Raw genomic sequence first — 217,114 nt, forward strand, 5'->3', positions numbered from 1 at the left:
TAGCGCGATGCGACCCTTATCGAAGCGTAGCGAAAACTTTCATTTACGATTTTTATTTTATTTAATTTAAGGCTTAGTATTCGTTAAATAGCTTTTTTTAACCCAAGTAACATTTGAGGTCACTGTTATTTTTATAAACACCATTTTTTATTGAAAAAAAATCTATGAAATAAATATGTGGTTTTAAATGAAAAAGAGTCATTGAAAGGCAAGGAGTTAAAAAAATATAAAAATATTTTTTAATACATATTATTAAAAAAAAATTGGGGGTAACCTGGCGTCCGGCTCTATGCATTGCCGGAAGCTAACTGAATTTTATTATTGCGAGTTTGGCCTTAAGTAAACCTGCGCCTTTCCTTTATTAGGTAAACAGTTGTAGTTAGTCTGAAATTATGATCAGAATCGTCACTAGAAATGCCAAACTCAAGAGACAATCCATGTTGTATTATTTTTATATTTACAGGACGAAAATTGTCAGCTGAAGTTATGTATACTAATATTATGATTTTGAATTTAATATTACCGAGCTGCAATGTCTTGAAAATCAACAATACATATATACAGTGTCATCAAAAGCAGTGTGCGATAATTGAGGCCTCGCGCTTAGGGGTTCTCGCGTTAGCTGCTAGTGTTAAAATCTAATATAGTTTTAGAATATGATTTCAATCACAGAATGCGTAACTAGTTTATCATTGTAATATTCTGCATTTTTTCCTCGATATATATATATTTTTTTTTATTCGCTCCTAGTAAATAAGAATATGACTTTTTTCCCAATCGCCAACCTACCCATTTATTACTCTGAGACATGTGATCGTTCTTTACTGCCGTGTTAAGTATTATTATTTTACTGAAATTATTTTGAATTATCATGTTTTTATGTTCAATATAATTACTGACTAACCATTGTTATAATGCGCCTATTTTCTACTTGTCTACTTTATCAACTAACGACATCTGTGGCTGATTCACAAAATTATATTTACCATTTTGCTTTGATATAAAACATGTGAGTATGGATGCTGATTGCAGCGGTTCATATTATATTCGCTAGATGTCAGTAACATACGTATTTTAAACATATTTATGTCCAATTTATTTTTATTTTGAATATCACCTGAACTGGAACGCAGAACTGACCAATCACATTAATGTAATTTATAAATAAATAAATCGATTAAATTGAAGAAAAATATGTTTAGCATGTATTACCGACAAAGCATTTTTTTAAAGACGCTAAAAATTTTAAAAAATTCATTTGTCTACTAAAACTAATAATTATAACCAAAAGCATAATATCGATCACGTTAGGTACCTTTATAGATCGATGGAATATTCCTCCAATCCATTACAGTACCTTATGCATACGGTTTGTTTTTAAATTGGCCTCTATGTTGTATTTCTTTATTAGCCTATATGTTGTATTTGTTTTGTTTTTTCACTCTAATATTTATTCAATCTTACCCTGGACTGGTACCTGAAGCGGAGGGCTGATCACCTTTCCTTTGTGTGTTAATGATCAAGATAACACTGCGTTTATATGATGCAGTGCCCTATGCACCATTGGGGTGCGGATAAGGGTTCGAAAAAATGTGTTGTATTTATAAATGCTAAAATACATTTATTAGATTAGTTCCCGGGTTAAATTCTCAGGCGGTTAAAATAAATTTAAATATTTTTCAAACTAATCTTTATGTAATATCACCTTGGACTGTTACCTGAAGCGTAAGATTGATCCTTACCTTCATATGATTTACTATCAAGTTAACATTGTACAAATTTGATGCAGTTCCCTATGCACTGGGCGCATTGGGTGCAGATTAGGGTGGGAAGAAGAAGGTCATGTTTTTTACTTCACCTTTTATTTTCGTTTTATTAATATTATCCTGGACTGGTACCTAAAGCGTAAGACTGATTATTTGGTCGTCATATAATTTACTATCAACTTAACCAATTTTACGCAGTTTTATGCACCATTGGGTGCGAATAAGGGTGGAAAAAAGGTAAGATTTTGTACCTGACCTTTTATTTTCGTTTTATTACCCCGGACTGGTACCTGAACCGTTAGACTGATGATTGCCTTGCCTTCATATAATTTACGATTAACTTAACATTGCATAAATTATACGCAGTGCCCTATGCACCATTGAGTGAGGATTGAAGAAAAATGTCAGATTTTCCACTCTACCTTTTACTTTCGTTCTAAGAAGCTGTGGTTAGTTACATTATCTTTATATTTTTATTTTTCTTACATGATCGATTCATAATTATTCTCGGCGCATGCCACCCAAGTGCATACACATCCTGGGTGGGCAGTGACCATACGATAGGGCCTGGGTTTTAAGGGTCTATTCATTTCTAATGCCCTTTGTTGGTACCCTCGAACTAATGTAACTTAAGATTTATTCCTGCTATCATTTGTAACACATCAGATATAATAAATTACCCCTGGATTGGTCCCTAAAACACACGCCTAAAGGGAAACTCCATAGACTGTAGTACATTAATAAATCGTATTTTTTTGGCTAGAATTTAACCGATCACCAAACTCATGGTAAATTTATTATTTTTAGCAACGTAAGCATGAACTCAAATACTTGAAAAATTATTTGACTACATGAAGTTATAAATAAGCATCAAAATTGTTTTGCGATTGCTGGCGCCTGATCTTCTTAGATCATCGTTATCAATTTTATTTACTTAATGCATTTTTATCTTCATTTTCCTTTTTTCATATTTTAAATTAAACTATGTTATTTGTTATGTAATATTTATACGTAAATATTTATACAAAAATGATACAGGCAAGCACTGTTACGTACCAACCTTTTTAAACTTAAAAAATTACTAAATTTCTATTTTTATGTTGATCAATTCAAAAGAAACAAAAATAATTACTTCTTCTACTCAATAGTTACGGGAATTAATCCATTAAAAAAATAACTCTCACTAAGCGATTTGTCATAAGGCCATTCTTCGGTTAATCGAGTTCTGAATACAATAATACATTATTTTTTATTATAATTTATAAGGTGGAAAGATAGTTGGCAGTCAACATCCCAAGAGCGGCAGGCGTTTCTGCGTTTCAAGCACAGACATTTCTTGAGGATCTATAAAAAGAAGAAGAAGAGGATTTAATTATGTTATTTAATATATGTAAAAACCATTTATCCATATGTCTATTTAAACTTTTCATTTATTATACGTCTATATTATTTAACCAGGGGGATTTTCACAAGAGAGACGTCAAAGTGCAAATCGTCGTATTTTTCATTTTTACCAAGGTGCTATGGGTACAGTACAAGGTTTCATGGAAATAACAAATGTTTATAGCTCCACACAGTATTGAGGATTTGGTGCTGCTTATGTATGTTTAGAAATAAAATCCATTCCTTTCACCGTTTGTTCCTGGCACATTTTACACCCCACATCGTTGTACCCTTCGCGACAATGTCTCCTACAATGTTTCGAACCCAACCCCACACATGACACTTAACATTAAATGATTCCGCCAGATAAAATCTTAGACTGATATTAATGTGTTTTTTTTTTTACCTAAAGTATCAATTCATCATTTAATATTTATTTAATATTTGCATTCCATGATTAAGATAACACTTCGTAGATACTACGCAAGTGACCTATGTACCATTGGTTGCAGATTTAGGGGATATTCACAAAGACATAATTCACCGGCTGATCGCCGAAGAGGTAACATGTCTTTGAAAACCTATTTTTCAATGTGAGAACGATATTTTAATAAAAAAATTGCGACTTATTTAAAACTTAACCTTAAGGTTAGAAAAATTAAGTGCTATTTTTATTATGCGATTCTATCGACTATTTTCTGCATTCATTTTAACCTCCTTATACTATTACTACTAAGTACTACTGCCAGTACCGTACCCTTATTCTGACCCAATGGTACATAGGGCACTGCATCAAATTGATGCAATGTTAATTTGATCAATTATTATATTAATGTAAGGTGCGCATCAGGTACCAGTGTCCGGGGTTATATTAAATAAATATCATAGTGAGAAACAATCATATTTATTTTTAAATCCCCTAGATATCGAACCCGTACATCAAACATAGTTGCTAAATGTCCAAACTGCTACACTATGGAGGCAGACAAAATTCAATTTTTACTATCATAAATCACGTTCTGTATAGATAATTAATTAAATAATACATATATAAATATCGAAATCCAAGTAAAGATTTACAGCAATTCAGGAAAAAAACTCTGAGCTTTTTCACTTACGTCATCTATATCGCATCAAATATCCAATTTCTAGATCCAAAAATCTACACTGAAAGACTTATCACCTTGCCTACATAAAATCTTTTTTTAAATATTTTTTATTAATTGATGTTATTCTATAGGAGTTACAAAATGGCTATATTTTTTTTGTTTTTATATTGCACCGTAAAAGCGAGGACGTTCAAGAAAGCCTTGGCGAAACCAAAACCTTTTTTAACATTTATTTGCTAACTATATACATACATGTAAATACATATACTGGATATATATATATATTCATTAATTTTTAACATAATCAAAATAAAATTGCCACCTTGTGTGTCTTTTCGGTTAAAACCCTCAAATCTAATCGTATTAAAAGAGAAACAGAGGGCATGTATGAGTTTATGGAGTACATGCCACGAGAGGCGAGTGTTGCGTTATATCCTCTCTGTCTACCCTGCAGGGAAATAGCGTGTTGGTAAAAATAGAAGTAGTAGTAATTCAAAACCAAAATAAATGTGAAAATATAATCTTCACGGTCTAGGGAGATTTCAATCAGAACGGAATTAAGATGAAATAAAACTATTCACCCTTTGTGCTTTTGAGTATTTCTCTCCAAATATGCAATCGGCCACCACCGCGCTGAAACTAATCCCTACTGAAGCATCAATATAAAGCGTCAAGCTTTCAACGGCGCGTGATTAATCTTACCCCGAAGGCATTTTTTCCGTTGAATACCCTCACGACTTCGGGGGTTCGAATCAACCCCTATAATCTATTACTTCGTGTGATTCGGTTGGGATGATCTACCATCAAAATGCCCTTAAATCGAAATCGTGAGCATCCAATAATTATTTGGTATATATTTATATCCTTGGATGAAAGCTCTTGGCATTTCATTGAAAGCTAAGGCAAGCTTCTTCGGATAGCCATTGAACAGTTGATTGATCTAAGAAAATCATAGAAATCCACGTGTTTTTTTTATTTACTGAGTTAAAAACCTAATGAATTTCAAATAAGATTTATTGTTAAGAATCCGCTAAGAATGAATAAGATTTAGCATTGACATTTCCTGGTGGAACCGCATTTAATATAATAAAGCAGCGGCTTATTTCACATTTATTTTACCGTTTTAATTGTCGTTACCGATGTCATCAGTTTCCAATGTTATAATACACAATAAGCCAAGGGTTGAAAACCATGATTTTATACAATTTTTCTATAAAAAAATTATATAAATTTAATGAATTTAAGTAGTGTATTAAAATAATAATTACATATAAAAAGAACATAAAAGTTTAAAGTAGGTTTTTGTAATTTTATCAATTTTATCTGTATGTTTTAATTGTATGTAAATAATTTACAAATTTATCGTCCGTCAGTTGACAAATCCTACCGCGGTGTTCTTGTCCGGGTGGATTCCGGTGTTCACTGAAATGTATTCTAGCCTCCCACCAGTCTGATAATGTCGGTGACGACAAAACCAATTTGATAGATTTACAGCCATTTTTATGTATGTATGACACGATTATTGATACATTTCCAAAAGCTTTTCACAATATTCATATACGTGTAAAAAAAAATTTAAAATTATATTTCAACTCCCAGAGTGATCAGGTTTGATCGAGTGGTGCATATAAAGAATTGATCGAGTGCTTTAGAGGTGTAAACGAGTGAGTGGGTGCCTTCCAACCCCTAACATTCTGAACTTGAATACATCCTCTGTCAGTCCTACCATTAATCTCCTGTAAAGAGGGTTACTTAAACGAATCAGATAATGTAATTTTTAAATTTCCCTTGATTTTAAGTAGGTATCTGCGACTGCCATATAAATCGATGAAATAACATGGAGATATGCGCGACCCTTCGAACGTATTATTGATATGATGTAATGTAGATAGATATACATCGTAGAGAGCGACATGTGCATGTAGATCTATCGATATTTTATTCCATGTAAATAGTCTTCTTCTTCAAACCCTTATCCTCACCCCAATGGTGCATAGGGCACTGCATCATATAAACGCAGTGTTATCTTGATCTTTAACACATGAAGGAAAGGTGATCAGCCCTCCGCTTCAGCTACCAATCCAGGATATTGAGTGAAAAAATCACTTTTATTTATTTGACTCCCCCCTAGGAATCGAACCCGGGACCTCCAGTACGGTAGCCCAGCGTGCTGAGCATTAATTTTTAATGATCTTTAATGTTTTTTTTTAATAAAATTAAGTGAAAGTGTTCTTAATATTTTCAAACAGTCCTTCCTTTAGTCTTCTTCGTTTATTTCAAGTCTAGTAGGTACTATTTTTATGTAGCAATCATTTTGGATATTTTTACAAGCATCACTTTGATTAATATTTTTAATATTCATATTGTACCTCTAAATATTATTTAAAAAATACTTTCGGTAAATAAACATTTGTATCTTTCAATTATTAGACTAAATAATTTTTGTAAAACATCTTTTTTATTGTTAGACTTCAACAAAGCCCTGTTATGTCTCCTTATTTTACTGGTTATATCACAAAATAAAAGTAAAAATTGGATTCATATGATATCATTATTTTCTGAACACGTTATTGTACTTATTCACTTCCAACAGCATTTTGAAATATTATTTAACCTCATACATATTAGGAATACATGAATGCTGGGAACAAAGTGAATGGTGCACTGAAATCAGTTATAGCAAATAAAAACCTATCAGCGGAAGCTAAACTGGCAGTAAACTCTGATGTATGGAAGTGAAACATGGAGTTGGCAAAAGAAGGATGAAAGTAAACTGAATGCAGTCGAAATGCGATGTCGCGAAGAATGTGCGACAAAACGATGTGTGACAGATGTGCGAATAGTGAAATAAGGAGGAATGCAAAGCTGAGATAAGCATTATCGATAAAATTAAAAAAGGTGTGCTGAGATGGTTTGGACATGGAGAACGAATGAGTGAGGAAAGAACGGTAAAACAAATTAAACAACGAAAAAAGAGCAGAGGAAGACCGAGAAAAACATGGCACGATCAGGTATGCCAAATACTTGAAAGTGGTCAGGTTAGGAGTCGTAACAATCGGCGGGTATGTATGAGGAGATGCATGAACGTGGAAGAGGCGAAGAATGTTTGCAAAGACAGAGTGGTGTGGCGTTCTATTCTCTCTGCCTACCCCTGCGGGGAAGCGGCGTGATGGTTAGTTAGTTTATTAGGATGGTTGAATCGGCAATCAATAATGACGGTCAGAGTGACGTAAGGAAGTTTGGCATGTCTTACTGCTTATGACACACAAAAAATAAAATTAAAATAGCTATATCATACAATATTTTATACATTGTTGGTTAAATGCCAAATGGCCACAATGCAAAAATTAATTAAACTCTTTATTCCAAATATGGTATCTAAATTGTCAACATTTTCATATTCGAAAGACACCCATGATTCTAGCGTTAGAAATGGACATAAAACTAGAATCTAAAGCTCATGGGTGTCTTTTCGAATATGAAAATGTTGACGATTTAGATACCATTTATGGAATAGTTTAATTTTATTTTTGCGTCGTGGCCCTTTGGCATTTAACCAACAGTGTTTTCTAATATTGTATGATATAACTATTTCAATTTTATTGTTTGTGTGTCATAAGCAGAAAGACATGCCAAACCTTCTTTCGAAGCTTTTCTGAATACTTTATTTTAATAATCTTTCATTTAACAAACATCCCTTTTTAAATGTTATTTAACCTAATATCAGGACGGGTGGATCAGCAATCAATAATGACGGTCAGCGTGACTGTACGAAGGTTTGTAATGTTAATTAACGCAGCAACATGCACGACGGCGTGCCTTGTTATTTATTATTACCAGCCCACCGGAAAAATATGCAAATAAAAAATGATTCAGTTGCACCGAGTAATGTAAACAAATTAAACAAACAAAATAATTCTATACTATACATGTTCGACGGTTGGAAAGAAACTGACAACGCGTTTACATTGTCAATAATTTTTGACGACATTTTTTATTCATAAATTGAATAAATTTTTTTTGACATCTCAACATGGATGAAGAAGAAAAAGGAAATCTGGGCATTTACGGGGCTTATACACGTAACATTCACCAATTCTAACCATGCTTGACAACCACACTACTCAAATTCTTGGAACTTCTTTATATAAGGTTCAATTTCGAAACAGAGTACTTGAATCACTAGAATTTCACTAGAGACACCATTAATGAGATGAAAAAATCTTTTGAGATGAAACAAAAGACGTACCATGTGCGAATTCGTAAATCAAGCAACAAAGCTGTTATAACAATACAATATCGTGTAAGGGATAGGGATTTTTCAATAATAATGCGTTTGGAACATCTGCACAACATGGAGTGTTCGGAAACCCTGAAATAGTAAAAATATTTATTATAATGTCTTTATATAATATTGGTGAATCGAATGAGTGAAAAAAATAATAGTGCAACAAATTTATGAGACGAACGTGGTTGTCATAGAAACAGAGCAAGACCGAGGAAAATTTGCCATGATCAAGTATTTCAAATACTTGAAAGTAAAGTCAGGGGTCGGAATAATCAGCGGGCATGTATGAGGAGAATGTATGCTTGAATGTAGAAGAGGTTTAGATTGTTTGCAAAGACAGATTGGTGTGGCGTTAATTCTCTCTGCCTACCTGCGGTTAGTTAGGTTATTTTCTTAAATAGTATAATATTCTCCTCTTACCCTTATCCACACATTTGTGGCGTATAGGGCACTGCATTAGAACAACACGATGTTAATTGATCATTGATTGTATGCTTTACAAAATTTATATTTAAAATATGTGTATTTGTTTTTTCGACCAAGTTTAAAACAACCCTTCGCAACACCCCTAGCTGTAAAAAAATAAGGTTATTTCAATATAATCCATAAATCGTGACTTGATTAATATTCATAATAATAATCTACCACCATTGATGAGATTGTATAGTGTGATCGTATATTAAAATTGTTAACTCAACAACGGCAATGTGTTTTAGCAATTCAAAACGTTGAAATGTGATTTTCAATTGAATTCGCTACTGGCTAAATTGCTCTGCGATTATTAATTTCGACAATGGAACCCCAGAATAGTTATAGCGGTGTGGGTTAAATATTATGGATTATTAGAAACAGAATTATATTGAAAACAGCAGATGTATGGAAGCAGGGTAGGAATAGAAATACATCGCCTATTTTAATTGATGTAACTGTCTACACACTTTAGGTACAAACATAATATGTAAATATTATTTTTTGACATCTCCTCAAAGATGAAGAAGAATATGGAAGTCTGGATATTTACGGGTCTGACGACCATCATAGGCTGGTTTAAGTGATCACTTTACACACGTGTAACATTCACCAATTCTACCCATTATTGACAACCACACTACTCAAGTTCTATATAAGTATATGAACCCATTTTGAAACAGTGTTCTTGAATCGCTAGAACTTCACTAGAGACATCTATTTCTAAGATGAAAAGAAGCTTTTTATTAAGCAGAAACTCTTTTATTAGTATGTGAGGTCCGAATCCTGGATTATAATCACACACAGCCCCGTAAATGCCCAGATTTCCATATTCTTCTTCATCTTTGATGAGATGTCAAAAAATAATATGAAAAATACTACTATAATTGGAGATAATTCAGATTTGTTAAAAAATATATTTTTAATGTTAATTCTAAAAAAAAATATATATATAATATATATTCTAAAAAAAATTGGCCGTCAACTGAATTCTATTATTGCGAGTAATGCCTCAAGGGAAGGAAGGATTGATTATTTTTTTGTTTTTATTTTTTCTTATCTGTAAAAATGCAAATTAGCTTAAAATATGGTGTTTACATGTATTTCAGCACCCTTTGTCTTAAGTGCATTGTGCACTGTGTAATTGAAGTCCGGTTTTGCAACAACTACCATACTGCATTCATGGAGAACACGCGTCCAGTTTCACCCTCCCGAAACATTATCCTTACTCTAGGGCCGCGGCAGGAAATCGGAATACATTATTCTTTTCCGCGCAACATATCGCTGATAATACAACCAAACATTCTCAACACTTATTCGTATTTTCGTAATGATTTTTTTTACAATTTTTTTATCAGACACCGGATTGTTTTTTTTAAGAGAAATATTTGTGTTTACAAAAAATATATATATAATTTCATACTATTTCTGCTAGCCTAAGCGCCTTATTATTAAAATAGGTATCAAATTGTGATAGATTGGGTTTGAACTCACAAACTCTGACTCTAAAGGTGGTTACTGACCGGAGCCATTTCGTAAATGTGAAAAATACATCACTAACACCCAGAATTGAAAATAAATCTTTTTTTAATTTGTTTTGCAATTGGCGGGAATCGAGCCTGCGACGCCAGTTTCGCAGTCGAGCGTCTACCCAACCACGCCACGGCGCCTGTCAAAATAAAATAATAAAAAGTACATGTTTCTTATTTTTCAATTATTTACATGAAAAAGGACACCATCAGAATAATTGAAGCTAAACAATTTCTTATGTTATTTATTGCCAAGTTCAATTCATGAATTATTGAGAGAAAATCATTGAATTTGTTATTTTATGAACAGTAAAAAAAACCTTCCAGTCCACGCATGATGCGAATAAATAAATAAATAATTTTAACTAAACAGTATTTTGACAAGCCCTGCACCTTAGTTGGGTTTGATTCCCGACAATTGTAAGATGAATTCAAGGAAGATATATTTTCAATTGTCTGGACGTTTGTGTATGTATTTTGTACTAGCAGATAATCCTCTAAAAAAGGGCTTCGAGGTTATTCCTTTAAAAAATTATAAAACAAAAATATACTGAAAGTTTTTATATTATTGTGAAATACTATAAAACAAACTTCATCAACTATATATATGGATAAACGAGGAGTATGTATACCTTGGAGTGATGGAAACAAAACTTTACATTCTGTTTTGAGAACCGCTGACATAAATACATGGATATAAACCGAAATCTAGGGGAGTATTGTATATGTCGTAAAATAGTTCCACTCATGGGGCGTTTATCTGGGTAGGTCTACATAAAATTTGAATTGGTAATGATATACATATTTGTTTATATTTTCCAAGAATATTTATGACCAAATACATATGTAATTCATATATGAATATATATATATATATATATATATATATATATATATATATATATATATATATATATATATATATATATATATATATATATATGACTTAATAGGTACAAGTTATAACTTTATGGCGAAAATATTGTCGTAGCCTCAGATTACGTAGTGGTTAGTAAATTCTGGAGGACCCGAGTTCGATGTTCAATTCCTAGGGAGGTCAAAACAAATATGATAGTTTTATTTTACTATAATATTAATTAAATATCACCTTAGACTGGTACCTGAAGCGCAAGATTGACCACCCTACCTTCATATAATTAAGAATGAGATTAACGTTGCATTAATTTGATGCAGTACCCTATACAATAATGGGTTGTTACATAAATTATCAAGACAGAAATACAATGAATACATCTGAATATTTTGAAAGCACCATTTACATATAGAACATCTCGATTTTGCAATAGTTACACATTTTCCCTTTGAATAAAATATTTCTTACGGTATACCACTCCACGTTAATGAGTCCTGAGGATTTGCATAAGACAGTATTCATCGTCAAAATCTCTAGGGTGCAATAAACGCAGTGTTTAATTTAAACGAATTTAATTCCTCCCAAGTACAAGTAATCTCTCGTAACACCAGCTGAACGCAGATACACAGTGACACAACGGAATTGTGCAATTAAATGCACTACCCTCGCCCTTTTGCGTTCAAAGAATGCATCATTCACAATGCTTACTCCCCACTGCAGATATCTACTGAGTTACTACTTGTAGGGTGAATATAAAGGACTTTTAATAAGTCAAACTGAATTTTGAACTGAGACGGAAATGAATTGAAGAAAACTTTTGTACGTGCTACTGCGCAATGCTGGGTTTTGTTTTTCTCTTCTTTGAAGTTTTTCTCGGGAAACCAATAAATGTCCAATTTATATTGACAACTAAAAAAAATTGTAGCGTTGGCTCACAATTTTTGCAGTGCCTGACTTGACGCCATCGTTCTTCTCTCAGTCTACCTATTAACGACTATTTCGATTCCAGGGCGACTTCAGATACTGCCACGTCTTTTATTCTTCATCGGTTGAAGTACTTGGTACTTAATAGCTCGTAGTACGGGACCAATATAGGTCATTGTGACTAGTAATTTTCTACTAGAGCCAGAATTTCGGAGACGATTCAGTGCATAAATCTTGAGGGCTGTTTCGACACCATATATATTAGAATACCTCGTAAAGCTGCTACTTTTAGAGACTTGTCTGTGGGTAGGATAGTAAGGATAAGGAAGGTTAATGCGAAAATCACATCGCAAACATCTAGACCAATTGAAAATAAATCTTCCTGAAATTTATTTTGCAATTGGTGAGAATCAAACCCGCGACGCCAGTGTCGCTATCGAGCGTCTACCCAACTACGCCACGTCACGTACCATAGGTATAATATGTAAGTATTTAACCAATCAGCAAAATATAACAAGGTTATGGTTAACGTTAGAAGGTATCAAACATGAGGCATTTTTTGATAAAACTTAAATAGCCACTCGTAACGAAAATACGACTTTTTAAAAATTTCCTGCCAGTAATGCTTTTACATTTAATTTAAAAGTTGAGATTAATGAATAAATGTTGACAAAAAAAACTATCTACAAAATTTCTCTGCCCTTCAAACGCTTTTTACATACGTTTTTAAATTAAGTTTTCCCTTCCATCTTCTTTAATGTTGTTAGTAATCATTCGCTACAGAATTCCGGGCTACTTTCATCTGCGGTAAGATATCCTGTTACCGAAACATTTTTATTTGATTCATTTATTGCAAAATCTTTCCTTCCGTACTCAATTCATAATTTTATTTTGTGATTGCGAAGATACAATTTTGAAAATGTTATTTTGAAACTGAATTAAAGATGAAAAACTCTTTCAAAACGCATATATACGATTACATACATATCCTGAGCATAGGTAAAATAAATTATATAAATGAAATATAAATTCTGCTAGTGTTATAAAAATAAAAATAAATCATTTATATTATTTCTCAGGCATTCTCAATTAAAGTTAAAGCATATTCTGAATGTATAAAAAACATCATTTCGATGTCATTATATTTTAAGTAATGTCAAGTAATTTTAATTTGTTTTTTACTTGATCAGTATTCTCAGGTTATGTATTTGGGTGACTTTGCCCAAGAAAGAAGGACCTGAGGACGAGGAGAACTGACCCCAGCAGTTTGCAAAGACGATAAGTTGGGATGAAGCCAGGTTCTTACATAATTACATATATTACTATGTATTCTGATACACATTTTAAATCATTAAATTCTATTTCCAAAATAAATACTTCAATCGTAAATATAGTACATATTTGTTTTTATTCAATAAAATATAAGAAATATCACGATTATCGGATGAATCACCTAAATTTCTACATTTTAATGCCTTAATCTCGAAGCGTTTCTGCACTGCACGCTTTTCTCACTTTCGTTCCTAATCGACCCCCATTTATTTGTCACTGAATCTTCTTGTTCCATCATTTGTCTGCGCGATTGTCACTAGCTGGAAGCTGGCGACAAACAGAGATGATTTAGCAGGAGTTACGACGCGACAGAGTGCTCTGGGAGTTGTCTTCCAGATAATTGAATGATAAGATCCACGCCGGGTTTAATGATTGGATCAGCCTAGACGCTAATTGCTAGGAGAGTTGAGACAATATTTGGCACGTTGAATTCTAGGTTGATTTATATATTTTCGTCTACCAAATGCGCGATGATAATCGTACGTTGTGCCATAGTTGAATTAGACGTTAGGCGACCTTATAAAATTTCTAGATCCTGCGAGATTTTTAGATCCCACATGAATTTTTTTAAATTTAATATCCCTATCTCCCCAAAAATTTGAAATTAAACTAGGTATATAAATTTTAAAAAATATGTTCGTTAGTTCATCTTAAATCTCCTAAAATCACGCGTGCTTTTATCTATGTAAACAAAAATGGAAAATTTCGTTCAACATACTCAATACTTATCATTACTCATGGCGGACAGCGTACTTCTTGACAGCTGCTCCCACCAAGAATTTTTAATTTTTCGATTGCACTGTCACTTCAAAGATATTTTAATTTTTTATTGTTTCACAAGCATTGGGAAATTATACATTTTAGAAATGTGTGCTTTCTATGTATTTTCTTTCTTTTCCATCAAACCAAACTGAGATGGGTACAGTTAGTAATAAATAAATTATATTTTGTAATGGAAATTATAGAAATACTTCAATAAATCCAAGAGCAAATTATGTTAAAAATGAATCATTAATTGCTTTTATAGAATATTTTACATCATTCATACCGTCTAAAATGACTAGACGACATGTGTAAAGTATCATAATTATATCATTAGTTCGTCTACCTCCCTGTTAGTAATTGTTTACTACACGTGGACAGTAAATAGATAACAATGAATGAATAGGCAACAACAAACATAATGATATGTTTTAGTAACCCATCTCTTTCTAGTTAGTCGGTGAGTAAATTAAACTAATTTATTTTGGTGAAAAATTTAATTATTTCGATATGCTCGTAGGTACCTACACAAGGGTCGATCGTCAATACTTTAACAAGCGGATTATTGTGGACAGAATTTTTTTTATTTATTTGATTTAAGACACAATAATAATTCAAAGTAATAAATATTTTTAAAAAAACGTGTAATTGTAATGGATTTTTTTTTATCTTTATAAAATTAATAGACTTTGCTTTCACCACTTTTTTGTTCATATAATTCAACCTACTGGTTTCAACTATACATTGTCATCATCAGGGTTTATTTTAAATAAAAAAAAACATTAATAATATTAGAATTCTTTCACAAAAAAAACTTCCACACACTCCATAAAAATAATATTTTATTTAAAATAAACCCTGATGATAACTATGTGTTGTTGAAACCAGTAGGTTGAATTATATGAATAAAAAAGTGGTGAAAACAAAGTCTTTTAATTTTATACAGATATTATAAAATGTACCACAAAGTATCTGCGGAAAATATTCAAGAAATGTTTTTTTTTCTTATGATAAAATATAAATCATGATTACATAAATATTTCTGAATAACAAATGATGCTCATATATGGTGAACAAAATATACATCTTCCTTTTCATCTTCTTCTTGGTGGGCTTTGTGCCTGGGATTAGCCTCTTGCGATATTGATTTCCAGATGTTGAACCACCTCTTTGGTGGTCTGTGGTAGAAAAATATGCTAGTTTCAAAAATTTCTCTAAACAACTTACATGTGCATAACGTTTTTATCCCAAGATTAGCTGACATTCGTAAAATTTACGACAGAATCCAATTTGTGGAGAGACCGAGGCAACACATGTAAAGAATGTAGTGAGAACTAGCATGCATCTTAATTATCAAGTTATAATTTTATATAAAGTTCTCAAAAAATATGTTGCACTTATTTTTAAAATGTTTTTGATAAAATGTAAGATCTTTTTAGTGTCTTACATTTTATGATAGTCCTGTATTAAGGTACATTGAAACAAGTCCCGTGGTCTAGGAGTAAATTTTCAGCAACATTCGAAACAATTTTTTTTAAATATCCCAGTAGATTCTTCGCTTGATATAATATATATTCTAATTATCCTCGTAACACGCTCATAATACAAGTTTTCTTTCTTGGTGGAATTATCTAATTTTGGGCTTGAAAATATTTTTATGATGACCCTAACCGAAATCGAACCAGAAACCTCGATCATGATAACAAATGCGTCCGTTACCAGTGCACTACCTACAGAGAGCGAAATTGTTAATGTTAAGGCCCAGTATTAGTTAAGTCACAACTTAATTTTCTATAAATCCAGATAACATTTTACATAATATTTTTTTCTTAAAACACTATTTTCTTCCTTGAAAACATAAGTTTTTCTTCGAAATAATTATATGGTTTTAAAAGAAAAGAGTTATGGAAACGTAAGGAGTTTTAAAATATATATATATTTTTCTATACATAGGTACTCTAAAAAACAAAAAATATCCAATACACATTCTTTTAAAAATCGGATGTGAACAGACAAGTGACCTCTCCTCTGGTCACCCGGCAAATGAATTCTGTGTTTTCAAATATCCCCTTAATACATCATTAATTTATACGAGAGTGCTCGATACGCGTCTCTTTGCTTTCTCAATATATTGCATAAGAAAGTAGATTGGCTGAGAGGAAAGTTAAGTGGTTCTTTGTTTCGATAGATTCCCAGCCTCCAACTGCATCGGGTGATGAGTGGTGTTTTATTTGTGGATGTTAAAATGGAGATAGGATGATGAGAACATCTCTCACCAGGCACTTCATCACACTCTGTACACATATATGTACATTACTGTTTATTGAAGTGCAAGGTGAAGATGCGTTCAGGAAATGAAAGTACGTATGTATATTTTGATGTATTTGGATGAAATCGATATTGAAAATACGATGCCACGCTTAATATTTCTGTATCTTTGTATGTGTGAGTGCGTGTATGCGTGTTATCTTGATCGTTTACACATGAAGGAAAGATGATCAGCCCTCCGCTTCAGGTACCAGTCCAGGGTAAGATTTAATAAAGATTTCAGTGAAACAATTACTTATATTTATTTGACCCCCCCCCCCTGGGAATCGAACCCGTCCCGGGTTCCAGAACGGTAGCCGAGCGTGCTGACCATTATACTACCGAGGCGGACAAATTTATAGCGGAGGCGTTTATATTTAAACATATGTATATATTGACCTATTTTCTGATCCTTATGCACCCAATGGTACATAGAGCACCACATCAAGTACAGAGTAGGAGTGTTTACATGAACGTCAATACCACAAAGGCAAGGTGTTAAATACAGGAACCAGCCCATAGTAATATGAAATAAAATATACGTATGAAAAACTGTTTTTTTTTTATTCCCTTGGGAATTATGCCTGGTACACGGTAGCAAATGCCCTAACCTAAAAAAACAATTCACAATCTGGAGTATCAAAAAGAGTCGTGCAGTCCAGACGAATTGGTTGATAGACGTCTCACACTCAGATACGCTACAACAATTGCTATGGAGAAAATGATCCTACCAGCTCGCAACCAGCGCACTTAATTTGGCGCACCTTTGCAGTTGTGGGACCGATGGCATGGAATGCTCTTCCACCAGCAGTTGGAAACAGTGAGGGTGAGATGATTTTTAGAAAAAAAATGATAACGCGTTTGTTTTCTAGATCATTTCCACAATTTAATAACAGTGAAACGCCCTTGAGGCAGTATTTTACGAAACAACCGGTACATAAATTATCCAAAATTATTATTTTATTTATAGGCACTAAACAATACAGGTGTACATGGACAAATAAATATTTTGTTGTGTATATATATGCATGCATCTACATAAATATATAAAAAACATATGTGTATAATTTGTTTATAAAAGTTAACAACTAACTTTGTACTAACTTTGTCAATTAACAATCTAAGTAACTAAAATTAAACAGTTTTAATTTTCACCTGTAGATGAAAACATCTGTAGGTACGTTTTCGAAACTAGTCGTGTATAAAAATAAAACTCATTGAGTGGTTTATTAGTGTTTAATTATTTTTTTTTAATTATCATATTTTACTCTATAAAATGCAGTTCCACCAAAAAATGTCACTACAAAACTTAAATCTATGCATTTGAAATAAAGATAGTAACATTTACGCAGATGGTATTGTGATTATTTATATGGATTTTTCTGTTATTCGTAATTTACATTATATTTGCAAACAAAATAAATATATTTTTACAGTGATAATACCCTTTCCACTGACTCACAGAGCACATGAATCACAACACGGTAGACCTACATATTTTACGACGTTATTTCAACACAATAAAAATAGTCAACATAGACAATAATGCCTCGTTAAATGCTCATCTTCTTTATCCAGCTGCAGTGACACGGTTGGACAATAATTGCACGACGAAAGTCTGTTGCGTTCTCGCTGTATTACCGATACCGGTTCAGATGAAAATAATTAAGTTAAAAATAAATAAATAATAATGAAAAAAAAGCTTTTATTTTGGTCTTCAGTCAAATATTAAAATTAGATTTTTCAATGCGGAAATGGTTGTATTCAATATCTGTTGGCATATTACCATGAGTGTGATAAAATATAAATTCTTTATAATATAATTCTTTATATAATGTTAATCATATAAAGTTTATAAATGATCAAATATAATATAAAGCTTGCGACGTAAGACTTTTTTTCCTCTAATACTTGTTTATATTGTAAACCAGAGGTTGCCAAACTCTTTTATCTCGTAGACCCCTTGCCTTACCTGATATTGTTTTTTATCAAATTCATTAACTTCAAATGTATTTTTGACAGCCGGTATATGTAGTATTACTCACTTTGAACCACACATGTTAGGTTTTATACATTTATATTTTAAATTCAAATTAAAACATAGACCCCTTGCAAGTTGTCATAGACCCCTGGGGGTCGATATAGACCACTTTGGGAATCACTGTTGTAAACTATTGATTGATTATTTTGTAACGGAAGGATAAATAGATTTTTTTTATATTAATAAAAAAGTTATAGACAAAGAGAAATTTGAAAGTACGCTTTTCTTCTTTTAAGCATTTACTTGTGCAGACTTTTCCTAATGTGTTTCTTGTAGCACACGCAATTTTCTATTCATACATTCGTACTGTAAAAGTATATATTTTTTCTGTAAGCATTTATAATATTATTTCTTCTTCTTCTTCTAAGTGTAGGCCTTGTGGCCTGTTTTTAAGGAGGATTAGCCTTCCTGCGATGTCGATTCCCAGCTACCAATCCATCTCATTGGTCTTCGTCTAACATACGGTTGGCCTTGCAATGCAATGTGAGGGAATCTGAATAGTTCCATTCTCCTCACATCCCCATTCCATCGTCTTCTTCGTTGCCTTCCCCACCTAACGACATCTTCGATCTCCCATACTTCTCTTATCCTGGTGTTCCTTTTTCTATCTCGTGGACTCTTGCCAGATATGCTTCTTAGATTCTTCATTTCTGACAATCATAGTTCGTTTTTTGTTACTGCGGTGTTCGATCCCATATGTCATGATGGGTCGCACACAAGTTTTATGTATTTTAATTATAGTATTCCGCTTTTGATCAATGCAGTTTTTGGTGTCCGTATTTTCAAGTAGATACGCTTTTCCGAGAGCCGTACTTAAATATTGTATACCGGTAGCTCCGCGAGATCGCTATCTCTGCGCTTGTCTACCGTCTAACGGTGACACGGAAAACCCTATATTTACCTCAATGCTTTGTGATGTTAATACTCTCATAACGAGAATAGAATCATTGCCTGTTTTAAACACGTTACGGCATCCGAATTAAAATAACAATAAATTGGTGTTAACACTGGAAAGTATGTCATGTTTGGCACTTTTTGTAATGATGTGTCGTGTCAATAATGACAAGCCGAAACTTGTAAAGAGATTTTTTGATGAGTGTCATAAGATAAATACAGTTTTCATGACCTTACAAAAGTGTGTTGAATCATGCTCTTTTTTCAACAAAACTGTATTTATTTTTCAAAAGTGCATACTGTATTGGGACAAAATCATTCAAAAAGGGGTTAACTTTGCGTCTTCCATATGGTGCAATCCTTTTAAACATTTTTTGCATTCAAAGAATTCTTCATTTTTAATAGCTTTTTAATTAATCAAATAAATCCCATTTCAGGTAAAATTTGCGAATAAATAGAAATTGTGTACAGGAGTAACTACAGTTGGATTCGAAAAAATACAAGATTTAGAGAACTAAGCAAATCGTTAAAAATGAATAGACTATTTTTTTTTATAAAATGGTTACCACCTTTTTCTTTTCTATTTATATTTTTTATTATGAATTGTGTTTTACATATTTAAGTTATCACTTGTTTTGTAGAGACCCCCCCCCCCCACCAAGTCAACCGATATGGTCTGTAGATGAAGTTCTTTTTTTTACATATTTTTATTTTTTTCCTATTTATAAAAAAAATGACAGCAAGGAAATGACATATTGATAAATGAAAAAAAACATAAATAAGTACATGTAAACATACGCCTGAAACCATTTTATTTCACGTGTAATCACGATTCCATAATGGTGTTTGAAAAAAAACACTGTCTAAAAGTGATTATTTTCATCCAAAATTCATCCTACTTTTTGAACTTTGTAAAGTATTAGGTCTGATAGTAGCTTCTTTAAATTACAACGATCTACCAAAATAATTTGTAAAAGGTGTCGATTTAAGGATAAACATAACTTCCGAGATTTTAAAAGTGTAGTTGTCAATCATAGGTAGAATGGAGAATTTCGGACGTGTGTAAGGTGATCACTTAAATTGATTTTGACCAATAACCCAGATTTTATATTTATCTTCATCCGTGTTGAGATATCAATAAAGTGTAGCTTATTTTGAAATAATAACCATTCCGTGTTTTCAGAACAAAAGTCCGGGATGGTCCATGAATAAATGATTCGTTTTATCAAAAGTTAAACATCTATCCCACATCGCAGATTCGTGCCAAACCTCAACGAATCGATAATCGGGGACACAAAGAGGAGTCCGAACGCGATTATGTCATTTCAACCAAGGACCGATTCGAACCGCCCTAATTTGCAACGCGACGAGTTTTTACCGAATTTGGCAAGATGACGGAATCCAATTCGCCGGATGCATTTTAAACTTTCGGCGAAGCGGTCGCTTAAAATACAAAACTCCGGTCATCGATCGCATAAAGGTCTAGATACACTACTCCTACAACTACCATCACGACGTTTAACCGCAGGGGTAGGCTGAGAAGATGAAACGCTACACTCTTCTGTCCTGACATACACTAGCTTCCTTCTCATCCGTACATCTAGTCATACATACCCTCCGATTTGACACCACCATTTTTTAGGTTCTGATTGATCTGGTCGTGCCAAAACTTTTACGGCCGTCCTCGTTCTGATCTTCCGCTCACATTAGCCAAATATACATACTTTCTTAGTCATTCTCTCATTATCCATGTCTCCATCCATTCGCTAACGCTAATGGATAAATGAATAACGGAGAGAATGAAAATTCAAAGCCTTCTTCCTTCAAGTAATATTCCTCTCCTTTTTTCTGTGGAGTGTTATTTATTCGTTACATTAAGATCTTTATTTAGATCTCACATTTCGATTGTAATTAAGTTCGTATATAGTGCATAGCACAAGATAAAGTGAATAAGAAAAATGTAAAGCGCCCTTGAGACGATATGTTGTAAAGATGGCGCTTTATAAACAATATTATTAAGTAATAGGACGGCATGAAATTAGAGAAGGTAAATAATGTATCCAAAGACAGCCTACCTATGCGGCAAAATGGTATGATTGTGGAGCAATACTAGTATAATAAGGTACTTATTAATACATAATGTCAAGTTTCCTAACAATAGAGTAAAGTACGATGAATTCTTTAAGGGCCTTTTCTCATGCTACCGTTGTTCTCCATTTCCAAACTGCTCTAACTTCATGCTTCAAATCCACCTCACAATGGGCTCCGTTATTGCCATATAAATTATAAATTTCAGAGTACAAGGCTAAACCAAATATGCAGAACAGACAGCCACTCGTGTTCCCATACTCCTTCGTATTATTTTGTCATGAAGAAAATGCCACAGGAGAGGATTCACGTCTAAGATTTGTATTTTCCCTAAATAATGCCCGAAAGAGCTAGTATAAAAGATACAAATAAAACATTTTTAATGGGTGAGGTAGAAAGGTTGCTGGTGCATTAAAAGAAAATATCGAAAACATGACCATTCCACTGAATTTTGAATAAAAATAATTTATCAACAAAACCTATGGACTTTCCATAATCGAGGCTTTATTAAATGAGATTAAAGTATGCAGTTCTTTGTGAATCGATCATATAGCCTAGTATCTAACTAATCAACCATCGAACCACTTCTGTGCAGGGGTAGGCAAAGAGAATAGAATGCCACACCAATCTGTCGATGCAAACGATCTTCGCATCTTCCATATGCATGCATCTCCTCATATATACCCACCGATTATTCCGACTGCTGACCCGACCGCTTTCAAGTATTTGAAATACTTGATCGTGCCAAGTCTTCTCCAGCTTAGTATCTTGGTAGGATAAACCAATATAACGTAAGCTACTTATAAAAAAACACGTGATTATGCACAATTTTTCGAGTGTGTCCAATTCTTTGTTCATAAATCTGGGTTTCTCCACTTAGGAGTTATTTATCATTATTAGTCATCACATGGTTGATTGCAAAAAAATCACACACTACTCAAATTTCGGAAGTTGTATTCGTAAAAAGTATTACATATATAACAAAATTGACCAATCAAAACGAGAAAGCCACTTTAAAGAGGCACAGTAATCTAACACACATATTTGAAAACATGACAAATGACTACTATTTTTTATACATAAGAAAGCAGTCGACTAACAAGCTGGTAAACCAATTTACGAGTTCTTCGATTTGGTAGACCATTTAATAAATTGTGTTTAATGGATTGAAATGATTTAGCTTTTTACAATCGATAATATAACCCTAGCACGTTATTGTGCACTCTACATAAGATGTCGGACTTATAAAAAACCCTTTGATCTGTCCAGGCAACACAAATTAAAGACTTGACATTTTATTTATTTTTACGATATTTGGGTTATAAGTAACTAACGGTTTCGGGTCATAAAGTGTCTTCAAGTACCTAAGCAGAAGGGCAAGAAGTATCTTCTGAATGTTATTGTATGCCTTTGGTTGGTACCACTGTTAATCCCGTCCACAAATAATATTTAGTACTGAACTCTTTCTTCGAATTACAAGTTATGTTAATCCCCACTTAACGAAAGGTTTAAGTCTCACAACACATAATGCTTGAAGATGAGTTTTGTAAATAATTCGATAAGTAATCGTTGGAACTAATGGAAATAAAATATGTATAAAATCGTTGGTAATTTAGATTATTTTTTCATAGAAAGTATTATAACAATACATACATACAAAATGATCATATGTAATGTTTTTAATGACACATTCGTTCAGATCGCAGCTGAGGGTCTGTTACATCTGTTTATTGCAGGGTTACCTCGACTACTACTACTAATACCCTCACGCTGTTACCTGTCAGGGAAGGCAGAGAGGATGGAACGCCACACTCTTCTGTCCTGACATTCTGTTAGCTTCTTTCTTTCTTTCACATCTATACATATAGCCATACATGCCCTCCGATTACGTAGACTTTGGACACAATTAGATTCGAGATTCTGATTGATCTGGTCATGCCAATTCTTTTCGACCCATTTTCATTATCGTTAGGATAATTAAAAATTTAAAAATATTATTTAACTATACAAATATACAAATTTATAAACGTTTATACTTAATTTGTGTAGGTTAATTATTACTTTAAAAGCGCCGGCATTCCATTGTATTTTTATTTGTGCCCTTTCAAAAGAAATATCCGCCTTGGACGCTTTCTATAGCCGGTCCCGACCGGGATATTAGTTTAGTCTCGGCAGCAGGCAATGTAGTCATCGAAAAGTGAGAAGAAAAAATGTCTAGGTCATCGTTATCGAGTCATCGCGGATCGCGGTTTCCTAGTCATCTCTTGCTACAAAACCTTTCCCAACTCGGAGATCGGACGGCCTACCGCGCACCACCGAGTTGCAGCTTGCAGTTGTGTCGAGTGAAATTCTCCAGTGCATTCGACCTTCGGGGGTGAGGGGGTCGGAGAGAAAGGGACAGAGCGGGGGCGAGAACGCGAGCGCAAAGGAGAGAAAAGACCCGACGACAAACGCGGTTGACTTACAAAAACCGTCGTCTCTTCAGTATAGCGCGAGACGCGCCGCGAACTGGTCGCTTTTTGAGGTATACTTCGCCGCCGCATTTTGCCTTCGCGCACGCCGACTACCTGTGGATCGAACGCGAGAAGTTTACTAACAAAAAATACATAGAATTTGTGCGTGTCCCCGGATTTATTTATTCCTCAGCTGTCGCGCTCTTTCGTTGTGCAACAATAAAAACTTAGTGGAGGAAGAAGTGTTTATATTAAAAAATTGCTATTCGAATCGACTGGATACGATTTTGTATACCTGAAAGTGAAACGTTACCTGTGACGTTTGACGTTTGATTTTATTTATTTTTATTATTTTCAAACTTAAACGGGTGCAATGCGCGAAAGGTGTTTTTGACGGAAGTATGTAACGTTACATATAAACTGGAAATTAAAAAAATAAACTGTCGACGCGCGCCATGCTAAAGTTTGTATTGATTTCACTGACCATCATCGTCTTGTGGAGTCAAGAAGGCTCCACCGCCAACAAGGTTACTCCAGCTCCCGTGGCCGTGTGGAAGTGCTGCCGGATCGGCGAGGGGTTGCACCGCGACGGAGAAGGCTTCCGATGCGAACCGGGCGCTTCGCCCCTTTGGGCGCCTTTGGTATACGCACCTCGCCGCCGGACCTACCTGGCGGTCGGGACGGTGCCCTCCCACTGGTCCGTCGCCGAGGCGCGCAGCCCGCCGTGCCCGCCGCCCCTGCGGCCCGCGCTCATCCGGTCGGACAAGCCGCAGCCGAGCTTCATCCTGTTCGCCAACGGGTCCCTATGGCTCCAGGAGACGGAAACCATGCTGCCCCCAACGTCGTTCTGCGTGGACGCGAACGCGGCCGTGGTCTGTTTGGAGACGGACGAGGGCCCTCCGAACGCGGTCGACGGGGACGCATCCTCGCTCGCCCAACCCAAGCGTAGGATCAAAGTGAAGAAGTGCTGCGGAGAGCGCGCGGCCTACAGCGAGAAGAGCGGGTCCTGCGTGGCCACCGAGGCGTTCCCGGAGCTGCTGCCGGAGGACGTGGCCCTGGACGCGGGGGCGGAGGACAACGGCACGCTGGAGGCGCAGCTGGCGAGCGGCTTCCCGAGTTGCCAGCGCGAGGGCGGGCTGGTGATCGCGGGCAGCCTGCGGGACGCCGCGCTGCGGGCGGACGGGGCGCTGCGCCTGCCCGGCGCGGGCCTGCTGCTGCCGCGCGACCACTTCTGCGTGGACCGGGTGCTCGAGTCGCGCGACCGGGCCAGCGTGTTCGCGTGCTCGGCCAGCGTGCCCACCGTGGTGGCGAGCGACGGCTCGGACATCCGCTTCACGCTGTACCCGATCGGGCTGCTCATCAGCACGGCCTTCCTGCTGGCCACGCTGGCCGCCGGCTTCCTGCTGCCGCCCTCGCACCACGCGCTGCACTGGCGCTGCCAGACGCACTACATCGGCTGCCTGCTCGTGGGGGACCTCATCCTGGCCATCACCCAGCTGGCGAGCAACTCCATTTCGGGAACCGCCTGCGTCTTCATGGGTAACATTTTATTCGTACTAATAATAACTAATATATTGTCTAATATCACTTCAGTAACTATTTCACAATGTATTGTAATATAATGGTAGTTCATGTCACTAACTTTTATGTAAAAGTTCTCAATATTTTGAAAATTTATAGATTTCAATGTTCTGTTTAGTTTCTATCTGTCATCTACGAGCGATTCGATTGTTTGTTTTTGAATAACAATAATATTAAATATTACATCGAAATATGTCATACCTACCTACATCGTGGATTTTTAACTACATACTTTATTTTATCGCTTCATAAATATTGCATTAACACGAAAGTCAGTTGACTAGATCTATGTATAATATATTTCTAAAATAATGATAATTGAGGATGAATAATATTGCTCTATTTTCGTTCAATACAATTTACTACCTTTAATACAATGTACTACCTCAAGGGCATTAAACTAAAATAGAGATTATTAGAATATCCTTATATATAATGACAAAAAAATGTTCATGTTCAATTAATTATCGCCGTTTTCGATATTCGTCTCGAAAGTTATAAAAAAATAAACGGACGACAACAAAAGGCGTCGGAAAAGTTATTCGTTAAATCAACTGCTACTCAACCGTGCTTTGGAGTTAGCTGATGTTATAATTGTAATTTCCTCCTAAATAAAGCTAGCCCCTTTCCGCTTCTACCGCGATGTATTCACAGTACAACGAATGCTGGGCCTTAATATTTGCTAGTACCTACCATATTTTAGTCTATATACTTCGAACTCTCGGTAATCAATGAATGGCGAATGGAGAGATTCCACTGTGACCATAATGACCAAAATGTAACTTGCACGCTTCTAGCATTATGTACCTACCAGATATGGAAGAAAATGGTACATTAGATAACCTACTTCTTAAGTTTAAGGTACCTATTAGGTGCACTAATCGATCTCCTAATTAATACACACGTGTAAGTATGTTTAACATGACAACTCATGCATAATAGAGAATCTACCTTTAGTTTAAACATGCAATTCACACACTATCTAAAAAAAACTACAGATTTTCTCAACCAGTAGTTTTCAAAACTATAGTCGTGTTCACATTAATAAACTCAAAAAGTAATCTTCTATACTTAAGTGTTTTTAAATCATCGTGTTTTCCAAAAAGTTAATGCCAAATCAATTAATACTATATATAAATTTATTTCTGAATGTAAACAAAATTATAATATATTTTGTATATTAAAAGCATTGATAACTTTGTGGTAAGGTAATCAAACACTCTCCGTACCATCCATTGTTTACTCTGTAAAATAAAGTGATATTACACAAAGTAAACAATGGATGGTAAGGAGAAAATTATGATAGTCTATTTTGTGTATTTTTACCGATATTTTTGCAATTTTTGTACTGTACTGTAGTTGGCTACTATGAATTCGATTTAGCGTGACAAGTGACCATGCGAATCAGTGAAAACTTGATACTGTTACAGCAGAAATGATGCAAATCTTAGCAAAGCCACTGACCATAATTTCACGATTACGGGAGCCGATTATAAACTGGCTGCCACAGTTTATTCGCATTGATAGACAACTACGTTAATATATATTTCTTACCTACATTCTTTCTCGTTCTATTCTCACATTCATTCTTAGCCATTATATCATCATCCTTTCGCTCCGCGTGTCGAAATAACGTCAAAGAGACTTATCTCTTATATTATCGCTGACAGCCTTACATTGCTTTCCAATGTCTTAATTATCCATTTTTTCAATATTATTATTTTTTTTTCGAAAATCGTTTACGCGGTTGCAAATCAACGGCATTAAATCTGTTTTCATCCTTCTTTTACCGATTTTATATTTCACTTCTATACATCAGTGTTGGCTCTAGCACTCCGCTGTGTAGTGCCAGATTATGATCAATAGAAACATTCGATTGGAGTAATAGGGATAACCCTTTTGGTAATGGGAGAGAGAGAAAAAAATTATACTTAATGTATAATGTAACAATTCGACATCGTGGTGCAATTATATAAATATTGTAATAGAGAAATGCTGAATGGATTCTCGTCATACGCTAAATAAATACATTTAAATATGAAATTCAAGACATTCTATAAAATTTGTCAATGAAATTACGTGTTATTAGGTTCATTTTATTATTAATTCACGGATATTATTTATTGCCTTGGCAGTAACTTTGTTGAATAACTGATGATTTAAATGTAAAAATAAAACGCTATAATTTAAATACAACTAAAGTTTCAAAAACTACAGTTGTTCTCATCAACAAGTGAGCTTTGTATTTTCACCCGTTGATGATAATATCTGCAGTTCGGGAAATTTGTCCTGTGTATATATATATTTTTTAAATTGATCTCATACAAGTTTATTATTTTCTTAAATATTTATTGTATGTTTATATTATATTATATGCTTATTTTCATATTTAACCCTTTGCACTCGAGTGCCGCCTCTATGGCGGCATGAATGGTTTGCCGTATTACACGAGTGCCGCCGCTGCGGCGGCAAGAAAACAAAGTCTTATTTCTCAATAATTCAATTAATTCAGGTATTTCCCGAAAGAAATGGAACTCTTAACCGAATATTCTAAAATAACCTATTATATAAATATAAGGACTTTTTTTAATACAGTTTTATTTGCCGATTAAGTATATTTTATTTCCAATGCATTCATGTGGAGGTCAATCACGTACACACAGAATAGTTCCTTATCAGGAAAGAGTGGACTGTTATATTATTAAACTAAGATTATGAAATGGATCCGTTCATTCGCTAATATTTTTATTATCACGTTATTATTTGTTATTACGTAAATAAAATGATTATTCATACTATTTGTGGACATTCAACTTCTGTGGTTCATTGATTTATTTAGAATTACTATGACTCGTCATATTCTTGTTTAGTGATCTTGTTATTATTATTTTATGGTACATAGTTATATTAGTTATCACACTACGCACTTAGGTATTATTGTGTTAACATTATCAATGATATTCATTTAACCCTATAACTAGTTAAAATTAACGCACCGTTTTCAGTTCCAATTTTTAAAGCCTTTCAGTGCTTTTGCCCTACAAGAAAGGATAATTTGTCAAAAAAAAAACAGTTTGTGATATTTTGTAATTGTATAAATTGATCGTTGGGCATTTATTTGGAAAACATCTTTTTTATTTCGAAGTAAAAAAAATCGTATACTCTAAGAATATACACAAGGGAATTTTGCGATGTAAAAAAATATTCAATTCAATTCAATTTATTCAGTAAAATCATATATATTACAACCTAAAATTTAAAGCGTATACTTACTTACATTAGCACAAACATATGAAGTAAACAAGAACACTCTTGTTAAAGATGTAGAAGAATCCCGCTTCGAAATACCCCCTCAGACGCATGGAACAGATCAATATCCGGCGTCATATATTCAGCATAGCGATAGCTTCTTCCCACTTGCATAACCGTCGGCAGGTTGCTCCTGTAAATAGGAATATAAGGTGTCCTGGATTATTTATCTTTTTCCAAAGTAAACCATGATGTTTTTGATGACGAAACTAAAACCAGTAATCACAGTTTTTACAACAAAAAAATATGTTATCAAATTTAGTTAAAAAATAATATACATTAATTTTTTAAATCTGAAATAACCAGTTTTTAAAGATCTACATTTTTTATTCTTATTTAGACTACATGGAAGTCAAGAATCTCGACAGCCAGCTCAACTTTGTCGTTTAGAAAACGTATCGCCTAAATCCACCCCTAGGCGATGAATAAAAAATATATTTTATCCTCTTGCTCTGTGGTTTTGTTTAAAAATGAATTACTATTAACACTCGGAAAACAATTTCAATTCGTTCCGCGAGGTGTTCGTTGTATAAATATTCATTAGCTGAATCCCGGTTTCCGTCCCGGTAATAACTAGCATCTCGTATTCGTCCCGACTGCTTCCAGCTACGAGTTTATTCCCGCACTTGCGATATAAGTGGGACACTAAGTTTACCGAGTGAGGGTACGTTCACACAGCTAAACTTAACCGCAGTATTTTTCAGAAGTAATTGAACCCGACTGTTCAAGTTTCTTGTAGTCTTCTTCTTCTTGGTGTAGGCTTTGTGGCCAGTTTTTAAGAGGGATTAGCTTCCTGCTATGTTGATTCCCAGCTGTCAATCCATCTATCCCTTTGGTGGTCTGCCCGGAAGTCGTCTGCCTTAGGGTTGGCCGTGCGGTGCGATGTGGGGGGGAGTCTGGATGGTTCCATCTCCTCACATGCGCATACCATTGTCTTCGTTGTCTTCCCCACCTAACGACGTCTTGGATCTCGCATATTTCTTATAGTGATTTTCTTAATTAATATATGAAATTAATATGTTCGTAAAACTTATACCTTGTAATGTAATATTTGATGTAAACATAAGTCAAGTACCTACGTACGAGTACTTAACCATCATTTTACATTTATGTATCGAAAGTTATTATAGTAATTTTGATTTGTTACCGATACACATAGGAGAGCATCATGTATTAGAATATGTACTCGCATATTAGAAAATGTTAAACCAGAATAACAGGTTTATATACACATATAAATTCAAGTATTTTATCTGATTCTCTTTGGACCTGGAAACGATCTCGTAATCTATAGTCCATTTCAAACATCGAGATCATTCATGTTCACAACATCATTTTAATAATTGCGTTTTTCTGATTGTTTATTTGGAGAGAAAAAAACATTTAGTAAGATATGAAATTGTTTATATGTTTACGTCGTTCAAGCGTTATAAGATTAACCAATAATAAGATTTGACGGTAGTCACGGAATTCGACAGTGGATCAACTTACAATTTGAAACAAGGCATGCTACACATCACTGAAGATAAATCAATTCATATCAAATCTGATGTCATATAAATACACTCAAAAGTCCCTGTTGACATTATTATCGGCATGTAAATTTCGCTAGGAAATTTACCAATGTGACCCATTAATGATTTCAGGTCGTTTTCTATTTTTCCTGACAATGATACTCAGGAATCGAACAAAGATAAATAAACAGCAAATGTTTGACAATTCAAGTCAACTCACGCTTCTTTAATGACCAAAAGCATAGAGAAAGTGTATATTGCAAAGTTACCAAATTTCTACTTACCTGCAAATCTTGTCAAACAAAACGAATCGGGTTACGTTTGTATGTTATTTATTTCGTATTTTTAATTAATGGATCCAGAATCTTGGGATTCCTGATCGCCGATAACTTACTAGAGAAAGTATTGTTTTGTATAAATTTTTAAAATAATAGATGACTAAGGATAATTGGGACCTTTTACAAGTTCATGTATAAAATTCTGTTTCTTTGTTGCCACCCATTTAACGGGGTACGATATATCGCTCATTTGCTAGAACTACGTAACAATTTAATTTGAAAGGTTTAAGTGCGATGAATGAAAACCACAGCTATGCATTAAACTATAATGGTACATTTACGTTTTGCAAAGACAATTCTATCAAATTATGTTAAAACCGTTAAACGACATGACAATCTAACAAAGTTATAGCGCTTCAAATGGATCTCGTGAAAAATAAAAAAAATTGAGTTACGATTTTGTTGTTCTCGCAAACGAGTGCTATGTGTCGTCATATTATCGAAGTAAAGTATAACCCCTAAACTATGTAGGTACTTAAGTACTTACGATTGTCAGTAAGTACCTACTTAGCAGGTATTGGTAATCAATGTCCAGGTATCCCTTACCGAGAAATTTAAATAGGAGGAATCAACTAATCCTTAACAATATAGTAAATACTTCCAACACTATCATTATCCTTTGTAAATAACGTAAATATGAGTAATGCTTTTCATACTAGTAATGTGGTGACTTTTGTAATTAGTACCTATCTATAATAAGGTCATTAAAATCATATAAGTGAGTAGGTACCTCCATATTCAGGGCATTAAATAATATTTCTTTCTTTGACACCTACCTGCGCCCAGTCTCTGCATAAGGGCGCTTGTACACTACACGGAATTTTACTGTCCGGCAGTCCGGTTAGCATGATAAAAAAAGATGATTGGCTTAGATTGGCTTGTGCTTTTGTCCGTCTTTCTTCGGATCGGTACGCTCGATCGGTGCGCGATCACGGTGCGCGTGAACTCGATCACGCTAAACTATCATTGTCGCTTTTATTTGAAAAAAACCGGACTGTCGGACAGTAAAATTCTGTGTAGTTCACAAGCGCCCTGTGTATGTATGTATTAATTTAGGAGAAACGAATACCATTTCGTAAACAAAACCCTACAGCTAGCGCCGAATTAACCCGTCGACTGCTAGACAACTAAATGACCGAAGGTAGAAAACTGTGATAAGTGGCAAAATCGATCACGAACAAGTGGAAAAGGCATCCTCTACTTATGCACATTATTTTATTATGCGGATAGTCTGGTGATCCTTGTCTATCAAGACTAGAGACGATTTCCTACACGCAAAAGTTCTTTGGTCTCCACTCTTTATCTTCCGTTCCAGTCCGGCGATCTGTATTCCACCTGCCCAAGCTGTGGACATAATGACTTCTTCATCCCCACTAGAATCACCATAATACGCGAACGAAGTAAAAGTGATCAAACGCTAACATCGCTTGGACAGCGCATTGAACCGATAAAAATATTTTCTTGTTACGTGGCTGCCACTAGAAATTTGAGAATTCCAGACTACATTTTCGCGCAAACGCTTCCTTCTCGTATACCAGGGGTCGGCAACGTGTGACTCTTTAAGCAATATGTGTGGCTCTTTCTTTGTCAAATTCAAAATGACATTTTTAAAAATTATTCTGTGCATATAATTTTTTAGTTCAGTTGGGTAAGGAGCGATGGTGCCGTTTAAACATATGAGCCCTCATAAAACCTTTCTCTTGATTAAGAATTGAAAAGAAAACTACCTTTGAAAAAGTACACTAGTTCAAACCACTTTCAAGTTCAATATGCCAATAAAAGGCTCGTTTGATAGCAAACATACCTATTTATACTTTAGACAACCATTAATATGCTCATAGATACTTAGAAAACTATTTATTTATTTTTTGTAGAAATGGGCTTCGTCAAAATATTTTTTGCCCTGCTTTATTCGTCTATGATAAATGTATAAAAAATAAACTAACTAACCATCACGCCATTTCCAAGAAGGGATAGGCTGAGAGAATAGAATGCCTCACCACCCTGTCTTTGCAAGCATTCTTCGCCTCTTCCACGTTCACACATCTTCTCATACATACCCGCCGATTACTACTAACCTGACCACTTTCAAGTATTTGACATACCTGATTGTTCCAAGTGTTCCTAGGTCTTCCTTTGCTTCTTTTTCCAACTACATTCGCCTCATAAATTTGTTTTACCATTCTTCCTCACTCATACGTTTTACATGTCCAAACCATCTCAACACGCCCATCTTAATTTTATCGTTAATGCTTATCTCAGCCTTGCATTCTTTCCTTATTTCACCATTCGAACATCTCTCATACATAGTTTTGCCGCACATTCGTCTGAGGGATCGCATTTCGACTGCATTAAATCTGCTCCAATTAAATTTAATTTAATTCAATCCTCTCTCTGGTCTCAATCCTGCAGATCGGTCTGCAGCAACAGATAACATCTCCTTCGCCATTCCAGTCTATTTTCCGAAACCCTCTTCAGCTCCTCATATGTCGAGCAGCCCCAATTATTGTTAGTTAAAAATGGGATCCTTAAAAATTTCCAAACCGTTTTGCTACTCACGTTTGTCTCTTTTGGTCCAAGAGGTTGCCGACCCCTGCGACGTATATCCAACTCAAAAAGTCGGTCACGGAGAGAGCGATGCTTCACAAAAGAGCTTGTTATTCACACTACTCGAAATAATACTATTACGGCTGTGCAAGTGTTCAGCCTTCGTTACGTTTTAGCCAGACATCTGTGCAGTATAAACCTGTCATAACTAAACCTGCAAATGCCTAACAACGTACCAGGTTTGTTTTGCATTGTATTACTTCAAATCTCGACATGTTCAAAATTTGTTATACTTCGCAATTTATTTGAAATTAACCAGAATGTAAATGCCCCAAATTTCAGACCAAATATTTATTTATTTATCTGTTATTTTCATTAAGGCGGGATAATCGATATCCCGCAACTTATTTTCTTTACACTCAGGTAACATTTAACGTACTTGAATTTTTTGCTTAAATCGCTGTTTTTTCTAATTTAAAAAAATAAGTTTTTTTAACAGAAAAGAGTTGATTAAAGATAAGGAGTAAAAAATGGTATTTTTTTTCCAAATACATATTTTATTAAAAAAATCTTATTGCAATTTATGTTCTAAAAAAAATGTGCCCAAACACACGTTTGGCTCCTCACGCAGCCGGTCCCACACTGAATTGTATATTTGAGAGTACACTCTTAATTCATTTGTCAGGCACTTTGTGATAACATCTATCTATTTTGTTATGTAACTTTTATTATAGGTACTAAATATAATATAATACCACTATTTATATATTTGTTTTAATCCATTCTGACACGTGTTTTGATGCATTTAACATCATTATCAAATACTGTATACAATTATGTTGAATGTATGGATACACTTGTCACATTAGATTTTAATAAATACATAGTTGAATTAACCAAATAAAAGTTAAATAAAGACATAAATATTTTTTTGTTCCTCTAATTAACCAATATTTTTACTATACATCTAATAGTCCATAGTTCATTATTTATATATTTTTTATACATTCTGGAGTGTTATATTAATTTTTTTTAAATCCTCTCAAAACTGCGTAGATATTTAGTAAAATTATGAGATTTATGTGCTATTTACAATATTTTCAATGATTCATATTATAATTTCCATAATATAATAAAATTACAAAGTTGTTATTTTATATTATAAAATGCAGTTCCACCAAGAAATTTCAGTGCAAAACTTAAATTTCCATAATATTAATCCAAAAAATTTATTTCACTAATTTAATTACAGGAGATATTTCATTAAGTTAAAACTTCTAATAAAGTTTAAAATGTTGAGAATGTTCAATTATTTTTAGAAATGTATATTAAAAACTTAAGTATATACATTTCTTAGTACCTACTTTTTATGAGCCTATTCGTCGAAACGCACTTGTTAATTTTTTATACGTTTAATTTGGTTTGTGTGAAAGTCTGCATTGCAAAGTGTATGTATTTCGTCTCAAGAAAGTATACCATCATAACTATGGTACGTAGGGTAAACTGAGCTATGCTCGTGATATAAAGGGTCCGCCAAATAACTTTTTTTTTTCAAAAACAGGGCGCAAAACATCGAGTGTAGCTTCGGCTGTGTGGCACGTAGCGCCGTCCTGTTGAAACCAAATGTTGCCAATATCCTCCTCTTCAATTTTTGTGAACAAAAATCCGTTCAACATGGCCCGATAACGATCGCCATTGACTGTAACGGCCACTCCTTGCTCATTTTCAAAGAAAAATGGCCCAATTATGCCTCTGGACCAAAATCCGCACCAAACAGTGACTCGTTTTGGGTGTACCGGCTTTTCAATGTATGCGTGCGGGTTTTCTGTGCCCCAAATACGACAATTTTGCTTGTTTACATACCCGCCAAGATCAAAATGAGCTTCATCCGAAAAGATGATTTTTTTGGCAAAATCGGCATCTTCTGTAAGTCGATCGCAGGCCCACTCAGCGAAGCGAAAACGCATTGGATGGTCAGTTGGCTTCAACTCCTGAACCAATTGGACTTTGTATGGCGTCATACCAAGGTCTTTATGCAAAATTCGTCTCAATGATGTCTCCGAAATGTTCAATTGTTGAGAACGACGGTGAATTGATGTTGATGGCGCTTCACGCACACTTTCTGCCACAACATCGATATTCTCGGGTGTACGCACTGTTTTTGGCTTTTCACGCTTTGGTTTATCGATGAGGATGCCAGTTTCTTTCACTTTTTTCACAAGATAACGAACATACGGAGCTGACGGTGCTTCTCTTCTTCCAAAAACCGTACGCAATTTTCGCACACATTCTGCAACATTACCATGATTTTCAAAGTAATGTCGCAATATTTCCCAGCGTTGTTCAAGCGTATACACAACCATATTCGCTCAGCGGAAGGATAAAACTAATTATCTGTCAAATCAGACATGAGCTAAGTGTTACCATTCACGAAATAAGCACTAGTTGAAAAAAAAACTAGATGGCGGACCCTATATAATAATTTCGTGATAGTTTTCATTCTCGTTTAAACACAATTGTAGTCACTTAAATTGACTTGTTTTCTTAATGAAAAATCTTAGGTTAACTTCGAATATGTTTCATAGTCATTCGTTTATTTATTATTAATTAATACATTTTTTTTTTAAATGCACTCACTACGTGATAGAAGAATCCAAGCTTATTGACTGCCTTAAACATATTTTGTTCTTAAATATTTTACTACTTAAATATAACTCCGTCCGCCTCCGTAGTGTAATGGTCAGCACGCTCGGCTACCGTTCTGGAGGTCCCGGGTTCGATTCCCAGGGGGGTCAAATAAATGGAAGTGATTTTTTCACTCTAGTATTTATTCCATATTACCCTGGACTGGTGCCTGAAGCGGAGGGCTGATCACCTTTCCTTCATGTGTTAACGATCAAGATAACGCTGCGTTTGTATGATGCAGTGCCCTGTGCACCGTTGGGTGCGGATAAGGGTTAGAAGAAGAAGAAAAAACAACTGATTAAAAAAAAAGATTAAATAAAAAATCTGTAGAATCGTAATTCGTGTTTTTGATTTGAATATACATATTAATAACAATATATGTATATGCGCTCCTTTGAAAACAATTTTGTGAAATCTTATGTACTAGGTTTATACCTTACATCACGAGATTGCCTTAATTTTTTTTTTTTTTTTTAATATTTGAACTATAAATCATAAAAAATCTAGATTTATTTTTCAATGATACTTTACTCGGTATTTATTTGTTGAAAATTACTCGAAAATCCTAACAAAATAAAAGATATGCATAGTAGTTTTTATTTAGTAAGAAACCCTAGTATCACGAAGTTTACTCAGTTTACACTATGTTACATACTCATCCTACTTTATTGAGTATGCTAAACTAGATTGCCGACCAGAGTGAGTAGTATATGAGTAGCGGTTTTTTGGCACTACTCGAGGTTTACTCAATTAAGACTTCTTTTATAAATTTGTACATGACCGTAGGTACGTGCTTATGTTGTCCCTAACTAACTAACTAACCATCACGCCACTTCCCCGCAGGGGTAGGCAGAGAGAATAGAACGCCACACCACTCTGTCTTTGCAAACATCCTTTGCCTCTTCCACGTTCATGCATCTCCTAATACATACCCGCCGATTGTTTCGACTCCTAACCTGACCGCTTTTAAGTATTTGGCATACCTGATCGTGCCAAGTTTTTGTCGGTCTTCCTCTGCTCCTTTTTCTAATTATATTCCCTTATAAAATTGTTTTACCGTTCTTTCCTCACTCATTCGTTTTACATGTCCAAAGCATCTCACACACCTTTCTTAATTTTATCGATAATGCTTGTATCAGCTTTCCATTCCTTCCTTATTTCTCTATTCGAACATATATCATACATCATTTTGTCGCACATTCTTCTGAGAGATCGCATTTCGACTGCATTCAGTCTACTTTCATCCTTCTTTTGCCAACTCCATGTTTCACTTCCTTAACACTTTTTATAAGAGTTTCTTTGCAGTTTAATATCTGAAATAGCACTTCAATTAATTATTGGAGTTTTGTTCATTAAACCTGTATTCAACAATTTAAGTGCCGAAGAGCGCGATTGCGCTTCCATATACATAGTTCTATGGAAAATGAATGGCACCAATTTTTTCCCAGCATTATTTTCGTCGTTAATTATACGAAGGGAATTTGATCAGTCCTGTGCTTTGTGTGAGAATTCGCCTTTATTTTTTTGACCTCCCCTTGGGAATCGAACCCGGCATTGGTACCCAAATGCTATTACCATTACACTACGGAAACCGATAAAGCGTACATTGACATCTACATATAATGATAGCAGGTTCACTCTTGCAGTAGATCAATATAGAATCCCCCTTATCTTTTTTTCCTGTTCCTGTAATTTTTCTGGAGACAAAAATTCTCCGAGGAATAATGTTTCAATAATTATTTTACGAATTGAAAAACTGTATTTTTAAATATTTCTCAAGACACTTGGAATAAGATAATTCGCGTTCTCAGTGTTCAATTTTATACAATCTCGGCTAATTTATAAAATTTAACAAATGGCGTATTGAAATCAACTTTTTAAGATAATAATTGGGTAGCTAATAGCTTATTCAGATATAAATAATTTTCCGTTATACTGATATAAATTTCAATGGGTTTCGTTTATCAGTTCGTAATTATGCATTACCTTTACATCTCTGTATACTGGAATCGACTTCCATTGTCTATGGCGCTCTTTTTCTTCTGTTTTCGTATTTTTCTCGTCCGGGAACATAAAGATTTGCAGCTGATGCCGTTACGATGGTAATCAGGCAACGTTTCAACACGGAGGCTTTGTATTTGCTCTATTTCACATGGAGCGAATCAACGTGCGACTGCGTGGTTACTAGACCCTCAACAGCAGCAATTATACCGCTTAGTCCTGTATTCATAGAGGTTTTAAAACACTCACACTGGTATTCACAGACGTTCCTCAAGAATCTTTCAAAAGGGACACTTTCTTATGTATCTAGGCGCTATTAGAACACTCTTTAGGGGCGAGCCATAATATAATGAAAAAAAAATTGTTTGAAATAGTAAAAAGTTCTTCTTTCTACCGGAAAATCTGTAGCTTAATAACCCCGTATATACCACTATTTCTTAAGATCAATTGTGACACGTGTTTCGATGCATATACCGTAGCGGTGTTTGAAAATGCTGCGGAATGCATCAAAACACGTTTCACAATAGATTTTAAGAAACAGTGGTGTTTACCGAGTAAAACTTAAATAAAAAATGGAATAAATAAACCCCTCCTGGTCCTGGGTCAAGTTAAAGGCAGAAGATCCCGTTTACTCTTCTAATTGATATGTCTATCTTGCTCGCTTTTCTTAACGGCCTCTTTTGGCACTAGCTTCTCATAAATTCGTCTCTTTTCATGACAAATATAAAAAGGGGATATAATATTTTTCCTCAATGTTGTGAATGGACGTGAATGCCAATCTCTAGATGACTATGAATACAGACAACCGAATAAAGAAAAGTCGAGTCGCTCTAATGATCGAGTAACGAATCTGTAAATTGTGAATTGTCATCAATCCCGAGTTACATTAAACCACAAACCACAGTAAAACCTTCCAGTCTTGTAAAAGGCAACTGCCAGTTGAGACTAATTAAGCATTTAACAAGACCTTAGGGTAAACTTCAACAGGTATTGATGGCCACAAACCTGTGACGACTCAGTTACGGGCAGATTTTTTTTAAATTATTGAGTTCGCAGACCCATTGAGAATTGACAGAAGTCAGCGAGAATTTTACGCCAATTGTGTATTGAAGAGATTTTGCAACATCACGACTTGTGACCAATAAATGCTTTTGCCACTATAATGCCGGCTCCATACAACAAAGAATTTTCTTTTTATATCATATTTAAATTCAATGACATTCCCAGATGTATACGTATTTTTAAACATATTTTAAACAGTTAAAATGTAACTTTGTGTTAATAAATTAATTACAAACATGCAACACAGAACTTAAATTAGATTACTTAGAAATATTAGAAATTAAAAAAGCAATTAATAATAATTTACAACTAATAAATACACAAGTTAACGATTTTTCTAAGAGTCCGTTATTAAATATGTTTCCAACTACTTAACATCCCTGATCCCTTTTGGCTGTAACTGCTAATCAACACAAAAATAAAGCCACTTGAAATATGCCCAAGTTCTTTTGCCTAGTTGCCAATTTAAAAAAAAAAGTTAAATAGATAGTGTTTAAGTCAGTCTTGGTAAAGAAGCGGTTAGCTTTAAAACCGGTACTTGATAATTAAGTTAAAAATACAATATTTTGGTTTTTCTGAACCTAAAAAAGGCCTGTCCACAACCATTTACGTGTTTCACAATCGTGACGCTACATCAATCACATGCTCGTATGCAATGCCCTATGCGGATGTTAAAACTAAAATAGAAGACAGTACTTACATAATATTTTTTTTTATGTTTGAAATTTATTTTTCGGTTAAACTGATGCTCTAAAAAAAATAGATGTTCAGCATCGCAAAGTAATTTCCGCGTTAGTACATACACCTCCTATATATTTGAATTCTCATACCTAATAATAATTTATGTAAATTGAATTTATATTACATTTGCATAAAATTGTTATCCATGGCAGGCTCGAATTTAAACGAATCAATTCCCATGGTGTAATAAACGTGTGGGAAATATTTTTTCAACATTTAAAGATGAAGAAGAATATGGAAAGCTAGACAATTTCAGGGCTTACGACATGTCACAAGCTGGTTCAACATTCTACCCAAGATTGACAACCACACAAATAAAATTTCGGAAGTTATTATAATTTTATACTATGCGTATATTTTTGTTTATATTCAAAACATCTAGGCATCAACTTCTTCATTTAATGAAGGTTTCTGCCAATAAAAAAAAACCTACTGATTTCAATCATAGAAGTTGGCAAAATATTTTTATTTAAGAATACACGAACCATTAAAAAATAGATTCCTCTCGAGGACATCGTCTAAATTTTAGATGGAATATACGGGAACAACACAAAAAAATGTTATATTAATCTAAACGCAGATGCGACAGTAAGCCTGGAGAACGACGAAATTTGGAAGCTTGATAATACAAGTAGACCGGTTAACGAAACGTCCAAATAGAAACAAGAGAACAAACGAATCTACAACCATTTAAATTATAATTTTCTCATAAATTAACGCTACTTTAATCCCCATGTACTTAAAGACGTCACGAACGCACCCGGATTCGATTGGTTTTACGAAACTCCAAACGATAATTACTAGAAATCAGGTAAATCTATGATTATTCACTTTCTCTATGATTTCTGTCGTTTAAATGACAATTTGACAGCTATGACGTTTATCCGTTCCTGACCAATAATATAAGACGAAAAATAAATACATTTTGACATTTTGTAGATGAATAAGAATATACAGATGTTCTCGGTTTGTATTTTCACCTGTTAATGCAGTCATCAGAGTTTATAAATGTAAACACGGGTAGTTTCGATAACAACAGATGTCCTCATCAACAGGTGAATATACAAACTGAGAACATCTGCAGATCTCAAAACTAGTCGTGTTTACATTGATAAACTCAAAAGTGTATAAGACATATAAGTGTTTTATTAATATTTAAATCATCATGTCATTTCACAATGTTAATGGAAAATCAATAAAAGATATAATTGTTTTAAACCATGGGTGGCCAACCCGCGGCCCGCGGGCCACAAATTTATATGTTTAAAATTTAAACATAGAAATTTATATATTTAATTTAATTTATTTCACATAGTTTTTAGAATCATGTAAAAATTTACATTTAAAGTGGATTATCCATTTTTTTTAAAGATATTTTTTAAAATTATAGAACACGAAAAGTACCAAAATATCATTACCAAATATATACACTTTACGCCATCAGAGATGACTTGAACACAGTACTAATACAGACGCATCATTTGTAAACGGAGAGTTAAAATATTACGATTTCTTCGACTGTAACTGTTAATTTTTTTTTTGATGATTTTAACGCCCTGACTGGTTTCAAAATGTCAAAATCGTGAGAGAAAAAAACAAAGAAAGTTTAAGTTTTCTATGCTGCGTAGTCAACGCGTTATTTTTCCATCGTAATCGACGCCCAAGAAAGGTTCATTATATTTTATTGTACAATTATCCATTCTGCCACTTTTTTTAAACACAGATAGATAGATACCTTATGTGCGCTTAGGTCGGCAGTATTCACCTGTAAATTCTCTATATTTATGGCTTAATTTTCTTTTTCCTGTTAAATTTAAAAATAAAAACGAAACGTTATTTGAGATACGAGAGTTTTATTTGCCAAAAGCGGACAAATAGAGATTTCCCCAATGATTAATAAATAGTATCGCCATCGGAGAAGTACCTATAAAACTTGGTAATTTATTTTCAAATCGAATGTAAAAAATGGCACTTTCAAATTTTTAAGCACGCACTTACATGATATAAAGTGTAATTTCAGGTGAAATAGTGACAGTAATTGAAAGAAACTAAGTTGATAGGACTTAAAGGTACTTGCAATATTAATATAATGTTCACAAAATTACGAGTGTGTAAAAATTATTTTCCACAAATTCTGGATTTTACTCCCAAGAGGAGCAAAATCCAGAATTTGTGGAAAATAATTTTTACACACTCGTAATTTTGTGAACATTATATTAATATTGCAAGTACCTTTAAGTCCTATCAACTTAGTTTCTTTCAATTACTGTCACTATTTCACCTGAAATTACACTTTATATCATGTAAGTGCGTGCTTAAAAATTTGAAAGTGCCATTTTTTACATTCGATTTGAAAATAAATTACCAAGTTTTATAGGTACTTCTCCGATGGCGATACTATTTATTAATCATTGGGGAAATCTCTATTTGTCCGCTTTTGGCAAATAAAACTCTCGTATCTCAAATAACGTTTCGTTTTTATTTTTAAATTTAACAGGAAAAAGAAAATTAAGCCATAAATATAGAGAATTTACAGGTGAATACTGCCGACCTAAGCGCACATAAGGTATCTATCTATCTGTGTTTAAAAAAAGTGGCAGAATGGATAATTGTACAATAAAATATAATGAACCTTTCTTGGGCGTCGATTACGATGGAAAAATAACGCGTTGACTACGCAGCATAGAAAACTTAAACTTTCTTTGTTTTTTTCTCTCACGATTTTGACATTTTGAAACCAGTCAGGGCGTTAAAATCATCAAAAAAAAAATTAACAGTTACAGTCGAAGAAATCGTAATATTTTAACTCTCCGTTTACAAATGATGCGTCTGTATTAGTACTGTGTTCAAGTCATCTCTGATGGCGTAAAGTATATATATTTGGTAATGATATTTTGGTACTTTTCGTGTTCTATAATTTTAAAAAATATCTTTAAAAAAAATGGATAATCCACTTTAAATGTAAATTTTTACATGATTCTAAAAACTATGTGAAATAAATTAAATTAAATATATAAATTTCTATGTTTAAATTTTAAACATATAAATTTGTGGCCCGCGGGCCGCGGGTTGGCCACCCATGGTTTAAAACAATTATATCTTTTATTGATTTTCCATTAACATTGTGAAATGACATGATGATTTAAATATTAATAAAACACTTATATGTCTTATACACTTTTGAGTTTATCAATGTAAACACGACTAGTTTTGAGATCTGCAGATGTTCTCAGTTTGTATATTCACCTGTTGATGAGGACATCTGTTGTTATCGAAACTACCCGTGTTTACATTTATAAACTCTGATGACTGCATTAACAGGTGAAAATACAAACCGAGAACATCTGTAGTTCTCGAAACTAGTCGTATTTACATTAATAAACTCAAAAGTGCTATTACACAAGTGATTTTTTAAATATTTAAATTTTTTAACCAAAAAATAACAAAAAACCTATTTGTTTTTTTTTTCAAAATAATAAATTTAAATAAAAACAAAACAGCTTGCACATGAGACCCTGTAACATTTAATTAAGTATATGACCGATTTAAAAAAATCTTAAGCAACATTCTTATCATGTGTGGAGTCGGCATTATGCAAGTAAGGTAGAACACACATGGTATATACTTTCTTTAATGGTTTTCAGCCTTAAGCTACATGTGTATGGTATGTATCCAAATCTAAAAACGATCATTTCAAGAACACTCAACTCTTACCGCACTCTTACGTTGATGGCGTCAAAAATTAATGAGTTCATCCAAAAGCATTACGTATAATTACGTACTTGTATTCAATATTCGTCATTTTGGTGATAAAATTCCGCTTGATAAAACCACTTTCTTAAGTACCTACTTACATAAGAGCAAAACAACACTTCAACATTTCTGTATTCAAGTTCTTGTCCTTAAAAACGCAGAATACTATAGTATTAAGGCATGAAGGGCCTTTGTATACACATACATACAAACATACTGTTGTACATACATGTCGAATAATTTATTAACAACTAGCTATACCCGTTTGCTGTGGCCCAGTCTGGTTAAACGGAAAAGAAAAGAAATAGAAAGCCCACATTTCTTATACATATAAATACACGATGAAAACGAAAATATGAAACAGTGCAATCAAAAACATAGCAAATCCTAAGTGACAGCAGCTGTTTAGAAGCACGCTGTTCACCATGTCCTAAGTTTTATTTTTATTTTTCTGGTGCTGTTTCGTTCAACAGATGACACTGCCGTTGCGATAAAAAAACTGATTTACCTGTCACAGGTAAAAACACCATTCGTTTTCGAATACAGCGTCAAATCTTATTTTCAAAGCAATTGGTGAATTACTTTAGGAGGTTTAGGATTTAAAGGATTTTTATTTTATTTTAAAAATCCTGTTTATTTATTTGTAAATAGAAATAAGATTATTGTCGATAATTTTATCGTTTCGTTGTGATATAATCCTATGGCAATCTTGACAAAGAAGATGCGGTAGGTTGACTAGTACTTGTATTATATCGATGTTCAATAATTATTCGCTAATGACAAGTACATATATTGTATTTCAGTCACGAACAGATACAGTAATAATGTCATAGCTGCTATATTATGCTCCTATGTTTGTCTTTAGAGGATTTTACACTCATTGTTTGATTTGTCATTTTCGATATACGCTTGTAAATCCAAACGTATTCGACTACTTCTAGATTTCAGCTGACAGCACTATTCCCATATTTAGAAAACCTATGTACCGTACTTCAACTTCAGCCCTCTTCTTGTGTCCAGTATTGAGCAAAGGCCTCCCTCTTGGACTTCCACAGTTCCCTGTTGGACGTGACTATCTTCCGGTGCAGGCCCGCCAAATGTCATCGGACCATTTCCCAATGTAATCGGACCATCTTGTCTGGGGCCTACCCACGCTTCTGCATCCTATTCTAGGCCTCCATTAAAGCACTCCACCCTACCGTACTACAAAGTACTCATAAGAAGAGTGAATATTGAATACCTTCCGTATTAACAAGTGACATATCTGGCACATAGTCGAAATGGATATTATCATATCCATATCATTCGACACTTCCATAAATTGTACGAACATGTCTCAAAGAATGTAAGTATCTATCATAAATGAGAGTTACATGATGATGTCGAATATACCATATTACTGACCTCCATATTGTTGAACTACGTGATAAGTATTTACATTAGTTATGACGAAATAACTGTCGAATGCATTGGTATTTAACAGTTTAGTCTGTGCATGTGTGCTAGCCACGCTGGTCAAGTGAACAATTCAAATTATTGGCAAAATCTATCCTACCATTTATCACTTCTGCCTACTGAAATCGAATGAGGAAAATTGTGACTTGCTTACCCTGTCGGCATGCAAACAGCCAGCAGTCTTTGAGGACATTTTTTTCGTTTTTTGTAATTATTCAACTGATGCTCCGTTATTTAGCGAACATCGTATAAGTGTAACAAAATTGTATATATATATATATATATATCTTAAGTAGGTATTTATATAATGATCAGTTGTAGCATGCAATGTGATTACCCTATATTGTGAAAGTAGTATAGTTTGGAATCAAGTTTATGTCAAAATGTTGTGAAATCATAATATATTGAATGAATTTCTTGTGCAATATTCGAATGATATATTAAACAGCGATGTCATAATTATGTGCAATAATGTTTTAAAAAGGCGAGGAATGCCTAAACGTTATCAGAAGTCGATTTTATTCCCCCCATAAATGAAGACTGTCGTTGTAATAAATAATTTATCCGTAATTTTAACGTAATTGGTATTCTGATTTATCTAACCAAGAATTATTCAATTGAAAATCATCAAAAGTTAAATTATCTAGTTAAGATATCAAATTATCAAGGCAAAGGATATCAAGCTACATTTAATATATTTTAATCAAGATAACATAAATTTAAGCTATTTACATGTTTGATCAAATACACATCTACCACTTGATTTTTGTGCTATGAATTTAGTACCTTCTTAATCTTTGCTATCTAATCGACGATCTCTAAGATCAAGAGGCATCCGCCTTAACAAATATTTAAGAAAAACGGTTTCTGCCTTGATGACTCAATACTCACGATTCTCCAAATTCCTTCGATGGAATTCCAACCATCACGCATCAATGAAGAGAGTAGATATTAGAAAACTATGGTATATCATTTGTCAATATTCATTCTTAACTGTGCAAATGGCACTGCGTTGATATACTTATATTTTGATCGTGACATGACGTCACTGACAGAAAACGAACATTTTTTCATTAATTGATTCGGGAGTCACTTTGTGGTAAAATCTTTCTATTTTTATTAATGTTTTACTTAGAAAATAAATGATGCGGAATGCATCAAAACATGTGTTACAATAAATTTTAATAAATAGTGGTATTTACTAAGTAAAACTTTTATTAAAAGTGGATAGAAAACAAACATTTTAAGGAGATATTCGCAAGCATAGAATTCATTTCAACGAATAGGTGAATGTCTGTTCATGCCCGATTATTTTAAGGAATGTATTTTTGATTGTTTTGTTTGTTTGTTTTTTTATTTGAATATAAATAATATTTGGATATATTATATATATTTTAACTCGTTACCTTTCAATGACGCTTTTCTTTTAAAAACCATATCATCATTTCTAAGAAAAACTTTTTTTTTCAATGCAAAAACAGTGTTTTAAGAAAAAAATCAGTTACGTAAAATGTTACTTGGATTTAGAGAAAATTAAGTTGCGACTTAACGAATGCTGGGCCTTAAAACGTTAATTCAAATGAATAATCGGAACTCTCCCTGATTTTCAACATATAACGGTCATTAAGGTGGTTGACCCACAATATACATTTAAATTATTTTAATTAATGTCAATTCTGCAGCTACCCACGATTGTCTCTCAGGCAAAATTGTGTTAAGTATAAAACACAATTAAAATTAATTTAAATGTCAAATCGGTAAAACGTCCACTGACCCATCATCTGGCCCACTAAATCAATAAAACAACGTTATTTGCACACTACAGCCGCTAAGGACAACTGAATACATACGTGTGTTTACATCAAATATTATTTTAATCATTAGGCAAATATTATACAGGCCAAAAAAAGGTTTATCAAGAAAATCAATGTTAATCATGAAATGATTTATCGTACTTACCGCATTTACAACTACATCATATTATTATTACATTCATGTATTTTTTCGGGAATTATTATTATTATTTTTTTTAACTTTTTTAAAACTGTTTATAATAATTTTATTCTTGAATATACTGTTTCCTCCCTTTTATTTTTGAAATCTTTTTTAAATTTTCTAATAATGGAAAACTTATAATTAATGATTCTTGAAAATACATGATGTTTTGAGTGTACTCAAAAATTTGTTGATACTATAAAGAGTGTAAAAAATAAGTAAAAAAATGATAGTCCTTTTTCGCTGGCGCTTCCTAGTTTATAAAATAATCTTGAAAAAGAATCTCATAAGCATACGGTAAATATTTCAGATATAATTACTTTACACTCCTTAAGTTTGTATTGTAAAATGCGAAAAGTTTCGGTCACATAAAAAATCTCATATATTTATATTATTTTTAAATATTATGGACGTCAATCATGTGCGAAATGGCATTTGTATTTACTGTTTACTTAAAACAGCCAATTAAAGATCGTAAGCCCTATAAATGCAATTGTAATAATAATAAATTTGGATAATTTACATAGTGCCATTTTCGTAAAATACTACCTCAAGGGCATTCCAACTACAGTAACTGTTTCATCTTTTTTGAGATATCAATATAGATCTATTCTTGTCATTTATTATCCAAATCATTATAAAATTGTAAATTGTTCATCGTTTCATAAACGAATTACATGCCTACATAGTTTACCGAGAAAAAAATGCAAAATACGAAAATAAAAGTAATGACACTGTCATGATTTTTAAAATGTGCTTACGTCTATCTATTTCAATACGTGCTTTATGTACAATAAGCCATCGAAATACAGACACGTTTCAGATTTTGGACTTCCGTGAATCGGATATTTATCGAGAACTTAGCATTTCCGTCGACAATGGGACAATGAAATAAGTATGTATCAAATCTCATTGCAAGCGTTCCTGTACTTTTATCGTCAAATTACCAAATTCCTTGAATGGAATTGGAGAAGAGATGCCAAAATTATGCATTCCAAGAATTATCCCATATCATCTGTTATTTTGTTCCAAAACTCTATAATAAATAAGTTTTAGAATATATTGAATTTATTTTTTACTTAGTTAATACCACTATTTCTTAAAATCTACTGTGACACGTGTTTCGATGCATTCCGCATCATTTTCAAACACCGTATGTGAAGCTAATTCCAAATTTTAGAGTTAACTAAGTAAAATATTAATTAAAAATGGATAGATTTGACCGCAAAGTGACTGACTGCCGAATCAATTAATGAAAATATTGTATTTACTAGATTTAAAACGATCCGAAGGGTCTTTGTTTTCACAAAAAATGCGTAACCTATTTGACTAACTTTTTAAAAATATTTTTTAAATACTCGTTCATCAAATACCGGAAGAATATTTATATTTCATTACAAAACAAAATAACTGGGCAGATTTTTTTATACAAAATCAACGTATCTCATTTTTCATCGTTGTTTTTGTGACAAAATACAATACGATATTAAAAAATTAAATATCAACAAACTTTTTACAAAAACATCATATTAAAATATATTTTACTAAATAAGAGTTTTGAACTACATAATTATGTTTTAAGAAGAGTAAATGCTTTTTGTATTATAATCTAAATAAAAAAAAACTAAGGAATAAGTATGATTTTTTTTCATTTAATAAAATAACACTTCGCTTTCAGTTGTTTATTTTTTTGCTACGAAACCTTTATTTACAAGATTAATGCGGAAATGCTGGAATTATCCTAAACCCATATTAAAAATTAATTCAGTTTCCTCATGAATTTTAATTCTGTCGGCGACCACTCCTTAAAATGTATGTTTCCATTAGTCAAATTGGTTGATGTGTGACTTTAAAAAAGATTATTTAGCATTTAATTCATGCAAAAAAACTGAATATTTTTTGGCTATATTAAAGTAAAATTTTTTTTATATAAGTTATGTTAAATACTATTTGACACAGAAAAATTAACTTGTTGATGTAACGGTCTCTTAGCAGAAGCATTATTGGTTATAAATTACAACAAAAACTAAGATAAACGGTATATCATGACATACCTATATGTATAATGCAAAATGGCCGCATTATATCACGCTATGCCTTTCAATGCACAGTCCAAGTCGTTATCTTCAAGTCAGTGAAAAAATAACAAATTACTGTCATCTTTTTGACCTTGTCACAGTTACCATGACTCGCAGGCACGCGATCATTACAGACTGGTCTACTAACCACATAGACAAAAGAACTTGAAACTACATCACAATGACCCTATTCTACAAGTCTGTTGAAAGTGTGACCACTTTGAACGGAAGTATACTAAAAAGAAAATAAATTATGTGGATCTTCATCATATGACACCCTCATCCAAATAAAATCTTAATTTTCTTTACTAAATTTCTGTCGCGATCTTTCCCTCACCCATGTGCTAAAGTATCCAAAACAGTCGCGTTTTCTTAATACGAAGGTTGATATTTTATTTAATAAAAACATTATAAACAATTTGTAAAGGAAGGTACATCTAGGATAAATATCTGTTAGATTGGCGAAGAGATGAATCGAATGAAAATAATCGATGTTTTAAATTAATCCATAATATTAAAGAAACCCATAATATTCAACTGTTGTTAGTTAGTTATTCGATTGTTACAAGTTATTCGAACGAATGAACGATGGAATTCGAATAATTCAGTCGATGCCTTAAATAAATATTCAATACATAGAAGTTTTTTTTCTATTGTTTTGTTAGTTAATTGACATTAGTTGTTAAAATAATTAGTAACTAAATCAAATGCTTAATAATCAAATCAAATATTGAAAATGCCACCAATCAATCGATGGCCGATTCAAGAATCGTCAGTTCGCGTTAGCTGTAGAACGCTTTTGCACTACACGGAATTTTACCGTCCGGCAGTTCGGTTTTTAAAAATAAAAGCGACTAGGACAGTTTAGCGTGATCGATTTATGCGCACCGTGATCACGCACCGATCAAGCGCACCGATCCGAAGAAAGACGGCCAAAAGCTAATCCAAGACAATCAACCGTTTTATCACGCTAACTGAAGTGCCGGACGGTAAAATTCCGTGTAGTCCACACACGCTCGTAGTCGATCAAAAAGTAAAATAAGAAAATACATCATAAATCGATAGTATGTTAGTAAAATCGTTGTTTTGATAATTGTATGATCATTCACTAATTATTTATATTTATTCAGCCTTTAATCCATACCAATATACTTGGTATATATACTTAAATGTTTTTTTTTCTTCGAATCGGCGAATAACCATCATACGACACCGACACGTAAAATAAGAGATGACATCGGATGGCGTTTAGAGAATGCGTGAGTGAGAGAATCATAAAATAGATTTCAAAAATACGGCCACAAGTCTACTCACTCGTCTGTCTGTGACTTTTCAATGGCTACATATTACACATTGCCGAGCTTAGCGGTTCACGGTCGTCTAAAATATTTTATTTGTTTTTTTAATCGACCTTTATGGAATTCTTTCGTCGGATCCGGTGAACTCGGTAGCACTTTTAGTAGTGGTCTTAGTTTTTTTGTTGTTGATCATACTGACCGAAAGCTTTTGAATGAAGTTTCACGAATTGCACGAATAAAAAATATATATTAATACAATCACAATTCACAATGGTATGCGAATAGAACAATAGGTATATTGTATTGATATAATAGATATTTAATACAATACCATATCAATGAAAACACTTGGTATTTTAATTTCGCAATTGAATTTATGATCACCCAATTAAACAAAAAAACAGTATTTATTGTATTTACCATCATAAAATCATCATTTACCTGAAAACTTATGTGCACTGGTTTTTTGTTGTTATCTGATTTCTCTCTTCACTACGTATTAACAATTATTTTTTGACATCTCATCAAAGATGAAGAAGAATATGGAAGTCTGGGCATTTACGGGGCTTACGACCGTCATAGGCTGGTTTAAGTGATCACTTTACACACGTGTAACATTCACCAATTCCACCCATTATTGACAACCACACTACTCAAATTCTTGGAAGTTCTATATATGTGAACCAATTTAGAAACCTTGTTCATGAATCACTAGAACTTCACTAGAGACATCTATTGGTGAGATGTCAAAAAATAATATGAAAGTAACTCCTGTAATTGGAGATAATCCAGATTTTGTGAACAAGTATTTGGACACACTCAAAATGTTGTACGTATTAACAAATTCTAATATGAGCATAATAATGACTGCTTCGTAAAAACATAATGAACAGCACTCAATTCATCTCGTATTAAATTGCTGCGTCCTTTTAATAACATATATTTAAAAAAAACTTATATCACTATTTGGAATTTTGATTCAATAATGTTGTATGAAGCAATTCATCCCACTATTCCAATAAATATAAATATATATCTTTAAACCCGAGCCCTTTGTCTCATTCCATGTGTATGGGTTTTATGTGTAAGGCACCTTATGCTCATAGGTATTAAATTTAGCTTTCGTCTGTTACTTATACTCGTAACATGCAATATTTTGTACATTGAAAATTATTTTGTTCAATTACTTTGATGTCATTATTGGTTTATTTTTCTTTCTGCATTTTCTATGTTCTTATTATGTTTATATAAACACAAAATTTTTTTATAAATCTCCGGTAGTTAATGAGTAAATAAATATCAAATAAATTTATCAAATTATATAATTTCTACCTACTACTGTATTGAATACTACCCAATTGGTATGGTATTTGTTTTATCGGTTTTGTTTCATGAGTTTTTTTTATGTCGAGTGGTCAAATATATTACGAGCTACCAAATGAATACGATGCAGAATGCATCGAAACAAGTGTCACAATAGATTTTAAGAAATAGTCGTATTTATCGAGTGAAATTTAAATTAAAAACATATATTACTGCAATGTGACTGCCGAATCAATTAATGAAATTAAAAATATGCAATACGCAATCAAATTTGTGCACTAATTGGCGTGATTGGCTTTAATGGACGAATCTATAAACCGAATTGAGGAAATAATTCTTTTAATGAAGTCGTTATTTCATTCGGTTATTTATAGTTCGATCACCCGTATCTAATATATACAAATTTATGACGTGATTAACAGCGTTATTCCGCGAAAAATTCATTTCATTCATTCATGAACATCGAACATTTTAAATTTCACACATAGCCACTACCCGAAACATAACTGAAGCATTCATAACTGTTAAAATAACATGATTTCATTGTATTAAGTATTTCATGCGCGATTTGTACTCTTAATTGATCTCAAACTCATGCATAATGGATGTATTTTGTCCTCTCTTTATCTGCTGTGGGTTTTGGTATCTGTCAACTCCAAGAATTATTCTCCTATCGTAAAGCTTCCGTTTCTCACTTGTTACAGAGAAACCCATCATAAAAGGCCTATTCTATTTAAACATTGAATTAATTTATTAAAATATATATATAGTTTAAAAAAAAACCTTATCAATCGGTCTCGTAGCGTCGAGACTTAGCATTAAGAATATAAAAATAATAAAATTGTTCATATCATTTTTATATGTTTTACTTTCTGAGTAAAAAATATTTTTCGAAAAACATCTAAAAATCTTAGCTTCGCAAATCATTCCAGATTCATAGAAAATAATAATTATCATTAAATGAATATTCATAATAGAAAAATATTAATACACCTTATAAGTAATTCTCACTCGAGGAATAAATTAAAATTAACGAATAATTGATTCAAATAGTATTTTTTTATGAAATATACTTAATACCTCAAGGATGCTTAACATGACATAATATTTTCTTGATAGTTATTTTGGCATACGTTATTAAATCACTTTAAATGTGATTAAATCGTTATTTACACCGTTTCTGGAACCAGGACGCCATTGTGCACTGCCAGTTTTGCTGAAATGTTTATTACTATTATCATTATTTTATTTATGCAAAATTCGTTAATAAGTACGAAAAAGGTCTTTTATGTGCAAATGTATACCAAACAAAAAATAAAAACACGCGACATGTTACCAAATTTTTTTTTTGTTGTCGTTTATTATAACTATGTGCAAAAAATAACCCTTAATTTTTTTAGCTTCGTATCCAATTATGATAAAACTAATTTCCATCTCACAAATTTGATTTCCGTAACCAACCTTATTATTTACCCCAATTCCCTTTTTTTTGTTTGACAAATTCGTTATTTGTAGTAGAATAGCCTCCAACTAGTTATGGCGCCAAAAATGTGCGCAGGGCCATCTGTCAGATTCTGTGGCGGGAAACGTCATCAGCCACCCAACGCATAATGGCTGATCTGCAGCTGTCCATATCGGAAACATGTATTCATTTGTTATATTATATTATCTTTCAAATGCCTCGCCTGTCAGTTTGGCGGCACAAGGACTCGAAAATTAACGAAATCGGGCAGTAATATTGATACAAACAAATATAATGCGTGGCTTCTTTCAAAATACAGCAGATCCAAATTGAATCAATTTTATTAGATTCCACATTGCCCTCGTTTTTAGTCTATTTTACATATATACGAATTTTCGTATACTTACTACCATAATGTGGCAATCTTCCTTATGCACATATTCATAAAACATAGAAAATAACTTAATTGTACAATTTTAACCGTTTAAGGCGGGATATTCGATAGTCCGCATTTTTATTTAACCCTGTTTTGTGCAAAACACCGTTTTTTCAAACAAGTTTTCAATAGTTGCACCAAACGAGCGATATTATTATTTTTTGTTTTGAATATTGAAAGCATTAACTTTGTGGATCATATTGATATATTATTTCGAGAAATAAAAATACTTTGTGTTTTGACCCACTCACATTTTTATTAACCAACTAGTTTCGGCAACAACCTGTTGCCCTCTTCAGGGTTTAATTTATTGCTAATAATAAATTAAACCCTGAAGAGGGCAACAGGTTGTAGCCGAAACTAGTTGGTTAATAAAAATGTGAGTGGATCAAAACACAAAGTATTTTTATTTCTCGAAATAAGATATTATTATTGTTTACACACTCCAAACATTATATAAAATAAAGAATGTTTTTATAACAAGATTTTCAAAATTATATTTATGTATATGACTTTCAAATTGACAATGTTTGCTCGTTATTTACTCGTATGTAGATACTTAATCATTTAATTAAATAAATAATAAAAATAAATATATATTTTATTATTTTTGTGTGACTAGGGAAGTGATTTGAATTATTATTGTAATTTATGTCCACTTATCGGACGCATTTTTAGAAAACTCTGACGTGAAGAAAATATTGCAATATTGCCCTTGTACGCTACAAGTATGTTGAGTTATTGACGACTAAAATAATGCTTTGCCAGCATTAGATCCTCGACAGTAAACAGTGTCGTAAAGTATTGCTGAATAAGTGTAACGCCTTGATTCGCTCATTCCCAACTCACAATTGGCACGAAGGCTTTTGCAATTATTAATCAATCACATCGAAGAAAATGTTGTAGAGAAAAACAACCAAGAAAAATATACATTTTTTACTTTTATCTCATTTTTTTCCATTAATACTTACTCAACAGACATATTTATTTTATGTATTCTCCTCACTTTCCGCCTCCGTAGTGTAATGGTCAGCACGCTCTGCTACCGTTCTGTAGGTCCCGGGTTCGATTCCCAAGGGGGGTAAAATAAATATAAGTGATTTTTTCACTGTTATATTTATTCAATATTACCCTGGACTGGTACCTAAAGCGAAGGGCTGATCACCTTTCCTTCATGCGTAAACGATCAAGATTACACTGCGTTTATATGACGCAGTGCCCTATGCACCATTGGGGTGCGGATACGGGTTTTATTTATTATTATTCTTCTCACTGTTGTATATTTTCCATTTTAAGTTTTTTAGTTTGGCTATTGGGTATCGACTTACCTTTAAAAATGATCGCGAGTTTAACCATTCCTTATCGTTCCAAAATTTCGCAAACTTGTATGTTTTTATATTAATATTTTTTTATATCGTAGAAAAAATAAGATAAGGATTATCGATAAAATTAAGTAAGGTATGTTGAGATGGTTTGGGCATGTGGAACGAAAGAGTTAAAGAAAGAACGGTAAAAAAAAATTATCAGCCGAACGTAATTAAGGAATAGAACGGAAATAGAAACAGTGGATGACTGGGGAAAATTGGCAAGTATTGCAAATACTTGATTTGTCAAGTCATGCGAAGATTGTTTGGAAAAACTGATGGGTATGGCGTTCTATTTTTTTTAACACCCCTGGAAAGCGCAGTGCAGTTTAGAAAAAAATGCATTAAACTAAATTGAAAGTTTTGCAAAATCCATTCGCAAATAACTGACTTTTGAAGAATTCTTTATATGACCGAATATGAAACCCGAGGCCTACGTAATTTTAATCTCCATAAGTGCATAACTTACAAAATAGAAGATTTTCTTTATCTTTAAAATCTCATTCGGGTCCCATTGAGATGTCCCAGACTTACCTGGCACTTTCTTGCAAGGGAGGCAAGAAAAAAAAATTAATTAATGTTTTACTTAGTAAATACCACTATTTCTTAAAATCTACTTTGACACGTGTTTCGATGCATTCCGCGTCATTTTCAAAATGATGCGGAATGCACCGAAACACGTGTCACAGCAGATTTTAAGAAATAGTGGTATTTACTAAGTAAAACATTAATTAAAAATGGATAGATTTTACCACAAAGTGACTGCCGAATAAATTAATGAAAGAATAATATGCTTGAATTAATTTACAAACGTTCATATTCTCTTCCCTTTTTAATAGGTGACCGGGCCTTAGGTCCATTGTGATTGAGTTACCGATTTGTGTTATGATCACATCTAAAGAAAGATAAAATGGCAACTGTATTCCTTTGTTCACAGTTGTCATCCTTGTTTTCTCTAGAATTTGATTATTGTCTTCCACGATGTATATTGTTTTCCGACGGTTTTAGTTTTACATAAATATTGCCCAACCATCCGAGACGGATTTCTTTATTTTTCTTTACAGGCATTAATCTCCCATGGATGGACATTGTTAGATGGCAACCTAATTCTTTTATTTATTTTGTTCCAGCTAATCTGATGCACTTCTCCTTCCTCGCTGCGTTCTTCTGGCTGAACACCATGTGCTTCAACATCTGGTGGACATTCCGGTAAGTGATAAATCTTGTACAAATGTTTAGTGATTTTAAAAGACTCGCGCCGGTCCCGCGTGTTGCCTTATATCCCCGATACCACATTTTATTTTTTCCCATCGACCTTCCGACGTAATAATTACTGACAATTAAAAGAACATCTTTCTCGCTTCTCCCAACGTCTTCGGCGCGGTAGACAAACCACGGTATGCGAGCAAAATCGTAAATAATTAAGTAGCGCATATTTACTTTGCAATATTACTTGAGTACCTCTTCCAACTTCTTTATTATTTTATAGATAATCCTTTTTTTTAATTCCGAAACAACATCAAGTCATCAGAAGTCATAATTTTAGAAGGCAACTTGAATTTATTTATCATAATAAATAACAAATTAAAAGTTTTTTCCTTAACTGATTCAGCAGTCAGTTTGTGTTAACATCTATCCATTTTGAATTTAAGTTTAACTTGGTAAATATCACTATTTCTAAAAACTGTTGTGACACGTGTTTCGATGGATTCCGTATCATTTTCAGTGTTTGAAAATGACGCGGAATGCATCGAAACACGTGTCACAATAGATTTTGAGAAATAGTGGTATTTACCAAGTAAAACATAAATTAAAAATTAATGACTGATGAGTTAAAAACATATGGCGGATATTCATAAAATATACTTTGTGATGTTAAATTTAACACTTCAGTTAAATGGTAAAATGTACAATAAGCAAACGCCCGTGAGGTAGTATTTTACGAAAATGGCGCTGTAAAAATTATCCAAATTATTACTATAATAGAGTAAAGTTTTCAACCCCTGATCGTTTCGCATTTTTTACCTCGATCTCAGAATTCAAGGAAAAAATCGTCTCGAAAAAACCTTGACATATATACAATTCATATTAGGTAATTTATTACCAACTTCATCTCTGGGAATGGTGACATCTGGAGTTTTAGGTTCTACTTCTTTTATAGTTAATTTTTTAACAATCAGCAGCTGGTAAGGCAGTTAATTTGACGAGATTCTTTTTTACGAGTTCGCAGTAAAAATAATAAATCGTGATTGCAGCTTACTTTATGAGGGTTAGGACGTTTTTTGTCTACTACTAAATACTACTACTACCACCATCACGCCGTTTCCCCGAAGGGATAAACAGAGAAGATGGAACGCCACACTCTTCTGTCTCGACATACACTCCTCGCTTCCTTCACACCCATATTCATGTCCTCCGATTACAAAGATTACGCATTTTTTTAATACCACCGGAAAAACAAAAGGATAACCTACTTACTTATGTATAATTTTCTGTCAAAAACTTTGTTCCACGATGGTTTAATCATTAAATAAACTGGAATCGATAAGTTATTCGTTCTACTAGCAGACAGATATTCTTCTAACCCTTATCCGCACCCGATGGTGCATAGGGCACCGCTTTGTATAGAAACAGTGCCACGCAGGGGTAGGCAGAGAGGATGAAATGCCACACTCATCTGTCCTGACATACACTCCTCGCCTCCTTCACATCCATATATCTAGTCACAAATGCCCTCCGATTACGCAGATTACCCTTTTTTTTAACACCACCAGCAAATCAAAACGATAAATAAGTACCTTAAAATAAAGAAACCATTTGTTTCACGAGATCCACTTAAAAATCGTAATCTGTTCTTTCATCGCGAACTTTTTTATTATTGTTACTTTCTATTTAAACGTGTCTTTCTTCAAAATATCATATATCAGCCATTATAGCAGTACAAATTCTTGAAAAGAAAGATTCTTTGTTTTGATTTGATCCGTCAGCGCACGTTCATTACATGACCAAGTCCGCAGGAATTCCGCATATTTTTGTATTTTGACATATCGCGTCTAATTTTGGATTTACCGAGCTTAGTGCGCTTGTGCACTACAGGAATTTTAAATTGCCGCCCGGCAGTCCGGTTAGCGTGATAAAACACATGATTGGCTTGGATAAGCTTGTGCTTTTGGCCGTCTTTCTTTGGGTCGGTGCGTGATCACGGTGCGCGTAAATTCGATCACGCTAAACTGTCGTAGTCGCTTTTATCTTTTTAAACCGGACTGCCGGACGGTAAAAATCGTGTAGTGCATAAACGGTCTTTTTCTCTGTTTTTCGTGTTCATTTAACTTTTTCCTTCACCCGTCATTTTTAATGGATCCCCGGCTACTGTGTAAATATACCATTACTAAATTAGTCAGAAAACATATTTTGCCTTCAGATCAAAGATCTTTAAAAGTTGCGTTTGTTGTTATTATGATCGTGTAAGCAAGATATGAAATGTGTCAGATTTTTTAAATGATATCTGCGTAAAACGATACAGCTAATGCAAAAACAGAAGTTCTAAAGCTGAATTCCGACAGTGGCGAAAAATTCGTATTGTGATATGACGCATGAAAAGGGAACCATATATCATTGTTGGGTAATATATCCAAAATAAAACTAGGTTTGTTGGATTGAATTCTACCTTTTTTATGTATATGTTAATACGTGGCGCGTTTTGTCTTCTTAGGACATTATCAAACACAGTGTTTGATTTCAATTTCAATTTTTATTTTATAGGTAATATACACATTACAAACTTTAATTTAAATCGTATACATTAACAAAAATATAAAATAAGCAAGAATACTATTGCTAAAGGTGTAGAAGAATCCAACTTCGGAAAACTCCTTCAGACACATGGAACGGATCAATATCCAATGAGATATTGTTCAACATAGCGGTAGCTCTTCCTGCAGTTCCCTATAATGTCCTAAGAAGACGAAACGCGTCACGTATTAACATATACATAAATAAATGTAGAATTCAATCCAACAAACCTTGTTTTATTTTGGATATATTACCCAACAATTTAATATGGAATACTACCAACTGTCTACAGTTACAATAAATACCATATATCATTCATTTTTCACTTCTCAAATAAACTTACCTATACAAATTAGCACGCAGCTTTTGGGGATCTAAATTGATCATATAAAAAGAATAAGCAGCACTTTGTTTTTTGAATAACTCTTCCTTCAAGTGACGGGTGATACCTACGCGACTTAGGTTTGAAGTGTTGGCCTGTATACTATAATGGCTAAACTGGCGTCGCGGGTTCGATTCCCGCCGATTACAAAATGAATTCAATAAATTTTTTTTTCAATCGGTTTTTATGTTTGTGATGTATTTTCACATTTACCTTCCCTATCCTTACTATCCTACCTGCAGACAAGCATCTAAAATAGACGCTTTGCGGGTTATTCCTTATTTTTAAAGGTATAAGTATATGTTTATTTATAAAATATGTATATTTTAGACTTTTTCCAACAAACGATAAAATTGTGTAACGATAGTTTCGTCTCTGTTTAGCATCCGCTAGGCCATTTGGGGGTTTTTCATTATTTAACCAAACCATGTTTGTGTTTTTTTCATACTTGAAGAACGTAAATATTTACATTCTTATTATATCCATACACGCATGTTTATTTTTATTACGCTATTTCTAAATGTTGCTTAACGCACTATATTAGAAAATAGGAATCGAGTTGGCCGTGCGGAGTACCTAATTAGACTCTAAAATGATATGGAATAAAAAACTAACTAACTAACCATCACGCCGCTTCCCCGCAGGGGTAGGCAGAGAGAATAGAGCGCCACACCACTCTGTCCTTGCAAACATTCTTCGCCTCTTCCACGTTCATGCATCTCCTCATACATACCCGCCGATTGTTACGACTCCTAACCTGACCACTTTCAAGTATTTGGCATACCTGATCGTGCCATGTTTTTCTCGGTCTTCCTCTGCTTCTTTTCCCGCTAACATTCGCCTCATAAATTTGTTTTACCGTTCTTTCCTCACTCATTCGTTCTACATGTCCAAACCATCTCAACACATCTTTCTTAATTTTATCGATAATGCTTATCTCAGCTTTGCATTCCTTCCTTATTTCACTATTCGCACATCTATCATACATCGTTTTGTTACACATTCTTCTGAGAGATCGCATTTCGACTGCATTCAGTCTACTTTCATCCTTCTTTTGCCAACTCCATGTTTCACTTCCATACATTAGAGTTGGAACCAGGACTCCGTTGTGCACTGCCAGTGATATGGAATAATTTTTTATAATTTTATACAATCTGGTCAAACTGCTTTACTCATTAATAAAATTACTCTCATGAGCTTTTTTTTTCAAATACCTACGTGGGTTTATAACCCATTAAAAACAGGTTAAATTATAAAACGTATCTCGTGTTTTAAATTCTTTTATTTTTTGTCCCTATCCACGATCAGATTTAGACCAATCATTTTCATATACATACATATGTCTCGTACGCAATTTCTCAGAAAATAATCTTCATAAACATACGTTACCTTCGCGTTTGCCATCATACGGGAGAAAAAGGCTTGTACATATTTAATTACGTTGTCATACACCTGATTAAAAGCGTTGCAGGAAATAAATTGTGGCAGCTCGCTGAATCGTGCAAAAAGTCGTATACGAGTATGTCCGACAAAGATTTCATCTACAGCTGACCTGTTTATAAGGCAAATAATTTCGGTCACACGTTCTAGGATTTATGATATCCTGTATTTTATACCTGCGAGTATTTGTTTTCTAGAATGTTTCACAGTATCCAGCACCAGTGTGCGTCGGCACTAATTATTTTTTTATTATTTAAAAAATAATATTTTTTTGTTTTTAGAATAATTTATAAAGGCGAGAGTTATCATTTATTAATAATAATAGAATGCTGTTTTGTCAGTATTGAACTATGAAAAACTTTGTAACTTATTAAGCCAGTGAATGAATTCGCTGAATAGTAATTTGATCAATAAACAGTGAACGCAAAAAATCTACGTATACTCAGTATTTACACGGTATATGCATACGTTCTTCGCGACACCGTGTATAAAGAGTATACATACGTAAATATAAATAAAATATGCTGTAAATGTTTCCTTGTATAAAAATCAATTCAGGATTCATTATTGTGTATAATATCATAATTTTATTAAAAAAAAAACTTTAAAAAAAACCTAAGGTTACAAAAATTACTCACTGTCACAAGACAATGGACAAATAGATATCTAGAGCATCTGTAATATTCCAATTTTCCTGTCCAAATTTTCAGATGTACTGGATTCAATTAAAAAAATCGATGCATGATCGCTGTGACTGTTTTCATATGATTTTTTTTTACAACGTGTTATTTCGAAATTGTGTTGAAAAGCTTAGTGTACTTTCATATATAATCTTGCTTATATTTATGAAATCATTAAGGGGATATACACTAACACAGAATTCATTACACCGGAGACCACAAGTGAGGTCACATGTCTGTTCACGCCAGATTTTTTTTATTGGATTTTTTTTTGTTTTTAGAATAGATATAGGAAAAATCATTTATATATTTTTTAAACTCTACCTTTCAATAACTCTTTTCCTTTCCAAACCATATAATTATTTCGACGAACAACTTATTTTCTGATGCAAAAACTATGTTTAAAAAAAATAAGTAAAACGTTACATGAATTTAGAGAAAATGAAGTTGTGACTTAACGAATACTGGGCCTTAATACATTCGTATTTATTATATCATAGAATTTATTAAATTCAACACTCGAGTTTTTTTTTTCTGTTCGTACTCGTAAAAGTTGCACGTCCAAGAAAGTTTCATATCTAATTTTATTTCTAGAAAGTGTCAATAGCAAATCGTAAAATTATTCGTTTCACGTTCGGGAAATCCGTCGGACCATTTTTTTTCTATCCTAGAGTAAGTAGAATTCTCCCGATATTATTTTCTGACAAGTTTTGAGACTTACCCACGCGTTTTATATCGGTCTTACTTCAAAAAGCTCTCATGCGTATTAATATGGTTTATGTATCTACATACATTTATATGACGCTTTGATGTTTGCCCTAAGTAGAATTTTTTCATATTCCGGTTTCACCGCCATATTTCTGCTACATTGTATACGGCCAAAGTGCGTCCAATCTAAATTGAAAATTCTATCGGAATTTTCATATCATGAATGCTTGTTTATCCTATTTTACTTTGACTAGGAAGGGTAATAATATGTTTCTTTTAAACTGTAAATCTCTTTTTTACATAAATAAAATACAAGCTTCAAAATACTTAAACCAAGCATAAATTTTTTCTTGTGTCTGTCTATTTACTTAATTATGTTTTTTTTTAAACACATAATTTTTTTCTTATTTTGATAAGCCAGTCATTGATTTATTGTTCGATTTAAATAAAAATAAAAATGTCAATTTATTGTCTCGCATCCTATCAATGAACCTTTCTTAATATTTTTAATTATTTCACTAATTGATTCGGCAGTTACTTTTTGGTAAAACCTATCTATTTTAAAATACTCTTAGTCAATACCACTATTTATTTAAAAAATCTCCATAATTAACAATATGATGACTAAAGCATCCTCCCTATTGTCAATGTTGTATTTTTTTCACTGATGAGAAAAAAAAAATTAAATAAATAAATAAAAATAAGAAAAAGCTCATACCCCCTCTTCAACCATCAACGCCCCAAGGACCCAATTCTAAAATTTAGAATTAACTTCACATACGGTGTTTAAAAATGATGCGGAATGCATCGAAACACGAGTCACAGTAGATTTTAAGGAATAGTGGTATTTACCAAGTAAAATTTGAATTCAAAATTTTAAATTATCCCTAATTTAGCCTAACATTATTTACTAACTTGACTTTCAATACTGTCATACATCGATTTTACCACATATTCGCCTAAAGGATTCCATTTCAACGACGTTTACTTTGATTTAATCCTTTTTTAACAATTCCTTTTATGCTTCCGTATATCAGTTGTAGCACTCGTTTGTAAATTCTCAGTTTGGCTTACCCCCTTTTCAAATTCTATATTATCTCTGCTCAACTCAAATGAACTGATAATGAGCTTTGATAAACTAGTCAATCCTGTCACAATAGGATCACAAGTCGCCATATATCAGTAACCAGTGTGGTATAATATACTCGTTTCTTATATAAGTAATGTTGGCTAGTTTAAATAAAGCAGCCGTAACGTGTGGCACTCAATAGCTGCAGAATTCAGAATCACCGGCTGCCAACTGTTGGCTGATGATTATTAGTATGTAAACCGGTATTTATCGGAACGACCTTCTAGTTTTTCACTCTCGTTATTAATTTCAACGGCAAATCTCACGACTGGAGACCAACCACCGGCTTCGAATTCCGCAGATTTATCTGTATTAATTAAAGCGAGACGTTAAACGCACGAAGTGAGACAATAAATAAAACATTTCGCAGATATTTCAAAAATAATATCGTATTTTGTATCGTTCCCTAATATTCATATTGCACATAATGTCAACTCCTCTGTGCTCGGAAGTCAATCCGTCTCATAAGCATCTAATGGCAAAATTCAGCAACAACTTTCAGTTTATTAGACTAAATGACTCTGAGTTGACAAGTACGTAACAATTTTAATAAAATATCCTTTAAAATATTTGTAAAATTAACGAGGGAATTCTTTGAAGTTTTTACTTTTATAATGTCGGCCTCCATAGTGTAATGGTCAGCATGCTCGGCTACCGTACTGGAGGTCCCGGTTTCGATTCCCAGGGATGTTAAATAAATATAAGTGATTTTTACACTCTAATATTTATTCAATATTACCCTGGACTGGTACCTGTAGCGGAGGGCTGATCACCTTTCCTTCATGTGGTCATGATCAAGATAACACTGCGTTTGTATGATGCAGTACCCTATGCACCATTGCGTGCAGATGAGGGTTTAAACAAGACCTTTACAATTATATTGGTGTAAAAATACGTACATAGTACGTATTTTTACACCAATATAATTATAAAGTTCACTGAATAGAAAGAAATGAAGTATAAACATACTCTCTTTCTGCTACATCCTCAAAAAACATCTTTAAATATATCTTATCATATTAAATATCATTGTGAAATATAAAACACCAAAGATTATTTAACACGTAAACAACCAATCTGAACTGAAGTTTTCAAGGTTAGCTATTTCATTGATGTGATATTAAATGAAGAAAAAAAAAACATTAAAGTATGTATTCCAAAAAACATGGTGGACACTTATAGCGTTGACTTTTATCTTGAATGTTTATAATTTATGTTGATCACTGGCTACATCAGAGGAAGTAATATTTTTCTTTCCGTATCAAATTATCGAATTCTCAGCCGCGACACACTGATCCTGTGCTTATTTAGATCTTAAAAAAATATATTCTATTTGACGTGGCGCCGCGGGATTTATTTTAATACATATCCTCCTTGTCATCTGAATATTATTCGGGGATTTAATTGATCAAACGTGTTGCCATTTCACAGACATCCAATAAAAAGTTGTGTTTTTTCAAGGGTATTTCAAACTATTTCCAACTTTAATGTCAATTCGCGTAAAACTGTCTGATATAAACAGTGATATCGGTTGCCTGTCTTCAGATATTTTTATTGCTTAAAAAAATAAACTCCTTTTGATGCCTATGTTTTCAAAATAGTTGGTTTGAATATTAAATATAATACAAATCAAAACTAATATTTACAACATTTCGAGTGTGTCCAAATACTTGTTCACAAAATCTGGATTATCTCCAATTACAGGAGTTATTTTCACATTATTTTTTGACATCTCATCAAAGATGAAGAAGAATACGGAAGTCTGGGCATTTGCGCGGCTGACGACCGTCATAGGCTGGTGAAAGTGATCACTTTACACACGTGTAACATTCACCAATTCTTCCCATTATTGACAACCACACTACTCAAATTCTTGGAAGTTCTATAAATTTGAACTAATTTTGAAACATTGTTCTTGAATCACTAGAACTTCACTAGAGACATCTATTGGTGAATGTTACACGTGTGTATATATATATTACATATACACACTTGTATATATTATATATAAATACCATATTCTTCTTCGTCTTTGATGAGATGTCAAAAAATAATATAATACAAATATTCTTTTTTATATTCTTTTATGTAGATTATTAGGAAAATAATAAGGTTATTCTTTTGCTATCTCCGTTGCTGTTATTTTTTAGTAGTTGACTGTGACACGGTATACATTTTGACTACAAAACAAGGGTTAGCATTTTTACATTACACAACGTAGAACAATAAAACTCTGTTCTATTGAACTCTGTTGAGTTCGAAATGTCGGAAAAACCGACTTTACTCGGTATTTCTCAAAAAAAATCATCAATCCATAAAAAGTTTAACGAATCCGTTCGATACTCAAAATACTGTGGATTTGCAATAACAACGACTACATTTTATTTTAAGGAGTGGCATTTAAAGTTGTAACATATAATACAAAATAGCACACAGCTATAATGAAATAATCGCTCTCTCGCAGGGAAATTTCAATGTAATGAGATGTCACTGCAATTGTATGATATACGTGTGTAGCCAGCCAACTTAGCGAAATGCTATTTGTTTTGAGCAAATTAAGCATACGAAGTACACATGTAATTTCATAAATTGTTCGATGCATATTAAGTTCGATATTCCGGTTAAATATAGCTCGTTACAACAAGGCAAGATGATAAATAAGTATTCGAGAAGTCCAAGTCGGCTGTCCAAAAACACAGTACTCAAAACACAGTAAGGGACATTTGTTTGTAGTACGTTTTTTTTGCATTTTTGGACTAAGTAGATGCTACTTAGCCCAAAAATGCAACAACAAAAAAAAACTACAAAAATGTCCCTAACTGTGTTTTAAGTTTGGACAGCCGAAGTATCCGAAAATACTCACAACCTTTGAATACTAGACATACATGAATATCCTGAAGTATAGTGATATGATTCACTTCAACAAATTCATGACTTATCTTAAATTTATCTAATAGCATCTACTTTGTCCAAAAATGCAAAAAAAAAAACTACAAAAAAATGTCCCTTACTGTGTTTTAAGTTTCGACAGCCGAAGTATACTAAAATACTCCCAACTTTTGAATACTAGACAAACATGAATATCCTGAAGTATAGTGATATGATTCACTTCAACGAATTCGTGACATATCTTAAATTTATCTAATTTGACAGCTAGCTTAATAAATAGGCCTGCGTGCGCAGCTGCTAGTCAAATTCCGGCAGATTAACATTGTTTAATATATGAACCCTTGTAGCACCCCTAGATACGTTCATTGTATCTAATAGTTACCCTTTACTTAATTGCCTGGGAAGGTTAGCACGTCATAATAGAGATCCTCGATCCTTCGCGATATTAATCTTACATTTCAAACATTAATTAATAATCCGTTACTTTCGTTCTCACCAGCCGAAATCCTCTTAATTAAAACGTAATTTAGATTCGGGATTTATTGACAGTAACTAAATTTGGTTCGTCGATTTATCCAGATAAATATTAATCTCGGATAATATACATATCGTCGTTTCCAGGAAAAGGGATTGTATTATTTGCTGAATTCTTAATGGTAAACATCATTCCATTATGTTTCAAAGCCCACCCACTATGGTAAATATCGACAAACAAGAGTATTATCATCAGTGAAAGCGAATTTTAATATAAGGTATTATTGCAGGGTTGGTATTCCTTTGAATTTCATTTCTAACTAACTAACCAACTAACCATCGTGCCGCTTCCCCGCAGGGGTAGGCAGAGAGAATAGAACGCCATACCACCCTGTCTTTGCAAACATTCTTCGCCTCTTTCACATTCATGCATCTCCTCATACATACCCGCCGATTATTTGGAGTCGTGACCCGACCGCTTTCAAGTATTTGACAAACCTGATTGTGCCAAGTTTTCCTCAGTCTTCGTCTGCTTCTTTTTCCTACAACATTTGCCTACCGTTCTTTCCTCACTCGTACGTTCCACATGTCCAAACTATCTCTACGTACCTTTCTTATTTTTATCGATAATATTATTTTTGCAGTATAGAATTTCTTTACATTTGAATTACCTTTGAATTTCAATTCAGTGTTCAACAATTTTATACCGAAATCGGTTGATGCATACAAAATCATATCGGCAAAAGCTCAAATTGGAATGATGCGACGCTTATATATGGCAGTGAATAAAAGAAGTATAAAAATGCAAGTATGCATTATTGAATCGAATAAAAATGATGAATACGAGTAAAAATGATGAGTGAAATTCAAACTGTGCAGTTCGTATAGAATTCCATATCTACATATGTTGATAAAAATCTAAATGTTCGTTTGTTTAAAATTTAAAATCTCATAAAGTTGCTTAGAAATTTTGACACAACGCTGCGTTCGAATACGTGCGTATGTATATAAATAAAAAATTTAATCTTCGTTTGTTCAAAATGATAAATATCCTAAAGTTATCCAACGATTGCTTTGCAATATTGACACAACATTGCATTAAAATTCGTGCCTGTTTTTATATACCTGTGACGGATTAAAAAAAAACAGTATCTTTTATTGCAATGGCAACATCATCTATTCAACGTAATAGCAACTTACGCCATATTTAACTAAGTTCATGGTACATAGCATGCTTCTTAAGGATTGCTTAAATATTGTGTAACTACAAGCATAATCAAACCCTTGTCCGCACCCCAATGGTGCATAGGGCACTGCGTCATATAAAGCTTCACCTACAAGCATTATGAAATTAAACATATAAGAAATGTGTGCTTTCTCTTTAGTTTCTTTTCCATTTTACCAGAATAAGCCACATCAACGCGTGGTCGGGTACAGCTAGTTGTAGATAAAATTAATAAATGTGTTTTGAGGTACGTTTAGCATGTGCAGCAAATGAATTATGAAAATACGGTAATAAACGCAGATTAACCACGCCGAAGAAGGCCGTACAATTCATGGCATGATCTGGTGGGTATATTATAATATTGTATATATGTCTATATGTCCCTCATAAGCATAAGTGAAATCTATTCCCTCCCTTAGTTAAATTTATTTGAAAAATAAAATAGACCATAAAAGTAATAAAACTGTAGGTAGCATATCATTTAAAAAAAATCTCTGTTGGACAAAACGTTATTTACACTCGAATTCAGTTTTATTGGGAACAAATCCCTTTACACGCAAAAATCCCTTACTCTAATAAATCGTTTAATATGCGAAAGGATTTTATTCTCTTTTTATAAAACATATTAGGAATTCTAGAGCAGTGGCTCTTAACCTGGGTTCGATCGAACCCCAGGGGTTTGGTGAGTCAGTCTCCCGGGTTCGGCGGAGGTCAAAACACACACCCGACTTTTTGTACGATATTATGAAAAATGATACGACGTACGATATATTCATTTATCCAATAGATCTAGTATATTATTTGAAAGGAATAAATCAATCTAGCAATATTTTTTCCAATTAAGGGTTCGGTGAACGCGCACATGAACTCGTGGGGTTCGGTACCGTTACACGGTTAAGAACCACTGCTCTAGAGTATTGGAGTTTATTAGTCAATATGAAAACTAAGGGATAAAAGGACCTTCCATGTTATAAAATAATAAAAAATTTGGGTTTCCTAAACCAACCCGAAAACCTGCATGATGCATTTTTATTTTTCTTTTAGAATGCTTGTCAATAGTATCGGCCCTTTTTTGTTTGTAATTAAATATGATTCATTAATGGTCTTATAGAAAGCGCTTATCGTTCACACCGTATTTGTTATTTTATGAATATCATCAAATGAAGTATTTATACCGTGGGTGAACCAGTATAACATTGTAGATCTGGTTCTCAACTAGTGGTTTGGGACATACAAAGATTTCAAGGGTTTCCAGGGAATTAATTCTTTATAATCTTTAAATAAAATAATACTTACCATGTTCTTATTTGATTAAATGCGATGACAGTATTATAAAATTATCGATGTATCGATATCGATGGCTAACAGATAGATTACCTTAGTTATTATATTTGGTAATCATTTATAGTTATATATGTTTTCCCGATGTACGATTCAAACATCGTAACCAAAAGTCGAAAAAAAGTTTTTTTTATACTATATTTAGTATGTCCAAATCTGGTCTTTTCTAGGATGTGTATGTTTTTTTCCGCAGAAATGAAAACCTTTTTTGAAAAGGGAAAAGTCTCAGCATTTATTGGGTTTACGACTCATCATTGGTTCTTCCAAAATATCCTGTGCTATATATTATAGTTAAGACGTGTACTTTATTTCATAAATTTATATTTTTATGTACATTCTATCAACCGAACGATTTGCCAACATAGTTAAAAATTTGAATTCAGTTTAGATATCCCTTTATATCGCGGTTTTCTGTATATACTAGTCGTTACAAAAGTCAAATCAGTAATTATTTATAATTGCTACCGTTCGTATAATTAATTTAAACTTTTTCTTTTTACGGTTGGTTTGAATAAATTCTCTGTCTGAAGTTCAATTGAATAATCTTCGAATCACTAAACTAAAAAAACTACTTCTTGTCATTTTTTAAGCACGTCTGATACTTTATTTTCCGTGAATATTTACTGTGGTGAGTTATTAAAACATATTCCTTGTTATGTTTCTATTTGATTCCTCTTTGCATCATTTTTGTTGTGAAAAAATTACCTATGACGTAGTAATCGGTTTTTAAGAATGCATAATAAATGCACTTTACAACGACGTATTAAAGGTTTAAAAAATTCAGTAATTAGAACATTTTACTCCTTAGTTTTGATAATGCAAGGATACTTATCTTATTTTGCTTTTTATTCATCATAAAATAAGAACTACTTGTGCCATATAACATAGTTCTGTGATTTTCGTTTGAAATTATTTCACAATAAAACTGATAATAGTCGTAGTGTTGATAAAGTCACTGTCATCACATTTTGAGAAACGGTGTTTCTGAATCCTAATCCTCATTGGGGTTATGGAACTGATATTTTAATCTGTCACTATGTACATAATAATATAGTAACATCTAGGAGACAAAATGAATAGCTAGTACTTTATAAAGTTCAATAACTCGTGGAGAAGAATAAATATTTTTTTACTATCTCATTGAAATAATATTTGCTTAATGGTGTAATATGATTCGTCTTGGATTCCGTGCGATAACAAAGGACTTGTTATCATGAAAATATAGATAAATCAGGAATCATAAAAATATTTTATTTAAAAATAGTATTTTTTTCTAGGGCGCTGAACCCGATTCATGTTTCGTAATTGTCCTTTAAAATTATCAATTTAAGATTGCATGCACAGCGATGATCAACTGTAGAAATGTATTAAATACCAAACAAGTATTTTTCAGTTGTTCATTGTTCACAATTTTTTTAACAAAGTCAAAAATTGGAGTTTTTATCTTTTCACGTTGTGTACCTGTTTTAACAGTGGCAGCACCATCTCTTGCCGGATCATGGATTACATGCGAAAGTTAATGTTTTTACTTCGAAATAAAGATAACTGTAACATTATTTTTAATGAATTTGTCATTTTTGGACTTGATGTCAATCTGTATTGTCTGTTAGTTAAAGTTATTAAAAAAGTAATGAACATTTACTTTATACCGAATCTAATATTATTTTTACCACAACGTAATGTATATTTAATCGATTCTACTATTTCAGTTAGAAATAGTCAGAATTATATGATCTTAAAAAAAAACACATATTTTGCTAAATCAATTTAACTATATGTTTTTCCCCAATTCAACCAAATGTACTTATTTATTATCTGTATATGATGTTTAAATAAATAAATAAATCATAGTGAAGCCCTTGATGTAGTTTTTTTTTTACAAAAAAGCGCTATATAAATTATCCAAAATTATTGTTATATCTATTAGATTGAGCACATAGCCTTTGAGTCCTTTACGATTAATATAACATCGCATCATGGAATATAGAGGATGATGAAATGCAAGGTCAGATGGAAAAGTAGGTTAAAAGTACTCCATGTCAATACAAGTGTGTATTGACATGTATCAGCTAAAAGGTTAGTAAAAATTACATTCATTATTTTAAAATTTTAACTTTTTTCATCATTCATTATTGAGATCGTGATTTCCGATACCTACTTAAATAATAGTAACATCAATAAATCTACTTGCATTCCAATATGACAGGAAAAAAATTCTGAAAGTTCGTGACTTTCATAGCATGGACTCAATAACTGATCGTGCCATACTTGGGTTTTCTTAGTGTATATATCGTCTGTATAAAATAATAATAATAATTAAAACAACATAAGAATGGATGTTTTTTCTGAGAAGACATTTATCTAGAAATAATATATCTGTAAATCTTTACTTTTACGCTGGTCTTTTATTAATGATTCCCTTGTGAGACCCTTTTTCACGGGATTAGCCATGTTCTATTGTCTTATGTTTTCTTTTTCTTTTCTTAAAGAGGATATAGACAGATTCCACAATGCCATCGCCCAAGAATGACAATACTCGTAAATGTTTAAATAACGTGTATTTTTTATTATTTAAAGGTTAAAACCTATGTCGATCTGACTATTTTTGTGATAAAATACTCTCAATAAAATCATAATAATAATATCGCAAGTACTCCTACATTTTACGTGCAGCAAAAAGGCAATGGTTAACATTTTTTTTTAAATATGACTAATATTATTTTTGCCTGCCTTAGAAGAGCGAATGGTTAAACTAATAGACTCAAAAGTGGTATAATACAAGTTATTAATTTCTTTATTTAAATTATCATGTTTCCGAGAATGATATGGTTCGTATTTTTTTAAAGATTGAATCATAAGAGTTTAGAAATTTTATTCCCGAATCTACATATTTTATACATTTACATTTCCCTCCGTGGGATATAAAATTTGGAGAGAGGAGAATTCATCTGAATGAAAAAATATTCCGATTGATTTGATTTTCTGTTTATAAATATTCACGAACGTTCCCATCGAATTAATTAGGGTTATTTATAACAGCCTATTTTATTTCGTGTTTTGAATGGTATGCAAATAGAAGACATCATTCAAAATAAAACTCCTTTTAATGGTTTCGAATCAATCTTGACCTCTTTGTGAAGCCAAGAAAATTGGATTTTAAGCTTTTAATTAACTCAAAACGTGTTTTTAATTTAGTTTTGTACATATAAAAGCGGCAATGAAAAAACAAATGGATCGAGAGACTGGTCGTTATTTATAAAAAGTAGAAAACACTACTTCATGTTTTTTTTTTAAATTACAGACTAATGAATAGAAGTAAGGAAAATTCAATGAAGGGATGGTCTGGGCATTCATTGGGTTATATTATTTGGGGTCTATTCGCATTATCTACGTAGTTAAGATATCTGAACGCTTAAAGTTTATTTTTTTCTCCTGGACTTTTCTTTCTTATGATTGGCATTTTAAAACCCGTTATAAAAAAATGTTTAAAAGTTCATATTTTTTAAAAATTATAATAACGTAGGCTTGTATTATAATTTTTAATTATGCCTTTTTTATTAATTCCAAATCAGTTGTATAAAAAAAGAAGAAATGTAAAAATGTACATTAATAAAACTCTGGTACGCATTGCTCTTAAATGTTTTTTTTGAATTATTTTGAGATTAATGAATAATTAAATCGTTTACGACTGTTCTTACATGTTTTAAATTGTTTAATTTAAATAACTGTACTTCACAAAACATTGTGTTGTTAAACGTTACATTAAAAAATCTTCAATTATAATCTCATACTTTTAAGTAAGTTGGTAAGGTTTAAATTCTGTATCACGACTATAAAATTAAATATTGTCTTGGTGTATGGTTATAAACTGTATTTACAGTAAAATCGACGTATTTTCTTTGTCAAGTCACGACATAGTCGCTTTAAGTTAGTCGCTAATTTATACAGTATTTATCTTATTTTTATAGCAGTGCATGTTTTTTATTATAAATAATTAAAATTCTGCACTTTTGGGAAGATATTACAAAAATTATTTCATTGTTGTTATTTATTCTATGAGATGCATAATTATCGACCTTACGGATGATATATTGATGTATATAGACAAAGCACATATTGTTTTTATACGAAAATATAAATTTCTGAGTATACCATATTTATTCGTTTTTATATCAGACATCTGATATAAAAACGAAAGACGTTTATAATAAATAATAAATTCATCAAAAAAATTTAAAATAAAAAAAACTAATTGTTATAATATGTGGGACGACTTAAGATTTTTTACTCAAAATATTAAATAAAATAATAATAATAAATAATAATAAAACCCTTATCCGCACCCCAATGGTGCATAGGGCACTGTGTCATATTAACGCAGTGTTATCTTAATCGTTTACACATGAAGGAAAGGTGATCAGCCCTCCGCTTCAGGTACCAGTCCATGGTAATATTGAATAAATATTACAGTGAAAAAATCACTTATATTTATTTTACCCCCCTTGGGAATCGAACCCCGGACCTCCAGAACGGTAGCCGAGCGTGCTGACCATTACACTACGGAGGCGGAAATAATTAAAATTTATTTTATTACATGACTGAATATTTTCTTTTTTGTATTGTTTAAAACGATTAATTACATTTTTAACTTGCAAAACATACGCCGTACTAATATCTCACGTATCCTAAAAATATGTTATGTTTAGTTTTGCAATGAATATTACAAATTCCTTGTTTTTATTGTCTCCTGAATATTCAAAACCGAAGGAGCACTTTAGGATTTCCAGAATTCAATTATAATTCGTTGGTGTTTATAAGTACAAAATAACAGTAGACACGGAAATTATTATGTTACAAAAGAAATTGATTGTTTTTGACATTTCTTGATGGAATTCCATTGTATTGCCATTTATTTGTCCAACAGTACCTACAAATAATGATTGTAAATAAATTCCGTTAATTGTTTCGGCAGTCACTTTGTGGTTATATCCATCCATTTAAATTTGATGTTGATTAAACAAGGGAAATAAAGATATTTTTATTATTATGACACTTTTTGTGTATCGTTTTTTTCCAGTACATATATAATTTTGTATATATTTTTTAAACATTTATTATAGAATATTCATCTTCAATCCCTTATCTGCACCCCAATGGTGCATAGGGCACTGCATCATATAAACGCACTGTTATCTTGATCGTTAACACATGAAGGCATGGTGGTCAGCCCTCCGCTTCAGGTACCAGTCCAGGGTTGAATAAATATTACATTGAAAAAATCATATGTATTTATTTGACCCCCCTCCCATTTATATTTATTCAAACCCGGGACCTCCGTAACAATATCTGAGCGCGCTAACTATAACAATATGGAGGCGAATTGAATATGGTACAAAATATATGTACTCAACACAAATAAGTCATTTTTAACCCTCATAAAAAACTTTCAAATATGATTTTATTTTACCATGAGAATATATGTTTTTACATGAGACATACAAAATTTATCTCCAATCAACAAAATTTAACGCTGAGGGGGTTAACACCATACAAACAATTTCTTTTAAGAGATGATACCCAGCATAAATTTTAACGAGAAGGGTATCCAAGCCAAACCTGCCATCTCTTTTATATTATCCCAATTACTTAAATGTGACGACTACTGATATTTGTGACATTACATACATAAATGCTAAGTTAGTGAATTCATGTTTATTTTAATTTTAATTTTACTTGGTAAATATCAATATTTTTTCAAATCTATTGTGACACGTGTTTTAATGCATTTCGCATAATTTTCAAAGCCGTATGGCTTTGAAAATTATATGGACGATGATACTACAATACCTCAAGTGCGCGTTGAATACGAGCAAAATAAGTATTTCAAGTATTTCAAATACTTGAATGTTGAAAGGAGATGCATAAACGTAGAAGAGGCGAAGAATGTTTGCAAAGACAATGTTGTGGCGTTCCATTATCTCTGCTAATCCTACGGAAATTGGCGTGATGGTTAGTTAGTTATTATTTCATGATTCAATTCATACATGAGTATATTTTATGCCTATGAACAATGACAAGGCAGATGCATTTATTTCCATTATAAATAATAAAAGTTGAAACGCTGCCTCGTCACTGCATTAAGTGCAGTCACTTATAATAACTACAAATTGAACTGCATTTTCAATACCCAATAAACTTAAAAGCTCTAAAGTCCAAAGCGACATACATAATCGTATATTGTAAATAACGCTGTTTTATTAGCTCTTAGACCTAATTTCCTTATTTCTCCCTTTGCAGTACGCGGACTTGCTACATCTTCATTTCGCATACCGTATACTGCAACATAACATAAATACGGGGTGGCACAAAATTGATCACCTTTTCGGAAGATGTTTAAATTTTTGCAAATGGCGCCGTACGTCGATCATATTTGACATTTGTCAACTAGACAGCTGCAGGATACAAATAAATCAGGGTGGCCAAGATTCATCCAATTTCGTTTTTGGATAACTTTTTTGTAAATAAAAATAAAATGAATGGTGAAAATCTTTATATGGATCTATATAATTTTTCTGTTAAGTGGAAAAGATGATACCTATCAAGTGGCTGCCGCCAGTGTTGATACACATTTGTGCCCGTTTTATCAATATATTTGTATACTACAGCTGTCTTGTTGATATACGTCAAATATTATTGACGTTCGACGTCATTTGCAAAAATTACAACATCATCTGATCGAGTGATTAATTTTGTGCCCCCCTGTACTATATACAATACATGCACCTAATCGTAAAGCGCAAAGCGGAGCAGCAGATCTTTATGAATGCACTCGAGTCATGAATGCATCAACACAGTAATGTGCAATATGTTTCTGGTGGCGCATGTTTACGACAGCAAATCTCTAATGTCAAACGTCTTATTTACGACTGTTGAGTTATTGTGTACAAAGCGGCTACGGGTATGAGATAAATACGGTAAACATGGTGTTAATTAGAGATGTGACTTTGTGGTAACTGCTAATTTTTCGATTACCGGCAGTTTATATTTCAATGATAAAGGTGTCTTTACCTGAAACGTGTATCGTTCTTCCCTTTATATGAAAGAAGATGTTAGTCTTAGCATCCCAGGACTGGCATTTGGCTGGCTTAAGCGATCACTTTATAAACTTGTGTAATGCCCATAAATGCAACATGGATGTTCAAATTGATTCTTATGTATTAATGCCATATGAATGTTCAATAATGGAAAGAATAGTGAACGTTACACACGTGTATAAGGTGATCGCATAAGCCGGCCAAATACCAGGTAGTCAGCCCTTGGATGCTCAGACTTCAATCTTCTTTTATAAGAAAGGGAAGAATGATACATGTTTCATATCAAGTTGAGACAATTTTAAAATTGACGTCTCATCTGTAATAAACCAGTGTCCGATATATTAAATACTGTTAATATAGTTCATATTTTTTTTTTTTAGATCTAATTGCCAAATTACTAGGAGCTAGAAATATGCAATTCGTGACTGAATATATGCACTGATTGGTATTGGTATGGTATAAATCTTGAATTAAACATCCCCTTTTTCGGCTTAAATCCAGTTTTGTGTGTAAAGACTTGAACACATAAAAATATTATTAATTAAGTTATACCAGAATGTGTACAGAGATGTTATTTCTTATCATTATCAAGTTACAAGGGCGAAAATAGTAGCCAATTAAGAAGATTTAATATGAAATATAAGAATGTGTATTTATCTTGACCTGTAATATAAACTATTACACACTTGCAATGCGAAACCCCTAACTTTGTTTGCTGCTTTTAATCCTTTACTGGGATATTTTTACATTTTCTGTATAGCAACAATGTAAGAAAATATCAACTTTGTATTTATTTTCATAAACGTATTTAATTCACCATTAAAATAAATTATTTTTCCGCCTTTCCTCGTGTATAGTTTATTTTTCGTTCGTGCGTAATATCGTGGTACTTATTTATTTCAACGCAAAACGAATAGAAGCAAAAAACAGCTATTCTGAACAGTAAATAATCGCACGTTGGTCCCGATAATCCCATCCCACTGAAGATTTATGTATTAAATATAACTTTTTATCACTCTAATTTCTCAAATGGGAGAAAATCGCTTCTGCGTTAGTTTTCCCGCCACGAGATTACTGAAGGGTCTTTGGCGCCAGGTATGTCGTCATTCAGCGCGGGAAAACAGATGCTACTTATTGGGTTTTTTAAACTATGATGTATGTTTAAAATATCGATAAATTATGCGCGGATTTGAGTATTTAAAACCTTCGACGCCATCGCAGTCTGGTGATATACGCGTTCATTAGCCAAGTGTAAAATATTCGGGCGCCATTTTTAATCCCCGCGCCAAAGGCTATCCATCTTTCTCTGCGGCTTTTTATTAATTCTATTAAAATAATATTTCGTGTTGCTGATAGGAGACCGGTGAACGGTGGGGCGTGCTTATTCATTTAATATGTGAGTCAATTTCGCCGCTAATACGTTTCGTATAAACATATTCATGCTCACGCAACGGTCACTTATAGAGTGAAAAATGTTTTATGTGAGTCGTATTAATATTTTTTTATTATCACAAGTTTCATCTAAAAACTCTCGTTTTCACTAAACTTCGCCGAACAAAATCTACAGTAAATTATTCGGTATTTATTTAAATACTTTCGTACCTAATGAATCAATACAATAACCATTACATTTCTTTGTGGTACTTTTATTATCTTACAATTATTATATACACAAAGTTATACCGATTGTCGCTCAAGTAGCAACATGACGAATCTTTATTTTATAACCAAATGGAGATGAATACATAATATTATGTCAAGTCTTTCGTAGGCACATTCCGCACCGACTTGTATGAGGATAATTAGTATCAACATCTTGCTAGAGGCGTCGCAGATTCATTTTTAATAACATGGCTTATCAATTTTGCTCGTAATGATTTTTGTCTCCTTAAATAAACTTATGAAACCTCAAACATTACTAAAATATCACGTGTATCTGATATACAAGATTTGAAATCTGTAACGGGGATATTTTAAACGTTGAGATTGTATAGAAAATGTAAACTTATTATTAAGGATTATCATATGGATTTTTTTATTATTTGATTCGGCAGTCACTTTTTCGTAATTTCTATCCATTTTTAATTCAAGTTTTACTTAGTAAAATATCATAATTTTAAAAAATATTTTACGAAATAGTTATATTTACCATGTAAAACTTAAATTAAATATCTTTAATTCAGCCTCACATAATACCTTGATTTACAAAACTCCTATACATCTATTTTCCAAATATTCACCTAAAGGATCACGTTTGAACGACGTTTACTTTGCTACAATCCTTTTTACGATATTATTTTTTGACATCTCATCAAAGATGAAGAAGTATGTGGAAGTCTGGGCATTTACGGGGCTTACGACCGTCATAGGCTGGTTTAAGTGATCACTTTACACACGTGTAACATTCACCAATTCTACCCGTTATTGACAACCACACTACTCAAATTCTTGGAAGTTCTATATATATGAACCAATTTATAAACCTTGTTCTTGAATCACTAGAACTTCACTAGAGACATCTATTGGTGAGATGTAAAGAAGCTTTTTTATTAAGTAGAAACTCTTATATTAGCCTTAACTCTTACATTATCTTATATAATATCCTTTTTACGATGTTTGAAAATGATGCATCGAAACACGTGTCACGATAGATTTTAAGAAATAGTGGTATTCGCCAAGTAAAATAATAAAGTAAAGTAATAATTGTAACATATATAATAATATATGTCCGTCATTAGCACACATCTACATTAGTTCACCCTAAAAATTTTATGTGTTTTTGAACTGGAGATAATAAGGTCACTTTATGACGAAAAGTGCTCAGAATTATCGATTTGAATTTAAATTCCATCGGTCCTAAATGACTCATAAAACTAAAAGACTGACCTCGCGCTCCGTTGAGATGATTCTAATCTAGCTTAAAATTATGCATATGTGAGAATACCACTATTTGAGTGAGATTTATGTTATCTGTTCCCATACCCTATAATATCCCATGGGATACAAGATCGTTAACATTTTTTATAGCTACGAAATACTAAACATCGATTTTAAATGTCATGTTTTATTTGATTTAATCAGCTTCACATTCCTCTACTGAAATCCTGGTACAAATTTTGTGCAGTTTGTTTTTTTTTTTTAAATATTGTTTAATTAATTATGAAATATTTTAAATTCTATTGCAAACATTGATTAATGTGTCAATTACGAAATTTTAAATAAATAATAAAGAAATGTTTTTATTTATTTTAAAAGAAAATATTTGTATGTACAGCTAAAAGTAAATTGGCGGCCTTATTGCTAACTCAGTCTCTTGCAACCAACCAAAACCAAACCAATTTTTGTATGATTGTACCAAGATGTGTGTACGAGTATCTTATAGAGATGTATAAAATTAATGGTCAGGTAGTGTTTGTATGTAACATTAATTGTAATGAGTTGCAGTATGAATGATCAAATATATAATTGCAATGCTGTATATTTTGTATACAGCATTGCAATTATATATTATAATTTGAAAATTATATATTAAAAACGTTGTTAACGTTGTGGTTTGGTAATATAACACTATTCTTATCATTCATCGTTCACTTTGGTTTTGGAATAACCGTTCAGTCTTCACGTCAAATGTAGTCTACATGTAGTATTACACTAAGTGAACGATGGATAATAAGGACAGTGTCGCAATACTACATATTTATGAAACTTGTAAATTTATTAAATTAAGGAAGACAAAGGGAGTAGGATCCAGCGAGGAGTTTAGGGGTAGAGGTGGAAACACTAAGAAATTTATGATATGCTTAAATAGTTAAGGTTTCAAGGATAGATAATAATGTTTAACTTAAAATGTAACTTTGTTTTTAAAATCACTATAAATATATTTATTGTAGTTATTTTCAAAACAAAGTTACATTTTAATTATAAAATGGAAAATCACAAAGTTAGTGCTACAAATATAAATTATATACATAGTGATGTGTTATTTGCCACGACATCGCATATTTTTTCACGTTATTTGTTGCGCATTTCGCTCACTCCTTTCAAGAACGTCATAAATCAAAAATCGTCAATTTTCAGTTGTGCGTGTTTTCGGAATGCTCAGAAAATGTACTATATTCTAGCAAAAGCGGCATATTTTTAATTTAATATTTACCCGCTAAAGGGCAGAAAGTGTTGTTTTTGCATTTTGAAGAAAATGTATTGTTTATTATTTTTTTTAAATAAACTAAATGTTTTTCAAATGGAGAAAAAACAATCAGGTTTTACTTAAAACGATCTGTTGCACAGTAAAAAGTTCAATAAGAGGCTTGATATTTATTTTTAATGCATTGTATTATATTTTTAAACTTTAAAAACGTTCTCCTGAAAAATCAAGTTTTTTTATTTATGACGTTCTTGAAAGGAGTGAGCGATTTGTCGGTTTGAACTACTAACTTATAACATGCAATATTAGTGCTTTAAACATTGACTATGTTAATTTTCTTTTAAAACGACTACTTTGTTTTGTACTCCTTAACATATTCCTTCCTTATCCTTGAATTATTAAATACTTCGGGTGTGAGTTGATTTGTTTACAAACTAAACCGAGAGAAAAGCAGTTTACTTAAACATCGTTTAATTTATTATAATCAAACTTCAACGAAAATCACTTAAATCAAACCGTTGAGAATTTGGCTTGAATATTCATTGCTTTATAAACTTTATTTAAACCAACTGAATTCCACGTCAACCGCACGAGAGGGACTAGTTATTTGCATATTTTTAGATTTTAATAGAAAACCCATTGAATCTATTGAATTACGGAATTTGTGGAAAACTGATCAACGGTATTTTATAAATTTGATGAAATGTTGCGGTTCTTAATCCAGCACCCGATAAATTCGTAGGATGACTGATAAAACGTCGATAAAACATTCGAGGTCATTTTTTCTCAGGTTCTTCAAATGCACCAATAACGACATATAATATGCAAAAGGCAGTAATATAATATGTAAAAGGCAGTAATGCCGTAAATAAATAAATAAATAATATTGAATAAATATTTGAGTAGAAAAAAATATATATGTATGTATTCACTATTAAGACCTTACTCTTAATAATATAAATCATTAAGCATCCAGATTCACCGAAAGCCGGTTGTCACTTCACGCCGTTTTTTTTAAATAAATTCTTATACGTGAATAATTTCTAAAAAACACAATACTTTTCAGTTAAATATTGTGTTTTTTAGAAATTTTGGCCGTTCTCGTTCTATTCTTCCGTTCGCATTCGCCATTTATAATTTCTTAGTCATTCTCTCGTAACACATTCGCTCCAAATATTCATTCCACCTTAATTAATTTGTCGTAATATTTTCTATGATCCCTAGTTCAGCCTTACATTCCTTTCTAATATCTTCGTGCGAGAGTATGGCGCTCCATCCTCTCTGCACACCCCTGCAGGGAAACGGCTTGATGTTAGTAGTAGTAATAGTTATTTTTAATGACGTAGTATTGATAATTTTAATTTACACTCGCATATGGAGAGATTTATTGCGTTATTTAAATATTTCGACCTCAAATTTGCATCAAATCATTCCGCTATGGCATCAATAAACCAATTATCTCGATAATTAATACCATATTGTGGTGATTGATGAAATTATTATGTGAATACATAATAATTTCATATATGTATTAGGATTAGTGCGCACACCCAATAAACTTCTATTGTTCCATTTTTTTAAATAGCACCACCATATTAAGAATGCGTTATACCGAAATTATTAATATACAATAGGTATCTACTATAATAATATACTTTAAGGGGATATTCGCGAGCACAGAATTCATTTCACTGGAGACCACCGGAGAAGTCACATGTCTGTTCACGCCCGATTTAAAAAATATATTTTAGACATATATTTATATATATATATATTTTATACACATATATATATATATATGTATGTTATATATATATATATATATATATATATATATATATATATATATATATATATATATATATATATATATATATATATATACATATACATACATATATATATATATATGTGTATAAAATATATATATATATATATATATATATATATGTGTATAAAATATATATATATATATATATATATATATATATATATATATATATATATATATATATATATATATATATATATATATATATATATATATATATATATATATATATATATATATAAATGTATATATATATATATATATATATATATATATATATATATATATATATATATATATACCGAGGAAAACTTGGCACAATCAGGTATGTCAAATACTTGAAAGCGGCCGGGTCAGGAGTCGTAATAATCGTCGGGTATGTATGAGGAGATGCATGAATGTAGAAGAGGCAAAGAATGTTTGCAAAGACAGAGTGGTGTGGCGTTCGATTCTCTCTGCCTACCCCTGCGGGGAAGCGGCGTGATGGTTAGTTAGTTAGTTAGTTATATATATATATATATATATATATATATATATATATATATATATATATATATATATATATATATATATATATATATATATATATATATATATATATATATATATTATATATTTATATATATATATATATATATATATATATATATATATATATATATATATATATATATATATATATATATATATATGCGTCGCACTGAATAAAACAAAAGACATCAGATAGAAAAAATATAATATTCTGAACTGCCAGAATCAGATAGATAGATAGATAGAAAAATATTATAAAGATAAATTAAGAATAAACTTTAATTATAAAGCAACACATTGTTTATTTTATTATTATACACCCACTTTACGAAGGAAAATATTACCACGTTATATATATATATATATATATATATATATATATATATATATATATATATATATATATATATATATATATATATATATATATATAAATATATATATAAATGTGTAAATAGATTTTAGATTTAGTTTTTTTTTTATATATTTACACAATTTTTTTTTTGTTTTTCAGAATATACTTACGTACAAAAAATATTTCATTTATATTTTTTGAACTTTCAATAACTTTCAATAACTTTTCAAAACCATATAATTAGTTCGAATATAAATTTATTTTTTCACTGCAAAAACGGTGAAATCACCGTTTTTGTAAAAAAATCAATTACGTAAAATGTTACCTGGATTAAGAGAAAATTAAGTTGCGACTTGACGAATGCTGGGCCTTAAATTTTCCAGGTCCTGTATTATATTTTTTGGCTCGACAATTTCAAAAGTTGTGTCTCTAACTAGAACTTGGTTCATATATATAGAACTTCCAAGAATTTGAGTAGTGTCGTTGTCAATAATGGGTAGAATTGGTGAATGTTACACGTGTGTAAAGTGATCACTTAAACCAGCCTATGACGGTCGTCAGCCCCGTAAATGCCCAGACTTCCATATTTTTCTTCATCTTTGATGAGATTTCAAAAAATAATATGACATTATTTATAAATAAAAAATGGACTCAGTGGGATTCGCATGTGTGAAAATGTATCAGATTGTATTTTCACCTGTTGATCAGAACATATGTAGTTTTCGAAACTAGTCGAGTTTACATTAATATACTCAAAAGTGTTCTTATACGAGTGTTTTAGTTTTATATTCGAATCATGTTATTCCACAAACTTGATGCTGAATTACCGAATAGAAAATAGCAGCATTAGGCACTCAAGATTGCATATCCGTTCTCGTACATTTTTTTTAATTATGACTCAGTAATGTTAGGATCCCTTGATGAAAGACTACTTGAAAAGTGTAACGATTTATTGTGAGATATGACTAGCTAACTAATTTAACATCAAGCCGCTTCCCCGCATGGGTAGATAGAGGGAAAAGAACCCCACATCACTCTGCCTTTGCAAACATTCTTCACCTCTTTCACATTCATGCATCTCCTGATACATAATCGCCGATTATTCCTGACTTGACCACAAAAAACTACTTATTCCAGACAAAAATAATACAACAGCCGGTTTTTATTCCTCGTATTTTTTTTATTACGTATATAAATCTGTTGAAATATCAGCATGACTCTAATTACCATAAATTTAATTAAAAAATAATATAATCATCAAAGTCTTTCTTCGCGATTCATATATAGCAACCACGATTCGTGTTGCGCAGTGTTAACTGCCATGAATACTTGATAAATAAATAATAATTAATATAATAATCTGATCCTTGACATTTTTAATAGATCTATTATAATTACATGCAATATGGCTTAGATTTTTTACAGTAATAAACTATAGCTTACGTGTGCAATTATGTAAAATTATTTGATGATCAACACGGTGGATATTATGGCATAAGACTCACTGCCTCGGGGAATACTGCAATGAGTCAAAACTTATTATTTTACATCACAAGTTATGAAAGGTTATAACAATTAATTAAATTTTGCAATGTATACACGATTTTTACAGCGGTTTTTGCACGATTTTTATTGATGTGCTCAACTGATTCAAACACTTATTTTGGAAATAATCGATTCATTGCCGAAAATCGGCGTTTTGTCTATCCTCACTATACAACCCTGGCCAAATGTATTAGGCACACTCTACAGAATTGGTTTATGTCTTTAAATATTGCAATTCTTTCGGATTGTACTGTATTTTTATGGATTTTGCCTACTACCTACTTGCTGTTATCCCGACCTACGACAACTTATTATTAGGGGTGTGGTTTCTTTAAAAACACTATTAACTCATTTCAAGGGTCAGTTTTATATTTGAAATGTTGCTTTCCAGTTATTATAATCAGTGAATAATTGCGATTTATTCTATACTTCTCATTTTAATAATATAATAATAAAACCCTTATCCGCACCCCAATGGTGCATAGGGCACTGTGTCATATTAACGCAGTGTTATCTTGATCGTTTACACAAGAAGGATAGGTGATCAGCCCTCCGCTTCAGGTACCAGTCCATGGTAATATTGAATAAATATTACAGTGAAAAAATCACTTATATTTATTTTACCCCCTTGGGAATCGAACCCGGGACCTCCAGAACGGCAACCGAGCGTGCTGACCATTGCACTACGGAGGCGAACATGTGAGTTAATACCACAATAATACCACGTTAATACCAAGATAATAAAAACAATACAATATGTAATCCATATGTTAGGGTTGAAATAAGTCGTACATTGAAATACGAGTATTAAAACGTGGAATTTTTTTGGAATTTATGATAGAGCATAGTTATTTATTATTATTTATTATCTGTGGACAAGGAGTGCGTGCTGACCATTACTCTACGGAGGCGGACAAATTTTCTTCTTCTCTTTGACTTCTCATTTTAGCCTTTATTATTTTCCAAGTGTTCAAATTCATCATTTCTTCCTTCTCCTAGCTTCATTTTATGCAGACCACCTGGGCTGTGAACAAAATTCGCATTTATTTTTCATCAATATTCCATATCAGCACAGCGTATCGATCGCGCACATTTGTGGCTGAAACGTATTCAAGCCAAAGAGCCGCATGTGGCTCACGAGCCGCCATTTGCCGACCGCTGACATAGTGTAATTACCGCTTTATTTTATTTTTTTAATGATTTTGATTGCGATGTTTAAAATTTAGGAATTCGACAAATACTATGTGGGTAGAATTTATAAGAACGCCATACTAAATTAATCAGAAAACAATGCTTATTATTCATATTCCAAAGTCATAATTACCCGAATCGGGGTGTGCCTAATACATGTGGGATGGATGTTTTATGTTCTTGTATTTCAGTGATCATGATTCAACCGTGACGTTAGTAATGTTTCTATAATTCTAAGATGATTTTGAACAACTATAAGTTATCTTCAAACAACAGTATTCAATTAGTTGTCTGTGATATGTGATTGTATCCGAGTATTAAATCATTCTATTGACATGCATTAGCGTTAAAGTTGATTAATAGTATTTTCATGGAGTCTCAACCGTTTTATTCATCCTACTTTATAAGCACGCCCGAGAATGCCGGCGGAATAGAGGAATTTTTATTCAGATATGTACCTCAGTCGTTTTAGCCAATGACACTTAGCAGTCGCGAGACTTCTTATCACCTGATTGATAATTTAGTCACTTAAATCATATTAATCACGTGACTTTACTTTTGGGAATCTTTTCTTTTAGCATAAATCATTATAAAAATATGCAAGGTCAATATAAAAAAAATGAATACTGATTTTTTTTTGACTGAATGTCTATTTACATGTTTTTGACATAATGATAATTTTGTAAAATTAAAAAAAATTAACAAAATAAGTAAAATATTTTTTTAATGGTTTATTTGATTAACAAACCAATTACTTGTAACTTGCATTTTGATTTTATAAATTGACTTTGAAAACTAAAGACTTATTTTTCTCCGAGTTTAATAATACATAACAATATAAAAACATAAACATTGTTGCAAAATATAATATTTACACCAACAATTTTTTTTATTAAATATTTCTTTCAAGTAGTATTTTTTATTGATTTTAAATTCCTTCTCATAATTCAATTTTTTCTTTCTTCTAACCCTTATCCACACCCCATGGTGCATAGGGCACTGCATCGTAGCGACACAGTGTTATCTTGATCGTTAATCCCATGAAGGAAAGGTGATCAGCCGTCCGCTGCAGGCACCATTCCAGGGTGATATTAAATAAACATGAGAGTGAAAATCTCCCAAGCGAGTGTTTTTGCCTAGAATTTTCACTCATGAATTACATGAAATTATAGTAACTTTAAACATAAAGAGTAAATCCACTCACAAGTAGGCATAGGCTATGAAACTTATAAAGTTGAAGCCTGAGTAGGGACATGATAAACGGTGTTGCATAAGCCGTAGCTAGATTTCAGAGTCACTTGGACGTTAGGTAATTCAAAAAAAAAAAAATCTCCCATATTTATTTTGTCACCCCTGGGAATCGAACCCGGGACCTCTAATACGGTAGCCGAGCGTGCTGATCACTACACTACGGAGGTGGATGCAATAATAAATAATAATAAAATAATATAAACATTTTTGCTAAATATCACATTTACAACAAAAAATAATCAAACATATCTTTTAAGTTGTGTTTTTTATTGGTTTTAAATACCTTCTCATAAATATGTAAATAAAAGTTAAATTACAAAAAAATCATTAAAAATACGTAAACATATTATTTTCAGTGAATAATTAGTTTTTTCACTTCACAACACATTTTACCTTATAAACTTTTCGGTTTATTAATATACTATTGTAAACGAGATATTTAGATTCAATTTCTTGAGTAATTTAAAGTTATAATGAAGAAAACGAGACTCAGACTTGTAATTCCTTACACGGTTGTGTATACGCGAGGTTATTCGATATGTTCACGACTGGCCAACTTTAGTAAGTTCAGTCGTTGGGACGTTTGTTCGGTTTCTTTTCAACTTTAAGCGTCACGTCTTGTTTCATTATTTGCCCGATGTCTGACCCAACCCATCAATCCATCTAACTAATAACGTAATAACCACGTGTGTATACGTAATACCACATGCGATACTTGTAATCGAAGCATGGATACACCTTCTGACGATCACCTATTGCGTTTGAACTCGTTATGCATCGTATCTAACATAAACCAAAAAATCAAATTATTCTAGCAAAGTTTAAACTTATCATCGGCTTCGTTAGTCTGCAATGTCTCTTTGGAAGAAATCAATATTAAATATATTTATTTTGATTAAACAATATTTATTGATAGTTATTACAGATGTTAAATGCTTCTGTATCAGATCTAAGAATGCATTGGGACAGCTTTCAATAAGATGTATTGAGAACAATCCTTCAAAGGTATTTGTGTGCAAATTAGTCATTGAAATCAGTATTTGTGTGCAAAGATTTTACATATTAAATTATTTTTATGTAAATTATATTTGAAGCACTAACTTTGTGATTTTCCATTTCATAATTAAAATGTAACTTTGTTTCAAAGTCATGAAACAAAGAAAACTATTTTTTATTGGTGTTTTATTTTCTCTTCATATTATTTCTTAATTTTGCCACTAGCCTTTAAAAAAGAGTTTTCCCATTGACAGGTAACTTAAAACTATATATAAACAACAGTAAATACAATATATTATAATATATTCACATACAAAAAAGGTACAAAGAAATCATGTTGGTTCTCTATGGGAATAGTCGAGGTGCGGCAAACAATAGAAAAGGGAATCTGTAGTGAGAATAAATTTTTCATGTAAGTCTGTAATTTTGTCCGCCTCCGTAGTGTAATGGTCAGCACGCTCGGCTACCGTTCTGGAGGTCCCGGGTTCGATTCTCAAGGGGGGTAAAATAAATATAAGTGATTTTTTCACTGTCATATTTATTCAATATTACCCTGGACTGGTACCTGAAGCGGAGGGCTGATCACCTTTCCTTCATGTGTAAACGATCAAGATAACACTGCGTTTATATGACGCAGTGCCCTATGCACCATTGGGGTGCGGATAAGGGTTTTATTATTTTTATTTATTATAAGTCTGTAATTAGTTTGAATGTTGGTATTTATCATTTCCAAAATAAATTTGGGTTACCATCGTTAATTTGAACAAATTGAAGTTAATAATTAATTTACTTACAGCCCGTAAATGCCCAGACTTCCATATTCTTCTTCATCTTTGATAAGATGTCAAAAATAATATGAATAATTAATATTTACTTTATTGTCAAATAACAGAAACCTAGATGAACTTGAAATATCGCGGGTACTTTATTCCACCATTATGGCAGTCCAGACTCCTGAATGTAATTTACATATAATACACAGATTTATCAACGTTTTATCACATTTGTGTAATGCGAGCGCACTTAACGACATGGTAATATTTATGTGAAACAATTCCCATCACCATAAATCGTCACCCGATTATCGTCCGTCTAAGTTTGGTGTTAAATACGTCAATCCTTCTGACGAGTTCGGGGTTCTGACCTCTGATTGACGGTAAATTTATTATGTGACGGCTTAATAAGCTTTTCAATTGCCTCTCCTGGCCTCGGTGAACAATTGTATTTAAATACATTGTCAATTAGCGGGCCCGTAAATTTTGTACTTAAATCGAAATAGAAAACAATGGATGAATATGTTGGTGACAGATGTTAATGCATCAAATTGCTTTGACGCTTTATCAGTGTGGTAGTAGAATCAAACAAAAACTTATTTTCAATAGCCTTTGTTCTAGCAAGACAGGTTAAGTCATCAAAGTATAAACATACTGTTTAAAGGCAAAAATGCATTATTCAGGACATGTAACAATGTAATCAATGCCAGTAATAGGAGGGATTTGCTCAAGATGATATAGTCAACTTAGATGACATAAACATTCTTTATAAATATGTCCTGACTCACGTCACATTATATTTTATACAAGCTGTACTCGGCCTACAAGTTAAATTTTTTATTTTTCAATTTCGATCATTTATCGTAAAAGCCTGATTTTTTCGTATTTTTTAGAAATAAATCAAACTGCTAATTAGCGAGGAAAAAAGCCACAAATTATAATACATTTAGATATATTATTTGGTATCAAAAGCATCAGGAAATATAGTCCAATATTTTGACTGGTCGCCAATAATTATTGTGACACCGATTTCGTAAATAAGCCATTTATTTTCTCGTGTCATAAATCATTAATTTGATCATTCACAAATTGAACGAAGGTTCAGTCAAAACAGTTCCAAGGTTTTCTGCCTTGTAGAAATTAAGACGAGAAAATGTGGAGATTAATAAATTACCGACTTCAACTCAACTCTGTCCATAAAAGGAATTCATTTTGTAACGGCAACTTCGTAAACGAAAACGGAGGCCCAAGGATAATTAAAAACAAAAATTTACGATTCACTTTAATTCCAATACCTTGACCCATTTCGCAAAATGATAAATGGATGGAAGTTAATAATATAAATGGTTGATCTAAATGAAAAAATAATAACTCGCTGATTGTACCAGATGGCTAATGATTTACGATCATTTATCGAAAAATGTGCAATTTTTGTAAGTTATCGTGTTTTTATATTTGATGGAGAAAATATAACTTTTTCCCAATAAAGTGTATTTTAATAGCTGTTTCACTTTGTGACGAAGTTTTATTGTAAACATTCAAAGTATACTGAAAATAAATAAATAAATTCCAGTAGTGATCATGTCTTTAAGAACAGTGTCCGTCGATGGTTGCTTCTCGTTGGAAGGGACAAGGTAGAAAGTGAGTTAATTAAAGTCCAGGTGTAATTATTTTATTGTAAAACCTTTATACTGTATTTGTTATTGTATCTATTGTGTGTAATGTATATAATCTAATAAATAAAATAAAAAACAAATAATAATAAAAAAATTATAAAAAAATGTATTAACATGTAAGTATTTTGGCTCAACACAGGCTATACCTAAAAAGCCGTTATACATATAGTAAAAAATGTATGTACTCGTATCTATGAAATAAATAAATAAAATAAAAATGAAATAATAAAATGAAATAATAAAATCGATTGTAAAAGAAAAAACAAACAAAATGGTAGGTTTTCCATGTACTCGTATTTACGAAGACCTTTTTTTTTTGTTTGCTATATGATTTAATTCGACGAAGATAATGCTTGCAAAGCCAAATTTCGAGTAGGATATCCGAAATGTTTCTTTTTAGTTGAATCTGATTGTGTAGAGAAAATTATGTTCAAATATTTTTTGTTATTTATATCGATGGGAAGAAAGTTTCTTAATTGATTCTTTGAATTTATGTATTAAATTTATCCTTCTGTATAATCTGCGGAATCGATAAAATATACGGTTCTAATTTACTAAATGCCTGACCACACTGTCGGCCAACAATGCTTAGACCTCAATCGACATATCATTGAAATAGATGATCTACTTAGAAATTTGTGCCAATAACAAGACTTGGAAATAACTCCATCTTGAATTTTGGCGCAAACCTTTCAATTGACACAGATTATGGGAATTTAATATATTCTTCCAACCTCGTTTACTAGTATTTTATTAAGGAAAAATATAAGTTATCATTATTTTCGCCGTCTTAAGTTAAATGTTGTGTTTTCGTAAGCTAAGTTTCCACATTTGATACATACCAGTCCCCAATAAATACAAATAATATCTAGAATTCTGTCCTTGAATGTCTTTATTTGAGAATAAGAACAAATGTTACTAGGATAAGAAGTTTTTGTGATCCTAAAAAAAACAAATCGTCTTAAATCTTTCAACTATTGTTTTCTCCCGTAAATTATCACTGCACATATTACAACTTTTACCTAGAATTGTATATCAATATAAAGACCCTCAATCCATTTAATATTTATAGTAGTTTGAAAATGCCATAACAAGGGAAAAAAATGACACAAAATTTATTTTTATATGTTCTTAACAATAAAATACAATTTAGTAGACTCAAACGTTTAAATGTTAAAATCAGACATTGATTTTAACATTTAATATATAAAATAAATCTTCCCCGTAGAGTTTATTTATACCCTGTAAAAATAATGTATCCCGAATTTTCATAGCATAGAATAACTGACATGTGGTAATAATTTGCGAATATGTAAATATTTCACGATACCGGAAAACTGTGCACTAGGGAAATGTGCATATCTAATGGACAATAGGTTGCAGATTGCATCTTTTGACCGAGTTATTTTTGACCGAGCCATTGTTTATTATTATTATTTGTTTATCAATAAAATAGGTTAATTTATTTGTATCCTTATAACGTACACTTATTTTAACGTGTAATTGTACGCAGGCCAAAGCTGCCCATTATTATAAATTTTAATCAAGTTGTGGTAGAGTGGGCTCGAACTCGGAAACTATGATTCAGTCCATGACACTAACCACGGGACGACAATCCAACTTTTCGTCTTTTATTTACATTTTATTGCGTTTGAATGCACAATATACGTATGGAGTATAGGTACTCCCACTCACAATACAATATGTACATAAATATAAAATAACATTTCCCAAAACAACTCGTGGTTTTTATATTGTCGGATTACTAATACTTTGAACAGAAAATAAAAAAATTAAATGTGACTAAAAAATCCTGAAGCATCACTAATTTCTTTGTAAATTCCATTACTCACCTAACCCTACATGTTTTCTGAATAATATATATTTTTACATTTTAACATCCCAACATAGATGAAGGAAAATATGGAAAAATAAAGAAAAGTCTGGGTATATATCATAAGGCTTATGGCCTGTTATAAGCGGGTTTTGTAATCACTGTATACACGTGACCATTCTGAACATGATTGACAACCATACTACTCATATTTTTGGAACTCATGTATATATCGCATAAATCTCACGTCGCTTTATTTGTGAGTTCGCGGCAGTATGTGTGGTTGATTTAAGTTAGTTTTTATTTAGCAGAGATCCTCTTTTTTACATTTATGTAAGATTCTGATCGAATTATTTCACTTTTTTGTTATTTAACAAGGATATGGACGCACCAAAAATGTTGTAAATATATTTTTACAGCTTCAGGCCGTCCCGACCTTGTGCCAAAAATATATTTTACGCGAAAACTTTTCAAATTATCATCATAATCTAATAAAATATCAATTATTTCTTAATAAATCCGATATAAATGTTAAATCTTGAATAAGAAAGTATGCTTTTCACAAACTTTAAAGATATTCGAAAACTTATCTAATTTTGAGCCGAAAACTGAACTGAATCGCAAGTGTCACAACGGGGGAATCGGTAAAAAAACTTTAAGAAAGTAGGTCACAGACGAGGGGAAATACAGACCAAATTCATTATAGTTTTTTTAACCTAATATTAATCTAATTCAAAGCACACACATTCGTTGCCATTCTTTTTATCCTTATTTTAGTATATTTTTGGAGTAAACATTTTTTTCCCCGAAACAAAAATTACTTTATTTTATTCGACTAATGGTGACAGCATTGAATCAAATATGTATTGATATATTGTTTTTTTTAACCTTAGTACACTTGGGATACAAAGTTATTGTTTAATTAAATCATAACTGATTTTCGTTAGTAATTTTTACGTATACTTTATTACTAAAATTAATTTTAGTTATGTGTTAGACGAAGTATATCGTGAGGTGGGGACGACAACGAAGACGATACTGGAATGAACATATAAACAGGATGTCAGAAGACAGACTTCCACGTATCGCCCTTCAAGGAAAGGACGCAGATCCCCAGTCAGACCTCCAAAAAGGTGGAAAGATAGCTAGGAGTCAACATCCCAAGGATTCTTCTACACCTTTAGCAATAATATTCTCGCATAATTTCGATTTTAATGTATACGCTTTAAATTTAAAGTTTGAAATGTATATGTTAATTGTAAATAAATCAATTGAATTGAATTGAAGAGCGACAGGCGAAGGCACAAACAGATCCTTAGGATCTACAAAAAGAAGAAGAAGAAGAAGAATTTAAGTTTATTATTATGGCACTCTTCTTATCATTCATCGTTCTCTTTGTGCAATACCACTTTAAATTAATATTACTCGTTAATTATGTTCAATTTTCAGGTACTTCAGTGTTTTAGTCACAGTATTTTTTTCGGGAAGTTTTTCTCATTCATACATTTTTGACATCTGTGTACATTGTATATCATAAACCTAATAACAGAAGGTTTTGGTCAGGCACGTATTCATAGTCAGTTGGTATTTCCCATTACTCCCTTACATTACATTCCAAATCACTAGACGTATTGCAAATATGTATGTCGAAATAGTTACCCATAGATATTTCGACATTAATATCAATATGTAACTCTATTTAGATTGTAGCTAAAGTTATGAATTTGAGTGTTAGAAATACATCTTAGAATGACGGCAAATTAATCTCGACCAAATTCATTGTCCTTTATGTACTGGATCAATCAACACATATTACCAATTAACAATTACATTTACATTTTATATTTACATTTTATTAATTTAATATCGTAATTTAAAACAGTCGAGGTTATCAGTTTGACTCTTCCGTTATCAATGCAGGATAGCGCATTGAATATTGAGGTGTATTTTTTTTAAATGATTGTTATAAATTTACCCCATGGTAGACGATTCCCGGGCAGACCACCAAAGAAATGGATCGATACATAGGAATCGACATTGCAGGAGGCTAATCCCTCTTAAAAACAGGCCACAAGGTCTACACCAACAAGAAAAAGAAGTTGAAGAAGATTGTTATGAATCATAACATTACTTCTAACACCTATATATTTTATTAACCTTAGCGTATAAGGACGTAAACCCATATGCATGGAAGTGTAACATGGAGTTGGGAAACGAAGGGTGAAAGAACACTGAATGCTATCGAAATGTGATCACTCAGACGAATGTGCGACAAAACGATGTATGATAGATGTGCGAATAGTGAAATAAGAAAGGAATGCAATGCTGAGATAAGCATTATCGATAAAATTAAGAAAGGTGTGTTGAGATGGTTTGGACATGTAGAACGAATGAGTGAGGAAAGAACGGTAAAACAAATTTATGAGGCGAATGTTAGTGGGAAGAGAAGCAGAGGAAGACCGAGAAAAACATGGCACGATCAGGTATGCCAAATACTTGAAAGTGGTCAGGTTAGGAGTCGGAACAATCGGCGGGTATGTATGAGGAGATGCATGAACGTGGAAGAGGCGAAGAATGTTTGCAAGGACAGAGTGGTGTGGTGCTCTATTCTCTCTGCCTACCCCTGCGAGAAAGCGGCGTGATGTTTAGTAAGTTAGTTAGTTAAGAACACTGAATGCTGTTGAATTGCGATCACTCAGACGAATGTGCGACAAAACGATGTATGATAGATGTTTGAACGGTGAAATAAGGAAAGGATACAAGACTCTGAGATAAGCATTATCGACAAAATAAAATAAAAAACGCAATCTTTCCCTAGTCTACACGTAACGGTAGCTCTAAATATTTATTTATATTTCGATGTTTCGAAATAATTAATATTTCGAAATAAGACACGACTGAAAGGATGCAGAAAAGAATTTTACGATCTGTTTTATTGATCTCTTGGTAAAAATGCCGGTCTTCTATAAATGTGACAGTTGTATACATAGCAAACTCATATGTATAGAAAAATTGCCACAACACATGTTACGTTTTGACATACTTTATTTCATTTAATTATTTCATCACTCTTGTATACCAATTTTATCATTATTCAGTATTCATTACTTAGTATTAATGGCATCTCAACATAGATGACGAAGAATATGGAAGTCTGGATATTAACATTGCTTACGACCATGTCATAGACTAATTTAATTGATCACTTTATCTTCTTCCGTGGTCTCAATATTGTGGATTGTAGATGTCAATATAAAACTCCTATGTGGAGAAACCCAGATTTGTGAACAAGGATTAGGACACACTCAAATGTTATGTGTAATTGTGTATGAGGCTGCGGAAAGGATTATTGTTATCACCCTATTAGGATTCTTTGATTAAATTCTATGTTACGATATGGCTCCTTTGTTGCATAAAAGATATTATTAATAATAATTTGATACGTGATTCTAAGAAGCGTTCTTTTATCTGCGTATGTTTTGATATAAAATGGTCCTTGGAATGTCGTGAAGACATGACATATTGCTTTTTCCACTCTTATCTTTCCTTTTGTCTTTTAAGACTAGTCATCAAGCGACAAGGAATACTCACTTACTCGGCGACCCACTTAACTTCTATGTATCGGATGGCCAGATAAAATTCATACCGAGTGGAGTACTCGTTACAATACAACATTTGTACCTAACGGAGTACTTAATACATAATTTAAAATACATTTCTATCTTGAGACTGTAGTTTGTTTTAATGGGATAGAGCAAGAAGGTCGAAGAAACTTAGTACTGTCACAAAGGACCCTACATCAAATACTTTAAAGGAGACATAAATCAACGATCGTCGTGCATGTATGAGACAAGAGGCGTGTGCGTAAAGATATAGTCTTCTTCTTCTTCTTCTTTTTCATGAGCTCTCTGTCCTCTACTGCTGGATATAGGCCTCTTCTCCGGTCGGTTGCTGCTTGCAGCTAGTTTCTACCCCCCGCAGCGACTATGTCGTCGGACCATCTCTTTTGGGGTCTTCCGACACCTCTTTTGTTCTCCCAAGGATAAAGAGAATGTTTTGAATATTGAAATCATGAACTTTGTGGATCATATTGATATATTATTTTGAGAAATAAAAAGACTTTGTGTTTTGATCCACTCACATTTTTATTAACCAACTAGTTTCGGTAACAACCTGTTGCCCTCTTCAGGGTTTAATTCATGACTAATGTTTTGCGTTATTTTCTTTCTTTCTAGCCCTGCGATCAAAGTGGGTGCATAGATATGTTTAAAAGGAATTGAAATATCAAGTCCTTAATTAATTTCTAATTTTATTACATGCCACATCTTTAGTTACACCCATTGCGTATCTTGTATGCTTGTATCATCCGCGAGTCTATAGGCTCGCCGTACGTCTTCACATTTCACATTGTTCTTGAAAGAAAAAAAATGTAGACCGCAGATATCTTCCCATGAGAAAAAAACTCACTCTCGAGCGGTTCACCGATGCTACTTTTTTCACACTCATTGTCTATTGTATTATTGTACGGATGATAACGCTACGCTGTTCTGACACGTATGAAAACGTTGATTCGCAAACAAAAACGCATGTTCATATCATGCAAACTGCGTTGAATTACTTTTAACTTAACTGGAAAGGGAATCCAATTAAAAATCTATTTTCCAATCGCAAATTGCATGCGGTCTCTCAGACGAATGTGCGGCAAAACAATGTTGATAATTACTCGAATTGTGATATAAAGAAATAATGCCAGACTTAGATAAGCTTTATTAATATTAGGAAAAGTGTGTTGAGATGGTTTGGCCATGTGAATCGAATAAATGAAGAATGAACTGTAAAATATATTTTTTGGAGGCCAATGTAGGTCGAAATAGAAGCAAAGGAAGGCCGAAAAAAACTTAGTATGATCAAGAATATCAAATACTTTAAAGTGGTCAGGTCAGGAGTGGAAATAATCGGCGGGTATGTATGAAGAGATGCATGAATCCGGAAGGGGCGAAGATCGTTTGTAAAGACAGATTGGTGTGACGTTTTATTTATTCTCTCTGCTTACCCCTGCGGAGAAGCAGCATTATGGTTAGTTAGTTAGTTAAATTACATGTTGTATGCTTTCATTAATGAAGCTATTATTACTTCTTTCTTAATGGTTTTTTTCTTCGAAAATATCTAAATTTAAAGTGTTTTCAAACGCTAATTCAACACAGCGAATATTTAAATTTTAGCTACATAAACAACATAGTACCTTAGTGATATGAAGAACGTATTTTAAATAAAATATCTTAGATCAGGCCTCGGTAGCTAATTTTATTAGGAGATATTAAAACGACACGATCCAATCCGCAATCCATTTATAAATTTTGTAAGGCTAAAGTGCCGCAAGTTATTAAATCAAATGAAAATCCATTTGGCGCAAATTAGCAGATAATTTAATTATATCTCATTGTAGATACTGCTAAGTGCTATTTAAAACCTTACTTTCTGCCGTCGATATTGAAGATTTCTTTCTTTATATAATTTTATAACAATATTTATTTTTATTTTTTATAATTCTTTCTTGCAAATATCATTTATATATTATGCCTTGAACATCATACTGTGAGTCTGAGACTCTTAGGCTTACTCGAAGTACACAGTTTACACCTGCCCTGTGCAAGCTGGTTCCCTACTTGGGGCAGAGTATCCCCCTTTTGATCTCAAAATTCAGATAGTTTGTTATCTTTCAATCAATATCCTTAAAATATAGGTTGTCTTTTTAGAGGTACACAAATTCGAATTTCCCACAATAAATTGATGGTGGCACCCGCCGAGTGGCATGTTGCGACATCTCGTTGAAACCACAGCTTTGTCACATCAATGCCATTCAACTGAGGTACGAAGAAGTCAGTAATCATGGTGTAGCGCTCTCCAATAACCTAAAATTCTGGCCGTCTTCGTTTTTAAAAAAAATATGGGCCAATGATTCCACCTGCCTATAAACCACATCAAACAGTAACTTTTGATGGATATAAGAGCGTCTCGACAAATGCCTCTGGATTTTTTTCACTCCAAATTCCGCAACTCTGCTCACTGACATAGCCATTTAACCGAAAATGTGCCTCTTCAGTGAACAAAATTTTACGTTGATAAAGAGGATCAAACTCAATATTGTTTTCGGCCCATTCACCGAACCTACGACGCGCATAATGGTCATTCAGTATATTCATGGTGAAATGGCAAAAAGTAGTGACCTCGAATCAACTGTCAACAGTCAAATTGACAATCTGTAGAAACAATGTTGCCAGTTTAATAAAGAAACTATATAATATAATTAAAATGTAACTTTGTTTTAAAATCAATATATATATATATTTATAGTGATTTTAAAACAAAGTTACATTTTAATTATAAAATGGAAAATCACAAAGTTAGTGCTTTAAATATGAATTATAGTAAAGTAAACTTAAAAAAAAACACTTTATATATTGTATATTCCAGGTCAATAAGTAGGTAGATTTCTTAGGTATGTCAGATTTTTAACGCCATTTTTTTTTTGTTACAGGTAAGTTCATGGACCTTGATGATAAATATTATAGTGCATAAGCCGATTTCATCGTTAGAGGTATGTATGGATCATTACGTATACAAGATCACGATTATAGATCATTTCTAACATGTACTATAACCCCTAATGATTTACGACAGACTCCGTTTATCATTGTTATGGCAGGTATTCTCGAACCTCGTTCTAATGTTAATCAATATTTATTAACGTTTTTTTTCATTTAGAAAACCATTAGTCATATTTTGTTGTCTCACTATGATTATAAATGTAAGCTTAGCGAGATTCGTCATGTTAAATGTTCAGTGGATTTTATTTAATTTTATTTAAATGTTATTGAGAGTTAAGATAGTAAAAACATTTTTAATTTTAGTTTTACTTTCTGCATCATATAAACGCAGTGTTATCTTGATCGCAACACATAAAGGAAAGGTGATCAGCCCTCCGCTTCAGGTACCAGTCCAGTTAAATATTGAATAAATATTAGAGTGAAAAAAAATCACTTATATTTATTTGACCCCCCTCCTTAGGATATCGAACCTGGGGATGTATGAGGAGATGCATAAACGCAGAAGAGGCGAATAATGTTTGCAAAGACAGATGTATTAGGTTCTCTCTGCCCACCCTTGCGGGGAAGCGGTGTGATGATTAGTTAGTTAGTTTGTATTTTTGTTTTGTTTTATCTCTAAGTAGTAGTTTGTAGTTTTATACTTTAATTCCCCTGTTAACAATTGGATAAATACTGTAATGAAAAAAAAACCCAAAAAAATTACGGACTTGTCTTGAATGCTTTTTACACTTTGAAAAACTATAAATTTACTAAACTTTCCATTGTATTTTGTTCGTATTTGTGTTCTCGTATTAGTTTTAAGTTCTCTATAACTCGCCATAAGGAAGACCCCAAAGAAATAATCAATTTATTCATTACTCCATATCATCATACGCAATCTTTCTTTAATTTCGAGTGGTAAAGTATATTATACTCGTATGGTATAATGTTTTGTAGTTCGTTTTACCAGATGCCATAAAGGAACTAAACTAATAAAATTTCCCTTGTTTGGTGTTTGAACAAAAAAATTACATAAACATAAATTGACAAGTCTTCAAAGACACACAGCCAAAGGCAAAGCAAATGTAAGAAATGCTGCTAAAAGTCAAACAAGACCGTGGCGAGTAAGATTTATTGAGCACTGAACAATATTTTGCATACAAACATACCGTGTGTCTTTGTCAAGAGTAAAATACTTACACTTTTCTGTATTTCTATGAATCCCACACATTACATCTTATGAAGTGTTCATCGTCCGAAAATAAATCGCCTGCTTAGCATAAAAAATGTTTCTGAAATCGTAAATTATTATCTCACAATTATATAAAGAAATTATTCTTGTTTGCAGATTTTTTTATAGAATTCTTTACAATTCTCAGTCGTTACTTTGATTTATGTAATAGCATACTTATTCGCATTTTGTATAATTATAAATATTTATTTATACGACTAGATGTTTGGACGCGAAGGAAGGTAGGAGTGTATATCAGGACAGAAGAATGTTCCGTTCTATCTTCTCTGCCTACTCCTACAGAGAAACGGCGTGATGGTAGTGGTAGTATTAGAAGTATATACACGTGTATAAAAAATTGAACAATATGTATATGAATTGCCGAACTTATTCCTGCGAATCAATGTCATCCAACCAATTATAATTTTTTAAAAAAGACACTGCTAATATTTTTGTGAATTAATCCTACTGTATATTAATGAAAATAAGAAAGACGTACGGATTAGAATCAGATATGGAGTTAGTGGAGGAGAGGGAGACGGATTTAAGACACAAACGGATAGTTAGTGTTCCTAGGATAAATATCTAGTAATATTGCATGGGTTAATTGAAGGTTAACAGGGATATTCCTTTTTTGCTGGGAAGTAATTCATAATCTCGGAGCTTTTTATTAATTAATCTTTTAATCATTAGTACATAGCTAAGTCTTGTATTAATACTGAAGAAAATGAAAATAATAAGCCTCACAATATCGGTATTTATGATTTCATATATTACTCGTAATTACGGATAAATATTTATTTTATGAAAAAGGAATTTTTCTCTTTGAAATGTGTAATTTTAATGTACATATATATGTACCTAATTGTTTATTCAGACATTCTGTAGGTACAGCCATTAGCTTCTCTTGTCATTCGTCTCGGTAATTGCTTAAATTCTCGGAATATGTTATTGGATACTTTAGTTACTGTAATGATATATAATTCTCAAATCAGCATGCAGTCTGTGTTACGATACTCTAGATTCTAGAGATAGAAACGCGGAGGCCGTACAAATCTATCATTATTTCTTACATAATGAATAATTTATTACGATTATCATTGCATAAAATTTGTCTCAAATAAGCAGCGAGCAAAATTAATAAAATAAAATATTTCTCGTACTTATATACTCGTACATTAGTTAATTCGTTACTTAGGTTCATTTTCCAAATGGTGCATAAGACACCAAATCAAATCGACGCGATGCTCGACTCAACCGTCAGTCATGCGATCCAGATTTACAGATTTACGAAGACATTACTGCTATATGGGAAAGGAAATGGAGAAGAAATTACTTTATATGTATAAATATATTTAAATATATAAATATATTTATATATATATAAATATATATATAAATATATTTATAAATATATTTATATATATATATATATATATATATATATATATATATATATATATATATATATATATATATATATATATATATATATATATATATATATATATATATATATATATATATATATATATATATATATATATATATATATATATATATATATATATATATATATATATATATATATATGTATATATAGGAAAAATAACGTTGAATAAATGACTAGGGTACTTAAAGTTGCATATCCTTAATCTTCTAGCTTCTAACCATGAATCTTGAAGCTCTAAAGCTTGCAAACGCATAATATCATAATACGTATATAAAATTATTCCATTTACCTTTTTTCTAAATTATGTTTGCAACTAGAAGTTCATATTTCTTCATGGTAGATGGTCCCCTCTAATGGTCTGATAATATTGTTATCATACAAGCTTTTTCTACGTAATTAATTTCCTTTGATAATTAGAATAATCTGGGCACCTTTTTTTCATTAACGCCATTTTCTTTGTTCTCCTTGCATAATCCCTTTCGTGAAGCGCTTCCTAAACTTTTGCATTTTTTCTACATTTAAAATATTGTATTTATTTTCTTTTATTAATTTAGTCATATTACGCTTTAAAGACGCACTAAAGTAAGATACATATTCGACCATTTACGATATATATATAGTACCTACATACAATACAAAGCATTAGAAAAAGTAAATAAGAAAAATATACTATTATTATCTCAAATGAGACGAAGCATCTATCGTTTTTATACGAAAGAAGATGAAAGTCTACGCATTCCAAGGCTTAAGACCTGGCATTAGGCTGGCTTAAGTTTTGACGTTATACACTTGTGTAACGTTCGCCATTCTACCCATTATTAAGCATCTACATATATTGCATTAATTTTTTAATGATGTGAGGTTTCTTCATTCTTTCTACATTCAAATTTAGGTAAGATTGTTTTAGAATTAGTTCAATTTAATTTTTTCAATTTTTTTTAAGTAGAATAAATAGTAAAAAAAGCATTCTTGAGACGATGTTTTCTGAAAATAGCCCTATATAAAATAGCCAAACATAATTAATAGCGGTATGGTTCGCTAATGTGATAATTGATTTCACAATACTTCTATATTATAATAATAATACATATATTATAAGAATAATCTCAAAGTTTAATCTTAAGTTTTTGATGGATATCAGAGAATCATCGTATGTATCATCGTATGTGTAATATTTTTGTTGTTGTGAGTATGTGGGTAAATGGGACAAAAACTCGTTTATTTTGACTCGGATACGTACTGTATAATTTATAAGTTTCACAACGGATTTCGTATTTTTTACCAGATACAGCAACAAAAAATTGATTGGCCTAAGACTTTTCAAAGAAATAATAGCGCCAAAACTACATGTAAATGTATTTTTTACTGTGTTAATTATTCATTCTTTATGGTTCATTCAATTTATTAACGGCAAGTGTAGAAATTACCAAACCTCTTCAACATATTATATTCATGTTCCAAAGCTAAATAAAATTGTTTAAAGCTAAACTGGCATTACACAACGGAGTCCTGGTTCCAACCCTAATGTATGAAAGTGAAGCATGGAATTGGCAAAAGAAGTATGAAAGTAGCATGAATGCAGTCGAAATGCGATCTCTCTGAAGAATGTGCGGCAAAACGATGTGGATAGATGTTCGAATGGTAAAATTAAGAAGGAATGCAAAGCTGAGATGAGTATTATCGATAAAATTAATAATGGCGTGTTAAGATGGTTTGGAGATGTGGAACGAATGAGTGAGGAAAGAACGTCAAAACAAATTTATGAGGCGAATGTAGTTGGAAACAGGAGCAGAGGAAGACCGAGGAAAACGTGGCACGATCAGGTATGCCAAATACTTGAAAGCGGTCAGATTAGGAGTCGAAATAATCGGCGGGTATGTATGAGGAGATGCATAAACGTGGAAGAGGCGAAGAATGTTTGCAAAGACAGAGTGGTGTGGCGTTCTTTTCTGTCTGCCTAACCCTGCGGGTAAGCGGCGTGATGGTTAGTTAGTTAGTTAGTTAGTTATAAGCTGTACATATTCTTGATAATTGACATTGTCCAATAAATGATTATATCGCTGGTCTTGTATTTTGTACCAGAAAGTTATAAGAAGAAAGTGAAATAATATTTAATAATATAATGACATATCAAGACAACCTTGCCGTAACCCAGAATCCCAAAAACTGGTTTCATCATGGTTAATGTGATGATTGAATTATCGAAAATATCTAATATATGAGTGATTACCGACCTCATATACTCGTACATAGGTGAAGGGGTAACTAGCATAACAGTTATTTATTATTTAATATTATTTATAACGGTCATTTAATATGTTATCAACGAAGAGGTTAAAATAATATATTTACTGATATGGCTAGAAATAGAAAGTAGTATAGGCCAATTCTCAAAACGGACTTGAAATATAGGCCAATTCTCAAAACGATTTGAGAATTGGCCTATATTTATTATATAAATTGACTTGCAGTTTATTACTACTACTACTTCTACCATCACGTCGTTTCACCGCAGGGGTAGGCAGCAAGGATGGAACGCCACACTCTTCTGTCCTGACATACACACCTCGCCTCCTTCACACCCATACATCTAGTCATACATGCCCTCCGATTACGCAGACTTTTGACACCGCCAGATTTTAGGTTTTGATTTATCTGACCGTGCCAAGTCTTTTTCGGCCGTCCTCGTTCTGTTTTCTCTCTCACATTCGCCACATATATTTTCGTCGTTCTCTCGTTATCCATTCGCTCCACATGTCTATACTACCGTACAGAACTCTTCCAGTACATACACCGTAAAGAACCAATTTACTAAGGGCGACAAAATGATCGGTGGTTGTACTTCTCTAGAAAAAAATGTAAGGCGACGGGCATCAGATTCTCTACTTTTTTAATGGTGATAAAATTAATGAAGATACTCAGTCTCTGTACGTGTAATTAATCCTTACCTACAAGCTACATGATATATTTTAATTATTTTTTCAAACAAGTAATGTAACGCCGCTGTTGCAACATTATATGCACCAATACCCTGACAAGATTCTTGTTTGGAGTTCCTTTTTTTATTATACTTAACATCAATATTTTTCGTTTATATTTTGATAACATTACACAAAAATGAAATTAGAGTTTTCTAAAAACTCATATTATTATAGAGATATTAAGGAAGAAGTTCTCGTTACAGAATTTGTTTAAACCAAGTCACTCAAGAGACAAAGCTGAAGTCAGCGTGCATTTCGCTAGACGTATGAATCAAGCTTGTGTAAAATAATTAGAGAAATATATATATATATACATATATATATTTATATTATATATATATACATATATATATATATATATATATATATATATATATATATATATATATATATATATATATATATATATATATATATATATATATATATATATATATATATATATATATATATATATATATATATATATATATATATATATATATATATATATATATATATATATATATATATATATATATATATATATATATATATATATATATATATATATATATATATATATATATATATATATATATATATATATATATAAAAATGTCCAAAGGAACGCTTCCTTCCTTCTTAGTTTAAGGCCTACGTATAAACTGTTGTATTTTTGAATTCCTGGTTAATAAAAGCATATTATAAATTGATAGTTTCATCAATTTTTTAATGTATTTCTAAGTATACAAGTGTTTGATTTTTAAAATAATCAACATGTCATTCCACAAGGTTATTGCCAAATCAATAAAAACTATGAAAGTTAGTATTTTGTTTGTTGAAAATACATAGTATTATTTGGCACCAGAAACCATACTAAATAATAAAGAATTATCATAACATCGCCTGAATTTTTTAATACTTTTTTTTCGTGTTTTTGCGGTTTTGATAAGGTTTATAGCCCGTGGGAAAATTAATCACGATACCTCCTGAGGTGTTGCTTCCTAATATCCTAATCCCTAGCTATATACAGGTTGAGATATTGCACAGGAACAAGTATGGAGGTCCTCACCAAAACGTTACATTTCCATTATAAATTATTTTAAGTAATCAGGAATTCTAGCTAGTATAATTGTTACGTTTTGGTACGATTTTATAATTTCATTTTAGTTTAACACGGGATTGATCACCTTTTGCAGCAACATTAATTAAGATTTCGATAGAATTCAGTAAACAGAACATAATTTGCATTCAAATGATTTTTGTGCATTATTGGAAATGTAACCTTTTTGGTTAGGACACCGGTCCCAGGAACACCTTAATATACAACATTTTGAGTGTGTCCAAATACTTGTTCATAAATGAGGATTATCTCCAACTATAGGCGTTATTTATTATATTATTTTTTTGACATCTAGACATTATTCTTCTTCATCTATGTTGAGATGTCAAAAAATAATATAAAAAATAACTCCTATCATTGGAGATAATACAGGTTCGTGAACAAGTATTTGGACATACTCAAAATGTTGTAAATAAATTTACTGGTCAAATTAAGGGCTAAAATAATAATGTTTTCTAGCGTTTCTCACGTATGTGATTATAATTCAGGATTTGGACCTCACATACAAATGGAAGAGTTTCTGCTAAAAAAAAAAGCTTCTTTCATCTCACCATAGATGTCTCTAGTGAAATTCTAGTGATTCAAGCACCATGTTTCGAATTTGAACCATATACATATGTAGAAATTTCAAGAATTTGAGTAATGTTGTTGGCAATCATGGGTAGAATTGGTGAATGTTACATGTATGTAAAGTGATCACTTAAACCTATGACGGTCGTAAGCCCTGTAAATGCCCAGACTTACATTTTCTTCCTCCTAAAATATTGTAATACCTTAATAGTATTTACCAAGAAAGACGTGACAAATCCGAAGTTTTCAAATTTACAGAAATAACTTTCTTTGCCGTGAGCCGGAACGAATTCGGGAATTATTTTAAATACACATCATGACCAAGACGAATTCCCGGAAACATTTATTTTTTGCCCTTATGAAAAATATTTGGTTTGGCTGTGCCGAAAATGTTCGACTGCGAAACTTGCGTCGCGAGTTCGATTTCCACCAAGTGCAAAATAAAATACTAGAAAGATTTATCTTCAATTCGTCTGTGCTTGTGATGTTATTTTTACCTTCCCTTTCCTTACTATCCTACCTGCAGATAAGCCTCTAAAAGAAGGTGCTTTGCAGGTTATTCCTTTTTAATAAATTATTATTAACATAGACGAAGAAGATAAAAGAGTATTTTATTTTCTTAGAGTATTTCTAAGAGTATTTTAACACCAGGAACTTCTTAACACGGGTTACCGTCTGGAAGAACAGGATCCATCTTAATTATTTTTTGACATCTCATCAAAGATGAAGAAGAATATGGAAGTCTGGGCATTTACGGGGCTTACGACCGTCATAGGCTGGTTTAAGTGATCACTTTACACACGTGTAACATTCACCAATTCTACCCATTATTGACAACCACACTACTCAAATTCTTGGAAGTTCTATATATATGAACCAATTTAGAAACCTTGTTCATGAATCACTAGAACTTCACTAGAGACATCTATTGGTGAGATGTAAAGAAGCTTTTTACTAAGCAGAAACTCTTATATTAAATATTAAATTAATTAAATTAAATAATTAAATAATTAAATTGTAAAAAAATAAAAAAAATAAAAAAAATAAAAAAAATGATAATAAAAAATCCATCTTAATTATTACCCTTCGAATTTTTTCCACTTACACGTCATTTTGATTTTTTTTACACAATTATTTTTTTACACAATTATTTTTTTACACAATGCTCTTCAAAAGCGAAACAGCTATCACATCAAATAAAAAATCAGTATAATCAGACATCGTGTATTGATTTTCACTTTTAAATAACACATTACGAAATTCTGAAAACTTAACGCCAACTCAACAATTTCCCTTTTTAAAATTTTTAAAATAGATGTCAAATTCGGCAGTAATTTCAAACACGATTCATAAGGAGAACGTGTTTCGGAATTCAAATATCCCGCCGGATGCTGTGGTATTTCGATTCCGCCAGAGACGAATTGCAATTCAAATTATCGACAATTCGTGGGATGTTCAATTGTGCTCGGCGCTCTGTCTGTGTAAAATTTGTGCGCAAATGTTCCGAAATTATTATCACGTGTTCATAATTGCAACGATTCGAGCTTTTAATTTATGTTTGTCTTAATTTATGTTTTATCAAAAATTAAAGTCCGTTTTGTTAAATACGTCTTAAGATAGCAAGGCTTCCCATAAGTATTCAATTTAATTTCATCTATAAAGGTAGATTTTTAAATTTTTTTGACATCTCAACATTGATTATGAAGAATATGATTTGGATATTCTCAGGGTTTATGACCTGTCATAGGCTGGTTAAAATATCACTTGAAACACATCTAACATTCACCCCGACTTTATAGATATTCCCTTAAATACCCACACTTCTATAATATTCTTCTATGTTGAGATGTCAATATAAAAATAACTCTTAAATGGAGAAACCCACGTGCAAAATGCACCATTCTACCGCCACACTACTAAAAATTTTGGAATTCCTAAATACATCATAAATCTCATAACGCTTTATGTGTGAGTTCACTGGACCGATCTATGGTTGGGTTGAGAAAGCTTTTATTTAGCTGAGTCTCTTTCAATTTATAATTTATATTTGAAGCACTAACTTTGAGATTTTCCATTTTATTATTAAAATGTAAGTTTAATCACTAAAATCACTAAAATCATATAGTTTTATTTTAATTATAATCTTTTGATTTAGGTGTATGTTACATCCTAACCGGATTATTTTACATACTGCGAGACGCCTGAAAACGTGATTTTCAATTCTTATGCAGCTTATAATGTGATAAAATATACGATAAATTTTATGACAGAATACATGAGTTCACAACAGCCACCTAAAAATATAAAATACCGAGAATAAACCCAGATTTGGAACAAGTATTTGCACAAACTCACAATGTTTTGAAGTAGATTTTTACCTGTATGATATTTTTCCGAATAAACATTATTTTATATTAATACTCATTTACTTTCTTTCTTTTAATTTTCTCAGCGACTCGTTGTCTTAATGAATTTGCATTTTCTGCTATAAAATAATGAGGATTGTTCGAATAATACTGTCTTCTAGATAATCCGTCGTCTCTATATCATCCATTTAAGAAAATGGCGGCAAGCCAAAGGAAACACAGACGTACTGTATGCGCGTCCATTGCTCTTTAGTGAAGAACAACTTCGAAGAAAGAAATGCAGATTATCAAATGCATTGAATTCATTATTTTGAGTACGTTTTTATATTGAGCTTAGGTACATATTCGCTTCTTAATTGAATCTACATATTAACCGTTGTATGAATGACAATGTACGTTTATATTCTTGAACTTTCACTCCACTTACCTTTTAGTGCATTACTAAAAGACTTTTAGTGCAAAATTGACCAGAAAAATACGTTGATTAGAATTTTTTAAAACTGAAACCCTTGTAAGTTGAACGATAAGAGTTAAAAGAAAAAGGAAATACATTTCCCTCATACATAATATTTGTATAAATAGCTTCCTTCTTTAAAGGATTTTAAAACGTAATGATTTACTTATATTATTTTTTGAAATCTCATCAAAGATGAAGAAGAATATGGAAGTCTGGGCATTTACGGGGCTGACGACCGTCATAGGCTAGTCACTTTACACACGTGTAACATTCACCAATTCTACCCATTATTGACAACCACACTACTCAAATTCTTGGAAGTTCTATATATATTAACCAATTTCGAAACATTGTTCTTGAATCACTAGAACTTTACTAGAGACATCTATAGGTGAGATGCCCAGACTTCCATATTCTTCTTCATCTTTGTTGAGATGTCAAAAAATAATAAGAAAATTAACTCCTATAATTGAAGATAATCCAGATTTGTGAACAAGTATTTGGACACACTCAAAATGTTGTAAATGATTTACTTACATATTATAGGTGTCTCAACTTGATATGTAACATCTATCGTTCCTCTTTATGTGAAAGAAGATGGAAATCTGTGCATCCCAGATCTTACGTCCTGGCTTAATAAACACTTCACAAATTTTTCAACTGGTAGCGCTACAATCAGCCATAATTTAAAACGTATCGAAAATCGTTCCCCCATATAGAAGGTTACAAAGCAATTACATGTACTTATACAGGTTTCAAGAATTAATACAATATGGATGTTCAATAATGGGCAGAATAGTGAACGTTACACAAGTGTATAAAGTGATCGCTTAAGCCAGCCAGATGTCAGGTCGTAAGCTCTGGGATTCTCAGACTTTCATCTTCTATAACTTTCATAACTATAATAAGTACATATCCGTAGGATGAATAATTATGTAGCTGATATAATAGATAATATTAATCTTGTTGGTTTACTAACAAATAATTAATAATACTTGGTAATGTAAAATAACTGTAAAAGTTATTTCACATTACTTTCTTTAAATATCCAAGGAAACCGTGCTTTTATTATTTTTTTTTAATCAAGGAAAGAAGAATTGATGTAAGCATTTTAAAATACTCTCTGAAATTAAATAATTTTTACTTCTTAAATAAAATGTACATCTGTCAGTTTTCAGACAGACGCGTCTCAATGCCCTTACTTCTATTTGTATTATTATAACGTATTGATATTTTCAACTGAATATAATTACCGCTCATTGCTTCCAAATGTGACTTTACAACCATATAAAGGTCCCGCCTTTTGTTCGATGCATAAGTGAGCTTTAACTGAAATATTTGCCTATAGAGGTTCGTCGGTTCTATTAATGATTTTCAGTTAAACGTGCAAGAAACAAACAATGCTAAATGTCATGTCAATGGCTTTGGTCGTTTTTTTTCTTCAAAGCAGTCGTCACAAATTTGATCTTTTGTTCGGCTTGTTCTGAACAACGTGAGTGACAACTGTTTTGAATGCAGTTTCTACTCTCTTTTTTGAAGTTCTATGAATAAAAATTACCTACTTACGAGTGACAAAAAGTCTAACGAGCCTGGCTTGATATTTCGCAAAGACCTTTTTTTAAACATTCTCTACGCAAACGAAATGAATTTTGTGAAAAGAATGTTAGTTTTTTTGTTATTTTTATTTTATTTTTAAAAAAAATTGTGTTTTTATTATTTACACAAATATTTCAATTTCACACTATTTCTGTGAGCCTAGGGGAGTTCGTTATCCGAAATAGGTATCAAATTGTGGTAGAGTGGGTTCGAACCGAGAAATTCTGAGTCCGCGACACCAACGACGGGACCACAACCCGATATTTCATGCAGTATTTATAAATTAAATAATAATTACATCTCAACAAAGAAGAAGAAGAATATGGAAGTCTGGGCATTTACGGGGCTTTTGGCAGTTATTTATCATATCATAAATAATATGAAAAATAACTCATATAATTGGAGAAAATCCAGATTTGTGGATACACTCCAAGTATTTGGACATACTCAAATGTTGTTAACATATTTATAAATATGTACGTACCTATATTTTTCCAAGAACAAATCGATACATTATGCTACCTTTAAAAAGCATTCATAATATAAATCTAAACCTTATTTGCACCTTTTGATCATATTTATGTCATTAGAATTTATTTCAATTAACCTTATAAAATTCGTATTTTATACATTTTACTCTTATTTTTTGAAATTCTTATTAGTACCGTTTTTGCAAATGTATGAAATATGCATAGTACAAATCCGATTCTATATTTAAAACTAATGCTTTCGGCTGATAGCGTCTTCAGACCAATGAAGATGATTCATTTGTATTACATTTTATCAAAATAAATTAACACACGAAGGAAAGGTACTCAGCCCTCCGCTTCAGGTACCAGTCCAGGGTAATATTGAATTAATAATAGAGTGAAAAAATCACTTGTATTTATTTGACCCCCCCCCTCTCTTAGGAATCAAACCCGAGCCCCCCAGTACGGTAGCCGAGCTTGCTGTCCATTACACTACGGAGGTGCACAGATGTAATATTTTTTAAGAAAAAATATATTACTTCTTATAACAATATTAATACAAATCGATACTGATTTTCTCGGAATGGAATAATCGAGTTATGGTTTTGTTGACTGAGGCGTTTTATTGTCTTGGATTTGCCTGTAATTAATTTATGAATGCAAGACCCTTTGCTGAACCGTAATATACTATACAATGCCATCCTTATTTATGGTCGTGTGCAAACTGTTTCCAAATAAGTCCCTCGCAAATCCCATTCCCTGCCTTGATGGCATGCAAAACTAGAATTTATTATCGTGCGATGTAGTTTTATCAGCAGGCAGACAATGTATGAGTCAGTATCCCTTGAGATGCTGAATAATACGTTAAAAGTGGCTTATGTTACCAAAACGTACCTTCAAATTTTGCATAAAATGTTACTCCTTTTATACGAAATCATTACCCAAAAAATAGGAACGAAGGAAAATTACCATTTTAGAATTACTAATTTAAAAAAATGTAAACGCTCACTCATTTCAAGAACGTCATAAATCAAAAATTGTCAATTTTCAGTTGTGCGCGTTTTCGGAATGCCCAAAAAATGTACTATATCCCAGCAAAAGAGGCATATTTTTAACATAATATTTACCCGGTACAGGGCAGAAAATGTTGTTTTTGCATTTTGAAGAAAAGGTATTGTTTAATTATTTTTCTAAATATACTAACAATTTTCAAATGGAGAAAAAACCTTCAGGTTTTACCTAAAAAGATCTGTTGCACAGTAAAAAGTTTAATAAGTGGCTTGATATTTATTTTTAATACATTGTGTTATATTTTTAAACTTTAAAAACGTTCTCCTGAAAAATCAAGTTTTTTGATTTATGACGTTTTTGAAAGGAGTGAGCGATATATTAGATTCAATTATATACATAGATTAAAAAAAATGAAAAAACAGGCAAATCCTTAAATTTTAGAGCCTTGCCTTCAGGTAGGATAGTAAGGATAGGGAAGGTGAAAAGATACGTCTAAAACACCCCGACCAATTTAAAATAAATATTTCTTGAAAACATTTTGCAATTAGCGGGAAACGAACCCGATACGCCATTTGCGTAGTCGAGCATCTACCCAACTAAGCCACGGCGCCTGCCATAATAAAGTGATAACACGATAGATAGATGTTTGAACTCATAAAATTGTGGGGTTATAAAATTTTAGCAGTTTTATATGTAAAGTATGCACATATTTCTTATAACGGTTAGAAATTATATTTGGAATTATGATTGTCAATTGAAATGGTAGAAAAACCACAAAATGACTCACATAGAAATTAAAACACTGGAATATTTCAATATACATACATAGTTCATTTACCGCAAATGAAGGCTACATGACGCTTTCTTTAGAGGCACCGTATGTCAAAAGTAATTAATTATTTTCTCTATTGAGTTTGATTATTTTAAATATCAAAAAATATGTTGGCTACCGGAATTTCGTGGTCCATAAAATGTTATGTTTCTCCTCATCCTCACATTTCCAAACAAGATGTATATGTGAAAAAATCTGAATGATATTATGAAGTTCGTATAATCGATTTAGATAGTAAGTAATTTGGATTATAATATAATACTATTATTTATTTATTGCATTTACTTTGTGGTAAGACATGTTAAAATTATTAAAAAAAACATTGTTTTAGTTAACATTTAGACCTGAGGATTGAAGCTTAGCTTCCGAAACTAGTAGTCATAAATAAACCCAAGTGGGATAAAAACAAGTGTTTTTTAAAAATAATTTTAATATAATACTAAGTACTATTATCTTCTTCTTCTTCTGCTTGGTGTAGGCCTAGTGGTGTAGGCCTGTTTTTAAAAGCATCTTGCGATGTCGATTTCCAGCTGTCGATCCATCTCTTCTTGGTGGTCGTCTACCTTGGGGTTGGCCGTACAGTGTCTTGGTATGGTTCCATTCTCCTCACATGCGTATACCATTGTCTCCTTCGTTGCCTTCCCCACCTAACGACATCTTCGATCACGCATTTTTCCCTTATCCTGGCATTCCTTATTCTGTCTCGTAGACTCTTGCCATATATGCTTCTTAGAATCTTCATTTATGACACTAGTACTTTAATTGTGTTATTTTTTAATGTATATCTGAATATTATACGAGTCAGTATTTAAGAAAAAAAGATAAAAAACAATAATAATGATACAAATTTTACAGTGGGCTTGTATTTCACATTTTACAATATCTACTTTTATTTTAAGTATTAATTTTAAATCAAACACAGATTTTTTGAGTCTACTAAGTTTAAACTTAGTAGACTCAAAAAATCTGTATTTGATTTAAAATTAATACATAACTTAAAATGGAGTTCTACAAATTAAACGCCAAATCAATATAAATAAATAAAAAAATCTACTTTTATTCTAATATTACACATTGTTAGAACTATTTTACGTTAACAAGCCCAATTTTTTTATTTGTGCGCGTTTCAAGGGCAATATGTGGGTTTGACAAGTTTGTGCGATACGAGGTATTGTTTTATAATGAGGTAGGTATACGGAATTTTAAAAAGTCAATTCCCTTCAGTGGAAATATGAGTAATGTTTAATATTCGAAGCACAAGTTTGCAAGTTTCCAATTTATGACTTCTTACATATTAATATATTACTTTATAATATTATGTACCTACATGAAGAGAAGGAATTAAATTGGTTTTCTTAACCAAGTTAGAAATTCACAAATCAATCAGCTAATTAAATTTCTACAGTCAATATTTGAAGTATTTACTTCGTGGTTTTCGGTTTAATGGCTTCATTTTATTAAATTACTTGATTTAAGTATTTCTTTCTCCTCTTCTTCTTCTAACTTATTCTTCTTATTATTTTTTTTAAATCTTCTACTGGTTCAATAGTATTAACTTATTCCTTCCACGTGACTTATTATAAAATAAAATAAATGAGTTGATACATATTATAATTTTCTTTTCTCTTTAATTTCTCAAACTCATCTTTATTTTACAAGTATTCAACGGGCACTTTTGATATTTTACTATTTTACTAAAATTGCGAAATTATCCATAATTATAATTTTTATTGTCTCACGAAGACGAAACTCATGGGAAGAAGATACACGTCAAACGATGACAGGCCCTTAAAATCCCAAAATATTATTTGTAGTGCTTTATCTCTATGAGACACCAATATATGAAAGTAAACTTACCAACTAACTAACCATCACGCCGCTTCTCCGTAGGGTAGGCGGAAAGAATAGAACACCACACCACTGTCTTTGCAAACAATCTACGTTTTTCCACATTCGTGCAACTCCTCATACATACCCACCGATTATTCCGACTCCTGACCTGACCATTTTTAAGTATTTGATCATGTCAAGTTTTAATCGGTCTTCCTCTGCTCATATGCCTTACTACATTCGCCTGATGGTGCACTGAAATCAGTTATTACTCACTTATAACCCTTATCCGCACCCAATGAATCGAACTGACGCAGTGTTTCCTTGATCTTTACTTACACGAAGGCAAGGTGATCACTCTTGCGCTCCGGGAACCAGTCCAGGGTAATATTTAATAAATATTACAGTGTAAAATCACAAATATTTATTTTCACCCCCCTGGGAATCGAACCCGGGACTTCCAGCACGGTAGCTAAACACGCTGACCATTTCACCACGGAGGCGGATGAAATCATTATCGTTATAGCAAATAAAAGCCTATTGGCAAAAGCTTAACTGTCAGTACACAATGGAGTCCTGGTTCCAACCCTAATGTATGGAAGCGAAAGCAAAATAAGGATGAAAGTAGACTGAATGCAGTCGAAATGCGTTCCCTTATAAATTTGAAGTAGTATTTTATCATAAATGTATTTAATAACGTTATTTCTTGAAGAAAAATTCAGTGATGGCACATTATCTTAGTTCGTATCTTTAAAACTATGTGTATGATGGAATCAAAATAAATAAATAGTGCAAGGGGCGCAGGAAACTAGAGGTGTGGATATAACGATGATAAGACCGCGTATTCCAAGTCGCTTTGAGCTCCGTGGATGTGGAGTAGTTGAAATGCCGCTGATTATGAAGATTTAGGAGCTCTCAAGTCATCCTCGGCGCACTGTCATCAAATTAAGTCGCCCCGATGACGAGACGTGGGCGTGCTGCGAACAGATTTATTTAAATCTGGTTGACGTATATAAATTTATGGGACTTTCAGATGGCTTTGTGTGCAATTTATACTTAAATACACTTTACTAGCACACATTCAATTTAATGAATGCTCACTGGATTGAATATAGGTTTTTTAAATATTGAAAATAATACTTCTGAACTTCAGAACTTTAGAACATCTTATAGTTCTGAGATAGACTCCCATAGAGCAAATTTTTAACATATTACAACTTATGACAGTCGAACAACTACCATATATGCTAAAAAAATCCTTACATATGCATTTAAGGAGTCATTCGCAAGCAGCGTTACAGTGCGTATTTATTCCACCGGAGACCTCCGGAGGGGTCACTTATCTTTTCACGCCCTATTTTTTAAGGAATGGATATTTATTTGTTTTTTTTTTTTTAGATATTTTAGTATATTGGAAATTCTTTTGTTTTTTAGAATATACATATATGGGGATTTTTTTTAACTCCTTACCTTTTAATAACTCTTTTCTTTTCAAAATCATATAATTATTTTGAAAAAATCTTATTTTTTCAATTCTAAAATGGTATTTTAAGAAAAAAAATCAATTACGTAAAATATTACCTGGATTACACAAGAAATCACCTCCCAAAAAACATACCAATCTCGATTAACACACTTTATGGTAACGTGCATAGAACTATAAGATCCAAAACGCAGAAACAAATCAAACAAGCCTCTTTTGGGTCCAAAGAACGTGGATTATACGTAATAAAGTTATACTACGTGCTCCATTATCCGTACTGTCATTAAAAATTAAAACTAATTATAAAAGAGTGGAAGTAGGTAGATCTAAAATAGATCGTAATATTTGCCCATGTCGTATTCCTGACGACTCAACAAGATGCAAAAGATCGCCTGCATAGGCTTTCGTCGAAAAATCTACTTCCTACTAGGCATCGTATGATGTAATCAATAATTTTTCCGTCATTGTTAAACATTTTCTGTAGTGAAATTGTGCTGTTCGGCACTAAAACGATTAAATAGCGTAATAAAAACATTTGATAGGGGTTTCCGTGAAGCAAATACGTCAAGAAAGTCGTTTTTCATTTAAAATTTATTCTACAATGGGTAGAAAATAAAAGTTTATAAATTCGTAAGTTGAATGAATTTGGGAAATGATTTTTCTACAACACTTCTGTGGTGGCTTGTTATACGCTATGTGACACTCCTACTTTTTAATTGCCATGTTATGTAGCGGAGCTATAACTGTTTCAATTTCCCATGCGATGCCGGAAGTGTTCACCCATTTCAGTAGAGGAAGTTGGCACTCATAAGTCATCCACACTTCGAATGTGCAACTAGCGATCGCCTTGCATCCGACGGAAATGAAGAAGAAAATGCCAATATCGTCATTTGACCTCTAGCATAACATCTTATTATCCTTTTTGTTGCCTAATAAGAATCTAATGGTCAACCTTTGATATATCGGCTGTATGTTGTTTGTATGTCTGAAAAAATTGACGAATAAGTGAAATTAATTGTTTTTGTCGTTAACTTGATCATCTTTCCAATACATCATTTATATTCGAATGATCGAGAAAGCTATCTTAAATGTTGGCCCATTGGCAGAAATTGCCGAATTTCTAATTATCACCAAATTGAAGGTTTGTTAAATAACTCTTGCGAAGTATTTTTCAGCAGGTAATTTTTATATGTGAATATATATTTACTAACTTTATTTATTGTCTATATACCTAATGGCTATGTATCACTCAATTTAGGGTGCTTTGTCAATAAAAAAATATATATACCTAATGATACATACTTTCATTCATTTTAGAGTTTTTTTTTTATTAATAAACTCCCTACTAGAATATACTGCTCGTGTTTAGAGACGTAGTTCGTTTTACATACGAGTATGACTGAATTTCAAAGATAATTAGGTAGAGTAATTAGTAGTCTTACAGCAATAAGAAAAATAACCAAAGAAATAGAGCAAAGAAGAGCATATAAAGATAGTTCTTTAGGCGTAAAAATAACATAACAATGAAATATCGTAAGAAATTATAATAAGCACCTTAATCTAAGTTATCTGAGTATAGTTTTTTTTAATGAATACATCTAATTTAAAACTTCTGCGAACGCAGTTCCTGTGCTTTGCATCACAACGATGCACTCCCATTTTTATTCACTCCAATTATTCTTGCACTAACTTTGCACCACAATCAATTTAACTTTGCGTCTAACATAACTTTTTAATTAACCACCAACACTTTAACTATCTAGATGTGTTTCGATGGTTTCAGCGACATTGTTACAAACTATACGATGTTTCACAATGTTATTCAAAGAATCGAAACACGTGTCACATGATTATAAACTTTTAGTGCTAAAGGCGGAGATTTCCGATTTCTGATTTGCGATAAAATTGCTTTTTACGAGTAATTTAACAAGGAAGATGATTGAAAATCGTAACTCTTTGAAATTTAACGAAACCCTTTTGCATTTTTGCTTTGGCTTAGATACTAATTTTATGACATTCTCATTTATTTTTTAAGGAGATGGATTCATTTTATTGTTTTTTTCTTCTTTGTAAAATCATCACCTAATTTTTAAATAAGAATAAAAGATAGAAGCTAACCACAAAGTAAATGCTTTAAATATTAATAATATTGAGAGTAAATATAAGAAGTGTCGGGTCGTGGTCCCGTGGTTAGTATCGCAGACTCTTTCAGAGTCAAAGTTTCTCGGTTCGAACCACTCTACCACAATTTGTTACCTATTTCTAATAATGAGCCGCTTAGGCTCACAGAAATAGTATGAAAAGTTTTTTGAAAATTATGAAAACACAAATATTTCTTTTAAAAAAATGTATATATGCTTTGTATTTTTCACATCTCAACAAAGATGAAGAAGAATATGGAAATCTGGGTATTTACGGGGTTACAAGCAGTCATAGACTGCTAAAGTGATCACTTTACACACGTGTAAAATTCACCATTCTACCCACGATTGACAACCACAATTCTCAAATTTTGGACATACTCAAAATGATAAGAATATGCAGGTTTATTATGAAATCGTTCTAGAAAAGTCATCTTCTTTTAAGGCATTTAAAAAACAAGTTTTAAAAAAAGTTTGTAATCGTCAATAATATGTTTAAAATATTAGTTATGTTACTGAATGATTCATTGCTCCAAATTAAATAAAATTTGTAAATAATATAATTTAAAAATTGAATAGTTTATCGCGGTCTTTACCATTTCTTTGCTTGGATTACAGAATATTTCTGAATGTAATGCATCCGTTAAACGAATAATTTCTTAAGCATTCTGATTAAGCTCAGTTGCAGTCAGCTTTCTGTAGATAATCATTTTAATTAAGGAGTGATTAGTTAAGTAGGTTACCGGCGCACTTGTATCAGTTCCAACGAATTCCCTTACGCCTACTCAAACTAATGAATGCCCTTCTTCATTAAACTCTAATAGGTGTACCTTAGTGTGTCTTCAATCATTTCATGAGTACTGTTTTTCCCATTATTTTAGAACAATTAACTTAATAGATAAGGCAATAAATCATAGCATCTATGGCATCATTTGCATGAAATATCGTCTTAAAGATGCTAGGCTCCTGTCATTTAGAAAGCTTCTACTTATATTCTTACTTACTAATCTAGATATATACTTACTAATCTAGATGAAGAAGAATATGGAAGTCTGGGCATTTACGGGGCTGACGACCGTCAAAGGCTGGTTTCTGTTTAATAAAGAGCTTCTTTACATCTCACCAATAGATGTCTCTAATGAAGTTCTAGAACAAGGTTTCTAAATTGGTTCATATACATAGAACTTCCAAAAATTTGAGTAGTGTGGTTGTCAATAATGGGTAGAATCGGTGCATGTTACACGTGTGTAAAGTGATCACTTAAACCAGCCTATGACGGTCGTCAGCCCCGTAAATGCCCAGACTTCCATATTCTTCTTCATCTTTGATGAGATGTCAAAAAATAATGTGAAAATAACTCCTGTAATTGGAGAAAATCCAGATTTTGTGAACAAGCATTTGGACACTATCAAAATGTTGTAACTATGATTATATGTTTTATTATCATTACATTTATTATTATGTCATTGTTTCTCCCCTTGTAATCAGTAAACTGCGATCTTTATTGTGCAAAAAAACAATCTCAGCCCTTTTTTGTTACTGTAAGAAATTCAAAAATTAGTCACCACGCATAGGTTCAGCAAATGAATTATTGTAAATTTAAATAAGTTATGGCAAATGAAGCCTATCGGGGAAAGCTAACTGGCAGTACACAACGGAGTCCTGGTAAAAACCCTAAGGTATGAAAGTAAATCATGTAGTGGAGTGGGCAAAAAAAAAAGGATGAAAGTAGTCTGAAATGCAGTCGAGATGCGATCTCTTTTATGATTTTGTGATGTTCGAATAGTGAAATAATGAAAGAATGCAAGGCTATCGATAAGCATTATCGTTCAAATAAAAAAATATGTGTAGAGATGAATTGGAATGAATGATTGAGGAAAAAACAGCAAAACAAAATTTATGAGGCAAATGTAGTTGAAAATAAGAAGACAGGAAGACCGAGGATATGTTGGCAAGATCAAGTATTTCAAATACTTGACAGTGCTCAGGTCAGGAGTCGGACCAATCGGCGGGTATGCATGAATGTGGAAGAGGCGAGGATTGCTTGCAACTACAGATTGGTGACGCTCTACTCTCTCTGCCTACCCTTGTGAGGAAACGGCTTGATGTTTACTTTAGTTCAATTTATTTCATCATCAGTTTGTGTATACCAGATAGTTCGAGTTAGTGTATACATATTAATTTAACCATTGGATATTCTCTTCTTGTATAACTTGACGGATATTCAGAAGCGAAATGCCTTATTTGGTATCCATTTGAATAATACGCTGTACATCTTCTTCCAAGAAGTTACAGCGCCTGGATAAAGTGCAAGAAATATCATTACAGTAACCGATCGCTCTTTACAAAAAAAATAGTTCTGTAAATTGTAATAAGCAGAAACTAGAAACAATACATCATTTACAAGTTGTTCCCACAGTTAGATTTTTTTAAATCCATTTATTTACATTGTTGTGAATACCTGGTTTTATGGAACAAAATAATTATGTCTTGATTAATCTACTCTCTGCGAAAGAATTTTTATCATGATCAAAGACAAATTGCATAAAATTTACTTAAAAAGTTCTTAATGATGAATTTTACGTAAATATAATTAACCTTTGTACATTTGCTCACAGTTCTTGATTAAATTATGTTGTAATTATTTAGACTTGCACTAATATTTCACTTATTTCATTAAATTGTGATATCCTACAGATAAAAAAATATGCAGTTGTATTTTTAACACACTTAATTTAGCACCTACATTATGCACACATTTCTTAATGTGCGCATATATAATGCGCATTTCTTAATAGTTTACAGTATCTAGTAGTTTTTATTTTAATAAATCTTGAAGGTTTTTTGCAGATATTTTTATGCGCAATATATAAAATTTTATTAAATAATACTAAAACTTCGTTTTTAACCACTTTTGTTTTTGGTACTTTTCTCCAACCGGTTTCTACAAGAACTTTGTCATCTTCGGGGATGGATTTGTATTAGTACCGAAACCGGTTGGAGTAAACTACCAAAAATAAAAGTAGTTAAAAATAAAGTTTCAGTTTGTTTTTATGTACATACTTATGTACCTTATTTTTTGTATCGGTAACGATTCACTATCATTTACCCGAAGAATAAATATTTATTTTTCACGTATATTTTGTTTTTGTTTTTATTTCAAGAATAAAAACCAGCCAGTTTACCAAGATTTTAAAACAATAACGAATGATACCTTCCACAGTATAAGATGGAAGTAGATAAACTGGTACTAACGTTATTTCTCTCTATCATTCTGGCCATATCAAAGTGAACTTACTGTAAAATTTCCGAGTGAATGAACAATGGGTATTGAAACTTATAAATTTGTTTGTAAAATGTTTACAATCATTACTTTAAAACCATACCTTTTAATATCATACAGAAAATCGATCATAGCAATAATAGACATACCGAACAATATGTCTATTTTTAACTTTACCTCAGGCGACGGACTATCTCACATATAGATTTTTGCTAAATTAATGTAGAAGAAAGGCAATTGAGATGATAAAGGCTTATAGGATGCAGATACCCTGATTTTATTGTGAACCAGGCAATCGCCATGGATCTTCCTCCATAATAATATCTATAGAAAGACCAAAGAATTCTTGAATGCAGAACAAAAACATGATTCGAAGGCATGGCCTAGGTGACATTGCCTAAGATAGAAGGACCTACAACCTGAGAACGAGGAGAGCTGACCTCAACAGTCTACAAAGACGATAAAGGATGAACGGGATGAAGCCAGGAAGAAGAAGAATTAGAGCAATTCACGTATATCGGATGTTGAACTTACTCGTTTAAATTAATCATTGGTGTTCAAAATGATTAGCTTCTTGTGACATGTTTTATCTTATCGATAATATCGTCGCAATTTTTGCCCAAAATACTTTTGTCGAACTGAGTTGTATCCATACAAGTCTCAGGTTACGTAGTCATGAGATGGAGCGTCTTTCAATAATTCTCCTTGAATGATTTTGTTGTTTATTTGCTAATAAATTTAAACAGCAAAATTAAGCTTCGATATTACGAGTATCGTCTTAATTGGTTGTCTTTTAACTAAGGTATTAACTATTTCACAGTTCATCAGCTAACTCCGTCAGATTAGAGCGGTAATCACTATGTCCTATCCTCCTGACATTCTTTTTATAGTGTAGGTGTCGCAAACACATGATCCGTATACCTCCCCGGACCCATCTCAGTCGACCATTAAGTTACCCGGGCACTTACTCTAGTTCCTGGCTATCTGTATACATATATGGTTATACCTGAAAACCGGGTTCAAGTGCTCCTAGTCATAGATATCTCTTGAGAAATCTCCCGAAGTTTAAATAAACTGAAGGAAATATTTTTCTCGTTTCCAAGGGTCGTTATTTCGAGGGGGTTAACAAATGGCAATAATATCTCATAAAATCATTAAAGCAACCATCGATCTTTTTTGTAAATTCTTTAATATAAACTTTTCATTCCAGCTAAGTTTTGTACTGACATTTCTTGGTGGAACTGCATTTTATATAATAAAATAACAAGTACAAGTATATAGTTTTTTCGACGTATGTTTTATATGACCAGCCACCGAGTTTTGTCGTTACCGACATCATCACATTGGTGGGAGGCTAGACAAAATACTAAAAATGTTTTATACACAACAAGGCAGGAGTTACAAACCATGGTTTTATATAATTTTTTCTAACAAAATGAACTCTACTTAAATTCATTTTGTTAGAAAAATTTATATAAAATCGTGGTTTTCAACCCCTGGCTTGTTTGTTATATAAAATTTTGTCTAGACTCCCACCACTTTGATGATATCGGTAACGACGAAACCCTGTCACTGATCAAATAAAATATATGTTATGGAACTCTGGTTTCCCTTATATATTTTATTTTGTATAAACTTTTCACTTCAAACTATCCTATAACTTTTCTTTGGGCAATGAATATGCATAGTATATACAAAGCATTTAACTAATAAATTTCATCAAGCAGAAATTAAGGATACTATATATATATATATTACAACAGTAAGATTTTTGTTGAATTGTTGATTTAACAAAAAAAAGCAATTGGTAATAATCAATTTAATTTATACTAGGTACAAAGTCGCACACAAACATGCCTCACGCGAAATGGGCATCGTTTTTCTATGGACTGTACACAGACGATTTATTTGTTGTAATCACAATTGACCAATAATAGACATCATTTATTCTTTTGAGTTCAATTTGGGCCACTTAACTATGTGGTAAGTTCAAGTTCATTGTCGTTTATTTGAACCTACATTGTATACTACGTACATGCATGCGGGATTTATCAATGATGTTAACTACATACAGATTACTTCAATACTCATTGGTATTATTAAAATGTGAATTGTGTTTTAGAAGTCGAAATGCGATCCCTCAGACGAATGTGTGGCAAAACGATGTTTGATAGATGTTCGAATGATGAAATAAGGAAAGAATGTAAGGCTGAGATAAGCATTATCGATAAAATTAAGAAAGGTGTGTTGAGATGGTTTGGAAATGTGGAGCGTATGAGTGAAGAAAGAACGGTTAAACAAATTTATGAGGCGATTGTAGTTGGAAAAAGAAGCAGAGGAAGACCGAGGAAAACTTGGCACAATCAGGTATGTCAAATACTTGAAAGCGGCCGGGTCAGGAGTCGTAATAATCGTCGGGTATGTATGAGGAGATAGATGCATGAATGTAGAAGAGGCAAAGAATGTTTGCAAAAACAGAGTGGTGTGGCGTTCGATTCTCTCTGCCTACCCCTGCGGGGAAGCGGCGTGATGGTTAGTTAGTTAGTTAGTTTTAGAAGTAGGCATTAATAAATCGAATCGTTACCGATTCACCACTGGTAATGTCATTTTTCGTAAATTTTACACGCTCTAGATCAGTGAAACATAACCTTTTTAACTCTTGTTTGTGAATTCTAGTAAAAAGGTCTTGATTCGGGTGCCGTGTCACATCTAAGAATATTAATATTTTTTGCAGCCCTAGTAAATGAAAAACCTTATTTTTTATTTTATTATTAAGTATTTTAAGCAAAAACAAAAAATATTTGAGTATTTTTTTATGATGATGCTTTTCACCCAAAATGTCTTGGCGTGTCACCTCTGCCACGCGTGTCATGGGTTGCTTATCGCTGCTTTAAACTACCACTACTACCAAAATCACGTCATTTCACCGCAAGGTCAGGCAGAGAGGATGAAACGCCACACTCGTCTGTCCTAACATACTCGTACACTCCCAGTGTTAAGCATTTAGCCATCCATGCTCTCAGGTCATGTAGATTTTTGACACGACCAGATTTTAGGTTTTGATTGATTTTGTCGTACTATGTTTTTCTTGACTGTCGTCGTTCTGTTCTCCCATTTACTTTCATTTATTCTCTCGTCATCCATTTACCTCAAAAGTTCAAATAAGCTTAAAATTATCACTACCTCGCCCTTTAAATTATTTTTAAAGTCTTAATTTTGAATTCGGTCATATATATCGAAAGTACGTACTAACGATATATTCATGATATCTGACAATAGATTAAGTAGTTATTATGGTCGGAATATGGAAGTCTGGGTATTTAAAGGGCTAACGGTGAAATCTGTCGTTTGTGCACAAAAATTAAAACATTTAAAATATAGATTAAAAAAAATATACTAGTAGAATACCCCTGTTACATCGATAAAATATGGTCAGCGATAATAATTTCTGTATGAGGAATGTATCGATGTAGCGTATATGATTTATGTTCCTTTTCATAATGAGCATTGGAACGATGTCATTTCTCCAGAATTGGTATGGATAACGGATATAACAATACATTTATTTAACTTCAGGGTATCTTTTATTTGTTAGTGCGTGCTTCTATCGTGTATTATTTCACCATAAGGCAGCGGTCTCCAAACTGGGAAGCGCGCCTGTCAGAGGAGGCGCCAGAAAAATTCTGAATTATCATAATTTCATATCATAATATCTACAAATAAATAAAACTTTGTAACGTATCAGTGCAAATTCGGAAAATGAATGTTTGTTTTTGTTATCCGTACATTTTTATACATTACTTTCCTATGTATGTATTATATGTATGTACCTACATACTTTGATTTGAAAAACTTTGTGCCAATAAACAGCAACATCCTTCACATAAAATTTTGATGCGTTGGAGTGGTTAGTAATCTAATATAAAAATAAATTTACAAATGTATGCACATGTTCGTATTTGGTTCAGTTTTGTTTTTGTTTTGCAAAACCTTGTTATTTTTCTGCAAAATGTATGTGATTATTTCCCTTTTTTCGGAAATTAATTAATTATTATTTTTAATGTGTCCATATTAATAACATATACTTATCTATTAAAAAATAAAAAGTTTGGAAAAGACGAGATTTTTTTTAAGAGAGCCGTGCTAGCATAAAGTTTGGAAACCATTGCCATAAGGTAATATAATAGGTACGTACAACTAGTTGGTTCAGAACGAACTGTTCAAGTAAAATCTTTTTTGTTGTTGTTATAGCAGAGATCTTTAAAGGTTACTAAAATGCTCTTTACTTCTTAGATATACCATATATACGTTAATTAGTATTTAATTATTGTGTTCCCTAATATACGCTTACTATGTTTCCAGTGTGAAAGCATTCAAAATGATTAATTACTTGAAGAATTAATTAAACGCGGTTAAGATGATTACTCTAGCAGCATTTGGTTTACTTTGATTCACCATTCCGTTTCATATACTACGATAATGATAATTTAGTGTTATTTTGATCAATTAAATACATTCTTAATATTACATGGATATATATCTTCGGCTTAAATGATCCAGGCATACTTTACAGAAGAGAATAAAATTCTCATATTTTGACCATCAAATGGTTTTATCGATTTCATTGTATTTTTTATGGATGAATTTGGATTCATTGTTAAATTATGATGTTTTTATACAATGTTGTAACGGTGAAATTAAGATAAGTAATATATTGGATAATCTAAGAAAAAACACATTAAACATTACACAATTTTTGTTGTGATCATGCAACACTTGCAATTAGTACGTTTACTCTCTATGGCATCTAAATACGAGTATAAATATTATATATATATATACATAAATATATATATATATATATATATATATATATATATATATATATATATATATATATATATATATATATATATATATATATGTAATAAAATAACTAGGTACCTACCTATACATTTTATTAAGTACCTACAAATAGTACCTACATAAAACAGTTCTACCAACAGATGTCGCATGCGTCACTCAGAAGAAAACAAAAGACTTCCGATAATATTATTAACTGTCAGAATCATATAGATATAAAAATTATTGTAAAGATTAATTAAGAATTAACTTTTATTGTCGTTTCTTTAATTACAAAGCAACACATTGTTTATTTTATTATTATACACCCACTTTACATATTATTTACACTTTTCAAAAGGAAAATATTACCACGTTATAAAACGACAATTTTGTTAATCAAAAATAAAGAAACAAAATAAAAAAAAAATGGATACTGCTCCTCAAACATTAGAAAACTTACTAGAAAAATTAATACAAAATGCTCAGGTAAGCAAACATCAAAATTTAAAAGATATTTCAGAGAAGTTCATCATTGAAAAATTTACAAGCAAAAATCCTAATGCAAACCAGTGGATGGATATTTTTGAAAAAGAATGTATACGTTTTGAGGTGACAACGGATGAGAAAAAAATTGAAATATTAAGATTGTTTATGGATAAAAGTTGTGAAGATTGGTACAGTTCGATGATGATAAAATTTTCCATGAACTCAGAATGGATAGTATGGAAAAACAACTTTTGTAAAACATTTACAAACAAGGGATGGAACCATGTAATGTTTGCATTATCTTTTAAATATAACGACGGTTCCTTGTTAGACTATGCCATAAGGAAGGAAAAACTTTTGTTGGAGATGAGAAGAACGATCGACATGGGTACCTTAGTAGATGTTATTGTGGCTGGTTTACCAGAATTTATAATTAATAAGATTGATAGAGAAAAATTAGAAGATACAGTCGATTTATTCAATGAAGTAAAAAAACACGAAAACATTGTAAATAAAAAAAGGTTTTCGGATCAAAGAAGATATGGAAATCTAAGAACTAGTGGTAAAATTAAAGATAAAAGTCCATGTAAGATTTGTGAAAAATTAAATAAGGGAACTCGATATCACCCTGAAGTAACGTGCTGGTTTAGAACAAAGGAGGATGATAAGTTTAATAATAAAAATACTATCAGACATGTAAACAATTCAGTTATAGAAGCTAAGTTAAACGAAACCGATCAAAAAAACGAATAGTAACACCATTAATAAATGTCAAACTATTACTAAATGATCAAATTGAAATATTTGGAATTTACGATTCAGGTTCAAATGTTTCTCTAATAAATTCTAAGTTATTAAAACTAAAAGGAAAAGGAAACAATATGAATGAAGCAGATTTAGTAACAATTAATGGTGTTAAAAAGACAAACGGTTTGACGACTTTGAAAATAAAAATATTTGAATTGGAAAAAAACGTTGATGTATATATTATTGATGAAGAGTTAGGTGATTTAACATATTATTTATCGCAATATGAATTTGAAATAAAATATAATCCAGGAAAGAAGAATTTAGAAGCAGATTGTCTAAGCAGGAATCCAGTATTAGAATCGAGTGAAAATGCAGATGAACAATTAAAAGTTGTAAATTTGGTTAAATTAGAAGATATTTTAAGAGATCAGAATAAAAATGAAAGAATTCAACAGAAAAAAAACAAATGGATTGAAAAAAACAATGTCTATTTTAAAAAGGTCAAGAAAAAAGAAAAAAGAATTCTTTCAGAACCGTTTAGCATCGAAATCATAAAAGACATACATGAAAACCTATGCCATATTGGAATTGGACAAATGCAAAAGACTATTAGTCCACATTACACAGCCAAAAATTTGACGAAAAACATAAAAACAATTTGTAGAAATTGTGAAATTTGTATTAAAAATAAATCAAGAGGACAAAAGAAATTTGGATTTATGTCTCATCTAGGCCCGGCCACAAAGCCTTTTGAAATAATATCTTTAGACACAATTGGAGGTTTAGGAGGTTCAAGATCAACAAAAAAATATCTACATCTCTTAGTGGATCACTTTACAAGATACGCATTTATTTTAACCTCAAAAACTCAGAATGCAAATGATTTTATAAAACTAGTCATGAAAATAACAGAAACCGAGGATATTGGTATGCTTCTCACCGACCAATACCCAGGAATAAACTCGAAAGAATTCAAGGAATTCTTAAATGACAAGCGGATCCCAATAATCTTCACTGCAGTAAATGCACCATTCTCAAATGGCCTAAATGAAAGGCTGAATCAAACATTGGTGAACAAAATCAGATGCAAAATAAATGAAAAAGGGAAAAGAAGAGCATGGACCACAATAGCTCAAGAATGTGTTAATAAATATAATAATACTAATCACTCAGTCACTGACTTTTCCCCAAGTTATCTTTTATATGGTACAGATGTAAATATTTTACCCAACGAATTAAAACAAGGAAAATCTAATAATGACTGGATTAGAGACAGGAAAATAGCGCTTGAAAATACAATAAAATCACATAATTACAATAAAACATTATTTGACAAAAATAGAATAGGCTGCGAATTCAACGTAGGAGACATGGTGTATGTGGAAAATGGAAACAAGCTAGACAGAAAAAAATTGGATGAACTAAAAATTGGACCTTATAAAATTATTGAAAAAATTTCTAACTCAATATACAGAATTGATACAGGTCACAAAAAAATAAAATCAAACCTTTATCATATCACTTAACTTATACCAGTCCCTTCACTACAAGAAGATGATCCGGAGGACGAGTGAAAATTTTACTATGAATTTTCATCCCCAAGGGGGGAGATGTAATAAAATAACTAGGTACCTACCTATACATTTTATTAAGTACCTACAGATAGTACCTACATAAAACAGTTCTACCAACAGATGTCGCATGCGTCACTCAGAAGAAAACAAAAGACTTCCGATAATATTATTAACTGTCAGAATCATATAGATATAAAAATTATTGTAAAGATTAATTAAGAATAAACTTTTATTGTCGTTTCTTTAATTACAAAGCAACACATTGTTTATTTTATTATTATACACCCACTTTACATATTATTTACACTTTTCAAAAGGAAAATATTACCACGTTATATATATATATATATATATATATATATATATATATATATATATGTATTTTTATATATATATATATATATATATATATATATATATATATATATATATATATATATATATATATATATATATTATACTCTTTAAAACCTGGATGTCAACTATATCTTAATGCATTGCTAAAAACCATTAAAAACAGGCGACGTACGAAAACAATAAAATTGTATTATAATTAATGGACTACCTTTACCGTATAATTATATGCTTTTAATAATTTTTCATATAACCTTCCTCCTCCGTAAATTCGCCGGAAATTGGCTTAATAAATGTTTAATTTATCATATTGTGGCGCGTAGGGCTGTATATTTATATCTATTTATAAAAACAAGAAGCACTGTTTTTTTTTATCCAATTACATTTTAGATTATCTCAATCATTTTAAGGTCCATAGAACGCTTTAAAGCTCAGCGCATAGAGAATTGGATTGCTATATACGTAGGATACTGGTCGTGATCGACAATTGAATTACAAATTTTATTTCCAAATTGATTTTGAAAGGTATTGGATAAGTAAGATGACTCATGAATAACTACAGCATACAAAACTAATTCTGAATCAATTGCGTACCTGCCAACCTAACGGGATAAATAATAAGTGTGATCAAAAAAAAGTTTTCAGTGTGTCTGTCATAAATAATAGTGAAAATCAAACCATATTGCCGCCATGATTTAAATGTAAAAATTTGTTTTTAAAATAAGCAAAAAATGCGAGGCTGAGATAAGCATAATGAATAAAATTAAGAATAGGTGAAGAAAGAACAGTTGAACCAATTTAAGAGGCAAATGTAGTTGGATATAGAAGCAGAGGAGGACCAAGGAAAACTTAGTAATTAAGTAGATCAAATACTTGAAAGCGGTCAGTTAAAGAGTAGGAATAATCGGCGCGTATGTACATATAAAGAGATGCAAGAATGTGGAAAAAACGAATATTCTATGGAAAGACAGATTCTTCTGGCATTCTATCATCTCTGCCTACCCCTGCGTGGAAGCTGCGTGCTGGTTAGTAGGTTTTTTAGTTTGTTAGTTTTATTCTCCATATTATTAATATTTAAAGCATTTACTTTGTGGTTAGTTTTTACTTATTTTTTTTTTTACAAAAATGTGAATTATATTACTATATATCCACTCACCGAGATTTTTATGTCTACCGGTTTCGAGACGTACCCGTCTCTTCGTCAGGACAATCACTACCACAGCATGCAAACAATACCACCCTTCACCACCATAGTACCATTTACACACTTAAAACTACACAAAACCAGTTTGTTAGTTTTTATTAAAATCAATACTAAAAAAATACAATTAAAAAAACAGTTAGAAATCCTAAAGTTGTCTCTGAGTTTGATTATTAATATTATCTTATATGTATTTCCTGAAGAAATTTTAAAATCATTTTGCAAAGAAAATTTTACCCTTTTTGATATTGAGCTGCTGTTACGATTTTCTTAATTATTTATTTATTGTTTTATAACTTTGAAACCATGTTCATTATAATACTTAGAGTTTGATCAAACATCAATGTTGGATTTCTCATAATTTACGCTTGAACTGTTTAAAATGTAACAGCAAATGTAATCTCAAATCATTTATGTATTAACAAATGTGTGCGTTACCGTTTTATAAATTTTAACTGTTCAACTTTATGGGCAAAGTTTTCCTTACGTAAAGTTAATTTAATTTACGTATTTTAATCATCAGCACATGTAATAATTTAATCAAGCTCTAGTTAATCATAAAGTTAAGTATGCCATTATGAATTTGTTCTTCGTAAAATTTACATTAATGTGTAACGTATAAATCGGTGGTTTATATTTTAAGTATGTATTTATAAATATTGGTAATTAAACACAGCACCTGAAGCGGAGGGCTGATCACCTTTCCTTCATGTGTAAACGATCAAGATAACACTGCGTTTATATGACACAGTGCCCTATGCACCATTGGGATGCGGATAAGGGTTTTATTATTATTATTTATAAATATTGGTAATTAAACACAGCATTAATTTAAATATGGATGGTGGTTAAACCCTTATACTTCTTTTTCTTCTTCAAGTACCATGTTCGATCTCCCAGACGCTGAAGATCACCATGTCCATGTCTCCCTATCTCGCGCTCCTTGGAACAACTCCTGGACTCCTCTAATCGTAGTTCTGTTTTGTACATTTTGAACCCAAAACATTTGCCATCTGCCTATGTCATATCTTCCGTCTATCTTGTCTATTGTGTTTCCAATAGGTACCTCGATACACGTATCCACGTAGTGACTAAATGTCTCACATTTTGCAATTATACTTTGATCAATAATTCTACGAATTAATTTTTATTGTTACACCAACATTATGTCAAAGAACCTTCAGCTTTTACGTAAAAAGATCTGTTGCACAGTAAAAAGTTCAATAGGTGGCTTGATATTTATTTTCAATACATTGTATTATATTTTTAAATTTTAAAAACGTTCTCCAGAAAATCAAGTTTTTTGATTTATGACGTTCTTGAAAGGAGTTAGCGATATGAGATATCCTTTATAAAATCACATATCCATTAATAAAATACGGATTTTGTTGTCACGTTATATATACATGTAAAATCTGAAACGATTTGCCTGTTTTTACCCTACCTTTCCATTAACAATAAAATGTTTTACCTAACCCTTTTACCGTTATGTCTTCATTCATACCCTTCACGCAAGCAAAGATTATCTTATTCCTGAGGCCAACCAACCAACCACCTTTGATATTCTTAGTCTTCTCAATCATATCAGATTTTCATTTCTTAATTCGTAACCTTATTACACATTACAGATGTATTATACATAAAGTAAATATTTACTCGCAGGTCTCATAAATGTATTTTTTCAAACAATCGTGGAATTTTAACTGAAAAACATGTTACTTTAGAAAACATCGTTATAACTACTAGTAGCTACTTTCCTTGACTTGTGGAAAGTTTAAATTACGGTTTCTCAGCTGCATTCAATCTATAAAATAAAAAAAATAATCACGCTTATGTATTTAACGGGCTTAATATATTGACGATTTCTCCTCGTAAAACGGTTTTCTTTGAACTGTGAAATCACTTAGGATTTAACAATTTATAACTTATAATCCACATAATTTGTCTGATGTGTTTAACAAAATAAGCAGTATAAGAGGCGGTAATCTTTGAACTTCATAGCATTAAAAACATGATAACTACAGGATATGTTTATTTGAAAAAAATGTAACACAGCTCCAAAAAATTAATAACATAGCTCTGTTTTAAGGCATTACGTTCATTAGGTATGTATATTTTGCTCCAAAGAAAGTTTTATTTTCAACAAGTATGCGAGGTATAGGCATGAATATGAAGGAAACTAATAGAAAAAAACGCGGCTTTGGTGTTAAGGCCTAGTATACGTTAAAAAGCAACTTAATTTTCTTTAACCCCGGTAAAATTTGACTCAATTGTTTTTTTTTCAAACACTGTATTATAGAGAAAAAAAAATCGAAATAAAAATATGGTTTTGAAACGAAAAGAGTTATTGAAAGGTAACGAGTCATAAAAAATATATATTTTTTTTCAATACATATTCTTAAAAATAAAATAAAATCCAATATGCACTCTTAAAAAAATTGGGCTTAACCCGACGACCGGCTCTATGCGTTGCCGGAAGCCAATTGAGTTTTATTAATGCTAGTTTGTCTTAAAAATACTTACAGTACCTACGTTGCCAACATATTATTACCTATATATTCGAAGCAATCGTTTCAGTTTCTGCTATAAAAAGTACAGATTTCCAATTAACTGCAAACGAGTAATGAATAAGAGCGACTACTCGTTCCTGCATTTTGCACGGCGAATAACCACTTTTTATCAGACTTCTGCGTCCCCATTTCACCCGTATGTCACTGCATGCTCTGTACGGTAGTAAACAGGTTGCGTTGATTTGCGGTAGAAGTAATATTGTATTCTCTTTAGATGAATTCCTGGATTTCTCTCGTCTAGCAACTATTCGCTAGCAATCATTGAACGTGCGTCTGCCGCCGACAAATTCCTTTGTACACGGGAGTACTTAATTAATCGTAAATGATACAATAGGATATACTATGTTTGCTCGGTATTTAATTCATATGTTTAAACCAGAACCACTTAGTAGGAACATTTGTTATTCAAAATTACGAGTGTCGTGCCTAATTTATATAAATTAACTATAGAGTATGTTTTAAGTGATAATTATGTATTTGACTACAGATTCAGAGACTTGAAATTAACAGTTCTCAAATTTAATCGTTATTACGCATAAATTAATAGAATAAATGCTTTAATATGAAGATATATGAAATGCATTAATATTTTATTTTTATTTAGAAAAAAAGAGAAATATTTGTGTTTTTATTATTTACAAAAATACTTCAATTTCATACAATATATTTCTGTGAGCCTAAGCGGTTCATTATTGAAAATAGGTATCAAATTATAGTACAGTGGGTTCAAACCCAGAAACTCTGACTCAAGAGTCCACGACACTAACCACGGGATCAAAACCCGATACTTTATAGGTTTTAAATCATGAAAAAACATCTAAAAAGCCTAAAAATACCTACAGTATCAGATGTTATGTAGATGAGATCGTTAATTTAAAATAGTAGTTAATTTCAAGATATTTTGCGAGATAGTCTACTTTAGAATGTTGGGCAATTAACCGTATGTTTCAGGTACCATAACATATTTAATTGACATAATGAAACTGTGGGGAGTCGAATTAGTAAAGTGATGATTTTTTTTTATATGTAAATATTTGTTTGTTTTCTCATTCTAGTATGAATATAATACTGTAAAAATATATTATGTTAGATTTACGCCACTGTTTACTTTCTCGTATGTACCATATGTACCATATGTACATATGAAATCAAGATAATAAATCATCTCCGGAGTTTAATATAAGGCACGCGCAGCACAAATGTTGTGCGCATAATAAGTGTCGTATCGCCGTACCTACCTATATAAGCTCGTGTGTCGAGATGCAGCGCAGGGAGCCCGGAACGGGGTAGGAAGAGGGAGTTCTTCATGCATTATTCATGGTGGACTGCTATGCAACTGTTTTTTGGTACTTCATAGGTTCCCTACAGCGTACATGATGTCTTAACTATGTCAGTTCCACATTGTACCCACTTCTCTGGCCGGTCGCCAAAATATTATTATGTTTATTAAGACATACCTCTTTCATCCCATTTTTTGTCTCATCTTTCTTTACTTTACGGTGTATAAGAGACAATCTAGTTTTTTGCTCGTGTATCTGCCATGCGTACCGCCCGCATATAATTTCTTTCATGATTTTCGAATGATTCAAAGCTTTATAATTGGACTTTTGTATAAAAAAACAGTATTTTCTTGCTTACTTCTGCAGATGTCAATTAAGTAATTTTAAGAAACAACGGATTAAACTCACATTTTTATTTATTGATATGGCGTTTAATTTGAACTCCATTTTATTTTTATGTATTAATTTTAAATTTGATTTAAATCACTCACAGATTTTTTTTAGTCTACGTTGTATTTTATCAACAAAAACTCATAAAAAATTAATATTGTCAAAATATTAATTTTTTATGTTTTTTGTTAGTAAAATATAACTTTGTATACTCAAAAAATCTGTGTTTGATTTAAAGTTAATACATAAATCACATTTTTTAAATAACTTTCAATTTTTTTTTCATTTTTTCTCAAAAAGTTAAATGATACCAAAAAAAAAACATTTTTCTGCAAAACTGTAATTGAAAAACAATTGCCTTTCTTAATTTTGAAACTACGAATGACGTCACGATATAATACAATAACTTAAAGAAATTTCACCCTTTGGTTGCTATTTGTCGTTATGTTTTTTTGTTAAAATTAGTAATACAAAAATGGAATTATATGAACCCACGTGTCAATTGGCTAAGATCTGGATAATCTCAAATTTATCTCAGACTTGCAAATCATTTTTGCATTAATTGATTCAATTTGTTAATTGAGTCACTTTGTGGTAAAATCCATTCATTTTTAATTTAAGAATTTCGCATTAAGACTTTGATTCTTAAAAACCATACCTGACCTCAATAAATTTAAAAAATTGGTTAGCAATTACTATAATTGCTAACCAGTATTCTACATTTTATCATACGTTCAAGTATTATGCAAAATAGCTTTCGAAGCAACGGTAACCGGTTAACTGTCAACTTTACAGCCAAATTGGCTGCGTACCCTAAAATCGCTGAATCTTCCTTTTCAAGTAAATGCCATTCATTGCTTTTGCGAAATGTCTTACTGCTCTTAAGAAATAGAGCAACGTTCTTGGAACAGTCAACAACAAAGTAAAATTGACGAAAATCTGGAACTCTTTTATGTATTTTTCAGTATTTATTGTATTATTTACTTTGTGGAATAAAAACAAGATAAATTCATTATTGTAAATCGCGCCCTTGAGGGAGTATATTTTTTTCGAAAATGGCGTTATATAAATTATCCAAAATGAATTAATGAAATCAAAAAATTTACTGAATTTTTATATTAATTTGTGTGATGGCTGTTTTGACTTGCGAGGGCACAAAAATCACATATACGTTTTTAAGTACGAAATGTATTAAATGTTTTCAGTTACTCATATTGGATTCTACGATAATATTATTTAGTGATCGCAATTGTCTAATATAGCTCGTCCAAAATATATGTAAAAAGTTCCTGTATATTAAAATTAAAAAGAAATATCAATTGCCTAAAACATTTCTCAGCTGAAAATGGTCTCTTTCAGTACTATATAGTCGAGTTAAAAACATCGTTGGTTTTCTTTTAAAATGCAATAAAATAAAATTCCTAGTTTTTCCCAGAAAATATCTAGTCTCCAATAAAAATTCCATGAACATTTCTCAGGATTCACATATACTGATGCATATTTAAACATATGACTAAAATGAAATTGTTTCCAAGATTTTCAGTAATTTAGAGTTGGACCTCATTTAGATTTTCAACGAATTGTTTGGACCTCATTATAACGAAAAATATACTTTTTCACAAAATTTACAGATCTTAATATTAAACAAAACTATTTTAGAAATTATCATGCTTCAGTGTTCAAAGTTCTGAACAAAAAAAATATGTGATCTTAAATTTAACGTTAAATTAAAATATCTATGAAAAATTGTCAGGAACATATTTTTTCAATATCATTTTCTCATGTCATAATCAAGATATCGCTGAATGCTCTCTGAATTGGTTATATGAGTGTACGGAGAAAAAAATATAATATGTATTAGACAATAATATGTATTAACAATGTAAGTGCAGTATGAAACTAATATGATTAATGCATCGATTTAATGAATTGAGAATACTAACAGTCTTTTGATTTCATATTCATTATACTTTCTGCATATGAAAATTTGAATGCATAAAATCTAGGTCACACATACTCAAGTGGGCACACATTTGTCATAGTCCGCAGTTGCTCCATCCGAATAAGTGAAACCGCGTACGAGCACAAATTAACTGTCATTATTTTCGTAAATCGTTTTTCCCACAATTGTCAACTTCAAATGGGTTCCCATTTTGTATAAAAAATCCAATTTGCTACCCACAGTTTCACTTTTGAACACGGCTGGGCTTTTGGTATAGAAACATCTAGTATTTGAAACAGCTGCCTTCTCGTTTGTTTTTATATGTTCATATGTAGGTATAGTCGTGTTTGGAGAATCACTAGTATAAATTGGAATTAAGCATCCAGCCGGAACATGGATCATCAATTTGACGTTAGTGTCAAACATTCTTCACACAAAGATACAATGTTGATACACAAATATTGTTAGATATTTCTTAATATGTAATCACGTAAACTGTGAATCCAATGCTTTAAATATTTATAATGGGGTGTCTAGTCCAAACTCTTATGCATGGAATGGGAAACATGGAATTTGAAGGAGAATATAAATGGAGTGAATGCTTATACATGTATTCTCGTAAATGACATTTTACAGAGTTAGGAATGAAGAAATAAAAAATGTATCAATAATGAAATTTGTCGTAAAGATTTATAAAATGCTCTATCTGATATATGGTTGCATTACGAATAAATGGGGAGAAAATGGTTCCAAAAAATAAACAAACTTATTAAGCAAGTTTGAATAAAAGAGTAGTGTCGGGTTATGGTCCCGTGGTTAGTGTCGCGGACTCTTAAGTCAGAGTTTCTCGGTTCGAACCCACTCTACCACAATTTGATACCTATTTTTAATAATGAGCCGCTTCGGCTCATAGAAATAGTATGAAATTGAAATATTCGTGTAAATAAAAAAAACACAAATATTTCTCTTAAGTATTTTTTTTTTAAATATATACGGGGGCCGACCCAAAAGTAACAATAAAAAGTAAATTTTACACACTTAATTAAATGATTTTTTTTGAAAATTTACACACTTATATACTATGTTATGAACTGAAAAATAAAAAAAATTGGTTAAAAACGGTAATGTTTGGAAGTTTTTTTGACGTTTTTAGTCTCCTGATTTTTACGTTTCGGCGAAATTTTGACGTAAACAAATGGAACAGCGCGCAAACATTAAATTCTGCTTCCTGCTAGGCAAATCACCTCAAGAAACACTGAAACTGCTTCAAATGCAAACTGCAAATTCAAGCTTTTAGAGCATCCTCCTTACTCTCCAGATCTTGCTCCTTGTGATTTTTTTCTATTTCCTAGGATGAAAGGCAATTGAAAGGAAGGAGATTTCAAACAATTCAAGAAGTTCAAGAAGAGTCACTCAAGCTTTGAAATCAATCAGTATTTCAGAGTTTTTTACTTGTTTTGGGCAGTGGGAAAAACGCTGGAAAAACAAGTGCATTGCGTGTAATGGACGGTATTTTGAGGGTCAGTAAAGGTTTTTAATAATTTTTATTTTTTTTGTTTAAAAAAAGTTGTTTTTAAAAAATCGCTGAAACGTAAAAATCGGGAGACTAAAAACGTCAAAAAAACTTCCAAACATTACCGTTTTTAACCATTTTTTTTTTCGGCTCATAACATGGTACATAAGTGTGTAAATTTTCAAAAAAAAAAATTAATTAAGTGTGTAAAATTTACTTTTTATTGTTACTTTTGGGTCGGCCCTCGTATATGTATAAACGGGCAAGAATGATTTGAATATTTTCAATCAATCAGAACTTAAAATCCAGACAAGTCAAGAGTCTGCGTTACCATCGAATATGTATGAATGAGATGTATAGAAGTTAAGGAGGCAAGGAGTTTGAAGCAGGATAGATCCGTTTGGCGTTTCATTATCTTTCTCTATTTTGGCGTAAAATGTCAATCATTCTTCACGGAATCCTTATTGTTCTCTGGGTGCCATCTGATACCACAGGCTGGCCTTTACAATTGAAATATAGTGATTGAGGGATTGGTTATTTGATATTAGATTACTGTACATTGTAAGTATGAAAAAAAAACAAATAAGATTATTGAATTTTCACATCGAGTACTCATTACTTTCCTCGTACAACGTTGCCTGTGTTCCTCGCACTAATTAACCAATTCAACTGTCCGTGTAAGATTGCATTAGCTGCGCTAAGCAAGTGCATTTCCTGTTACCCAATGCATTTATTTCCATCATCGCCAGTCACCAAAGTATCTGTCTAGCATGTCCCGGTTAGTGACCTAATCCAGACTACAATAAACTAATCTTCATCGTTCTCCTTTATTCCTCAACTGCATGCATCGGTGCGCAGGGTACTGCATCTGAATAAAGTACTATTATCTCATCTCTATTGTTTACTACCAAGATTACTCTTTTGCTTCAGATACCAGATGTTAAACTATTAAAATAAATACTTTTAATGAACTTCTGCAACGTTTGCTATTGCATATTTTATTAACACAATTAATACAAAGTGCTACTTTTTTTATTCATAGGATTATTTTTTTCTCTGGACGACTGTATTATCAAGGTAACTAATAACTAAATAAAAATACGGTGTTTGAAAATGATGCGGAATACATCAAAATGCGTGTCACAGTAGATTTTAAAAAATAGAGGTATTTACTAAGTAAAACTTAAATTAAAAATGGATAGATTTTAGAGTGACTGCCGAATCAATTAATGAAAATAAATAAAAATCTTGACAACAATTTGACCGTCCCCAAATACTTGTTCACAAATCTGAATTATCTTCAGTTAGGAGTTATTTTTGACATCTCAACATACTTAAACCAGCCTATGACGGTCGTAAGCCTTGTAAATGCCCAGACTTCCATATTCTTCTTTTATCTATGTTGAGATGTCAAAAATAATTGTAAAAAATCTCGAATTTGTAAAATCATTAATTGTTTGCAATTGATTGATTCTTAATTTGCGACCATAGTTTAAATATTTTTTAACAATATAAAAATTTTGTCCTTGTGGTCTTCTCGTATTTTGACTCAAATTTATATTAAATAGTTAAACATTTATCAGAATGACACTCGCTACTTTAATAATTATGACATATGACGTCGATTCATTTCTTCTTTCTTAATAAGACATACATGCAGATGAGCTTTTGCATCTATTAATAACGTAACTTTATTCTTAGCTTTGAGTAAGTACCTAAACGTGCCAGATCGAACACATTGTAGATGTCACAGTGTAATTCTTAATCCATTGGTACTTTTTTATCCCTCATTGGAAAGTATAGATATTATAAAACAAACGCAGATGACTGGCCTACTAGATTTATTACTTACTTATTACTTATAACCCTTATCCGCACCTAATGGTGCATAGGGCACTGCATAAAAATTGCGTCAAATTGACGCAGTGTTATCTTGATCGTTACTTATATGAAGGAAGGGTGATCACTCTTGCGCTTCAGAAACCAGTTCAGGGTATTATTAAATAAATGTTGCAGTGTTAAATCACTAATATTTATTTTCACCCTCCCCCCCCTGGGAATCGAACCCGGGACCTCCAGCACGGTAGCTAAACAAGCTGACCATTACACCACGGAGGCGGACAACTAGATTTATAGCGTTGATAATCGTTTAATCAATAATGTAGATGAAATAAAAAGGCTTAATGTGGAAAAGGTGAAGTGGTATGCAAATATTATACATAGTTATTTTGCGTTCTTTATCTCAAATATCCCTGCGTTAAAATCGTGTAATGGAGCAATTTGTTTTTTGAAATATTATTTTAAGTAAAATCTTGAAAATCATTCACGTAACCAGATAAAAAATATTGTTATCAAGTCTATGCTAACTTAACATTGAAAAAAAATGTTAAGTATAGCATACACATTCTTATATGGTATTATTTTTGACATCTCATCAAAGGTGAAGAAGAATATGGAAGTCTGGGCATTTACGGGGCTGACGACCGTCATAGGCTGGTTTAAGTGATCACTTTACACACGTGTAACATTCACCAATTCTACCCATTATTGACAACCACACTACTCAAATTCTTGGAAGTTCTGTATATATGAACCAATTTAGAAACCTTGTTCTTGAATCACTAGAACTTCACTAGAGACATCTATTGGTGAGATGTAAAGAAGCTTTTTATTAAGCAGAAACTCTTATATTAGTATGTGAGATCCGAATCCTGGATTATAATCACACACATGAGAAACGTTTCTAAATTGGTTCATATATACAGAACTTCCAAGAATTTGAGTAGTGTGGTTGTCAATAATGAGTAGAATTGGTGAATGTTACACGTGTGTAAAGTGATCACTTTAACCAGCCTATGACGGTCGTCAGCTCCGTTAATGCCCAGACTTCCATATTCTTCTTCATCTTTGATGAGATGTCAAAAATAATATGAAAAGAACTCCTGTAATTGGAGATAATCCAGATTTTGTGAACAAGTATTTGGACACACTCAAAATGTTCTTATATGGTATTTATAAGGGAGAAGAGAAGTAAACTCTTTGAATAAATTTGTCTCTAAATTTAAACTAGATATGTAAGTAAATTATTCTAAGCCAGATATATAACTAGGTTTTATTTATATCGCAATATAAATTATTCCGTATTTTAACGATTTTCAAATTGGGTATGTTAATGATTCCCGAAGTCATAAAAAAATAAAGCTACGCGCAACTGACAAATATATAATAATTTTACATATACCGTTATAATGGATTCCCTTCAACAATACTTTTTTTAGATACAAAATAATACGACTTTTTTATCTTTGTGATTCGTTCATAAATTTGCATTTATTATATTCTTTTTAACATTGCTTGAAACACTTTTTCCTGAATTTGAATATCAATTTTTTGGAAATCAAATATTTTGTAGCTACAGCGAACGTGACGGTTGATATTTGATTATACCCGCACATAAAATGTAAAATAATAAATGAAGACGTTCTAACAGGAATAGTCCATTCAAAAAGATAATCCAGCCATGTATTTGTGGGGGTCGTCCAATGACCTACATTTTTATTGGTTAAGCTCCTTCTACCCATAATTTCTTATTCTCTCAACATTCATTCCCTCTATATATATTCTTGTCGAACTTTGTATTACACAAATTTTATTTTTATCTCGAATTTTATAATTTAATAAACGAGTTCTTATGAAATTCATTTCTAGAGTTGTATTAAATAGAAATTATATCAACAAAATAGAAGTTTTGACGACTTATTTTTTTAATAATAAGTCTTCTTTTTCTTCTTGGTGTAGACCTTATGGCAAGTTTTAAAAGAGATTAGCCTCCGTCAGTAAAAGTGATATTATTAAACTTAATTCAACGGATTAATGAATTTGGAAGTATTTTTGCAGCGAAATTTTTATATGGCAATCTATATTTTCTGCTTACCTCTGTTATGTAATACAGGTTTACGCAAAAAAAATTGTCGATTAGTCAATTAAATACTTATTATACATACGACATTTACGATATAAAAAAAAATTTATGCTAACATTATTGATCGATTAATAATGAAACTTTTTTTTCATATCATTCCTTCCTTCAAGCTCATTTTATGGTGCTTAGAGTTTTATATTTAACTTATACAATATTAATTTAAACAATGTTTAATTTAATTTTTACTTTTAAATATCAGTACTCCTTTTAATTCATTATGACACGTGTCAAACACGATGTTGAAAATAGCGCGGAGTGCGTCGATTCACGAGTCACACTAGTTTTTAAGAAGTCGTGGTATTTACCAAGTAAAACTTAATTAAAAATGAATTACCACAAAATGACTGCCGAATCAAATTGGTTTAATCAATTAATGAAATAATTTGTAAAATTGAAATTAATCATTTCAAATCTTTATAATTTGTTTAGCGCCATTTTTTAAAAATACCTCTATGTCTCTTGAATTCATCTAAATAATCCTTTTTCCCTTCGTTTTGAATTTCTCATTTACATCCAAGGTTTTATGTTTTTTGCAGAGGATCCATTTGGTTTTATCCGTGGCCAAATTTGAACACCCATTGTTGTGCGTTTTTAACATGGTTGGTGTCGGCCTTGCATTGTTGCACCAGAGAATAGCACCAGACAGGTTAACCCTGATCAGCATCGCGAGATAAACGGAATCCTACACATTCTCTTGATTAAAAAACTTTTATAAACGTATTTTAAGAAATAAAATTGTTCTTCTACAGTATTTAGACTTAGGCACAACGTATTTCTTCTTTGTGAATTGAATTGTTCTTCTACAGTATTTAGATTACAGACTTAGGCACAACGTATAGGAAAAAGGAGCAGAGGAAGACTGGGAAAAACTTGGCACGATCAGGTATGCCAAATACTTGAAAGCGGTCAGGTTAGGAGTCGAAACAATCGGCGGGTGTGTATGAGGAGATGCATGAACGTGGAAGAGGCGAAGAATGTTTGCAAAGACAGAGTGGTGTGGCGGTCTATTCTGTCTGCCTACCCCTGCGGGGAAGCGGCGTGATGGTTAGTTAGTTTTTAGTTTTTTGGTGTTTTCTTGATATTTCTTGATGAATGTCCATTGTTGATAGATATAAATAATGGAATAAAAATTTATTTAAGTGGAGTTCCGGATTTTCGATCTACCTTTGAGATGAAGACTTCAACCTATTAGAGCGATTAGTGGGTAGATAGTACGTGTACAATTTTAGACATAGTTTAAATATTTTAATTATTAAGATAGAGGAGAGTAAGGTTACCATCATTTGGGTGTGAATGGCCGTCGAAAAAGAGTAAAGCATGTGATGTAATAATAATAATAAATTTGGATAATTTATGATCATTTACGCCAGGATCAGGGAAATATGCGAGATCGAAGATGTCGTTAGGTGGGGAAGGCAACGAAGGAGACAATGGTATGCGCATGTGAGGAGAATGGAATCATCCAGACCCCCCCCCCAAATCGCACTGTACGGCCAACCCCGTGGTAGACGACTCCCGGGCAGACCGCCAAAGAGATGGGTCGATAGCTGGGAATCGACATCGCAGGAGGCTAATCCCTCTTAAAAACAGGCCACAAGGCCTACAAGATGAAAAAAAGAAGAAGATAATTTATGTAGCGGCATTTTCATAAGATACTACCCTCAAGGGCGATTCACTGCATGAATTGGAGAAAAGAAGATAGTGAAAATGAATAAGCAAACAAATGTGCATCTCACTATCACTATTACATACATGTATAGACATCCCACGATTATTGGAAGTACACATCAAATCAAATATTGTATGCTTAATTTGTACAATAGTACCAATAATAAATAACTATTTACAACATTTTTAGTGTGATCAAATAGTTGTTCACAAATCTGGATTATCTCCAATTAGGAGTTATTTTTTATATTATTTTTTGACATCTCAACATAGATGAATAAGAATACCGAAGTCGGAGCATTTACATTTCGAAACATAGTGCTTGAATTCACTAGAATTTCACTAGAGACATCTATGGTGAGATGAAAGCACTTTGTTTCTAATTTGAACAATTGTTAAATAGAAGTTCCAAGAATTCGAGAATGGTTGTCAATCATGGGTAGAATTGGTAAATATTACACATATGTAAATTGATCACTTAAACCAGCCTATGACGGTCGTAAGCCCCATAAATGCCTAGACTTCATCTACGTTGAGATGTCAAAAAAAATATCTTTATTAAATTCGTTGAAGGGTCAGATAATTTAGTATGCGGTGGAATTTAACGTTTTAATTATCAAGATTTTTGGTTTACTCGGAATGTGAACGCAATTTGTTCGGGTTGTCGCTATTTCGGGTCATGCCGCTATAAATCGTTGCGAACTGCGTGTACAAGCATCTCGATTCGCGCACGATATGCGCAAATTTTAGATTTTCTCACACCGTCTTACAGTACGATCGGGGAAATGTCTTGTTCCTGTCCTGTCCGTTATTTTGTGACATAAATTATAGGAATATCAACTGGCCATGTCCCAAATACAGGGTTGGCTCCGGAGCCATTCAAATTTGCAATCCACCCATTTCCGGCTGATATCCTGAGTTCTTAAATTATCTCGTTTTTATTATTATCTTTTTATTTGAAAATATTATTTTACTCACAGCTTTTTTCCATGCAACGTGGTGGTACGGCGTTCTGGCACCTTTTTTCACGATGTATATTTTTTTTAATTTTCAAAATCAATTAGACGAAACAATGTTTCCGCTTACTTAATTACAATCTGTATTTATATAATTCATCAAAATGATAAAATATGGTATTTTGCTTAGTTAAAGCTTTACATGAAGTGAGTACCGGGATCTTTTTGTTTAAAAAAAGCCCTGATATTACTAAATGTTTTTCTCAATACCTTTACCTCAGTTGAATTAATTATAAATAAGTTTCCAAAAAACAAACTTATTTTCAGTTGATGGCCGGTACAGGCTTCCATAGATTTTAATTCTCCTAAAAAACGATACCCGCTTTTTAGTCTGTCATATCCAGAAATTAATTTATTCCTTTACTTGCCGACACAGAACCACTTCGCGAAATAATGTTTCGAAATATATTGGTTTGATTGTTGGTATCGTATTTAATTAAACTTTATTGTATGAATAACATAGCGTGTATGCTGGCAAGGTACCTAACTTCAAGCTACTCGTACAACACAGGACTAGGGTGTGTCACATTCAGTTTTTTCGCGTCCCATAGGTACTTAAGAAAAAACTATACACATTGATATATCAAAATCTATTTACGTTGACCCTTTATCCTCCTATGTCGAGGAATTATACATAGGTATTACCTTAAATATGTTTCATGATTGGATACGTTAATTTTACGCCAAGGCAGCTTTCAACAGTTGCAACATTTGTTTTGTAGGATGAAATGGACACTGATTTGATGAAATTTATCGTTTTAAAAATAACCATATTTTCTTATTTTACTAAAATTTTTATTATTAGGATTTAAAATAGGGTTGAATGTTAACATCCCTGATTAACGTATGTGTGTCTTATGACAAGTGTCAACTTAATATTATACAAAAATATACGCATTATATATTATATCACACAGGAATCATAGGGTTAAAATAAAATAATTGAAGAACTTTGCCGCGAGCGATTTGTCGCGAACGTAAAAGAGAAAAACGAGTATGTATTATTCGGTCCTACAGCGACCTACGTTGGATCTGTATTATGTATGTACAAACGATATGTGATTTTTTCTCAAATACTTATTTTAGTTCGGATAAAATCAGTCGACAAAACATTTTATTATAAATATGTGGATGTGTGCCGCCCACCCTGGCATCGTTTATCTCACAAGTACCTAAAGAAATTGACCGGAAAATGGAGGAAAAATGGGACCGGTGAAATTGAATGAAGACGACCACGTTTCTCTCAATACAAATAGACGTGTATACTCTGTTTCCAGGACGGGATCCAAGGTTGTTAAATCAGGGGCTATCATTTTTTACGTGAACGTGTTAACTGTCCAGTCAACTAAAAATATGATATTTGTTATGTCAACAATTCTGGCTCTCACAAATAAACCATAATGGAGTGTGGAGTGGTGCTTTCTTAGAACGTGAAATGTATTGACAATAATAATGTTAAAAATCTTTTTTTATTGACCAATTGTAAATAAGAAGGTAAATTTTTTGTGTTGATTTGTGTTGTTTTTTTTATATTTTTTTTTACATGGGACTTGCATTTACCTTGCTTAGCATATACAAGGTTTATAGATCATTAAGTGAATTTTTGTTTCTTCTAACTAACAAAATGATTTTATTTTAATCTGTGTTGGGAACAGGAGGGATAATCTTGTGTGGGCTTGTCAGGAATTTCTCAGCATATGCTCATTGTTGGGAGGAAACCACGTAAAACTCAGGAAAAGCCGAACTATTAACTGTCGTCCTCAGGCCTTCCGCTCAACTAAGAGGGGGTTCGGCATTTTGTATCCTAGCTTGGTTTTTTGTATTTGCCTAACGGTTTTTTAGTGATTTTTCTAAATTCGTCACTTGGGGTAAAAATAGTTTAAGTAAGGTGACAGCCAGCGCTATGGGCAAATGATATCCCCAATATTGCCAGAAAATAGTTGTCATAGAAGGCCCAGAACCTCAAAGAGTAATATGCAATTAATGAGACCTTCACCTAGCAGTGGATGAACGCAAGTTGAAAATGAAAGATAAATTATGTACTCTGTGTTATTGGTCACACTTTGATTTGTTAAGGTTCATTAACACTACTATTATAAAAAAGGTTATTTTGCGAATTTTGGAGCGTGTTACTGAGCGTGTTAATACTGTTCAAAATTCAAGACTGAATATTTAAACGTATCTATAAAAGCATTTAATCTTTTTGATGATGATACGGTTATAATAAGAGAGGCGAAAGAAAAATATTATCCTAGTGTTTACTGTACGCTTACTTAAATTTAATAATATTTAAATAATCGCAACATTTTATATTACCAATTTATTATTTACCATACTTTTTTGGTAATATGATCCGACTTAAGCATAAATTCTTATACAGACCATAGATGGTACGCATAGACTATTGCCCCAAACCATAAACACTTTAATAAATCGATAAATAAAAATAACGGAGAAGCTCGCAATGGCGTTCCGTAAATAATCACCACGAGTGATTTGTCGACTGTTACATTTTATTTCGTGACTGCAAAGAGATCTATTTACCAAATTATTAACGGTGAATAATCTACTTCAAATAGCAGTTATTTGTTAAATCTCTTAGCGGAAGATGCACGCTGTGGAGCTGCAGTCAGCGATGCGTAAAAACACGCATAAAACTTTTTGTCCGCTAATCGAAAGACGTAATAACACGACTTTATTTAATTATTTAACTGTAAGTAAATACCACTAAAACAAATCTTTCATTTATAATTCAGTTCATATTCGTGTTCTTATTACATACGCAAACATGTCAATTTCATGTTATTTTTGTATGCCTATGTGGCCCGTTATTAAAATAGGAATCAAGATCTAACACATTACCTTTTGAGACTGCAAATACAATGGTTCAAGTAATGTTTAAAATGACTCACAGCAACACCAGAATATGAAATTACAAATTCAATGCTTCAAATAATGTTTAAAAGGACTCACAGCAACACCAAACCGATTTTTAACTTAGAAATTCATCATTATAATAGACGTGGACATAACAAAACACACGTGGAGCTGATAAACACAACAAAAAAAGAAAAAAACTTGAACCCAGAAACTCTGACTGAAGAGTCTGCGACACTAACCATGGGACTATCTTAACTTCATTTGAGTTCTTATGAAATAAATAAATAATATACTTACATTTAATTTTAATTATTTATTGTTTGCTCAGCCTTTGGATTTTGTTGTAAACAACATTATCAAATTATTAATTTATTTATTTGGCGTTTAATTTGTAGAACTCCATTTTAATTTATGTATTAATTTTAAATCAAACACAGATTTTTTGTTCCTACTAAGTTGTATTTTATTAACAAAAACACCAAATCTGTGTTTGATTTAAAATTAATACATAAACATTATCAAAACATAAGAACACCTGGTCGTTGGGTAAAAAAAAAATTGTTGGTTAAAGTTACAACGAAATATTCGTTTACTAAAATGTAGTTGCACAAAGAAATGTCAGTAAAAAATAAAAATCTTTCAATATTCTAATGGATCCCATTCACATACGGTTCTATTTGCCGGACAGATTTGTGATAAATAATTAGACCCTTAGATTTTTGGAAAATCCTTAGATGTTTACATCCGGTTCATTGCTTTGGAAACTACGCCTTGTGTCGTTATACCTTTCAGCCCAAACGATCAAGGTGCGAACGATATACGCCATATCTTATAAAAGCGCCATAAAGTATAAATATTTTTATTTTTATACAGGTGCGTTTGTTGATCCTGTACTGAGTTTGTTGACTCTGTAATCATTCGATGAGTGTATTTTACAATTTCGAGTTTATTTTATTTTCAATAATTTTTCATGCCAACCACTCCAGTAATTGCAAGCTCGTTCATGAACGCGAGCACTGAATTACGTTTTTGTGCGAACTATTTCGCAGCTTAAATAGTGTGACGGAGCTTTTATGTCACCCGTGACGATTTACACGCGTGTTCTGGTATTCAGAACCCTCTCATCCATGCACTCGACGATCAGCGATCAAAAAGTGTGCGCGGGTCGTTGAGTTGGGCGGATGCAACGGTTTCGTATCGCGATCTTTCTTCTTTTCTTGGGTCTACTTACCCTTTCGTTAATAAGCCGTGACGCATTTTGTTATGACGGATAGCGGTTTCAGCAGACCTTCACTAATACAGCAAGGATTGTGGTTATTTCGTAGCCGCGGAACAGAATGATTGTCAAGATATAATATTACTAATGATAAATAACAATGTGTACAAATTATAACAATGTGTAAATTTTACCAAGATTATTGAAACACTTTTATTATTTACAACATTTTGAGTGTGTCCAAATACTTGTTCACAAAATCTGGATTATCTCCAATTACAGGAGTTATTTTCATATTATTTTTTGACATCCCATCAAAGGTGAAGAAGAATATGGAAGTCTGGGCATTTACGGAGCTGACGCCCTTCATAGGCTGGTTTAAGTGATCACTTTACATACATTGTAACATTCACCAATTCTACCCATTATTAACAACCACACTACTCAAATTCTTGGAAGTTCTATATATATGAACCAATTTAGAAACCTTGTTCTTGAATAAGTAGAACTTCACTAGAGACATAAAAAGCTTCTTTACATCTCACCAATAGATGTAAAGAAGTTCTAAATTGGTTCATATATATATATATATATATATATATATATATATATATATATATATATATATATATATATATATATATATATATAATATATATATATATATATATATATATATATATGTATATATATATATATATATATATATATATATATATATATATATATATATATATATATATATATATATATATATATATATATATATATATAGAACTTCCAAGAATTTGAGTAGTGTGGACGTCAATAATGGGTAGAATTGGTGAATGTTACATGTGTGTAAAGTGATCACTTGAACCAGCCAATGACGGTCGTCAGCCCCGCAAATGCTTAGACTTCCATATTCTTCTTCATCTTTGATGAGATGTCAAAAATTAATGTGACTTTTATTATTATTTCTTTTTGTATTTGCAAAATGAAATGGTAAAACGACTCTTACGAATTGTATGGCATTTTTTATGGAATAAAATTTGAAAAGAAATGAAGTCTTTGAATCGTTTTAGCGTCTCACATGAAAAAGCGTGGCATTTTCAATAAACCAATTTTTCGATAATTAACACACATTGTATTTTTCTTAACAATGTTTCATTGTATGCCTGGATATCAGGGTCGAAGCTAAGTGTTTAAAAACCTGTGTATGTTAAAGACATAGGAATTATTAAATTTACGAGAACTGACACATACGTCAAAAAAATTAAACCTTTTGTTCGTATTTTTTTTTTATATACAAGTATTTTGTAAGTTTAATAAACCAACAATTTTATAGCTATTACCACTTTTATTTTATATGCCCACTGATGTTGGTAACGATGAAACCTGGTCTGTGGTCAAATAAAATAAAAGTGGTAAAAGCTATATTTATTGTGTTATTACGCATAATTATGATTCATATAAAAATACTACAAAAGGTTTCAATTGTTTGGTTTCAAGTTTCATTGGTCAATTTTGTCTCTTTTTATCTCTTTTCTACCAGAGTTTTCTACCGAACGTTTTTTATGACTTAGATTTTATTCTACGTCGGTGTAACTAGAATTTTTAAATATCTATTTTATTACATTTATGTATTTTTCATTTCAAATACATACATTGATGTAAAAAATAATTATGTTCGTGTGTCTTTCTTAATGTGAAAAATACTGTAAATTGTAAAGCCCTCTTGAGGTGATTTTACACGAAAATATTGAAATGAACATATAAAATGTCTTTTAATATTAAAGTTGTATGTATTTTTGTTTATTCATCAAAAATAAGTGGCTAATTTTTAATACACGTGGAATGTGAAAATTTATTATTTATTAAGTACTATAAAAAAAATACACGACTAATGTTCTCTAATTACTTTGATCTCTTAATTACTTTTATAATTATGTGATGTTTTTGAGTTCTGTTAAGAATTGCTACGTTTTCTTAATTCGTTTGTTTTCTTTTGTTTCAGGTAAGTTTGAAGTTCATTCAACAGTTCAGCACCTCTCATGTGAAACAAGTTACTTCACATAACACAAGGTAAACTAGATTACATACTACACGTCACATACTACACATTCCATTCTCCGCTACAAATTAATGCGGATACGAGCACAGCTTCACTGTTTATCTTAAAAATTTGATTTGACATTCAAATGAGCAATTATTCGAGATCAATCATTCCGTTTTCGATCCACATTTTAAATTAAAAATCAGAACTTGCGGAAATACTTTACATTACACACATCGTTTATTACAGACATTGTTTTTACATACACATTATCTCTAAAGCACTTACATACGTACTCGTATGTATAATAATCTATAGTCCGCCTCGCTAGTGGAGTATTTAATATGTTTAGCTATCATGCGTAAAGTCCCGAGTTCGATTCCCGATGTACTCAATATTGTTTATAGATAGTTAGATAGGTTATTTTTATAGATATATTATTATAAAGATATTAATGAATATTCTATTAACATAGAAATGAGAAGGTGTAATTAATGTCTTTATAGGGTTTGAAGATTTATAAGGGTTGTCGTTTGCTAGTTTAAGTGATCATTTTTAAATAGAATGGTACCTGTCCCATGTGATGTATATAAGTGCTTTAAAATAAAGTAAAATACACGTCCAGCCATTGACAGAATCCTGAATGTTACTCAATGTGTATAGTGATCGCTTATACCAACCAATGACAAGTTGTAAGCAACATCGCTCAAAGTAAAGCCTTTTTTCAAGGGAGTTTAATTCGGTATTATTTTACCAATATTTGGATATACTAAAAATATTGTTTTATTGAAGTGTTTGCAGCAATATCTTATCAACATCTTACCTTATTTTGCACTTGAAGTTAAAGACTGATCACCTGACCTCCATATAATATACAAATTAAATTAATATGCATTTTTTACACTAATTTTTTTAAACCTTTGATTTAATTGTTATTTTTTTATTCATGTTATTTTATTTTATTTCATGTTAAGTATTAGTTTATGTTAAGTATTAGTTTTATTTTTCGAAAAACAAACACACCGAAGGATACACACGACGTCGACGGGTGGTGAACTCATTTTATTATTTATTTGACTTGTGTAAATTTAGTACCTACATGCCAACCGTTTGATGTTTACAGGGTTTTTTTTTCATAGAATTTAATAAAATAATTATCTGTCATACATTTTCGATAGCTTCAGAAAAGTATTGGGGTTCTAGAGGTGTTTTTTTTTATTTATTTTTTTAAATTTCATATAAGTTTTGTTTTTATTATTTATGCTAAGTATTGTAATATTATACTCACTTTGCCATATTAAAAAAGTAAAATATACTATTTTAAAGGTGTGTTATCATCAAATAATTCTGAATAGCTAAATTTGCGATAGTCACGTTGTTTTAAACAACTCTGGGTCTTAAATCCGAATCGTGTTCGATTTCTCCGTCTATTTTAAGTAAATCGGCAATTCTCGCTTCTGGGCGTCGGTTAGTCCGCATAAATATGGACCTTTGAACTCAGCTGCACGGAGAAGCGTGCTCCAGAATAACAAGAATAAAGGAACTGGTACTTTTTGTATCGTACAACTCATCAATACATAGTTCACCGTGAATTACCGATATCCTGTAACAAAAAGTTCTGTTCAACAGAGAAGAAATCGTTAATGCTGAAACAATTTAAACACACCTTTACAAGAGGTCCTGGGTTCGATTCCCATGGGGGGTCAAAAAAATATAAGTGATTTTTTCACTGTAATATTTATTCAATATTACCCTGGACTGGTTGGTACCTGAAGCGGAGGGTTGATCACCTTTCCTTAATGTGTAAACAATCAAGATAACACTGCGTTTATATGACGCAACGCCCTATGCACCATTGGGGTGCGGATAAGGGTTTTACTACTTACTTTACAAGAGTGAGGACTCGGACTATACGATACCCTGTAATGACTGCAAATATGTATCTACTCGGTATAAACACGTGACTGTAACACTATTCCTCGTTTTATAACTAAATGCCCGAGTATAATATTTCCATCAAGGTATTTGTACAACATAAACTTTTCCAACAATGTCACTTTGATCTAGTGGAGATGAACTACAGCGGTATTTGATGCTTTAATTAATTTTAAGGCATTTGCGAACTGTGACAATCTTTGATTGGCATCATAGGAGTCTGTCATGTTATTCTCATTTAACTGCAAAACTAAATGAGTGTTCAACTAACCATTTTTAGTCTAGAGCCCCCTGCCAAAAATTTTCATAGACGTTCGAATAAAATCGCCATGATATCCTCTCTTACGCTTTAGGTATCAGTCCTGAGTAATATGAAATGAATATAAGAGTGAAAAAGTAATGTATATATTTCAATTTTGTTTTTATTTAGTCCCTGTTAGGAATTGAACCCGGGACCGTCAGTATGGTAGCCAAACGCAATTACCACTTTACTATTGAGACGAATAAATAAATATTGAAACTTTACATATATTTAAACTTTTACATCTTATAAAAAAATTACTGAGGAACTCATTATCTTATTTAAAATATGAAGTGATAATGATAATGTTGAGATAAATTTGAGTATTTTGTCAAATTATAATAATTACACCTTACAAAACTACAAAGCACAAATTCTTCCAACGAAAGGTGTGAAAATTAGCGTGTTGTGTTACGATGTCTGTGTTACATTTAAATTAGTAAATGTTCAAATCCGAAGTTCAACAAGACTTGAAAGACTGGGCTATTTATATATTCCGCTATTCAGGGTCTACTAACCCAACATTACACTCACTATAACACCCTCCGTTGCTATTATTTTGATTGTCTGAACGTTACCAGCTTAATGCATTTCCGCAGTCTTTGTTCTGCAATTCGATACTATTATTCTTCACATATTTTGCTTGTCTTATACAAGTAAATGTATTCACGTCCTCAAATTACAATGGGGACTTTTGAGATATCATTCATAAATTCATTTAAAAAATTAAATCAATTATTTTTATTTTGTGGTATTTCTATTTTAATTGTTACTGCTTTAATGTTTAATGTGACATACCTATTTTACGTTAAGTTTTTTAAAACAATTAATAAGTATGGTTTATTTAATAAATATAAAAAAGATTGTAAAAAATTATTAAAATTTATCCAGCCCACCAGTCTGAAAGTGTCGGTAACGACGAAACCCGGTCACTGGTCAAATAAAATAAAAGTGGAGAAAAATGTATAGTTATTGTTTTATTATATATTATAAAATGAAGTTAACCCATAAATGTCAGTACAAAACCTGAATCTGATAAAAATAAGCATTTTTTTTATTTATTACAAAATGCTTACTTATTATTAAAATTGTAATTTTATTAATTAATTACGTGTATAATAAAAAAAATCTTTATTTTGTACTACATTAATATAACGAAAATCTACTATATTTCCATATAGCATTTTTTTAAGCTTTCATTTTTTTATAAATAAGCTTCAAAACGAAATTATGTTTCAGACAAAAAATAGGGGCGTGTATGTTTTAGCCCAGTGTACTAATTTTTTGTTTGCACAGTTAACGACATAATGAAACTGGCTTTATGTAGAATCCGACGGTACTGTAATATTTGTAAGTATAGTTCTGACAAGTTGAACTTGGTTATGACTTGCCTCTAAAATATTCACGGGCTTTCTAGCTTAAATTGTAACAGCATGTCTGCTACATAGCGTAGCGACCACTCAGGGTTGTTCTTACTTCCTATCCCTTTTAGAACTTGGAATTTACATTTCTTTATAAAACTTTCGCAAAAAATACACTTGAAGATTAGATCGCTGCCATACAAGCAGTTTAAGGTTTTCACTCGTTGTGGCGTATGTTCTTAATGACAAATTCTTAATGCTGAAATTCTACATGGTTTGTTATAAGTGTAAGACAATGAAAAATGTGATTTTAAAATAAGTAACCGATGTTTTTTAATCTCTCAATATTTTTTCATCTTTGACATTTAAAATTTAATTTTTTATTGACATCTGGACTTTTAGCTCTGCGTTTATTTTATATAACAATCTTTATAAATAATAATATTTCATTACTATGTAAAACATCTTTAACTCTTAATACCACAAAAGGGAAAGTTCAATCTATACAAGTTTATTTTTTATTTTTCTAACCCTTATGCAAACCCAGTAGTGCACTGGGCACTGCATCGTTTATGAGCATGTTCTGTTGATCGTTAAATAGCTTGAGCTTCAGGTGCCAGTTCAGGGATATATTAAATAAATATTATAGTGAAAAATCACTTATGTTTATTTTTACCCACCTTGGTAATTAAACCCGGGACCACCAGCACTGTAGCCAAACGCGCTGATCACTACACTACAGAGGCGGACAAAATAGGTTTATTTATAGTTTTTTTGTATATTCCAAGTGGAAAAGTAAAAGCACTTGAAGTACGTAATCTCTTTTGATAAAATAAGACCCATGGAATCTGAAAATGGACTTAGCTCTTTATTGAAATAAACGACGTTGATATCACTTGTGATTAATCCATCTATATCCATTTATTTCAACCTAACCCTCCATTCCTGCCACGTTTTTCTAAAACTTTTTTTTTGCTTTTGTCAACTTTTCATATCGTTTAGTTGCTCACTCATTGAATTAGGATTTACTTTACAAATTCCATTATTCTTCACTTTTCCAAGCCTCCTTTTCTCAAGAATATGGAAGTCTGGGCATTTACGGGGCTGACGACCGTCAAGGTTGGTTTAAATGATCACTTTACACATGTGTAACATTCATCAATTCTACCCATAATTGACAACCACACTACTCAAATTCTTGGAAGTTCTATATATATATGAACCAATTTCGAAACATTATTCTTGAATCACTAGAACTTCACTAGAGACATCTATTGGTAAGATTAAAAGAAGTTTTTTACTAAGCAGAAACACTTATAATAGTATGTGAGATCCGAATCCTGGATTATTATCACATACATGAGAAACGCCAGAAAATATCATTATCATTTTTATTATTTTAGCTTATAATTTGACCAGTTAATTTATTTACAACATTTTAAATGTGTCCGAATACTTGTTCATAAATGTGGGTTATCTTTAATTATAGGAGTTATTTTCATATTATTTTTGACATCTCATCAAAGATTAAACTAACTAACTAACTAACCATCACGCCGCTTCCCCGCAGGGGTAGGCAGAGAGAATAGAGCGCCATACCACTCTGTCCTTGCAAACATTCTTCGCCTCTTCCACGTTCATGCATCTCCTCATACATACCCGCCAATCGTTACGACTCCTAACCTGACCACTTTCAAGTATTTGGCATACCTGATCGTGCCATGTTTTTCTCGGTCTTCCTCTGCTTCTTTTCCCGCTAACATTCGCCTCATAAATTTGTTTTACCGTTCTTTCCTCACTCATTCGTTCTACATGTCCAAACCATCTCAACACACCTTTCTTAATTTTATCGATAATGCTTATCTCAGCTTTGCATTCCTTCCGTATTTCACTATTCGCACATCTATCATACATCGTTTTGTTACACATTCTTCTGAGAGATCGCATTTCGACTGCATTCAGTCTACTTTCATCCTTCTTTTGCAAACTCCATGTTTCACTTCCATACATTAGAGTTGGAACCAGGACTCCGTTGTGCACTGCCAGTTTAGCTTCCGCTGATAGGTTTTTATTTGCTATAACTGATTTCAGTGCACCATTCACTTTGTTCCCAGCATTTACTCTCCTTTCTATGTCTTTATCAATCTTTCCATCCCTAGAAAACATACTACCCAAATACACGAAATCATCAAAGATGAAGAAGAATATGGATGTCAGGGAATATGGAAAATGCCCAGACTTCCATATTCTTCTTCATCTTTGATGAGATGTCAAAAGTAATATGAAAATAACTTCTATAATTGGAGATAACCCAGATTTGTTTTTGGACACACTTAAAATGTTGTAAATTTCATTGATTATTTATATTTTTAATATTGATTTAAATATTGAATTCTTAACATATAATACTTATCTTATAGCATCCACAATTCACGATATCAACGTGTTTGTCTTCGTTTGATGTACGCATTCTTACATCGCATTATATCCATTGTTTCCTAACTTGACCGATGCCAACATTCCAATCTATATAAGGGTACCACAAGATTTATGGAGTATAATCATTTTCCTCATAACGCATCTAAAAACTAGTCAAACCGCATACGTTTATAATCTTCTATTGAGTACTTGAAATTCAATACATTTATGATACACAATTACAGTTTAATTACATTCACATATCGCTCACTCCTTTCTTACATCAAAAAACTTGATTTTTCAGGAGAACGTTTTTAAAGTTTAAAAATATAATAAAATGTATTAAAAATAAATATCAAGCCCCTAACTGAACTTTTTACTGTGCAACAGATCTTTTTAGGTAATACCTGAAGTGTTTTACTCCATTTAAAAAATATTTAGTGTTTTTTAAAAAATAATTAAACAATACCTTTTCTTCAAAAAGGAAAAAAACAGTTTCTGCCCTGTAGCGGGTAAATAATAAGTTGAAAATATGCCTCTTTTGCTAGGATATAGTACATTTTCTGGGTATTCCGAAAACATACACAACTGAAAATTGATGATTGTAGATTTCAAGCGTTCTTGAAAGGAGTAAGCGATATGGTATATTAGTGATGGGCGATCGAATTAAAGAACCCTTTAAAACTACCTTTAATGTGAGTTGTTACTGAAATTGGTTTTTTGATTCGATATGTGAGGTATTTTCCGTTATTTCTTAACATGTTTTCTTGTCATGTAAATATGCCATGTATGAACGCAATTCTACAATCTATAATTCGTAAACTAAAGAAAAAATGTACTTCCATGAAAACATAGATTTAAAAAAAAATGTTTATGTGATTAAAAATGAACGTAGTAAGTATAAAAAAAAAACAGAAATGTACATTTCCAGTTGATTTTAAAAACGATTACCCCCACACAAGATTCTTCTTATAAAAACTCGTGCATTTCGTTTAAATGAGTCTTGTAATCACAATATTTAACATTGTTTATCTTCGAGGAAAGCCATTATTTCAGTACACTTTATCCCAAACTCATACACGTGCGGATTGTTATCATCTGGTTAATTTACTTCGTATTCTATCTCCGAGAATACATTATAATAAAATCGGTCTAAACACATTTTCAAATAAACATCTCCGATTTTCGGAATATTAATTTTGTACCATTCATTCACAGAACGCGATTTAACGAGGCATCCTGTTTACCCTAATTTAACGTCTTTATTATCCTCTTGTTTCTTCCTCAGAACATTAAACGTGTTTTATTTGCTTTCACTGCATCATTAACCATTTGATTCTAATCATTAGTTGAATCGGCAGTTATTTTGTGGAATTTTCGAGCTAATTATTCCTCTCGTCTTCAATCGAAGGAAAGGATTGCCCAGCTAAAAATATATGCACAAGTCGTTTTGCTACTGAATAATCGTTTATTTTGTACAAAATATATAAACATCGTAATAGTGTTACTTCCGTTTCGATCATCATTGGGGGTCTATCTTAAAATTAGACTTTATCTGTTTAGAGTAACTTTTTGTAAATATAAATATTGGTGTCTACCTAATCTATACTGGCTGTATAAAGGTTACAGTAATTGAAGCTGGAAAATAAAACTAAATAAATCTTTATAGATCATGTCATAAAATAACTAGAAATTTAGAAAATTATTTAAGGCGAGTCACCGTTAACTCTATAATAAAACTATGCACGACTATCTGATTTTTGTTTTAATGCTTAAACAAAAATGTTTTTATCGAAGTTTTATTTTTTACTCGCGATCATCTCATAATAATCAAGGAAGACAATAACTTAAAGAGACAATCCAGCTTTTTTTTAAACTTGATTTATTAAGTATCTTTGTCTTAAGAAAATATTTATACAGATCATAAGAATTTTCCAATTTTATTTCTTCTGAAGGAAAGGTTAGCTTGAATACTTAATTTATTTTTATTATATTATATTTTCATTTCACCAGTGAATAAACAAATAAAGTAAATAAGATGTGTTTGTGTAATATGTGATAAAAAAATCTTTAATTAAATTTATGTATAAAACACGGGCAAATAGGCAATAAGGGAACTTGATGCCACAATCAATGTATGTACATAGATTCCATCCACTCGATCAGCTTTTTTTTACAAAAAAGGCAGAAATGTATTTTTTAAATGAAGCAGTGTTGTATTTCATTAAAGGATTTTTTATTGCGAGCCAATAGCAAATTTCTTGATCAATTCAGTACGGTCTAGAAAAAGGCGGGATTTAAGTTGAGGTAATAAATATCAGGCAGTGAAAAGGTAACAAAGAGGTCACTGTTTATCTTAACTCGACGTAGGTCAGTGAAAGCTCCGAGAACTAACCTCTTAAAGGCGAAGAGAGATGGCCACTTAATTTCGGAGGGCATCGAATAAACAAAGGAAACGATCTGTAAAATAAATTTACAAATTTTTATAACGATGTTTTATTGATATCTTAACAAACAAAAGAAAAGTCTATTTGGGGAAGGAATATGGAAGTCTTGGCATTTAGGTGGCTTACTACCTGTATTAACAATCGAAGCATAATACATTTTCCGAAATTTGAGTTATGTGGTTGTTAATCATGGGTAAAATAGTGAATGTTACACATGTTACATGTTTCAAGTGATTATTCAAACCTTAGGTGGCTTACTACCTGTATTTACAATCGAAGCATAATACATTTTCCGAAATTTGAGTTATGTGGTTGTCAATCATGGGTAAATAGTGAATGTTACACATGTCACATGTATAAAGTGATCATTCAAACCAGCCAGTGTGTATGCTGAGATGTCAGTTAAATGAAATACAATATTTATATTAGCTCCAAAGTAGAACAAATCCAGAATTTAAGAACGAAAATTTGGACACACTAAAAATATTGTTAGTAAACTAATATTTCAGGTAATATGCTATTTTTTAAAAATTTTATTAGCACATATCACATATACCTATATTTAAACAAGATCAAAACACACATAAAATGTTATTAATACTTCGTATTATTTTTTAATTATAAATGAGGTTTATGTATTAATTATAAATCAAACACAGATTTTTTGAGTCTACTAAGTTATATTTTATTAACAAAAACAGATAAAAAATTATATTGTGACAATTGTTTCGCCTTGTTAGGGCATTATCAAACGAATGTTTGATAATGCAATCGTTTGATAATGCCCTAACAAGGCGAAACAATTGTCACAATATAATTTTTTATGTGTTTCTCTTAATAAAATACAACTTAGTAGACTCAAAAAATCTGTGTTTGATTTAAAATTAATACATAAATTAAAATGGAGTTCTACAAATTAAACGCCAAATCAATAAATATAAATGAGGTTTTCAGATCAATAACTATAGTTATTGATCAATAACTCCTAGTTACAAAATCACTCACAAACGAGTGAAGGCATAAAAAAATTCTTTTCGTATGCCTTTAATCAGCATTTGTCGCTCAAAATTGCTATCTGAAATATTAAAAAAAACAATGCGCTATCTTGCTGTTAATTTTTGCTCAATGGGGGACTGTTCAGTATCATTTCCGTTGAATTTTTAACCGTATCTTCGTTTCCAAAAGGTTGATAACGACGACAGAGGATACACACATCCACACACAGTTCTGCTGGGAGCAGATGCAATAAGTCTCTCCCTAATTACCTCCGCAGATTCGTCCATCTGATGCTACAGCTCCCAGTATCAGGGAAGCATCATGCTCAGGCGGTTAACTTTGTATCAGCCTCATTTAAACTGTATAACGAGCGCTGAATTCCTTTCATCTTAATTGCCTTCGTGAACAGAGAAATTGAGGAAACGTGTTGCGTTTTCTATATTGTGCAATAATCATAATGTATACAAGTATACATAATCGTTCACTTCATAGGTATAAACATATCTAAGTGAAATCTTCAAAACTACTACTGCTTTACAGATTTAAAGTATTCGAAACTTTTTTTACGCACAAGAAAACAAGTATGTAGGTATTTAATCTATAGGGTCCGCCATCTAAAGTTTTTTTTTTCAACTAGTGCTTATTTCGTGAATGGTAACACTTAGCTCATGTCTGATTTGACAGATAATTAGTTTTATCCTTCCGCTGAGCGAATATGGTTGTGTATACGCTTGAACAACGCTGGGAAATATTGCGACATTACTTTGAAAATCATGGTAATGTTGCAGAATGTGTGCGAAAATTGCGTACGGTTTTTGGAAGAAGAGAAGCACCGTCAGCTCCGTATGTTCGTTATCTTGTGAAAAAAGTGAAAGAAACTGGCATCCTCATCGATAAACCAAAGCGTGAAAAGCCAAAAACAGTGCGTACACCCGAGAATATCGATGTTGTGGCAGAAAGTGTGCGTGAAGCGCCATCAACATCAATTCACCGTCGTTCTCAACAATTGAACATTTCGGAGACATCATTGAGACGAATTTTGCATAAAGACCTTGGTATGACGCCATACAAAGTCCAATTGGTTCAGGAGTTGAAGCCAACTGACCATCCAATGCGTTTTCGCTTCGCTGAGTGGGCCTGCGATCGACTTACAGAAGATGCCGATTTTGCCAAAAAAATCATCTTTTCGCATGAAGCTCATTTTGATCTTGGCGGGTATGTAAACAAGCAAAATTGTCGTATTTGGGGCACAGAAAACCCGCACGCATACATTGAAAAGCCGGTACACCCAAAACGAGTCACTGTTTGGTGCGGATTTTGGTCCAGAGGCATAATTGGGCCATTTTTCTTTGAAAATGAGCAAGGAGTGGCCGTTACAGTCAATGGCGATCGTTATCGGGCCATGTTGAACGGATTTTTGTTCACAAAAATTGAAGAGGAGGATATTGGCAACATTTGGTTTCAACAGGACGGCGCTACGTGCCACACAGCCGAAGCTACACTCGATGTTTTGCGCCCTGTTTTCAAAAAAAAAAAGTTATTTGGCGGACCCTTTAGTACATATGCGGTCTTTAGACGTACAAGCATTCGAGCGAGATTTTTGAAGGTGTGTTAAGACCGCATCCAATGTTTGTACAACTTTAAAAAATACCTTATGTTTAATACTTTATTGCATGTCAAGGAGAGTGCAGTCACTTTTGGACTTGCACTTTGACTTTTGCATATCCTATTTGTCTTTGAACATAACGCATGAGGTTGCTTTTATTTTCTTTTCGGCGCACAGTGCCGGTAATTTACTTGAGAATATAGATGAGAGAAGGATACAGGGGAGGAATATCCGATTAATGTACTTATCTACATACATATATGGATGTTTCGTTAAAGGATTACAAAATTTCCTCAATAATGTATGCATTTATTAAGTACATAGTTTCATCCATACCAAAGAGTTGTTCTCAACCACTTGACAGAAGAAAAAGCATTAATCTTAAACTTGAACGATCCAAGATTTAAAAATATCTCAAATCTTTATAATCCACTTAATTGAGTTTTATTTTTATTTACGACTAGTTTCGAAAACGACAATTGTTTTCATCTTCTGGTACAAAATAAAACTAACGAATAAAAATATATTTAGATGAAACAATAATTAATAATATACTGTTTCAAAATACGTCACCATTATTATCAATGTTTTCTTTTACAAAAAATGTTGTTCCTTAACCCCCCTACCTATATTTATTAACCTATATATACACCTAAATATATTTTTATTATATAATTAACAATTGTCGTTTTCGAAACTAGTCGTAAATAAAAATAAAACTCAATTAAGTGGATTATTCAAGTGTTTAATTTTTATTAAAATAATCATGTCATTCCACAAAGTTAATGCCGAATCAATAAATAATCAAATTTTGATGTTTATGCATAAACATATTTCTTTTATCTACTGCTAAGGGTCTAGACTGTTATTATAAATCTCATTTTGTATTATCTTGGAACAACACGATTCTAGTTGAACCCACGCTGCTATGTAGATAGTTGCAGCACTTAAATGTACGAGTACTGACCTCTGCTTGTTATGGTACCGACAATGTTATCATAACAGTTTGTAAGATTGCATGTAAGGAGACGTTGTACGATGCACAGTAGGTGCCGACAGAATAATGTCTTCTTAAAAGTTGGTGCATAATGGTTATTCTTATTGCATGACGTCCACAGTCATAGTACGGGAGAGAGACAAACATACTTCTCCTCCGCCTGTCATCCCAAATACGGTTTTATCATAATATTATTCAATGTCGTTTAAACTGATTATTTAAATGAAATAGAAAGATACGCCTGTCTTTCGAAAAGGCTGGAATTTAGTGCACGATGACGCCTGTAATCTTCCGGTCTTGGACAGCGTTTAAAACATACCTTTATTTGGCCACCTCCGTAGTGTAATGGTCAGCACGCTCGGCTACCGTTCTGGAGGTCCCGGGTTCGATTCCCAAGGCGGGTAAAAATAAATATAAGTAATTTTTTAACTGTAATATTTATAAAATATTACCATGGACTGGTACCTGAAGCGGAGGGCTGATCACCTTTCCTTCATGTGTAAAACGATCATGATAACACTGTTTATAAGACACAGTGCCCTATGCACCATTGTGGTGCGGATAAGGGTTTTATTATTATTTGGCAAGTCCATCTTGTATGTAAGAGGACATTCGTCTCCACTTGCTCGCTTTCCCTTGAATGTTCCTATTACTGTGATCTTCTCGAGAGTCCTAATTCTTCCCGAAAATATGTATAATTAAATAATTATACTTGTACACATTACGGAGAGTCTTTCGACTATTGTCAACACCCTAGAATTTTGAAACGTTTCTTCGTCTTGCATCCCAAACTTCTATATTTTAGTGGTATTCCACATTTTGAAAATCTCTAACATGTTTCTTTCTTCTTTAAAGATACAAGGTATGGTTCAATTAATCAGAGCATATGTTGCTAATGTCTTAGCGTGTATAATGTCTTTTTGTGGATCTCTGATCCACCATCAATATCAAAATGAAATTGACATACACAAATCCATTTCTGTAATAAAATTATATTAAATCATACTTAAAACCCTTATCGTAACTTATATGTAATAATTATCATAATAAACTGCTTATATTCAATCGATTTAAATTCAATTTCTCAGATTTTTAAAATATAAAGTCATGGTTTTCAACCTCCGCCTTGTGTATATAACATAGAATTTGTCTGATGATGGCGCTAACGATGGAACCCGGTCACTGGTCGAATACAATATATGTGGAAAAACTATATATGTAGTTGTTATTTTATAATATAAGTATCAAGATCATTTTTTTTTGATTGGCTCTTTTACTTAATATTCTGTGAATATACTTACCTTCGAATTAGAAATCTAGCCTTACCTAATTTTTTTTCTTTTAATCTGTAGTCGAATATTTTACATGGTTCGAATTGAGGCTTATGGTTGCCTGAGGATGCAACGGACGCTTGAAAATAATGCCGAGAAATGTAATGCATTACATAGTGGTAGAAGTTATGGGTTTTATATGGAAGGTTCGTGTACCTGTGGGTGCAAGGGTCACAACGTAAATATCAATCTTAAATAGCATAACTGTATTTATGTATATACCCGTCGCCTCCATACTTCCTACTAACTATTATTTTAGCATCTTGCGGCATTAACACCTACTTACGGCGCTATAAGGTCAGAAAGGCGGGATGGTTCAGACTTATGTACAAATAAATGTATATTGTGGCATGTGTATATATATATATATATATATATATATATATATATATATATATATATATATATATATATATATATATATATACATATATATATATATATATATATATATATATATATTTATAAATATATATATATATATATATATATATATATATATATATATATATATATATATATATATATATATATATATATATAAATATACATATATATATATATATATATATATATATATATATATATATATATATATATATATATATATACACATATCCCGAATCCGAAATCCACCCAGAATTCTGCCGAATTTCGATCTTAACTCAAGACCCACCTTTTCGGGATTTCTCATCCATTGTAACAAAATCAAATTTGAATTTTCACTTTTACTTTTACCCTTAGATATTGATTGTTTCCATAGCTATCTACATATATGTAAATATGAAATTGTGAGAATGGAAAACCAAATTTATGAATTTTAATATTTTTTGATCAAATACTTGAAAGTGGTCAGGTTAGAAGTCAAAATAATCGTCGGGTATGTATGAGGAGTTACATGAATGTGGAAGAGGCGAAGACGGTTTGCAGAGTGGTGTGGCGTTCTATCTCTCTCCCTATCCCTACGGGGAAGCTGCATGATGTTTAGTTGGTTAGTTAGTTATTTTTTTTTAAACATTTTTTTATTTTAGCTTAATATTATAGTAGGTATAAATTTAATGCTCATATTTCGTTAAAACATGTTCTATTTCGGTCGATTATCTAATTTATGCAGTTTGCTCTTTTAGATGTTACTGTATTTGAAATATTTTATTAATAATATACATGACATAAATTGGCATAAATCATTCCGATTCATAAATATTTTGCTGTCAATCAATAAGATATTAATTAAATTCCATCCCATTAATGATTATAGATATTATAAAATTGAGCATGAATGTGTATCAGTATAACTTACATACTTGTACTACATTACATTAATATTTGTACGAATGCCGTTTACGATAAATCAAATGCTTATAATTGTAATCGGATTTTTAATTCAAATAAATTAATTTTCTTGTAAAAAATAACACAGTTAAAGTAGACACACATTGGCATTTTCCTCATATTTTATATAAATACATGTTGTGCAATAGAAGCGAGATAAATTTTCTAAATTGTCAAGTTTAATTTACTTTTTTGAGTGATCGTGACCTACCTCCCTAATCCCTACTACATTACATTCATATCTGTAAGAATGCCGTTAACGATAAATCAAATGCTTATAATTGTAATCGGATTTTTCATTAATATAATAAATATTTTCTTATAAATAATAACACGGTTAAAGTAGACACTAGTATTTTTCTCATATTTTATATAAATACATGTTGTCCAATAGAAGCGAGATAAATTTTCTAAATTGTCAAGTTTAGTTTACTTTTTTGAGTGATCGTGACCTACCTCCCTAATCCCTACTACATTACATTCATATTTGTAAGAATGCCGTTTACGATAAATCAAATGATTATAATTGTAATCGGACTTTTAATTCATATAAAAATTATTTTCTCATAAATAATAACACAGTTGAAGCAGACATATTGGCATTTTTCTCATATTTTATATAAATACATGTTGTGCAATACAATCGAGATAAATTTTCTAAATTGTCAAGTTTAATTTACTTTTTTCAGTGATCGTGACCTACCTCCCTAATCCCTGAAACAACTTCAAGGAAAAGTCATTAACCTTTACTGAACATAGTATTAAATCTTACAACAAGAGCCGAATGGGGAAATTTGGCGCTCCATTTGCTGATGTTATTAAAAGTTTAAGCATACACAATATTAGGTTTATATTTGTACTTAGTTTTAAAAGTACTATTATGAAAGGAAAAGTTATGTTTGAGATTTAAAAAAATACGACACAAAGTGACGTCTCGGGATGACATTATCAACGTTATTACAACAACAAAAAACCTAACTGTATTGTTCCACAAATGTCATGTGATATTCCGGAAATGTATCCACAGGGTGAAAGGTTTGAGTGTTTACACGCTCTCTGTATTTTGCGCGCTATTGATCTTGCTATCTTTTTACTACAAATTAATATAGCGCGAGTAGAAAAGGATTAAAATCAAAATGATATATAATTTTTTTTATCACTTCAATATTTTATCAAACTCTCAATCGCGGTACTACCGCTACCGATAACTGTTAATTTTTATTTGTTTATTTTAATTCATTTATTTGCATTTAAAAATTTATATTCACAATCCTTTTTGTTTGTTTGTTTTTTTTGGTAATCGGGTCGACCAAAAACGCATGAGATTAATATTTTTGTAGTAAGTGTGTAAATAATGTTACGGCAGTGACGTATAGTATTGTTTGCATACTCGTGTGATGACTATTCTGACGGAAGAGACGGGTACGTCTCGCAAACCGTTAAAAAATCTCGGCGAGTGGTGTTATATACTAACATAACTAACTTGTAAATAAAAACACTTATTTTTTACCACTTGAGTATCACAATTATTTTTTATTATTAACGACTAGTTTCGGAAGCTACAGTTGCTTTCATAGACCCGTTAAGGGTAGCTTTTGAAACTTGTCGTTAAAAATAAACAATATAATACTCAAGTGGTAAAAAGCAAGTGTTTTTATTTACAATTTCATCAGTTCTTTTTTTTTTTGGGGGTCAAGGGATCTTGTATCCCTTGTGTCACTGCGACCATATTAGGTCCATTGTAAATCAGTTTGTAATATTGTAATTCAGCAGTTCTTACCACAAAGTGAATGCCGAAAGAATAAATAAAATATCATTACCGACATCAATATAAGAAAGTAATAAATAATTTATAAAATCCACGGGGCTCTGGTGTTCCCCACTCTGTACAGAGAGGGTTAGCCAGAAAGCGTACTCATAAAAATGTTAGCCGCTGGGGTCAGGCAGTCAGTCCGCCATTGTAAAGTGGTGTCGTGTAGCGCCGATATGAGCGCGGTATTCCTAGCATTGAATTTCAATAAAGACCTGGTATTCCTGTCAGCTTTCTCAAGGAATTTGTCATGAAGAAATTCTCCGTCCACAGACATCCGACCAACCTCGCAGAATCCGAAACTCAATTATTCGGCGGCTAATTGCTTTCGTAAATTTCTTCCCCTGATAATAATTCCTACCCTAGCGACAAAGAAAGATATTTTATCCCTTCGAAATGCCCACACAGTCTCACAAAATTAAATATCGTTCATATTCATATTATTTTGAGTGCGTCCAAATCTTTGTTAAAATATCTGGGTTTGTCTACTTGTCCGCCTCCGTAGTGTGATAGTCAGCTCGCTCAGCTACCGTTCCGGAGGTCCCGGGTTCGATTGCCAAGGGGGGTAAAATAAATGTAAGTGATTTTTTTCACTGTAATATTTATTTAATATTACCCTGGACTGGTACCTGAAGCGGAGGGCCGATCACCTTTCTTTCATGTGTAAACGATCAAGATAACACTGCGTTTATATGACGCAGTACCCTATGCACCATTGGGGTGCGGATAAGGGTTTTATTATTATTATTATTGTCTACTTAGGAGTTATTTATATTGACATCTCAACATAGATGAAGAAGAATATGGTAGTTTGGATATTTACAGTGTAATGACTTAAAATAGTGTAAATGGAAATAATAATAAAAAAAAACCAGTTAAATAAAAATTAAAAATCATATTTTCAGACGTTTCCCAGTATGTAAAATACTTCAGAACCTTGCATACATTTTCATAGGTATCTGCTTTAAAAAATGTACTTAACTCAACCATAGATGGTGGCGACAACTCGCATGTTGAAGGTGTCAATTAAAGGATGTATACAACGTATGAAATTTCAGTAGTGTGGTTGTCAATCATGGGTAGAATAGTGATTGTTATACGTATAAACACTATTAATTTTTGTACTTACATTAGAAACAGTGAAAAAATGTCGAAGCCAAAATAAAGTTTATATTACAAGCTTCATGCTAAAAGAGCCATATTAAAACCATGTGTAAATAACTTAAAGATTGAGTTAATAATTCAAAAATATTTATTCATTCAAAAATATCCATTTTAAAACCATGTGTAAAGAACTTAAAGATTGAGTTAATAATTTAAAAAATATTTATTTATTCAAAAATATCCATTTTAAAACCATGTGTAAAGAACTTAATGGTTGAGTTAATAATTTAAAAATATTTATTCATCCAAAAATATCCATTTTAAAACCATGTGTAAATAACTTAAAGATTGAGTTAATAATTTAAAAATATTTATTTATTCAAAAATATCCATTTTAAAACCATGTGTAAATAACTTAAAGATTGAGTTAATAATTTAAAAATATTTATTCATTCAAAAATATCCATTTTAAAACCATGTGTAAATAACTTAAGGATTGAGTTAATAATTTAAAAATATTTATTCATTCAAAACTATCCATTTTAAAACCATGTGTAAATAACTTAAAGATTGAGTTAATAATTTAAAAATATTTATTCATTCAAAAATTTCCATTTTAAAACCATGTGTAAATAACTTAAGGATTGAGTTAATAATTTAAAAATATTTATTTATTCAAAAATATCCATTTTAAAACCATGTGTAAATAACTTAAAGATTGAGTTAATAATTTAAAAATATTTATTTATTCAAAAATATCCATTTTAAAACCATATGTAAATAACTTAAATATTGAGTTAATAATTAAAAAATATTTATTCATTCAAAAATATCCATTTTAAAACCATGTGTAAATAACTTAAAGATTGAGTTAATAATTCAAAAATATTTAAAACTGTATGTGTTTTTACCAAACAACGTTTCCGCTTCGAATACAAATGTATTTTTCTGTTTCAAAGTATATAATGCAGAGAATTACCTTTTAATACTAATTGGTTGAGAATTTTCTCTTAACCAATTCATAATTGAACTAAATGCGTATTTAATAGTTAATTATAAACTTTTACTTTCGCTAAAATCATCGTCGAAACTCAAAGTTATTTTAACTCGAATTCAACCGTTTAATATTATTAGGAACCTTTTTCAAAGATACACGTCTGAACAACTCTAAGGTTTGTTAGTTAAGCTCCAGTAATTTTGCCAAAAGTAAACTTAACACTTATTCCCAACTTTTATCTTTCTTCTTAGGGATATGTCTGAATTTTTAAACTTGACCGAGGTTCTTGAGCTGGAGGCGTACTGTTTGAGGAAATTCATCTAGTTCTAAGTCATGTTTCCGAGTATTTTGCCTAGTTAAAAATATAACCTTCTGGGCGTCTAAATACATTATTTCGTGGGTGTACTAGAAAAAAATGCTAATTCGAAAATATGCAATTTTGACTTAATGATGCATATTACAATGTTTTCAACGTTCTATAAACTGGAAAAATATACTAAGTAGCTTGAAATGTCATATATATGTGGTTTTAAAAGTAAATTCAACTTTAAGTTTAATAGCAGGTATTTTATTCAGGCTAAAAGCTTAAAATAATAGGGATTTTTCAAACACGGATTTTAGACGTTTTTTGCCAGTATACCCACGATTTTTTACAAGCAGAAAATGCTTTTCAAAGTATAAAACTCTAAACTGTCCAATGACAATAAGTAAAAAAGTGGGATAAACTCTTTAATTCTGCATTTTCTTTATGCTTTCGTGTGTGAAATAAATGTCACTTTGACATAAGTATTTTTCGTTATTATTGCAAATTATTACCAATTATCCAACATTTTCGATTTCTGTTCTACATTTAATAAAAATAGTCGTTTTTACATACTCTCTGAAATGTGAAACATAAGTTATACCTATATTTTTACCATAATATTTTCCCCAATTCATTCACCGTGAAGCGCCCTTGAGGTATTTTTTTACGAAAATGGCGCTATATAAGTTATCCAATTTTATTATTATTATTATTATTATTATTATATTAAATATAGATAAAAAATTATGGTCAAATGTGAGATCGAAGGCATGTGACAAAACTGAAATACAATTTTACACTTCTTCTCGTCATTTTAATAATTAATCGTCAATCGCTTTTGTACAATATATAAGTATGTCTATCTATCGGGTATTGTTTTGAAACATTTGATCATAGACAATTTACACTATTGCCCAACAAACTTGCTCTAAACGTCAAATCATTCTTCATCTATGATTCACGTTTTTGTTCGATTCCTTATTAGAATTTCGATATTCAATTGGTTGGAAGTAGCATATGCGTAAGTACATGTGACAGCCAATTACATTTCCCTGAGGAGTGAGTGGGAAAGGATAGTTCACCGACCTGACCACGTGATTTCCAGGTATTGCCCCCACCTCCCCCTTCCCCATTCCATCCTCCTAAACCTAGTTTCCTTATGTCATATTTTAATGAAGGTGGAAAGTGTCTTGCTCTTAGATTTGTTTATGCTAATACGATTTATATCAAAGTAGATGTAACTTCAATTTATACAACTTACGTAATAACTGTTTTTCCCTTCAATACCATTAATGAAGCAAATTTTTAATTTAAGAAGGCGCTTCATTATTAGCGCTTCGTTATTAACTTAAAATTAGTTGTAATTGAACTAAAAGTTTAGAGCAAATTCATGTATGTTTGTATTTGTATTTTTTCATTTATTTTATTTATTTATTCTTTGTCATACTTAAGTTAACATTTTAAATTTACAATATTGTGTCGTCACTGGGTTTTCCCGTGCCGAGGGCACATTTCACTATTGTTTATTAAGATATTTGTTAGTTATTTGTCTATCATGAGTCATACATTCATGGATTTCTTGACCGAATGATACTTTCTGCTTCAAATCTACCCACCTCCGTTTTCAAATTATTATTAGCTTTTTTATACATAGTGTCGGTATTTCATGACTTTACGAACAATGAAAGCAGGTTATACAGCTTTTTTGCGTAATTGAGAATCAAATTGAAACTATGATTAAAAAAAAAATTGTTTTAAAATATTTGTATTTACGTTTATTGATGAAAGAGCTCGACAATCCTGAAATAATGATGTAAATAACTGGAACCTCGAGTCTAGTAAATATAAAAATATTGGATAATTTATACAGCGCCATTTTCGTAAAATACCGCCTTCTAAAGTGCTATCACTATGATTAAATTAGAGAAAAAAAGTCATGGAAATGATTTTGATGTAAAGAAATGTATTTTCAGATGTTTTCTTATTTACTATTCAATTTCCCTGGCCTGAAGCAGAGGGCTAATTACCTTTCTTCATGTGTTAACGATCAAAATAACACTGTGTTTTATGATGCAGTGCCCTATGCACTATCGGGTATGGATGAGAGTTTAAAAAAGAATAATTTTCTTCTTTTTATAATAATTGGTAGATATGCAACATGATTTTTTTCGCTTCTGCAAGTACCTAAAAGGGTGGGCTACTTGAATAAATTTTGTGATGAAAAGTTAGAAAAAGCCGTAAACCCCCCGACGACTGCGACCCACGAAGAGCTTTGGCACATGTCACATAGTTTAGTATATTTTTCTGAATTTTCTTACTAAACTACCCAGTTTACGACGACCCTTCTAACATCACCAAGTGCGTTGTAAATTTTCTTCAAATTTTCTAAAAAATCTAATTCACTCTTCGCTTAAATTTATTCTTCAATATACACCCACTAATTATTTAATATATAAACTTTTAGTTGTATTGAATAAGCATTATTAATTTTACACGTATAAAATAGCGAAATTTCCTGCATACATTTTGAGGTGTTTTTATTGACAAAAATTTAATCATTTTTACTGTACATTCAAAATGATACTTTAGTTTACTAAATTATAGACAAAAATATGTGTATTTCTTAGTGAAAATCGGTCAAATGCATTTTGGGGGATTTTAACTAACAGCTACACATGACAAACGGAGTATCGAAACTTATCTAACTTATAAATTATATTTGAAAATATGTATTGATTTTTAACAATTAGTTTTTATTTGTACATTAAGATGAAAATAAAATAAAAACCTATTCAAATACGTTTACGTATTCAACTACAATATAATACCTATTTATCTTAATAAAAACAGTATTTAAATACATAATTCTCTTTTTTGTATGCGAAGTGAATATCACATCTATTAATATACCTTTAAAAATACTTTAAATTCCAATGTGATTTGTAATAAAGTAACGGGACAGGTGTGACAAGAGACGACATGTAATACAACAGCGGTATACAAGGATATTGCACCATGTATGACGTCCAAACTGTTGCCTAATTCGAGAAAGTCGTGGAGGTACTTTCTGCTACATTCGCTGAGTCAGCGGAATAATTGAAAATCATCTCACGCGCCGCGAAGACCAAGCGTGTCAAGGACTCTTACTGTGAAAAATTCTACTGAAGATTCGTTAGTAATTGTGAATCCATTTTACAGAATTCAATATGACTTACATGCTTTTAGTTATCCGTTTCTTTTTATTTCACAATATCTTGTAAGTAGAAATGTAGCGATTAGAGATGTAACTAATAGGTACTGTTAGTTTTTAATATAATTTATATTTGAAGCACTAACTTTGTGATTTTTCATTTTATAATTAAAATGTAACTTAGTTTTAAAATCACTTTAAATATTTTATTATAACTTAATTAAAATGTCTACCGGTTTCGAAGCTAACCGCTTCTTTATCAAGACTGATTGATACGTCTGTAATTAATATGTATTAATCAGTCTTGATAAAGAAGCGGCTAGCTTCGAAACCGGTAGATATTATAATTAAGTTATAATAAAATATTTATAGTGATTTTAAAACAAAGTTACATTTTAATTATATGTTAGTTTTTCTTTTACCCGCCTCCGTGGTGTAATGGTTAGCATGTTTAACTACCATGCTGGAGCTCCCGGGTTGGTTTCCAGGGGGGGGGGGTGTATTGTAAAATGTATTGTATAACATGTACTTAGATTTTCGAGAAAACTTATTTATAACAAATTTTTAAAGATACATTTTTTTAATATTCTTGTAAATCAAACTAAATCTTTATAGTATAGAGATTGTTTCGTTCCATGTTCTTAATAAATTAAACTTAATAAATTTTTAGTAAATAGTTATAAGTACTATTTATGCGAGAATTAATGTATTTTTAGATAGTGTATCCAAATATTTTTTTTCACTAATCTGGGTATATTCACTTAAAAGTTATTTTATATTCATATCTATATAAAATAACTCCTAATAACCCAAAATTTGTATTGTGAATAAAACAGCTTGTCAAATTATAAGTTCAATGAACATTTAAAACCATGTTTTCATAGCGTCTCCTAGTATGTAAAATGCTTCGGGAAGAATCTTACATACATTTTCATAAAGGACTCTGTTAAAAGAAACTTAACTCAACCATAGATGGTGTCGGGAACTCACACGCGAAAGATGATATCAATCAAAGCATAAATATGTACAACTTATATAAAATATGAAATTTTTCAATCATTTGCCAATACTTTTTTTTAGTTTTATGTCTCAATTTACCTACCCGAAGATTACTCATTGACTTCGGCGTAGAATTGCAAGATTGTATATTTTTGCGGTTAATAGATAAATACCTATCTGTAACTACTAACCGCAGGCCGTATTAAGTAGTAACTTGTAAAGATTTACTTCGACCTTGTAGCAAATACAGTCAGACAAAATATTATTGTAACTTTGCGATACAGGAAAAGTAGCTCAATTCCACTTTTTTGTACAGTTTCAGAATTCAGTCACCATGACTTACCTTGAAGCATTACACCTCCATTGTCAGATCTTGTTTATATTGTCTCCTTCCTGCGACATCCATTTTGTCAATTTGATAAATTGTGAGTAATTCTTAACATTTGAGTATGTCCAAATACTTGTTCACACATCTGGATTCCATCTCTAGATTTGTGAACTAGTTAGTATATGGACACACTCAAAATGTTTTGAAAATATGTCCAATTAAAAACTGTTCCCATTTTGTAAAAATAAACTTGGGGTCGCAAGTTTGATCTTGCAAGCATCCAAAAAGGGTTTCTACAGAATAAAAGCTTTCTTAATCCAACAAAGATGACTCTTGTGAACACGCATGTACAGCATCATTAGATTAATGATATATGTAGGAGTTCCAAAAAATTGAGTAGTTGAGTGGTTGTCAATTATGTGAATGAATGGTGAATGTTGCAAGTGTGTAAAGTGATCACTTAACCAGCATATGACAGGTTTTTTTTTTAAATTTATTGGCAAAGCACCCAATTTTGGGTGATACCTGAGGCATATGACAGGTTATAAGCCTCTTAAATACCCAGACTTTCATATTATTTTTTATCAACGTTGAGATGTCAAAAAATTTAGGTTTTTAACCATTTTAAACGGTGAAAAATGGATTTAAACAGTCTAGTTTTAAATGATTGTACAACTATATTCGAAACTAGGTAGGCGTCGTAACGTAGCTGGATAGACTTTAGACTGGGAAACAGGCGTCGCGGGTTCGGTCCCCGCCAATCACAAAGTGAATTGAAAGAATATTTATTTTCGATCGATCTTTGGTGTTTGTGATGTAATTTTCATATAAACATTCCCTATCCATTCTTTTTTCCTGTAGGCAAGCCTCATAAATAGTGGCTTTGAGGATTCTCCCATAAAAAAAAAACTAGAACAGCCTTATGTTGGAAACTCCGTAAAGTAAAAACATTTTTTTGTGTTTTTGAGGGGAATGCTTTCGAATTTACCTTCACCTATCAGGAAAAATTAGAAGTTAAATAAAAAATGTTTTTTTTTTCTAAAATATCCTTGTTTTTGTAATTCGTTTTGTTATTAATGTATATCTTTGTTTAGATTCAACTGCGAGTGGATTCTACCGTTCAAACTGTACAATTAAAACCCTACTAAACTTTTCACTAGCAATGTTGTTTTTCATAAAATGGTCCTATCTTTTCAAGTGTTCATTTATTCATTAGACATCCCTTTGACCAAGCCTTTCTTATCCATTTTTCTCGAATACAATAGTTTTTTTATTATTTTATTTTATTTATATTCATCGAGTATTATTGGTACATACTTTCCCCAATTACATTATACAAAAAAAACGAACAGCATCGTGTTTATTGATTTATACAAACTCATTGTTTAATCCTTTGCAGCGTTTGTTTTCATCTTGTTTTCCAGTTTTATACATGCATACATGTTTATAAAACAAAATTTAGCGTTCTCCTGAATAAATACGTTTAGTTTATTCCGGAAAACACAACAAACGATCCGATAAATTGACTGTTTATTGCAAAACAACCGAAACTCGAAACCCTTAACAATAAAATTCGGTATATATGATAGGTATCTCAACTGAGGCGTGGCATCTATCGTTTTTTATACGAGGGAAGATGGAAGTATGAGCAATCCAGGCCTTATAACCTGGCATTTGGCTGGCTAAAGCGATTACACTTGTGTAACGTTCACCATTCTGACCATTATAGAACATCCATATTGCATTAATTAAAAAGAAAATATAGTTTACGAATAGAATAATATATTATATATATATGCTACAATAATAAATATAAAAGTATACTATGATAAGACGTTTAGTTTTTTTTTTAATGTACATAATTTAAATTAATATTTTACATAATTCTTTAAATTTCATCTTAACCCTTTACATAGTTCATCTTTCAGACAATTTTTATTTAATTATTAATATTTTTGTATTTAAAACATTTATTTTGTGGTTAATCATTTTTACTTTATTTACAAAAATGTGAGTAGTGTAACATTACTATCATTTTTGTAAAAATCATCGTTAAACAAAGAAATATCTAGTTTTTAAGCGTTTGATGGTTTTAAACGGTTTTATATAACTATAGGTATATAGTCTTGACGAGGTTATAGCATGTTTTTGTTTAACGACGTGATGTGATTATAAACATTTCAAATTTGCACATTGCTGTCATCAATATTGTTAATGTAAAATAATAATGGTTTAATGATGATAATTATTGTTTACAACACTAAACGCCAGTTGTAAAGTTGCATTAATAAAGATAACTAACTAACTACCTTTTATGGTAGAAATGAGAATAATGCGTAGATACTTGTTTAGCGTTTTAATCTGACGCAATGGTCGAGTTTTCTACCCATTTATAGAAGTAGCCCACACACTTTGTGTAAATAAGTCTAGGATGGCATTTACACACTTCTCAGTACCTACATCTTGACTTAAAGTCCGACAAATATTTGATTACATGTAAAATACACTCCGACAGACTTTAAAGCGTTCTGTTAATAGATTTTCTTCGAACTTTTAGCCTTAGCTCAGCGAGGGAAGTTGGGATCAACAAAGGAATATTGAGTAATAAAACAAAACTTTTTAACTATTTTGACGTCGTCGTGTTGACAGAGTTGGGATCTACTTCGAAATGCAGTCTTGAGTTAGCAGTTTATTAAATATTTGTTAAGGGATTACACCCATTTTGATTTTGCTTAGTAAATACACTAAAAGTTTTTATTTATTGTTTCGGCATTAACTTTGTGGTAAGACATGTTACAATGATTAAAGAAAACACTTGTTTTATACCACTTGAGTTTTATTATTGACTACACGTTTCAGAAGTTAAACTTCCATCATTCAGGTCTGTATAATAACTAGAATAATAATAATAATAATAGTTATTATACAGACCTGAATGATGGAAGTTTAACTTCTGAAACATGTAGTCAATAATAAAACTCATGTGGTAAAAAACACGTGTTTTCTTTAATCATTGTAACACTATAACTTTATGTACTTGGTTACATCACGTTTGGGAAAATAGGAATTAAAATAATTTGTGATCTATTTTATTGTGGAATTAAAATAAATTGTAATCATTTTTATTTTTCACCTTTACATACTACTTTTATCAATAATAATAAAAAAATGTATAGTATAAAAAAAAAACAAAATGGTGGAGAAATTAACCAAGTACTTGTCGTACCTACGCATTTTTGAAAACCCTTGCTGACGGACGGTGAGCATGTTTTCTGTTCACTTCTACTTGCTACCACTTCAAAAATAATTTGAAATTTGAAATGATTTAACGTTTGAAATATTCTTAAAAGTATAAGTAATTTATCTATACCAAAATAAACGATTTTTTTTTAAATCTCAGTGTGGTGTGGTAATAAAAAAGACACCCATGATTCTAGCGCTAAAAATGTCCATTTCTAACGCTACAATCAAGGGTCTTTCCAATATGAAAATGTTGACGATTTAGATACCATTTTTGGAATAAAGTTTAATTTATTTTATTTGCAGTGACATTTAATTAGCGATATATTCTGTTTTAATACTGTTAAATCATCTTTCTTCAATCAAATACCTATTTTACCTCGCTGAAACTTTGAGGAGGCCACATCGGTGCAATATACATAATTTAGGTTATTGTGTTTTTCCGGACATATAATTATACAGAGTGCGAGTAAGTCACCTTAAATTACTCGGTTCGGACGAGTTAAACTAATCGTGTTTCTGAAGAGGTTAGTAAACAAAGGGACACGTCAGATCAAATAGTCTCAGAGTACCCTACATGTGTACAAGTATGTAAATCTTACACGCTGGAGAACGATGGGAACATAAAATAAATCAATGTAAGACGAGAAAAGCTAACTGTACTTGAATTAACTCGGGGACTAAATAGTTTACAGACTGGACTTATTTTTTATTTTATTTATTTATTTAAACTTCTTGTACAGAATATATTTATTGGCTAATTAATTGCCAAGAATAAATATCTTCCAACCGAAAACAGACTGGTTATACTGTTCAAACGTTTAACCTTATACAGCCGTTTGTATTATAATTAGTACATAGATAGTGCTTGACAGGTGCTGTGGCGTAGTTGGGTAGACGCTTGACTGCGAAACTGGCATCGCGGGTTCGATTCCCGACAATTGCAAAATGAATTCAATCGCCCTTCATGTAATTTGTCACGAAAACGGCACTATATAAATTGTCGAATAAATACATAAATGGACATTCAGGGTTCCAATGATAGATGATACTTGTACATAAGTATCAATAACAAAAAAAACATGAACTTTCATTAACTGTGATGCAAATAATTATAAGATCAAATATTAAATTAACTGTAAATTGATGAAAACAAGAAAGACAAAGGACTTTGAATTGTAAAGCGCTCATCAGGTGATTTGTCACGAAAACGGCACGATATATTATAAGTAGTCCAATAAATCAATACATTATTGGACATTTGATACATAGTAATGTGGAGTTTTTTCATAGTCATAGTCAGGAAAAATGGTGCATCGTTACGTGAATTATTTATCGTGGACAGCTCGATGTAAATGGAGGCTGCCTGAAATTTGTAAAAATCAGTTAGAGGAATATGTTTAATAATCTGTAGGTTTGAAGAGTTTCCTGTCGCCTGACAGTCAGTAGTGAAGTCGTTTCGCCAGGATGTGGCCTATTCAAGTTTATTATGAAAAGCTCTCGTCGAGATATGCGGACAAAGGATTGGCCGAGAAGAATGAGAATAAATGAAGAGCCAGCCAATTGGTCCTGCTCGCATGTAGGTGGTATAATGGAGTCGTCTGAATCCTGAGCACCGTGTCTGGAACGATCACGCGGAGGATTAAAAAATGCTCCAACGCTTTCACAATAAACGACGTGAGACGTCCAAAGGAACTGGGTACAAGACATGTATTCGGGGGTCGTGTTAACTGTTGATTCATATGTGATTATAAAACCTTAGATGTCTTATTTCAATCTGATAAAACTTTATTTATTTCTTTACAATAATGTCCTCAATGGGGTTTCTCGTGTCGAGGGCAGATTTTACAATACTTTATATAAAATTATTTTATTCGTTATTTATCTATCATGAGTCGTGCAATCATGTATGACATGGCCGAATGATACGATCTATTTCCAATCTGCCCACCTGCATTATCTAATTATGAATAGTCATTTATAAGTTAGTTAAGTTATTTAATGACTCCTTTGGTAATGTCGATAACTTTGTTGCATAATATTCAAAATTCCAAATCACCAAACGAGATGTCCGTTTCATTTGTTTCTGTATTTTTGATATTGTGGTTCTATGTATGTTTTCATAAAGTATGTTATTGATGATTTGTGCGTTTTTCTGAGAAGTGCTTTTTAGTGGTTTGTGTGAGTAGTTCTTAGACGCATTTTTAAGAATTGTTTTAACGTGTATTTATTCGATTCTCATGAGTTGTAATTTGTATAATATTTTCTCTGTGGCAGTCTGTCTCAGAACTCGAAGTAATAATTTCACAATCGATTTTTATGCAACATTAACATTTATTAAAAGTGCTTTTTGACATCGGCATACTTCATTCATGGGGAATAGGACATATTACCAAATCGCTCACTCCTTTCAAGAACGTCAAAATCAAAAAACTTGATTTTTCAGGAGAACGTTTTACTTAAAAGTTTTAAAAGTTTAAAAATATAATACAATAGATTAAAAATAAATATCACGCCACTTATTGATCTTTTTACTGTGCAACAGATCTTTTTAGGAAAAACCTGTTTTTTCTCCATTTGAAAAATATTTAGTATATTAAAAAAAATAATTCAACAATACCTTTTCTTCAAAATGCAAAAACAACACTTTCTGCCCAAATATTAAGTTACAAATATGTCACTTTTGCTGGGATATAGTACATTTTCTGGACATTCCGAAAACATGCATAATCGAAAATTGACGATTTTTGATTTATGACGTTCTTGAAAAGAGTGAACGAAATGTCGACTTTTGTAGATATGTATTTCCGAATAATTTCGTTCAGACAACTGTCAGATTGTTCTATGTATCATAAGCTTCTCTGTCAAGTTCATAGTTTTTCCCTATTTTATAGAATTTTACAGAATATATGTATTAGTATTTAGTGATCTTATTGCTGTATATTATGTCTTTATGTAATACCCGTATGACTCCAATGAAATAGTCAGTGAAGCGTTCATAAATTTCCTTTCCATGCCTTCGCAAAGATGTCTTTTTCGCAAACTATTTCGGATACATTAGGTTCGTCGATAGTATTTTTCTGAACTTATCGTTCTGAAATTCGGTACTCCCAGCAGACCCTCGGAACTCAATTTGTATTTTCATTTTGGGATATTGAATTTCCTTGTGGTTTATTGTATTTACGAGTAATCTCATAAAGGCGGGAAACGCTTCGCAGAAGAAGACTTTTTTCGACTTTTGTCGGGCAAGTTTTTGGTTTTTAATGTATTAATATATGTACCTATTTTACTATCAGACTTCCGTTTAATGTTTACTTAGAAGTTTCAAATAGGCATTTAGTAATGGAAATTCGTTTATTTTAGAGTCGATTATTATTTTCATTTATGTTAAACCCATATTATTTTTTGACATCTCATCAAAGATGAAGAAGAATATGGAAGTCTGGGCATTGTTTACGGGGCTGACGACCGTCATCGGCTGGTTTAAGTGATCACTTTACACACGTGTAACATTCACCAATTCTACCCATTATTGACAACCACACTACTCAAATTCTTGGAAGTTCTATATATATGAACCAATTTAGAAACCTTGTTCTTGAATCACTAGAACTTCACTAGAGACATCTATTGGTGAGATGTAAAGAAGCTTTTTGAAGCCCTTTGAAGTGTTTTATTTCATGCATAATAACATTAAATATATAATATCGCGTGATCCATGCTGGATGTTTTAGTTACATATGAGTTAAATATTTTAATACTTTCTATAACATAACAATTATATATTCTATAACATAACATAACAAACTAATAACGGTAGTAACATATAGCGTCCAATTATTAATATTCGTTAAAAAATCTCCATTACTGTTATATGGCAGCTCGCGTCTTCTTTCTTGGCCCAATATAATGTCTCAATTATGATTAATAACATGTTTTCATCTAATATTAATGGGATGTACAATTTATATGCGCTGTGCAATATACCATGGTTCGACTATAAATGCTCTCAGACTTTTAGCAGATCAAATCCGATCTTAAATCACTGAGCCGATAAAGCCGTTTATTACGGAGCGCGGAGATAGGGATATGTTTTTTCAAACTACAAGAAACTTTAATCTCTCGGGAGACACACTCGTATACTTTGGGCATTGTATGCATGTTTCAGTTTAAATTTAATCCATGTATGTCAACTGGGTCGCACATAACTCGTGAACAATCTTTCAGTCGGTTGAAAAATATTTGCGTTTCTAGAATATAAAAATATAATTTATAAGGTTTCTCTTCACACTTAATTATATGCACTCAATCCTATTGAGTATTGTATACTCATGTTTGTAACAGTTTACAAGAAAACTACTGATTTTATTTTTGTCTTACCATATCACACAAAATAGTTTATTCAAATATGTGTAAGTTAATGTTCAGCCGGGTACATGGTATACGTCCTCCTTATAGGCTGATTTGGTTAAAAGTTTGATCTTTTAACGAAAAGCCCATACGAAAAATTAAATTAGGAGGACCTTCACCCCACATATCCTAATTAGTCCATTTAAAATCAATCATTTTTCCTGGTAAATTACTACCGTTTAGTACTCGTGTGCTTAAAAGTCGAGTAGATGTTACGGAATTCGTTGCGTTACGAAATTTTCAACGCCAATAAGTAGAACATGGATACCAAAAAAAACTCTTAGTATTTATTAATATCTCTACGATCTCGTTCGTTCAAGAAACATTATTTTGACAGTTGTTTTAGTTGAATTGCTATTTGTTTACATTTTCTCGATTTATAATCAATAAAATTAGATTAAAAAATATCATTGAACTCTAATTTGAGAAAAATTACAAAATAATGACGATTGAAGAAGCGTAACATAACGGAATTACGTTGTTTTACCGTTTTGCATTTAGTAAAAACTAAATCTCTTATTTCTTTTGTATAATTGAATCATTTATCTGAAATAACCAATATTTAAACCTGTTTTCACTGTAACATTTTTATTGTTTACATGTTATTTGACACCGTGTTCAATAATTGAGAACATTTCGATGAAGTCTCCGATTATTAGAAACGTGATAAATTATGAGCAAGGGTATTACAGAATTAATCGGAAAATTTATTCGCTATAAAGTTTAATCAGCGAAGGGACGGCTTAGTATAAATTTACATACATTCCGCACAGAATACAAAACTTGGCACCTTCAAGGTTTATCGTAGACAAGCGGTATTATTTTAAAACAATTAAATAAATATAACATAATTTAGTATATGTTATTTCACGACGAAGGGATGACAGCATGTTGGGATAATCGAAAAATTAATTGGAAACTTTAGTGCAAAGAAAATTAATGGAGTTTGCTTTTAATATACATACCATATATGCATGTAAAATCTAAATACACCTTTTACTAATTTTCTTCAAACTGTAATTGGTTTGAATGACATATTATACACATCGATTCAAATAATATAGTTGTATATGTCTTTATGTTAAGTTATATATTTTAAAAGCTATTTCTGAACGGTAATTAAAACTTAATAATAAAAAAGTTTATAATTCATTGCTGTGACAAATTTCTTTGATTATTTATACCCCTATTTTTATCATATCAATTTAGTCGAGTTAACGTTCCGTGGTTAGTATCATAAATTCAGATTCAGAAGTTCGAGTTCGCTAGAATAATTTTATTTCTTAATTTAAAATGTTACAAAATTTATTTTTGAAATAATTTCATTTTATACAAACGTTTACGCTGACGACAACGACAATGTTGAACATAATAAAATATTTAATGTGGAAATGAAGTAACTATTAAAAAAAAAAAAAAAAAACTTCTTCCGCACCCGATGATGCATGCAATCAGTGTTATCTTGATCGTTAACATATGTAGGAAAGATGATCAGCCCTCCTCTTCAGGTACCAGTCCAGGGTAATTTTGAAATAAACTAATTAATTAATAACAATAAATCTGTTCGATAATTCGTTTGACAAACATCGAAACCAGATGACCTCAAAGCAAAAAAATACTTTGACTTAAACTGTAAAAAGTATCGCTTCAAGTGTTTTCTTTTTCTGTTGTCTTAAGTCTTCATTTAACAACAAATACTTATGTATTGTAGCTTTGAATAAATATCAATGTCCAGATAACTCCTGATTTTTCTAGGATTCCTGAAATAAAATACCAGTAGATAATTGCTGCCCAACTCAATTTCCGACTAGAATTACTTGCTCCACCCCCTACACATTTCTTGCTCAAAGCAACCTACCCACAGGGAACCGATGCGACAGGGTCGGTTTCAGATATTGTTTATTTTACAAACAATGTTTTAACGTAATTTTCTTCATGATTTAATAGAAACTTAGTCGCACATTTATATAAAGGATTACTTTTACATATTATAAATCAAAAATACTAAAAAATACAAAAAAAAACGTTTTATAATATTAAACTCGTTGTTTTGAAAAAACTAAGAAACCACATTTTATGTTAGTTGAGTCCTCAAAACTGACGTAATTTCGCCATCCATATATATATATAAATGCTACGAAAAATAGCTTTTGCTTAGTAAAAAGTACGAGTATATCCGTTTTCTCGTTTTGCTGAGTGCTGAGCGTCGTAGTCTCGTGGGATATCTTTGTGGACGATCCACCTCCTGCAGAAGGCAGCATAGCATACACAGAGGACCATGCTTCCCCATTTATTATTAAATTAGTCTTAAACATACGTATCATGATTTAATAATTCGCGTACGGTATCAAACGGACGTATTTGAGATGTAAATAATATTCATCCTGTTATTATTTAATATTATCATTATAATTATACGAAAGAGCGAGCAGATTTCTGCTACATACTCTACGTCTATTCATTTGCATTAAATAATTTAACATTAGACATAGATGGAATGGATACATGGTACTCTTTTTATATGAACTATTACAGTGGAACCTCTCATAACGAGCATAACTTGTTCCAGAATCTTACTAGTTAAGCGACAAAAAGCGTTAAACATTTTTTGTTTTGACTCGCATGGAAGTCCCGGATCACTATTCAATGTCGTGAATAAGGAAATTGCCCTTTTTCTGTAACTCGTTATGCAAAATGTCGCTCGTTAAAGGAGTAACTTTTTCACATTTTTTTATCGTTATACGAATTACTCGTTATGAGAGATACTCATTATGAGAGGTTCCACTGTACTAGTTTTCTTACTTTGCGTCTGAATGTGGGTAAAACGCAAATAAGGTCAAGGTAATATACTCTCAAATACCTAGATTTTTTTAAAATCAACGTCCCATCTTAAAACAGTCATCGCACGCCCCTGCTTGCTTCCTACCTATTTCATTTAACATATGAAATATTATATTGTGAATTTATTAAAATTTAAAGCACATAAAAACCTTTATTATTTATTGCATAAAATAACATGTTTTAGATGTTCGGCATATCTTATTTATGTTTTCTCTGAACATCTCTGAGTGGTACAGTTTAAGGTTGTGTGCAAAATTTATTGGGGGTAGTTGACACGAAAGCACCTTGTAAATAAATGCAACAAAGCTTAAAATAGAAAACGGAAAGATACGTTGAACTTTAAAAGTCACGCGAAAACATTTCATATTTATCTACTCTCAGAAACTTTCAATTCGTTTAGAAGTTGGTACATGTTATGCATATTATAAAATGTACAATGCAAATTGAAATTTACGATATGATTTATTTTATTTTATTAATTTTTGAAGGAACTACCAAGTATTAGAGATAAATTAATAAAGACTTGAAGAAAAAAATGTGGTCCCGTTAGAGTTGCGGACTATGAGTATATTTAATTTCATACGAAAATAGTATGAAATAAATATATTTGTGTTTAGATACATATATTTTTAAATGCACCCATGTGAAAAAGGTTAAAAAGAAATTATTACTTAACATGTAAAACGAAATTTTTTTTTCAGTGAAAATTCGTGAAGTTTTTATAGTAAAATATAGTTGAATTGGAACATCATATTTATCCATTTCTAATTTAATATATTGTTTGAAAATGATGCGAAATGTAACGAAACACGTGTCACAATAGATTTTACGAAATGGTGGTATTTACTAAGTAATACTTTAATTAAAAATGAATAGATTTTACCACAAAGTAACTGCCGATCAATTAATGAAATCATATTTATCCTTTATATTTTATTTTTGGACATTTGATTTTTGCGTTAATCCTATCCTTAAATCATAATTTAATTATAGGTTTTCTTCCCTCGAGCAATATTTTTTTTTTCTGTTTAGTGTAATTTATTTATTGCATTTCAATTATAATTATGTTAAATAAGTAAGGAAAATAAGAAAAATGTAATGCGCCCTCTAGGCGATATTTTGTGAAAATGGTGCTATGTAAATAACTTACATCATTCGTATTTTTTTGACATCTCAACATAGATGTAGAAGAATGTGGAAGTCTAGGCATTTGCGGGGCTTACGACCGTCATAGGCTGGTTTAAGTGATGACTTTACACACGTGTAACTTTCGCCAATTCTACCCACGATTGACAACCACATTACTAAAATTCTTGGAAGTTCTATATATAATATGAGATTTGTGAAGAAGTATTTGGACACACTCAATGTTGGTAACTGACATTATCTTAATTAATATTCATACTTCAGACCAATTAGCGATTTCACTTAAAATAAACACATTTTCGAAAGTGTTGCGTTGTGATGACCTACGATCTGTTGCTAAAATACTTGAAATTGTGTTTATTATATTTCTTAATGTAATGACGCTGTGGAATCACCACAGCGAAGTAAAACTTTAGTAAACGGATATTACTAATTTCCTCTGGAATTTTGGACGCAAGCGCTCACGGCACTTACGACTACATTACTTTAGATTCACTCCGGAATTTCTGTGTAAGAGTGAATACATAGACTCTATTTCTCTGACACGGACATTTGAAACGTTTTAATCATTCAGTAAATACAATAGAACATAAGCGTACCTAATTTTATATATTTTTTATGAATTTATTAAATGTAAAACTTTTGACATCTCAACAAAGATGAAGAAGAACACGGAGGTCGTGGTATTTACAGGGCTTATGCCCTCTCACAGGCTGGTTAAGTGATCACGTGTAACATTCAACATTCTACGCATGATTGATAACCACATTACTCATTTTTTTTGGAACTCATACATGTTTGTATCATCAATTTCATATTTTATTTTCTATTTTATTTTATTTTATTTAAATTATAAATGAAGTCATAACAGATTTAAATCGTTTTTTTATGAATAAATAATATGAAAATGAAAAAAAAAATTGATATTCTAATTATCACTTTTCTAACAAAAAATAAATCGTTTTCTTCTAGTAGCTTTTATTAAAACTTAAAATAAAATCTGTTCTCACACACAGGCCATGCCTTTGTGGGATTTTTTATGTCTATGTAAAAATGTATTTTGTGTAGTTTGATGGTTAGCTCGCTAAGCCGCCGTCTCGGGTTCACTTTCCGAAAGGGTAAAAATAAATATATGTGATTTTTCACTCGTATAATTATATTATTTACTATCCTGTACTGGTACCTTAAGCGCAGAGCTGATCACCTTAGGCGTATTCAACGAACAAGATAATACTGCTTATAAACGACGCAGTGACCTATGCACTATTGGGTATGGTTAAGTATTAGAAGAAGTATTTTGTGTTAGTAACATATGTATATTGTCAAATGCAAAAAAAAAAAACAATTTGAAATAAAAACATCGGTTATTTAAAATATCATGAAACATCTTTAAAAGCAGAATGAATTTAGTAAATATTTTTTTGTGTGTAGTGTTAGTAAAATAAATGAAGTTGATCTTTAGTTCTAAAAGTGTTTTTTTTTAAATCACAAATGAAGTGCGAGTAGAGAAACTACTGCATTACTCTAATTCATGTTAATTAAATAAATGATTTCACATCACTCTATAAATAACGGAATTTTTCAATCAAGTCAAATGAACGGGATTTTAATAAATCACTTTCCATATCTTGATACGTATACACCTACTCACTATCTCAATTCGTCCATACAATGATATGTATATAATCAGTCCAGGTACAATATTCATTCGAAATTGGATGAATTATGTACAGTAATTTTTGTTTTATAATCGATGGAGGGCATTGGTATACTTGATCCAGATTTTTAAGGCTTCAATGGTTTTTTTGACCCAAAAAAAAGTATCTTACTAAACTAAGTAACCTTCACGCCGCTTCTCCGAAGGGGTAAGCAGATAGAGAGAGAACAAAGAATGTATAAAACCCTCATGCGCGCTCAATTGTATCAAGAACACTGTATCAAATTGATGCTAAGTTGATCGGATAATTTATAAAGGTAAGGTGATCAGTCTTATGATCAGCTTAATATTTTAATAATAAAACTTACTTGTATTTTTACCCCTTCCTTCTCCCTGAGAATGGAACCCAGGACCTCTTGCTTGGTACCCTAACGCTATAACCACTACACCCTTGAGATGCACAGATTCTTAAAATTGTATAAAAAATCAAGATATAATGTTATCGAGCATTGTCCATTTTATATCTAATTGAAATACATATAAATATATATATATATATATATATATATATATATATATATATATATATATATATATATATATATATATATATATATATATATATATATATATATATATATATATATATATATATATATATATATATATATATATATTCATATTTTTAAACTCTATAAGATTAAAAAATATTTATAAAATTTTAAAATAAGGGATGTTTAAAATCTAATCATAAAGCATGGTAAGAAGTAGGTAGAGTAGACAACAAAGCAAATAAAAATTGTCCTCGACATTATTTGTCAATCTTTTTAGTCTACAAAGCCGTCCGAAGCATGACATTCCTTCGACCAATAATGATGTCGATTCCTGCGTCAAACTATCGAGGAATGCAGCCGTTATGTAACCAACAGCCAGCAACAAGTTACCGCCTCCTCTCGCGTCAGGTATACGGACAACTGCGCACACGATAAATGCGCCCACAATAAATGCGCACAACACAAATCGATGTCCACGTGAAGGTGGTCAGTTGGAACGCATCCAGAGGGTTGAAAATGCGAACTCTCAGACGAATGTGCGGCAAAAAGGTTTATGATAGATGTTCAAATGCTGAAATAAGGAAGGAATGCAGAACTGAGATAGGTACTATCGATGAAATTAAGAAAGGTGTGTTAAGATGATTTGAACACTTGGAACGAATGAGCAAGGAAAAAACGGTGAAAAAAAAATATGAGGCGAATGTAGTATGGAAAAATTAGCAGAGGAAAAGCGAGTAAAACTTGGCACAATCAGGAATGTCAAATACTTAAATGAGGTCAGTCAGAAGTCGAAACAATCGGCGAGTATGTATGAGGAGATGCATCAACGTGGAAGAGGCGAATAATGTTTGCAAAGACAGGGCGGTATTGCGTTCTATTCTCTCTGCCTACCCCAGCAGAGAAACAGCGTGATAGTTAGTTAGTTAGTTAGTTTAGATAAGGTCTGCGTTACTAAGATTTTCAAAAATATCCACGTGCTGAAAAATCTTTCCACATAATTATAAGCTAAAATTAAATTTAATTAACACTTTGAGTGTGTCCAATAATAATTGTTTACAAATCTGGATAATCTCCAATTAGGAGTTATTTTTAACATTATAACAAAAATATAAAATAATATGTTTTTTTAAGCTACTAATTGTACATATATGATTTACCAGATTTGTGACAGTATTTGGACACACTTAAAATGTCCGCAAAGTTTGTGCAGCGGCACACTGGTGTACCGTGGTGATAAGTTGGTGTGCCGCGGAAAAAAAAATTAGTTTTGTGAAGATAGCACTTACAACTTATAAATTTTGATTCCCTGTGCTCAATTAAGCAGGCTCACAATTTTAATAATACATCAATATTAAATAAGTTTTAATTTTTTTCTTTGGTGTACCTCTAAAATTTCTTGATTTGGCAGGTGTACCCTTAACAGAAAAAGTTTGCGGAACACTGCTGTATTGAATATTATTTATCTTGTGCGCATTTCGCTCACTGCTTTCATATATCAAAAATCTTAAATTTTTAGTTGTGCGTGTTTTCGGAATGCCCAGAAAATGTACTACATCCCAGCAAAAGCGGCATATTTTTAACTTAATATTTACCCGCTACAGGACAGAAAGTGTTGTTTTTGCATTTTGAAGAAAAGGTATTATGTATTTTTTTTATAAATATACTTAATTTTTTCAAATGGAGAAAAAACATTCAGGTTTTACCTAAAAAAATCTGTTGCACAGTAAAAAGTTCAATAAGTGGCTTGATATTTATTTTTAATACATTATATTTTTACACTTAAAAAAAAAACCCTGAAAAATCAAGTTTTAATTTATGACGTTGTTGAAAGGAGTGAGCGATTTGTCATGTGCGCGGTGGTTACAACCCTGCGATACAAACTAATTCGATTGTATTTGTGTTCCTCGTGGTTTATTTACCTGTGTCTGTATTCCTACGAGTTAACACACGCAGTAACCGTGACGAATTCGGAATCACAGTTTAAAAAATATAATCTTCAGCTTCAAGATAATAACACTACAAATAAAATGATCTAAAGTTATATGTATGTATAAATCTGCAATTATTTTATCTAAGCGGCAAAGCCGTTATGAAAACCCATTTGTTTTGATCGTTAAAATACTTTGTATGTATTTGCTATGAACTCTTTGTTTCCTCTCTACATTCATGTATTCTCTCATACATACATACGGAATATTCCGCCCTTATAACATAAAATAAATATATTTCTCTCCTTACTCTTATTATGTACCTACAAAGTTTTCACTAGAGTTCAAGTTTGAATTTGCAAAGTGCATCTGTGGGTGAAAGTGTGAGAACGCGTGTAAAAATATGAATAATTAAAAATATATATATACTCACGATTTTTTAGAATACGGATTCAGCAGTGAAATTTTAATTTCATCATTTAATTCGGCAGTCACTTTATGATAAAATCGTTTTATTTTTATTTAAAATTTTACTTGGTAAATACAATTACATACTACTTATATTATTATTTTCTTGGTAATTACCACTATTATTATGTAATACTTAGTGGTTTTGCGAAGTAAATTTTAAATATGTAATTTGAAAGAAACACATTTTACTACTACTACTACCATCACGCCGTTTCCCCGCAGGGGTAGGCAGAGAGGATGGAACGCCACACTCTTCTGTCCTGACCGTCGATATAATAAAGGAATGTAAGGCTGAACGAGGAATAATTGAAAATATTAGAAAGAGTTCTTTGCGGTGGTATGGACATCTGGAGCGAATGGATAACGAGAGAATGACTAAGAAAATATATGTGGCGAATGTGAGAGGGAAAACAGAACGTGGACGACCGAAAAAGACTTGGCACGATCAGATCAATCAGAACACATTTCAAATGTGCATTATTTCAACAAGACAATACTCTATAGAATATAGTAACAAGTATGTAGTTTTTTTAAAAATTATTATATTCTATAAAAATGCAGTTCCACCAAGAAACATTCAGTACAAAACTCATATCTAATAAAGAAAATATTCAAAATTATAAGTATATACAACATATTGATATACGTTACATATAGTCTGAAATATGCTGGCTTGTTATGTTTTATCCTTGAGCGGACGATATTTGGGATGAAGACGAAGACCCCAATTAGATGATCGAAAGATTGTAGGTAGTGATAAATATTATTATCCTTAAGGATTCTGGAGCAGGTAGAAATATAAAAGCCGTAAAAAACCCAAGCAATTTGGGTACAACCTTTTTTGTTAAACAAAAAAAAACACGCTATGCAAGATATTTTAACATACTTAAATGAATTGGCGATAAGGATGTTCGATTATTTATTATTCAGCCATGGTGAATGAATTGAAGCTATATAACATATAATGTTACAATAATTACGTACACCATAAGTAATACAATTTTGCTTACAAAACTTGCAATTCAAGATTCAAGTAAATTTTTTGCAAACAGTTAAATTGTTAATAGACTTTTTATTTCCACATTTAGTTATTAGCTAAGTAAAAAAAACTTGAAGTAAACTATAACAAATTGTAAAGTGTTTTGTCCGCCTCCGTGGTGTAATGGTCAGCGTGTTTAGCTACCGTGCTGGAGGTCCCGAGTTCGATTCCCAGGGGGGGTGAAAATAAATATTAGTGATTTTGCACTGTAATATTTATTTAATATTACCCTGGACTGGTTCCTGAAGCGCAAGAGTGATCACCTTGCCTTTGTGTAAGTAATGATCAAGAAAACACTGCGTCAATTCGATGCAGTGCCCTATGCACCATTGGGTGCGGATAAGGGTTATAAAGTGTTAATTGCCTTTAGATTTTTACATTAATTTGTTAGCTAAGTAAAAAGTTCAAGTTAAGTATTACAAATTGTAAAGTGTTGTTCGCCTTTAGGTTTTTTCATTAATTTATTAGCTATGTAACTAATTCAAGTTAACTTTTACAAATCGTTAAGTGTTAATTGCCATTTCATATAAAAGAGAAAAACTATGCATGTTTCATATCAAGTTGAGACACTTTTAAATCGACATCTCATCCGAATGAAAAATTCGGTGTCCAATATAATAAATAATATAAATTTTGTTAATTGCCTTTATGTTCTCGCATTAATTTATAAGCTTAGTAAAATCGTCAACTGTTGGTCGCCTTTTGGTTTTCACGTTAATTTATTGGCCATTATTATCAACTAAATCATTACAAATTGTCGTTGTAGCATCTCCAGTTGTAACCACTTGCACGATATTAAAAATTAAGAAAAAAGCTGTGGTTTCAAGTAGTCGTGGCGTCTGCATTTTAATGTTCACAGTGGCCTTTATTGCACCGGTTGATATATTACGAAAGAGTATAATGTCTCTTCGTCCGCCATAAAAGCTCCTAGCCACACAATGTAAAATATCAGATCGTTTTATGATTTTATATCACCTATACGTCCCATTGTACTACGACGGATTCCGAACATTAACCATTTATTGTTATTCAGTTCATCGGAACCGATCTTTTGTGGCACTGTAAAATATTCCAAAACTAATGGTACTACCTATTTAATGTAAAAAAGTTATGGTTGACTCCGAGAAACGTTCATTGGACACGTCTGATTTTTATGATAACTGATTACACTTATTATATTATCATGATCGTCTCTATGTTTAAAAAAATTATATGTTGTGTGTGTCTCAGCTTGAGACGAAGCTTCAAATTTTTTTACGAAGGACTCTAAGCATGCCAGATCGTTAGCCATAGGATGCATCTCCTCATACATACCCGCCAATTTTTTCGATTCCTGACCCGACCGCTTTCAAGTATTTGACATACCTGATCATGCCAAGTGTTTCACCATTAAAACATCTATCATACATCGTTTTGCCGCACATTGGTTAAAGAGAGAACGCATTTTGAATCAAATCAAGTAATATTTGAAACAACCAAGGAGCTTTGTTTTTCCGAACATTTGTCTGAGAGAACGAATTTTTTAAATAGCCATGTAATATGTATTTTCATAGCTTGTTTTAAAGAATAGTTTCGTATACTTAATGGTATAATATTAAACACGCATACAATTTATAATGTAAAATCACAAAGTTAGTGCTTCAAATATAAATTTTACAATTGTTGAAATTTATACGTTAACCCGGTCGGGAATCGAATTCTGGAATACTGATTGGCCTAAGACTTGATAACTGCTGCACTACAGATATGTTCTGAATTTTAACTTAAACATATTCCTCGGTATTCGTTGTTGTTATTTTTAGAGTTATCATGTAAACTTCAGCATCTATGCCAAAGTGATAGATTTATACTAGTAATTAATGACTTAATTTGTCGATGCGTAAACAATAATGTTTTGATATCTTTCCGAAGATATAAACTTCCTTTGACATCAAAGCTGTTAAATTCAAGGTATCGCGAGAAAACTTGTAATTTCTGGTCTGGTCTTAGATTCTTCCGAAACGTTCCGTGTATATTCTCAAAATCTAAATATTGCGATCTGCGAAGTATGGTTTTGCGTAAGAGTTCTTACCATTTGGTTTTTCAAGTATATATCCTAGCCCAGTGGTTCTTAACCGGTGCTCCGCGGAGCACTGGTTCTACGCGAGCTTATTGCAAGTGCTCCGCGAAATTATGATATTTAAAATTTAATGTTTACTCATTTACTGTGCGATTTAAGTTGCAAATATAATGGCTAGATGACAGCACCCCTGCTAAGTGAAGTTGTGTGCGCTCACCTCACAAAAGCGGTCAGTATATTTATGATACTATCATAATACTAAGAACAATTGAAAATATCACGGGAGTTATGTGTAGGAATTTGAACAGACGGTGCTCCATCAACGGTAGGTTCATTGAAAGGATTTGTGACCCTTGATTTGTGAACCTTGGCTAAGCAATTCGGATGATGAAATGAGAGTAGCTTTATCAAATATGAGACCTAATATCGCTGAAATTCGCAAAAACTGACAAGCTGTCAAGTGTCACATTAAATAATTTTCGCCGCAAAAAGTTTCCTCAGAGTATTCATGTTTTTATGTATTTTTTAAATTAATATAATTTTTAGCTTTTCCGTAATATAATCATCGGTTTCATTTTAAATAAAAGTTATCTTTGTATGTTTTTTTAATCTTTAGTTTTGGTGTACCGCGAATTTTCCTTGTGATCAAAAGTGCTCCCTGATTTCAAAAGGGTTCAGAACCACTGGATCTAGCTGGTAGTTTGTATGGCCGGAGATGTTCTGGATGTTCTCACGAGACAGCAGCTAATGAGCCACTTGCGGTTCTAGAAAGATACAGAATTGTCCCACAGATTCTTCTCGATTTTCGACACTAAACAAGACTTGTCTCCGCCCAGTGGCGACCTGTGTTTCGCAATGTGTTTCCATCGGAATTCGCTGACGGTAGATTTGTAAAAAGAGAAGGTTACCTGCGAAATAGTGGGAAAAGGACCACAGAATCATCACAACAGATGTTGCTCTATGTTTCATATATGTATGTACTTGAATTACATACCAGTTGATTTTCAAATTGTTAATTGTAGAAAATAACTGCAATGATGCCAAATTAATCGTATCTCAATTTATGTCTAATTAAAGAAGAAATTATTAGTCTTTAATTTAGAATAATTGATAATTAATACCAAAAAAGAATACTGTACTTATATATGATTATCAAGACGTTTATTTTATAGAATTCCGTATTGAAAATAACATTGACGCTTAATCGATGACGATAATTTTATTTTGGAAGTCTGATTTAATTTATAATAAATACGGATCAAATAAGTGTATCTTTTATTTATACATATAGTTATATGAAGTCCATCATGCTGAGGATTTTTTTTGTAATATTTGAAATGACAGATATTTAAAAATAATTAATAAATTAGAATCTTTCCAGTTGTGCTAGTTGAGAACCGTCCCTGGCTCTGCCGCAATTTGCCTCTTAGGACTTATGTAGGACTATAAAATGTACCACCGACCCTCACAGATTTAACTATCGTTGTTAACTGTCCAGTTATCGTTAACTAACAGTAGGGATGAGACAAAATGTCACGTATTTCTGTCGGTTACGGGTTAAACTCTGTTTCCAGTGCACTTAGGCAAAACGCGAATTGCGAAAGTCCCGAGTGAATTTTAGCGCTTATTCCACTCGCAAATTGCATTAAATTGTGAAATATTACAACGTTACCATCTATTATGACGCCTCGCTATAGTTTTGTAAGTGAGGACAATCCAACGTGACCCCGACGCTATTTTTACTTCATATTCATAGTATAATATAATCATATAGTCCAGTGCAATGATAGAAAATATTATATAGGACAAATCATACGATGGATAGCTCGAGTGCATTCAATAAAAATTTACAAACAAGTTTTATGCATATTTATAAAGTTATACAGAGTACTGAAGGTTTTTTATTATTATCGAAATTAAAAAAAAAATCTGGACCCAACGGCATAGAGAATTCTGTACTTTTTGCCATACGAAAAGTAAAGTATTTGTTTTTAAGTTAAAAGGGTTGCAAGAATACTGAAGATGTGGAATTATGATAAATTAGGTAAAACAAATAAGTAAAAAATACAACATTTTATTATTACGTGTATATATATATGGGAAGTATATAGAAATTTTAATTGCCCTTCTGTTGATCCGATGTAATTCCAATACTTCGTACGTACAGCGTATCCAAAAATGACCTTTTTAAGAATTGAAGAAGGAATTAGAAGAAAACTCAATTTTCCCTCTTTGCGTCATAAGGTGTCGTATTTCCAACGACCTATTGAGGCAATCAGTTTCCCATTGTGTAACCCACTTACGCTTTCACTCCACTGAGAGAATTTGAAAAACTAATTCACACATTCGTGTCAAGTTCGTAGCCATTTTTACCAAATAAGAAAACAATGAATTCCCTGTGAACATTCCTCGGCCAGAAATAGACTGTTACAGGTGACGAGTGCCTGATTTTCCAATGTCTAGAGACATATTTATTACTATCCCACGATTTCACGGCGTTAGTGCCACTTTGCTCCCGAAAAAAGCTTTTAGTATTATTGTTAGTGGAGGCATTTGCCAGCAAACCCACTTTACGGTAGATTGTACCTTATTTTGCCGGGTAAATACTAAGATGGAAGAAATAATTGGACCCGCTAGATTGAATCTTGTAAATTAGTTACCGCTGTTACCGTTTTCTCCATGTTTCAATCAAGTCGCATGATTTAAAAAAAAAACATATCAAATTTGTTCTTCAAAAGACATGGTACAATTTCTACAATTTATTTAGACGAAAAATGTCAAATTACAAAAGATTACATAATTATTTCAGTACTGAAATAATATTCTACATTTATGATCAAATAATGTTAATAATTATAAGGTACTTAAGTTTTTCGAGTGGTTCTAACAATTTATGATTTCCGAAAATATTTTCAGTCCTTACGCTTATATTTATTTGTTTGTTTTTTATCTTCCGTCTATTATTTTATTTGTGTAGACTTTTAAGTTTCAAAGGTATGACAAAGACGAAAGATAAATGCAATGGTTTTAACTGAAAGTGGCTAGGTAATTGATTAAAAATTGAAACGAATGCATGTCAACACAGTATGACGGACTAACTAATACTAACTAACTAACTAACTAACCATCACGCCGCTTCCCCGCAGGGGTAGGCAGAGAGAATCGAACGCCACACCACTCTGTCTTTGCAAACATTCTTTGCCTCTTCTACATTCATGCATCTCCTCATACATACCCGACGATTATTACGACTCCTGACCCGGCCGCTTTCAAGTATTTGACATACCTGATTGTGCCAAGTTTTCCTCGGTCGTCCTCTGCTTCTTTTTCCAACTACATTCGCTCCATAAATTTGTTTAACCGTTCTTTCTTCACTCATACGCTCCACATGTCCAAACCATCTCAACACACCTTTCTTAATTTTATCGATAATGCTTATCTCAGCCTTACATTCTTTCCTTATTTCATCATTCGAACATCTATCAAACATCGTTTTGCCACACATTCGTCTGAGGGATCGCATTTCGACTGCATTCAGTCTGCTTTCATCCTTCTTTTGCCAACTCCATGCTTCGCTTCCATACATAAGGGTTGGAACTAGAACTCCATTGTGTACTGCCAGTTTAGCTTCCGCTGATAGATTTTTATTTGCTAAAACTGATTTTAGTGCACCATTCACTCTGTTCCCAGCATTCACTCTCCTTTCTATGTCTTTATCAATCTTTCCATCCCTAGAAAACATACTACCCAAATATAAGAATCCTATTTTTATTGATATCTCTGTTGAAATATCAATAAATATATTTTTTGGCCTTTGCGGATCTTGTTATAATTTTTGTGAACTCTTGTGTTTATCAGATATATTTTCATTGTAATTCTTGTTTTTTTTATTCTTTAAAAATAGTAAGATTTTAGCATTTTTCAAATTGTTCAATTTAGTGAAGCGATTTCTTTTTCAGACCACACTTTTCACGTGTCGTTTTATGTAGCTTGGAATGTTTTTTATTGTAGCTAGCTTTTTTGAGCTTTTTGTGACTTGAAATAATCATAATCATGCCATTATGCCAAATAATAGCGTCTCAGGAGCTGATAACCTTAATAATATAGAGGGCTGTCATTGTACAATACAACCGTACGTTGTAAAACTTATTTATGTAAATTTCGAGATATATCTGTTTTATATGGAATAATTAATTAAAAATTAACTACTTTATGCCAAAAATTAAATACTACGTATTTCACAATATTCTTTCCTTCGTTGTAGTTAGATTTTATTAACAAAATGAACCGTGATAATTCAAAAATTAAATTTTAATCGCTAGCTGTTGGTGAGATAAAATCTTGCTACGTGACTATAAAGTATGGCATCAGTTTCATACTGAATCCATTAATAATATCGTATCATTTATCAGCGCCTCCGCTATCTACTAATTTCGTACGCTACATGATTTTTACTTTTATTGCGGAACGTCGATCCACCTATACTAAAAATGTGTCCGCTATTGCAGTCTATTTTTATCGTCTAATGCCGGTAAAGTTCGAACCGTAAAATCTCACGTTTAATATCCTTAATATGGATAGTGGATAGCCGGAGCCGATATTCTTTTATTCTCTCCAATATACATTACAGTTTATTTACACTTTCACTGTAATCGAGAAAAGAAATCGTATCCGGGTCCAAGGAGACCCGAGACCACCTCCGGCCTTGGGAAGAAATGTCGTAACGTGGCTATAATTAAACTGGTACCGAGATTAGATAAATATCTAGAGATTACACAATAATCATTTTATGTTCTCCTGGGAGAATCTTCACACGACATTCCACTGATTTCTCCGGAGACTATGTAATCAAATTATTTTCATGGCACGTGTTTTACTGCCACCTGTAACACGGTAATAAGGACATTATGTATTCTACTTCTCAACGCTTATGCATAAAATAAACACCTCCATCCGTACTCCATGATGCATAGGGCGCCGTATTAACCTGATCGTTACCTACATGAAGGCAAGATTTCTATTCAGACTCTAGACTCTAGACATCTACGAGTGGAAGTATGTTTAATATGGTATATAGAATATATTGTCCGCCTCCGTAGCGTAATGGTCAGAACGCTCGGCTACCGTGCTGGAGGTCCCGGGTCCGATTCCCAGGGGAGGGGGTCAAATAAATATAAGTGATATTTCGCTCTAATATTTATTCAATATTATCCTGAACCTGAAGCGGTGGGCTAATCATCTTTCCATCATGTGTTAACGATCAAGATCAATTAACTAAGATTAATTAATTAAGATTAGTTAACGATCATTGCCCTATGCACCATAGGGTATGGACGAGGGTTTGAAGAAGGAGAGAAGATATAGGAAATGATCTCTGCTTAGTAGTCTCATGAAAAAAATTCACCTTAAGGCGAATTAGAAATAATATATGTTGAAAGCATATATATTTAACCAGAAGGGTTCTAAAACTGTGAAAAGTTGAAGTCTTCTTACTGCCTCAAACCATCATCAAATTTTTCGCGACTTCTAACTTTTTAAAACTGACCACAAATCAAATATTTGTATTTTTTTGTTACAGTGACTTCAGACCAACTAGCTTGGAGAGGCGCCAGGAAGTTTGCAGGTTGAGGATTTACGAAGTGTTTGCCTGGGGGATTCCGCTCTTGATCGCCGGCACTGCTGCCATCCTGGACAAACTGCCGCCGGATCCACTGCGCCCCTTCCTCCGCCCAAGGTTCGGCGTCAGGAATTGCTGGTTTTATGGTAACAATTTTTTATCTTCTCCACAAGTGTGTTGTGTCTTTATTATAATTTATTGGCATGTTCTCTCTTTTTTCTTATCCCACCCCAATGGTGCATAGGGCACTGCATTATATAAACACAGTGTTATCTTGATCGTTAACACACGAATGGAAGGTGATCAGGTACCAGTCCAAGGTAATATTGAATAAATATTAGATTGAAAAAATCGCTTATATTTTTTTGACAATGTAAACGTTACATAGGTTTATCCATATGAATTCACTCAGCAAACATTATCTCGTCGTAATTTATATAGGCTTTTACATCAGTGTACTATATTTATTATAATAATAATATTTTTTTATCCTAGCGGGGTTAAGCAATAAATGCATCACTGATCAATATTCTGTTCTCTTAATTATGAACTTCTTAAGTCGGAAGTTGTATCAGAAACAAGATGCCTAATAAATAAAGATACCTACTACACTCAAAACTATACAGGTATCTGTAAAATCATCATTTATCATAATTGGATACTGGTGACAAATTTAGTCATTGCTTACATAAAACAAAACATGTCCTCAGTAAAAGTAGCATAGTTGCTGAGATATCAGCATTTTTTAAAATTTTTGAAACAAATACTTCACATAAATTTTCAATTCACAGCGCTACAAATAAAAGTATTTAATTTTTTTTTGTCGTATATAATGTTGAATTGTCGCACTTCCAAACCAATTTCATATTTTTTTTTTAATAAAGGGCATTACAGATTTTGCAACCAAAAATTGATAGAATTGGCCAAATTTTTCTCACCCTTTTCTATAAAGCTAAAAATAAAATAAAACTCTATACGAAATAGGTAGTTATCTTCAATTTATCTAGGTTTTTATATGATATTAGTATTAAAATGTATTAAACGCTCATTTTATTTTAATTAAGAGTATGTACGAGTATGACATGTTCGTCTTCGGTTTTATTTGTTTGAATGCGAGATGTTTTGTTAATACATATTATACAATAGATCATGACTACGTCTTAACGTAAACAAAACTTGGGTAGGCGGCATAAAATAAAGCTTAATCATTTATTACAAAGTTGTCATTTCCGGTACCATTCGCAAATTGCAAATAATAATTCAAGGAATTTATTCGTATTTAGTGGCGGTCTGCTGAACGAAATGTGTGATACTGACACAGCACTGTTTGCATTCGCTAACCATTGAGCGGAGTACGTTCATAAATTGATAGGCCATGTGGTCACTCGTCAGCTGCATATGTCACAGAGTGTTGTGTTTCACAAACAAATTGATAAAATATTTAGTAATGGAGACCGTGTTCACCGTTTACTGTTTAGCAGAACAATGCGATCCCACGCTTCACTTCTATGAAATTGGACTGACTGGCTTTGGAGAATTCCAACCACAATACAATGAACGCAAATGAAAATCATAAATTTTAGACTGCATGCGAAAAAGAGAAAGTCGTTCAACTTTTGAGTTTTCCCCTTCGATAAAAATTCTAATGTAATCATCGTTAGAATGTTTCCTCTTTTAATTCGTCGTTACTACTGATCAGGTCGCGTAGTATGCGATATTCGGGTTCAACTTTTCATAATACTATTCATGTATTTTGTACATATTTTATTAAAAAATAATGCAAAATATTTTTTACTCTGTTAGACGAATTTTCTAAAGGCGTTTAAAATGTGGATATTAGTAATATTATAATAATCAAAAGGACATTTTCGCGCACTGTGAATTTTAAGACTTTACGTTAGTTGACATTTGTTGGGCGCTACGCAGAAAAGAACCAATCCACGAATTGTAAATAATAATTAAATGGATTAGAATTACGTAAAAACGGATCATGACATATATAAAAAAATGCAAAATATATACGAGTATATGTATGACAAATAAATATTAGGATTGGTTATAAAAAGTTTTGTATTACCAGGAAAGTATGCAAATAAAATGTTAATATTTATCATTGTGTGAGTTATTGTGTATGTATTTATGTTCGTGAGATTAATACACATATGATAAATAGACATTTTTTAAAATTTGTAGTATTGTAGAGTAAGCTCCTTTTATTCCAATAAATCTTAAAAGTTTTAAACGCGAACAATTTCAATTACATAAATCCTATGTTCTATTATTTCGATTATTTATTGATGTCTCACAGAATCGAAACAATTTTAAAGTTTAAGAAATTGTAAGAAATATTGTTTTTTTTTAGGGATTAACTATTCGTACGGCCTCTCATCGGCTAGCTTAAGGGATCACTTATATACTTATGTATTATATACTTATGTAACGTTCACCATTCCGCCTAAGCTTGATAGCAGAATACATATACATTTACGAAGCAATAATATTTAATACATTATTTCCCCTAAATAAAAACGACGAAATTAAACACTTCGAAAAATATTATCTCGTTAAAGAAGCGTGTTTGTAATTCCGTCTGAATGACTCTTGTGTCGTCTAACACGGCACTTGCGTGTTATATTAATACGAATCAATAACTCACAGCATCAACTCTTCAGATAAATCTGCGGAGGATCGCGAACTCCGTAATTGCAACTCATTTTTATCACTTTTAGCAAACGGCCTGACTTACTCAAATGATATTTATGAGCCAGTGAGATAATTACGTCACTTATGATTTGAGAGGCACAATTTACTCCCACCTCCGTTATTTACAACGTGATCTTCTACTCGACACAAATTGGGCCACTTGTCCTTAATTATTTGCAATAAAATATTACATTACACTCTTCATTATTTGGGTGTTCGTCGTGATTTATGGAATTAAGTGCTCTATTGTCTTGATACTTTTATTATACAAGTGAGGTAAGATTTGTGGCCGTTTGTTTAGTTTTTTGCTCCAACGCGAGGTGCCTAAGACCCTAGGCCATGTGCATTGTGCAGGCCTACCTGGGCATACCACTATACAGTATCTACTCAATGAATTAGGGCCACGCAGAATTTTGCGCAATTTCTCAATTCAAACAGGAATAACTCAGAGAAAACCTTGAATAAAACAACATTGAATTTTATTTACACATGAACACTTTATTACGCTTCAATTATGCATATATTTTCATATAAATATAGTTAGTATTTAGTATTTCCACCTTTGGCAGAAATAACTGCCTCAATTCTTTTTGGCATACTTAAAATGCACTGTTTTATCGTGTTTTTTATTTCTTCGTCTTCTGACCAAATTTTTTGAATATTTTTTTTTAGACAGTCTACTGTCGGATTTGGAAATGAGTATACCTTATTTTTTAACATGCTCCATACGTTTTCTATAGGATTAAGGTCCGGAGAATTTCCAGGCCAGGGGAGCAAAGGCAGATTTTTGTTAGACAAAAATTTTATTATTGATTTAGCCCGGTGGCAAGGTGCCCCATCCTGCATGAAGGTGTATGGACCTTCTGTTGGGTCGAGTGTATGGTAGAAGGGCAATAAAATTCGTTCGAGGACCTGCTTATAGGAATTTTGGTTCATTGTTCCTTCCACGAAAAACAACGGCCCAGGTAAATTGTTAATAATACATGACCATATCATTGTTGCAGGGGGGTGTTTGATAACTTTTACCACACAGGCCTCATTGTAACGTTCCATTGGTGTTCTCCTGACGAATCGACGGCTCTCTGTCACGGCTTCTAACCGGCACTCATCACTAAAGATGACCTGATAAATAATGAAAATTTAAGTTTAATTCAAATATATAAGTTTATTTACTAAAATGATATGTTGAAAATTCAATTTAAATAAATACCTTTTTCCAATCATCTACCGAGTAATTTCGATGTAGCCTGGCCCATTTTAATCGATCCGCTTTCATTCGTGGTGTCAATTTTGGTACTTTTACGGGGCGCCTGCATTTCAGATTTACTTCGTAAAGACGTCGCCTCAGTGTTGATACCGATATATTTATACCCTCTTCTTCCAATTTTATTTTTAATGTTTTTGCTGATGCACTACGGTTTTCTAAGGCACTTTGAACGATTTTTCGATCAGTCCTCGGTGTTTTTTTTCTAATCCTACGACAGTTCTTTCGCCGATTGCTGGTGGCGGGTGACTGATTTTTTATTGATTTTGAAATTCTGTCCACTGTTTGACGAGAAACGTTTTCTTTTTTTGAAATTTCTCTATTAGATAGTATTCCTAATTTCAGTAGCACTATAACACTAGACTTTTTTTCCCTAGAAATGTCTTTACTTTTTCCCATTTTGTCCTTTTCAAAAAAAACACCTGTGTTTACAAAAAAAAATTATACTTTATGAACTAAAATTAAAAATTAAGTTTTTTTCACAAGACACGATAACTATATAATCTCTCTGAACAAAACAATAACCAGAACTCAAGAAACTTCACTAATAAATGAGATAGGACTATTTTTTTAACTTTCAACTATCTGTCTACCTGTGCTAATTAGGGACCTTTGTCAGAAAAAGGGTTTGAAATTTTGTAAAGGCTTAAATAATCCAGGTATATTTTACATATTATTGAAGGTAATATACATGATATTAGATGTCAATAGAAAACTTAAAGTATTTATGTAAAATAAATATAATAATCCAAAAGGTTTCAGAGTATTCAAAAAAATAATGGGTGGCCCTAATTCATTGAGTAGATACTGTAGATGGGCCTACAAAAGAAAGTACCTACGGTTAAACTTCTTTATAACGAATTTCTGTTCACCGAAAATTGTCTAAAACGATTATTATTTTATTAAATATAGAATTTTAACAATTTCTCTATCAAGATTTTTTTTATTGATATCTCAAACAAAAATATGGAGTCTGGGGAATCACAGAGGTCACCTATCATTGTCTGATTTAAGTGATCATTTTATACACTGTGTAACATTAACCATTCATTCCGTGATTTAAAATCACACTACTCAAATTTCGGAAATTATATTTATGCTTCAATTGGAAAGATCGTCTTCACCTATGTTTGAGATATCAGTTTAAAAATCTTCATATAAATAACTCTGCTCTAGCAAATACAGAATTTGTCAAAAAAAAATGTATACACTAAAAATATTATGACGTTCTTCATGTTATTTGCCTTCTTTATATGAGATTATCTCCCCTAATACTGATTAAGGATTTCGCCTAATTCTTCTTCTTCTACCCCTTTCGTTGGCCGGTTTTTAACTCGGTTGTACATCATTTCTTCTACACATTCACATTTACTCTGGTTCCATCCTTCTTTTGCCAATTCCTTGTTTCACTTTCATACATCAGTGTTGGGACTAGCACTGCCGCTTAGCTTCCGTGTGTATTGTATTACTTACTTGCATTAGTATGAAGGGAGTACAATATCTAACTGTATTTTTTTGGAGAAAATAAATTGTGGCCATTATTCCGTAATCTTTAACAACTCATTAGCCTATATTATGGTAAAATAACTGTGATAAACTCTAATGATCTATTCAATAACTGTGTCTATACATACACAAAAAAGGTAATTAACAAACGTTTCATTTAAGGGGCACCGCAACATTGTATTTTAATAGATATTGTATTTTAACCTGTATTTAAAAATAAAAATAAAGGAATAACCCGCAAAGTCCCAAATTTAAGAGGTTTGTCTGCAGGTAGAACAGTAATGATAGGGAAGGTTTTTTTTTAAATGTAGTTAATACTTTATATAGAATGATACATTTATTAAATTATATATGAAAAACGACTCAACTAGTCGTGTTTAAATTCATAAACTCTAAAAATGGCCTTGCACAAGTGTTTAATTTTTATGTTGATACAAGATTTTTAAATAATATTTATGTTTTGTACTGACATTTCTTGGTGGAACTGCATTTTATATAATAAAACAACTTATTTGATTTTTTTCCACTTTTATTTTATTTGACCAGTGACCGGGTAACGACGAAAACCGGTCACTGGCCAAATAAAATAAAATGGAATAAAATAAATAGAATAGACTATATATTTATTGTTTTATTATATTTGTAATAATTGTTTGTTTGATTTATTTCATAGTTACTAATTCTTTCTGTATTTTATTTTATTTAAAAAAAATCGTAAGTAAAGTTTTATGCTCAACGAAATATGTACATATTAAAATTGGTTGCAGTACCCCTTAAGGAAGAAATCGTGCGTGTTAAAAAAGTAATTAATCCACAAAACAATAGCTGTCTTTTTATTAAAGTTTTTTTTTAAGAAATGTCGGCTTAATAGCATGTAATCTTTCATATTACAGTTAAGACTATTTATAAATTTTCTTAGAATAAATCTATTAAAAACAAAAAGTATTCCTTGAATCAGAAAAATCAAACCAAGAAAGGTTATAACAATCAAAATTATAACTTTATAATAATATTGAATAAATCGAACTGAGTAAGATTAAAAACAAAATTTTGGTATTCATTCGTAACAAACTTCATGTAAGGTTTTTTTAAAGCCGTATAAATGTCCATATTTACTTTTTATGTAAGTTATGATTATAACCTTTACATTTTCTGAGAATTTAGAAATCTGCGTTTAAATTTAAATTATAATTGATTAATGTATTTCAAATATAAGAATATTTATTATAAAAGTTACATACATATATTAAAACTTCAATTACCATATACTGGTTCCTAAACTCTAGTACCCTAGTAAAAGTCAATACTCACTGAAAATTTCTGTATGTCACCATATTGCGATATTTGAATAATAATAAATAATAATAAAACCCTTATCCGCACCCCAATGGTGCATAGGGCACTGTGTCATATAAACGCAGTGTTATCTTGATCGTTTACACATGAAGGAAAGGTGATCAGCCCTCCGCTTCAGGTACCAGTCCATGGTAATATTGAATAAATATTACAGTGAAAAAATCACTTATATTTATTTTACCCCCCTTGGGAATCGAACCCGGGACCTCCAGAACGGTAGCCGAGCGTGCTGACCATTACACTACGAAGGCGGACAAAATTGAATACCTACATTATAATGAGGTGTATTATTATTATTATTTTATTATTTTCAATTTTCAATTCAAACCCTTATCTGCACCCAAATGGTGCATAGGGCACTGCATCATATAAACGCAGTACACTACGGAGGCAGACAGAGAATTTAAATTTAATGGCAGTAAAATGCATACATTAAAAGAGTGTTCAAATGAGGTTACGCGGAGCTATCAAATTCAATTGTATAATTTATATTTGAAGCACTAACTTTGTGATTTTCCATTTTATAATTAAAATGTAACTTGTTTTAAAATCACTATAAATATTTTATTATAACTTAATTATAATGTTTACAGTATTAATCAGTCTTGATAAAGAAGCGGTTAGCTTCGAAACCGGTATACATTATAATTAAGTTATAATAAAATATTTATAGTGATGTTACATTTTAATTATACATAAATTCAATAGCGTTTTTGTGTATCCTCAACAATTAAAATAATAATTTAGGATAATTTATATAGTGCTATTTTCGTAAAATACTACCTCAAGGGCGCTAATTCAGATGTGGATTATGACATGAAGATGATAATGATAGATTAAAATAAATATTTTAAAGAAGAATCAGTCTCAACAAGAGCTCTATCTCTTTTTTGGAGAGGCACAGCGAATCGAAATACCAAAGTTTTCCATATGAATAAATGTTTAAAATGTATTTAGTTATACTTAAAAATGTAAATATATTAAATAAATAAAAATAAATAAAAAAGGAAAGAAGAAAAACTTCGTCAACCGGCTGAGTCTAAAGGGAAGTGGAGTGCCGTATTGTAATGCCGCGGAAGCTATTGTAGAGACTGTTCTATATTATCAAGCTGTAGCTTATAGATTATCATCTATAGCTATAATCATGTTTCTGGCGTTTCCCAGTATGTAAAATAATCCGGTTAGGAAGATATGTATGTAAGACCATACATACATACATACAAATAAAAGGGTCTCTGCTAAATAAAAGCTTTCCCAATCCAACCATAGACAGCTCCAGTGAACTCACCCTGGGTATTAAGAACATGGTGGTAGATTGTACAAACCAGTAAGATAATTAATACTTACATGCCCCGCTGACAGTGATAGGGATATTGTAAGCATTAGTAATATTTTTTTTTAATATTTGATTGTGAGAAAGTGCGTGTCAATCAATTAAATACCGATATATGATTCAAAATTTCATTTTAATGAATATTTATTTTATTTTAATGGATGGGTCCCAATGGAAACCAAGATTTTCTATACCGGAGTTGAGAACGTGGCGGGAGCTTTCAAACTACATTATGCTATATTTCTTTACTCTTTTTGATGAGTTGAATATTATATTGTATATTTTCTCTTCAGGTGACATGGAAATCTTGACATTCTTCTTCGGGCCGATTGGTTTCCTGCTCCTCGTGAACCTGATGCTGTTTGCTTCTACTGCCAGGCAACTGACTTGTGGACTCTGGAAGAGAGAGGACGTCAAATCTACAACTGAAAGGTAACGTTTACTTTTTATATTTTATTTATTCATTTCGCACACAACAAATTATTAATCTCTTGGTAAATACCTATTTCTTTAAATGTGTTATTTACCCTCGGTCGGTAGCTAAGAATAAAAAAGGTCGTATGCGAATATTTAAGCTCTTTTTTTATCTGTCATTGTACAGTAAAACCTTGATATAACGGACTAGTTTAGGGGAGGGGTGTCTGTTAAAGCCGGAGGTTTGTTTTTCCGATATTTCAATTAGGAACGTATGAAAAAATCTAAGCATGCATGCGATCTGTATTATTCGCTGTTTAACGTGTAGCGATTTAAAAAAAATCTCGAAATGAACGAATCAAGAACATTTTTTACCTATATCAATAAAGACGATAATTAATAAACGCAAAATGTTTTATTTCATTTTTACAAACCGCTACGGATAGCATAGTTTACTTTTCAGGTGAAATGAGTAGTAGTAGAAAAAGTAACATAAAACACTGTTCTGTAAAATACGTCAAACGTACATACGACGCGTCGTATGTACGTTTGACGTATTTTACAGTCGCGACGGTTAGTCAGTAGAGCGACGATAAATATTCACTTTTTTATTACATTTATTATTAGATTAAAACCAATATTTTTAGCTTTTCCACTTTTTTATTTGACCAGCGACCGGGTTTCGTCGTTACCGACATCATCAGACTGGTGGAAAAAAAAGTGGAAAAGCTAAACATATTGGTTTTAATCTAATAATAAATTAAAAATGCAATTCCATCACGAAGTGTCAGTGGATAATATAAATTTTTTATTACAATTGTTTTTTGTCTTCGAAGATTCTACAAACACGTTTAAATAATATTCACTTGAACGACTTTGTATACTGCTACATACATATGCCATATATGTATATGGATTAGGGAAATCAATGGAATAAATCAGGGACAATCCAAGAAGCGTGAAATTAAACTGTTTGTAGAGGGTAGGGATACTCGCTACCCTTAAAACGGTAACGGAGGGAAATGACTAGCCTCTTCCGTTCTACTTCGGATGAAATATACGATTAACAGATATTAGCCTCTACAATTCCTTATGCGAGTCGGTGATTACGTCAAAGGACATGTCTCTAACTCAAAACAATTATTTACTACGACATTGAATTGAAGGGTTTTGAACAAAAACTGCATAACCAACATAATGTTTGAAAATTAATATATACACTTTAAACGATTCTGGATTAATATTAGTCCGCCTCCGTAGTGTAATGGTCAGCACGCTCGGCTACCGTACTGGAGGTCCCGGGTTCGATTCCCAGGGAGGGTCAAATAAATATAAGTGATTTTTTCACTCTAATATTTATTCAATATTACCCTGGACTGGTACCTGAAGCGGAGGGCTGATCACCTTTCCTTCATGTGTTAATGATCAAGATAACACTGCGTTTATATGATGCAGTGCCCTATGCACCATTGGGGTGCGGATAAGGGTTTGAATGAATGAATATTTATAAGTTAAAAGTAACAACCCTCACAGTAACATTTTTTTTCCGACAAATTTGTTGAATTAAATAATTATTTATTTCATTCGATATATGTATAACGAAATTCATTCAAACAAAATATTTACGACCTGCTTTTGCAGTCAGTTTTTGTAATTTTGTTTTATGGCTATCAATGTTTGTTGAATTGGGAAATACTTGTCAAAATAGTGAAAATAATTGCCTTTTCGTTACAATATCAAAATTTAACGACATTACTGAATAGAATATAAAAATAAATAAAAAATTCAAGGGAATTTAACAGAAAATAGTATCTTATTTCGTGTATGTTTTGAATTTCACAAATTGTGGTTACTACGAGTAAATACGTCTCATGTGGCTACAGCCATTGTCATCCATTCAAAGAGAAAACCAACAAAAGCTTCCTACTTAGTTACATTATATTATTTTATACATTCAAAGTAAAGAACAGACCACAGACAGGCCTAGCGGCTATTCCCATCCTTCCCCGTACGTCCTCAGTTCTCCGAGTAGCCATTCAATTCTCTATTGACTTTAATTACCCACTAACAGTCTAGCATGTTGGCTCATTTAGCGGTATTCTTTGACGGAGGAAATCGTCAAAACAATAATAGGTAATTTATTTATTCTCATCGTTAATAGACAGACATTTCTAAGAATAATTACCGCTTAAATACTTGAGCGATTAGAGCCTGTCGCTGTCGCGAAAGCGAAGCAATTACAAATCCAAAAATGACTAAGGACTACGTTCAAACTTTATTTTTTAAACTTTTACAACTTTTCGTAGCTCTCCGAATATTGTAAATTGCGTATTTGTACGTAAAAATGTTGCAAATCTTATACTTTATTTGCGTCTTTCCGGCACAGGAGGTATGAACTTGAAAGTTTACTAAAATATTTACGTAATACCCTCTTTCAAACTTTTACCAATATCTCAATTTTCGGTTGTTGGAAAATATTGCTTCTCAACAATAAGCCTATTTTATAAAAGGATTTAAATAATAAAACATACTTGCGGAGTTATTTTATATTCATTATCTTGTTGTTATTCATGGAATTGTCTGGTTTATTCTAAGATTTTATGTGAAAAAATAAACGGTCTTATTTTATTTTATTTTTATTTCAAAGGTTCAGTGATATATGAATTTGAGTACTAATCAAGCCACGGTTTAGGGTTCAGTATTCGTCAAGTCGCAACTTAATTTTCTCTGAATCCAGGTAACATTTTACGTACTTGAGCTTTGTCTTAAAATACCGTTTTTGCATTGAAAAAATAAGATTTTCTTCAAAAGAATTATATGGTTTTGAAAAAAAGGAGATATTGAGAGGTAAGGAAAAATTATAAAAATATTTTTTTATACATATTCTAAAAAACAAAAAAAAATATTTAATTTATATTGTTTTTAAAAATCGGGTGTAGACACAAGTGCAGCCCTGACCGCGGCTGAAGGGATTCTGATTTGAACACTTCAGCCAAGCTTGAGATCTCAGCCTTAAGATATTATTTTACTATTATTCTTCTTCTTCTTCTAACCCTTATCCGCACCCCATGGTGCATAAGGCGCTGCATTGTATAAACGCAGTGTTATCTTGATCATTATTAACACATGAAGGAAAGGTGATCAACCCTCCGCTTCAGGTTACCAGTCCAGGGTAATATTGAATTAATACTATTATTACTATTATTTACTGTTATTTAAGGATGAAATAGTTTTAAACAAAAATTGTCATGAACATATTACTAAAAATAAGGATAAAATAAGACTGCCATTGTTGAAAAAAACCGAGTCGCAAAATTGTTTAATATATAAGGGTTTGAAAATGTTTGATAAGATGCCTGAACGTATGAAGAATGAAAAGAGTCTGAAAGAATTAAAAAATAAATGTTTTGTAAGGAAATGTAAATATATATATATATATATATATATATATATATATATATATATATATATATATATATATATATATATATATATATATATATATATATATATATATATATATATATATATATATATATATTTCTATCTAATTTAATATTTTAATATGTCGCATTGTAGTATTTTAAAAGTGTTTATTTCCACTTGCAGGGCCGCCCTGGGAAGGGTCTGCATGAAGCTAGTGGTGGTGATGGGAGTGACCTGGGTGGCTGACGTCGTCTCGTGGGCCATCGGGGGCCCCAACTATGTCTGGTACATCACGGACCTCATCAACGCTCTCCAAGGAGTTCTCATCTTCATCGTAGTTGGATGCCAACCTCAGGTAACAATCACTATTTTATAATTTATATTTGAAGCACTAATTTTGTGATTTTCCATTTTATAATTAAAATGTTACTTTGTTTTTAAATCGCTATAAATATTTTATTATAACTTAATTATAACGTCTACCGGTTTCGAAGCTAACCGCTTCTTTATCAAGACTGATTAATACTAAAATGCTATCTGTCTAAATATATTACACGCTAAATTAATTATAATGTCTACCTACTACTACTACGGTTAAAAAGGCAATTAATACTAATTTACAACTAATAAATACAGTAAATGATTTTGCAGTCTTGATAAAGAAGCGGTTAGCTTCGAAATCGGTAGACATTATAATTGAGTTATAACAAAATATTTATAGTGATTTTAAAACAAAGTTACATTTGAATTATATTACTATTTTTAAATTGTAAAAAAAAATATTTTCCATTGGTCTGGGTGTTTGTGATGCATTTTTCACATTTATCTTCCCTTACTATCCTACCTCTAAGACAATCCTCTAAATCTAGAAGCTTTAGAGTTTATTGGTCCTGTTTTATTCTGCACCAAATATAAGGATTTTGTGTAATAAATAAGTTTTTAGCAGAAATTTATCAAAATAATAATTAAATATTTTATTACAAAATTTACCCATCATTAACTAATTGTGTTTTCTCTCTCAGGTCTGGGCTGCTGTAAAGAAGTTGTGGTGCCTGAAGAAGTTTCGTAGCAACGTTACCAACACTACTGGAGCTCCGATGAATTCCTCCTCGCAAGGATTACCTTCGATGGGAGATTCCGTCACCAACAACACCATAGCCAACACCAATAATTCCAACATTAAAATACCCATGGAGACAGTGTGTTAAAATCCTATCTGCCGTAGGAGAATTTAAAGACTTATTCTTAGCCAACCAAAGCATCATCCTTTATTGAAATACAAACATTGTAGAATTATCCCATCATTTTTAGGATTAAGCTCTAATACTCACGAAATTAACGGACTCGAAGACTTGTGTACTTTCATTGCATAAAACTATTTTCCGCTTTAGTCATTATTTGGCACAATTATATGGACAAAAGTAAACCAGATCTATAAGGGATGCAACCATTGAAATACTTAAGATTTAATCGTAAATACCATTGCACAATTTATATTTTTTCATTTCCGAGCTTTGTAATTTGTAAGAGAAAGTATTTTAGCTACTTAATTCAATGTTATTAAATTATAGTTAAAATCTCAACCATTCCGTGCACAAATTATACTGAACATTTTTTTCATAATATTTGTAACCATAAAAAAATAATTGAGTCACAAAAATGGTTTAAGCATTTTTTTTTAAGATTTAAAAATAATTAATATATCTAGGTTTAACAATTGGATGTTGTAGTGAATGTCTCGTTGGATAGATGTTAGGTGTATTTTTATATGGACAAATTCGAATAGTAACAAGATAGCAGATTTTCAAAATGTAGAATCAGTGTAATATGTAAAATGTTACTTTTCAAATAGCAGCTCCGAATATTATGAGGCTAAATTGTATCCTGCATAAGATGAATTATTTTTTGTGATAAACAAAAAATAACAGCATTGAAGCTGTAAGTATAATTTATATATTATATAAGTCGTGTACATAAGATGTTTAGATTGTTTTGACTAACACTTACCTGTAATATTAATTGTAAATATATGATTTTAGTATGCACATTTTCAAATGTGCAGATATTTTGATAATTTAATGGTACAAGATTATTTGATTATCATAATTGACTTCTTTAATGTTATAGAAGTTTTAGTCATCTTTAGGCTTACTTTTAAAGTGTAAACAACGATACTTAGACTTAGCTTTTATTTGAATTTGTGTTTTTCCCGTCTCGTGAAAAACAACATCATTCGATGACTTAAAGGGCAACTTTAATTTATAGTAATTTTTGTTGCTTATTTAAAATATTTTTATACTAAATAAGAAAGCTTTACTTCAGTGTCAACTATGAATGGCTTTATTTACTCTCTTACTGCCGTAGCTTATTTATTTTTCAGTATTAAAACATTTCTTTGTTGGAGATATTACTTAGAAATGTCTTCTGAAGCTTTTTATTATACACACTTCCAATTTCGGCAAATTATAAGAAACCTGCATTTCTTAGGTCATTCCTTTTCTTTTAATTTAAATTTTACCTTAACAGATAGCTAAATGTGTTTATAGTAGTGACAATGTGCAAAGTTTATAAAAAAAAAAACAAAAAAAAACTTGCCAAACTTCTATTTAAAAATAAATAAATGTTATTTTCAAGATATTTTACCAATTTTATTTCACTATCCTTCTATTTTATATGAAATTACTAAATCCAAAAGAAAAGTGTTATTGAAAGATAAGGAGTTAAAAAAATATATATAAAAAGAATCTTTCAGTACATATTCTAAAAAAAAAATTGGGCGTGAAGTCTCTTTGGGCTCTCAGTGCAGCCAGACGCTTACTGAATTCTATTATTGCGAGTAAGACTTAAGGACAACACAGATAAGGATATTTAAAATAAAATAAAAGTAAGTACTATAAAATAAAATTTCTCCGCAAAATATTTTTGAAAATGGATTGTGAAAAAGTAAAACAATTATTCTATTTTTAAAATTTCATCTGCCAAAATTTTACTAGTCTCTTGACATTTCAAAATGAATCAAATAAAACCTCTACGTACAAAATCAGACTGTGAGAAATATTTGAGTAAACACAGAGTAAAGGAACTGCTCGATTTTCTTTTGGAACATGTGATAATTAGTCAACCCGAGGATCCTCTGATATTCTTAGTCGATTTATTAGATAAATGCATGCTGTCCCGCATGAAAATTACAGAACCACCGATGCTGTTTAGCGAAGAGTAAGTATTTATGTAGCTCTTGCCGAGTGAGTTCTTGTAAACTCGGCTGTTTTTGAGTTATTTTATTTTTTTATTCAATATTTAATTTATTTCGTGCAAAATCATAGATAACCTAAAATTCAACGTATATGTTGGGTAAAAATTTTATGATTATGAATTATGAATTTGAGTGCAACATTGTGTCAAAATTTCAAAACAATTGGTGAATCACTTCAGGAGATTTAAAAATTTTAACAAGAAAGATTTACACATATATTTATAAAGATGAAGCCAGAAATAAATTTGATTACACAGGTAGAGAGAGCAGTCAAAAAGTCTTAACACACTAAGGACAGGAAAGGTACTTTTACCTGTTTGGTCAATTGATGCTTGAGTACGGGAAGGGTATTTTTACCTTTTGCACTGGTCTCATTTCAAATTCAGAAGAGAAGGAATTACATATTTAATGTTTTTATATGAATAAGTACAATATTTTTGTTAAGGTCTTAACTATATGTACATAATTATCAAATCCCGTCGCCAGCTAGTAAAAAACACCCGTCCTTAGTGTGTTTTTAAATATAAAGACATTGGCTTCAAAAATATCAAAACTGATTTACTTTGACCCTATATAACTAAACTATATTTGTATATACAATGTCATTTGTGGATCGTACAATATTGACATATGTAGTAGCTGTGCGGAATAGTGATTTATTGTTAAATGTCTCTTACATTCATTCCTAATAAACCAAACTTAAGTGCCATGTAACCGGTTCCTATTTTTTATAAATACTTTTGATAAGTTTCACGTTTTTTATTACGTAGTCCGCCAGACGAATGTTTAGTTATTAAGGGTGAAATTATATTTGTAGATAAACATTTCAAATTTTTCTCGGAGTCTTCAAATGTCATATTATGTTTTATTTTTCAGTCATATTTTACAAATATTTAAAAGTTTTAATCCTACCATGAGTGGTAATATTTCAAAACAGCAATACTACACGGGCATGGCTTCTATGGGAATCATTAATCCCCCTCCACCCCCCCTGACGCCAGATGGAATGATAAATAAAATGGAATTTGTAAGGGAGGCAACTAAGTGCTTTAAAAATTACATACACACAATTATGAATGCTCGTTGAAGAAAATATTTATTTTTAAATTGTTAAAGAGATATTAATTTTAAAAATAAAACATTTATTTTCAACCAAAATTAATGCCTGCCACTGTATCTGTTGAATATTTGACTAATATGTGTTGCTCTGATACTGAAACCCACTCTGGTTAAAATAAATATTAAGAAAGAGAATCCTTTTAAAATATATATCAGATTTATTTGAATAAGTAACCATTTGCATCTGTATTTGTTTAAATAACTTAATACATATGTAACAGATTTATGTAACTTGTATCTTATAATTTTTTTTTATCTTGACTCTTTTTAAGCAAACTTTTATTTCTTAAAGGGTAATTTGGTCTTGAGGAAGAAATGTTTGCTTTGATAATTGATATAATCTCATGGCCCATACGGGCTGTTTTAGAACTGTTTTGCCATTCATATGCGTGCATACGCATATGAATGGCAAATAGATAATTGATATAATTTCATGGCCCATACGGGCTGTTTTAGAACTGTTCAATGGAGATAATAGATAGAACTGTTTTGCCATTCATATGCGTGCATACGCATATGAATGGCAAATGGATAATTGATATAATCTCATGGCCCATACGGGCTGTTTTAGAACTGTTTTGCCATTCATATGCGTGCATACGCACGCATATGAATGGCAAAACAGTTCTATCTATTATCTCCATTGACAGCAAAGTCCCACCTCTGTAAGTATAGGAAGTTTAATTGCTAAGTGATGATGATACAATGTCACACCATAAATGCTGATTCAAATGATAATTCAATTTAATGTCATAATAATAATTTTAGATAGTGCCATTTTCG

At 31.8% G+C, this 217,114-nt stretch overlaps 1 protein-coding gene and 1 long non-coding RNA gene across 2 annotated transcripts; one reads left to right on the forward strand and one right to left on the reverse strand.

Annotated features, from left to right (window-relative positions):
- Nucleotides 1-24,249: 24,249 nt before the first annotated feature.
- LOC148311213 (putative G protein-coupled receptor Mth-like 1) lies at nt 24,250-214,594 on the forward strand. Its single transcript, XM_088256913.1, has 6 exons — nt 24,250-25,757; nt 56,291-56,369; nt 199,919-200,103; nt 208,413-208,551; nt 212,143-212,314; nt 212,982-214,594. Exons 1-6 carry the CDS (start codon nt 24,674-24,676, stop codon nt 213,165-213,167), a joined length of 1,845 nt encoding a protein of 614 aa, XP_088113039.1. The 5' UTR covers nt 24,250-24,673; the 3' UTR covers nt 213,168-214,594.
- Nucleotides 85,551-110,656, reverse strand: LOC148311214 (uncharacterized). The gene is made up of 3 exons (XR_015837288.1): nt 110,445-110,656; nt 109,729-109,860; nt 85,551-85,744 (listed from the first exon to the last, which is right to left on the reverse strand). It is a non-coding gene; the product is annotated as an uncharacterized LOC148311214 (long non-coding RNA).
- Nucleotides 214,595-217,114: the final 2,520 nt, after the last annotated feature.

The sequence above is a fragment of the Brachycentrus maculatus genome, unplaced genomic scaffold (assembly GCF_059751285.1).
Source record: "Brachycentrus maculatus isolate JH-2025_06_01 unplaced genomic scaffold, ASM5975128v1 h1tg000069l, whole genome shotgun sequence".
NCBI lineage: Eukaryota > Metazoa > Arthropoda > Insecta > Trichoptera > Brachycentridae > Brachycentrus > Brachycentrus maculatus.

Bases quoted from the DNA above. Each gene is read 5' to 3' on its own strand.
- LOC148311213 (XM_088256913.1), top strand. From the start codon at position 24,674: ATGCTAAAGTTTGTATTGATTTCACTGACCATCATCGTCTTGTGGAGT. The intron at 208,552-212,142 runs GTAACGTTTACT...TTCCACTTGCAG, and splicing joins GTCAAATCTACAACTGAAAG to GGCCGCCCTGGGAAGGGTCT. The intron at 212,315-212,981 runs GTAACAATCACT...TTTCTCTCTCAG, and splicing joins TAGTTGGATGCCAACCTCAG to GTCTGGGCTGCTGTAAAGAA.